Source organism: Musa acuminata, chromosome BXJ1-5 (assembly GCF_036884655.1).
Source record: "Musa acuminata AAA Group cultivar baxijiao chromosome BXJ1-5, Cavendish_Baxijiao_AAA, whole genome shotgun sequence".
In the NCBI taxonomy this organism is placed as follows: Eukaryota; Viridiplantae; Streptophyta; class Magnoliopsida; order Zingiberales; family Musaceae; genus Musa; species Musa acuminata.
Genome location: NC_088331.1, coordinates 25,899,631 through 26,187,988, shown reverse-complemented (window position 1 = coordinate 26,187,988; position 288,358 = coordinate 25,899,631). Strand labels below are relative to the sequence as shown.

Genomic DNA, 288,358 nt, shown 5'->3' with positions numbered 1-288,358 from the left:
CCACCCAGCTTTCCTGGGAGACCATCTCCTGGGCGGTGCCACCGCCTGGCAGGAATTCTGGTTTGAATGGGTTGATCCATTCGGCCCAATTTGGGTTTGTCAAGGGCCCAATTACCCCTATATTAAGTTAATGGGATCACCTCCCATTCCTAACTTAATCTACATGCTAACTACGATATTTCTTAAGACATTTACTGCAACTTGCTCCAGTGTGTCAATCGCTTCTTCCGGCAAGCTTCCAACGAACTTCCAGCAAACATCCGACGTGTTAGGATCAAAAGCACTAAGAGGGGGCGGGTGAATTAGTGTAGCGAAAAACCTTCTACGATTAAAAAACTGCGTTCGTTCGATAAAAGTGATTTGGTAAGAAAGCCGATTCGTAAATCACTTTAACTTTTGATTAAGCGAGATGCAGCAAAGATATAAATGCAGTTTGCAGTTATGGTTCAAATCAGATAGTAGGCGCAAACTGAAATATGATATTCGTACGAAAAAACTAATTTACGTCTAAATGCTGATTCGTAAATCACTTGATTAAGCAAGATGCAGTTAAAGCAAGGATATAAAGGCAGTTTGCAGTTATGATAGAAATCAAAGCGCAAACGCAAACTGAAATATGATGATCGTACGATAAAATTGATTTACGTCTAAACGTCGATTCGAAAAGTGCAAAGCTTGAAACCCGATCGTATATGCGCAGAAAGCAGCAAGATTTTGAGGAGGTTTGCAATAAAGATAATATGCTCAAAGTAAATGCAAACCGAGATTTACAGTGGTTCGGTCAATCTTGACCTACTCCACTTTTGGCTTCCTCCACCGACGAGGTCACCGACATCAACTAGAGGCCTTCCTTCAATAGGCGAAGGCTAACCACCCTTTTACAGTTTCACTCCTTTTGATGGGCTTAGGAGACAACCCTTACAGAATTTTCTTTCCTCTATTAACAGATTAGAACTTGGAAGAAAAGAGGAAGAAGAACTTTTAACCCATACAACACTTTTGAGCTCTAAAAATCACAAAGTAAAATCAAAATTTCGGTGGTTTTTGGGTGCCCTTTCAGTGCTGAAAGGGTGGGGTATTTATAGGCCCCAACCCAGTTTGAATTTGGAGCTCAAAATTGTCAATTCCCGGAATTCCGGGATCTGGCAGTTGCACCGCCTGGCAGAGCTCGAAGATTGAGCCTTTGGGCGGTGCCACCTCTTATCAGGGGCAGTTGCACCTCCTGCTAGAGCTCGAAGACCGAGCTCAAGTGGTGCCACCACCTGACTGAGGCGGTTGCACCGCTCAGCCAAAGCTCGGAGATTGAGCCCAAGCGGTGCCACCTCTGCTAGTCATAAGTGCCCAGCAAGCCAATCACGTGAGTGATGGCACGTGTGACTTGATACAGAATCTTTTTGCTTATTATATTTTGGCGTATATCACTTTATAACTATTGCATAAATGCATATATATTGTGATGTCCTTGGATTTGTGCAATGGGAATCGGATCGTGATGAGATCACGATAATGAGATCGATTCACCTTTAAACACATATCCTAAATAATCCCGGTCATAGGTTACTCGAGAGGGACATCGTGATAACCGGATAGACTGGTGTGCTGTATACCCGTCCATATGATGGATGCAGCTGGTCTCATAGTTGCTCGTGTAGGGACACTAGGGATACAGTACAGGTGCTCATTGGAGAATGAGTTCACTGATTGATCCGCTTACGGAATGCTGGATGGTTGATGATGCCTTATTGTCAGACAACGATTCCGTAGTCCTAGTGGTGTATCTGGTTCTTAGACTTGAGACACCAAGGATGTCCTGTATGAGTGCTCCACTCTTTGATACCAGACTTATAGGTTTGGCTGTTCCCATATCTAGTACAGCTGGTCATTGGGAGTGGTAGTCGACCTTACGAGGGCTATTGAGTGTCGATAGAGGATCATCCACTCTCGGTATCATGAGAGGAATATCCCATGTGTTCTTGCTCAGACAAATCCCTGGCCAGGGTCATTCGGGTTGAGAGAGAAAGAGTTCTCCGGGAGAATCCGATTAGAGCGAGACTCGCGTAGAAACCGTATGGGTCTGACAGCACCATGCTCGATATACGGTCTCTGGGATATTAGATGGATGAGGGACTATAGGTACATGGTAACTGAGGACAGACAGGTCCAATGGATTGGATTCCCCTGTATCGTCTGGGGACTACGACGTAGTGGCCTAGTACTTCCGTAGTCGATGAGTCGAGTGAATTATTACAGAGATAATAATTCACTGAGTTAGAAGGAGTTCTGACAGGTATGACTCACAGCCAGCTCGATATTGGGCCTAGAGGGTCACACACATATGGTAGGCATTGCGATGAGTAGAGGTTCGGATATGAGATATCCGACGGAGCCCTTGTCTTATTGGATGCAGATCCAATACCCACTAGGGAAAGGACCCATTAGGGTTTTGACACGGGATCTCTATAAATAGGAGGGATTCACAGCCTCATAGGCTAGAGTCTTTGCTTGCCCTTCCTATTCTCCTCTCCCTCTCCCCCTCAGAGTAGGCCTGGAGTTTTGAGGAGCGTCGTCGCAACCCTGCTGTGTGGATCACCGCTAGAGAGGAGGACGCTTGACCTCCTTCACCCTCTCCTAAGGATCTGCAAGGAAACAGGGATATACGATCTCCCTAGGTAACACAATCTTTATACGCAGTTTTGTGTTTTTTGCGGATTTTGCGCACCAATCTTCGCACGACGATGAACATCTTTTTGGGAATCGGGGATTTTTGTTTTTCTTGTTCTTCCGCTGCGCATATGATGTCGCCCCCAATGATTTTCCAACAGTGGTATCAGAGCCAGGTTGTTCGTGCGAATGATTGGTTTTGAACTGCGTGTGTTGTGTTTAGGAAGAATATTGACGTCAAAATCGTTGACGCAAAAGCGAGGAAGGGCAGCAACAGTTGCTGCCCTCGATCTGCATACCTGCAGCCACCTGCAGCGGCAGCCGCAGCTGCAGCCGCAGCCAGGCAGCACAGCGCCAGCGCATGCGCAAGCGCTGTGCCTGTAGCAGCCGGCCGGCGGTCTGCTTGCAGTAGGGTTGCTGCTGGCGGGGCTGGCAACCCACGGGCAGAGGCGCCGCAGGGCAGCGGCGCCTGCCGCCGAAAGGAAGCGGCGCCTACCGCCGCTGCTCCCGCGGGCGAAACCCCCCACAGGGGCGGCCGCCCGGCGGTACAGCACCGTCTGCGGAGGCAGCGGTGCCCGAAGGGGGCGCCCACCCGCAGCGGCATCGCCGCCAGCGGGCGTGCCGCCTGCAGGCGAGGGCAGTGCCCTCGCCCCGCCGCACAGGCAGCCGCCGGCAGGGTGGCGGCGGCGGCAGCAGCGAAAGGGGGAAAGGGTATTAGGGTTTTCTGCGCAAAAGACAGTTTTGCCCCTCGGAATTTGAGAAAATCCAGTTTCTGTCTTTTGTCCAAATTACGAAAATACCCTTAGGAATTGAGAAATTCCCTATATATCCCTGATTTCAGAAAATATTAATTAATTAAAAGGTTTAGTTGATTATTATTTTTTTTATTATCTAGTAGTCCTACATGATGATGATTATTTATACATGTGATGTATGATGTGTGGACGGATGATCATGGACCGTGTGATGTGTGTACTTGTGATTATTATTATCGAGGTCTGCGAACCTCCATTATATTTCTCGTTTATTGTCGGGCCTGCGTGCCTATGATTAAGTTGTAATCACATGAGGAGGCGCAGCGGGAGCGTGGATGCCATAGGGGGACCCACGAGACGGACGATCGTGATGCATGGAGACGCATCAAGATGTCGACGGAACCGACGAGGACGAGATGGACGATCACAAGGCATGGAGATGCACCGTTGCACACATAGATCTTGATGTGAGTGATTAGGCCTACTGGCTCGGGCCTAATCATATTAGGTTGTGGTCCATGATCATCTGGTGTGATTGCTTATACACATACTAGATATGTATATATATTTGCATGCGATGTAGATATATATTAAATATGCATATGTGTGACATATCATATTAGGAGACCAAATCATAGAAACATCTCTCGATAAAATTAAGTCGGTAAACGTGAGGCAATTAGATTGACCCACGTGGCCTTCCATCGTTATGAGTAGGAACCGAATCCCGGTGTAGGTTGAGTTGGTCGAGTCCCTCGAGACTCACCTATATCGCGATTCGCTATCTTGCTTACGACATAGAGATGTCACCGGTGACCTGAGGGCATGATATGCTTGGTCGAGTCCCTCGAGGGTATATCATCAAATCAGACTCATCTTGTAACGAAGGTGTTGACTTAACCGAGCATCATGGTTGGTCGAGTCCCTCGAGGCCATGGTGATTCGGAGGCCGAACAGGACGGGAATCACAAGGAGTTGTGATCGGCAAGAGTTGTCTACCTTTTAGGCTTAGTGTGATTGGTCGAGTCCCTCGAGGTTACACTAAGACGCTGATTGGATCCTGATCCCCACTAGAAGTCTGCCGGAGACTTCCGTTTCACGTGCTGAGGGTGTCGCGTGACTCGTTAGTAAAATAGTGGGAGCATATTAAGATAGAAGTCCATATCTTGATAGTTTATTTCTTGCAAAATCTGCATGTTATTCATTTTTGCTACATCTTTATTTTCAGAAAATGTCGCTTTCAAATCCCTTACGTGGCATACTTGATGTCAACCGCCTCACTGGTCCAAATTATACGGATTGGCTCCGTAACTTGAGAATTGTTCTCACAGCGGAGAAAATCGTGTACGTCCTTGATACAGTGATGCCTACGCCCGAAGAAGGGGCAAGCGAGGATGAGATCGCTCGCTACGTGAAGTACATTGATGACTCCACTCTTGCTCAGTGCTATATGTTGGGCTCTATGACTCCAGAGTTACAGAGACAACATGAAAAGATGGATGCCAGATCCATTCTCCTACATGTCCGTAAATTGTTTGAGGAACAGGGAAGGACTCAACGATATGAGATATCCAAGAGCCTTTTCCGCGCTAGGATGACTGAGGGGACACCGGTTCAGAACCATGTCCTAAAGATGATTGAGTGGATAGAGAAACTCACAGGTCTAGGAATGGTCCTAGAGGATAACTTGTGTGTGGACATTGTGCTTCAGTCCCTACCAGATTCCTTTTCACAGTTCATAATGAACTTTAATATGAACAAGCTTGAGGTGACTCTCCCAGAGCTCCTCAATATGTTGAGGGAGGCAGAGAGTACTATTAAGAAAGAGAAGCCAGTTCTCTACACTGGTGAGACCAGAAAGAAAAGGAAAGCAGAAAGGTCCCTTAAGAAGGGAAAGGGCAAGGGCAAACAAGGTAAAGCAAAGGTTGCTAAGAAAGACCCAACAAAGGACAAAGGCCAGTGCTTCCACTGTGGTAAAGATGGGCACTGGAAGAGAAACTGCAAAGAGTACCTTGCAGAAAGGGCGAAACAAAAGCTTGATGAAGCTTCAGGTACATTCATGATCAGTCTCCATTTGTCAGACTCTTATGATAACACATGGGTATTAGATACCGGTAGTGCTTATCATATATGTAATTCGTTGCAGGTTCTGGCAAGGCCTAGGAGACTAGAGAGAGGCGAGATGGACCTCAAGATGGGTAATGGAGCAAAAGTTGCTGTATTAGCTGTTGGCGAGGTCGCCCTACATCTGCCTAGTGGAGCTTTTATTGTATTAGATGCATGTTATTTTGTTCCTTCTATTATCAAAAACATTATCTCCATTTCATGTTTAACAGTTAGTGGATATAAATTTGTTTTTGAGAACAATGGTTGTTCGATATTATTAGATGATAAGATCATCACGAAAGGAACATTGCATAATGGTTTATTTATGTTAGACACCACTCCACATATCATGAATATAAATGTGTCCAAAAGGAAACGAGATGAGTTGAACAGTGCATACCTATGGCATTGTAGGCTAGGTCACATCCATGAAAGAAGGATTCAAAAGTTGCTAAATGATGGATATCTAGATCCATTCGACTATGTGTCATATGCAACTTGTGAGCCTTGCATTCGTGGAAAACTGACCAACTCTCCATTTAGTGGAATTGGAGAGAGAGCCACCGAGTTGTTGGAACTCATGCTGGAGGTTACTCCTACTTCATTACATTTACTGATGATTTCTCAAGGTATGGATATGTGTACTTAATGAAGTACAAGTCCGAGGCTTTTGAGAAATTCAGAGAGTATAAGAATGAGGTGGAGAACCAGACTGGAAAGAGTATCAAAACTCTTCGATCAGATCGAGGAGGTGAATACTTAAGTACAGAGTTTACTCAGTTCCTCAAGGACCATGGGATATTATCCCAATGGACACCTCCTTATACACCTCAGCTCAATGGTGTCTCTGAAAGGAGGAATCGTACGCTATTAGATATGGTACGGTCCATGATTAGTTTCGCTGACCTACCCATCTTATTCTAGGCATATGCTCTAGAGACCGCAGCTTACCTTCTGAACAGAGTTCTAACTAAGTCGGTAGTGTCTACACCATATGAGATATGGAAAGGGAAGAAGTCTGATCTTAAGGTTGTCAAGATTTGGGGCTGCCCTGCCCACATTAAAAGACACAACCCCGATAAGTTAGAATCAAGGACAGAGCGATGCAAATTTGTGGGACACCCCAAGGAAACTTGTGGGTATTATTTCTATCATCTCGAGGACCAAAAGGTCTTTGTAGCTAAGAGAGCAGTGTTCCTTGAGAAGGAACACATTCTTGACGGAGACAGTGGGAGAATGATAGAATTGAGCGAGGTTGGAGAACCAAGCTCAAGCACCACTCTACAGCCCGAGTTTGTTCAGGTATCTAATACACAAGTTTCAACTTTACGCAGGTCTGATAGAGTATCCCATCCTCCTGAGAGATATGTGGGACATATTAGAGCAGAGGATGTAGAGGATATTGATCCTCAGACCTACGAGGAGGCTATTATGAGTATAGACTCCGGGAAGTGGAAAGAAGCCATGAATTCTGAGATGGATTCTATGTACTCCAATAAGGTTTGGAACCTAGTTGATGCACCCGAAGGTATTGTACCCATCGGTTGCAAGTGGATCTTTAAGAAAAAGATCGGAGTAGATGGAAAGGTAGAGACCTATAAAGCAAGGCTAGTGGCTAAGGGGTATCGTCAAAGGCAAGGTGTTGACTACGACGAAACTTTCTCACCCGTAGCAATGCTAAAATCCATCAGAATTCTATTGGCTATTGCAGCACACTATGATTATGAGATCTGGCAGATGGATGTGAAAACCGCATTCCTCAACGGGAACCTGGAGGAGGAGGTGTATATGATGCAACCTGAGGGATTCGTGTCCAAGAACTGCCCAGATAAGGTGTGTAGGTTGCTTAGATCCATTTATGGACTAAAGCAAGCTTCCCGAAGTTGGAACATAAGATTTGATGAGGCAATCAGATCTTATGACTTCGTTAAGAACGAAGATGAGCCTTGTGTATACAGAAAGGTAAGTGGGAGCGCTATCACCTTTTTGGTGTTATATATGGATGACATCCTCATCATTGGGAATGACGTAGGAATGCTATCCACTGTAAAGACTTGGTTATCTAGACACTTCTCCATGAAGGACTTAGGAGAAGCATCTTATATCTTGGGGATTAGAATCTATAGAGATAGATCCAAAAGGATGCTTGGCTTGTCCCAGTCCAGGTACATAGAAACCATTGTCAAAAGGTTTGGCATGGAAAATTCCAAAGGGCAAACATGAATATGATACCTTATGCCTCAGCAATAGGGTCTATCATGTATGCCATGCTATGTACTAGGCCTGATATAGCGCATGCTCTGAGTGTCACGAGCAGGTATCAGGCGGATCCAGGCTTGGAGCATTGGAAAGCAGTAAAGTGTATCCTTAAGTACTTGAGAAGGACTAAGGATCTTTTACTAGTATATGGAGGTAATAGCCTTAAGGTTGAAGGCTACACTGACTCAAGTTTTCAGTCTGATGTCGATGATAGCAAGTCGAATTCAGGGTATGTGTACACCTTGAATGGAGGAGCAGTGTGCTGGAAGAGTTCCAAGCAAGATACCACTGCTGACTCGACCACAGAGGCGGAGTACATTGCCGCATTAGATGCAGCAAAGGAGGGAGTTTGGGAGTCGATACGGATAGCGACAAGTCGACTTCCTTATATTGCGACCACTATGGGGTGATTACTCAAATAAGGGAACCCGGGTCTTATCAAAAGTGTTCTGAGGAGGTTCCAGCTTATAAGAGAGATCGTAACCCGAGGAGATGTAGCAGTGGAAAGAGTTCCATCCGAAGATAACATTGCAGATCCACTGACAAAGCCGTTGTCTCATTTTTGTCTTTGAGCGTCACAGGGGTCTGATGGAGATCAGACACATAGGTGATTGGCTTTAGGTCAAGTGGGAGATTGCTAGTCATAAGTGCCCAGCAAGCCAATCACGTGAGTGATGGCACGTGTGACTTGATACAGAATCTTTTTGCTTATTATATTTTGGCGTATATCACTTTATAACTATTGCATAAATGCATATATATTGTGATGTCCTTGGATTTGTGCAATGGGAATCGGATCGTGATGAGATCACGATAATGAGATCGATTCACCTTTAAACACATATCCTAAATAATCCCGGTCATAGGTTACTCGAGAGGGACATCGTGATAAGCGGATAGACTGGTGTGCTGTATACCCGTCCATATGATGGATGCAGTTGGTCTCATAGCTGCTCGTGTAGGGACACTAGGGATACAGTACAGGTGCTCATTGGAGAATGAGTTCACTGATTGATCCGCTTACGGAATGCTGGATGGTTGATGATACCTTATTGTCAGACAACGATTCCGTAGTCCTAGTGGTGTATCTGGTTCTTAGACTTGAGACACCAAGGATGTCCTGTATGAGTGCTCCACTCTTTGATACCAGACTTATAGGTTTGGCTGTTCCCAGATCTAGTACAGCTGGTCATTGGGAGTGGTAGTCGACCTTACGAGGGCTATTGAGTGTCGATAGAGGATCATCCACTCTCGGTATCATGAGAGGAATATCCCATGTGTTCTTACTCAGACAAATCCCTGGCCAGGGTCATTCGGGTTGAGAGAGAAAGAGTTCTCCGGGAGAATCCGATTAGAGCGAGACTCGAGTAGAAACCGTATGGGTCTGACAGCACCATGCTCGATATACGGTCTCTGGGATATTAGATGGATGAGGGACTATAGGTACATGGTAACTGAGGACAAACAGGTCCAATGGATTGGATTCCCCTGTATCGTCTGGGGACTACGGCGTAGTGGCCTAGTACTTCCGTAGTCGATGAGTCGAGTGAATTATTACAGAGATAATAATTCACTGAGTTAGAAGGAGTTCTGACAGGTATGACTCACGGCCAGCTCGATATTGGGCCTAGAGGGTCACACACATATGGTAGGCATTGCGATGAGTAGAGGTTCGGATATGAGATATCCGACGGAGCCCTTGTCTTATTGGATGCAGATCCAATACCCACTAGGGAAAGGACCCATTAGGGTTTTGACACGGGATCTCTATAAATAGGAGGGATTCACAGCCTCATAGGCTAGAGTCTTTGCTTGCCCTTCCTATTCTCCTCTCCCTCTCCCCCTCAGAGTAGGCCTGGAGTTTTGAGGAGCGTCGTCGCAACCCTGCTGTGTGGATCACCGCTAGAGAGGAGGACGCTTGACCTCCTTCACCCTCTCCTAAGGATCTGCAAGGAAACAGGGATATACGATCTCCCTAGGTAACACAATCTTTATACGCAGTTTTATGTTTTTTGCGGATTTTGCGCACCAATCTTCGCACGACGATGAACATCTTTTTGGGAATCGGGGATTTTTGTTTTTCTTGTTCTTCCGCTGCGCATATGATGTCGCCCCCAATGATTTCCCAACAACCTCTTGGCTGGGGCGGTTGCACCGCCCAGTCTCGCTCGGAGACTGAGCCCAGGCAGTGCCACCGCCTGGCTTGGGCGGTTCAACCGCCTAGCAGAAATCAGGATCCGAATGGGTTGATCCATCGGCCCAATTTGGGTTTTTCAGGGGCCCAATTGCCCCAAGATTAAGTTAATGGGATCACCTCCCATTTCCAACTTAATCATTATGCTAACTACGATATTTCCTAAGACATTTACTGCAACTTGCTCCGGTGCGTCAATCGCTTCTTCTAGCGAGCTTCCGGTGAATTTTTCGTCGATCATTCGATGAACCCTCGGTGATGCTCCTACGGACTTCCGGCAAACTCCTGGACTTGCGATGATCCACTTGGTGAGTTCCGACGAGCTTCTTTGGCAAGCTCATGGACTTCTCGGATTTGTTCCCGCAGAACCTCCGACGACTGTCCGAACTTCCGTCGAACTCTCGAACTCCCAACGTGATCATTGTCTTGACTCCGACGTAACTCCTACTGCATATCTTACTTTCATCGTAGTTAATCCTGCACACTTATCTCAATATATAGATTAGATAACAAATGACAATTGACTTCATCATCAAAATCCGAGATTCAACACGACGAACCTGTGACGATGCTTCGGCAGACTTCCGGCAAACTCCTAGACTTGCGACGATCCACTTGGCGAGTTCCGACGAGCTTCTTTGGCAAGCTCCTAGACTTCTCGGATTTGTTCCTGCAAAACCTCCAACGACCGTCCGGACTTCCGTCGAACTCTCGAACTCTCGAACTCCCAACGTGATCATAGTCTTGACTCCGGCGCAACTCCTGCTACATGTCTTTCTTCCATCGTAGTTAATCCTGCATATGTAAAATAAAACTTCGATCGAGACAATTAATCCTAAGTAATTAACCAAGTTGTCCGGCATGTCATTGGTCCCTCAACGCTTTGTCCGATTATTCAGCACATCGTCCTCTCCTGTGGCATATTGCCTAATCGGCCAATTGACTCCGCAACTCCGATATCCTTGGCACAATACTTGCTCTTCTTAGCCCGATGCCCGAGTCCACGGCCCGAAGCCTTCTGTCGATACGTCGACCGATCCACCGGCCCGACGTCCAATCTTCTGACATGTTCCTCCAGCCCAACATGAATTTTCCTGCTTTAATTGTGTCATCCTGATCGAAGCATCCTACATCACTCAAAATGCAGATTAAAACATAAACACATATCAAATGGTTTCATCATCAAAATACGAGATTCAACAGACTAGGCAGTGGCACCACCTAGAACCCGAAGGATCGGGTGGTGGTACTGCCGGACTAGGCGGTGGCACTACCCAGCACCCAAAAGATTGGGCGGTGGCCCCGCCCAGAACCCGAGACCTCTAACGGTGGGACCGCTAGTACACTGTCAATATCAGACACTAATAGGCGATGGCACCACCATTGACAGGCGGTGGCACCACCAGCACTGGGAAACCTAAAAGCAATTCAAATTTGGAGCCTAAATTTGAATCCTCTTGGGGCCTATAAATACCCCTTAATTCTCAGCAAAGATTTAGAAAAAGCCTTAGCAAAGTCTTTAGCAAGTCTTATTTTCAATAGCTTTAGTGTTCACCTCCCTCTTTCATTTTGAAAAATATGTAAGAGTGTGAACCACTTGTAAAAGGTTGTAAGAGGGGTATTAGTCCTTCCCCTTCAAAGTGATTTGCTAGTAAAAGTTGAGAGCCTCATTGAAGAAGGCTTCGCAAGTGGATGTAGGTCATTTGACCGAACCACTTTAAATTGGTGTGTTCCTTGAATGTGTGAGTGTTTACCTTTCCGAAACCTTTATTTACATAGCAGCAAGCTTTTGGGTTTCATCTCCTTACTTTACTTGAGCTACTTTTACCAAGTCATTCTTTGTCGAATCGAAATCTTTACGCATTTATGAAATCGTTTTCAAACTTACGAGTTTTAATCTGCTCCACTAATTCACCCCCCCCCCCTCCCCCCCCCTCCCCCCCCCCCTAGTGCCGCTCTGATCTTAACAACTACAACCCCTATTTGGGGCATGTGGATAGCAAGAAGGGGCAAGAAGGGGCAACCCCTTCTTGATTGCATGGTGCGCATAAGGAAGAGATTTGGGCAACGATTTGAGGAGCGTCTTCGTAGCCCCTACCATATGGATCATCACTAGAGAGGAAAATAGTTGACCTCCTTCATTTTCTCTCATAGATCTATAGGTTTTCAGGGATATACAATCTTCCTAGGTAACACATCTTTCTTATATGCGTAGTTTTTTAATTTTGCATATTTTTACACATCAATCTTTGCATGATGATAAAACCTTATTTTTCTATGGGAATTCTGGGATTTTGTTTTTTGTTCTTCTGCTGTATATTTGATGTCGCCCCAGATTTCTCATCATGCCCCTTTCGAGGGGGGCGAGAATGATAGGGCACATTCCTGCATCATCCCTACGATCGTAGTCAATCGCCACATTGGAGCCAACATGGTGCTTCGGAGCTAATGTGGCGCACCACGTCTATGTGACACCTCGGACCTATATGAGACAGCCGCCTACCGGCTACGCCCATGTCGCTCGAGGCTGTACAAGGCGGTGCTGCGTAGTACAAAATGACCCTAGAAGCGTGAAGCGACGCCGCACGATGCAGGATCGAGCAGGTCGACCAGCATCTACGCAAAGCATACGGGTCGACTGCTTGAGACATCAGCGACCATTAACTGATCCCGTATGGCGACCTCTGAGTACAGGTATAAAAGCTGACCTTCGGGCTAGGGGTCGAACCTCGAACACCCAATCTCACCACCACTTCCCCCTATTGACTTAAGCTTTGGAGGGATCGAGTCAGAAAATCCACTCCTAACCTCATCTTGTGTGCAGGAGCCTGGAGTTCAACATAGAAGGACGAAGTGTTGCAAAACGTATCCCGATTTGATCTCCCTCGAACGAATCCAACCAGACATCGACTCGCTCCAACCGAAAAGCCACATTTGATGACCTTACATACACAGCCCAGATCAAACCATGCTAACTCCTTGGGCATAACATGAATGCACAACAATTCGTATTCTTTCATCCAATGCAAGACCAATGAAGAACCACCGGGTGGAAGTTAAATGATTGCATACATAATTGAACTTTATGTTGGAAGACGCAGTCTTAAATGGCAGCATTAAGGTACCCATTGCTGGCTCTGTTCATATATCACATATAACATTTGCAGATGACTTACTTATCTTTCTCCAAAATGAACCAACTTCAGTAAAGAACCTGGCTACTATTATGAATGACTTTGGTATGGTTTCTGGACTTCAGTTAAATCATGCGAAAAGTAAAGTATATATGAGCCCTTACGTTGAGGATAAGGTCTTTATTGCACAAACTTTGGGGGTTAGTGAGGGAAGCTTGCCAGTTCCTTATTTGGGTCTCCCGCTCATATCCACAGGCATTCACAAAACTCACTGTCAGCCTATCTTGCAAAAAATAAAGAATAGAATTTCTTCTTGGAAAATTAGGTTTCTATCAAAAGCAGGACGACTCGAACTCATCCGTTCGGTATTGCACTCCTACGTTATATATTGGTGTAATGCATTTTTTCTACCTGCTGGACTTCTCCAAGATATTGAACAGTTATTAATGAACTTCTTATGGAATGACACAAATGATAAGGCAATGCATATGGTAAATTGGGATAGCATTTGCAAACCGAAAGATGAAGGGGGGCTGAACTTGAGAAATACTAGAAATTGGAATCAAGCATGTCTGGTACAGCAATTGTGGGATCTTTTGCAAAACAAATGTTCCTTATGGTCACATTGGGTTTCTGCTAGGTATCTTTCAAAGGAATCAATCTGGGAAATTTCAACAAGAACATACCACTCTACAGCTTGGAAAGGAATTTTAAAGGCAAGGAATTGGCTAATCAAACACATTTCTTATGCAATCTCTTCTGAAACTAGTACTAATATGTGGTACGATCCTTGGGTGAGTGGGAAGAGTATATTTCAATTATATGGTGATAGAATACGAAAAGATCTTGGGGATCCCAAAGATTGGAAGGTTTTTGAGTTCATTGCTAACGGTATCTGGTGTCTCCCTAATCTCATTTCTCCCGAAATGTTATCACTTTGGCCGACTATTATAGCTATTCCAATCAGGACCAACTCTTCATATATACTTATTTGGCCTCATGACAACGGCAAATTTAGTGTCACATCCGCATGGAATCAAATTAAGCAAAGAAATAACAAGTGGGTCCCAAGCAGTTGGACATGGGATCGACCGGGATCACAAAGACATTCCTTATGTACATGGCAGGCCCTTCTCAATAAATTACCTACAATAGACAATATGAAAAGAAGAGGTATCTATCATGTTAACCGATGCTCCCTTTGTATGCAACAAGAAGAAAACTGTTGACCACCTCTATTTTGCTTGTGATTATACAAAATGGATATGGAATGAGATCTCCAGCGATTTGAACTCAATAGACTACCGCAACCAAACTTGCACCAAGAACTATGCGACCTCATGCAATGTTTCTCAAGAAAGGGGCCTCTCACACAACTGGCAAAGGTTACTTTCAGATGCGCTATTTGGTGGATGTGGAAGGGGAGATGTAACAGAATATTTGAATGCCAACACACAAACAATGCTCAACTATTGAAAGAGATTATTAGAGACTCAAGATCCTGTATCGAGCAAGATCTCAAAATGGTGCACTTTACCCAAAGAGAAAAAGATATTTTTATCAAATTCAATTTTGCTATTAGCTAAAAAATCTTGGGAATGATGCCAAATTATGTACCCACAGGTAGTTTTGATATATCTTGATAAACATTTTCTTTGATGATTGTAATTAGGAGTTATAGTCTACAGCATGTGGTCATAACTATGAGTTACTTCTTGGCTTTGTCTATGACTTATATAGATAAAGCTATTTGTAGAAACTTTACACATAATCAATTTACTTTTACTTACCAAAAAAAAAAAAAACTGTACAAAATACTTAGATATATTTGACACGATGAATGAGGGAGAAAGGGGTACAAAATACTTAAAACATTAATTGATATGAAATCCTTTTCGTCAGAAATGCACTGGTACCTCACACTGGGCACGTGACAGTGGCCAGCAAGCCACGTGGTCTTCGCTCGGTACGTGTCGCCGGAACCGGGCACGTGACATGTTGCGCCCGCGTGACCCAACGGCACATAACGGAGCACTGGTAACGGCGTCAGTCATATTCCAGGAACTTCCGCTATCACCACCAGCCACGTGGCAAATCTTGCATCCCTCCTATGAGGCGCTCCCGTGCAACGGTTCGTTCTTCCATAAATAACGGTCCCCGTGACCTTCGGTCTTAACGGAGAGAAGCCCGCGAGAGAGCGAGGAGAAGCAGGGGGGTGGTCTCCGTTGTTTGTTGAAGATGTTCATAGAGAAGTTCAAGGTGGACAGCCCCAACGTGAGGTATGGCGAGGAGGCGATCGAGGCGGTGTACCATTACGAGACCACTGAGCTGGTGCACGAGAACCGGGAGGGGGACTACCAATGGGTCGTCAAGCCCAAGACCGTCGGATACAACTTCAAGACCGACACCCGCGTCCCCAAGCTCGGGTATCTTTTACCCCATTCATCTGCCCCCGATTTTATTGGCTCAATGATTTGATCGGTTTCTTTGATCTTGGATCAGTGTGATGCTCGTGGGATGGGGCGGGAACAATGGATCCACCCTCACAGCCGGAGTAATCGCCAACAAAGAGTAACATCTCTTCGTGTTTCTTTTGCCTTTTTTTTTCTCTATTTTTTTTTCTGGTTTTTGGTGATCTTTAGGATGTTTTCTTTGTGATTTGCCAATAAAAAAATGAGATTTTTATATGGTGAATAGGGGGATCTCTTGGGCGACCAAGGACAAGGTGCAGCAAGCTAACTATTTTGGATCCCTGACCCAGGCCTCCACCATCAGGGTTGGCTCCTTCAATGGGGAGGAGATCTATGCCCCCTTCAAGAGCCTGCTTCCTATGGTAAAGTCGATTCTTCATTTATTTTTCTATTTGTTCCACAATTTCATTTTTTTCTCTCTTTTTTGTATGATACAACAAAGCTTTTTTTGTTGTTGATTGTGCCATTTTATTTTACTCGAACGCTAGTTTATGCGGTCATGTGATCCATGCATGTGGATTTGATTTTTCTTTCCTTCTTTTTTTTTTCTGGAAGTGTTATGTAATAAGGTTTTCTCTTTTGTTGAGTTTATTAGGTTGATCCGGATAATATAGTGTTTGGGGGATGGGATATCAGCGACATGAACCTGGCAGATGCCATGGCCAGGGCCAAGGTCCTGGACCTAGACCTTCAGAAGCAGCTGAGGCCCTACATGGAGTCCATGGTCCCCTTGCCCGGGATCTTCGACCCCGACTTCGTCGCCGCAAACCAGGGTGCTCGGGCCAACAATGTGATCAAAGGAACCAAGAAGGAGCAGGTCCAACAAATTATCAAGGATATAAGGTGCTCACTGACCTTAATATTTCAAGCTCATTTTCCAACAATTAGTTAATGTCACCTGCTTAGCTTAGGTTAAAAGGTTAGAAACAAAGGTGTCAGAATCCAGAATGTAGATGTTCATTATTTGATATGTGTTTCATAGGGAGTTCAAGGAGAAGACAAAGGTGGATAAGGTGGTTGTGCTATGGACTGCTAACACAGAGCGGTACAGCAATGTAGTTGTGGGGCTTAATGACACCGTGGAGAATCTCATGGCTTCCCTGGAGAAGAATGATGCCGAGATATCTCCATCAACGTTGTATGGGATAGCTTGTGTTCTGGAAAATATGCCTTACATCAACGGAAGCCCACAGAACACTTTCGTGCCTGGTATGGTGCCTTATGCTTGAATTGTTTATTCAGCAGGTTGGCTGGGCTATGAGAATGCCTCATGCATTTCAATTTTATACTTGTGTGCAGGGCTCATTGATCTGGCTATTCAAAGGAACAGTCTTATAGGAGGAGATGACTTCAAGAGTGGGCAGACCAAGATGAAGTCTGTCTTGGTTGATTTTCTGGTGGGAGCAGGAATTAAGGTATCTGATCTTGGACCTCTATGTCTACATCACTGTCATGCTAATTCTCAATGTTTATCCACTCGAATTTCATCTAAAGCTTGTATTTATAAGAAAAATAATTGTGCCCAATCTTTATCTTGAGCTAATTTAACATGTGTGATGTGTCCTTGTTTCTTCCTGCCAGCCGGCCTCTATTATCAGCTACAATCATCTGGGAAACAATGATGGGATGAATCTCTCGGCGCCACAAACCTTCAGGTCCAAGGAGATCTCAAAGAGCAATGTTGTCGATGACATGGTCTCGAGTAATGGCATCCTCTATGAGACTGGGGAGCACCCTGACCATGTTATTGTCATCAAGGTTGGTAGAAATTGTGACCTATATCCTTTTGGTTGGATGCTAGATTATATACCAATATTCATCACTTGCTTTTATTGTAGTATGTACCATATGTCGGGGACAGCAAGAGGGCAATGGATGAATACACATCAGAGATATTCTTGGGCGGCAGGAGTACCATCGTTCTTCACAACACTTGCGAGGACTCCTTGTTGGCTGCACCCATCATATTGGACTTAGTGTTGCTGGCTGAGCTGAGCACTAGAATCCAACTTAAAGCTGAGGGAGAGGTACTTATAGGCACCGCCTGTCCATTTGCGTATTCATGTAGTAAACACGTTGTGCTTATGTTTGGTTTGGTCATGTAGGACAAATTCCACTCTTTTCACCCGGTGTCCGCAATTCTGAGTTACCTCACCAAGGCTCCACTTGTAAGTGAATACTCTGCAGTTCTAGTATATATTTTCTTTAGATCCTGAAGAAAGAATTATAGAATACACATGATTCATGAAACTTTGTGCTTTTACATGATTGTCCAAAGATCACATAATAGGATGGAATATACTATCATGCACAGAATTCTAATGTTAAAGGCCAACCCGGGTAAAAAGTCAAACATAACTTTTAGCTCCTGGAGGAAGGCTTATTTAAGACAATGATGATTTGTTAGGACTGACTGTCGATTGGCCAAATATATAATGGAATAGAATATGATTATGGGCAGGTCAGTGCATGTTTAGTACTGATGTCTGTATGAAGTCAATTGTTGATAGGCTTTAAACAGCATCAAACAATGTTCAGTTTGTAGATTGGCAATAGAACTAGCTACACAACAAGTTCAAGATCTCAAATAATGCTCAGCTATTGAAAGAGATTATTAGAGACTCAAGATCCTGTATCGAGCAAGATCTCAAAACGGTGCACTTTACCCAAAGAGAAAAAGATATTTTTATCAAATTCAATTTTACTATTAGCTAAAGATCTTGGGAATGATGCCAAATTATGTACCCACAGATAATTTTGATATATCTGGATAAACATTTTCTTTGATGATTGTAATTAGGAGTTATAGTCTACAGCATGTGTAGTCATAACTATGAGTTACTTACTTAGCTTTGTCTATGACTTGTATAGATAAAGCTATTTGTAGAAACTTTACACATAATAAATTTACTTTTACTTACCAAAAAACAAAAAAATTCCATATGCATATTAGTGGCCACAAGCTATAAAGTTTATTGTTGATGGTAATATAGTGAAGCTACCGAGTTTTGCTGCGTTAGTACCACCTGAACATGTTAGTACCACCTGAACATGTGATGTTTACTTGTCGCAAAAAGTATTCTTTTACCGAAGAATTTATAGCAGGTTTTTATATAAAAACAAGATTAAACTGTAGGCAGCAATGGTTTTTTAGATGCCAACAAATTATATTATACTTTAAAGAGTGCATAGCGTGATGTGTCATTCATTCAGCTCCTTCATCGATGTTCCCTTCAACTCTTGCATAATCTAATCGACTTCAAAAGATGTGTCACTGCGGTGATATCAAATATGATTGTCTTGACTGATTCAATTTTATGGTCGAAACAGGTTCCTCTAGGCACACCAGTGGTGAATGCCCTCTCCAAGCAGAGGGCCATGCTGGAGAACATACTCAGGGCTTGTGTTGGCCTGGCCCCGGAGAACAACATGAACCTTGAATACAAGTGAGATGAGCAAAGAGAGAAGGATGGTGGAACGTTAAACTTCAGAGATGGGTTTGTTTATCTTGTTCTTTTGTTAGTGTTGTCCCTCTTCACCCGATCCACTTGTGGTGCAAGCGTTCCTCCCGAATGATAAAGCCTAGCAAGGGAGGGAGGTACAGTCTCTAAAGTATTTCCAGTCTCGAGTGTGCTGATGAGATCCTAATGCTAAGCTGAGTGGTTTATTGTCTCCTAGGAGGTACTGTTCTGGTGTATTGTGTTGTTGAGAAATTCCAGTAGCCAGTTCAATTTTATTCTATATATTTGGCTTTGAATTTGGTGGGATGATTCGAGTGGCCTCACTTATTATTTATAAGGATTCACAATCCCATCTTATAAACAATTATTTACATTTAAAACAAAACGTTAAATTGGAATGAGGATTGGAAATTTTATTGATTGAATGATGTATTTTCGGATAGATATTAATTCTGAATTAGTATTCAAATAAAATATATTGTATCACTATAAATCGAGAACCTGATCTATGATGTTTTATTGATTTGATGGAAGGTCATCACATCATATTATTGTCATCAGCTATACTATGATATTTTTGCAATTTGATTTTACTCATGTAATTTATTCTATACAATATTTCATGAGTAATTTTTTTATATTTATATATTATATTATCTATCTTGTAAATCACCAAAGTGGTCGAACATTAGGATTATATAAATATCAATTATATAAACTTGTAAATCAATTACTCATAATTAGTTGATGGATAAAATTTATGATGGATATATTGATTGATGCTTATAGATTATAAAAACTTTTGGGATCGCCCAAAGCTTTATCTATCATTCCCATAATGATGAACATAAATATGATGATTGATATATTCTGCTGAAATTTATTTTGTTTATCCAAAGAATATATATATATATATATATATAAGAATCAAAGTTGTCCTTCGGATGAAACTAAGATATACAACCATAATGATGTTTCTTCTATATGTCTCATCTTATTTGACAATTGAATATATTATTCAAGCCAAATATTTTGATCTCTTTAGATTAAAAAAAAAAAAAGTAGTTAATATCAACTATCACATTTATATTCATTATAAGAATTCTTATAATCCATTACAGATTTTATCATCATGGTATTTCAATGTAATTGATATTTATTTGATCTAATGTTCAGCCACTTTGATGGCAAGTAAGCCATATAAAATTTTAGTAGAATATATCGATTATCATATTTACGTAATAAAAGATCAACCTTTGGGTAATTCCAAAGGTTTTTATAATCTATAAACATCAATATACCTATTACAAATTTTAAGATCATGTCTTTTTCATTTATAAGCATCAACTAATCATGAGTAATTGATTTATAAGCTTATGCAATTGATATTTATTTGATGCATGTTAGGAAAGGGGTCGGCACTAAGAGGGGGGTGTTGGGAAGGAGAATTAGTATAGCGATACAATTACATTGGTTAAAAAAATCTTCATATGATAAAAACCATTTCGTAAAGGTAATAACTTTTGAAAGCGTACATAAGAGAGTAGTGGATGTAAAAAGCAAGTAAGGAGGTTTACAGTTAAAGTGAATTATTCAAAGAAATACAAACCAGATTTTAGAGTGGTTCGGTCGTCGTGACCCACATCCAATTTGCCGATTCCTCTTCCGTCGAGGCCACTAGCATCCACTATTGATCTTCCTTTAATAGGCGAAGATCAATCTCTCCTTACACCACCGCACATGTAAAAACACACTTCGATATGTTGAATCTTGGATTTTGATGATGAAACCAATTGATAAGTGTATGATTTAATCTGCGTTTTAAGTGATGCAGAATGCTTCGATCGGGATGAAACAATTAAAGCAGGAAGAATCATGTTGTGTCGGGGGAAAACATGTCAGAAGATTGGACGTCGAGCATGAGGATCGGTTAACGTATCGACAGAAGGCTTCGGGCTATGGATTTGGGCATCAGGCCAAGAAGAACAGATATTGCACCAAGGATATCAGAGTTGCGGAGTCAACTGGCGATTGGGCAATAGGCCGCAAGAGAGAACGATGCGCCAAAGAATCGGACGAAGCGTCGAGGGACCAATGACATATCGAACAATATGATTAATGCTTAGTATTAATTGTCTAGATTAAAATATGTTTTACATGTGTACGATTAACTACGATAACAAGGAATGAAGCAAAATGAAGTCCTAGAGTCAATAACGCGATTTTGTTGGGAGTTTGAGAGTTCATCGGAAGTCTGGACGTTCGTCGAAAGTTCTGCAAGAACCAGTCGAGAAGTCTCAGAGCTTGCCAGAGAAGCTCATCGGAACTTGCCAAGAAGATCATCGTGAAGTCTAGGAGCTTGTCGGGAGTCCGTTGGAACATTATCGAGAGATCGTCGAAAGTTCGCCGGAAGATCGCTAGAAGCTCGCTAGAAGAAACTAGACTTACGAACTTGTTTAGCTTAGGAAATGTCTTAGAATTCGTAGTTAGCACGTAATTGGAATTGGATTTGGGCCAACCTAATTAGGGGCCAGTTAGGCCCATGTAAGGACTGTGTTGGGCCCAATGAAAGACCCAAACAATGACCCATGAGGTGGCACCGTCATGGCACAGTCTCCGAGACTGTGTCAGGCGGTGGTACCACCCAAACATAGCCTCCGAGAGGCTACAAGCGGTGGTACCACCCAATGTCAAGCAGTGGTACCGCCAGATTGGGCGGTGGTACCGCCCGGACCCAGGAAACCTAGGATGAGATGTTTTTAGGTTCCAAGTTTGAATCAACTTGAAGCCTATAAATACCCTTCTCATCCCTGGTTAACATACACAAGCACAGAGAGTTTAAAACTGAAGAAATGCTATTGCAATCACTTGAGAAATCCCCTCTAAGTCTAAGTTTGGAATTCGATTTAGGAGGAGTGAGTGCTTATAAGGGTTGTCTCCTAAACTCGGTAAAAGGAGAAGAGGGGTGTAAGAAGGAGGTTGATCTTCGCCTATTAAAGGAAGATTGATAGTAGATGTCGGTGGCCTCAACAGAAGAGGAATCGCGAAGTGGATGTAGGTCACGACGACCGAACCACTCTAAAATCTAGTTTGCATTTACTTCTTGCTATTTACCTTATTGCAAACTGAATTCCTCCTTCACTATGTTTCCATACAATTTCAAGTTAACATATTTACAAAACCGGTTTTGTTGAAACAAAACGTTTTTGAAGACGTATTTTACCGCTGCACTAATTCACCCACCCCCTTTTAGTGCCGACCCCTTTCCTAACAATTGGTATCAGAACCTCGTTTTTCTCATTTGGTTTAACACCTAAAGAGAAATGACTCTTTTCGGCTTTTAAGAGGGTCACTCTCTCATTCATCCTCTCTTTTTCAATGGGACGGACTATACTTATTGGAAAACTTGAATGAGAGTTTTCTTACTTTAATTGAATCTTGATTTATGGCACATAGTCAAATTCAGTTTTAGAAGGTCTTCTCTTCCAATGAACCATTGGAATGATTTGAAGAAGAAGACTTTTTCCTTAAATGCTAGAGCTATGAATGCTCTATTTTGCGCTTTGGATAAAATTGAGTTTAATCGAATTTCTATGTGCGAAATGACTTTTGATATATGGTGCACTCTTGAAATCACACATGAAGGCACTAGCAAAGTTAAAGATTAAAAAATCAACTTTTTAATGCATGATTTTGAACGTTTTCAAATGAAGCCGAGTGAAACCATTGTTGACATGTATACCCGTTTTACGGATGTCATTAATGGTTTAAAAGCTCCTGGCAAATATTTTTCAAATTTTGAACTTGTCAACAAAGTTTTACGCTCACTTTCCAAAACTTGAGACTCTAAAGTAATGATCATACAAGAGGCCAAGGATTTGAACCATTTTCCACTTGAAGAACTAATAGGGTCTTTAAAGACATAAAATGAGTTTTATAACATATGTTGAACATGATGAACTTGAGAACTACCTTCCAAAGAATAGGAAGGATTTGGCGCATCGAACAAAAGAAGAGCACTCGAGCGAAAGCTCAAGTGATGATGAACTTGAACTTCTCATAATAAAACTTAAAAAGTACTTAAAGCAAGAATAAAAAATAAAAATAAATTGAAGAAGAAGAAAGCACTTTGGGATGAAACAAGCTCATCTAAAGACGAGAAGAAAATCAACAAAGGTGAGGTGGCAAACTACGCCTTAACGGCTTTCGACGATAAGGTAATCAAAATGCCCTTAGTTTACTTTGAAATTACATAATGGCTTTCATGAGTTATTTTTAATTTAGTTTAGAATAATTATTTTTCTTAAAAATTACATGTTTAATAATGTAATGAAAATATAAAAAATTAGGAATCATGCTTATCATGCTAGTAATTTTGAAGGAAATTCACTATTAGGAGAAGGAAATCCACTATTAGGAGAAGTCCAGAAACCAAGCGGCGACACTGTAGCGGCGACCAGATCTTGGACGACGGTACTGTAGCGGCGCGGTGATACTGTAGCGGCGGCGGCGATACTGTAGCGGCGACCAGATCTCCCTAGGACGATCCGACTCCTGCAGCATCGGCTTTCTCCCACGGGCGAAGGGCGACGGTACTGTAGCGGCGGCGGACCAGATCTAGGGCGACGGTACTGTAGCAATGACCATATCTCCCTAAGGCGATCTAACTCCTACAGCGTCGGCTTTCTCCTACGGGCGAAGGGCGACGACACTGTAGAGGCGATCAGATCTCCCAAGGACGACGGTACTGTAGCGGCTGCGACGACACTGTAGCAGCGACCAGATCTAGGGCGACGACACTGTAGCGGCGACCAGATCTCCGTAGCGTCGGCTTCTCCCCAAGGGCAACGATTCTGTAAACCAGATCTCCCTAGGGCGACGGTACTGTAGCAGCGATCTAATATACTGCAGCGGTGGCTTTTCCCAATGACGGTGTTTCTGTAGCGGCGACCAAAAGAGAGATCAAACATGGCAGCGACGGCCCCTAGGGCTGGCGATGGTGGCAAGAGGGTTGCAAGGCTCCCTACCGCTACCCCCCAACCTTTCCAAAGAGAAACTCCTTCGACGAAGCAACATCGAAGCAGGTCGCGCTCTAGATCACGGCAGCATGCTCTCATTTCCAACGATCCTCGGCCTTGGACTAGCCTCTTCAAGGCTCCGGTTGGAAGTCCAGATCTAAGCTTGGAATTCTTTACTCCAGAAGTTCAGGCTGATAAGAAGATTGCTGTATACGAGACTGCTGATTCAGCAGAGCTTATTGAGACATGGTCTATGGCGATTGTTGGCTATGTGGTAGGTCTAAAAACATCTTATTTCCCACTATCCTCATTTATCAAAACTCGATGGGGAATATCGTCATTTGATCTACATATGCTGGAGAACGGATTCTTTGTTTGCAAGCTATACTTTGAAGAAGATTTGCAACGAATCCTCGAAGGATTCTGGACTATCCGCGGTCATCCAATGATTCTACGACGTTGGTCTCCTGATGTCCGTTTGGAGTTAGATAGCCTACAGTCTATTCCATTATGGGTATCCTTTCAAGGACTGCCTCTACATCTTTAGAGTCGACGTTTTATTGCAAAGTTATGCAGCACTCTGGGACAGCCACTCTACATCGACAAAGCAATAGCAGCTCAGACGAGATTAGCATTTGCACGAGCATGTGTGCTGGTTTCTTCCGATGAAGATCTTCCTAATGAGGTTTTCTATCGTGATCATGACGGGAACACTCGGAAGGTACATGTCTCATATTCCTGGAAGCCACAACGATGTCAGCATTGCTTATCTTTTGGTCATGCAAATGGAGCTTGTCAGCAAACCCCAAAACCAACCACAAAGGTCTATCAACCACGTCAAGCGCATCAGCAACAAAGTGATTCTTCTCTAATGGCAGTAGCACCGATGGTGGCGAAAACTATTGAGCATTCCGACTCGCAAGGAAAGCACTGCGGACAGAAGGACAATTCCAAAACATTATCTCTTCCTATAATGTCAGAGTCTTCCACAACAGAGGTTTCCCATGGTACTAGTGGACAGGAGAAACATAAGTCAGGAACTTCATCTCTTCCAATATCATCGGATCCATCCACAATAGCTCAACGAACTCAAGTCCAAGCAAATATCGCCAGCAAGGATATTCTTCCTCAACAAACTCAGGCCACAACAAACATCGACAACAAGGATATTCTGTCTCAACAAACTCATGCCCCAACAAACCTCTCTAGCCAGGTTGCTCCAACAAGTACTATCCAAGATATTGTGCTACAACAATCTTATCGAGCTTCAACAAACCCTGCCAATCAAGATCACATGATTCAAGGTACTTTAAAGTTTAAAAATCTGCAAGTCGTAGATGAAGTGGATAAATATAGGAATAAAGCCATAAAAGGTAAGGATATTGTGAGGGAGGAAAATGCAAAATCGAAGGATAAGAAAAAGGATGGTACAATCCATCCAAAGTCGTAGGATGAATACCTTACTACCTTTTCATTTGTTTATTACTAATGAAGATAACATGCTGCAATGTTCGCGGACTTAATAAGCCGGAGAAATGTCGGGAGCTCAACAGAATAATCAAGTCTACCGCATGTGATATTGTTATTCTAGTGGAAACGAAAATTAAACAATCGCGCGTTCAAGCTCAAAAGAATTTAATATGGCCGGACGCAGAACTATTTACCAATGACTCAAATGAAACTTTTGGTCGAATATGGGTAATATGACATCCTAACTCTATTAATGCTTGGTTTATTTATGCTACTGATCAATTCATTCATCTTAAGGTAGAGGATAAAAAGAATGACTGTCAATTCAATTTCACTGGCATATATGCTTCGAACAGTATGCAAGAAAGAAATACTCTTTGGTCTGACCTGACTAATATTGTAAATGGCTGTCTCAATGTACCTTGGATTGTTCTTGGAGACTTTAATACTGTTCGGTACACAAATGAAAAAGAGGGGGGTAGGCAACTTTCAGAAAGCCAGCTTCAAAGTTTTAATGATTACATTGACACTACAGCATTGTTTGATATGAAATCTGTGGATAATTGGCTCTCCTGGAGTAATCAAGGTGCTGCTAACAGAAAAATAATGGCTCGACTTGATAGGTGTTTGATTAATCATGAATGGTTAACAGTTTACCCAGATTCACTTCTTGAGTATGGTGCTCCTTTGTTTTCTGACCATTCTTTAATGTATATACATGCAGAAAAAACGACACCAAGAGGCAAGAAACCGATTAGATTCTTTAACATGTGGAGTACTCATCCTCAATTTCTTGATGTTATCAGATCTGCTTGGAATTTTAATGCGCATGGATCCCCCCCTTACATCTTATGTCAAAAGCTCAAAGCCTGCAAAGCAGCACTAAAGGAGTGGAATACAAATACCTTTGGCAATATTAACACCAGAGTTCAATTGTGCAGAAAGGAACTAATGTCATTGTAACATGAGCTGCAACTTCAGCCAAATGATGAAAATATTATCTACAAAGAGACAGAAGCTAGAAATAACTTCATGCATGCCTTAAAACAGGAGGAAAGTTTTGCAAAGCAGAAGTCTCGATAGCATTGGCTTACACTAGGGGATTCCAATACTAAATTTTTCTATGCTTCAATTGCTACTCGAAGGGCGATTAACCGTATCAGCAAATGCAGAGACAAAGATGACAATCTTATTGAGAATTTAGATGAGGTTAAAGCACACACAGAGCAATTTTTTTATTACTTACTCAATCAAGCTGGGAAACCTAATAACATTCATGTGGAGCCGACTAGAAAACTTGATTCAGAAGCTATTTCAATCCTCAATGCCCCAATTATAGATTACGAAATTGTATGTGTTGTCTTTAAGTCACCAAAGCACAAAAGCCCAAGTCCAGATGGATTTCCAGCTGAATTTTACCAAACTGCTTGGTCTATTATTGGAAATGATATGATCAGGGCTTGCCAACATTTTTTCTTTTCAGGTCATATTCTTAGAGAGATGAATTGCACATTTATTTCTTTAATTCCGAAGAATGCAGGGGCAGATTCACTAGAGAACTATCGACCCATATCATTATGCAACTTCAATTACAAGATCATCTCCAAAGTATTGGCAAATAGAATGCAAAAGGTAATACACAAGATCATTAGCCCAAATCAAGCTGCTTTCATCAAAGGGAGAAGTATACATCATAACATTTTGCTTGCAAATGACTTGGTCAAAGATTTGCATTCAAAAGCAAGAGGAACAAAAATCTGTTTTAAAGCTGATTTACGGAAAGCCTTTGATTCAGTTAATAGGAAGTTTATCTATAAGATGCTCTTCGATATGACCTTCCCACAGCAATGGGTTAATTGGATTCAATCTTGCCTGGAAACTCTAAAGTTTTCGATACTTTTTAATGGCTCACCTATTGGTTTTTTTGGGAGCACGAATGGCATCCGACAAGGTGATCCACTCTCTCCGTATCTTTTTACTATTACGATGGAAGGACTTAGTTGTATGTTGGAAGACGCAGTCTTAAATGGCAGCATTAAGGTACCCATTGCTGGCTCTGTTCATATATCACATATAACATTTGCAGATGACTTACTTATCTTTCTCCAAAATGAACCAACTTCAGTAAAGAACCTGGCTACTATTATGAATGACTTTGGTATGGTTTCTGGACTTCAGTTAAATCATGCGAAAAGTAAAGTATATATGAGCCCTTACATTGAGGATAAGGTCTTTATTGCACAAACTTTGGGGGTTAGTGAGGGAAGCTTGCCAGTTCCTTATTTGGGTCTCCCGCTCATATCCACAGGCATTCACAAAACTCACTGTCAGCCTATCTTGCAAAAAATAAAGAATAGAATTTCTTCTTGGAAAAATTGGTTTCTATCAAAAGCAGGACGACTCGAACTCATCCGTTCGGTATTGCACTCCTACTCTATATATTGGTGTAATGCATTTTTTCTGCCTGTTGGACTTCTCCAAGATATTGAACGGTTATTAATGAACTTCTTCTGGAATGTCACAAATGATAAGGCAATGCATATGGTAAATTGGGATAGCATTTGCAAACCGAAAGATGAAGGGGGGCTGAACTTGAGAAATACTAGAGATTGGAATCAAGCATGTCTGGGTACAACAATTGTGGGATCTTTTGCAAAACAAATGTTCCTTATAGTCACATTGGGTTTCTGCTAGGTATCTTTCAAAGGAATCAATATGGGAAATTTCAACAAGAACATACCACTCTGCAGCTTGGAAAGGAATTTTAAAGGCAAGGAATTGGCTAATCAAACACATTTCCTATGCAATCTCTTCTGGAACTAGTACTAATATGTGGTACGATCCTTGGGTGAATGGGACGAGTATATTTCAATTATATGGTGACAGAATACGAAAAGATCTTGGGGCTCCCAAAGATTGGAAGGTTTCTGAGTTCATTGCTAACGGAACCTAGTGTCTCCCTAATCCCATTTCTCCCGAAATGTTATCACTTTGGCCGACTATTATAGCTATTCCAATCAGGAACAACTCTTCAGATATACTTATTTGGCCTCATGACAATGGCAAATTTAGTGCCACATCCACATGGAATCAAATTAGGCAAAGAAATAACAAGTGGGTCCCAAGCAGTTGGACATGGGATCGACCGGGATCACAAAGACATTCCTTATGTACATGGCAGGCCCTTCTCAATAAATTACCTACAATAAACAATATGAAAAGAAGAGGTATCTATCATGTTAACCGATGCTCCCTTTGTATGCAACAAGAAGAAACTGTTGACCACCTCTATTTTGCTTGTGATTATACAAAATGGATATGGAAGGAGATTCTCCAGCGATTTGAACTCAATAGACTACCGCAACCAAACTTGCACCAAGAACTATGCGACCTCATGCAATGTTTCTCAATAAAGGGGCCTCTCACACAACTGGCAAAGGTTACTTTCAGATGCGCTATTTGGTGGATGTGGAAGGAGAGATGTAACAGAATATTTGAATGCCAACAAACAAATAATGCTCAGCTATTGAAAGAGATTATTAGAGACTCAAGATCCTGTATGGAGCAAGATCTCAAAACGGTGCACTTTACCCAAAGAGAAAAAGATATTTTTATCAAATTCAATTTTGCTATTAGCTAAAGATCTTGGGAATGATGCCAAATTATGTACCCATAGGTAGTTTTGATATATCTGGATAAACATTTTCTTTGATGATTGTAATTAGGAGTAATAGTCTACAGCATGTGTAGTCATAACTATGAGTTACTTACTTGGCTTTGTCTATGACTTGTATAGATAAAGCTATTTGTAGAAACTTTACACATAATCAATTTACTTTTACTTACCAAAAAAAAATTTCCCAGATTGATTCCTTTGAAAGATACCTAGCAGAAACCCATTGTGACCATAAGGAACATTTGTTTTGCAAAAGATCCCACAGTTGTTGTACCGGGCATGCTTGATTCCAATCTCTAGTATTTCTCAAGTTTAGCCCCCCTTTATCTTTTGGTTTGCAAATGTTATCCCAATTTACCATATGCATTGCCTTGTCATTTGTACCATTCCAAAAGAAGTTCATTAATAATCGTTAAATATCTTGGAGAAGTCAAGCAGGCAGAAGAAATGCATTACACCAATATATAGAGTAGGAGTGCAATACAGAACGGATGAGTTCGAGTCATCCTGCTTTTGATAGAAGCTTATTCTTCAAAGAAGAAATTCTATTCTTTATTTTTTGCAGGATAGGCTGACAGTGGGTTTTGTGAATGCTCGTGGATATGAGCGGGAGACCCAAATAAGGAACTAGCAGGCTTCCCTCACTAACCCCCAAAGATTGTGCAATAAAGACCTTATCCTCAACGTAAGGGCTCATATATACTTTACTTTTAGCATGATTTAACTAAAGTCCAGAAACCATACCAAAGTCATTCATAATAGTAGCCAGGTTCTTTACTGAAGTTGGATCATTTTGGAGAAAGATAAGTAAATCATCTGCAAATGTTATATGTGATATATGAATAGAGCTAGCATTGGGTACCTTAATGCTGCCATTTAAGACTGCATGTTCCAACATACAGCTAAGTCCTTCCATCGCAATAGTAAAGAGATACGGAGAGAGTGGATCACCTTGTCGGATGCCATTCGTGCTCCCAAAAAAACCAATAGGTGAGCCATTAAAGAGTATCGAAAACTTTGGAGTTTCCAAGCAAGATTGAATCCAATTAACCCATTGCTGTGGGAAGTTCATATCGAGGAGCATCTTATAGATAAATTTTCTATTGACTAAATCAAAGGCTTTCCGTAAATCAGCTTTAAAACATATTTTTGTCCCTCTTGCTTTTGAATGCAAATCTTTGACCAAGTCATTAGCAAGTAACTAGACTTACTGACTTGTTTAGCTTAGGAAATGTCTTAGAATTCGTAGTTAGCATGTAATTGGGATTGGATTTGGGTCAATCCAATTAGGGGCCAGTTATGCCCATGTAAGGACTGTGTTGGGCCCAATAAAAGGCCCAAACAATGACCCATAAGGTGGCACCATCGTGGCATAGTCTCCGAGACTATGTCAAGCCGTGGTACCGCCCATACACAGCCTCCGAGAGGCTGCAGGCGGTGGTACCACCAGTCTGGGTGGTGGTACCACCCAGTGTCAAGCAGTGGTACCACTTAGTGTAGTGTCAGTGTCAGACTAATACTGGCGGTGGTACCGCCCAGACCTAGGAAACTCAGGATGAGATGTTTTTAGGCTCCAAGTTTGAATCAACTTGAAACCTATAAATACCCCTCTCATCCCTGGTTAACATACACAAGCACAAAGAGTAAAAAAGTGAAGAAACACTATTGCAATCACCTGAGAAATCCTTGTTAGGATCGGAGCGGCACTAAGAGGGGGGGGGGGGGGTGAATTAGTGCAGCGGCTTAAAATGTTGGTTTCGACAAATCTTTCGTACGATAAAAATCAGAATTGGAAGTGCTTAACTTGAAAGCGTATTTGCAAAGTTGTGTAGTAAATGTAATGAGGAAATAAAGCAAGTAAGAGGGTTTGCAGTAATGTAAATAGCAGTAATGAAATGCAAACCAGAGATTACGCCGTTTTTAAAGTGGTTCGGTCAAGTGACCTACATCCACTTGCGAGGCCCCTCTTCGATGAGGCTCCCTGCTAGTCATAAGTGCCCAGCAAGCCAATCACGTGAGTGATGGCACGTGTGACTTGATACAGAATCTTTTTGCTTATTATATTTTGGCGTATATCACTTTATAACTATTGCATAAATGCATATATATTGTGATGTCCTTGGATTTGTGCAATGGGAATCGGATCGTGATGAGATCACGATAATGAGATCGATTCACCTTTAAACACATATCCTAAATAATCCCGGTCATAGGTTACTCGAGAGGGACATCGTGATAACCGGATAGACTGGTGTGCTGTATACCCGTCCATATGATGGATGCAGCTGGTCTCATAGCTGCTCGTGTAGGGACACTAGGGATACAATACAAGTGCTCATTGGAGAATGAGTTCACTGATTGATCCGCTTACGGAATGCTAGATGGTTGATGATGCCTTATTGTCAGACAACGATTCCGTAGTCCTAGTGGTGTATCTGGTTCTTAGACTTGAGACACCAAGGATGTCCTGTATGAGTGCTCCACTCTTTGATACCAGACTTATAGGTTTGGCTGTTCCCAGATCTAGTACAGCTGGTCATTGGGAGTGGTAGTCGACCTTACGAGGGCTATTGAGTGTCGATAGAGGATCATCCACTCTCGGTATCATGAGAGGAATATCCCATGTGTTCTTGCTCAGACAAATCCCTGGCCAGGGTCATTCGGGTTGAGAGAGAAAGAGTTCTCCGGGAGAATCCGATTAGAGCGAGACTCGAGTAGAAACCGTATGGGTCTCACAGCACCATGCTCGATATACGGTCTCTGGGATATTAGATGGATGAGGGACTATAGGTACATGGTAACTGAGGACAGACAGGTCCAATGGATTGGATTCCCCTGTGTCGTCTGGGGACTACGGCGTAGTGGCCTAGTACTTCCGTAGTCGATGAGTCGAGTAAATTATTACAGAGATAATAATTCACTGAGTTAGAAGGAGTTCTGACAGGTATGACTCACGGCCACCTCGATATTGGGCCTAGAGGGTCACACACATATGGTAGGCATTGCGATGAGTAGAGGTTCGGATATGAGATATCCGACGGAGCCCTTGTCTTATTGGATACAGATCCAATACCCACTAGGGAAAGGACCCATTAGGGTTTTGACACGGGATCTCTATAAATAGGAGGGATTCACAGCCTCATAGGCTAGAGTCTTTGCTTGCCCTTCCTATTCTCCTCTCCCTCTCCCCCTCAGAGTAGGCCTGGAGTTTTGAGGAGCGTCGTCGCAACCCTGCTGTGTGGATCACCGCTAGAGAGGAGGACGCTTGACCTCCTTCACCCTCTCCTAAGGATCTGCAAGGAAACAGGGATATACGATCTCCCTAGGTAACACAATCTCTATACGCAGTTTTGTGTTTTTGAGGATTTTGCGCACCAATCTTCGCACGACGATTAACATCTTTTTGGGAATCGGGGATTTTTGTTTTCTTGTTCTTCCGCTGCGCATATGATGTCGCCCCCAATGATTTCCCAACAGTGGTATCAGAGCCAGGTTGTTCGTGTGAATGATTGGTTTTTGAACTGCGTGTGTTGTGTTTAGGAAGAATATTGACGTCAAAATCGTTGACGCAAAAGCAAGGAAGGGCAGCAACAGTTGCTGCCCTCGATCTGCATGCCTGCAGCCAGCCGCAGCCGGAGCCAGGCAGCACAGCGCCGGCGCATGCGCAAGCGCTGTGCCTGCAGCAGCCGGCCGGCGGTCTGCTTGCAGTAGGCTTGCGGCCGGCGGGGCTGGCAGCCCGCTCGGTAGAAGCGCCTGCGGCCACTGAGCCCGCGGGCAGAGGCGCCGCGGGGCAGCAGCGCGGGCTGAGGCACCGCAGGGCAGCGGCGCCTGTGGCCGCTGCTCCCACGGGCAAAAACCCCGCAAGGGCGGCCGCCAGCGAGACAGCACCACCTACGGGCGCTGACTCGCGGGCAGAACCGCCCGCGGAGGCGGCGGCGCCCACCTGCAGCGGCAGCGACCCCAGCGGGCGTGCCACCTGCAGGCGAGGGCAGTGCCCTCGCCCTCGCCGCGCAGGCCGCCGCCAGCAGGGTGGCGGCGGCGGCGGCGCAACAGCAAGGGGGAGAAGGGCATTAGGGTTTTCTGGGCAAAAAGACAGTTTTGCCCCCTCGGAATTTGAGAAATTCCAGTTTCTGTCTTTTGTCCAAATTATGAAAATACCCTTAGGAATTGAGAAATTCCCTATATATCCCTGATTTCAGAAAATATTAATTAATTAAAAGGTTTAGTTGATTATTATTTTTATTATTATCTAGTAGTCCTATATGATGATGATTATTTATACATGTGATGTATGATGAGTGGACGGATGATCATGGACCGTGTGATGTGTGTACTTGTGATTATTATTATTGAGGTCTGCGAACCTCCATTATATTTCTCGTTTATTGTCGGGCCTACGTGCCTATGATTAAGTTGTAATCACATGAGGAGGCGTAGCGGGAGCGTGGATGCCATAGCGGGACCCACGAGACGGACGATCGTGATGCATGGAGATGCATCAAGATGTCGACGGAACCGACGAGGACGAGATGGACGATCACAAGGCATGGAGATGCACCGTTGCACACATAGATCTTGATGTGAGTGATTAGGCCTACTGGCTCGAGCCTAATCATATTAGGTTGTGGTCCATGATCATCTGGTGTGATTGCTTATACACATACTAGATATGTATATATATTTGCATGCGATGTAGATATATATTAAATATGTATATGTGTGACATGTCATATTAGGAGACCAAATCAAAGAAACATCTCTCGATAAAATTAAGTCGGTAAACGTGAGGCAATTAGATTGACCCACGTGGCCTTCCATCGTTATGAGTAGGAACCGAATCCCGGTGTAGGTTGAGTTGGTCGAGTCCCTCGAGACTCACCTATATCGCGATTCGCTATCTTGCTTACGACATAGAGATGTCACCGGTGACCTGAGGGCATGATATGCTTGGTCGAGTCCCTCGAGGGTATATCATCAAATCAGACTCATCTTGTAACGAAGGTGTTGACTTAACCGAGCATCATGGTTGGTCGAGTCCCTCGAGGCCATGGTGATTCGGAGGCCGAACAGGACGGGAATCACAAGGAGTTGTGATCGGCAAGAGTTGTCTACCTTTTAGGCTTAGTGTGATTGGTCGAGTCCCTCGAGGTTACACTAAGACGCTGATTGGATCCTGATCCCCACTAGAAGTCTGCCGGAGACTTCCGTTTCACGTGCTGAGGGTGTCGCGTGACTCGTTAGTAAAATAGTGGGAGCATATTAAGATAGAAGTCCATATCTTGATAGTTTATTTCTTGCAAAATCTGCATGTTATTCATTTTTGCTACATCTTTATTTTCAGAAAATGTCGCTTTCAAATCCCTTACGTGGCATACTTGATGTCAACCGCCTCACTGGTCCAAATTATACGGATTGGCTCCGTAACTTGAGAATTGTTCTCACAGCGGAGAAAATCGTGTACGTCCTTGATACAGTGATGCCTACGCCCGAAGAAGGGGCAAGCGAGGATGAGATCGCTCGCTACTTGAAGTACATTGATGACTCCACTCTTGCTCAGTGCTATATGTTGGGCTCTATGACTCCAGAGTTACAGAGACAACATGAAAAGATGGATGCCAGATCCATTCTCCTACATGTCCGTAAATTGTTTGAGGAACAGGGAAGGACTCAACGATATGAGATATCCAAGAGCCTTTTCCGCGCTAGGATGACTGAGGGGACACCGGTTCAGAACCATGTCCTAAAGATGATTGAGTGGATAGAGAAACTCACAGGTCTAGGAATGGTCCTAGAGGATAACTTGTGTGTGGACATTGTGCTTCAGTCCCTACCAGATTCCTTTTCACAGTTCATAATGAACTTTAATATGAACAAGCTTGAGGTGACTCTCCCAGAGCTCCTCAATATGTTGAGGGAGGCAGAGAGTACTATTAAGAAAGAGAAGCCAGTTCTCTACACTGGTGAGACCAGAAAGAAAAGGAAAGCAGAAAGGTCCATTAAGAAGGGAAAGGGCAAGGGCAAACAAGGTAAAGCAAAGGTTGCTAAGAAAGACCCAACAAAGGACAAAGGCCAGTGCTTCCACTGTGGTAAAGATGGGCATTGGAAGAGAAACTGCAAAGAGTACCTTGCAGAAAGGGCGAAACAAAAGCTTGATGAAGCTTCAGGTATATTCATGATCAGTCTCCATTTGTCAGACTCTTATGATAACACATGGGTATTGGATACCGGTAGTGCTTATCATATATGCAATTCGTTGCAGGTTCTGGCAAGGCCTAGGAGACTAGAGAGAGGCGAGATGGACCTCAAGATGGGTAATGGAGCAAAAGTTGCTGTATTAGCTGTTGGCGAGGTCGCCCTACATCTGCCTAGTGGAGCTTTTATTGCATTAGATGCATGTTATTTTGTTCCTTCTATTATCAAAAACATTATCTCCATTTCATGTTTAACAGTTAGTGGATATAAATTTGTTTTTGAGAACAATGGTTGTTCGATATTATTAGATGATAAGATCATCACGAAAGGAACAATGCATAATGGTTTATTTATGTTAGACACCACTCCACATATCATGAATATAAATGTGTCCAAAAGGAAACGAGATGAGTTGAACAGTGCATACCTGTGGCATTGTAGGCTAGGTCACATCCATGAAAGAAGGATTCAAAAGTTGCTAAATGATGGATATCTAGATCCATTCGACTATGTGTCATATGCAACTTGTGAGCCTTGCATTCGTGGAAAACTGACCAACTCTCCATTTAGTGGAACTGGAGAGAGAGCCACTGAGTTGTTGGAACTCATACATAGTGATGTATGTGGACCCATGTCAACTCATGCCATTGGAGGTTACTCCTACTTCATTACATTTACTGATGATTTCTCAAGGTATGGATATGTGTACTTAATGAAGTACAAGTCCGAGGCCTTTGAGAAATTCAGAGAGTATAAGAATGAGGTGGAGAACCAGACTGGAAAGAGTATCAAAACTCTTCGATCAGATCGAGGAGGTGAGTACTTAAGTACAGAGTTTACTCACTTCCTCAAGGACCATGGGATATTATCCCAATGGACACCTCCTTATACACCTCAGCTCAATGGTGTCTCTGAAAGGAGAAATCGTACATTATTAGATATGGTACGGTCCATGATGAGTTTCGCTGACCTACCCATCTCATTCTGGGGATATGCCCTAGAAACCGCAGCTTACCTTCTGAACAGAGTTCCAACTAAGTCGGTGCTGTCTACACCATATGAGATATGGAAAGGGAAGAAGCCTGATCTTAAAGTAGTTAAGATTTGGGGCTGCTCTGCCCATGTTAAAAGACACAACCCCGATAAGTTAGAATCAAGGACAGGGCGATGTAAATTTGTGGGATACCCCAAGGAAACTTGTGGGTATTACTTCTATCATCTCGAGGACCAAAAGGTCTTTGTAGCTAAGAGAGCAGTGTTCCTTGAGAAGGAACACATTCTTGACGGAGACAGTGGGAGAATGATAGAATTGAGCGAGGTTGGAGAACCAAGCTCAAGCACCACTCTACAGCTCGAGTCTGTTCAGGTACCTAATACACAAGTATCAACTTTACGCAGGTCTGATAGAGTATCCCATCCTCCTAAGAGATATGTGGGACATATTAGAGCAGAGGATGTAGAGGATATTGATCCTCAGACCTACGAGGAGGCTATTATGAGTATAGACTCCGGGAAGTGGAAAGAAGCCATGAATTCTGAGATGGATTCTATGTACTCCAATAAGGTTTAGAACCTAGTTGATGCACCCGAAGGTATTGTACCCATCGGTTGCAAGTGGATCTTTAAGAAAAAGATTGGAGTAGATGGAAAGGTAGAGACCTATAAAGCAAGGCTAGTGGCTAAGGGGTATCGTCAAAGGCAAGGTGTTGACTACGACGAAACTTTCTCACCCGTAGCAATGCTAAAATCCATCAGAATTCTATTGGCTATTGCAGCACACTATGATTATGAGATCTGGCAGATGGATGTGAAAATCGCATTCCTCAACGGGAACCTCGAGGAGGAGGTGTATATGATGCAACCTGAGGGATTCGTGTCCAAGAACTGCCCAGATAAGGTGTGTAGGTTGCTTAGATCCATTTATGGACTAAAGCAAGCTTCCCGAAGTTGGAACATAAGATTTGATGAGGCAATCAGATCTTATGACTTCGTTAAGAACGAAGATGAGCCTTGTGTATATAGAAAGGTAAGTGGGAGCGCTATCACCTTTTTGGTGTTATATATGGATGACATCCTCATCATTGGGAATGACGTAGGAATGCTATCCACTGTAAAGACTTGGTTATCTAGACACTTCTCCATAAAGGACTTAGGGGAAGCATCCTATATCTTGGGGATTAGAATCTATAGAGATAGATCCAAGAGGATGCTTGGCTTGTCCCAGTCCAGGTACATAGAAACCATTGTCAAAATGTTTGGCATTGAAAATTCTATGAAAGGGCGAACATGGATATGATACCTTATGCCTCAGCAATAGGGTCTATCATGTATGCCATGCTATGTACTAGGCCTGATATAGCGCATGCTCTGAGTGTCACGAGCAGGTATCAGGCGGATCCAGGCTTAGAGCACTGGAAAGCAGTAAAGTGTATCCTTAAGTGCTTGAGAAGGACTAAGGATCTTTTACTAGTATATGGAGGTAATAGCCTTAAGGTTGAAGGCTTCACTGACTCAAGTTTTCAGTCTGATGTCGATGATAGCAAGTCGAATTCAGGGTATGTGTACACCTTGAATGGAGGAGCAGTGTGCTGGAAGAGTTCCAAGCAAGATACCACTTCTGACTCGACCAGAGAGGCGGAGTACATTGCTGCATCGGATGCAGCAAAGGAGGGAGTCTGGGTGAAGAAGTTCATCACAGATTTGGGAGTCGATACAGATAGCGACAAGTCGACTTCCTTATATTGCGACAACTACGGGGCAATTGCTCAAGCGAAGGAACCTAGGTCTCATCAGAAATCTAAGCATGTTCTGAGGAGGTTCCACCTTATCAGAGAGATCGTGACCCGAGGAGATGTAGCAGTGGAAAGAGTTCCATCCGAAGATAACATTGCAGATCCACTGACAAAGCCGTTGTCTCATTTTGTCTTTGAGCGTCACAGGGGTCTGATGGGGATCAGACACATAGGTGATTGGCTTTAGGTCAAGTGGGAGATTGCTAGTCATAAGTGCCCAGCAAGCCAATCACGTGAGTGATGGCACATGTGACTTGATACAGAATCTTTTTGCTTATTATATTTTGGCGTATATCACTTTATAACTATTGCATAAATGCATATATATTGTGATGTCCTTGGATTTGTGCAATGGGAATCGGATCGTGATGAGATCACGATAATGAGATCGATTCACCTTTAAACACATATCCTAAATAATCCCGGTCATAGGTTACTCGAGAGGGACATCGTGATAACCGGATAGACTGGTGTGCTGTATACCCGTCCATATGATGGATGCAGCTGGTCTCATAGCTGCTCGTGTAGGGACACTAGGGATACAGTACAGGTGCTCATTGGAGAATGAGTTCACTGATTGATCCGCTTACAGAATGCTGGATGGTTGATGATGCCTTATTGTCAGACAACGATTCCGTAGTCCTAGTGGTGTATCTGGTTCTTAGACTTGAGACACCAAGGATGTCCTGTATGAGTGCTCCACTCTTTGATACCAGACTTATAGGTTTGGCTGTTCCCAGATCTAGTACAGCTGGTCATTGGGAGTGGTAGTCGACCTTACGAGGGCTATTGAGTGTCGATAGAGGATCATCCACTCTCGGTATCATGAGAGGAATATCCCATGTGTTCTTGCTCAGACAAATCCCTGGCCAGGGTCATTCGGGTTGAGAGAGAAAGAGTTCTCCGGGAGAATCCGATTAGAGCGAGACTCGAGTAGAAACCGTATGGGTCTGACAGCACCATGCTCGATATACGGTCTCTGGGATATTAGATGGATGAGGGACTATAGGTACATGGTAACTGAGGACAGACAGGTCCAATGGATTGGATTCCCCTGTGTCGTCTGGGGTTTACGGCGTAGTGGCCTAGTACTTCCGTAGTCGATGAGTCGAGTGAATTATTACAGAGATAATAATTCACTGAGTTAGAAGGAGTTCTGACAGGTATGACTCACGGCCAGCTCGATATTGGGCCTAGAGGGTCACACACATATGGTAGGCATTGCGATGAGTAGAGGTTCGGATATGAGATATCCGACGGAGCCCTTGTCTTATTGGATGCAGATCCAATACCCACTAGGGAAAGGACCCATTAGGGTTTTGACACGGGATCTCTATAAATAGGAGGGATTCACAGCCTCATAGGCTAGAGTCTTTGCTTGCCCTTCCTATTCTCCTCTCCCTCTCCCCCTTAGAGTAGGCCTGGAGTTTTGAGGAGCGTCGTCGCAACCCTGCTGTGTGGATCACCGCTAGAGAGGAGGACGCTTGACCTCCTTCACCCTCTCCTAAGGATCTGCAAGGAAACAGGGATATACGATCTCCCTAGGTAACACAATCTCTATACGCAGTTTTGTGTTTTTGCGGATTTTGCGCACCAATCTTCGCACGACGATGAACATCTTTTTGGGAATCGGGGATTTTTGTTTTCTTGTTCTTCCGCTGCGCATATGATGTCGCCCCCAATGATTTCCAAACACTCCCACCTTCCACTAGCAAATCTCTTGAAAGGGAAGGGTAAATACCCCTCTTACAACTTTTACAAGTGGTTCACTCACTTACATATTTTCAGCAAGAAAGAAGGAGGTGAACACTAGCAAATTGAAAACAAGAAAGGCAAAGACTCTTCTAAGACTTTTCTCTCAATCACTTGCTGCTAAAAAAGTTGTACTCTCAGCTGAGACTTGAGGGGCATTTATAGGCCTTAAGAGGATTCAAATTTGGGCTCCAAAAAATTTGAATTCTCTTATGTTCCCGATGCTGGCGGTGCCACCGCCCAATGCTCGGGTGCTGGACGGTGCAACCGCCCAGCCCAGGAGGTGTCACCGCCCAGCCCAGGCGGTGTCACTGCCCAGCTCTCGGGTGCTGGGCGGTGCTACCGCCCAGCCAGGCGGTGCCACCGCCTGGCTCTCCGATTCACTGGTTTGGCTTAATTTTAGCCCAAACCAAATCTGACTTTGGGCCCAGTTGGCCCCTAACCAGGATATAGGATTATCTCTTAATCCTAATCCTATTTACAAGTGAACTACATAACAAAAAAAACATCCTAAGCAAGTTTTCAACCGCGAACGTCGAGTCTTGTTCCGGCGAGCTTTCCGACGAACTTCTTCCGACGGACTCCTTGCAAGCTCCCGATCTTGTGATGACTTTAATGAGTAGCCGAGCCTTCTCGGTGATCTCCGTGAACCTCCAAAGATCTCTTCGGCGAACTTCCAAAAATTTCGATAGGTTCCCGATTTCTTCTCGGTTGGTTCCGGTAGCATCTCCGACGATTCTTCAGACTCTTAAACGTCCATCGATATTGACTCTGGTATTCTTGCTTTGTGTTTTCTGATTATCGTAGTTAATCCTACACACTTAACTCAATAATATGGATTAGATCAATTAACCCATCAATTGATTTTATCATCAAAATCCGAGATTCAACAATCTCCCCCTTTTTGATGATGACAATCAATTGATGACGGAGTTAAACATAACTCCCCCTATCTATATGCCATATTATGAGAAGATGAAAACACTTGAATTCCATCCATAGAATTCAAGCATAAACCGATAAGTTCTAACCGTAGAACTTAACGTTATTCTCATTAAGCAATAGTAAATACAAAACTTCGATGAAATCATTTTCAAGTAGAATGATAAGAGACAATTTTTACTATGATAGGAGATAAAGATTTTCAACATGAATTTCATGATATAAATGTAAGGCAAGCTTTCAATATGATCAATCAATCTTGCGATATTCTCAAGGATTTTACAAGGTATTTTGCAAGGCATATAATGTTGAATCTCGTATTTTGATGATGAAACCACTTGATATGTGTTTATGATTTAAACTGCATTTTGAGCGATGCAGGTCTACTCGATCAGGTTTAGACAGTTGACGCAGGAGGAATTGACGTTGCACCGGAAGAGATCACGTTAGGATATTGGATGGTTGAATGCTTCGAACGTCGGGCATCGAGCCAAGGAGAGCGAAATTGCGCCAAGGATATCGGGGTTACGGAGGTCAACCGCCGATTGGGCAACAAGCCGCAAGAGAGGACGATGCACCAAAGAATCGGACGAAGCGCCAACCAATGATGTGCCGGGCAACAGAATGTCGATTCGCATTGTAATAATTGTCTAGATCGGAGTTGAGTTTTGGTTTGTGTGTACAGGATTAACTACGATAACGATGAAGACATAAAGCGAAACAAAGTGCTGGAGTCAAGCGCGAAGGATTTGTTGCGAGTTCGAGAGTTTGACGGAAGTCCGAAAGTTCGTCGGGAATGCTGTCCGAACTAGCCGAGAATGAGTAGGGAGCTTGCCGAAGGGTTTTTCGGAAGCTCACCGGAAGCTTCGTTGGAAGTTCGCGGAGCTCACTGAGAAAGATCGGAGCTTGCCGAAGAAGCTCGTTGGAACTCGCCAAGATCAAATCGTGAAGTCTAGGAGCTTGCCGGGAGTCCGCAGAATGGTTTTCGAGAGTTTATCGAAAGACCGTCGGAAGTTCGCCGGAAGAAGTCTTGACTTACGGACTTTGTAATAGCTTAGAAAATGTCTTTAAATTTGTAGTTAGCACGTTAATTAGGGTTAGGATTAGGTGTTAATCCTATAACCCAAGTAGGGGCCAATTGGGCCCGAGTTCGGACTGGTTTGGGCCAAGTTTGGAGCCCAACCAGTGAGCTGATTTGGCCTAGGCGGTGGCACCGCCCAGCACCCGAGAGCTGGGCGGTGACACCTCCTGGACTAGGCGGTTGCACCGTCCAGCACCCGAGCGCTGGGCGTGTAACACCCCTCATTTCCGAATGTTCGTATAATTTTGGTGATAATGTAAGCATCTATTTTAATTGACAAAAGAGATAGAGTATGGATTAGAGGTAACTTATTTTTAAGATTTGGGAGATCTGTTCAAAAAAAAAAAAAAAGAATCTGAGGACCTATATGTAAACCCTAAGGACCTAATCGTGAATATGATAAAAACAAGGACTAATCTGCAAAATACACCAAATGACAAATCCCACCGCTTAAGCTTCTCTGCCTTCGTTCTTAAGGAAGCAGAGAAGGCAGCTCATGGGTGATCAGGGAAAGAAAGAAAGAAAGAAGAAGAAGAGAAATAAAAAATTGGGGCTTTTGGGGTTCTTGCTTTAATCTTTTCACTTCGGGTCAAAATTTTCAAAGGCAAGTGTTCTAACCCCATCCTACAGAAGTATTAGACTCTATTTTTATGTTGATTCAAAATAAATTGGAAGATTTCTATTTAGAAACTGATATGTCTCTCTTTAGACTTAAAACCATGGATTCTGAAATATTTTCGGTATACTGACCCCTATACACTGATTCGGAAATAAGATTTAGCACAACATGTGAATTCAGGCAGGAAATATTTTGTTTGTAATTAGACTCTTATGTCATTCTTTTGACACCGATTTTGTAGAATTTGGACACCGAATACTTACCCAAACATTTTTCTCAAATGAGACTATAGACGCTGTAAAACAGAGTTCAAGATTTTTGACCTATCGATACTAAAATACCTATAACTCCCTGTTGAAAATTCTGATTTGTACCAAACTGATTTTATTTGAAACTAGATTTGAAAATATTTCTTTTGACATACAGTTTGGAAATTTTGGAATTCAATTGCCTACCCTATTATCTGTTGAGTCCGACCCTATAAATTCTGCAAAACAGTGATTGTGATTTTGACCTTGTGTTACCAAATCTGAGGTAACTCTGTGTTGGGAGCCCTGTTTCATATGAAATCTATTCCATCCGAATATAGATTAATATATGGTTCGACCATAGTCTTCTTATGAGTATTGGAGCATAATTGTTATTCTGAAATATTTGTTTGATGTGCCACTGGAATTCTGTCCGAAATCGAGCTTTGGTCGATTTCGCGTATTCTGTTCCATTCCTTTGGATACTTGAATTCGTCAAACCTTCTTATTTGAATTGAGCTAACTATAATTGGATTCCCTGTACACTCTTGCTTCCATTTTCCTTTCTAAAATGAATACATTTGTGAGAGATTTGTGTCCTTGCGTCATTTGTTTTTAAAAAGGCACATGTAAGCTTCGTTGTTCCGCGTGTGCTTCCGATATATGCTACTTATTGTTGAAACTGCCCTTTTGTACTCTGGTGTGTGGGATTGTCTGGACCTTTGCCAGAAGTGGTAAAGGGTATGCGCTATTTGCCCGCTTTGTGGGGTCCCGTTATGTGGGATATTCTGGACCTTTGCCAGAAATGGTAAAGGGTATGCGCTTGTTGCCCGCTTTGTGGGTATGTGATTAGAGCCTGCGATGCTCTGCCGGCCCCCTTTGACTTCACCTAGACGTGGGTGGATGGAGCTCCCAGACGTGGGAGACTTTTGTCAGGTGGTCATTCAGAAATGGATGAATCACATTCTGACTGAGATCCCACTACACCCTCTATATGTTTGATATGACATCCAGAGTTTTGGTGAGTTATTTCTGTTCATACTCTGGATAAGATTGATATGATTGCAACGTCAAGGACGACGTTTGAGCTCTTGTACGATATGTGTACCTATATGTTCTGAAAGGTTTCATTCACTGATGATTTTGCTTCGAAATGTTTCATATGCCGTTGATATGCTTCGAAACATTTTGTTTGCCATTGATAAGCTCCGATATGTTTCCTTTGTTTCTGATATGCTCCAAATTACTCAATGCTCCATCTGTCAAGAACCAAATATGCATGATTGAAAGGACAAATTGTGATTCTACTCCTAATGATATTATGTCTACGAAATCGTATATTCTGCTTTGTGTTTTGAAACTGTATCTTTTTGGAAATTGTACCCTTTTGATATGGATATGTTAGTCACTTGCTGAGCTCTTTATGCTCACCCCGTTTGTTGATAAATTTTTCAGGATAGCGTATCGCTTGCTTAAATGTTAAGAATGGGCTGAGGCAGTGGAAAGTTTAGAAGACGTTGGGCACAACTTTTGTTAGCATACATGTAGTTGTGTATAAGCTACCTTGCATCTAATGAAATGTGACTATGAATCTAAACTTGTGGATTTTGTGTAAGTTAATGGATCCCTCATGTATAGGGTTTTGGAATGTTAAATTAAATTCGTGTAATGATATGAACTTATGGTAAATCGTTGTTTGTGGTGACTGCATAGAATTCCCCACTTGTGGATTTACACTGTGGTTTTTATTTTGATGAGTTGAGTTCAGATTGTATGAATTATCGAGTGATGTGTGCTATGTTTATGAATTGCACAGGGTTATGAAGTGGTAGATTATAGAAGTGAAAATTTTGATCTGAATGTTTACTTAGTGACCTCAAATGTGTGTTTGGATCCTGGGTTAGTTATGATGAAGATTTTAAATATTATCGATATATTTTGTGGGGGCGTGACAGAGGTGGTATCAGAGCATGATTTGAGAATCACTAAGAATAGTATCTTTATTTGAGGTTTATTGACTGTCATTAGAGATTGATCAAAGAAAATGTTCTTTTGATGTTTTAGGAAGCTAGGATGACGAGATCATCTGGTTCTCCTGTTGCATCTACTGCTGATCAATTGAGTGGTATTATGCGGACTTTGGAGACTATGGCACAAGTGATGCAACAACAACAACAACCTGTCCAACAAGGAAATAATGATGGGACAGAGACATCAAACCAGACGGGGTTGGGAATTGGACAGTTTAAGAAGCTTAGTCCTCTAAGTTTCAGTGGTGAGTCTGATCCAATGGTGGCTGAACGATGGATGATGCAGATGGAGAAAATATTTGATGCCTTAAGTTACTCTGATGAACGAAAGGTTTTTCTTGCCACCTTTATGCTGGAAGGAGAAGCTGAACACTGGTGGAGAATGATTAAGAGGATGTCTGAAATCAAACATGAGCCAATGACTTGGAAGTTATTCCAAGAAAAGTTTAACGACAAATATTTTTCAGATTGCATGAGAGAGCAAAAAGAATTGGAGTTCTTGAATCTTATCCAGGGAAGTATGACGGTTACAAAGTATGAATCTAAATTCACTGAGCTCTCTAGGTTTGCCACACATATGACTGATGATGAATCTAGAAAGGCAAGAAGGTTTGAAAGGGGATTGCGGCCGGCAATAAGAAGCCGAATGTCAGCTTTAAAATTACAAACATATGCTGATACGGTAGAAAGAGCCTTGAAAATTGAAAGAGACATGGAGGAAATTCAAGAAATCATTGGCAAGAACAAAAGGGGCAAATTTACTAGCAAAAGCAGGAGAGAAAATGAATATGAAGATAGTAACAAGAGGTTTAAGACATCTGGATTTGAGAAAAGGAAACCATTGGGGAGGACTCAGTTATGTGCAAAATGCGGATTAAATCATGAAACAAGTCGGTGTTTTCGGGTGACTGGAGCATGTTTTGGTTGTGGAAAGCTAGGTCATCAAATAAGAGATTGCCCACTGAACAGGAAGAAAGAGCCACTGTCTCCTAGACCCTTAGTCCATGCTAGAGTGTACGCTATCACTGAACAAGATTCTAAAGCTTCTAAATCAGTAGTGGAAGGTATTCTTCATGTTTCTAAAAGAAATGCAAAAGTTTTGTTTGATCCCGGCTCCAACTTATCTTTTGTTTCACAATACTTTGCTTGTCACTTGGATATTCTACTGAAACCCCTGGATTATATGTTATATGTAACAACTGCTGTTGGTGATTCATTGGCAACAAACTTAGTCTACCCATCTTGTTTGATCTCTATTGGAGACCACGAACTCCTTGCTGATTTGATTCTCCTAGAGATCCAGGGTTTTGATATTATACTTGGCATGGATTGGTTATCTTCTCATCACGCTAGTATTGATTGTTACAAAAAAATAATTACTTTCTGCATACCAGATCAGCCTATATTTTTCTTTGAGGGCATTAAGCATGATTTGCCTCCTTGCTTGATATCAGCACTTCAAGTTTATCGTCTTATGCAGAAAGGTTGTTTTTGTTATATGGTGTGTGTAAAGGAGCATTCAAATCAGGAAACCCACCTAGATGAAATTTCAGTGGTCAAAGAATTCCCTGATGTATTTCCAGATGACTTGCCTAGTTTACCTCTAGATAGGGAGGGTGAATTTGCTATTGATCTAGTTCCTAATACAACCCCAATATCTAAGCCTCCCTACATAATGGCACCACTCGAGCTAGAAGAGTTAAAGAAGCAAATACAAGAATTATTAGATAAGGGTTTCATACGACCCAGTGTATCTCCATGGGGTGCTCCGGTACTATTAGTGAAGAAGAAGGATGGAACATTGAGGTTTTGTATTGATTATAGACAGTTGAATCAGGTGACCATCAAAAACAAATATCCCATACCTAGAATTGATGATTTGTTTGATCAACTGCAGGGTGCACAAGTATTCTCTAAGATTGACCTGAGGTCAGGTTACTATCAGTTGAAGATCAAGGAGGAGGATATTTCAAAAACAGCTTTCAGAACTCGATATGGTCATTATGAATTCTTAGTGATGCCTTTTGGTCTGACAAATGCCCCTGCAGCTTTTATGGAACTAATGAATAGGATATTTCAACCGCTCTTGGATATCTGTGTAATTGTATTTATTGATGACATATTGGTGTATTCAAAGAGTAATCAGGAGCATGAGGAACACTTGAGAGATGTATTGTCCATACTAAGAGAAAAGAAGTTGTATGCGAAGTTCAGCAAATGTGAATTTTGGTTGAATGAAGTTGCTTTCTTAGGCCATGTGATTTCAGGGAAGGGTATATCTGTTGATCCAAAGAAAATAGAAGCTGTAGTTGAATGGGAAGTACCAACAAATGTAACAGAGGTTAGAAGTTTCTTGGGCATGGCAGGTTATTACAGGAGATTTGTGGAGGGATTTTCTCGAATTGCTCAACCTCTCACCAAACTCACTAAGAAGAATATGAAATTTGTATGGGGTGATGACTGTGAGCAAAGCTTTCAAGAGTTAAAAAGAAGATTGACTAGTGCCCCTATTCTCACTATTCCAAGTGGTAGTGAGGGATTTGTAGTTTATACTGATGCTTCAAGAAAGGGCCTAGGATGTGTTTTGATGTAGGAAGGGAGAGTAATTGCTTATGCTTCTAGGCAACTTAAAGGTTATGAATTGAATTATCCAACTCATGATTTGGAATTAGCAGCAATTATTTTTGCTCTAAAGATTTGGAGATATTATTTGTATGGTCGGCAGTTTAAAATCATTACTGATCACAAGAGTTTAAAATATATTTTCACTCAGAAAGAGTTAAACATGAGGCAGCGAAGATGGATAGAACTTCTGAAGGATTATGATTGTGCCATCCGTTATCACCCGGGCAAAGCCAATGTTGTAGCTGATGCACTTAGTAGGAAATCTACAAGTTTTATGGCTAGTTTGGTCGTGAAGCAATGGAAGTCATTAGAAGAAAATTTTGATTTGAAAGCTTTGAGGAAAGAGCAAGACTCGATGATATTGATGGCCTCTATTCAAGTGCAATCCGATCTTATTCAACAAATTAAGGAAGGACAATTACGAGATCCACATTTAATCTACTTGAGGAATGAAGTAGAAAAGGAATTGAAGCCAAAATTTCAAGTTTCAAAGGATGGTCTATTGAGATTTGGGGAGAGGGTATGTGTACCAAATGAACCAGATATCAAGAATCAAATCCTAAAGGAAAGTCATACTTCAAAGTACACCATACATCCTGGGAGCACTAAGATGTATAGAGATCTTCAAAGTCATTATTGGTGGGAAGGCATGAAGAAGGAAATTACAATGTATGTTTCAAAATATTTGACTTGTCAGCAAATCAAAGTAGAACACCAAAGACCTGGAGGGTTGTTACAACCTTTAGATATTCCTGAATGGAAATGGGAATGCATTACTATGGATTTTGTTTCAGGACTACCCAGAACCTCTAAAAAGCATGATGCTATTTGGGTTATCATTGATAGGTTAACAAAATCTGCACATTTCCTACCGATTAATATGACTTATTCGCTTGATAGACTTGCAGATTTATATGTTAATGAAATAGTAAGACTTCATGGTATTCCAAAGGAGATTATCTCTGATAGAGACTCCAGATTTCTCTCTAGATTCTGGAGAAGATTGTAGGAGTCGATGGGCACTAAAGTTAAGTTTAGTACTGCATATCATCCTCAGACTGATGGTCAGTCACAAAGAACAATTCAAACACTTGAGGATTTGCTTAGAGCCTATGTTATGGATTGGAACGGTGAATGGGATAAGGATATTTCACTTGTTGAGTTCACATATAATAATAGTTATCATTCAAGTATTCAGATGGCTCCTTATGAAGCTTTATATGGGCGAAAGTGCATAACACCTATATGTTGGGAGGAAGTTGGTGACAGAAAGCTGTTAGCACCGGACAAGGTACAAGAAACTTTCGAGAAAATTCAAGTTATAAGAAAAAGGCTAAAAACTGCTCAGAGTCGTCAAAAGAGTTATGCCGACAATAGAAGGCGAGATATTGAGTTTGAAATCGGAGATTTTGTATTCTTAAAAGTCTCCCCTTCCAAAGGCATTATAAGGTTTGGGAAGAAAGGAAAATTAAGCCCAAGATTTATTGGACCTTTTGAGGTTCTTGAGAGGGTTGGTTCTGTCGCTTACAGGATTGCCTTACCACCAGCATTGAGCCATGTCCATGATATATTTCATGTCTCGATGATTAGAAAGTATATGTATGACCCTTCTCACATCATTAAGTATGAGCTGGTGGAGATCGATAAAGATTTATCCTATGTGGAGGAGCCAATTCAGATTATTGATAAGAAAGAAAAAGTCCTAAGGAATCGGGTCATTCCACTGGTTCAAGTAATTTGGAGACATTATTCTGGAGCGGAGACAACTTGGGAGCTAGAAGAGGAAATGAAAAAGGTGTATCCTCGTCTTTTCATCGAATAGAGGTACGATAAATTTAGAGGACTAAAATTTTCTTTTAAGGGGGGGAGAGTGTAACACCCCTCATTTCCGAATGTTCGTATAATTTTGGTGATAATGTAAGCATCTATTTTAATTGACAAAAGAGATAGAGTATGGATTAGAGATAACTTATTTTTAAGATTTGGGAGATCTGTTCAAAAAAAAAAAAAAAGAATCTGAGGACCTATATGTAAACCCTAAGGACCTAATCGTGAATATGATAAAAACAAGGACTAATCTGCAAAATGTACCAAATGACAAATCCCACCGCTTAAGCTTCTCTGCCTTCGTTCTTAAGGAAGCAGAGAAGGCAGCTCATGGGTGATCAGGGAAAGAAAGAAAGAAAGAAGAAGAAGAGAAATAAAAAATTGGGGCTTTTGGGGTTCTTGCTTTAATCTTTTCACTTCGGGTCAAAATTTTCAAAGGCAAGTGTTCTAACCCCATCCTATAGAAGTATTAGACTCTATTTTTATGTTGATTCAAAATAAATTGGAAGATTTCTATTTAGAAACTGATATGTCTCTCTTTGGACTTAAAACCATGGATTCTGAAATATTTTCGGTATACTGACCCCTATACACTGATTCGGAAATAAGATTTAGCACAACATGTGAATTCAGGCAGGAACTATTTTGTTTGTAATTAGACTCTTATGTCATTCTTTTGACACCGATTTTGTAGAATTTGGACACCGAATACTTACCCAAACATTTTTCTCAAATGAGACAATAGACGCTGTAAAACAGAGTTCAAGATTTTTGACCTATCGATACTAAAATACCTATAACTCCCTGTTGAAAATTCTGATTTGTACCAAACTGATTTTATTTGAAACTAGATTTGAAAATATTTCTTTTGACATACAGTTTGGAAATTTTGGAATTCAATTGCCTACCCTATTATCTGTTGAGTCCGACCCTATAAATTCTGCAAAACAGTGATTGTGATTTTGACCTTGTGTTACCAAATCTGAGGTAACTCTGTGTTGGGAGCCCTGTTTCATATGAAATCTATTCCATCCGAATATAGATTGATATATGGTTCGACCATAGTCTTCTTATGAGTATTGGAGCATAATTGTTATTCTGAAATATTTGTTTGATGTGCCACTGGAATTCTGTCCGAAATCGAGCTTTGGTCGATTTCGCGTATTCTGTTCCATTCCTTTGGATACTTGAATTCGTCAAACCTTCTTATTTGAATTGAGCTAACTATAATTGGATTCCCTGTACACTCTTGCTTCCATTTTCCTTTCTAAAATGAATACATTTGTGAGAGATTTGTGTCCTTGCGTCATTTGTTTTTAAAAAGGCACATGTAAGCTTCGTTGTTCCGCGTGTGCTTCCGATATATGCTACTTATTGTTGAAACTGCCCTTTTGTACTCTGGTGTGTGGGATTGTCTGGACCTTTGCCAGAAGTGGTAAAGGGTATGCGCTATTTGCCCGCTTTGTGGGGTCCCGTTATGTGGGATATTCTGGACCTTTGCCAGAAATGGTAAAGGGTATGCGCTTGTTGCCCGCTTTGTGGGTATGTGATTAGAGCCTGCGATGCTCTGCCGGTGTAATATCCCTCGCTTTTAAAAATTATTAATAAAGATTTATATGTAAATTAGAGGACCTATATGTAAATATAGAAATTACAAGGACTAAACTGCTAAGTTGCAAAAAAAGAAAAAAAAATGGAAAACCGAAAATTCGGTATTATCCCACCGCCTCCCACGCACTCTGTTTCTTCCAGAAACAGAGAGGAGCGGTGGGGCATGAGGAATGAAGAAAAGAAGAAGAAGAGGGAAAAGAAGAGAGGAGGAAGAAGAGAGGAAGAAGAGGGAGAAGAGAAGAAGAAGAAGAAGAGGAGGTGGCTGCAGCGAGGGCTGCAGCGAGGAGCTGTGGGGCGTGGGGAGAAGAAGAGGGGAAGAAGAGGGAGAAGAGAAGAAGAAGAAGAAGAAGAAGAAGAAGAAGAGAGGAGGATAGCTGCGGCAAGGCTGCAGCGAGGAGGTGTGTGGCTTTGGGGAGGAAAAGGGTAGAGGAGAAGAAGAGAAGGAGAAGAAGAGAAGGAGAAGAAGAGGGAAAAGAGAGGCAGCTGCAGCAGCCAGGGCTGCAGCACCTCTGTTTCCCGCAGGTGGAAACAGAGGAGAGGATGTGTGGGGCGTTGAGGATGAAAAGGGAAGAAGAAGAAGAAGAAGAAGAAGAAGAAGAAGAAGATAGCTGCGGCAAGGCTGCAGCGAGGAGATGTGTGGCCTTGGGGAGGAAAAGGGAAGAGGGGAAGAGGAGAAGAAGAAGAAGAGGAAGAGAAAGAGGTGTGATACCTCTGTTTCCTGCAGAGGAAACAGAGGAGAGGGTGTGTGTGACGCCGGGGAAGAAGGGGCTGCAGCTGCGGCGATGGCAGCTGCAGCTGGAAGAGAAGAAGAAGAGGAAGATGAGCAGGGGAGGAGGGAGAGGTTGCGGCCGTGGCTGCGGCCGCGACTGCAGCAGTTGCAGCGGGGAGAGAAGAAGAAGAAAGGAAGGAGAAGGAAGAGGAGAAGGGAAAGAAGTAGCTGCGGCTGCGGTTGTGGCAGCTGTAGCTATGGCAGGGAAAGAGGAAGAGAAAAAGGAAAGGAAGAAGAGAGAAAGGGAAGGAGAGGAAGAAGAGAGGAAGAGGAGAAGGGGCTGCGGCTGCGGCGATGGCAGCTGCAGCTGTGGCAGGGAAAGAGAAAAAGGAAAGGAAGAAGAAGAGAAAGGGAAGGAGAGGAAGAAGAGAGGAAGAGGAGAAGGGGCTGCGGCTGCGGTGATGGCAGCTGCAGCTGTGGCTGGGAAAGAAGAGAAGGAAAGGAAGAAGAAGAGAAAGGGAAGGAGAGGAAGAAGAGAGGAAGAGGAGAAGGGGTGGCAGCTGCGGCAGTGGCAGCTGCAGTTGGAAGAGAAGTAGGAGAGGAAATAGAGTAGCAGAGGAAGAAGAGGCTGCGGTTGTGGTGGCTGCGGCCATGGCTGCGACTGCGACTGCGGCAGTTGCAGCCGGGAAAGAAAGGAAAGGAAAGGGGGGAAAAAAAAAGGGGCTGCGGACGGGATTGCGGCCGCAGCGGCAGCGACTGCGTATGCAGCAGTTATATCTGTGAGAGAAGGGAGGAAGGAAGGTAGTGCGGTGTAAGGGGCTGCGATTGTAGCAGCGGCAACGGCGGCGGCTGTGGCAGCTGCGTTTGGGAAAGAAAAAGAAGGAATGAGAGTAAGAGAGAGCAGGTGACTGTGCCTCGATGTTCGACACGTGGTGTAGTTGCGAAGAAAGGAAGAAAACGGGAGCACAAAACGAAACAGAGAGAGGACACGGAGGAAAAGTAGAAGGATTTGGGCTGGCACCTTCTTTGGATCTTCGGATCGAAATCTTTGAAAGGCAAGTTTCCCACTTGTTTCGATCCTTTCTATTGCAAGTATCCTGATCTTCCTCACTGTCATTTTTATCTCTACATTCGATTTGAATATGAGGAACTTTGAATTGTTCTAGCCTTGCATTTGTTATATCTCCTGTTTAAACGTAACGATTCGAATCTGTGCAACTTTTGAGATTCTGACCTTTTGATACCGAGCTGCCTATAAGTCTTTGTTGGAAACTCTGATTTGTTCAAAACTGATTTCATTGGAAACTAGACTCGTAGACCTTTCTTTGATATATGGATTGAAAGATTTGGAATCCAAACACCTGCCCAGTTATCTGTTGAATCTGACATTATGAATTCTGCCAACAGAGATTTTGTTCTACGACACTTGCTTACCAAATTATTTGTAACTCTCTCTGTTGGACAGTTCAATTCCTATGAAGCCTGTCTTATCTGAAAGTATTATCCAATGATTATTTCTGAGTAAATTGGAGCACGATTGATAGTTTGAATCATTTGTTCAATGTGCCTCTTGTATTCTGCCAGAAATCGAGCTTTGGTCGATTTCTCATATTCTGGTTTCATTCCTTTGGAAGTTGATATCCTTTAGCTTTCTTATTCAATTGAGCTTTATATTACTGCTTTGAGTTCTTGTATACTCTTGTCCTTAAAATTATTGCATTCTTGAAAACTGTTGTGTAACATTTATGCTATATCGTATTGACTCATATAGGCACATGTATATCCTATTGTTCCGCATTTGCTTTCTATATGTGCCTATTCCAGTTTCATTCCTTTGGACATTGAATTCATCAAATCTTCTTATTGAATTGAGTTATTTGTGATTGCTTGGATTCCATATGTGCCCTTGCTTTCAATTCCCTTCAAATCTGAATATACTTGTGAAAGATTATTGCTTACTTCGGATTGACTCGTAAAGGCACATGTACGTTTGTTGTTCCGCGTGTGCTTCCGATATATGCTACTTATTGTTGAAACTGCCCTTTTGTACTCTGGTGTGTGGGATTGTTTGGACCTTTGCCAGAAATGGTAAAGGGTATGCGCTGATTTGCCCGCTATGTGGGGTCCCGCTATGTGGGATATTCTGGTATGCGCTTATTTGCCCGCTATGTGGGGTCCCGCTATGTGGGATATTGCTTAGAGCCTGCGATGCTCTGCCGGCCCCCTTTGACTTCACCAAGACGTGGGTGGATGGAGCTCCCAGACGTGGGAGACTTTTGTCAGGTGGTCATTCAGAAATGAATGAATCACATTCTGACTGAGATCCCACTACACCTTCTGTATGTTTGATATGATATCCAGAGCTTTGGTTATGTGTTTCTGTACATGCTTTGGATAAGATTGATATGTTTGCAACGTCAAAGGCGACGTTTGAGCTTCTGTACGATATTTGTTTTCGATATGCTCTGAAATGCTTCATTCACTGATGATATGCTTCGAAATGTTCCATATGCCGTTGATATGCTCCGGAACATTTCATATGCCATTGATATGCTCCAATTACTCTGTGCTCCATTTGCTATGAACTGATATGTTCTGAAATGTCCTATTTGCCATTGATATGTTCCAATTACTCTGTGCTCCATTGCTATGAACTGATATGTTCTGAAATGTCCTATCTGCCATTGATATGTTCCAATTACTCTGTGCTCCATTTGCTATGAACTGATATGTTATGAAATGTCCTATCTGCCATTGATATGTTCCAATTACTCTATGCCCCATTCGTTATGGATCAAATATGTTTTGAATGACATGATACGTATGATTTGGTATCTATTGAGATGGTATCCTTGAGAATTCTTGTATTCTGCCTTGCATTATGATACCTTACTCGTTTGAAACCGTTCCTTTTGTTCTGAATATGCTTTGTCACTTGCTGAGCCGTTTTTTGGCTCACTCCGTTGTTATATAAATCTTTCAGGTCAGCTTGTCACTCTTCGAGATGTTTGATTTGGGCTGAGGCAGTGGATAGCTATTCAGAATAATGGGCAAGTCTGGTTGGTTATTACGATATTGTTGTATAAGTATGTCTTGTATGTAATGAAATGTTGTCGATGAACCGAAATGGATATACTGTGTCAAAGTGTTAGGAGATCTCTCTTATTTGGAATTTCAGAATGTTAAGTCTAATTTATGGTGATATGAACTTGTGGTGAATAGTTGGAGTTCTGATTGTATAATTTATTTAGCTTGTGGATTTATAAATGTTGTTCATGTTTGTCAAGTTGGCTTGGGTTGCCATAAATGTGAATTATCGAGTGATGTGATATATGATTATAAACTGCACAGGTTTTATGGATGTGAATATGAATAGAATGTTTTCAGTGTCCTCAAACGTTAGTTTGGATCCTGGATTGGCCTGTGACGAAAATTTTAAAAATCATGGATATTTTGAGGGGCGTGACAGGGGTGGTATCAGAGCATTGTTTGAGGATTACTGAAATATTTGATATGTTGACGTGCAAAATATATTGAGGTCTAATAAACTATAGTGATTGGTGAAAATTTTCTTTGATGTATTTTAGGAATCTAGGATGACGATGACATTTAGTCCTCCTACTTCATCTGATTTTGATTAATTAAGTGGGATGAAAGGGGTAATCGGGGATATTGAATCAGAGTGGCGCAGCGGAAGCACGGTGGACCTAATTTCATTGGTGGTAGAAAAATGAATGATGCAAACAGAGAAGATATTTGATGTACAAAATTGTTTTGATGATCAAAAGATTTCTTTTGCCACCTTATATTGGAAGTAGAGGCTGATTATTATTGGCAACAATGAAAAGAATTTTTGGAGATCAGTGACAAGAATGATAAGGACAAGTTTACCAATAAGAATATGATTGGAAATGAATCAGAAAGTACTGACAAGAGGGTCAAGACATTTGGATTTGAAAAGGAAAGTCACCACCAAAGACTTAATCATGTGTGAATTACAAGTTAAATTATGAAACAAGTTTGTGTTTTCGGGTGATTGGAGTCTATTTTGCTTGTAGAAAGTTGGATCATAAAATAAAAGTTTGCCCTTTGAACAAGAAGAAAGAGTCACTGCCTCCTAAATCATCAGCCCATGTAAGAGTGTATGCTATCACTAAATATGATTCTGAAACTTCTGAATTAGTGGTCAAAGGTATTATGCATGTTTATGAAAGAATGCAAATATTTGTTTGACCATGGGTCCCATCTATGATTTGATTCGGAATATTCTGCCTATCACTTGGGTATTCAACCTAGACCACTACATTATGTGCTATAAGTAAATACGATCATTGGAGATTCTTTGATAACGAAGTTGAATCTGGTCCTCTTGTCTGATTCTTATTGGAGAACTTGAACTTTTGCTGATTTAGTTCTCCTAGAGATTTGGAGTTTTGATATTATACTTGGTATGGATTGGCTATCTTCCTAACATACCAGTATGGATTGGTATATAACAAATGATCACATTTTGCATATTTGATCAGCCGATCTTTTATTTTGAGAGTATTGGACATTATTTATCTCCTTGCCTAATGTATCCCAGGATGACTTGTTTGGATTACCTCCAAATGTGATTTTGCTTTTGATTTGGTCCTTGGGACAATCCTAAAATCTAAGCCTCTCTACAGAAAGATATCATTTGAGTAAGTGGAATTAGAAAAGCAACTACAAGGATTATTAAATGAGGATTTTATTTGGCTTAATATTTCATCATGGGGTGCTCCGGTGTTAGTTAAAAGATGGATGGAACATTGAGGCTTTGTATTGATTATAGATAGTTGAATTAGGTGACCATCAAAAAACGAGTATTTTCTAAAGTGACCACTTGTTTGATTAATTACAGGGTACGCAAGTATTTTTAGAAATTGATTGAAGGTCGGGTTACCGTCTATTGAGGATCAAGAAGGAGAATATTTCGGTCACTCGTGGATAATTATGTAATTGTATTGTATTGATGAAACTATTTAAGAGTAGGAGGAGGAAATAAAGATATCACAATCCTCATCTTTTCATCGATTGAGCTATGATCAATTTAGAGGACTAAATTTTCTTTTAAGGGGGGGAGAGTGTAATATCCCTCGCTTTTAAAAATTATTAATAAAGATTTATATGTAAATTGGAGGACCTATATGTAAATATAGAAATTACAAGGACTAAACTGCTAAGTTGCAAAAAAAGAAAAAAAAAAGGGAAAACCGAAAATTCGGTATTATCCCACCGCCTCCCACGCACTCTGTTTCTTCCAGAAACAGAGAGGAGCGGTGGGGCATGAGGAGTGAAGAAAAGAAGAAGAAGAGGGAAAAGAAGAGAGGAGGAAGAAGAGGGAGAAGAGAAGAAGAAGAAGAAGAGGAGGTGGCTGCAGCGAGGGCTGCAGCGAGGAGCTGTGGGGCGTGGGGAGAAGAAGAGGGGAAGAAGAGGGAGAAGAGAAGAAGAAGAAGAAGAAGAAGAAGAAGAAGAGAGGAGGATAGCTGCGGCAAGGCTGCAGCGAGGAGGTGTGTGGCTTTGGGGAGGAAAAGGGTAGAGGAGAAGAAGAGAAGGAGAAGAAGAGGGAAAAGAGAGGCAGCTGCAGCAGCCAGGGCTGCAGCACCTCTGTTTCCCGCAGGTGGAAACAGAGGAGAGGATGTGTGGGGCGTTGAGGATGAAAAGGGAAGAAGAAGAAGAAGAAGAAGAAGAAGAAGAAGAAGAAGATAGCTGCGGCAAGGCTGCAGCGAGGAGATGTGTGGCCTTGGGGAGGAAAAGGGAAGAGGGGAAGAGGAGAAGAAGAAGAAGAGGAAGAGAAAGAGGTGTGATACCTCTGTTTCCTGCAGAGGAAACAGAGGAGAGGGTGTGTGTGACGCCGGGGAAGAAGGGGCTGCAGCTGCGGCGATGGCAGCTGCAGCTGGAAGAGAAGAAGAAGAGGAAGATGAGCAGGGGAGGAGGGAGAGGTTGCGGCCGTGGCTGCGGCCGCGACTGCAGCAGTTGCAGCGGGGAGAGAAGAAGAAGAAAGGAAGGAGAAGGAAGAGGAGAAGGGAAAGAAGTAGCTGCGGCTGCGGTTGTGGCAGCTGCAGCTATGGCAGGGAAAGAGGAAGAGAAAAAGGAAAGGAAGAAGAGAGAAAGGGAAGGAGAGGAAGAAGAGAGGAAGAGGAGAAGGGGCTGCGGCTGCGGCGATGGCAGCTGCAGCTGTGGCAGGGAAAGAGAAAAAGGAAAGGAAGAAGAAGAGAAAGGGAAGGAGAGGAAGAAGAGAGGAAGAGGAGAAGGGGCTGCGGCTGCGGTGATGGCAGCTGCAGCTGTGGCTGGGAAAGAAGAGAAGGAAAGGAAGAAGAAGAGAAAGGGAAGGAGAGGAAGAAGAGAGGAAGAGGAGAAGGGGTGGCAGCTGCGGCAGTGGCAGCTGCAGTTGGAAGAGAAGTAGGAGAGGAAATAGAGTAGCAGAGGAAGAAGAGGCTGCGGTTGTGGTGGCTGCGGCCATGGCTGCGACTGCGACTGCGGCAGTTGCAGCCGGGAAAGAAAGGAAAGGAAAGGGGGGAAAAAAAAAGGGGCTGCGGACGGGATTGCGGCCGCAGCGGCAGCGACTGCGTATGCAGCAGTTATATCTGTGAGAGAAGGGAGGAAGGAAGGTAGTGCGGTGTAAGGGGCTGCGATTGTAGCAGCGGCAACGGCGGCGGCTGTGGCAGCTGCGTTTGGGAAAGAAAAAGAAGGAATGAGAGTAAGAGAGAGCAGGTGACTGTGCCTCGATGTTCGACACGTGGTGTAGTTGCGAAGAAAGGAAGAAAACGGGAGCACAAAACGAAACAGAGAGAGGACACGGAGGAAAAGTAGAAGGATTTGGGCTGGCACCTTCTTTGGATCTTCGGATCGAAATCTTTGAAAGGCAAGTTTCCCACTTGTTTCGATCCTTTCTATTGCAAGTATCCTGATCTTCCTCACTGCCATTTTTATCTCTACATTTGATTTGAATATGAGGAACTTTGAATTGTTCTAGCCTTGCATTTGTTATATCTCCTGTTTAAACGTAACGATTCGAATCTGTGCAACTTTTGAGATTCTGACCTTTTGATACCGAGCTGCCTATAAGTCTTTGTTGGAAACTCTGATTTGTTCAAAACTGATTTCATTGGAAACTAGACTCGTAGACCTTTCTTTGATATATGGATTGAAAGATTTGGAATCCAAACACCTGCCCAGTTATCTGTTGAATCTGACATTATGAATTCTGCCAACAGAGATTTTGTTCTACGACACTTGCTTACCAAATTATTTGTAACTCTCTTTGTTGGACAGTTCAATTCCTATGAAGCCTGTCTTATCTGAAAGTATTATCCAATGATTATTTCTGAGTAAATTGGAGCACGATTGATAGTTTGAATCATTTGTTCAATGTGCCTCTTGTATTCTGCCAGAAATCGAGCTTTGGTCGATTTCTCATATTCTGGTTTCATTCCTTTGGAAGTTGATATCCTTTAGCTTTCTTATTCAACTGAGCTTTATATTACTGCTTTGAGTTCTTGTATACTCTTGTCCTTAAAATTATTGCATTCTTGAAAACTGTTGTGTAACGTTTATGCTATATCGTATTGACTCATATAGGCACATGTATATCCTATTGTTCCGCATTTGCTTTCTATATGTGCCTATTCCAGTTTCATTCCTTTGGACATTGAATTCATCAAATCTTCTTATTGAATTGAGTTATTTGTGATTGCTTGGATTCCATATGTGCCCTTGCTTTCAATTCCCTTCAAATCTGAATATACTTGTGAAAGATTATTGTTTACTTCGGATTGACTCGTAAAGGCACATGTACGTTTGTTGTTCCGCGTGTGCTTCCGATATATGCTACTTATTGTTGAAACTGCCCTTTTGTACTCTGGTGTGTGGGATTGTCTGGACCTTTGCCAGAAATGGTAAAGGGTATGCGCTGATTTGCCCGCTATGTGGGGTCCCGCTATGTGGGATATTCTGGTATGCGCTTATTTGCCCGCTATGTGGGGTCCCGCTATGTGGGATATTGCTTAGAGCCTGCGATGCTCTGCCGGCCCCCTTTGACTTCACCTAGACGTGGGTGGATGGAGCTCCCAAACGTGGGAGACTTTTGTCAGGTGGTCATTCAGAAATGGATGAATCACATTCTGACTGAGATCCCACTACACCTTCTGTATGTTTGATATGATATCCAGAGCTTTGGTTATGTGTTTCTGTACATGCTTTGGATAAGATTGATATGTTTGCAACGTCAAAGACGACGTTTGAGCTTCTGTACGATATTTGTTTTCGATATGCTCTGAAATGCTTCATTCACTGATGATATGCTTCGAAATGTTCCATATGCCGTTGATATGCTCCGGAACATTTCATATGCCATTGATATGCTCCAATTACTCTGTGCTCCATTTGCTATGAACTGATATGTTCTGAAATGTCCTATTTGCCATTGATATGTTCCAATTACTCTGTGCTCCATTTGCTATGAACTGATATGTTCTGAAATGTCCTATCTGCCATTGATATGTTCCAATTACTCTGTGCTCCATTTGCTATGAACTGATATGTTATGAAATGTCCTATCTGCCATTGATATGTTCCAATTACTCTATGCCCCATTCGTTATGGATCAAATATGTTTTGAATGACATGATACGTATGATTTGGTATCTATTGAGATGGTATCCTTGAGAATTCTTGTATTCTGCCTTGCATTATGATACCTTACTCGTTTGAAACCGTTCCTTTTGTTCTGAATATGCTTTGTCACTTGCTGAGCCGTTTTTTGGCTCACTCCGTTGTTATATAAATCTTTCAGGTCAGCTTGTCACTCTTCGAGATGTTTGATTTGGGCTGAGGCAGTGGATAGCTATTCAGAATAATGGGCAAGTCTGGTTGGTTATTACGATATTGTTGTATAAGTATGTCTTGTATGTAATGAAATGTTGTCGATGAACCGAAATGGATATACTGTGTCAAAGTGTTAGGAGATCTCTCTTATTTGGAATTTCAGAATGTTAAGTCTAATTTATGGTGATATGAACTTGTGGTGAATAGTTGGAGTTCTGATTGTATAATTTATTTAGCTTGTGGATTTATAAATGTTGTTCATGTTTGTCAAGTTGGCTTGGGTTGCCATAAATGTGAATTATCGAGTGATGTGATATATGATTATAAACTGCACAGGTTTTATGGATGTGTATATGAATAGAATGTTTTCAGTGTCCTCAAACGTTAGTTTGGATCCTGGATTGGCCTGTGACGAAAATTTTAAACATCATGGATATTTTGAGGGGCGTGACAGCCGGCCCCCTTTGACTTCACCTAGACGTGGGTGGATGGAGCTCCCAGACGTGGGAGACTTTTGTCAGGTGGTCATTCAGAAATGGATGAATCACATTCTGACTGAGATCCCACTACACCCTCTATATGTTTGATATGACATCCAGAGTTTTGGTGAGTTATTTCTGTTCATACTCTGGATAAGATTGATATGATTGCAACGTCAAGGACGACGTTTGAGCTCTTGTACGATATGTGTACCTATATGTTCTGAAAGGTTTCATTCACTGATGATTTTGCTTCGAAATGTTTCATATGCCGTTGATATGCTTCGAAACATTTTGTATGCCATTGATAAGCTCCGATATGTTTCCTTTGTTTCTGATATGCTCCAAATTACTCTATGCTCCATCTGTCAAGAACCAAATATGCATGATTGAAAGGACAAATTGTGATTCTACTCCTAATGATATTATGTCTACGAAATCGTATATTCTGCTTTGTGTTTTGAAACTGTATCTTTTTGGAAATTGTACCCTTTTGATATGGATATGTTAGTCACTTGCTGAGCTCTTTATGCTCACCCCGTTTGTTGATAAATTTTTCAGGATAGCGTATCGCTTGCTTAAATGTTAAGAATGGGCTGAGGCAGTGGAAAGTTTAGAAGACGTTGGGCAGAACTTTTGTTAGCATACATGTAGTTGTGTATAAGCTACCTTGCATCTAATGAAATGTGACTATGAATCTAAACTTGTGGATTTTGTGTAAGTTAATGGATCCCTCATGTATTGGGTTTTGGAATGTTAAATTAAATTCGTGTAATGATATGAACTTATGGTAAATCGTTGTTTGTGGTGACTGCATAGAATTCCCCACTTGTGGATTTACACTGTGGTTTTTATTTTGATGAGTTGAGTTCAGATTGTATGAATTATCGAGTGATGTGTGCTATGTTTATGAATTGCACAAGGTTATGAAGTGGTAGATTATAGAAGTGAAAATTTTGATCTGAATGTTTTCTTAGTGACCTCAAATGTGTGTTTGGATCCTGGGTTAGTTGTGATGAAGATTTTAAATATTATCGATATATTTTGTGGGGGCGTGACAGGGCGGTGGCACCGCTTGGCTGGGCGGTGGCACCGCCAGCATCGGGAACATACGAGAATTCAAATTTGGAGCCCAAATTTGAATCCTCTTGAGGCCTATAAATACCCCTCAAGTCTCATCTGAGAATACAACTTTTTGAGCAGCAAGTGTTTGAGAGAAAGTCCTAGCTAATCTTGTTTTCATTTTGCTAGTGTTCACCTCCTTCTTTCTTGCTGAAAATTTGTAAGAGAGTGAACCGCTTGTAAAGAGTTGTAAGAGGGGTATTTACCCTTCCCTTTCAAGAGATTTGCTAGTGGAAGGTGGGAGCCTCATCGAAGAGGGGCCTCGCAAGTGGATGTAGGTCATTTGACCGAACCACTTTAAAATCGGCGTAATCTCCGGTTTGCGTTTATGTTTATGCATTTATCTTTCTGCAAACCTTTACTTTGCTAAGTTCACTGCCCTCATCTTATTACGTACGCTTTCAACGCAATTGAAATGGTTTCAAACAAAACATTATTTTTATCGTACGAAAGATTTTCTAAAACCGAAGTTTTAATCCGCTGCACTAATTCACCCCCCCCTCTTAGTGCTGCTCCGATCCTAACAATTGGTATCAGAGCAAGGCTCACTCTCATATTTGGTTTAATACCCAAGAGAGATGGCTCACTCCGGCATGCAAGAGGGACACTCTATCACACGTCCACCTATGTTTAATGGGTCGGATTACACGTATTGGAAGACCCGTATGAGGATCTTCCTCATTTCTATGGATTTCGAGCTTTGGACTATTGTCGAAAATGGATTTCAAAAATCTTCTCTTCCGATGAACGAATGGAATAAATCGGAGAAGAAGGTTTTTGCCTTAAACGCAAAGGCTATGAATGCCTTGTTTTATGTTTTGGACAAAAATGAGTTCAATCGGATTTCAATGTGCGAAACGGCTTTTGATATTTGGCGAACACTTGAAATCACGCACGAGGGAACTAGTAGTGTCAAAGACTCGAAAGTTAACATTTCAATACATGATTTCGATCTTTTTCGAATGAAGCCAAGCGAAACCATTGTTGACATGTACACCCGTTTTACGGATGTCGTCAATGGTTTACAAGCTCTTGGCAAATGTTTCTCGAATTTTGAACTTGTTAGTAAAGTTTTACGATCACTTTCTAAAGCTTAGGAATCAAAAGTAACGGCAATACAAGAAACAAAAGATTTAAATATTTTTCCACTTGAAGAACTTATCGGCTCATTGATGACATATGAAATGGTGCGCAATGCACATGATGAACACAATGAACACTTGGACAACCTTACAAAGAACAGGAAGGATTTGGAACTCCGGACAAATAAATACCACTTGAGCGATGACTCAAGTGATGAGGACAATGATGAACTTGAACTTCGAACACTAACTCTTAATAAGTTCATTAAACAAAAATCTAAAATAAACAATGAACTTGAATGGAGGAAGAGGCCAAAGAAGAGGAAGGCAACCAAGGATGAATCAAGAACTTCCAAAGGTGAAACGACGAGGGCTTTGACGAGCTTCAACTACAAGGTAAGTAACTCAACTCTCTTGAATTATTTTGAAATTACTTAAAGTTTTTAATGAGTTCTTAATTTAGATAGTAGGAATAGGAAATAAAAAAAAATTGTTTTTCAAAAATTATATCATGTTTTTCTTTTTAGCATCTTTGAAAAAATTAAGATGTAAGAGGGGGATCCATGCGCATTAAAAGTCCAAGCAGATCTGATAACATCAAGAAATTGAGGATGAGTACTCCACATGTTAAAGAATCTAAACGGTTTCTTGCCTCTTGGTGTCGTTTTTTCTACGTGTATATACATTAAAGAATGGTCAGAAAACAAAGGAGCACCATACTCAAGAAGTGAATCTGGGTAAACTGTTAACCATTCATGATTAATCAAACACCTATCAAGTCGAGCCATTATTTTTCTGTTAGCAGCACCTTGATTACTCCAGGAGAGCCAATTACCCACAGATTTCATATCAAACAATGCTGCAGTGTCAATGTAATCATTAAAACTTTGAAGCTGGCTTTCTGAAAGTTGTCTACCCCCCTCTTTTTCATTTGTGTACCGAACAGTATTAAAGTCTCCAAGAACAATCCAAGGTACATTGAGACAGCCATTTACAATATTAGTTAGGTCAGACCAAAGAGTATTTCTTTCTTGCATACTGTTCGAAGCATATATGCTAGTGAAATTGAATTGATAGCCATTCTTTTTATTCTCTACCTTAAGATGAATGAATTGATCAGTAGCAGAAATAAACAAAGCATTAATAGAGTTAGGATGCCATAATACCCATATTCGACCAAAAGTTTCATTTGAGTCATTGGTAAACAGTTCTGCGTCCGACCATATTAAATTCTTTTGAGCTTGAACGCGCGATTGTTTACTTTTCGTTTCCACTAGAATAACAATATCACATGCGGCAGACTTGATTATTCTGTTGAGCTCCCGACATTTCTCCGGCTTATTAAGTCCGCGAACATTCCAGCATGTTATCTTCATTAGTAATAAATAAATGAAAAGGTAGTAAGGTATTCATCCTACGACTTTGGATGGATTGTACCATCCTTTTTCTTATCCTTCGGTTTTGCATTTTCCTCCCTCACAATATCCTTATCTTTTATGGCTTTATTCCTATATTTATCCACTTCATCTACAACTTGCAGATTTTTAAACTTTAAAGTACCTTGAATCATGTGATCTTGATTGGCAGGGTTTGTTGAAGCTCGATAAGATTGTTGCAGCACAATATCTTGGATAGTACTTGTTGGAGCAACCTGGCTAGAGAGGTTTGTTGGGGCATGAGTTTGTTGAGACAGAATATCCTTGTTGGCGATGTTTGTTGTGGCTTGAGTTTGTTGAGGAAGAATATCCTTGCTGGCGATATTTGCTTGGACCTGAGTTCGTTGAGCTATTGTGGATGGATCCGATGATATTGGAAGAGATGAAGTTCCTGACTTATGTTTCTCCTGTCCACTAGTACCATGGGAAACCTCTGTTGTGGAAGGCTCTGACATTATAGGAAGAGATAATGTTTTGGAATTGTCCTTCTGTCCGCAGTGCTTTCCTTGCGAGTCGGAATGCTCAATAGTTTTCGCCACCATCGGTGCTACTGCCATTAGAGAAGAATCACTTTGTTGCTGATGCGCTTGACGTGGTTGATGGACCTTTGTGGTTGGTTTTGGGGTTTGATGACAAGCTCCATTTGCATGACCAAAAGATAAGCAACGCTGACATCGTTGTGGCTTCTAGGAATATGAGACATGTACCTTCCGAGTGTTCCCGTCAAAATCATGATAGAAAACCTCATTAGGAAGATCTTCATCGGAAGAAACCAGCACACATGCTCGTGCAAATGCTAATCTCGTCTGAGCTGCTGTTGCTTTGTCGATGTAGAGTGGCTGTCCCAGAGTGTTACATAACTTTGCAATAAAACGTCGACTCCAAAGATGTAGAGGCAGTCCTTGAAAGGATACCCATAATGGAATAGACTGTAGGCTATCTAACTCCAAACGGACATCAGGAGACCAACGTTGTAGAATCATTGGATGACTGCGGATAGTCCAGAATCCTTCGAGGATTCGTTGCAAATCTTCTTCAGAGTATATTCCCCATCGAGTTTTGATAAATGAGGATAGTGGGAAATAAGATGTTTTGAGACCTACCACATAACCAACAATCGCCATAGACCATGTCTCAATAAGCTCTACTGAATCAGCAGTCTCGTATACAACAATCTTCTTATCAGCCTGAACTTCTGGAGTAAAGAATTCCAAGCTTAGATCTGGACTTCCAACCGGAGGAGCCTTGAAGAGGCTAGTCCAAGGCCGAGGATCGTTGGAAATGAGAGCATGTTGCCGTGATCTAGAGCGCGACCTGCTTCGATGCTGCTTCGTCGAAGGAGTTTCTCTCTGGAAAGGTTGGGGGGTAGCGGTAGGGAGCCTTGCAACCCTCTCGCCACCATCGCCAACCCTAGGGGCCGTCGCTGCCATGTTTGATCCCTCTTCTGGTCGCCGCTACAGAAACGCCGCCATTGGGAAAAGCCACCGCTACGGTATATTAGATCGCCGCTACAGTACCATCGCCCTAGGGAGATCTGGTTTACAGAATCGTTGCCCTTGGGGAGAAGCCGACGCTACGGAGATCTGGTCGCCGCTACAGTGTCGTCGCCCTAGATCTGGTCACTGCTACAGTGTCGTCGCCGCCGCTACAGTACGTCGTCCTTGGGAGATCTGATCGCCTCTACAGTGTCATCGCCCTTCGCCTGTAGGAGAAAGCCGACGCTGTAGGAGTTAGATCACCTTAGGGAGATATGGTCGTCGCTACAGTACCGTCGCCCTAGATCTGGTCCGCTGCCGCTATAGTACCGTCGCCCTTCGCCCGTGGGAGAAAGCCGATGCTGCAGGAGTCAGATCGTCCTAGGGAGATCTGGTCGCCGCTACAGTATCGCCGCCGCCACTATAGTATCGCCGCCGCTACAGTACCGTCGTCCAAGATCTGGTCGCCGCTACAGTATCGCCGCTGCCGCCACTTACATCTTATGTCAAAAGCTCAAAGCCTGTAAAGCAGCACTAAAGGAGTGGAATACAAATACCTTTGGCAATATTAACACCAGAGTTCAATTGTGCAGAAAGGAACTAATGTTTTTTTGTAAGTAAAAGTAAATTGATTATGTGTAAAGTTTCTACAAATAGCTTTATCTATACAAGTCATAGACAAAGCCAAGTAAGTAACTCATAGTTATGACTACACATGCTGTAGACTATAACTCCTAATTACAATCATCAAAGAAAATATTTATCCAGATATATCAAAACTACCTGTGGGTACATAATTTGCCATCATTCCCAAGATCTTTAGCTAATAGCAAAATTGAATTTGATAAAAATATCTTTTTCTCTTTGGGTAAAGTGCACCGGTTTGAGATCTTGCTCCATACAGGATCTTGAGTCTCTAATAATCTCTTTCAATAGCTGAGCATTGTTTGTATGTTGGCATTCAAATATCCTGTTACATCTCTCCTTCCACATCCACCAAATAGCGCATCTGAAAGTAACCTTTGCCAGTTGTGTGAGAGGCCCCTTTATTGAGAAACATTGCATGAGGTCGCATAGTTATTGGTGCAAGTTTGGTTGCGGTAGTCTATTGAGTTCAAATCGCTGGAGAATCTCCTTCCATATCCATTTTGTATAATCACAAGCAAAATAGAGGTGGTCAACAGTTTCTTCTTGTTGCATACAAAGGGAGCATCGGTTAACATGATAGATACCTCTTCTTTTCATATTGTTTATTGTAGGTAATTTATTGAGAAGGGCCTGCCATGTACATAAGGAATGTCTTTGTGATCCCGATCGATCCCATGTCCAACTGCTTGGGACCCACTTGTTATTTCTTTGCCTAATTTGATTCCATGCGGATGTGACACTAAATTTGCCATTGTCATGAGGCCAAATAAGTATATCTGAAGAGTTGTTCCTGATTGGAATAGCTATAATAGTCGGCCAAAGTGATAACATTTCGGGAGAAATGAGATTAGGGAGACACTAGGTTCCGTTAGCAATGAACTCAGAAACCTTCCAATATTTGGGAGCCCCAAGATCTTTTCGTATTCTGTCACCAAGATCTTTGGGAGCCCCAGGAACTAATGTCATTGCAACATGAGCTGCAACTTCAACCAAATGATGAAAATATTATCTACAAAGAGACAGAAGCCAGAAATAACTTCATGCAAGCCTTAAAACAGGAGGAAAGTTTTGCAAAGCAGAAGTCTCGACAGCATTGGCTTACACTAGGGGATTCCAATACTAAATTTTTCTATACTTCAATTGCTACTCGAAGGGCGATTAACCGTATCAGCAAATGCAGAGACAAAGATGACAATCTTATTGAGAATTTAGATGAGGTTAAAGCACACATAGAGCAATTTTTTTATTCCTTACTCAATCAAGCTGGGAAACCTAATAACATTCATGTGGAGCCGACTAGAAAACTTGATTCGGAAGCTATTTCAATCCTCAATGCCCCAATTACAGATGACGAAATTATATGTGTTGTCTTTAAGTCACCAAAGCACAAAAGCCCAAGTCTAGATGGATTTCCAGCTGAATTTTACCAAACTGCTTGGTCTATTATTGGAAATGATGTGATCAAGGCTTGCCAACATTTTTTCTCTTCAGGTCATATTCTTAGAGAGATGAATTACACATTTATTTCTTTAATTCCGAAGAATGCAGGGGCAGATTCACTAGAGAACTATCGACCCATATCATTATGCAACTTCATTTACAAGATCATCTCCAAAGTATTGGCAAATAGAATGCAAAAGGTAATACACAAGATCATTAGCCCAAATCAAGCTGCTTTCATCAAAGGGAGAAGTATACATCATAACATTTTGCTTGCTAATGACTTGGTCAAAGATTTGCATTCAAAAGCAAGAGGAACAAAAATCTATTTTAAAGCTGATTTACGGAAAGCCTTTGATTCAGTTAATAGGAAGTTTATCTATAAGATGTTCCTCGATATGAACTTCCCACAGCAATGGGTTAATTGGATTCAATCTTGCCTGGAAACTCCAAAGTTTTCGATACTTTTTAATGGCTCACCTATTGGTTTTTTTTTGGAGCACGAATGGCATCCGACAAGGTGATCCACTCTCTCCGTATCTTTTTACTATTGCGATGGAAGACCTTAGCTGTATGTTGGAAGACGCAGTCTTAAATGGCAGCATTAAGGTACCCATTGTTGGCTCTGTTCATATATCACATATAACATTTGCAGATGACTTACTTATCTTTCTCCAAAATGAACCAACTTCAGTAAAGAACCTGGCTACTATTATGAATGACTTTGGTATGGTTTCTGGACTTCAGTTAAATCATGTGAAAAGTAAAGTATATATGAGCCCTTACGTTGAGGATATGGTCTTTATTGCACAAACTTTGAGGGTTAGTGAGGGAAGCTTGCCAGTTCCTAATTTGGGTCTCCCGCTCATATCCACAGGCATTCACAAAACTCACAGTCAGCCTATCTTGCAAAAAATAAAGAATAGAATATCTTCTTGGAAAAATAGGTTTCTATCAAAAGTAGGACGACTCGAACTCATCTGTTCGGTATTGCACTCCTACTCTATATATTGGTGTAATGCATTTTTTCTGTCTACTGGACTTCTCCAAGATATTGAACGGTTATTAATGAACTTCTTCTGGAATGACACAAATGATAAGGCAATGCATATGGTAAATTGGGATAGCATTTGCAAACCGAAAGATGAAGGGGGTCTGAACTTGAGAAATACTAGAGATTGTAATCAAGCATGTCTGGTACAGCAATTGTGGGATCTTTTGCAAAACAAATGTTCCTTATGGTCATATTGGGTTTCTGCTAGGTATCTTTCAAAGGAATCAATCTGGGAAATTTCAACAAGAACATACCACTCTGCAGCTTGGAAAGAAATTTTAAAGGCAAGGAATTGGCTAATCAAACACATTTCCTATGCAATCTCTTCTGGAACTAGTACTAATATGTGGTAAGATCCTTGGGTGAATGGGAAGAGTATATTTCAATTATATGGTGACAGAATACGAAAAGATCTTGGGGCTCCCAAAGATTGGAAGGTTTTTGAGTTCATTGCTAACGGTACCTAGTGTCTCCCTAATCCCATTTCTCCCGAAATGTTATCACTTTGGCCGACTATTATAGCTATTCCAATCAAGAACAACTCTTCAGATATACTTATTTGGCCTCATGACAATGGCAAATTTAGTGCCACATCCGCATGGAATCAAATTTGGCAAAGAAATAACAAGTGGGTCCCAAGCAGTTGGACATGGGATCGACCGGGATCACAAAGACATTCCTTATGTACATGGCAGGCCCTTCTCAATAAATTACCTACAATAGACAATATGAAAAGAAGAGGTATCTATCATGTTAACCGATGCTCCCTTTGTATGCAATAAGAAGAAACTGTTGACCACCTCTATTTTGCTTGTGATTATACAAAATGGATATGGAAGGAGATTCTACAGCGATTTGAACTCAATAGACTACCGCAACCAAACTTGCACCAAGAACTATGCGACCTCATGCAATGTTTCTCAAGAAAGGGGCATCTCACACAACTGGCAAAGGTTACTTTCAGATGCGCTATTTGGTGGATGTGGAAGGAGAGATGTAACAGAATATTTGAATGCCAACAAACAAACAATGCTCAGCTATTGAAAGAGATTATTAGAGACTCAAGATCCTGTATGAAGCAAGATCTCAAAATGGTGCACTTTACCCAAAGAGAAAAAGATATTTTTATCAAATTTAATTTTGCTATTAGCTAAAGATCTTGGGAATGATGGCAAATTATGTACCCACAGGTAGTTTTGATATATCTGGATAAATATTTTCTTTGATGATTGTAATTAGGAGTTATAGTCTATAGCATGTGTAGTCATAACTATGAGTTACTTACTTGGCTTTGTCTATGACTTGTATAGATAAAGCTATTTGTAGAAACTTTACACATAATCAATTTACTTTTACTTACCAAAAAAAAATCTTTGAAAAAATTAAAAAATTGATCATGAAAAGTATATTGCTAAGTTTTCATACATGTTATGTTTTGAAATGTTGAATGATGTATGCAACATTATGGATGATTGTTATATATAATGCTTAGGATTAATTCATGCATGTGTATTTTGATGATTTTATGTCATGCATGAGTTTTTGAAGTGAATATTGATTTGATACTCTCATTTTGGATTAACATGTTTTTGGTTTAATCATTTTTATGATGAATTAAGATGACATTCTCAAGACATATTAAAATGACAAAGTGTATGTACATCTATGTATGAATTTCTTGATAGTCTATTGATGATAGATGTGATATCATGATGTTTTATTTTTGATGTGTTTGGTCTTGACGGTTTTATGACGAAACTTTTGTTTTGAATTTAAATGATGATACATGTTTTCACAAAAAGATTTGAACACCCTCACATGAAATCAATTATATGAAATGGAAATAAATTTTATATCCTATTGAGATTAATGAATTTAGTTTACCAATCTTCTGAATCTCGTGAAAATAAACATGATGAATATTTTAAAAATAAATGAGTATATCATGTATTTGGTCTTAATGATTTCTCTTAAACATATTTTTTTGAAATCATACTTGATGATGAATATCAAGATATTAAAAGGATGTTATCATGGAATCATACTTGATGATTTGTTCTATGAAATTTACCTTTCCGTCTTAAATATTGACACTTGTTTTATTAAAGGTAAAGGAATGCTTATAAGAAGCAAATCACATGAATAGATATTTATAAAAATGAAATACGATCCTCTATCTTATCGATTTTTCAATAAATCTATGCTTGTCATGTATGAATTTATTGAATGTGATTTTGAGGATGATTTCGGATTTCACAAATGCTTGATTCATACTTATGACATGAGACACATTTTAAATATGAATCATGTTTAATGCTTCAATCATATTATATCTCCCTTAATTCATTTTGTTCTCCTAGATTTATTTACGAAAGAGAAGAATCTTCCAAAAATAAAATGATGCAAATGAATCACTTATCGATATGTCTTTTTGAAATATCTTTTTAATGTGATGTTGATAATTTGAGATGCCTATTGGAATTCATGACATAAGATAATTGAATCCTTGACGTACTCTAGCTTGAAAATAGATGTTTAAAATCTTGCTTGATTAGCTGTTTTATAAGATTTTGCCTTTCTGTTTTGAACTTTCATGCTTATCTTGATTTGGCATATAATGACTAAGGCATGCTTAGATAAAAAAGAATCACTTCAAAAATGCTTTTCCCATCGGATCAAGATTAATGATTTCATAATATTTTGTGAATCTCGAAATTGATTTTGATGACTTGATTATGAGTTTCTAAGTTACCGATTTGATTTGAATAAGTTTTATTTAAATCATAATCTTGATCTTGTAAAATTGGAATCACAAATAATATCTTTGGTATTCATGAATTGATACTCACAATATGAAAGTATTGGTATTCATGACTTGAATTTAATTGAAACATTGCATGCTTAAATTAATCATTCTCCTATGTTTCAAAAATTCCTTAAAAGCCTTATGAGATGATTGAAAATTAATTTGCTTTATGATGAATCACGAATCATGACTTGATCTATGATATTGATATATTTTAATCATGATCCTTGGTTGTATAATCCTTTTGCTCTATTAAAAGGATTTATTGAAAGAATCATGTCCTTCTTGAATTTTCTTGATATCATGACATGATTTTGTAAGTTGGCTTGTATAATGATTAAAATCTTTTGGCTATCGATTTCTCCCTTCTTTTCGATAATGACAAAGGGGGAGAAATATATGAATTGATACTATAAGTGCCATATTTAAATTTGAATCATGTTGAGATATCAAAAGAAGCTTGCATCGAAATATATGGTAAATTAATAATCGAAATGCTATGATTGCCATATGCCATGTTTGTATCATATTAAGATATCAAGAACTAGCATTGTAATTTTACTTGCTGATATCTTGTCATATGATGAAATGCTACGAATTGTTGCTAAAATGATGCATGCAACACTTATGCTTTTTATGTGATGTATTACATATGATGTGTATCATGAATGCTTTAAATGATGAATGTTTGGTATCATGATCAACATGTTGATAAATGCTTGAAAATTTTAATGTTTGAGTATCATGTATGATATGCTTATTAATGATGATTGATTTATTTTTCGGTATCGTGCATGAAAAATAAGGTTATTGAAATTATGTATGTTTTAATTTGAATATATAATGATGCACAAATAAGAATGATACTTACCTTTGTCATAATATGAAAATTGATATAAGGGTCTTCCCTTCTTTTTGATAATGACAAAGGGGAGCAAGAATTTCTAGCGTGGACATCATGAAAAGAGGCAAACTAACTAGCTTGCACAATTCAAGATGAAAGCAAAAATTGCACTTCTCAAAAGAGAAGATGCAAATGTAACATTTGCCAAATTGTTTGCTTGCCTCATGTAAAACATTATCTCTTGCTAGTTTGACATTTTTGCTAGCTTGAATGTTGCAAAACTTGATCACTTTTTCAAACATTTTGCTAGCTTGCATGATATAGAACTTGCTATCTTGAACATTACCAAAAGTGCTATCTTGTATGCTATAAAACTTGCATATCTAAAACTTGATAGCTTGAATGTCCTAAGCATGATGCAATACGTGCTAAATTTTCTAGCTTCAAAATTGCATGATGATAAAACTTGATATTATGTTTTTCATGCAATGAGTTGAACTTATATTAAAAACACAAAGAATAATTGTACTTCTCCTTTTTGTTGATGACAAAGGGGGAGAAGTATGTTGATGACATGATATGCATAAGTTTATGCATATGTTCATGATGATGTGTTGCAAGTATTCATGATGAATATTGCAATGACTTGAATTCAGTTTGAATTCATGGTTCTATCAATATGGCATATTGATAGGGGGAGTTTGTTTAAACTCCCGGAGTTAAGGTTAACTCCGTCATCAAGTGGTTGTCATCATCAAAAAGTGGGAGATTGTTGAATCTCGTATTTTGATGATGAAACCACTTGATATGTGTTTATGATTTAAACTGCATTTTGAGCGATGCAGGTCTACTCGATCAGGTTTAGACAGTTGACGCAGGAGGAATTGACGTTGCGCCGGAAGAGATCACGTCAGGATATTGGATGGTTGAATGCTTCGAACGTCGAGCATCGGGCCAAGGAGAGCGAAATTGCGCCAAGGATATCGGGGTTGCGGAGGTCAACCGCCGATTGGGCAACAAGCCGCAAGAGAGGACGATGCACCGAAGAATCGGACGAAGCGCCAACCAATGACGTGCCGGGCAACAGAATGTCAATTCGCATTGTAATAATTGTCTAGATCGGAGTTGAGTTTTGGTTTGTGTGTATAGGATTAACTACGATAACGATGAAGACATAAAGCGAAACAAAGTGCTGGAGTCAAGCGCGAAGGATTTGTTGCGAGTTCGAGAGTTTGACGGAAGTCCGAAGGTTAGTCGGGAATGCTGTTGGAACTAGCCGAGAATGAGTAGGGAGCTTGCCGAAAGGTTTTTCGGAAGCTCACCGGAAGCTTCGTTGGAAGTTTGCGGAGCTCACCGAGAAAGATCGGAGCTTGCCGAAGAAGCTCGTTGGAACTCGCCAAGATCAAATCGTGAAGTCTAGGAGCTTGCCGGGAGTCTGCAGAATGGTTTTCAAGAGTTTATCGAAAGACCGTCGGAAGTTCGCCAGAAGCTCACCGGAAGAAGTCTTGACTTACGAACTTTGTAATAGCTTAGAAAATATCTTTAAATTCATAGTTAGCACGTTAATTAGGGTTAGGATTAGGTGTTAATCCTATAACCCAAGTAGGGGCTAATTGGGCCCGAGTTCGGACTGGTTTGGGCCAAGTTTGGAGCCCAACCAGTGAGCTGATTTGGCCTAGGCGGTGGCATCGCCCAGCACCCGAGAGCTGGGCGGTGACACCTCCTGGGCTGGGCGGTTGCACCGTCCAGCACCCGAGCGCTGGGCGGTGGCACCGCCAGCATCGGGAACATACGAGAATTCAAATTTGGAGCCCAAATTTGAAACCTCTTGAGGCCTATAAATACCCCTCAAGTCTCAGTTGAGAATATATCTTTTTGAGCAGCAAGTGTTTGAGAGAAAGTCCTAGCTAATCTTGTTTTCATTTTGCTAGTGTTCACCTCCTTCTTGGGGCTACCAAAGATTGGAAGGTTTCTGAGTTCATTGCTAACGGTGCTTGGTGTCTCCCTAATCCTATTTCTCCCGAAATGTTATCACTTTGGCCGACTATTATAGTTATTCCAATCAGGAACAACTCTTCAGATATACTTATTTGGCCTCATGACAATGGCAAATTTAGTGCCATATCCGCATGGAATCAAATTAGGCAAAGAAATAACAAGTGGGTGCCAAGAAGTTAGACATGGGATCGACCGGGATCACAAAGACATTCCTTATGTACATGGCAGGCTCTTCTCAATAAACTACCGACAATAGACAATATGAAAAGAAGAGGTATCTATTATGTTAACCGATGCTCCCTTTGTATGCAATAAGAAGAAACTATTGACCACCTCTATTTTGCTTGTGATTATACAAAATGGATATGGAAGGAGATTCTCTAGAGATTTGAACTCAATAGACTGCCGCAACCAAACTTGCACCAAGAACTAAGCAACCTCATGCAATGTTTCTCAAGAAAAGGGCCTCTAACACAACTGGCTAAGGTTACTTTCAGATGCGCTATTTGGTGGATGTGGAAGGAGAGATGTAACAGAATATTTGAATGCCAACACACAAACAATGCTCAATTATTGAAAGAGATTATTAGAGACTCAAGATCCTGTATGGAGCAAGATCTCAAAACGGAGCACTTTACCCAAAGAGAAAAAGATATTTTTATCAAATTTAATTTTGCTATTAGCTAAAGATCTTGGGAATGATGCCAAATTATGTACCCACAGGTAGTTTTGATATATCTGGATAAACATTTTCTATATTGATTATAATTAGGAGTTATAGTCTACAGCATGTGTAGTCATAACTATCGCATTCGCACTCTATGAGTTACTTGGCTTTGTCTATGACTTGTATAGATAAAGCTATTTGTAGAAACTTTACACATAATCAATTTACTTTTACTTACCAAAAAAAAAATAGTGTTCACCTCCTTCTTTCTTGCTGAAAATTTGTAAGAGAGTGAACCGCTTGTAAAGAGTTGTAAGAGGGGTATTTACCCTTCCCTTTCAAGAGATTTGCTAGTGGAAGGTGGGAGCCTCATCGAAGAGGGGCCTCGTAAGTGGATGTAGGTCATTTGACCGAACCACTTTAAAATCGGCGTAATCTCCGGTTTGCGTTTATGTTTATGCATTTATCTTTCTGCAAACCTTTACTTTGCTAAGTTCACTGCCCTCATCTTATTACGTACGCTTTCAACGCAATTGAAACGGTTTCAAACAAAACATTATTTTTATCGTACGAAAGATTTTCTAAAATCGAAGTTTTAATCCGCTGCACTAATTCACCCCCCCCCCCCCCCCCCCCCCCCTTCTTAGTGCCGCTCCGATCCTAACATATAAGACATTCATATCACTTTTCTCCCCCTTTGTCATCAACAAAAAGGGAATGAGACTTGAAGAATATAACTTGTGATTATAATATCAGGAATTCAGCATTGATCATACGAAAATCCATCATCCAAAATTAAGTATGCTAAAATATTTACACATAGTTCACCTAAAGGAAAATTCAGTATTTATCAATTTTATCAAATCTCTTCTTTCGATAAATAACACAAATTGTAGGTGTGCAAGGAAGAGATTATGATTAAAAAATATCAAGTAGTAACTCCAATAAGTCAAGATCATAATTCGAATACAAACTCATTTAAATTTACATCGTCTACTTGAAACTCATAATTAAGCCATCAAAATCAATTTCGAGATTCATAAAATATCATAAAATCATTCATCTTGATCAGATGGGAGCGGTGTTTGACTCAAAATAGGATAAGATAATTTAACATGTCATTTAGAATCAAAAGAGAAGGATAAGATTCATCGAGTAATAGAGAGAGGATGAAAAACTTTACGAAAAATTCATTCAAACAAGTTTATTTTTAGGGACAATTTAACATACCTAATTCCCTTCTAATGAATTCAAATTGGTCTTCGTTCAAAGCTTTTGTAAATATATCTGCTAATTGATGCTTTGTGTCAATGAATTCTAGAACAACATCATTGTTAAGGACATGATTGCGTATGAAATGATGCCTAACGTCGATGTGCTTAGTTTTAGAGTGCTGAATTGGATTTTTAGTAAGACATATGGTACTAGTATTATCACATTTTATGGGAATATTTTTAAAGTGAATTCCATAGTCTTCTAATGTATTTTTCATCCAAATAACTTGTGCACAACATGCACTTGCAGCAATGTATTCAGCTTCCACCGTAGATAGTGCAACTGAATTTTGTTTCTTGGAAGTTCAAGAAACAAGTGCATGTCCTAAAAATTGGCATGTTCCGGATGTACTTTTTCTATCTATCCTGCATCCGCCAAAATCGGCATCTGCATAAGCTATTAGATCGAATTTTTCAGATTTTGGATACCACAATCCTAAATTTGGAGTTCCTTTAAGATACCTAAATATTCTTTTAACACTCTTAAGATGAGATAATTTAGGATTAGATTGAAACCTAACGTAAAGTCCTACACTAAACATAATATCTGGTCTAGTCGCGGTGAGGTAGAGTAGACTACCTATCATTCCCCTATATGTTTTTTGATCGAAATTTTCACTATTTTCATCCATATCTAACTTAGTCGCAGTACACATAGGGTGTTTATTGCTTTTGAATTATCCATGTTAAATCATTTTAACAATTCTAATGTATATTTGGATTGGTTAAGAAATATACCATCACTAAGTTGTGTGATTTGTAATCCTAAAAAGAAAGTTAATTCACCCATTAAACTCATTTCAAATTCATGACTCATACATTTGGCAAATGATTCACATAGTGATTCATCCGAAGTGCCAAAAATAATATATTCAACATAAATTTGTATAATAAGAAAATTATTTTTAAAATGTTTAATAAATAATATAGTATCAACCTTGCCTTTGGTAAAATTATTTAAAATAAGAAAGGAACTAAGCCTTTCATACCAAGCTCTAGGAGCTTGTTTCAAGCCATAGAGAGCTTTAGTCAATTTGAATACATGATTAGGAAGAAGAGAATTTTCAAATCGGGGAGGTTGTTCGATATATACCTCTTCGAAAATAAAACCATTCAAGAAAGTACTTTTGACATCCATTTGAAATAGTTTAAAATTATTACTACTAGCATAGGCAAGGAGCATCCTTATGGCTTCTAATCGAGCCATGGGAGTGAAGGTTTCTTCGTAATCGATACCTTCTTCTTGGTTGAAACCTTTGGCCACTAATCTAGCCTTGTTTCTAACCACGATACCATTTTCGTCTTACTTGTTTCTAAAGACCCATTTAGTACCAATGACTAAATGGTCACTAGGTCTAGGAACAAGCTTCCATACCTTATTCATCTCAAATTGATTCAATTCCTCTTGCATTGCAATAACCCAAAAATCATCTTTTATGGCCTCGTCAATACATTTAGGTTCAATTTGAGAAAGGAAGGCGGCATTAGCACAAAAATTCTTGAAAGAGGAACGAGTTTGAACCCCTTTTGATGTATCTCCTATAATTAGCTCCTTTGGATGAGCATCTATATACTTCCATTCCTTGGGTAAGGAAATTTCGGAAGAAGGTGTATCCAAGTTACTATTTTAAGGAGGAGGTTAATTTAAATTCAAATTATCAAAACCAAGGTCATCATCAAAATCATTTTTCTTTAAATTAGAAATTTCATTAAAAACTACATGAATAGACTCTTCTATTACTAACGTTCTTTTGTTAAAAACCCGAAGAGCCTTAGAAACGGAAGAGTAACCAAGAAAGATGCCTTCATCAGATTTAGCATCAAATTTTCCTAAGATATCCCTTTCATTCAAAATAAAGCATTTACAACCGAAAACTTTAAAATAAGAAATATTTGATTTTTGTTATTCCACAATTCATAGGGAGTTTTTGATAAGGATGGTCTTATTAGGACTCTATTCATAATGTAGCAAGCCGTATTTACGGCTTCGGCCCAAAAATACTTAGGTAAACTATGTTCATTTAACATAGTTCTTGCCATGTCTTGTAGGTTTCTATTTTTTCTTTCAACTACTCCATTTTGTTGGGGATTCCTCGGAGTGGAGAAGTTGTGATTGTATCCATTAACTTCACAAAAATTTTGAAAGTCATGGATTTGAAATTCGCCACCGTGATCACTCCGAATTGATGAAATCATGAAACCTTTTTCGTTTTGAGTGAGTTTACAAAATTTAGAGAAGCACTTGAAGCAATCACTTTGGTGGACTAAGAAATAGGTCCAAGTATACCTAGTATAGTCATCCACAATTACAAACGCATATTTGCTTCCTCCTAGACTTGTTGTGTCAATTGATCCGAATAAGTCCAAATGGATCAATTGTAGTGGTCTAGTGGTGCTAATTTGATTTTTTGGTTTGAAACTAGTTTTTATTTGTTTACCTAGTTGACATGCATCACATACTTTGTCCTTAGTAAACTTCATATTTGAAATCCCTTGTACTAATTCTTTAGATGAGATCTTAGATATTAGTTTCATGCTTGCATGGCCTAATCTCCTATGCCAAAGCCAAGCATCATCATTTAGAGCGGAGAAGCACATTTCATTACTTAGTTCATCAAGGTTGATGGTGTAGACATTATTTTGTTTTAATGCAATCATAGTCAAGTTATTGTTTGGTTTTTCGATAATACACGTATTTGATTCGAATCTAACGATATAACCTTTATCGCATAGTTGACTAATACTCAAGAGATTATGTTTCAATCCATCAACTAGTAAAATATCATCAATGGAAAAACTAAATTTGTTACCAATAGTTCCCTTGCCAATGATTTTGCTTTTGTTGTTGTCTCCATAGGTGACGTACCCTTCTTCTTTGCTAGTGAGCATAGAGAAATGAGATGGATCTCCAGTCATATGTCTTGAGCATCCACTATCGAGATACCATCTCTTGCTCCGCCTTGTGGGTTTGTCTACAAAAGAGGATGACTTTTAGGTACCCATTTGATTTTGGGTGCCTCAAAAATTGATCCACTAACTTTGTTATTTATTATTGAATCCTTTATAGTTCCTTTAGGAACCCATATTAATTTTTGTGAACTAATTTTCCTAAATGGATATTTGTAGGCAATATGTCCGGATTTGCAACAGAAGTTGCATTTCATATAAGAGGAAACATGTAATGTAGGTCCTTTTATGAAAGTGGTAGGATTTTGATGTAATCCTTTTACAAATCCAATTCCATTTCTATTTGCGACGTGACCCTTGTGTGCAAGGATCATATCTAATCCTTTGCTACCAACCTTAAACTTGTTTAAGGTTTCTTTAAGAAGCAAATTTTTATTTTTTATTGCTTCTAAATGCTCACACTTAGAGCATGGAAGACTATCAAACTTATCTTGTAGTAAAGCATGCTCTTTCTTATGCACTCTCTTCTGGAACTAGTACTAATATATGGTACGATCCTTGGGTGAATGGGAAGAGTATATTTCAATTATATGGCGATAGAATACGAAAAGATCTTGGGGCTCCCAAAGATTGGAAGGTTTCCGAGTTCAATGCTAACGGTACCTGGTGTCTCCCTAATCCTATTTCTCCCGAAATGTTATCACTTTGGCCGACTATCATAGCTATTCCAATCAGGAACAACTCTTCAGATATACTTATTTGGCCTCATGACAATGGCAAATTTAGTGCCACATCCGCATGGAATCAAATTAGGCAAAGAAATAACAAGTGGGTCCCAAGCAGTTGGACATGGGATCGACCGGGATCACAAAGACACTCCTTATGTACATGGCAGGCCCTTCTCAATAAACTACCTATAATAGACAATATGAAAAGAAGAGGTATCTATCATGTTAACTAATGCTCCCTTTGTTTGCAACAAGAAGAAACTTTTGACCACCTCTATTTTGCATGTGATTATACAAAATGGATATGGAAGGAGATTCTCTGGTGATTTGAACTCAATAGACTGCCGCAACCAAACTTGCACCAAGAACTAGGCAACCTCATGCAATGTTTCTCAAGAAAAGAGCCTCTTACACAACTGGCAAAGGTTACTTTCAGATGCCCTATTTGGTGGAAGTGGAAGGAGAGATGTAATAGAATCTTTGAAGGTCAACACACAAACAATGCTCAGCTATTGAAAGAGATTATTAGAGACTCAAGATCCTGTATGGAGCATGATCTCAAAACCGAGCACTTCACCCGAAGAGAAAAAGATATTTTTATCAAATTTAATTTTGCTATTAGCTAAAGATCTTGGGAATGATGCCAAATAATGTACCCACAGGTAGTTATAGTCTACAGCATGTGTAGTCATAACTATCGCATTCGCACTCTATGAGTTACTTGGCTTTGTCTATGACTTGTATAGATAAAGCTATTTGTAGAAACTTTACACATAATCAATTTACTTTTACTTACCAAAAAAAAGCATGCTCTTTCTTTAAGATACTTAACTTCTTGCTAACAGTTCGACATTCATCAAATAATTCATGAAAAGCGATAGAGAGTTCTTCAAAAGATAAATCTTCATTAAATAAATCACATACCTCTTCTCCTAAAGCCATTAGTGTTGAATCTCGTATTTTGATGATGAAACTACTTGATATATGTTTATGATTTAATCTACGTTTTGAGTGACGCAGGATGCTTCGATCTGGATGACACAATTAATGCAGAAAAATCATGTTGTGCCGGAGGAACATGTCAGAAGATTGGATGTCGGGCCGGTGGATCGGTCGACGTATCGACTGAAGACTTCGGGCCGTGGACTCGGGCATCGGGTCAAGAAGAGCGGGTATTGTGCCAAGGATATCAGAGTTGCGGAGTCAACTGGCTGATTGGGCAATAGGCTGCAGCAAAGGACGATGCGCCGAAGAATTGGACGAAGCGTCGAGGGACCAATGACATGCCGGACAACTTGGTTAATTGCTTAGGATTAAATGTCTCGATTAAAGTTTTTGTTTTAAGTGTGCAGGATTAACTACGATCGAAGAAAGACATGCAGCAGGAGTTGCACCGGAGTCAAGACAATGATCACGTTGGGAGTTCGAGAGTTCTACGGAAGTTCGGATAGTCGTCGGAGGTTCTGCGGGAACAAATCTGAGAAGTCCATAAGCTTGCCAAAGAAGCTCATCGGAACTCGCCAAGTGTATCATCGCAAGTCTAGGAGTTTGCCGGAAGTCTGCAGGAGAATCACCGAGGGTTGATCGGATGATCGACGGAAGTTCGTCGGAAACTCGTCGGAAGAAGCGATTGACGCACCGGAGCAAGCTACAGAAATTGTCTTTGGATTTATCGTAGTTAGCACAATGATTAAGTTGGAAATGGGAGGTGATCCCATTAGCTTAATCTTGGGGCAATTGGGCCCTTGAAAAACTCAAATTTGGCCGAATGGATCTACCCATTCGGACCCTAATTGTTATGGGAGGTGCAACCGCCCAAGCTAGGAGGTAGCACCGCTTGGGCTAAGTCTCCCAGGGAGTCTGGGCGGTGCAACCGCCCCAGCCAGGAGGTGCAACCGCCTAGGCTCAGTCTCCAAGCGATACTGGGCGGTGCAACCTCTCCTGACAGGAGGTAGCACCGCCTGAGCTCGGTCTTCGAGCTCTGGCAGGCGGTGCAACCACCCTAGTCAGGAGGTGCAACTGCCTGAGCTCGTTCTTCGAGCTTTGGCAGAGAGGTGCAACCGCCCCTGACAGAGGTGGCACCGCCCAGAGGCTCAGTCTTCGAGCTCTACCAGGCGGTGCAACCGCCCCAATCAGGAGGTGCAACCGCCTGATCTCGAAATTCCAAGAATTGATAGTTTTGAGCTCCAAATTTGAACTGGGTTGGGGCCTATAAATACCCCACCCATTCAGCACTGAAAGGTAGCAACTTACACTTGAAATCTTGATATCTTTTTGTGATTCTTAGAGCTCAAAATGGTTGTAAAGGCCAAAAGTTCTCCTCCCTCTGTTCTTCAAAATTTTGAGTTGTAAAGAGAGGAGAGAAAATTTCTGTAAGGGTTGTCTCCTAAGCTCATCAAAAGGAGTGAAACTGTAAAAGGGTGTTTGGCCTTCGCCTATTGAAGGAAGGCCTCTAGTTGATGTCGGTGACCTCGTCGGTGGAGGAAGCCAAAAGTGGAGTAGGTCAAGATTGACCGAACCACTCTAAATCTCGGTTTGCATTTACTTTGAGCATTTTATCTTTACTGCAAACCTCCTAAATAGCTACTGCCTTCTGCGCTTTTACGAACGAATTTCTAAGTTCAGAACTTTCCGAATCTGCGTTTAGACGTAAATCGGTTTTTCGTATGATCATTACATTTCAGTTTACGTTTACGTTTTGATTTGAATCATAACTGCAAACTGCCTTCTGCGCATGTATAAAACATATCTCAAAGTTCAGTATCTTCAAAATTGTCATTTAGACGTAAACTGGTTTTATCGTACGAACGTCGCATTTCAGTTTGCGCTTGCATTCTGATTTTTATCATAAACTGTAAATTGCCTTTGTAGATTTACTTTAATGTTATCTCGCTTAATCTTAAGTAATCTTAGAATCGGTTTTTACATCGAAATCGTTTTTTATCAAACGAACGCAGCTTTCGGTTTCAATCGCTAAAAAATTTCCGTTGCACTAATTCACCCCCCCCCCCCCCTCTTAGTGCTCTTGATCCTAACAATTGGTATCAGAGCGGGGTTAACTCTCAAACGGATTAAAACCCAAGAGAGATGGCTCACGCCGGAAACCAAGAGGGCCATTCTATTACACGTCCACCCATGTTCAATGGGACGGACTACACCTATTGGAAGACCCGAATGAGGATCTTTCTTATTTCTATTGATTTTGAACTTTGGAATCTTGTCGAAAACGGTTATTCAAAGTCTTCTCTTCCAATGATCGATTGGAATGATTTGGAGAAGAAGGCTTTCGCTCTTAATGAAAAGGCTTTGAATGCCTTATTTTTTGTACTTGATAAAAACGAGTTTAATCATGTTTCGATTTGTGAAACCGCATTTGATATTTGACACACACTCGAAGTGACTCACGAAGGCACAAGTAGAGTAAAAGAGTCAAAAATCAATGTTTTGTTACACTCTTTTGAACTTTTCCGGATGAAACCGAGTGAGACTATTGGCGACATGTTTACCCGTTTCACGGATGTCGTCAACGGTCTAAAAGGACTCGGAAAAAGTTTTTCGGATTTTGAGCTCGTAAATAAGATTCTAAGATCCCTTCCTAAAAGTTGGGATCCTAAAGTCACTGCTATTCAAGAGGCGAAAGATCTAAACAACTTCCCTCTTGAAGAACTAATCGGGTCATTAATGACCTACGAGATGACTTGTAAAGCTCATGAAGAGCAAGAAGACATCCTTCCAAAGAACAGGAAGGATATGACACTTAAAACTTCAGAATACCACTTGAGAGAAAACTCAAGTGATGAGGACTGTGACGATGACTTGGCACTTCTAACAAAAAAATTTAAAAAGTTCATTAAAAGAAACAAGTTTAAGAATGACACAAAAAACAAACTTGAACCCAAGAAAGACCAAGTTATTTGCTACAAGAGTGATTGTCCCCAAGTCAAAAAGAGAACATCAAAGAAGAAGGCGCTCAAAGCAACATGGGAAGATTCGAGCACGTCCGAAGAAGAGGAGTCCAACACCGAGCAAGTTGCTCATTACGCCTTAATGGCCATCGGAGAGGAGGTAACGAATTTATTAAATGCAGATTTATCTTTCGATAAATTATTAAATACCTTCCATGACTTATTTGATTAATGCAAGATTATCAATAGAAAATATAAATTGCTAAAAAAGGAGCATGATAGTCTTACTTGTGATTTTGATAAGTTAAAAACTGAATAACATGATAGTTTAGATCCATGCATCAAATGCCATGATCTAGAAACTCTCCAAAAAGAAAACTTGCTACTTAAAGGCACATTGAAGAAATTCGAGGTTGGTAGCAAGTCATTGAACATGTTCCTTGCAAACAAGGGTCACATTCCCAAAAGAAGTGGAATTGGATTTGTGAGAAGTTCTCACCAAAATCCAACCACCTTTATAAAAGGCACCATCCTACATGTTTGACACCAAAACAAATGCAACTTTTGTTACAAATTTGGACATAAGACGCATTATTGTCCATTCAAGAAAATTAGTCCAAACAAATTGATTTGGGTTCCTAAAGGAACCATGATAAATTCTATGCAACATGATAGACAATATAGATATATTTGTGAGGCACCCAAAAGAAAATGGGTACCTAAAAATCATCATTTCTTGTAGAAAACTAAACCATCACAAGCTAGGAGCAAAAGATGGTACATTGACAATGGATGCTCAAGGCATATGACCGGAGATCCATCTCAATTCTCTAAGCTTACTAGCATAGACGAAGGCTATGTCACCTTCGGAGACAACAACAAGGGTAAAATCATTGGCAAAGGAACCATAGGTAACAAATCCAACTTCGTTATTGAAGATGTTTTGTTAGTTGATGGTTTAAAACATAATCTCTTGAGCATTAGTCAATTATGTGATAAAGGATATATTGTCAGATTTGAATCTAATGCTTGCATCATTGAAAAATCACACAAAAACATATCTATGATTGCATTGAAACAAAATAACGTATACACTATTGACATCAATGATTTGTGTAATGAAATGTGCTTTTCTGTTTTGAATGAGGATGCTTGGATATGGCACAGAAGATTAGGTCATGCTAGCATGAAACTAATCACTCAAATATCATCTAAAGAACTTGTAAGAGGAATTCCTCATATCAAGTTCATCAAAGATAATGTATGTGATGCTTGCCAATTAGGTAAACAAATTAAGGGTAGTTTCAAATCTAAGAATCAAGTAAGCACCTTTAGGCCCTTACAATTGATCCATATGGACTTGTTCGGACCAATCTCCACATCAAGCCTAGGAGGTAGCAAATACGCCTTTGTCATTGTGGATGACTATAGTAGATACACATGGACTTATTTCTTAAAACAGAAAAGTGAATGCCTTAGATATTTTACCAAGTTTTGTAAACTTGTTCAGAATGAGAAAGGTTCTATGATTTCGTCAATTAGAAGTGATCATGGTGGTGAATTTCAAAACCATGATTTTCAGGAATTTTTTGAACTCAATGGATACAACCATAATTTCTCTACTCTTAGAAATCCTCAACAAAATGGAGTAGTAGAAAGAAAAAACCGAAATTTACAAGAAATGGCAAGAACCATGTTGAATGAACACAACCTACCCAAATATTTTTGGGCCGAAGCTGTAAATACTACATGCTATATTTTGAATAGAGTTCTAGTAAGACCCCTACTAACCAAAACTCTCTATGAGTTATGGAACAACAAAAAACCCAATGTTTCATATTTTAAAGTCATTGGGTGTAAGTGTTTTATCTTGAATGAAAAGGATAACTTAGGAAAATTTGATGCTAGATCCGATGAAGGAATCTTTCTTGGTTATTCTTCGGTTTCTAAAGCCTTTCGTATCTTCAAAAAAAGAACTTTAATTATCGAAGAATCCATTCATGTTGTTTTCAATGAGATTTTCGAAATCAGGAAAAATGGTTATGATGATGAGCATGTCTTATCTTCATAATTGTATCTGAAAAACTATGGCAAAAATATGTCCGAATGATTGAACTTGTTAAAATTAATTTTCGGACTTTCTTGATTGAATGATCAAATCACTTGATTGACATAATGATTTTACACAATTACATGTTGGAAATTATGTGCTTGAATACAAAACTTCCATGATAACAAGCATGCTTTACCTTCATGATTGTAATTGAATATCTATAGCAAAATCTTGTCCGAATGCAAGAAAGAGTCAAATTTCATTTTCGGATTCTCGTGATCCTAACATATCAAGTTTACTCTCTTACGAACTTAACAAGCATATGTCATATCAAGTTTAATTCATATCATTAATTTTTGACATATGAAATCAATCAGCAAATACATCTCTTATACACTTATCATGTGAACAATATTTTGAGAAATGGATTTGATGAAATGATTCCTGCTTATAAATTTCTTCTTGAAAAAGAAAGTCATTTTTACGTACAAGGATTTGATACATATCTTGATACTTGTAAAAATGAAGCGTGCTTTAATATCTTATCGATTTTAACTTCATTCGAGTAAGCTCAGAAATAGCTCTCCTCCGTCATGCAAAAAGAAAATAACAAATAAAATGGAAGAAGTTTTCAAAGCTATCTCCATGTCATGTTTTCCTTGAAATGTTTGAATATTTGGTATCCTATCACTCACTGTTAGAAAATGACATGAACCAACTTATGGCATCGCACTTATATTTAAAATTTGCTTATATCGTTCTCCTTGTTGTTGATGACAAAGGGGGAGAAATATATAAATTGATACTATGAGTGCCATATTTGAAGAATATGAATAGATGTCATGAATGCCATATTATGATGAGATATCAAAAGCAGCATTCATATGAATAGGTGCTATGAATGTCATATCATGCTAAGATATCAAGAACTTGAATCGTAATTTTACATATTGATATCTTACCATTTGATGTTAGCAAACTTGCATGATGGTAACAATAGATATTATGTTTTTCATGTAATATCTAAAAAAAAAAAAACATAATATCTAAAAAAAAACATAATAGATAGATAGATATTATGTTTTTCATGTAATAAACAATGAACCGGAACGGAGGAAGAGGCCAAAGAAGAGAAAGGCACAGTTCTAGGGTGATCTCCCTAGGGCGATCTGACTCCTGCAGCGGCGACGACACTGTAGCGGCGACCAGATCTAGGGCGACCACTGTAGCGGCGACGACATTGTAGCGGCGACCAGATCTATGTGACCACTGTAGCGGTGGCCAGATCTCCCTAGGGCGATCTGACTCCTACAGCGTCGGCTTTCTCCCACGGGCGACAGGCGACGACACTGTAGCGACGGATTTCCTGCAGCGTCGACTGTTTCCCAAGGGCGATGGTACTGTAGCGGCAGCGACGGTACTGTAGAGACGACGACACTGTAGCGGCGACGAGATCTCCCTAGGGCGATCTGACTCCTGCAGCGTTAGCTTTCTCCCATGGGTGACAATACTATAGCAACGATCTGATCTCCCTTACTGTAGTGGTGATCGGATCTCCTGCAGCGTCGGCTTCTCCCCAAGGGCGACAATACTATACCGACGACCAGATCTCCCTAGGGCGACGGTACTGTAGCGGCGATCTCATATACTGCGACGGTGGATTTTCCCTATGGAAACAATTCTATAGCGGCGACCAGAAGAGGGATCAAAGATGGCAGCGACGGCCCCTAGGGCTAGCGACAGTGGCGGGAGGGTTGATACGATGGTAAGACTCCCTACCGTTACCCCTCAATTGGCTCCTCCTCCATATCCTCTCCAGAGAGAAACTCCTTCGACGAAACAGCATCGAAGTAGGTCGCGCTCTAGATCGCGGCAGCCTGCCCTCATTTCCAGTGACCCTAGGCCTTGGACTAGCCTCTTCAAGGCTCCGGTTGGAAGTCCGGATCTAAGCTTGAAATTCTTTACTCCAGAAGTTCAAGCTGATAAGAAGATTACTGTATACGAGACTGCTGATTCAGCAGAACTTATTGAGACATGGTCTATGGCGATTGTTGGCTATGTGGTAGGTCTCAAAACATCTTATTTTCCACTATCCTCATTTATCAAAACTCGATGGGGAATATCGTCATTTGATCTTCATATGCTGGAGAACGGATTCTTTGTCTGCAAGCTATACTCTGAAGAAGATTTACAACGGGTCCTCGAAGGATTCTGGACTATTCGCGGCCATCCAATGATTCTACGACGCTGGTCTCCTAATGTCCGTTTGGAGCTAGATAGCCTACAGTCTATTCCACTATGGGTATCCTTTCAAGGTCTTCCTCTACATCTTTGGAGTCGACGTTTTATTGCAAAGTTATGCAGCACTCTGGGACAGCCACTCTACATCGACAAAGCAACAGCTGCTCAGACGAGATTAGCATTTGCACGAGCATGTGTACTGGTTTCTTCCGACGAAGATCTTCCAAATGAGGTTTCCTATCGTGATCTTGATGGGAACACTCGGAAGGTACATGTCTCATATTCCTGGAAGCCACAACGATGTCAGCATTGCTTATCTTTTGGTCATGCAAATGGAGCTTGTCAGCAAACTCCAAAACAAATCACAAAGGTCTATCGACCACGTCAAGCGCCTCAGCAACAAAGCGAGTCTTCTCTAATGGCAGTAGCACCGATGGTGGCGAAGAATATTGAGGATTCCGACTCGCAAGGATAGCATCTCGGACAGAAGGACAAATCCAAAACTATATCTCTTCCTATAATGTCGGAGCCTTCCACAACAGAGATTTCCCTTGGTACTAGTGGACAGGAGAAACATAAGTCAGGAACTTCATCTCTTCCAAAATCATTGGATCCGTCCACAATAACTCAACAAACTCAGGCCCAATCAAATCTCGCCAGCAAGGATATTCTTCCTCAACAAACTCAGTCCACAACAAACATCGCCAACAAGGATATTCTGTCTCAACAAATTCATGCCCCAACAAACTTTTCTAGCCAGGCTACTCCAACAAGTACTATCCAGGATATTGTGCTGCAACAATCTTATCGTGCTTCAACAAACCCTACTAATCAAGACCACATGATTCAAGGTATTTTAAAGTTTAAAAATCTGCAAGCTATAGATGAAGTGGATAAATATAGGAATAAAGCCATAAAAGGTAAGGATATTGTGAGGGAGGAAAATACAAAACCGAAGGATAAGAAAAAGGATGGTACAGTCCATCCAAAGTCATAGGATGAATACCTTACCACCTTTTCATTTCTTTATTACTGATAAAGATAACATGTTGGAATGTTCGCGGACTTAATAAGCCGGAGAAATGTCGGGAGCTCAACAGAATAATCAAGTCTGCTGCATGTGATATTGTTATCCTAGTAGAAACGAAAATTAAACAATCGCGCGTTCAAGCTCAAAAGAATTTAATATGGCCGGACGCAGAACTGTTTACCAATTACTCAAATGAATCTTTTGGTAGAATATGGGTCTTATGGCATCCTAACTCTATTAATGCTTGGTTTATTTCTGCTACTGATCAATTCATTCATCTTAAGGTAGAGGATAAAAAGAATTGCTGTCAATTCAATTTCACTGGTATATATGCTTCAAATAGTATGCAAGAAAGAAATACTCTTTGGTCTGACCTGACTAATATTGCAAATGGCTGTCTCAATATACCTTGGATTGTTCTTGGAGACTTTAATACTGTTCGGTACACAAATGAAAAAGAGGGGGGTAGACAACTTTCAGAAAGCCAGCTTCAAAGTTTTAATGATTACATTGACACTACAACTTTGTTTGATATGAAATCTGTGGGTAATTGGCTCTCCTGGAGTAATCAAGGTGCTGCTAACAGAAAAATAATGCCTCGACTTGATAGGTGTTTGATTAATCATGAATGGTTAACAGTTTACCCAGATTCACTTCTAGAGTATGGTGCTCCTTTGTTTTCTTACCATTCTTTAATGTATATACACGCAGAGAAAGCGACACCAAGAGGCAAGAAACCATTTAGATTCTTTAACATGTGGAGTACTCATGCTCAATTTCTTGATGTTATCAGATCTGCCTGGAATGTTAATGTGCATGGATCCCCCCCTTACATCTTATGTCAAAAGCTAAAAGCTTATAAAACAACACTAAAGGAGTGAAATACAAATAACTTTGGCAATATTATCACCACAATTCAATTTTGCAGGAAGGAACTAATGTCATTGCAACATGAGCTGCAACTTCAGCCAAATGATGAGAATATTATCTACAAAGAGACAGAAGCCAGAAATAACTTCATGCACGCCTTAAAATAGGAGGAAAGTTTTGCAAAGCAGAAGTCTCGATAGCATTGGCTTACACTAGGGGATTCCAATACTAAATTTTTCTATGCTTCAATTGCTACTCGAAGGGCTGTTAACCGTATCAGCAAATGCAGAGACAAAGATCATAATCTTATTGAGAATTTAGATGAGGTTAAAGCACACATAGAGCAATTTTTTTATTCCTTACTTAATTAAGCTGGGAAAACTAATAACATTCATGTGGAGCCGACTAGAAAACTTGATTCGGAATCTATTTCAATCCTCAATGCCCCAATTACAGACGACGAAATTGTATGTGTTGTCTTTAAGTCACCAAAGCACAAAAGCCCAGGTCTAGATGGATTTCCAGCTGAATTTTACCAAACTGCTTGGTCTATTATTGGAAATGATGTGATCAAGGCTTGCCAACATTTTTTCTCTTCAGGTCATATTCTTAGAGAGATGAATTGCACTTTTATTTCTTTAATTCCGAAGAATGCAGGGGCTGATTCACTAGAGAACTATCGACCCATATCATTATGCAACTTTATTTACAAGATCATCTCCAAAGTATTGGCAAATAGAATGCAAAAGGTAATACACAAGATCATTAGCCCAAATCAAGCTGCTTTCATCAAAGGGAGAAGTATACATCATAACATTTTGCTTGCTAATGACTTGGTCAAAGATTTGCATTCAAAAGCAAGAGGGACAAAAATATGTTTTAAAGCTGATTTACGGAAAGTCTTTGATTCAGTCAATAGGAAATTTATCTATAAGATGCTCCTCGATATGAACTTCCCATAGCAATAGGTTAATTGGATTCAATCTTGCCTGGAAACTCCAAAGTTTTCGATACTCTTTAATGGCTCACCTATTGGTTTTTTTGGGAGCACGAATGGCATCCGACAAGGTGATCCACTCTCTCCGTATCTCTTTACTATTGCGATGGAAGGACTTAGCTGTATGTTGGAACATGCAGTCTTAAATGGCAGCATTAAGGTACCCAATGCTGGCTCTATTCATATATCACATATAACATTTGCAGATGATTTACTTATCTTTCTCCAAAATGATTCAACTTCAGTAAAGAACCTGGCTACTATTATGAATGACTTTGGTATGGTTTCTGGACTTCAGTTAAATCATGCTAAAAGTAAAGTATATATGAGCCCTTACGTTGAGGATAAGGTCTTTATTGCACAATCTTTGGGGGTTAGTGAGGGAAGCCTGCCAGTTCCTTATTTGGATCTCCCGCTCATATCCATAGGCATTCACAAAACCCACTGTCAGCCTATCCTGCAAAAAATAAAGAATAGAATTTCTTCTTGGAAAAATAGGCTTCTATCAAATGCAGGACGACTCGAACTCATCCGTTCTGTATTGCACTTCTACTCTATATATTGGTCTAATGCATTTCTTCTGCCTGTTGGACTTCTCCAAGATATTGAATGGTTATTAATGAACTTCTTCTGGAATGGCACAAATGACAAGGCAATGCATATGGTAAATTGGGATAGCATTTGCAAACCGAAAGATGAAGGGGGGGCTAAACTTGAGAAATACTAGAGATTGGAATCAAGCATGCCTGGTACAACAACTATGGGATCTTTTGCAAAACAAATGTTCCTTATGGTCACAATGGGTTTCTGCTAGGTATTTTTCAAAGGAATCAATCTGGGAAATTTCAACAAGAACATACCACTCTGCAGCTTGGAAAGAAATTTTAAAGGCAAGGAATTGGCTAATCAAACACATTTCTTATGCAATCTCTTCTGGAACTAGTATTAATATGTGGTACGATCCTTGGGTGAATGGGAAGAGTATATTTCAATTATATGGCGACAGAATACGAAAAGATCTTGGGGCTCCCAAAGATTGGAAGGTTTCCGAGTTCATTGCTAACGGTACCTGGTGTCTCCCTAATCCTATTTCTCCCGAAATGTTATCACTTTGGCCGACTATCATAGCTATTCCAATCAGGAACAACTCTTCAGATATACTTATTTGGCCTCATGACAATGGCAAATTTAGTGCCACATCCGCATGGAATCAAATTAGGCAAAGAAATAACAAGTGGGTCCCAAGCAGTTGGACATGGGATCGACCGGGATCACAAAGACACTCCTTATGTACATGGCAAGCCCTTCTCAATAAACTACCAACAATAGATAATATGAAAAGAAGAGGTATCTATCATGTTAACCGATGCTCCCTTTGTTTGCAACAAGAAGAAACTGTTGACCACCTCTATTTTGCTTGTGATTATACAAAATGGATATGGAAGGAGATTCTCCACCGATTTGAACTCAATAGACTGCCGCAACCAAACTTGCACCAAGAACTAGGCGACCTCATGCAATGTTTCTCAAGAAAAGAGCCTCTTACAGAACTGGCAAAGGTTACTTTCAGATGCGCTATTTGGTGGATGTGGAAGGAGAGATGTAATAGAATCTTTGAAGGTCAACACACAAACAATGCTCAGCTATTGAAAGATATTATTAGAGACTCAAGATTCTGTATGGAGCATGATCTCAAAACCGAGCACTTCACCCGAAGAGAAAAATATATTTTTATCAAATTTAATTTTGCTATTAGCTAAAGATCTTGGGAATGATGCCAAATAATGCCCCCACAGGTTGGTATAGTCTACAGCATGTGTAGTCATAACTATCGCATTCGCACTCTATGAGTTACTTGGCTTTGTCTATGACTTATATAGATAAAGCTATTTATAGAAACTTTACACATAATCAATTTACTTTTACTTACCAAAAAAAAATGTTTTTCATGTAATGAGTTAAACTTACATCACAAACACTTGATTGTGGTACTTCTCCTTTTTGTTGATGACAAAGGGTGAGAAGTATGATGATGACATGACATGTTATGCATAAGTTTATGATGAGTTTATGATGACATGTTGCTTGGATTTTTGAATCCATGAGTTTCTATCAATATGGCATATTGATAGGGGGAGTTTGTTTAAACTTCGGGAGTTAAGGTTAACTCCGTCATCAAGTAGTTGTCATCATCAAAAAGGGGGAGATAGTTAAATCTCGTATTTTGAGGATGAAACTACTTGATATATGTTTATGATTTAATCTACGTTTTGAGTGACACAGGATGCTTCGATCGGGATGAGACAATTAAAGCAGGAAAATCATGTTGTGCCGGAGGAACATGTCAGAAGATTGGACGTCGGGCCGGTGGATCGGTCGACGTATCGCCAGAAGGCTTCGGGCCGTGGACTCAAGCATCGGGCCAAGAAGAGCGGGTATTGTGCCAAGGATATCGGAGTTGCGGAGTCAACTAGCCGATTGGGCAATAGGCTGCAGGAAAGGACGATGCGCCGAAGAATCGAACGAAGCGTCGAGAGACCAATGACATGCCGGACAACTTGGTTAATTGCTTAGGATTAATTGTATCGATCAAAGTTTTTGTTTTGAGTGTGCATGATTAACTACGATCGAAGAAAGACATGCAGTAGGAGTTGCACCGGAGTCAAGACAATGATCACGTTAAGTGTTCGAGAGTTCTACAGAAGTTCGGACAGTCGTCGGAGGTTCTACAGGAACAAATCCAAGAAGTCCATAAGCTTGCCAAAGAAGCTCGTCAGAACTCGCCAAGTGTATCGTCGCAAGTCCAGGAGTTTGCCTGAAGTCCGCAGGAGAATCACCGAGGGTTCATCGGATGATCGACGGAAGTTCGCCGGAAACTCGCCGGAAGAAGCGATTGACGCACCGGAGCAAGCTGCAGAAATTGTCTTAGGATTTATCGTAGTTAGCACAATGATTAAGTTGGTAATGGGAGGTGATCCCATTAGCTTAATCTTGGGGCAATTGGGCCCCTGAAAAACTCAAATTGGGCCGAATGGATCTACCCATTCGGACCCTGATTGTTGTGGGAGGTGCAACCGCCCAAGCCAGGAGGTAGCACCGCTTGGGCTAAGTCTCCTAGGGAGATTGGGCGGTGCAACCGCCCCAGCCAGGAGGTGCAACCGCCTGGGCTTAGTCTCCAAGCGAGACTGGGCAGTGCAACCTCTCCTGACAGGAGGTAGCACCGCCTGAGCTCGATCTTCGAGCTCTGGTAGGCGGTGCAACTGCCCGAGTCAGGAGGTGGAACCGCCTGAGCTCGGTCTTTGAGCTCTGGTAGAGAGGTGCAACCACCCCTGACAGAGATGGCATCGCCCAGAGGCTCAGTCTTCGAGCTCTGCTAGGTGGTGCAACTGCCCCAATTAGGAGGTGCAACCGCATGATCCCGGAATTCCGGGAATTGACAGTTTTGAGCTCCAAATTTGAACTGGGTTGGGGCCTATAAATACCCCACCCATTCAGCACTGAAAGGTAGCAACTTACACTCGAAATCTTGATATCTTTCTGTGATTCTTAGAGCTCAAAATTGTTGTAAAGGCCAAAAGTTCTCCTCCCTCTGTTCTTCAATATTTTGAGTTATAAAGAGAGGAGAGAAAATTTCTGTAAGGGTTGTCTCCTAAGCCCGTCAAAAGGAGTGAAACTATAAAAGGGTGGTTGGCCTTCGCCTATTGAATGAAGGCCTCTAGTTGATATCAGTGACCTCGTCGGTGGACGAAGCCAAAAGTGGAGTAGGTCAAGATTGACCGAACCACTCTAAATCTCGGTTTGCATTTACTTTGAGCATTTTATCTTTACTGCAAACCTCCTAAATAGCTACTGCCTTCTGCGCTTTTACGAAAGAATTTCTAAGTTCAGAACTTTTCGAATCTACGTTTAGACGTAAATCGGCTTTTTCGTACGATCATTACATTTCAGTTTATGTTTACGTTTTGATTTCAATAATAACTGCAAACTGCCTTCTGCGCATGTATAAAACATATCTCAAAGTTTAGTATCTTCAAAATTGTCATTTAGATGTAAACTGGTTTTATCGTACGAACGTCGCATTTCAGTTTGCGGTTGCATTCTGATTTTCATCATAAACTGCAAACTGCCTTTGTAGATTTACTTTAACGTCGTCTCGCTTAATCTTAAGTAATCTTAGAATCGGCTTTTACATCGAAATCATTTTTTAGCAAACGAACGCAGCTTTCGGTTTCAATCGTTGAAAAATTTCCGCTGCACTAATTCACCCCCCCCCCCTCTTAGTGCTCTTGATCCTAACAATTAGCGCGTAATGAGCAACTTGCTCGGTGTTGGACTCCTCTTCTTCGGACGCACTGGAATCATCCCACGTTGCCTTGAGCGCCTTCTTCTTTGATGTTCTCATTTTGGCTTGAGGACAATCGTTCTTGTAGTGTCCCAATTTTTTGCATTCATAGCAAATCACTTGGTCCTTCTTTTGTTCAAATTTATTTTTTGTATTATTTTTAAATTTGTTCATTCTTAAATATTTTTTAAATTTTAGTGTCAAAAGTGCATTGTCATTGTCACTGTCCTCATCACTTGATGTTCCTTTCAAGTGGTCTTCTTGTGATTTGAGTGACATATCCTTCCTGTTCTTTGGAAGGGGGTTCTCGAGCTCATCATGAGCTTGACATGTCATTTCGTAGGTCATTAGAGACCCAATGAGTTCTTCAAGAGGGAATGCTTTAAGGTCTTTGGCCTCTTGAATGGCCGTAACTTTTGGATCCCAACTTTTAGGGAGGGATCTTAAGATTTTAGTTACTAGTTCAAAGTTAGTAAAATCTTTACCAAGAGCTTTGAGTCCATTGATGACATCTGTAAATCGGGTGTACATGTCTCCGATGGACGCACTTGGTTTCATTCGGAAAAGTTCGTAAGAGTGCTCAAGGATGTTGATTTTGGACTCTTTCACTCGGCTAGTGCCTTCATGAGTGACCTCAAGAGTTCTCCAAATATCAAAAGCTGACTCACAAATTGAAACACGATTAAATTCATTTTTGTCTAGTGCACAAAACAAGGCATTCATAGCCTTTGCATTTAAAGCAAAAACCTTCTTCTCCGATTCATTCCATTCGCTCATCGGAAGAGAAGATTTTTGAAATCCGTTTTCAACAATAGTCCAAAGCTCGAAATCCATAGAAATGAGGAAGATCCTCATATGAGTCTTCCAATAAGTATAATCCGACCCATTAAACAAGGGTGGACGTGTGATAGAATGACCCTCATGCATGCCGGAGTAAGCCATCTCTCTTGGGTATTAAACCAAATATGAGAGTGAGCCTTGCTCTGATACCAATTGTTAGGATCGGAACGGCACTAAGAGGGGGGGGGGGGTGAATTAGTGCAGCGGCTTAAAACGTTGGTTTCGACAAATCTTTCGTACGATAAAAATCGGAATTGGAAGTGCTTTACTTGAAAGCGTATTCGCAAAGTTGTGCAGTAAATGTAATGAGGAAATAAAGCAAGTAAGAGGGTTTTCAGTAATGTAAATAGCTGTAATGAAATGTAAACCAGAGATTACGCCATTTTTAAAGTTGTTCGGTCAAGTGACCGACATCCACTTGTGAGGCCCCTCTTCGATAAGGCTCCCACCTTCCACTAGCAAATATCTTGAAAGGGAAAGGTAAATACCCCTCTTACAACTTTTACAAGCGGTTCACTCTCTTACAGATTTTCAGCAAGAAAGAAGGAGGTGAACACTAGCAAATTGAAAACAAGAAAGGTAAAGACTCTTCTAAGACTTTTCTCTCAATCACTTGCTGCTCAAAAAGTTATATTCTCAGCTAAGACTTGAGGGATATTTATAGGCCTCAAGAGGATTCAAATTTGGGCTCCAAAAAATTTGAATTCTCTTATGTTCCCGATGCTGGCGGTGCCACCGCCCAGCCAAGCGGTGGCACCGCCCAACCCAAGAGGTGTCTGTTAGGACTCTAGCTTGGAGAGTCCTAATTGAGAGAGACATTCATGTAAAACTGTTAGGACTCTAGCTAGGAGAGTCCTAATTGAGAGGGACATTCTGTTAGGACTCTAGCTAGGAGAGTCCTAATTGAGAGGGGCATTCAAGTAGGAGGTGTTTTCTTAGAGAAGAATTAGGAGTTGTAAGGGAATAGGAGTCTTGACTATGAGTCCTACTAGGAGTTGGTTAGAAGTAAGAGTCTTAACTAGGAGTCCTATTAGGAGTTAGGGTTTAGAAGCCCTATAAATAGCCATATATTCCTTCTCTTTTCATAAGCAATAGATGAATCTTTTATGCAGCCTTTGAGCAGCAACTTGGAGGGAGGAACCCCTATAGAGTTCCAAGGAGGCCGATCCCCTAAAGAGATCAACCCCAAGTTTAGAATCTGCAAGGGTTCTAACACCTGGTATCAGAGCAGCGTTCTTGGCGTCTCGCTGCCCTTCCACAGCCATCCATCAACCCTCCACAACCATCCAAAGCAATTCCCATAATTGCTTAAAAGATCATCGCCGAATTCCGCCATCATCTCCACCACCACAGATCATCCCTTGATCTCCTCGTGAATTGCAACAGGTTCTGGTTTTCTACCTTACTGCTGCTGCAATTTAGTTATCCTTATTTGAAAATCCCAAAAAAATTATTCCTATATTGCTGCATAAAATTTTCGTCATAAAGTTTTCATCTCTACGACGAAAGATACATTGCAGAATTCCAACCGTATATCACTGTCTGTTTGATCTTGCTACTATGTTTTTTCTATCCAAATCTCCACGAAATTTTATGACATCTTTGACACTTCCTAACAGCAGATTTCCCTTTGGTTTCGTCAAAAAATTCTCAATATAAACCATTGATATTTTACATCTAATCTGCTATACTTGAAAATCTGCACCATAAAATTTCAGCCGCATAGCACTGATTGTTTGATCTTGATACTACGTTGTTTCTATCCAAATCTCTACAAAATTTTTATGATAGCTTTAAAACTACCTAATAGTGGATTTCCCTTTGGTTTCATCAAAAAATTCTCAATATAAACTTCTGATCTTTTACGTCCAATCTGCCATACTTAAAAATCTGTGCTGCAGAAAATTTCAGCCGCATATTGTTGCCTTAACCCATCTATTTGCAATCTTTTTTGAATGAAATTTCTTATACACTTTATAGATCATCTTGGCTTCCATCTAAGATTATAATCTATTGAGGAATTCATCTCTAAAACCGATTTTTGTGTTGCTATAAATTTTCATCGTAAACTACTGAAATTTTTCGACGAGAATTTTGCTATCGCAACTTGCACCAATTTCCTTCCTATTATACTGCCGAAATTTTCTTGATTAAATTAGTCATCCTTGCTATCATATAAACTGTGATTTTGCTATCAATTCCCTCCTCAATTCTCTCACGTTTTTGGTGGAAATTACGTCGAGAAACCGCTGTTTCTTCGACGACAATTCTGCTCTTACAAGACAGCACATACTTGCTGCAACTTCCACTGATTTCTCTCAAACCTTTGCTGCCATCTACCACAGATCCAAAACTTTCATCCACAGCCCTAAAACTCCACCAAACCGCACCCTCAAACTACACCCAAAACAGCCACAAAACAAGACTAAATCGTAGCCTACATCCACCGATCCACCAACCCTTTCGACCATCACTTCTCTCAACCTATACATGCCTTTAACCTGACAACAAAAGAGAGATCTTAACATCATAGATTTGGAGGCATATACTATGGCATCTAAGGAGGCAATCAATGCTAAATTCGAAGCCTTAAAGGCGAGAATGGAGGATAAGATTCGGACGCTCTTTACTGAACTCAGATTGGGCCGACTACTAAGCCCGAAAATATCATATCACGGAGAGAGCTTTGCCCAATCGCACTAGGCCCGAAGAGATGAGTTCCAAGAGAGGGGAGGCTCTTGTTAGAACCCTTGCAGATTCTAAACTTGGGGTTGATCTCTTTAGGGGATCGGCCTCCTTGGAACTCTATAGGGGTTCCTCCCTCCAAGTTGCTGCTCAAAGGCTGTAGAAAAGATTCATCTATTGCGTAAGAAAAGAGAAGGAATACATGGCTATTTATAGGGCTTCTAAACCCTAACTCCTAATAGGACTCCTATTTAAGACTCTTACTTCTAACCAACTCCTAAGAGAACTCCTACTCAAGACTCCTATTCCCTTACAACTCCTAATTCTTCTCTAAGAAAAAACCTCCTACATGAATGCCCCTCACAATTAGGACTCTCCTAGCTAGAGTCCTAACAGAATGTCCCTCTCAATTAGGACTCTCCTAGCTAGAGTCCTAACATTTTTACATGAATGTCCCTCTCAATTAGGACTCTTCAAGCTAGAGTCCTAACAGACCCGCCGCCCTCTTCAAATCAACTTTATCCTCGAGGCTGATGATTCATGAATTCTGGGAATTTGATCTTCAAGTCGTCATAGTTCTCCCAAGTGGCATCTTCTTTTGGTAGGTTCGCCCACTGTATTAGCACTTCATTAGTGGGTCGTCGTCGTCGAGTCACGATCCGTCGATCAATAATGGCACTTGGCTGGGTCTCGAGTTCTCTTTGGGTAGTCATATTTGGTGGGTGGCTTTGGGCTGTCTCCAAGTGTTGAATCTCGGATTTTGATGATGAAGTCAATTGTCATTTGTTATCTAATCTATGTGTTGAGATAAGTGTGCAGGATTAACTACGATGAGATTAAGACAAGCAGCAGGAGTTGCGCCGGAGTCAAGATCATGATCACGTTGGGAGTTCGAGAGTTCGACGGAAGTTCGGACGGTCGTCGGAGGTTCAGAGAGAACAGATCCGAGAAGTCCAGAAGCTTGCCAAGCGAAGCTCGTCGGAACTCGCCAAGTGGATCGTCGCAAAGTCCAGGAGTATGCCGGATGTCCGCAGAAGGATCACCGAGGGTTATCGGTTGATCGACGGAAGTTGGCCGGAAACTCGCCGGAAGAAGCGATTGACGCATCGGAGCAAGCTGCAGAAGTTGTCTTAGAGATAATCGTAGTTAGCACGATGATTAAGCATGAAAATGGGAGGTGATCCCATTAGCTTAATCTTGGGGCAATTGGGCCCCTGAAAAGATTCAAAGTGGGTCGAATGGAGTGAACCATTCGGACCCTGATTGCACCAGGAGGTGCAACCGCCCCAGCCAGGAGGTGCAACCGCCTGGGCTGTGGGGTTGAGAGGTGCAACCGCCCCAGCCAGGAGGTGCAACCGCCTGGGCTGTGGGGCTGAGAGGTGCAACCGCCCCAGCCAGGAGGTGCAACCGCCTGGGCTGTGGGGCTGGGAGGTGCAACCGCCCCAGCCAGGAGGTGCAACCGCCAGGGTTGCAAGGCTGGGAGGTGCAACCGCTCCAGCCAAGAGGTTGCACCGCCAGAGCTCAAGTTCCGAGCTCTGCCAGGCGATGCAACCACCAAGCTCAGTCTTCGAGCTTTGGCAGAGTGGTGCATCAGCCTGAGCTCAGTCTCGAGCTTTGCCAGGTGATGCATTCACCAAGCTCAGTCTTCGAGCTATGGCAGAATGGTGCATTAGCTTGAGCTCAGTTTGGAGCTCTGCCAAGTGATGCAACCACCGAGCTCAGATTTCGAGCTCTGCCAGGTGATGCAACCACCAAGCTCAGTCTTCGAGCTCTGCCAGGTGATGCAACCATTGAGCTCAGTCTTCGAGCTCTGGCAGAGAAGAAGCAATCGGCAGAGCTCAGTCTTCGAGCTCTGCCAGGCGGTGCCACCTCTCCAGTCGAGAGGTGCAACCGCCTGATCCCAGAATTCTGGGATTTGATCGATTTGATCGTTTTGAGCTCGAATTTTGAATTGGGTTGGGGCCTATAAATACCCCACCCATTCAGCACTGAAAAGACACAGACCTATACCGAAATTGTGATCTTTTCTGTGATTCTAAAGAGCTCAAAAGTGTTGTAAAGCCCTTGAGTCTCCTCCTTCTGTTCTTCAAGTTTTCAACTGTAAAGTGAGGAGAGAAAGGTCTGTAAAGGTTGTCTCCTAAGCCTGGCAAAAGGAGAGAAACTGTAAGAGGGAAGTTTGGCCTTCGCCCATTGAAGGAAGGCAGCTAGTTGACGTCGGCAACCTCATCGGTGGAGGAAGCCAAAAGTGGAGTAGGTCAAGGCTGACCGAACCACTCTAAATCTCTGGATTGCGTTTATTTTCGAGCACTTTATCATTACTGCAAACCTCCCTCATCACTACTGCTCTCTGCGCTTTCACGAACAAGTTCTAAGTGCTGTTCTTCCAAATCTGCATTCAGACGTAAACTCGTATTTTCATACATTACAGTTTACGTTTACGTTTGATTCTGCAAATCTGTTTTCCGTGCTTTTACGAACGAGATTCCTTGCAGTTTACGCTTACATTTTAATCCTATTAATAACTGCAATCTGTCCTCTACGATCTTACAAACGAGTTTCAACATTTAGACGTAAAACTGCATTCAGACGTAAATCGGCTTTCTTCGCTCAATCATCAGATTTCAGTTCACGTTTACGTCTTGGTTTCATCTGCATACTGCCTTCTGCGAGTATACAAACAAGTTTCAAAGTTTAGACGCAAATCTGCGTCTAACTGCGTTTAGACGTAAATCTACGTTTAGACGTAAAACTGCGTTTAGACGTAAAACTGCGTTTAGACGTAAAACTGCGTTTAGACGTAATACTGCGTTTAGACGTAAATCTGCGTTTAGACGTAAAACTACGTTTAGACGTAAAACTGCGTTTAGACGTAAAATCTGCGTTTAGACGTAAATCTGCATTTAGACGCAAAACTGCGCTTAGACGCAATCTGCGCTTAGACGCAAAACTGCGCTTAGACGCAATCTGCGCTTAGACGCAAACTGCACTGAGAATTTGCTTTTGCATCATAATAGTTTTTGAACAAACGCAGCTTTTGGTTTTAAATTTATTATACGATTTCCGCTGCACTAATTCACCCCCCCCCTCTTAGTGCTCTCGATCCTAACAATTGGTATCAGAGCAAGGTTAACTCTCTAAAGGATTAAAATCCAAGAGAGATGGCATACGCCGGAAACCAAGAGGGGCATTCAATTACACGTCCACCCATGTTCAATGGAACGGACTACACTTACTGGAAGACCCGAATGAGGATCTTTCTTATTTCTATGGATTTTGAACTATGGAATCTTGTTGAAAATGGATTTTCAAAATCTTCTCTTCCAATGATCGATTGGAACGATTTGGAAAAGAAGGCTTTCGCTCTTAATGCAAAGGCTATGAATGCCTTATTTTGCGCACTAGATAAAAACGAATTTAATCGTGTTTCAACTTGCGAAACTGCTTTTGATATTTGGCACACACTTGAAGTGACCCACGAGGGCACAAGTAGAGTGAAAGAGTCAAAAATCAATCTGTTGCTGCATTCTTTTGAACTTTTTCGAATGAAACCGAGTGAAACCATTGGCGACATGTTTACCCGTTTCACGGATGTCGTCAACGGTTTAAAAGGTCTCGGAAAGAGCTTTTCGGATTTTGAGCTTGTTAATAAGATACTAAGATCCCTTCCTAAGAGTTGGGATCCTAAAGTCACCGCCATTCAAGAGGCAAAAGATCTGCAAAATTTCCCTCTTGAAGAACTAATCGGGTCATTAATGACCTACGAAATGACCTTCAAAGCTCATGAAGAGCAAGAAGACATCCTTCCAAAGAACAGGAAGGATATGGCACTTAAAACTTCTGAATGCCACTTGAGAGAAAACTCAAGTGATGAGGATTGTGACGATGACTTGGCACTGTTGACAAGAAAGTTTAAAAAATTCTTCAAAAGAAACAAGTTTAAAAACGATATGAAAAATAAACTTGAACCTAAGAAGGACCAAGTGATCTGCTATGAATGTAAAAAGCCGGGACATTACAAAAGTGATTGTCCCCAAGTCAAGAAAAGAACAACAAAGAAGAAGGCGCTCCAAGCAACATGGGATGATTCGAGCGCATCCGAGGAAGAAGAATCCAACACCGAGCAAGTTGCTCATTACGCCTTTATGGCCATCGAAGGGGAGGTAACAGATTTATTAGATGCTGATTTATCTTTCGATGAATTATTAAATGCCTTCCATGATTTATTTGATGAATGCAAAGTTATAAATAGAAAATACAAGTTGCTAAAAAGGGTACATGATAATCTTACTTGTGAGTTTGATAAGTTAAAAGTCGAACATCATGATAGTTTAAACTCATGTATCAAATGTCATGATTTAGAAACTATACAAAAAGAAAACTTGCTGCTTAAGGACACCTTGAAGAAATTCGAGGTTGGTAGCAAGTCATTAAACATGATCCTTACAAACAAGGGTCATGCTCCCAAAAGAAGTGGGATTGGATTTGTGAGGAGTCCTCACCGAAATCCAACTACCTTTGTAAAAGGCCCCATCTTACACGTTCAACACCAAACCAAGTGCAACTTTTGTTGCAAATCTGGACACAAGACACATTGTTGTCCATTCAAGAAAATAAGTCCAAACAAATTAATTTGGGTTCCTAAAGGAACCATGATAAACTCTATGCAACATGATAGAAAATGTAGATCTATTTATGAGGCACCCAAAAGCAAATGGGTACCTAAACGTCATCCTTTCTTGTAGAAAACTAAACAATTGCAAGCTAGGAGCAAGAAATGGTACCTTGATAGTGGATGCTCAAGGCATATGACCGGAGATCCATCTCAATTCTCTAAGCTCTCTAGCATAGACGAAGGATATGTCACCTTCGGAGACAACAACAAGGGTAAAATCATTGGCAAAGGAACCATTGGTAACAAATCCAACCTCTCTATTGAAGATGTTTTACTAGTTGATGGTTTAAAACATAACCTCTTGAGCATTAGTCAATTATGTGATAAAGGATATATTATAAGATTTGAATCTATTGCCTGCATCATTGAAAAACCACACAAAAATATATCTATGATTGCATTAAAACAAAACAACGTATACACTATTGACATCAATGACTTATGTGATGAAATGTGCTTTGCCGTTATGAATGAGGATGCTTGGCTATGGCATAGAAGATTAGGTCATGCTAGCATGAAACTAATCAATCAAGTATCATCTAGAGAACTTGTAAGAGGAATTCCTCATATCAAGTTCATCAAAGATAATGTATGTGATGCTTGCCAATTAGGTAAGCAAATTAGGGGTAGCTTCAAAGCTAAGAATCAAATAAGCACCTCTAGGCCCTTACAATTGATCCATATGGACTTGTTCGGACCAATCTCTACATCGAGTCTAGGAGGTAGCAAATACGCCTTTGTCATTATTGATGACTACAGCAGATATACATGGACCTACTTCTTAAAACAAAAAAATGAATGCTTTAGACATTTTACCAAGTTTTGTAAACTTGTTCAAAATGAGAAGGAATCTATGATTTCGTCAATTAGAAGTGATCACGGTGGAGAATTTCAAAACCATGACTTCCAAGAATTCTGTGAACTCAACGGATACAACCATAACTTCTCTACTCCAAGAAATCCTCAACAAAATGGGGTAGTAGAAAGAAAAAATCGAAATTTGCAAGAAATGGCTAGAACCATGTTGAATGAACATAGCCTACCCAAATATTTTTGGGCCGAAGCTGTAAGCACTGCATGTTATATTTTAAATAGAGTCCTAGTAAGACCCTTACTCACCAAAACTCCTTATGAGTTATGGAATAACAAAAAACCCAATGTCTCATATTTTAAAGTCTTTGGGTGTAAGTGTTTTATCTTGAATGAAAAGGATAACTTAGGAAAATTCGATGCTAAATCTGATGAAGGAATTTTTCTTGGTTATTCTTCGGTTTCTAAAGCTTTTCGCATCTTCAATAAAAGAACCTTAATTATTGAAGAATCCATCCATGTCGTTTTCAATGAGATTTCAGAAATTAAGAAAAATGATCTTGATGATGATATTAATTTTGATTCCTTGAATTTAAACGAAACCCCGTCTCCAACTAGCAACTTGGTTGCATCCACTTCCAAAACATCCTTACCCAAGGATTGGAAGTATATAGATGCTCATCCTAAGGAGCTAATCCTAGGAGACACATCAAAAGGGGTTCAAACACGATCTTCTTTTAAAAACTTTTGTGCCAACGCCGCTTTTCTCTCCCAAATTGAACCCAAATGTGTTGATGAAGCCATGAAAGATGATTCATGGATTATCGCAATGCAAGATGAATTAAATCAATTTGAGAGAAATGAGGTGTGGACGCTTGTTCCTAGGCCAAATGACCATTTAGTAATTGGTACTAAATGGGTCTTTAGAAACAAGCAAGATGAAAATGGTATCGTGGTTAGAAACAAGGCTAGATTAGTGGCCAAAGGTTTCAACCAAGAAGAAGGTATCGATTACGAAGAAACCTTCGCACCTGTGGCTCGATTGGAAGCCATAAGGATGCTCCTTGCCTATGCTAGTTGCAATAATTTTAAGTTATTTCAAATGGATGTTAAAAGCGCTTTTCTAAATGGTTTCATTTCCGAAGAAGTTTATGTTGAACAACCTCCTGGATTTGAAAATAATGACTACCCTAATCATGTGTTTAGATTAACTAAAGCTCTCTATGGTTTAAAGCAAGCCCCAAGGGCTTGGTATGAGAGACTTAGCTCTTTTCTCATTGAAAATAATTTCGTAAAAGGCAAGGTTGATACTACATTGTTTATCAAGAATTTTGAAAATGATTTTCTCATTGTTCAGATTTATGTTGATGACATTATCTTTGGTTCTACAAATGAATCTCTTTGTGAATCCTTTTCGAAAACTATGAGTCATGAATTCGAAATGAGTCTAATGGGAGAGTTAACATTCTTCTTAGGCCTACAAATCAAACAACTAAGCAATGGCATCTTTATTAGTCAAACCAAATATGCTGTAAGTTTGCTAAAGAAGTTCAAAATGAATAATTCAAAAGCCATTGACACTCCTATGAGCACCTCCACTAAGTTAGAAATTGATGAGAATGGAGAAAGCTTCGATCAAAAAACCTATAGGGGTATGATAGGAAGTTTACTTTACCTCACTGCCACCAGACCAGACATTATGTTCAGTGTAGGACTTTGTGCTAGATTTCAATCAGACCCTAAGATATCTCATCTCAAAGCTGTCAAAAGAATACTCAGATATCTTAATGGAACTACCAATCTAGGATTATGGTACCCAAAAACAGAAAATTTTGAATTAACAGCCTATGCTGATGCGGACTTTGCTGGCTGTAAACTAGACAGAAAAAGCACATCAGGATCATGTCAATTTTTAGGACATGCCCTTGTATCCTGGTCATCTAAGAAACAAAACTCGGTTGCCCTATCAACAACCGAAGCTGAATACATTGCAGCAAGTGCATGCTGTGCACAAGTTGTATGGATGAAAAACACTTTAGAAGATTACAAAGTGAATCTTAAAGATATTCCCATTAAATGTGATAACACGAGTGCAATATGCTTAACTAAAAATCCTATACAACACTCAAGAACAAAACACATTGATATTAGACATCACTTTATACGTGATCATGTCACTAATCATGACGTGACCATAGAGTTTATTGATACCAAACATCAACTGGCTGATATCTTCACAAAACCCCTATGTGAAGAACAATTTGATTACATAAGAAGAGAATTAGGTATGTTGATGTGTCCAAATACTTAAACTAGTTAAAATTATTTTTCGGATGTTATTACTATTACATGCCTTGACAAACGCTTGATCAAATAACATGTTGTAAATTATGTGACAAATATTTTTAACCAAATGCATGTAAGAAGTTCATTTTTCGGGTTGTATGCTAAAAATGGGATGTTCCCGTACACTCTTATGAAAACTCCTTGGAAAATGACTTTCCTCCGTCAAGCAAAAACAATAAAGAGATATATGTGTCATGACTTCCTTTATATGCTTGATCATGCTATCATGCTTTTTGTTGATGACAAAGGGGGAGAAAAATATGAATTGATAAACACTATGTCATAGCTGAACTGCCATAATCATATCTATGTCATAGTTACAAATACTTGAGTGATGCCATAAACAATGTTATGCCATCCTTGCATCACCAAGAGATATGTGAACATGTGCAATAGTTTGCATCATATCTTGATTTGATATTCTATAGAAAATGCAAACTTGCTAGAAAATCTCAAATGTAAGCATCATGTAAAAAAGTCCTTCATAGCTTTATATGATTACATGATGATTAGTTACAAACACTATCATACAAACTTGTTGATGTATGTCATGCCTTGACATAATTCTTGAAGAGATACATCATGATAGGCATCATGATGGGAGCATTGATAAGTTTAACTGATCTAACTTATCAATGCGTCACTTGAATTCTTAGGTCTTGAATTCAAGGTTGACTTATCTCAACTATGGCATATAGATAGGGGGAGTTAAGGATAACTCCTTTATCAATTGATTGTCATCATCAAAAAGGGGGAGATTGTTGAATCTCGGATTTTGATGATGAAGTCAATTGTCATTTGTTATCTAATCTATGTGTTGAGATAAGTGTGCAGGATTAACTACGATGAGATTAAGACAAGCAGCAGGAGTTGCGCCGGAGTCAAGATCATGATCACGTTGGGAGTTCGAGAGTTCGACGGAAGTTCGGACGGTCGTCGGAGGTTCAGAGAGAACAGATCCGAGAAGTCCAGAAGCTTGCCAAGCGAAGCTCGTCGGAACTCGCCAAGTGGATCGTCGCAAAGTCCAGGAGTATGCCGGATGTCCGCAGAAGGATCACCGAGGGTTATCGGTTGATCGACGGAAGTTGGCCGGAAACTCGCCGGAAGAAGCGATTGACGCATCGGAGCAAGCTGCAGAAGTTGTCTTAGAGATAATCGTAGTTAGCACGATGATTAAGCATGAAAATGGGAGGTGATCCCATTAGCTTAATCTTGGGGCAATTGGGCCCCTGAAAAGATTCAAAGTGGGTCGAATGGAGTGAACCATTCGGACCCTGATTGCACCAGGAGGTGCAACCGCCCCAGCCAGGAGGTGCAACCGCCTGGGCTGTGGGGTTGAGAGGTGCAACCGCCCCAGCCAGGAGGTGCAACCGCCTGGGCTGTGGGGCTGAGAGGTGCAACCGCCCCAGCCAGGAGGTGCAACCGCCTGGGCTGTGGGGCTGGGAGGTGCAACCGCCCCAGCCAGGAGGTGCAACCGCCAGGGTTGCAAGGCTGGGAGGTGCAACCGCTCCAGCCAAGAGGTTGCACCGCCAGAGCTCAAGTTCCGAGCTCTGCCAGGCGATGCAACCACCAAGCTCAGTCTTCGAGCTTTGGCAGAGTGGTGCATCAGCCTGAGCTCAGTCTCGAGCTTTGCCAGGTGATGCATTCACCAAGCTCAGTCTTCGAGCTATGGCAGAATGGTGCATCAGCTTGAGCTCAGTTTGGAGCTCTGCCAAGTGATGCAACCACCGAGCTCAGATTTCGAGCTCTGCCAGGTGATGCAACCACCAAGCTCAGTCTTCGAGCTCTGCCAGGTGATGCAACCATTGAGCTCAGTCTTCGAGCTCTGGCAGAGAAGAAGCAATCGGCAGAGCTCAGTCTTCGAGCTCTGCCAGGCGGTGCCACCTCTCCAGTCGAGAGGTGCAACCGCCTGATCCCAGAATTCTGGGATTTGATCGATTTGATCGTTTTGAGCTCGAATTTTGAATTGGGTTGGGGCCTATAAATACCCCACCCATTCAGCACTGAAAAGACACAGACCTATACCGAAATTGTGATATTTTCTGTGATTCTAAAGAGCTCAAAAGTGTTGTAAAGCCCTTGAGTCTCCTCCTTCTGTTCTTCAAGTTTTCAACTATAAAGTGAGGAGAGAAAGGTCTGTAAAGGTTGTCTCCTAAGCCTGTCAAAAGGAGAGAAACTGTAAGAGGGAAGTTTGGCCTTCGCCCATTGAAGGAAGGCAGCTAGTTGACGTCGGCAACCTCATCGGTGGAGGAAGCCAAAAGTGGAGTAGGTCAAGGCTGACCGAACCACTCTAAATCTCTGGTTTGCGTTTATTTTCGAGCACTTTATCATTACTGCAAACCTCCCTCATCACTACTGCTCTCTGCACTTTCACGAACAAGTTCTAAGTGCTGTTCTTCCAAATCTGCATTCAGACGTAAACTCGTATTTTCATACATTACAGTTTACGTTTACGTTTGATTCTGCAAATCTGTTTTCCGTGCTTTTACGAACGAGCTTCCTTGCAGTTTACGCTTACATTTTAATCCTATTAATAACTGCAATCTGTCCTCTACGATCTTACAAACGAGTTTCAACATTTAGACGTAAAACTGCATTCAGACGTAAATCGGCTTTCTTCGCTCAATCATCAGATTTCAGTTCACGTTTACGTCTTGGTTTCATCTGCATACTGCCTTCTGCGAGTATACAAACAAGTTTCAAAGTTTAGACGTAAATCTGCGTCTAACTGCGTTTAGACGTAAATCTACGTTTAGACGTAAAACTGCGTTTAGACGTAAAACTGCGTTTAGACGTAATACTGCGTTTAGACGTAAATCTGCGTTTAGACGTAAAACTACGTTTAGACGTAAAACTGCGTTTAGACGTAAAATCTGTGTTTAGACGTAAATCTGCATTTAGACGCAAAACTGCGCTTAGACGCAATCTGCGCTTAGACGCAAAACTGCGCTTAGACGCAATCTGCGCTTAGACGCAAACTGCACTGAGAATTTGCTTTTGCATCATAATAGTTTTTGAACAAACGCAGCTTTTGGTTTTAAATTTATTATACGATTTCCGCTGCACTAATTCACCCCCCCCCTCTTAGTGCTCTCGATCCTAACAATTGGTATCAGAGCAAGGTTAACTCTCTAAAGGATTAAAATCCAAGAGAGATGGCATACGCCGGAAACCAAGAGGGGCATTCAATTACACGTCCACCCATGTTCAATGGAACGGACTACACTTACTGGAAGACCCGAATGAGGATCTTTCTTATTTCTATGGATTTTGAACTATGGAATCTTGTTGAAAATGGATTTTCAAAATCTTCTCTTCCAATGATCGATTGGAACGATTTGGAAAAGAAGGCTTTCGCTCTTAATGCAAAGGCTATGAATGCCTTATTTTGCGCACTAGATAAAAACGAATTTAATCGTGTTTCAACTTGCGAAACTGCTTTTGATATTTGACACACACTTGAAGTGACCCACGAGGGCACAAGTAGAGTGAAAGAGTCAAAAATCAATCTGTTGCTGCATTCTTTTGAACTTTTTCGAATGAAACCGAGTGAAACCATTGGCGACATGTTTACCCGTTTCACGGATGTCGTCAACGGTTTAAAAGGTCTCGGAAAGAGCTTTTCGGATTTTGAGCTTGTTAATAAGATACTAAGATCCCTTCCTAAGAGTTGGGATCCTAAAGTCACCGCCATTCAAGAGGCAAAAGATCTGCAAAATTTCCCTCTTGAAGAACTAATCGGGTCATTAATGACCTACGAAATGACCTGCAAAGCTCATGAAGAGCAAGAAGACATCCTTCCAAAGAACAGGAAGGATATGGCACTTAAAACTTCTGAATGCCACTTGAGAGAAAACTCAAGTGATGAGGATTGTGACGATGACTTGGCACTGTTGACAAGAAAGTTTAAAAAATTCTTCAAAAGAAACAAGTTTAAAAACGATATGAAAAATAAACTTGAACCTAAGAAGGACCAAGTGATCTGCTATGAATGTAAAAAGCCGGGACATTACAAAAGTGATTGTCCCCAAGTCAAGAAAAGAACAACAAAGAAGAAGGCGCTCCAAGCAACATGGGATGATTCGAGCGCATCCGAGGAAGAAGAATCCAACACCGAGCAAGTTGCTCATTACACCTTTATGGCCATCGAAGGGGAGGTAACAGATTTATTAGATGCTGATTTATCTTTCGATGAATTATTAAATGCCTTCCATGATTTATTTGATGAATGCAAAGTTATAAATAGAAAATACAAGTTGCTAAAAAGGGTACATGATAATCTTACTTGTGAGTTTGATAAGTTAAAAGTCGAACATCATGATAGTTTAAACTCATGTATCAAATGTCATGATTTAGAAACTATACAAAAAGAAAACTTGCTGCTTAAGGACACCTTGAAGAAATTCGAGGTTGGTAGCAAGTCATTAAACATGATCCTTACAAACAAGGGTCATGCTCCCAAAAGAAGTGGGATTGGATTTGTGAGGAATCCTCACCGAAATCCAACTACCTTTGTAAAAGGCCCCATCTTACACGTTCAACACCAAACCAAGTGCAACTTTTGTTGCAAATCTGGACACAAGACACATTGTTGTCCATTCAAGAAAATAAGTCCAAACAAATTAATTTGGGTTCCTAAAGGAACCATGATAAACTCTATGCAACATGATAGAAAATGTAGATCTATTTATGAGGCACCCAAAAGCAAATGGGTACCTAAACGTCATCCTTTCTTGTAGAAAACTAAACAATTGCAAGCTAGGAGCAAGAAATGGTACCTTGATAGTGGATGCTCAAGGCATATGACCGGAGATCCATCTCAATTCTCTAAGCTCTCTAGCATAGACGAAGGATATGTCACCTTCGGAGACAACAACAAGGGTAAAATCATTGGCAAAGGAACCATTGGTAACAAATCCAACCTCTCTATTGAAGATGTTTTACTAGTTGATGGTTTAAAACATAACCTCTTGAGCATTAGTCAATTATGTGATAAAGGATATATTATAAGATTTGAATCTAATGCCTGCATCATTGAAAAACCACACAAAAATATATCTATGATTGCATTAAAACAAAACAACGTATACACTATTGACATCAATGACTTATGTGATGAAATGTGCTTTGCCGTTATGAATGAGGATGCTTGGCTATGGCATAGAAGATTAGGTCATGCTAGCATGAAACTAATCAATCAAGTATCATCTAGAGAACTTGTAAGAGGAATTCCTCATATCAAGTTCATCAAAGATAATGTATGTGATGCTTGCCAATTAGGTAAGCAAATTAGGGGTAGCTTCAAAGCTAAGAATCAAATAAGCACCTCTAGGCCCTTACAATTGATCCATATGGACTTGTTCGGACCAATCTCTACATCGAGTCTAGGAGGTAGCAAATACGCCTTTGTCATTATTGATGACTACAGCAGATATACATGGACCTACTTCTTAAAACAAAAAAATGAATGCTTTAGACATTTTACCAAGTTTTGTAAACTTGTTCAAAATGAGAAGGAATCTATGATTTCGTCAATTAGAAGTGATCACGGTGGAGAATTTCAAAACCATGACTTCCAAGAATTCTGTGAACTCAACGGATACAACCATAACTTCTCTACTCCAAGAAATCCTCAACAAAATGGGGTAGTAGAAAGAAAAAATCGAAATTTGCAAGAAATGGCTAGAACCATGTTGAATGAACATAGCCTACCCAAATATTTTTGGGCCGAAGCTGTAAGCACTGCATGTTATATTTTAAATAGAGTCCTAGTAAGACCCTTACTCACCAAAACTCCTTATGAGTTATGGAATAACAAAAAACCCAATGTCTCATATTTTAAAGTCTTTGGGTGTAAGTGTTTTATCTTGAATGAAAAGGATAACTTAGGAAAATTCGATGCTAAATCTGATGAAGGAATTTTTCTTGGTTATTCTTCGGTTTCTAAAGCTTTTCGCATCTTCAATAAAAGAACCTTAATTATTGAAGAATCCATCCATGTCGTTTTCAATGAGATTTCAGAAATTAAGAAAAATGATCTTGATGATGATATTAATTTTGATTCCTTGAATTTAAACGAAACCCCGTCTCCAACTAGCAACTTGGTTGCATCCACTTCCAAAACATCCTTACCCAAGGATTGGAAGTATATAGATGCTCATCCTAAGGAGCTAATCCTAGGAGACACATCAAAAGGGGTTCAAACACGATCTTCTTTTAAAAACTTTTGTGCCAACGCCGCTTTTCTCTCCCAAATTGAACCCAAATGTGTTGATGAAGCCATGAAAGATGATTCATGGATTATCGCAATGCAAGATGAATTAAATCAATTTGAGAGAAATGAGGTGTGGACGCTTGTTCCTAGGCCAAATGACCATTTAGTAATTGGTACTAAATGGGCCTTTAGAAACAAGCAAGATGAAAATGGTATCGTGGTTAGAAACAAGGCTAGATTAGTGGCCAAAGGTTTCAACCAAGAAGAAGGTATCGATTACGAAGAAACCTTCGCACCTGTGGCTCGATTGGAAGCCATAAGGATGCTCCTTGCCTATGCTAGTTGCAATAATTTTAAGTTATTTCAAATGGATGTTAAAAGCGCTTTTCTAAATGGTTTCATTTCCGAAGAAGTTTATGTTGAACAACCTCCTGGATTTGAAAATAATGGCTACCCTAATCATGTGTTTAGATTAACTAAAGCTCTCTATAGTTTAAAGCAAGCCCCAAGGGCTTGGTATGAGAGACTTAGCTCTTTTCTCATTGAAAATAATTTCGTAAAAGGCAAGGTTGATACTACATTGTTTATCAAGAATTTTGAAAATGATTTTCTCATTGTTCAGATTTATGTTGATGACATTATCTTTGGTTCTACAAATGAATCTCTTTGTGAATCCTTTTCGAAAACTATGAGTCATGAATTCGAAATGAGTCTAATGGGAGAGTTAACATTCTTCTTAGGCCTACAAATCAAACAACTAAGCAATGGCATCTTTATTAGTCAAACCAAATATGCTGTAAGTTTGCTAAAGAAGTTCAAAATGAATAATTCAAAAGCCATTGACACTCCTATGAGCACCTCCACTAAGTTAGAAATTGATGAGAATGGAGAAAGCTTCGATCAAAAAACCTATAGGGGTATGATAGGAAGTTTACTTTACCTCACTGCCACCAGACCAGACATTATGTTCAGTGTAGGACTTTGTGCTAGATTTCAATCAGACCCTAAGATATCTCATCTCAAAGCTGTCAAAAGAATACTCAGATATCTTAATGGAACTACCAATCTAGGATTATGGTACCCAAAAACAGAAAATTTTGAATTAACAGCCTATGCTGATGCGGACTTTGCTGGCTGTAAACTAGACAGAAAAAGCACATCAGGATCATGTCAATTTTTAGGACATGCCCTTGTATCCTGGTCATCTAAGAAACAAAACTCGGTTGCCCTATCAACAACCGAAGCTGAATACATTGCAGCAAGTGCATGCTGTGCACAAGTTGTATGGATGAAAAACACTTTAGAAGATTACAAAGTGAATCTTAAAGATATTCCCATTAAATGTGATAACACGAGTGCAATATGCTTAACTAAAAATCCTATACAACACTCAAGAACAAAACACATTGATATTAGACATCACTTTATACGTGATCATGTCACTAATCATGACGTGACCATAGAGTTTATTGATACCAAACATCAACTGGCTGATATCTTCACAAAACCCCTATGTGAAGAACAATTTGATTACATAAGAAGAGAATTAGGTATGTTGATGTGTCCAAATACTTAAACTAGTTAAAATTATTTTTCGGATGTTATTACTATTACATGCCTTGACAAACGCTTGATCAAATAACATGTTGCAAATTATGTGACAAATATTTTTAACCAAATGCATGTAAGAAGTTCATTTTTCGGGTTGTATGCTAAAAATGGGATGTTCCCGTACACTCTTATGAAAACTCCTTGGAAAATGACTTTCCTCCGTCAAGCAAAAACAATAAAGAGATATATGTGTCATGACTTCCTTTATATGCTTGATCATGCTATCATGCTTTTTGTTGATGACAAAGGGGGAGAAAAATATGAATTGATAAACACTATGTCATAGTTGAACTGCCATAATCATATCTATGTCATAGTTACAAATACTTGAGTGATGCCATAAACAATGTTATGCCATCCTTGCATCACCAAGAGATATGTGAACATGTGCAATAGTTTGCATCATATCTTGATTTGATATTCTATAGAAAATGCAAACTTGCTAGAAAATCTCAAATGTAAGCATCATGTAAAAAAGTCCTTCATAGCTTTATATGATTACATGATGATTAGTTACAAACACTATCATACAAACTTGTTGATGTATGTCATGCCTTGACATAATTCTTGAAGAGATACATCATGATAGGCATCATGATGGGAGCATTGATAAGTTTAACTGATCTAACTTATCAATGCGTCACTTGAATTCTTAGGTCTTGAATTCAAGGTTGACTTATCTCAACTATGGCATATAGATAGGGGGAGTTAAGGATAACTCCTTTATCAATTGATTGTCATCATCAAAAAGGGGGAGATTGTTGAATCTCGGATTTTGATGATGAAGTCAATTGTCATTTGTTATCTAATCTATGTGTTGAGATAAGTGTGCAGGATTAACTACGATGAGATTAAGACAAGCAGCAGGAGTTGCGCCGGAGTCAAGATCATGATCACGTTGGGAGTTCGAGAGTTCGACGGAAGTTCGGACGGTCGTCGGAGGTTCAGAGAGAACAGATCCGAGAAGTCCAGAAGCTTGCCAAGCGAAGCTCGTCGGAACTCGCCAAGTGGATCGTCGCAAAGTCCAGGAGTATGCCGGATGTCCGCAGAAGGATCACCGAGGGTTATCGGTTGATCGACGGAAGTTGGCCGGAAACTCGCCGGAAGAAGCGATTGACGCATCGGAGCAAGCTGCAGAAGTTGTCTTAGAGATAATCGTAGTTAGCACGATGATTAAGCATGAAAATGGGAGGTGATCCCATTAGCTTAATCTTGGGGCAATTGGGCCCCTGAAAAGATTCAAAGTGGGTCGAATGGAGTGAACCATTCGGACCTTGATTGCACCAGGAGGTGCAACCGCCCCAGCCAGGAGGTGCAACCGCCTGGGCTGTGGGGTTGAGAGGTGCAACCGCCCCAGCCAGGAGGTGCAACCGCCTGGGCTGTGGGGCTGAGAGGTGCAACCGCCCCAGCCAGGAGGTGCAACCGCCTGGGCTGTGGGGCTGGGAGGTGCAACCGCCCCAGCCAGGAGGTGCAACCGCCAGGGTTGCAAGGCTGGGAGGTGCAACCGCTCCAGCCAAGAGGTTGCACCGCCAGAGCTCAAGTTTCGAGCTCTGCCAGGCGATGCAACCACCAAGCTCAGTCTTCGAGCTTTGGCAGAGTGGTGCATCAGCCTGAGCTCAGTCTCGAGCTTTGCCAGGTGATGCATTCACCAAGCTCAGTCTTCGAGCTATGGCAGAATGGTGCATCAGCTTGAGCTCAGTTTGGAGCTCTGCCAAGTGATGCAACCACCGAGCTCAGATTTCGAGCTCTGCCAGGTGATGCAACCACCAAGCTCAGTCTTCGAGCTCTGCCAGGTGATGCAACCATTGAGCTCAGTCTTCGAGCTCTGGCAGAGAAGAAGCAATCGGCAGAGCTCAGTCTTCGAGCTCTGCCAGGCGGTGCCACCTCTCCAGTCGAGAGGTGCAACCGCCTGATCCCAGAATTCTGGGATTTGATCGATTTGATCGTTTTGAGCTCGAATTTTGAATTGGGTTGGGGCCTATAAATACCCCACCCATTCAGCACTGAAAAGACACAGACCTATACCGAAATTGTGATCTTTTCTGTGATTCTAAAGAGCTCAAAAGTGTTGTAAAGCCCTTGAGTCTCCTCCTTCTGTTCTTCAAGTTTTCAACTATAAAGTGAGGAGAGAAAGGTCTGTAAAGGTTGTCTCCTAAGCCTGTCAAAAGGAGAGAAACTGTAAGAGGGAAGTTTGGCCTTCGCCCATTGAAGGAAGGCAGCTAGTTGACGTCGGCAACCTCATCGGTGGAGGAAGCCAAAAGTGGAGTAGGTCAAGGCTGACCGAACCACTCTAAATCTCTGGTTTGCGTTTATTTTCGAGCACTTTATCATTACTGCAAACCTCCCTCATCACTACTGCTCTCTGCGCTTTCACGAACAAGTTCTAAGTGCTGTTCTTCCAAATCTGCATTCAGACGTAAACTCGTATTTTCATACATTACAGTTTACGTTTACGTTTGATTCTGCAAATCTGTTTTCCGTGCTTTTACGAACGAGCTTCCTTGCAGTTTACGCTTACATTTTAATCCTATTAATAACTGCAATCTGTCCTCTACGATCTTACAAACGAGTTTCAACATTTAGACGTAAAACTGCATTCAGACGTAAATCGGCTTTCTTCGCTCAATCATCAGATTTCAGTTCACGTTTACGTCTTGGTTTCATCTGCATACTGCCTTCTGCGAGTATACAAACAAGTTTCAAAGTTTAGACGTAAATCTGCGTCTAACTGCGTTTAGACGTAAATCTACGTTTAGACGTAAAACTGCGTTTAGACGTAAAACTGCGTTTAGACGTAAAACTGCGTTTAGACGTAATACTGCGTTTAGACGTAAATCTGCGTTTAGACGTAAAACTACGTTTAGACGTAAAACTACGTTTAGACGTAAAATCTGCGTTTAGACGTAAATCTGCATTTAGACGCAAAATTGCGCTTAGACGCAATCTGCGCTTAGACGCAAAACTGCGCTTAGACGCAATCTGCGCTTAGACGCAAACTGCACTGAGAATTTGCTTTTGCATCATAATAGTTTTTGAACAAACGCAGCTTTTGGTTTTAAATTTATTATACGATTTCCGCTGCACTAATTCACCCCCCCCCTCTTAGTGCTCTCGATCCTAACACCAAGCACCTGTTTAAAACTTCTGGTTGGCTGTTGGTTTGTGGGTGATATGTCATACTCCTTTTCAATTTAGCACCCTACATATAGAATAACTTTGTCCAAAATCTGCTATTGAAGATGCAAGTAGAATTTGTCACAAGCACAATGCGTCCCTTATAGTGTAATTCTTTTGAGTCCCAATTGTAATGAGCCATGGGGCTTGGTGCTTCCTCCAATTTTTTTATAATCTTACTAGTATCTGAATCTTCCTGCCATTCCATCTTAATATCCTCAAGGAAGTCGCTGGTCGGAAGTGAAACGATCGAAACTTCAACTTGCTCGGGTAGCTGCGAAAGTGCATCTGCAAGAACATTCTCTTTCCCCTTTTTGTAAGTTATTTCAAAATCAAATCCAAGAAGTTTTGTTACCCATTTTTGTTGCTCGGGGGAAGATATCTTCTGCTCCGAGAGATATTTTAGGCTTTTATGGTCGGTCTTGATTTGAAAGTATCGCCTGATCAAGTACAATCTCCACCTCGTTGCTGCGCGCACAATGGCGAGCATCTCCTTATCATATGTTGACATATTTTGATCGGAGGGAGATAATGCCTTGCTAGTGTATGCGAGTTGTCGAGCATCTTGCATGAGAATGGCTCCAATTCTGACTCCAGATGTGTCGGCCTCAATAATGAAGGGTCGGTTGAAATCTGGTAGTGTTAGCACCGGCGTCGTCATCATGGCTGCCTTAAGTTTGTCGAAGGCAGCGGAGGCTCTGTCCAACCATTGGAAGACAACTTTTTCTAGTAAGGAAGTAAGTGGTGCACTGATCTTTCCATAGTTTTTCACGAACTTGCGGTAGTAGCCTGTTAAACCTAGAAAGCCATGTAGCAATTTTATGTTTCTCAAGGTCGGCCAGTTTTGCATTGCTCCAATTTTGAAGGGGTCCACTGCCACACCTTCCTCTGATATGATATGCCCAAGATATTCCACCTTTTGTTGAAGAAAGCAAAAATTCATGGTTGTTGTGTGTTCAAAAGGTGGTTTTCCGTATGTCTTCTTCGCATGCTCGTATTTGATGATACCTAGATCAAAGGTCTAGCTTTGTAAAGATTTGTGCTCCCTTTCATCTAGCAATTCATCTACTATTGGAATAAAGTAATTGTCGTTGATGATTATGCCATTGAGAGCTCGGTAATCAACACATATTCGCCTTGTTCAGTCCTTCTTGCGTACAAGTAGAACCGGCGAAGAGTAGAGGTTGCAACTTGGCCGAATAACTCCTGTTTCGAGCATCTCTTTTATAATCCTTTCTATTTCATCCTTCTGGAGATGTGGATACTGATATGGCTGAGCATTTGCTGAAGATTTGCCTGGAAGAATCATTATACAATGATCATGCCGACAGGTAAGAGGTAGGTTGCGCGGTTCGTCAAATATATTTGAAAATTCAGTAAGCAAAGGAAGTAGATTTGGATCTTCAAATTCTATTGGCTCTCCTTTAGTTTGCTGCTCAAGTTATACCAAAAAGCCGCTGCATGCTTTATGCAAAACATTCTCCATTTGTTGTGTGCAAATCGTTGTTATGTCGCCCCCACGTTTCCCGTGCAATGTCACCTGTTTCTCCTTACTGTAAAATTTCATAGTTAGTTTCATAAAATTCCAAGAAATATCACCTAATATTGTCAACCATTTAATTCTGAGCATGGCCTCATGATTGTTAAGAGGGAGAAGGAAGAAATCTGCAATTATCTCTTGGTCCTGCAGCAATAGTTTCTACTGCAAGCGCCTATGATCACAATTCAAAATCCGTCCGTCGTGACCTTAACATCAAACCTACAGCGATTCTCGATAGGTAATGATATTCGAACAGCAAGCTTACTATTTAGGAAGTTAGTAGTACTGCCCGTGTCGATGAGAACAGTGATTGGTTGTTGTTTGAGAAGGCCTCCAATTTTCATCGTTTGCGGGTTTGAGTAGCTAGCTAGTGTATGTACCGTAACTTCGGTCGGTTGTGGCTCTTCTTCTGCATCTTCTTCTTCATGTTCAAGGCTCTCTTTTGGATGTTCAATGACCTCTTCTTCTATCGGTTCAATCATAAGAAGTCCCCCTTTACTACAGCGATGCTCACGGCTCCACGGCTCCACGGCTCGTCACAATGCCAACATAACCCCTTCGCATATCGCTCCCGAAGCTCTTCTCTTGTTAACCTCTTTAGTGTAGGGACTTGGTCGACAGTAGGGGGGGTAAGGGCTTCAATATTACTGGTTGAGGAGAGACCCTAGTCCACCGAGCTTCATGGTTCAATTGCTCCTCTTGATGTCGTGCGAAAGAGATGGCTGCCATAAGCGTATACGGTTGTCGCGCTTTAACTTCTCCTTGGATCTCTGGCTTCAAGCCCTCAATGAAGGTCCACAATAGCTGTTTTTGAGACCAATCATGAGTTTGATTAGATAACCTTTCAAACCTGGTTTGGTACTCCTGAATGGTGGAGGTTTGTTGGATCTTTGCTAGTTGTTCGTCAATATTCTCGTAATCGGTTGGTCTAAAGCGAATCAGCAGTCCTTCTTTGAATTGTCGCTATGAAAGGACTCCATAAGTATGTTCAAACTAGTCAAACCACTGTATAGCATCCCCTTCAAGATGTATAGCTGCAATTTTCACCATAGATACATCCGCGGTTTTGTGGTACCGAAAATATCGCTCCGCGCGCGAGATCCAATCAATCGGGTCTCCTTCTTCCCATCTAGGGAAGTCCACTCTCATGCATGGATAGTTGGGGTTGGTCATAGAGCTTCCCCTCTCTTGGAAGTCATATCTTCGGGCTTGGTGTGATTGGGCAAAGCTCTCTCCTTGATGTGATTTCTTCGGGCTTAGTAGTCGGCCCAATCTGAGTTCGGTAAAGAGCGTCTGAATCTTATCCTCCATTCGCGCCTCCAAGGCTTCGAATTTAGCATCGATTGCCTCCTTAGATGCCATAGTATATGCCTCCAAATCTATGATGTTAAGATCTCTCTTTTGTTGTCAGGTTAAAGGCATGTATAGGTTGAGAGAAGTGATGGTCGAAAGGGTTGGTGGATTGGTGGATGTAGGCTGCGGTTTAGGCTTGTTTTGTGGCTGTTTTGGGTGCAGTTTGAGGGTGTGGTTTAGTAGAGTTTTAGGGTTGTGGATGAAAGTTTTGGATCTGTGGTAGATGGTAGCAAAGGTTTGACAGAAATCCGTGGAAGTTGCAGCAAGTATGTGCTATCTTGTAAGAGTAGAATTGTCGTCGAAGAAACAACGGTTTCTCGACATAATTTCCACCAAAAACTTGAGAGAATTGAGGAGAGAATTGATAGCAAAAGCACAATTTATATGACAGCAAGGATATCTAATTTAATCAAGAAAATTTCGGCAGTATAACAGCAAGGAAATTGGTGCAAGTTGCAATTGCAGAATTATCGTCGAAAAATTTCAACGGGTTACGATGAAAATTTGTAGCAACATAAAATCATTTTTAGAGATGAATTTCTTAATAGATCAATCTTAGATGGAAGTCAAGATGATCTATGAAGTGTATAAGAAATTTCATTCAAAAAATATTGCAAATAGATGGGTTAAGGCAACGATATGCAGCTGAAATTTTCTGCAGCATAGATTTTCAAGTGCAGCAGATTGGACAAAAAAGATCAGTAGTTTATATTGAGAATTTATCGATGAAACCATAGAGAAATCTACTGTTAGGAAGTGTTAAAGATGTCATGAAAATTTCGTAAAAATTTGGATAGAAAAAGCACAGTAGTAAGATCAAACAGATGGTGCTATGCGGCTTGAATTCTGCAATTCAAGTGCAGCAGATTGGACATAAAAGATCAGTAGTTTATATTGAGAATTTTTTGATGAAACCAAAGGGAAATCCACTGTTAAGAAGTGTCAAAGATGTCATAAAAATTTCGTAGAAATTTGGATAGAAAAAGAATAGTATCAAGATCAAACAGATGGTGCTATGCGGCTGGAATTCTGCAATGTATCTTTCGTCGTAGAGATGAAAACTTTGTGACGAAAAGTTTATGCAGCAATATAGGAACGATTTTTTTTTTTTTTTTTTGGATTTTCGAATATGGATAACTAAATTGCAGCAGCAATAAGGTAGAAAACCAGAACCTGTTGCAATTCACGGGGAGATCAAAGGATGATCCGTGGTGGTGGAGATGATGACGGAATTCGGTGACGATCTTTTAAGCAATTGTGGGAATTGCTTTGGATGGTTGTAGAGGGTTGATGGATGGCTGTGGAAGGGCAGCGAGACGCCAAGAACGTTGCTCTGATACCAGGTGTTAGAACCCTTGCAGATTCTAAACTTGGGGTTGATCTTTTTAGGGGATCGGCCTCCTTGGAACTCTATAGGGGTTCCTCCCTCCAAGTTGCTGCTCAAAGGCTGCAGAAAAGATTCATCTATTGCTTAAGAAAAGAGAAGGAATACATGGCTATTTATAGGGCTTCTAAACCCTAACTCCTAATAGGACTCCTTCTTAAGACTCTTACTTCTAACCAACTCCTAAGAGAACTCCTACTCAAGACTCCTATTCCCTTACAACTCCTAATTCTTCTCTAAGAAAAAACCTCCTACATGAATGCCCCTCACAATTAGGACTCTCCTAGATAGAGTCCTAACAGAATGTCCCTCTCAATTAGGACTCTCCTAGCTAGAGTCCTAACATTTTTACATGAATGTCCCTCTCAATTAGGACTCTCCAAGCTAGAGTCCTAACAGCTCTATGATCGATCCCAACTATCCACGCATAAGGGTGGACTTCCCTAGATGGGAAGAAGGAGACCCGATTGGTTGGATCTCGCGCGCGGAGCGATATTTTCGGTACCACAAAATTGCGGATGTATCTATTGTGAAAATTGTAGCTATACATCTTGAAGGGGATGCTATACAGTGGTTTGACTGGTTTGAACATACTTATGGAGTCCTTTCATGATGACAATTCAAAGAAGGACTGCTGATTCGCTTCAGACCAACTGATTACGAGAATATTGACGAACAACTAGCAAAGATCCGACAAACCTCCACCATTCAAGAGTACCAAACCAAGTTTGAAAGGTTATCTAATCAAACTTGTGATTGGTCTCAAAAACAGCTATTGAGGACCTTCATTGAGGGCTTGAAGCCGGAGATCCGAGGAGAAGTTAAAGCGCGACTACCGTATACACTTATGGCAGCAATCTCTTTCGCACGACATCAAGAGGAGCAACTGAACCATGAAGCTCGAAGGACTAGGGTCACTCCTCAACCAGTAATACTGAAGCCCTTAGCCCCCCCTACTGTTGACCGAGTCCCTGCACCAAAAAGGTTGACAAGAGAAGAGCTACAGGATCGATCTGTGAAGGGGTTATGTTGGCATTGCGACGAGCCGTGGAGCCATGAGCATCGTTGTAGTAAAGGGAGACTTTTTATCATTGAACCAGCAGAAGAAGAGGTCATTGAACATCCAGAAGAGAGCATTGAATATACAGAAGGAGATGCAGAAGAAGAGCCACAACCGACCGAAGTTACGGTACATGCACTAGCCGGCTACTCAAACCCGCAAATGATGAAAGTTGGAGGCCTTCTCAAACAACAACTGATCACTATTTTTATCAACACGGGCATCACTAATAATATCCTAAACAGTAAGGTTGCTATCCAAATGGCATTACCTATCGAGAATCGTTGCAGGTTTGATGTTAAGGTCACCGACAGACGGATTTTGAAGTGTGATCGTAGGCGCCCGCAGGAGAAACTATTGCTGCAGGACCAAGAGATAATTGCATATTTCTTCCTTCTCCCTCTTGATGATGATGAGGCCATGCTCAGAATTAAATGGTTGACAACAGTAGGTGATTTTTCTTGGAATTTTATGAAACTAATTATGAAATTTTACAGTAAGGAGAAACATGTGATATTGCATGGGAAACGTGGGGGCGACGTAACGATGATTTGCACACAACAAATGAAGAAGGTTTTGCATAAAGCATGCAGTGGATTTTTAGTACAACTTGAGCAGCAAACTAAGGGAGAGCCAACAAAATTGGAAGATCCAAATCTACTTCCTTTGCTTGCTGAATTTTCAGATATATTTGACGAACTACGCAACCTACCTCTTACCCGTCAGCATAATCATTGTATAATGATTCTTCCAGGCCAATCTCCAGCAAATGCTCAGCCATATCAGTATCCACATCTCCAGAAGGATGAAATAGAAAGGATTGTAAAAGAGATGCTTAAAACAGGAGTTATTCGGCCATGTTGTAGCCCCTACTCTTCACCGGTGCTCCTCATACGAAAGAAGGATGGAATATTACGATTATGTGTTGATTACCGAACTCTCAATGGCATAACCATCAAGGATAAATACCCTATTCCAGTAGTAGATGAGTTGCAAGATGAAAGGGAGCACAAATCTTCACAAAGCTGGACTTTCGATCCGGGTATCATCAAATACGAGTATGCGAAGAAGACATACCGAAAACCACCTTTTGAACACACAATAACCACTATGAATTTTTGCTTTCTTCAAAAGAAGGTGGAATATCTTGGGCATATCATATCAGAGGAAGGTGTGGCAGTAGACCCCTTCAAAATTGGAGCAATGCAAAATTGGCTGACCCCGAGGAACATAAAATTGCTACATGGCTTTCTGGGTTTAACTGGCTACTACTGCAAGTTCGTGAAAAACTATGGAGAGATCAGTGCACCACTTACTTCCTTTCTGAAAAAAGATGTCTTCCAATGGTCAGACAGAGCCTCCGTTGCCTTCGACAAACTTACGGCAGCCATGACGATGACGCCGGTGCTAACACTACCAGATTTCAACCGACCCTTCATTATTGAGGCCGACGCATCTGGAGTCGGAATTGGAGCAATTCTCATGCAAGATGGTCGACCACTCGCATACACTAGCAAGGCATTATCTCCCTCCCATCAAAATAAGTCAACATATGATAAGGAGATGCTCGCCATTGTGCGTGCAGCAACGAGGTGGAGACCCTAGTTGATTAGTTGGCGATTTCAAAATAAAACCGACCATAAAAGCCTCAAGTACTTTTTGGAGCGAAACATACCATCCCTTGAGCAACAAAAATGGGTAACAAAACTTCTTGGATTTGATTTTGAAATAACTTACAAAAAGGGGAAAGAGAATGTTCTTGCATATGCGCTTTCGCAGCTACCCGAGCAAGTTGAAGTTTCGACCGTTTCACTTCCGACCAGCGACTTCCTTGAGGATATTAAGATGGAATGACAGGAAGATTCAGATACTAGTAAGATTATAAAAAAATTGGAGGAAGCACTAAGCCCCATGGCTCATTACAATCGGGACTCAAAAGAATTATGCTATAAGGGACGCATTGTGCTTGTGACAAATTATACTTGCATCTTCAAGAGCAGATTTTGGACAAAGTTATTCCATATGTAGGGTACTAAATTGAAAACGAGTACGACATATCACCCACAAACCAACAGCCAGACGAAAGTTTTAAATAGGTGCTTGGAGACAGCCCGAAGCCACCCACCAAATATGACTACCCAAAGAGAACTCCAGACCCAGCCAAGTGCCATTATTGATCGACGGATCATGACTCGACGATGACGACCCATTAAAGGAGTGCTAATAAAGTGGGCGAATCTACAAATAGAAGATGCCACTTGGGAGAACTATGATGACTTGAAGATCAAATTCCCAGAATTCATGAATCATCAGCCTCGAGGACAAGGCTGATTTGAAGAGGGCGGGTCTGTTAGGACTCTAGCTTGGAGAGTCCTAATTGAGAGGGACATTCATGTAAAACTGTTAGGACTCTAGCTAGGAGAGTCCTAATTGAGAGGGGCATTCAAGTAGGAGGTGTTTTCTTAGAGAAGAATTAGGAGTTGTAAGGGAATAGGAGTCTTGACTATGAGTCATACTAGGAGTTGGTTAGAAGTAAGAGTCTTAAGTAGGAGTCCTATTAGGAGTTAGGGTTTAGAAGCCCTATAAATAGCCATGTATTCCTTCTCTTTTCATAAGCAATAGATGAATCTTTTCCTCAAGGATCGTACCACATATTAGTACTAGTTCCAGAAGAGATTGCATAGGAAATGTGTTTGATTAGCCAATTCCTTGCCTTTAAAATTCCTTTCCAAGCTGCAGAGTGGTATGTTCTTGTTGAAATTTCCCAGATTGATTCCTTTGAAAGATACCTAGCAGAAACCCAATGTGACCATAAGGAACATTTGTTTTGCAAAAGATCCCACAATTGCTGTACCAGACATGCTTGATTCCAATCTATAGTATTTCTCAAGTTCAGCCCCCCTTCATCTTTCGGTTTGCAAATGCTATCCCAATTTACCATATGCATTGCCTTATCATTTGTTCCATTCCAGAAGAAATTCATTAATAACCGTTCAATATCTTGGAGAAGTCCAGCAGGTAGAAAAAATGCATTACACCAATATATTGAGTAGGAGTGCAATACCGAACGGATGAGTTCGAGTCGTCCTGCTTTTGATAGAAACCTATTTTTCCAAGAAGAAATTATATTCTTTATTTTTTGCAATATATAGAGTAGGGTCTCCCGCTCATATCCACAAGCAGTCACAAAATCCCCTAAAGAGATCAACCCCAAGTTTAGAATCTGCAAGGGTTCTAACAATGTCACTGCCCAGCTCTCGGGTGCTGGGCGGTGCTACCGCCCAGCCAGGCTGTCACGACCTTAGCTGGTTTTTCCTAAGGCGTGCGGCACCCTCGCGCGTCCGTCCGCAAAGGTCAGCCTCCCCGAAGCCTCCCATTGTCCCTTAGGACCAACAAAAGAGAGAACGGGTTAAAGAGAACGCCTCAATCGGGATCCACAAGCAAACATGTCCGAAAAACACTTCATAGACAATGCAAGTTACAAACAGACTTTACAAGCTCTGAATAGTTGCACAACAAAGGGTAAAATGGTCCATTACAGACCGAAAAGCTCTCGCTCGTGTCCACTTGACACAACCTTTATTTACAAGCCTAAAAAGGCCACCAACCCAACTAACATGGGACTATTTAGCCTTCGACCGCCCCTCTATCTGCTGTACAAGGCATGAACATGCCAAAAGACAACGGACAGACATAAGCATTACATCCAACATCTTGTTTAGAAGTTTGTCCGTTACAAGGCGGTGCCACTGCCTGGCTCTCCGATTCACTGGTTTGGCTTAATTTTAGCCCAAACCAAATCTGACTTTGGGCCCAATTGACCCCTAACCAGGATATAGGATTATCTCTTAATCCTAATCCTAATTACAAGTGAACTACATAACAAAAAAAACATCCTAAGCAAGTTTTCAACCGCGAACGTCGAGTCTTGTTCCGGCGAGCTTTCCGACGAACTTCTTCCAACGGACTCCCTGTAAGCTCCCGATCTTGTGATGACTTTAACGAGTAGCCGAGCCTTCTCGGTGATCTCCGTGAACCTCCGACGATCTCTTCGGCGAACTTCCGAAAATTCCGATAGGTTCCCGATTTCTTCTCGGTTGGTTCCGGCAGCATCTTCCATCGATCTTGACTCCGGTATTCTTGCTTTGTGTTTTCTAGTTATCATAGTTAATCCTGCACACTTAACTCAATAATATGGATTAGATCAATTAACCCATCAATTGATTTTATCATCAAAATCCAAGATTCAACAATCCCCTCCTCTAAGTCTAAGTTTAGAATTATGTTTAGGAGGAGTGAGTGCTTGTAAGGGTTGCCTCCTAAACCCGGTAAAAGGAGAAGAGGGGTGTAAGAAGGAAGTTGATCTTCGCCTATTAAAGGAAGATCAACAGTGGATGCCGATGGCCTCGACGGAAGAGGAATCAGCGAAGTGGAAGTAGGTCACGATGACCGAACCACTCTAAAATCCGGTTTGTATTTACTTCTTGCTATTTACCTTATTATAAACTGAATTCATCCTTCACTACGTTTCCGTACAATTTCAAGTTAACATCTTTACAAAACCAGTTTTATCGAAACAAAACGTTTTTGAAGACATATTTTACCACTGCACTGATTCAGGCCCCCCTCTTAGTCCCGACCCCATTCCTAACATGATCTAGACAATTAATACTAAGTATGAATCATGTTGTCCGGCATGTCATTGGTCTATTGACGCTTCGTCCGATTCTTTAGCGCATCATCCTCTCGTGCAGCCTATTGTCCAATCGGTCAGTTGACTCTGCAATTCCGATATCCTTGGCGCAATATCCACGCTTCTTGGTTCGATGCCCAAATCCATGGCCCGAAGCCTTCTGTTGATACGTCGATCGATCCTGCAGCGCGACATCCAATCTTCTGACATGTTTCTCTAGCCCAACATGATTCTTCCTGCTTTGAATGTCTCTCTCTGATCGAAGCATCCTGCGTCACTTAAAATGTAGATCAAATCATAAATACTATCAATTGGTTTTATCATCAAAATTTGAGATTAAACAATCTCTCCCTTTTTTATGATGACAACTAATTGATGATGGAGTTAGCTTTAACTCCTGGAGTTTAACCAAACTCCTCCTATCAATATGTCATATTGATAGAACCTTGAATTCAAGCTGAATTCAAGTCATTGTAAATTTCATCATGAATATTTACAACATGTCATCATGCATAACATGATCATACTTCTCCCCCTTTGTCATCAACAAAAAGGAGAAGTGTAACTTTCAAAGTGTTTGAGATACAAGTTTAAATCATTGCATAAAAAAATATAATATCAAGTTTTATCGTAATACAATTTGTAAGCTTGAAATTTAGCAAGTGCTACATCAAGTTCTAGATATGCAAGATAGTAAGATAGCAAGTTTACAACATACAAGCTAGCAAAATTTAAAGATGTGCAAGTTGGCATATTTACTTTTCTAGCAAGTTGTTGAAATGTATAAGATAGCATCATCTTTGCATTTTCTTGCAATGTGTAACTTAGCAAAATTCACATGATAGGATCATTCTTTCTTCTCTTCTGAGAAGTGCAAGCTAGCAATTTTTCTCTTTAGAGATGTGTATATTGAAATTTTTTTTCCTCCTTTGTTATTGGCAAAAAGAGGGGAATAACAATACAATGATACAATTCATTTCCTTTTATTTCAATTTACATATCATGAGAACAATAAATTTGCATTATAAACAATCTCATATTTTATCATTCAAGCTAGCATATATTTTTGTTCTCTTTTGCAATATGCAAGCTAACAATTTTCTTTTTTTCTTTTACAATAATGATTCAATCATATCATGCGATATACAAATCATAAATTCTCATTTGCATGCATCAACATAATATCATAGTATTTCATTCATAAATTCATATCATCGCATGAATAATATCAAGAAAAATTAATTGGACGATGAGATAAACATTTCATGAATACAACGAATTGCATAAAAATCATATCATGAAAGATAAGATCATGTGAATACCAAAAGACATGATTTCCTTTGAAAAACCAACTCATAAATAATCAAAAGAAAATCTTAGAAGATCAAATAATGAAAGATATTCAAAAGAAATTTGAAGTCATGAATTTCGAAAAAGATATTCTCTTTAGTATATCGTAAAAGGAAACATAGGAGAAAAAGATTTCAATTCATGCATAAGAACTCTCATGATTCATATTAATTTTTTTCTCAAAATGCAAGAGAATAAAGAGTAAGATATCTTGATTCATGAAGGATTTCATGTTATAAATCTTGAGAAATCAAGATTGTAATTTCGATAAAACCCATTAGATTCCAACCATCAAAATCTATTTCATGCTTCACAAAATTCATAACATAAATATATTCATGATTTTAAATCCAATAATATATATTTCTTTTTATGTGTTACATTTTAAGTGATTGATTTCATATAAGCATGCTCATGTTTTTCGTTTGAAAACCATACATCATAGTTTAAAATCGAAAGAGCAAATATCATTATGGAAATCATCAAGATCAATAAACCATAAATTACCCAAAACTCATCATTATTTCAAATCATCATGCATAATTTTGAAAAGTAAATTTATTAAGCATGATTTCATATTTCACAAGGTATTTTTAATCAAAATCATTTTGTTTATAAAAAACATGTAATTTTCATGATTATTTTTAAAATTACTAGAATGATAAGCATGATTCCTAATTTTTTATATTTTCATTATTAAACATGTAATTTTCAAGAAAATTAATTCTAAACTAAATTAAAAATAACTCATGAAAAATATTATGTAATTTCGAAATAAATTAAGGGTATTTATATTTCCTACTAATTATTTTGCATTCATCAAATCAGTCACGGAAAGCATTTAATAATTCATTAAATGATAAATCTGCGTCAATTAAATTTGTTACCTCCTCTCTGACGGCCATTAGGGCGTAGTGAGCAACTTGCTTGGTGTTAAACTCCTCTTCTTCAAACGCGCTTGAGTCATCCCACGTTGCTTTGAGCGCCTTCTTCTTTGGTATTCTCTTCTTGGCTTGGGGACAGTCACTTTGTAGTGTCCCGGCTTCTTACATTCGTAGCAAATAACTTGGTCCTTCTTGGGTTCAAAATTATTTTTTATATTATTTTTAAACTTATTTCTTTTAATAAATTTTTAAAATTTCCTTGTTAAAAGTGTCAAGTCATCATCATAGTCCTCATCACTTGAGTTATCACTCAAGTGGTCTTCTAAAGTTCTAAGTGTCATATCCTTCCTGTTCTTTGGAAGGATGTCTTCTTGCTCTTTCTAAGCTTTGCAAGTCATTTCGTAGGTCATTAATGACCCGATTAATTCTTCAAGAGGGAAGTTGTTTAAATCTTTAGCCTCTTGAATAATAGTGACTTTAGGGTCCCAACTCTTTGGAAGGGATCTTAGAATTTTATTAACGAGTTCAAAATCCAAAAAACTTTTACCAAGTCCTTTTAGACCATTGACGACATACGTGAAACGGGTGTACATGTCGCCTATGGTCTCGCTCAGTTTCATTTGAAAAAGTTCATAAGAATGTACTAAAAGATTGATTTTTGACTCTTTCACTCTGCTCGTGCCTTCGTGAGTCACTTTGAGTATATGTCAAATATCAAATACAGTTTCATAAATCGAAACACGATTGAACTCGTTTTTATCAAGCGCACAAAATAAGGCATTCATAGCCTTTGAATTAAGAGCGAAAGTCTTCTTCTCCAATTCATTCCAATCGATCATTGGAAGAGAAGACTTTGAAAATCAATTTTCAACAATATTCCAAAGTTTTAAAATCCATGGAAATAAGGAAGATCCTCATTCGGGTCTTCCAATAGGTGTAGTCCGTCCCATTGGATATGGGTGGATGTGTGTTAGGACTCTAGCTTGGAGAGTCCTAATTGAGAGGGACATTCATGTAAAACTGTTAGGACTCTAGCTAGGAGAGTCCTAATTGAGAGGGACATTCTGTTAGGACTCTAGCTAGGAGAGTCCTAATTGAGAGGGGCATTCAAGTAGGAGGTGTTTTCTTAGAGAAGAATTAGGAGTTGTAAGGGAATAGGAGTCTTGACTATGAGTCCTACTAGGAGTTGGTTAGAAGTAAGAGTCTTAAGTAGGAGTCCTATTAGGAGTTAGGGTTTAGAAGCCCTATAAATAGCCATGTATTCCTTCTCTTTTCATAAGCAATAGATGAATCTTTTCTGCAGCCTTTGAGCAGCAACTTGGAGGGAGGAACCCCTATAGAGTTCCAAGGAGGCCGATCCCCTAAAGAGATCAACCCCAAGTTTAGAATCTGCAAGGGTTCTATCACCTAGTATCAGAGCAGCGTTCTTGACGTCTCGCTACCCTTCCACAGCCATCCATCAACCCTCTACAACCATCCAAAGCAATTCCCACAATTGCTTAAAAGATCGTCACCGAATTCCGTCATCATCTCCACCACCACGGATCATCCTTTGATCTCCCCGTGAATTGCAACAGGTTCTGGTTTCCTACCTTACTGCTGCTGCAATTTAGTTATCCTTATTCAAAAATCTAAAAAAAAAAAAAAATCTTTCCTATATTGCTGCATAAACTTTTCGTCACAAAGTTTTCATCTCTACGACGAAAGATATATTGCAGAATTCCAACCGCATAGCACCATCTGTTTGATCTTGCTACTATGCTTTTTCTATCCAAATTTCTACGAAATTTTCATGATATCTTTGAAACTTCTTAATAGTGGATTTCCCTTTGGTTTCATCAAAAAATTCTCAATATAAACTACTGATCTTTTATGTCCAATCTGCTGCACTTGAATTGCAGAATTCAAGCCGCATAGCACCATCTGTTTGATCTTGCTACTGTGCTTCTTCTATCCAAATTTCTACGAAATTTTTATGACATCTTTGACACTTCCTAACAGTAGATTTCCCTTTAGTTTCATCGAAAAATTCTCAATATAAACTACTGATCTTTTATTTCCAATCTGCTACACTTGAAAATCTATGCTGCAGAAAATTTCAGCTGCATATCATTGCCTTAACCCATCTATTTACAATCTTTTTGAATGAAATTTCTTATACACTTCATAGATCATCTTGGCTTCCATCTAAGATTGATCTATTAAGAAATTTATCTCTAAAAACAATTTTATGTTGCTGCAAATTTTCATCGTAACCTACTGAAATTTTTTGACGATAATTCTGCAATTGCAACTTGCACCAATTTCCTTGCTATTATACTGCCAAAATTTTCTTGATTAAATTAGATATCCTTGCTGTCATATAAACTGTGATTTTGCTATCAATTCCCTCCTCAATTCTCCCATGTTTTTGGTGGAAATTACGTCGAGAAACCGTTGTTTCTTCGACGACAATTCTACTCTTACAAGACAGCACATACTTGCTGCAACTTCCACGGATTTCTGTCAAACCTTTGCTACCATCTACCACAGATCCAAAACTTTCATCCACAGCCCTAAAACTCTACTAAACCACACCCTCAAACTACACCCAAAACAGCCACAAAACAAGCCTAAACCGTAGCCTACATCCACCAATCCACCAACACTTTCGACCATCACTTCCCTCAACCTATACATGCCTTTAACCCAACAGCAAAAGAGAGATCTTAACATCATTGATTTGGGGCCATATACTATGGCATCTAAGGAGGCAATCAATGCTAAATTCGAAGCCTTGGAGGTGCGAATGGAGGATGATATTCGGACGCTCTTTAACGAACTCAGATTGGACCGACCACTAAGCCCGAAAAAATCTTATCAAGGAGAGAGCTTTGCCCAATCACACCAAGCCCGAAGAGATGACTTCCAAGGGAGGAGAGGCTCTATGATCGATCCCAACTATCCATGCATAAGGGTGGACTTCCCTAGATGGGAAGAAGGAGACCCAATTGGTTGGATCTCGCGCGCGGAGCGATATTTTCAGTCCACAAAACCGCGGATGCATCTATGGTGAAAATTGCAGCTATACATCTTGAAGGGGATGCTATACAGTGGTTTGACTGGTTTGAACAAACTTATGGAGTCCTTTCATGGCAACAATTCAAAGAATGACTGTTGATCCGCTTCAGACCAACCGATTACGAGAATATTGATGGACAACTAGCAAAGATCCGACAAACTTCAACCATTCAGGAGTACCAAACCAGGTTTGAAAGGTTATCTAATCAAACTCATGATTGGTCTCAAAAACAGCTATTGAGGATCTTCATTGAGGGCTTGAAGCCGGAGATCCGAAGAGAAGTTAAAGCGCGACAATCGTATACGCTTATGGCAGCCATCTCTTTCGCACGACATCAAGAGGAGCAATTGAACCATGAAGCTCGGAGGACTAGGGTTGCTTCTCAACCAGTAATATTGAAGCTCTCAGCCCCCCCTACTTTTGACGAAGTCCCTACACCAAAGAGGTTAACAAGAGAAGAGCTTCGGGAGTGATATGCGAAGGGGTTATGTTGGCATTGTGATGGGCCGTGGAGCCGTGAGCATCGTTGTAGTAAAGGGGGACTTCTTATGATTGAACCAATAGAAGAAGAGGTCATTGAACATTCAGAAGAGAGCCTTGAACATGAAGAAAAAGATGCAGAAGAAGAGCCACAACCGACCGAAGTTACGGTACAAACACTAGCTGGCTACTCAAACCCGCAAATGATGAAAGTTGGAGGCCTTCACAAACAACAACCAATCACTGTTCTCATCGACACGGGCAGTACTACTAACTTCCTAAATAGTAAGCTTACTGTTCGGATATCATTACCTATCGAGAATCGCTGCAGGTTTGATGTTAAGGTCACCGACGGACGGATTTTGAATTGTGATCATAGGCGCTTGCAGGAGAAACTATTGCTGCAGGACCAAGAGATAATTGCAGATTTCTTCCTTCTCCCTCTTAACAATCCTGATGCCATGTTAAGAATTAAATGATTGACAACATTAGGTGATATTTCTTGGAATTTTATGAAACTAATTATGAAATTTTATAGTAAGGAGAAACATGTGACATTGCACGGGAAACGTGGGGGTGACATAACAACGATTTGAACACAACAAATGGAGAATGTTTTGCATAAAGCATGTAGCGGCTTTTTGGTACAACTTGAGTAGCAAACTAAGGGAGAGCCAACAGAATTTGAAGATCCAAATCTACTTCCTTTGCTTGCTGAATTTTCAAATATATTTGACGAACCACGCAACCTTCCTCTTACTTGTCGGCATGATCATTGTATAATGATTCTTCTAGGCAAATCTTCAGCAAATGCTCAGCCATATCGGTATCCACATCTCCAGAAGGATGAAATAGAAAGGATTATAAAAGAGATGCTCGAAACAGGAGTTATTCGGCCAAGTTGCAACCTCTACTCTTCCCCGGTGCTACTTGTACGCAAGAAGGACGGAACAAGGCGAATATGTGTTGATTACCGAGCTCTCAATGGCATAATCATCAAGGACAAATACTTTTTTCCAATAGTAGATGAATTGCTAGATGAAAGGGAGCACAAATCTTTACAAAGCTGGACCTTTGATCCGGGTATCATCAAATACGAGCATGCGAAGAAGACATACGGAAAACCACCATTTGAACACAAAACAACCACGAATTTTTGCTTTCTTCAACAAAATGTGGAATATATTGGGCATATCATATCATATGAAGGTGTGGCAGTGGACCCCTTCAAAATTGGAGCAATGCAAAACTGGCCGACCTCGAGAAACATAAAATTGCTACATGGCTTTCTGGGTTTAACAGGCTACTACCGCAAGTTCGTGAAAAACTATGGAAAGATCAGTGCACTACTTACTTCCTTACTAGAAAAAGATGTCTTCCAATGGTTGGACAGAGCCTCCGCTGCCTTTGACAAACTTAAGGCAGCTATGACGACGACGCCGGTGCTAACACTACCAGATTTCAACCGACCCTTCATTATTGAGGCCGACACATCTGGAGTCAGAATTGGAGCCATTCTCATGCAAGATGGTCGACCACTCACATACACTAGCAAGGCATTATCTCCCTCCGATCAAAATATGTCAACATATGATAAGGAGATGCTCGCCATTGTGCACGCAGCAACGAGGTGGAGATTGTACTTGATCAGGCGATACTTTCAAATCAAGAACGACCATAAAAGCCTAAAATATCTCTTGGAGCAGAAGATATCTTCCCCCGAGCAGCAAAAATGGGTAACAAAACTTCTTGGATTTGATTTTGAAATAACTTACAAAAAAGGGAAAGAGAATGTTCTTGCAGATGCGCTTTCGCAACTACCCGAGCAAGTTGAAGTTTCGACCGTTTCACTTCCGACCAGCGACTTCCTTGAGGATATTAAGATGGAATGACAGGAAGATTCAGATACTCGTAAGATTATAAAAAAATTGGAGGAAGCACTAAGCCCCATGGCTCATTACAATCGGGACTCAAAAGAATTATGCTATAAGGGACGCATTGTGCTTGTGACAAATTATACTTGCATCTTCAAGAGCAGATTTTGGACAAAGTTATTCCATATGCAGGGTATTAAATTGAAAAGGAGTACGACATATCACCCACAAACCAACAGCCAGACGAAAGTTTTAAATAGGTGCTTGGAGATAGCCTAAAGCCACCCACCAAATATGACTTCCCAAAGAGAACTCCAGACCCAGCCAAGTGCCATTATTGATCGACGGATCGTGACTCGACGACGACGACCCATTAAAGGAGTGCTAATAAAGTGGGTGAATCTACCAATAGAAGATGCCGCTTGAGAGAACTATGACGACTTGAAGATCAAATTCCCAGAATTCATGAATCATCAGCCTCGAGGACAAGGCTGATTTGAAGAGGGCGGGTCTGTTAGGACTCTAGCTTGGAGAGTCCTAATTGAGAGGGACATTCATGTAAAACTGTTATGACTCTAGCTAGGAGAGTCCTAATTGAGAGGGACATTCATGTAAAACTGTTAGGACTCTAGCTAGGAGAGTCCTAATTGAGAGGGGCATTCAAGTAGGAGGTGTTTTCTTAGAGAAGAATTAGGAGTTGTAAGGGAATAGGAGTCTTGACTATGAGTCCTAATTGGAGTTGGTTAGAAGTAAGAGTCTTAAGTAGGAGTCATATTAGGAGTTAGGGTTTAGAAGCCCTATAAATAGCCATGTATTCCTTCTCTTTTCATAAGCAATAGATGAATCTTTTCTGTAGCGTTTGAGCAGTAACTTGGAGGGAGGAACCCCTATAGAGTTCCAAGGAGGCCGATCCCCTAAAGAGATCAACCCCAAGTTTAGAATCTGCAAGGGTTCTAATAACGTGTAATAGAGTGGCCCTCTTGGTTTCTGACATATGCCATCTCTCTTGGGTTTTAATCCGATTGAGAGTTAACCTTGCTCTGATACCAATTGTTAGGATCAAGAGAGCTAAGAGGGGGGGGGGGGGGGGGGGGGATGAATTAGTGTAGCGGAAAAACTTTCGTCGATTTCAAACGACGTTCGTATGATGTAATCGTTTCTGACGTAAAACTATTTTCAGAAACTTAACTTGAAAGTGAGTTCATAAAGGAGTGCAGCAAAAGTAATGAGGAAGTAAAAAGCATATATGGAGGTTTGCAGTAATGTAAATAGCAAGACTAAATGCAAACCAAAGAGTACTGCAATTTTAGAGTGGTTCGGTCAATCTTGACCTACATCCACTTTTGGCTTCCTCCTCCGACGAGGTCACCGATGTCCACTAGAGGCCTTCCTTCAATAGGTGAAGACCAACCACCTTTTACACCTTTTCTCCTTTTGATGGGCTTAGGAGACAACCCTTATAGTTTTTTACTCCTCTCTTGAATGATCAAAACTTAGAAGAAGATAGGGAGAAGAACTTCTAACCTTTTACAACACTTTTAAGCTCTCAAATTCTCAGAATAAATGTAAGCTTTTGGTGCCCTTTCATGCAGGAAAGAGTGAGGTTTATATAGGCCCCAACGGGTTTGAATTTGGAGCTGAAAAGTGTCATCTCTTGGTTTTTCGGGGTCCTGGTCGTACTACCGCCATAACTGGGCAGTCCTACTACCTGACACCACTCGGAGACCGAGCTTAGGCGGTACCACCGCTCAGTATTCCTGTGAGATTGAGCTCCTAGGTGGTGCCATCGCCGGCCAAGAATTCTGGGTCCGAATGGGCTGATCCATTCGGCCCAATTTAGGTCTGTCAAGGGCCCAATTGCCTCCAAATTAAGTTAATGGGATCACCTCCCATTCCTAACTTAATCTACATGATAACTATGATATTTAAGATATTAATACTGCAACTTGCTCTAGTGCATCAATTGCTTCTTCCGGCGAACTTCCAGCGAACATCCGACAAACCCTCGGCAATGCTCCGGTGGACTTCCGACAAACTCTTGGACTTGTAATGATCCACTTAGCGAGTTCCAACAAGCTTCTTTGGCAAGCTCCTGGACTTCTCTGATTTGTTCTTGCAGAACCTCCGACGATCGTTCGGACTTCCGTCGAACTCTCGAACCCCCAACGTGATCATGGTCTTGACTCCGGTGCAACTCCTGCTGCATGTCTTACTGCCATCGTAGTTAATCCTACATACTTATCTCAATATATGTATTAGATAACAAATGACAATTGACTTCGTCATCAAAATCCGAGATTCAACACTAATGACCTATGAAATGACGTACAATGCACGTGAAGAATTCAAGATCAACCTTCCAAAGAGCAGGAAGGATTTGACACTTAGAACACATGAAGACTACTCGAGCATAAGCTCAAGTGATGGTGAACTTAAACTCATCACTATGAAATTTAAAAAGCTAATTAAATAAAAATTAAAGAATAAAAAGAATGGAACTACTTACTATGAACGCAAGAAGAAGTTGTCAAAAGACGAATCGAGCTCCTCTGAAGACGAGGAGAAAATCAACAAAGGCGAGGTGGCAAATTATGCCTTAACGGCTTTCGACGATGAGGTAATTTTGATAGTTTAGCTCCATGTATAAAATGCCATGATCTAGAAACTCTCCAAAAGGAGAACTTGCTACTTAAGGACACCTTGAAAAAATTTGAGGTTGGTAGCAAGTCTTTAAATATGATCCTTACAAATAAATGTCACGTTCTTAAAAGAAGTAGAATCGGATTTGTGAGAAGTCCTCTCCAAAATCCAACCACCTTCATTAAAGGCCCTATCTTACATATTCGGTACCAAAGCAAATGCAACTTTTGTTGCAAACATGGACATAGAACTTATCATTGTCCATTCAAGAAAGTATAAACAAACTGATTTGGGTTCCTAAAGGAACCATGATAAATTCTATACAACATGATAAACAATTTAGATCAGTTTTTGAGGCACCCAAAAGTAAATGGGTACCTAAAAATCATCCTTTATTGTAGAAATATAAACCATCACAAGCTAGGAGCAACAACAAGGGTAAACTCATTGGCAAAGTAACCATAGGTAAGAAATCCAACTTCTTTATTGAAGATGTTTTGTTAGTTGATGGTTTAAAACATAACCTCTTGAGCATTAGTCAACTGTGTGGTAAAGGATATATTGTCAAATTCGAATCTAATGCTTGCATCATTGAAAAACTACACAAAAACATATCTATGATTGCATTAAAACAAAATAACGTATACACCATTGACATCAATGATCTTTGCAGTGAAATATGTTTCTCGGTTTTGAATGAGGATGCTTGGCTTTGGCATAGGAGATTAGGTCATGCTAGCATGAAACTAATCACTCAAATATCATCCAAGGAACTTGTAAGAGGAATTCCTCGTATCAAGTTCATCAAAGATAATGTGTGTGATGCTGTTAGAACCCTTGCAGATTCTAAACTTGGGGTTGATCTCTTTAGGGGATCGGCCTCCTTGGAACTCTATAGGGGTTCCTCCCTCCAAGTTGCTGCTCAAAGGCTGCAGAAAAGATTCATCTATTGCTTATGAAAGAGAAGGAATACATGGCTATTTATAGGGCTTCTAAACCCTAACTCCTAATAGGACTCCTACTTAAGACTCTTACTTCTAACCAACTCCTAGTGGGACTCATAGTCAAGACTCCTATTCCCTTACAACTCCTAATTCTTCTCTAAGAAAACACCTCCTACTTGAATGCCCCTCTCAATTAGGACTCTCCTAGCTAGAGTCCTAACAGAATGTCCCTCTCAATTAGGACTCTCCTAGCTAGAGTCCTAACATTTTTACATGAATGTCCCTCTCAATTAGGACTCTCCAAGCTAGAGTCCTAACAGACCCGCCCTCTTCAAATCAGCCTTGTCCTCGAGGCTGATGATTCATGAATTCTGTGAATTTGATCTTCAAGTCGTCATAGTTCTCCCAAGTGGCATCTTCTTTTGGTAGGTTCGCCCACTGTATTAGCACTTCATTAGTGGGTCGTCGTAATCGAGTCACGATCCGTCGATCAATAATGGCACTTGGCTGGGTCTCGAGTTCTCTTTGGGTAGTCATATTTGGTGGGTGGCTTTGGGCTGTCTCCAAGCACCTGTTTAAAACATCCGGTTGGCTGTTGGTTTGTGGGTGATATGTCGTACTCCTTTTCAATTTAGTACCCTGAATATAGAATAACTTTATCCAAAATCTGCTATTGAAGATGCAAGTAGAATTTGTCACGAGCACAATGCGTCCCTTATAGTGTAATTCTTTTGAGTCCCAATTGTAATGAGCCATGGGGCTTGGTGCTTCCTCCAATTTTTTTATAATCTTACTAGTATCTGAATCTTCCTGCCATTCCATCTTAATATCCTCAAGGAAGTCGCTGGTCGGAAGTGAAACGGTCGAAACTTCAACTTGCTCGGGTAGCTGCGAAAGCGCATATGCAAGAACATTCTCTTTCCCCTTTTTGTAAGTTATTTTAAAATCAAATCCAAGAAGTTTTGTTACCCATTTTTGCTGCTCGGGGGAAGATATCTTCTGCTCCAAGAGATATTTTAGGCTTTTATGGTCGGTCTTGATTTGAAAGTATCGCCTGATCAAATACAATCTCCACCTCGTTGCTGCGCGCACAATGGCGAGCATCTCCTTATCATATGTTGACATATTTTGATCGGAGGGAGATAATGCCTTGCTAGTGTATGCGAGTTGTCAACCATCTTACATAAGAATGGCTCCAATTCTGACTCCAGATGTGTCGGCCTCAATAATGAAGGGTCGGTTGAAATCTGGTAGTGTTAGCACCAGCGTCGTCGTCATGGCTGCCTTAAGTTTGTCGAAGGCAGCGGAGGCTCTGTCCAACCATTGGAAGACATCTTTTTCTAATAAGGAAGTAAGTGGTGCACTGATCTTTCCATAGTTTTTCACAAACTTGCGGTAGTAGCCTGTTAAACCCAGAAAGCCATGTAGCAATTTTATGTTTCTCAAGGTCGGCCAGTTTTACATTACTCCAATTTTGAAGGGGTCCACTGCCACACCTTCCTCTGATATGATATGCCCAAGATATTCCACCTTTTGTTGAAGAAAGCAAAAATTCATGGTTGTTGTGTGTTCAAAAGGTGGTTTTCCATATGTCTTCTTCGCATGCTCGTATTTGATGATACCCGGATCAAAGGTCCAGCTTTGTAAAGATTTGTGCTCCCTTTCATCTAGCAATTCATCTACTATTGGAAAAAAGTATTTGTCCTTGATGATTATGCCATTGAGAGCTCGGTAATCAACACATATTCGCCTTGTTCCGTCATTCTTGCGTACAAGTAGGTTGTAACTTGGCCGAGTAACTCCTGTTTCGAGCATCTCTTTTATAATCCTTTCTATTTCATCCTTTTGGAGATGTGGATACTGATATGGCTGAGCATTTGTTGAAGATTTGCTTGGAAGAATCATTATACAATGATCATGCCGACAGGTAAGAGGTAGGTTACGCGGTTCATCAAATATATTTGAAAATTCAGTAAGCAAAGGAAGTAGATTTGGATCTTCAAATTCTGTTGGCTCTCCCTTAGTTTGCTACTCAAGTTGTACCAAAAAGCCGCTGCATGCTTTATGCAAAACATTCTCCATTTGTTGTGTGCAAATCGTTGTTGTGTCGCCCCCACGTTTCCCCTGCAATGTCACATGTTTCTCCTTATTGTAAAATTTCATAATTAGTTTCATAAAATTCCAAGAAATATCACCTAATGTTGTCAACCATTTAATTCTGAGCATGGCCTCATGATTGTTAAGAGGGAGAAGGAAGAAATCTGCAATTATCTCTTGGTCCTGCAGCAATTGTTTCTCCTGCAAGCGCCTATGATCACAATTCAAAATCCGTCCGTCGGTGACCTTAACATCAAACCTGCAGCGATTCTCGATAGGTAATGATATCCGAACAGCAAGCTTACTATTTAGGAAGTTAGTAGTACTGCCCGTGTCGATGAGAACAGTGATTGGTTGTTGTTTGAGAAGGCCTCCAATTTTCATCGTTTGCGGGTTTGAGTAGCTAGCTAGTGTATGTACCGTAACTTCGGTCGGTTGTGGCTCTTCTTCTGCATCTTCTTCTTCATGTTCAAGGCTCTCTTTTGGATGTTCAATGACCTCTTCTTCTATCGGTTCAATCATAAGAAGTCCCCCTTTACTATAGCGATGCTCACGGCTCCACGGCTCGTCACAATGCCAACATAACCCCTTCGCATATCGCTCCCGAAGCTCTTCTCTTGTTAACCTCTTTAGTGTAGGGACTTGGTCGACAGTAGGGGGGGATAAGGGCTTCAATATTACTGGTTGAGGAGAGACCCTAGTCCTCCGAGCTTCATGGTTCAATTGCTCTTCTTGATGTCGTGCGAAAGAGATGGCTGCCATAAGCGTATACGGTTGTCGCGCTTTAACTTCTCCTCGGATCTCTGGCTTCAAGCCCTCAATGAAGGTCCACAATAGCTGTTTTTGAGACCAATCATGAGTTTGATTAGATAACCTTTCAAACCTGGTTTGGTACTCCTGAATGGTGGAGGTTTGTTGGATCTTTGCTAGTTGTTCGTCAATATTCTCGTAATCGGTTGGTCTGAATCGAATCAGCAGTCCTTCTTTGAATTGTTGCCATGAAAGGACTCCATAAGTATGTTCAACCAGTCAAAGCACTGTATAGCATCCCCTTCAAGATGTATAGCTGCAATTTTCACCATAGATACATCCGCGGTTTTGTGGTACCGAAAATATCGCTCCGCGCGCGAGATCCAACCAATCGGGTCTCCTTCTTCCCATCTAGGGAAGTCCACTCTCATGCATGGATAGTTGGGGTTGGTCATAGAGCTTCCCCTCTCTTGGAAGTCATATCTTCGGGCTTGGTGTGATTGGGCAAAGCTCTCTCCTTGTTGTGATTTCTTCGGGCTTAGTAGTCGGCCCAATCTAAGTTCGGTAAAGAGCGTCCGAATCTTATCCTCCGTTCGCGCCTCCAAGGTTTCGAATTTAGCATCGATTGCCTCCTTAGATGCCATAGTATATGCCTCCAAATCTATGATACTAAGATCTCTCTTTTGTTGTCAGGTTAAAGGCATGTATAGGTTGAGAGAAGTGATGGTCGAAAGGGTTGGTGGATTGGTGGATGTAGGCTGCGGTTTAGGCTTGTTTTGTGGCTGTTTTGAGTGCAGTTTGAGGGTGTGGTTTAGTAGAGTTTTAGGGCTATGGATGAAAGTTTTGGATCTGTGGTAGATGGTAGCAAAGGTTTGACAAAAATCCGTGGAAGTTGCAGCAAGTATGTGCTGTCTTGTAAGAGTAGAATTGTCGTCGAAGAAACAACGGTTTCTCGACGTAATTTCCACCAAAAACTTGAGAGAATTGAGGAGGGGATTGATAGCAAAATCACAATTTATATGACAGCAAGGATATCTAATTTAATCAAGAAAATTTCAACAGTATAACAACAACGAAATTGGTGCAAGTTGCAATTGCAGAATTATCGTCGAAAAATTTCAGCGGGTTACGATGAAAATTTGCAGCAACATAAAATCATTTTTAGAGATGAATTTCTTAATAGATCAATCTTAGATGGAAGCCAAGATGATCTATGAAGTGTATAAGAAATTTCATTCAAAAAATATTACAAATAGATGGGTTAAGGCAACGATATGCAGTTGAAATTTTCTACAGCATAGATTTTCAAGTGCAGCAGATTTGAAAAAAAAGATCTGTAGTTTATATTGAGAATTTTTCGATGAAACCAAAGAGAAATCTACTGTTAGGAAGTGTCAAAGATGTCATGAAAATTTTGTAGAAATTTGGATAGAAAAAGCACAGTAGCAAGATCAAACAGATGGTGCTATGCGGCTTGAATTCTGCAATTCAAGTGCAGCAGATTAGACATAAAAGATCAGTAGTTTATATTGAGAATTTTTTGATGAAACCAAAGGAAAATCCACTCTTAAGAAGTGTCAAAGATGTCATAAAAATTTCGTAGAAATTTGGATAGAAAAAGCACAGTAGCAAGATCAAACAGATGGTGCTATGCGGTTGGAATTCTGCAATGTATCTTTCGTCGTAGAGATGAAAACTTTGTGACGAAAACTTTATCAATTGATAACGGAGATAGAATTGCGGTTGGAATTCTATCTCCGTTATCAATTGATTATCATTATCAAAAAGGGGAGATTGTTGAATCTCAGATTTTGATGATGAAGTCAATTGTCATTTGTTATCTAATCCATATGTTGAGATAAGTGTGTTGGATTAACTACGATGGCAATAAGACATGCAGCAGGAGTTGCACCGGAGTCAAGACCATAATCACGTTGGGGGTTCGAGAGTTCGACGGAAGTCCGGATGGTCATTGGAGGTTCTGCGGGAACAAATCCGAGAAGTCCAGGAGCTTGCCAAAGAAGCTTGTTGGAACTCGCCAAGTGGATCGTCGCAAGTCCAAGAGTTTGTTGGAAGTCCGCCGGAGCATCGCCGAGGGTTCGTCGGATGTTCGCCGGAAGTTCGCCGGATGCTCACCGGAAAAAGCGATTGATGTATCGGAGCAAGTTGTAGTATTAATGTCTTAAATATTATAGTTAACATGTAGATTAAGTTAGGAATGAGAGGTGATCCCATTAACTTAATATAGGGGCAATTGGGCCCTTGACAGACCCAAATTGGGCCGAATGGATAAACCTATTCAGACCCAAATTCCTAGCCGACGGTGGCACCGCCTAGGAGCTCAGTCTCCCAGGAATGCTGGGCAGTGGTACCGCCCCTATCAGGCGGTGGTACCGCCTGAGCTCGGTCTCCAAGTGGTGTCAGGCGGTAGTACTGCCAGGACCTTGAAAAATCGGGAGATAACACTTTTCAGCTCCAAATTCAAACCAGTTGGGGCCTATATAAACCTCATCCTTTCCTGCATGAAAGGTCACCGAAAACTTGTATTTATTCTGAGAATTTGAGAGCTTAAAAGTGTTGAATCTCGAATTTTGATGATAAAATCAATTGATGAGTTATTTGATCTAATCCATATTATTGAGTTAAGTATGCAGGATTAACTACGATAACCAGAAAACACAAAGCAAGAATACCGGAGTCAAGTTCGATGAACGTTTAAGAGTCCGAAGAATCGTCGGAGATGCTGATGGAACCAACTGAGAAGAAATCGGGAACCTATTGGAAGTTCGCCGAAGAGATCGTCGTAGGTTCGCAGAGATCACCGAGAAGTCTCGGCTACTCATTAAAGTCATCACAAGTTCAGGAGCGTGCTTGGACCCCGTCGGAAGAAGTTCGTCGGAAAGTTCGCCGGAACAAGACTTGACGTTCGCGGTTGATAAAATTGCTTAGGATGTGTTTTGTTATGTAGTTCACTTGTAATTAGGATTATGATTAAGAAGATAATCCTATATCCTAGTTATGGGCCAATTGGGCCCGAGTTCGGACTAGTTTAGGCCAAGATTGAAGCCCAACTAGTGGCTGAAAACACTGTAGTCGGGCTGAAAACACTGTAGGCGGTGGCACCGCCTAGCTTGGCGGTGGCACCGCCTAGCTTGGCGGTGGCACCGCCCAGCACCCGAGAGCTGGGCGGTGACACCTCCTGGGCTGGGCGGTTGCACCGCCCAGCACCCGAGCACTGGGCGGTGGCACCGCTCGGCTGGGCGGTGGCACCGCCAGCATCGGGAAACCAAAGAGAATTCAAATTTGGAGCCCAAATTTTGGAGCCCAAATTTGAATCCTCTTGAGGCCTATAAATACCCCTCAAAACTCAGCTGAGAATACAACTTTTGAGAAGCATTTTGATTGAGAGAAAAGTCTTAGAAAGTCTTAGCAAGTCTTGTTTTCAATTTGCTAGAGAGTTCTCCTCCTTCTTTCTTATTGAAAATTTGTAAGAGGTTGAACTACTTGTAAAAGGTTGTAAGAGGGGTATTTGCCCTTCCATTTCAAGAGAGTTGCTAGTGGAAGGTGGGAGCCTCATCGAAGAGGGGCCTCGTAAGTGGAGTAGGTCATTTGACCGAACCACTCTAAAATCGGCATGATCTCTGGTTTGCATTTCATTACTGCATTTATCTTTCTGCAAACCTTTACTTTGCTAAGTTCACTGCCCTCATCTTATTACGTACGCTTTCAACGCAATTAAGACGATTTCATACGAAACATTATTTTTATCGTACGAAAGATTTTCTAAAACCGAAGTTTTAATCCGCTGCACTAATTCACCCCCCCCTCTTAGTGCCGCTCCGATCCTAACAAAAAGTGTTGTAAAAGGCTAGAAGTTCTTCTCCCTCTCTTCTTCTAAGTTTTGAGCATTCAAGAGAGGAGTGAAAATATGTAAGGGTTGTCTCCTAAGCCTGTCAAAAGGAGAAAAGGTGTAAAAGGTGGTTGGCTTTCGCCTATTGAAGGAATGCCTCTAGTGGACATCGGTGACCTCGTCGGAGGAGGAAGCCAAAAGTGGATGTAGGTCAAGATTGATCAAACTACTCTAAAATTGCCATGCTCTATGGTTTGTGTTTATTCTTGCTGTTTACCTTACTGCAAACCTCCATATGTGCTTTACTTCCTTATTACTTTTGCTGCACTCCTTTACGAACTCGGTTTCAAGTTAAGTTTTTGAAAACGGTTTTACGTTGGAAACGATTTCATCATATGAACATCATTTGAAATCGACGAAAGTTTTTCCGCTGCACTAATTCACCCCCCCCCCCCTTAGTGCTCTTGATCCTAACAATTAGAAACCTGATAAGTTCTTCGATCTAAAAAGTATTCAAATTCTTGAATAGTCGTTATTTTTGAATCCCATGTTTTGGAGAGTGAGCGTAAAATTTTATTCACAAGTTCAAGATTCGAAAAACTTTTACCAAGAGCTTTTAAACTATTGACGACATCCATAAAACGGGTGTACATGTCAACAATGGTTTCGCTTGGCTTCATTCGAAAAAGTTCAAAATCATGCATTAAAAAGTTGATTTTCGAATAATTAACTTTGCTAGTGTCTTCATGTATGATTTCGAGAGTGCGCTATATGTCAAAAGTCATTTCACCTATAAAAACCTGATTAAACTTAGTTTTATCTAAGGCGCAAAATAAGGCATTCATAGCCTTTGCATTAAGAGAAAATGTCTTCTTCTCGAAATCATTCCAATGGTTCATTAGAAGAGAAAACCTTTGAAAACCAAATTTGACTATGTGCCATAAATCGAGATTCAATGAAAGCAAGAAAACTCTCATTCGAGTTTTCTAATAAGTGTAGTTTGTCCCATTGAAAAAGGGAGGGCGAATGAGAGAGTGACCCTCTTAAAAGTCGTAAAGAGCTATTTCTCTTTGGGTGTCAAACCAAATGAGAAAACGATGCACTGATATGTTAGGACTCTAGCTTGGAGAGTCCTAATTGAGAGGGACATTCATGTAAAACTGTAAGGACTCTAGCTAGGAGAGTCCTAATTGAGAGGGACATTCTGTTAGGATTGTAGCTAGCAGAGTCCTAATTGAGAGGGACATTCATGTAGGAGGTGTTTTCTTAGAGAAGAATTAGGAGTTGTAAGGGAATAGGAGTCTTGACTAGGAGTCATATTAGGAGTTGGTTAGAAGTAAGAGTCTTAAGTAGGAGTCCTATTAGGAGTTAGGGTTTAGAAGCCCTATAAATAGCCATGTATTCCTTCTCGTTTGATAAGCAATAGATGAATCTTTTCTGCAGCCTTTGAGCAGCAACTTGGTGGGAGGAACCCCTATAGAGTTCCAAGGAGGCCGATCCCCTAAAGAGATCAACCCCAAGTTTAGAATCTGCAAGGGTTCTATCACCTAGTATCAGAGCAGCGTTCTTGGCGTCTCGCTACCCTTCCACAGCCATCCATCAACCCTCTACAACCATCCAAAGCAATTCTCACAATTGCTTAAAAGATCGTCACCGAATTCCGTCATCATCTCCACCACCACGGATCATCCTTTGATCTCCCCGTGAATTGCAACAGGTTCTGGTTTCCTACCTTACTGCTGCTTCAATTTAGTTATCCTTATTCGAAAATCCAAAAAAAAAAAAAAGTCGTTCCTATATTGCTGCATAAACTTTTCGTCACAAAGTTTTCATCTCTGCGACGAAAGATACATTGCATAATTCCAGCCGCATAGCACCATTTGTTTGATCTTGCTACTGTGCTTTTTCTATCCAAATTTCTAAGAAATTTTTTTGACATCTTTGACACTTCTTAACAGTGGATATCCCTTTGGTTTCATCAAAAAATTCTCAATATTAACTACTGATCTTTTATGTCCAATCTGCTGCACTTGAATTGCAGAATTCAAGCCGCATAGCACCATCTGTTTGATCTTGCTACTGTGCTTTTTCTTTCCAAATTTCTACGAAATTTTTATGACATCTTTGACACTTCCTAACAGTAGATTTCCCTTTAGTTTCATCGAAAAATTCTCAATATAAACTACTGATCTTTTATGTCCAATCTGCTGCACTTGAAAATCTATGCTGCAGAAAATTTCAGCTGCATATCGTTGCCTTAACCCATCTATTTGCAATCTTTTTGAATAAAATTTCTTATACACTTCATAGATCATCTTGGCTTCCATCTAAGATTGATCTATTAAGAAATTCATCTCTAAAAACGATTTTATGTTGTTGCAAATTTTCATCGTAACCCGCTGAAATTTTTCGACGATAATTCTGCAATTGCAACTTGCACCAATTTCCTTGCTATTATACTGCCGAAATTTTCTTGATTAAATTAGATATCCTTGCTGTCATATAAACTGTGATTTGGCTATCAATTCCCTCCTCAATTCTCCCAAGTTTTTGGTGGAAATTACGTCGAGAAACCGTTGTTTCTTCGACGACAATTCTACTCTTACAAGACAGCACATACTTGCTGCAACTTCCACGGATTTCTATCAAAACTTTGCTACCATCTACCACAGATCCAAAACTTTCATTCACAGCCCTAAAACTCTACTAAACCACACCCTCAAACTGCACCCAAAACAGCCACAAAACAAGCCTAAACCGCAGCCTACATCCACCAATCCACCAACACTTTCGACCATCACTTCTCTCAACCTATACATGCCTTTAACCCAACAGGAAAAGAGAGATCTTAACATCATTGATTTGGGGCCATATACTATGGCATCTAAGGAGGCAATCAATGATAAATTTGAAGCCTTGGAGGCGCGAATGGAGGATAAGATTCGGACGCTCTTTACTGAACTCAGATTGGGCCGACCACTAAGCCCGAAAAAATCATATCAAGGAGAGAGCTTTGCCCAATCACACCAAGCCCGAAGAGATGACTTCCAAGGGAGGAGAGGCTCTATGACCGACCCTAACTATCCATACATGAGAGTGGACTTCCCTAGATGGGAAGAAGGAGACCCGATTGGTTGGATCTCACGCGCGGAGCGATATTTTCGGTACCACAAAATCGCAGATGCATCTTTGGTGAAAATTGCAGCTATACATCTTGAAGGGGATGCTATACGATGGTTTAAACAGTTTGAACATACTTATGGAGTCCTTTCATGGCATCAATTCAAAGAAGGATTGCTGATCCGCTTCAGACCAACCGATTACGAGAATATTGACGAACAACTAGCAAAGATCCGACAAACCTCCACCATTCAGGAGTACCAAACCAGGTTTGAAAGGATATCTAATAAAAATCATGATTGGTCTCAAAAATAGCTATTGAGGACCTTTATTGAGGGCTTGAAGCCGGAGATCCGAGGAGAAGTTAAAGCGCGACAACCGTACACGCTTATGGCAGCCATCTCTTTCGCACGACATCAAGAGGAGCAATTGAACCATGAAGCTCGGAGGACTAGGGTCGCTCCTCAACTAGTAATATTGAAGCCCTCAGCCCGCCCTACTGTCGACCAAGTCCCTGCACCAAAGAGGTTAACAGGAGAAGAGCTTCGGGAGCGATATGCGAAGGGGTTATGTTGGCATTGTGACGAGCCGTGGAGCCATAAGCATCGCTGTAGTAAAGGAGGACTTCTTATGATTGAACCGATAGAAGAAGAGGTCATTGAACATTCAGAAGAGAGCCTTGGACATGAAGAAAAAGATGCAGAAGAAGAGCCACAACCGACCGAAGTTACGGTACAAACACTAGCTAGCTACTCAAACCCGCAAACGATGAAAGTTGGAGGCCTTCTCAAACAACAACCGATCACTGTTCTCATCGAGACGGGCAGCACTAATAACTTCCTAAACAGTAAGGTTGCTGTCCATATGAACTTACCTATTGAGAATTGCAGCAGGTTTGTCGTTACGGTCGCCAAAGGACGGATTTTGATGTGTGATCATAGGTGCCCGCAGGTGAAACTGTTGCTGCAGGACCAAGAGATAATTGCAGATTTCTTCCTCCTCCCTCTTGATGATCATGAGGCCATACTCAGAATTAAATGGTTGATGACATTAGGTGATATTTCTTGGAATTTTATACAACTATTTATAAAATTTTATAGTAAGGAGAAACAGGTGATACTGTATGGGAAACGTGAGGGCGACGTAACGACGATTTGCACACAACAAATGGAGAAGGTTTTGCATAAAGCATGCAGCGGCTTTTTGGTACAACTTGAGCAGCAAACTAAGGGAGAGCCAACAAAATTTGAAAATCCAAATCTACTTCCTTTGCTTGCTGAATTTTCAGATATATTTGACGAACCGCGCAACCTACCTCTTACCCGTCGGCATGATCATTGTATAACGATTCTTCCAAGCAAATCTCTAGCAAATGCTCTGCCATATCAGTATTCACATCTCCAGAAGGATGAAATAGAAAGGATTGTAAATGAGATGCTCAAAACAGGAGTTATTCGGCCATGTTGCAACCCTTACTCTTCACCGGTGCTCCTCATATGAAAGAATAATAGAATATGACGATTATGTGTTGATTACCGAGCTCTCAATGGCATAACCATCAAGGATAAATACCCTATTCTAGTAGTAGATGAGTTACTAAGGGAGCACAAATCGTCACAAAGCTGGACCTTTGATCCGGGTATCAACAAATACGAGTATGCGAAGAAGACATACCGAAAACCATCTTTTGAACACACAACAACCACTATGAATTTTTGCTTTCTTCAAAAGAAGGTGGAATATCTTGGGCATATCATATCAGAGGAAGGTGTGGCAGTAGACCCCTTCAAAATTGGAGCAATGCAAAACTGGCTGACCCCGAGGAACATAAAATTGCTACATGGCTTTCTGGGTTTAACAGGCTACTACTGCAAGTTCGTGAAAAACTATGGAGAGATTAGTGCACCAATTACTTCCTTATTGAAAAAAGATGTCTTCCAATGGTCGGACAGAGCCTCCGCTGCCTTCGACAAACTTAAGACAGCCATGACGACGACGCCGGTGCTAACACTACCATATTTCAACCGACCATTCATTATTGAGGCCGACGCATCTGGAGTCGGAATTGGAGCCATTCTCATGCAAGATGGTCAACCACTCACATACACTAGCAAGGCATTATCTCCCTCCCATCAAAATAAGTTAACATATGATAAGGAGATGCTCGCCATTGTGTGTGCAGCAACGAGGTGGAGACCCTACTTGATTGGTCGACGATTTCAAAATAAAACCGACCATAAAAGCCTCAAGTACTTTTTGGAGCGAAAGATACCATCCCTTGAGCAACAAAAATGGGTAACAAAATTTCTTGGATTTGATTTTGAAATAACTTACAAAAAGGGGAAAGAGAATGTTCTTGCAGATGCGCTTGTGCTTATGATAAATTCTACTTGCATCTTCACGAGTAGATTTTGGACCAAGTTATTCTATATGCAGGGTACTAAATTGAAAAGGAGTATGGCATATCACCCACAAATCGACGGTGAGACAGTTCTAATTAGGTGCTTGGAGATAGCCCAAGGCCACCCATCAAATATGACTACCCAAAGAGAACTCCAGACCTAGCGAAGTGCCATTATTGATCGATGGATCGTGACTTGACGACGACGACCCACTAATGAAGTTCTAATACAATGAGCGAACCTACCAATAGAAGATGCCACTTGGGAGAACTATGATGACTTGAAGATCAAATTCCCAGAATTCATGAATCATCAGCCTCGAGGACAAGGCTGATTTGAAGAGGGCGGTCTGTTAGGACTCTAGCTTGGAGAGTCCTAATTGAGAGGGACATTCATGTAAAACTGTAAGGACTCTAGCTAGGAGAGTCCTAATTGAGAGGGACATTCTGTTAGGACTATAGCTAGGAGAGTCCTAATTGAGAGGGGCATTCATGTAGGAGGTGTTTTCTTAGAGAAGAATTAGGAGTTGTAAGGGAATAGGAGTCTTAACTAGGAGTCATATTAGGAGTTGGTTAGAAGTAAGAGTCTTAAGTAGAAGTCATATTAGGAGTTAGGGTTTAGAAGCCCTATAAATAGCCATGTATTCCTTCTCTTTTGATAAGCAATAGATGAATCTTTTCTGCAGCCTTTGAGCAGCAACTTGGAGGGAGGAACCCCTATAGAGTTCCAAGGAGGCCGATCCCCTAAAGAGATCAACCCCAAGTTTAGAATCTGCAAGGGTTCTATCACCTGGTATCTAGGAGTCCTAATTGAGAGGGACATTCATGTAAAACTGTAAGGACTCTAGCTAGGAGAGTCCTAATTGAGAGGGACATTCTGTTAGGACTATAGCTAGGAGAGTCCTAATTGAGAGGGGCATTCATGTAGGAGGTGTTTTCTTAGAGAAGAATTAGGAGTTGTAAGGGAATAGGAGTCTTGACTAGGAGTCATATTAGGAGTTGGTTAGAAGTAAGAGTCTTAAGTAGGAGTCCTATTAGGAGTTAGGGTTTAGAAGCCCTATAAATAGCCATGTATTCCTTCTCTTTTGATAAGCAATAGATGAATCTTTTCTGCAGCCTTTGAGCAGCAACTTGGAGGGAGGAACCCCTATAGAGTTCCAAGGAGGCCGATCCCCTAAAGAGATCAACCCCAAGTTTAGAATCTGCAAGGGTTCTAACATGATACCAGTTGTTAGGAAAGGGGTCGGCACTAAGAGGAGGGGGGGGGGGGGGGCTGGGGCGGGGTTGAATTAGTGCGGCAGAAAGATTACGTCGGTTAAAAAAACCTTCGTACGATAAAATATATTTCCGATGAAAACTTGTTTCGTAAAGGTAATAACTTTGAAAGCAAGAGAGTAGTGGATGTAAAGAGCAAGTAAGGAGGTTTGCAGTTAAAGTAAATTACTCAAAGAAATGCACACCAGATTTTAGAGTGGTTCGGTCGTCGTGACCTACATCCACTTCGCTGATTCCTCTTCCGTCGAGGCTGTCGGCATCCACTATCGATCTTCCTTTATTAAGCGAAGATCAACCTCCTTCTTACACCCCTCTTCTCATTTTACCAGGATTATGAGACAACCCTTACAAGCACACACACTCCTCCTAAACAGAATTCTAGACTTAGACTAGAGGAGGGGATTTCTGACGTGATTGCAACAGCGTTTCTTCACTTTTAAACTCTCTGTGCTTGTGCGCTTTAACAAGGGATGAGATGGGTCTTTATAGGCTTCAAGTTGATTCAAACTTGGAGCCTAAAAATATCTCATCTTGAGTTTCCTGGGTCCAGGCAGACCACCGCCTATGCTGGGCGGTACCACCGCCCAGTTTGGCGGTACCACCGCCCAGTTTGGCGGTACCACCGCTTGGCACTGGGCCACTAGGCAGTACCATGGCCCAGACTGGTGGTACCATCACCTTGTCATGGACAAACTTCTAAACAGGATGTTTGATGTAATGCTTATGTATGTCCGTGTCTTTTAGCATGTTCATGCCTTGTACAACATGTAGAGGGGCGGCCGAAGGCTTAATAGTCCTATGTTAGTTGGGTTGGTGGCCTCTTTAGGCTTGTAAATAAAGGTTGTGTCATGTAGACACGTGCGAGAGATTTTCGGTCTGTAATGGACCATTTTACCCTTTGTTGTGCAACTGTTCAGAGCTTGTAAAGCCTGTTTGTAATTTGCATTGTCTATGAAGTGTTTTTCGGAGATGTTTGCTTGTGGATCCCAATTGAGGCGTTCTCTCTAACCCGTTCTCTCTTTTGTTGGTCCTAAGGGACAATGGGAGGCTTCGGGGAGGCTGACCTTTGCGGACGGACACGCAAAGGTGTCGCACAACTTAGGCAAAACTAGCTAAGTCCGTGACAGATGGTATCAGAGCGGGACAAGCACTCATAGAAACACTTAGCATGCAAACGTGGGGGACCTAGCGGGGCTGCGTTGAGGGCTGTCAACACACGCGCGACCGTTTGGGGGAAAACGGGCATGAAGATGTAGGGAAAAGGAGTCGCTTGGAGGAGCGGGCATCTGACATTGGCATTCAGAGGAATGGCCAACCCTTCGCGCAAGAGGCACCATGAGAACAGGCAAGCTTGGAAGAATGCGGAGCGGATAAAGGTTGGGATGGTTGAGTTTGAGCTACGGCTCAATGTTGACAACCATACTTGATGGTGCTTAAGGCAAGCGAGGCACTTGGCAAAGGATGAGACCATGCAAGGTGGAATGAGTTGCTCAGTGATCGAAAGAGTTGTGCAAAGCTCACAAAGGTGAGGGGAATTGCTAACTCAAAGAATTCGATACTCATGCATGGGCTTGTATGCGGACAATGGAATGTTTGCGGCCATCCCAAGGCGACCGAAACTCGGCATATTGAATCTTTCTCTTCAGCATGTGAAGGATACGTCCATAGGAGGCTGAAGTGTGTAACGAGTTCAGCATGTTGCTAGGCCGTGAGTGGTGCAGCGGGGGCTGTATTGACGTGGATTCACAATCTAGCAAGTGCGTTTGCAGGAGGCAGAACAATGCACAGTTTGTTCAGCAGATCAGAGTAGTCCAAGGGGATGGTGGTCTCCGAAATGAAGAGAGATGTTACTCCAACAGAACAGTTATCCAGGAGGGATAAGTCCCGGCTCTCCAGAGGGAGGAATATATGGGACGGACCTCACAAGTTGAGGAGGAGTACCTCAACAAACAACAACTCCAATAAGCTCAATGGACTGAGCAAGCGGCGATGAGTTGTTACATGATCTCTCGAGAGAGAATGCATTGGTGGATGCATTGCGAGATCAAGTGGGGGAGCGACCCAAAGCAACTTAAATGAAGGCACACTTGGAGTCGATATGAGATCGGACTCAAGAAAGGGCTGACCCGTGGAATGGTGGGCATGAGGGCCACCATCGACTCAATGCAAAAACGAGGAGCGGAGCAACTTGGGTGTAACTTGGCGAAGTACCCAAGCCGCATGAAGGGAGCCAGTAGAGAAGTTGGAACATGGAGCAGAGGCACAGTGCTTTCCTTAGACAGAGGTCAAGGACATGAACTCTTGCAAAGGCAAGAGTAGGATCATGTTGTTTCATGGGTCCTTCATTCTGACGGAGTGGACTCATCTTGCATGGTGCCAAAGACGAAGGGAGCTTCTAGGCACATGCACCTTATCTCGGGAAAGCATTTGATGGAGGAACTAAGCCGACTCAATTTGCGGAGGCGAAGTTGGGTTCAGAATGCCTTAGCACGGGGCAAGAGGATGCAGAGGCAGGTGCTCTTGAAGAATATGCCACAGTGTTGCCATTCAAGTTGCCATAAAGGAAGCGATGCGCGGCGGAGATTGTACTGGTAGGGGCAGAGGCCTAGGATCCAGACAATGGTACACAAATTACAGTGAATTCGGTGGACTTCGGGAGCTACTTGGCGACGGACTATCCTAGAGTGGTGCTTCATCTAGGTGTGACCCAAGAGTGGGTGGATGAAGGTCGATTGCCAAAGGAGCGAACAAAATCGAAGGTGGAAGAGACCCTACGATGTACGGGCAGAGGCCACACATGAAGGGTTCACAATTCGAGTTCATCCCACAAGAATCAGAATGCAATAGAGATGTCACCAGGAGGCGACATGGTGCAACGGATCGTGGTGGAACAGTTCGTGGCAATGCGATACACATGACATTGACCCGTGAGGGACTAGATCATATGGAGGTATGATCGGGAGCTATTGGAAGCTCCACTTCGGTGAACAACACGACGGCAAGAAGGGCTATGGATTCAAGGAGTGAAGGCCATGATACCGCAGAGGCAAGTCTTCTGTGCGTGCATCGAATTTTGCATCGGATGAAAACCTTGGTCATCAACATATGGGGGCTGTGTTCCACGAAGGGAAAAGTTCGAATGCAAGTACCAATGAGTCCAATGGGAGGGACTTGATCGTGCAGATGTTGAATCTCGTATTTTGATGATGAAACCACTTGATATATGTTTATGATTTAATTTGTGTTTTGAGTGACGCAGGATCCTTTGATTAGGATGAGACAATTAAAGCAGGAAAATCATGTTGTGCCGAAGGAACATGTTAGAAGATTGGACGACGGGCCGGTGGATCGGTCGACGTATCGACAGAAGGCTTCAGGCCATGGACTCGAGTATCGGGCCAAAAAGAGCGGGTATTATGCCAAGGATAACGGAATTGCGGAGTCAACTGGCCGATTGGGCAATAAGCTGCAGGAGAGGACGATGCGCCGAAGAATCGAACGAAGCATCGAGGGACCAATGACATGCCAGACAACTTGGTTAATTGCTTAGGATTAATTGTCTCGATCGAAGTTTTGTTTTAAGTGTGCAGGATTAACTACGATGGAAGAAAGACATGCAGCAGGAGTTACGCCGGAGTCAAGACAATGATCACGTTGGGAGTTCGAGAGTTCGACGGAAGTTCGGACAATCGTCGGAGGTTATACGGGAACAAATCCGAGAAGTCCATAAGCTTGCTAAAGAAGCTCGTCGGAACTCGCCAAGTGAATCGACGCAAGTCCAGGAGTTTGCCGGAAGTCCGCAGGAGCATCACCAAGGGTTCATCGAATGATCGACGGAAGTTCACCGGAAGCTTGCCGGAAGAAGCGATTGACGCATCGGAGCAAGTTGCAGTAAATGTCTTAGGAATATCATAGTTAGCACAATGATTAAGTTGGAAATGGGAGGTGATCCCATTAACTTAATCTTGGGGCAATTGGGCCCCTGAAAAACCCAAATTGGGCCGAATGGATCAACCCATTCGGACCCTGATTTCTGCCAAGCGGTTGAACCGCCCAAGGCAGGAGGTTGCACTGCTTGGGCTTAGTCTCCGAGCGAGACTGGGAGGTGCAATCGCTCCAGCCAGGCGGTGGCACCGCTTGGGCTCAGTCTCTGAGTGAGATTGGGCGGTGCAACCTCCCCTGATAGGAGGTGGCACCGCATGAGCTCGGTCTTCGAGCTCTGCCAAGCGGTGCAACCGCCTCAGTCAGGAGGTGCAACCACCTGAGCTCGGTCTTCGAGCCCTAGCAGGAGGTGCAACCGCCCCTGACAGGAGGTAGCACCGCCTAGAGGCTCAATTTTCGAGCTCTGCCAGGCGGTGCAACCGCTCCAGTCAGGAGGTGCAACCGCCTGATCCCGGAATTCCGGGAATTGATAGTTTTGAGCCCCAAATTTGAACTGGGTTGGGGCCTATAAATACCCCACCCATTCATCACTAAAAGGGAATGAACTTACACCGAAATCTTGATCTTTTTCTGTGATTCTTAGAGCTCAAAATTGTTGTAAAGGCCAAAGTTCTTCTTCCTCTTCTTCCAAGTTCTAAGTTGTAAAGAGAGGAGAGAAAATTCTGTAAGGGTTGTCTCCTAAACCTGTCTAAAGGAGTGAAACTGTAAAAGGGTGGTTGGCCTTCGCCTATTGAAGGAAGGCCTCTAGTTGACGTCGGCGACCTCGTTGGTGGAGGAAGCCAAAAGTGGAGTAGGTCAAGATTGACCGAACCACTCTAAATCTCGGTTTGCATTTTTTTTTTTTTTTTTTGGTAAGTAAAAGTAAATTGATTATGTGTAAAGTTTCTGCAAATAGCTTTATCTATACAAGTCATAGACAAAGCCAAGTAAGTAACTCATAGTTATGACTACACATGCTGTAGACTATAACTCCTAATTACAATAATCAAAGAAAATGTTTATCCAGATATATCAAAACTACCTGTGGGTACATAATTTGGCATCATTCCCAAGATCTTTAGCTAATAGCAAAATTGAATTTGATAAAAATATCTTTTTCTCTTTGGGTAAAGTGCACCGTTTTGAGATCTTGCTCCATACAGGATCTTGAGTCTCTAATAATCTCTTTCAATAGCTGAGCATTGTTTGTATGTTGGTATTCAAATATTCTGTTACATCTCTCCTTCCACATCCACCAAATAGCGCATCTGAAAGTAACCTTTGCCAGTTGTGTGAGAGGCCCATTTATTGAGAAACATTGCATGAGGTCGATAGTTCTTGGTGCAAGTTTGGTTGCGGTAGTATATTGAGTTCAAATCACTGGAGAATCTCCTTCCATATCCATTTTGTATAATCACAAGCAAAATAGAGATGGTCAACAGTTTCTTCTTGTTGCATACAAAGGGAGCATCGGTTAACATGATAGATACCTCTTCTTTTCATATTGTCTATTGTAGGTAATTTTTTGAGAAGGGCCAGCCATGTACATAAGGAATGTCTTTGTGATCCCGGTTGATCCCATGTCCAACTGCTTGGGACCCACTTGTTATTTCTTTGCCTAATTTGATTCCATGCGGATGTGGCACTAAATTTGCCATTGTCATGAGGCCAAATAAGTATATCTGAAGAGTTGTTCCTGATTGGAATAGCTATAATAGTCGGCCAAAATGATAACATTTCAGGAGAAATGGGATTAGGGAGACACTAGGTTCCGTTAGCAATGAACTCAGAAACCTTCCAATCTTTGGGAGCCCCAAGATCTTTTCGTATTCTGTCACCATATAATTGAAATATACTCTTCCCATTCACCCAAGGATCGTACCACATATTAGTACTAGTTCCAGAAGAGATTGCATAGGAAATGTGTTTGATTAGCCAATTCCTTGCCTTTAAAATTCCTTTCCAAGCTGCAGAGTGGTATGTTCTTGTTGAAATTTCCCAGATTGATTCCTTTGAAAGATACCTAGCAGAAACCCAATGTGACCATAAAGAACATTTGTTTTGCAAAAGATCCCACAATTGCTGTACCAGACATGCTTGATTCCAATCTCTAGTATTTCTCAAGTTCAGCCCCCCTTCATCTTTCGGTTTGCAAATGCTATCCCAATTTACCATATGCATTGCCTTATCATTTGTGTCATTCCAGAAGAAGTTCATTAATAACCGTTCAATATCTTGGAGAAGTCCAGCAGGCAGAAAAAATGTATTACACCAATATATAGAGTAGGAGTGCAATACCGAACGGATGAGTTCGAGTCGTCCTGCTTTTGATAGAAACCTATTTTTCCAAGAAGAAATTCTATTCTTTATTTTTTGCAAGATAGGCTGACAGTGAGTTTTGTGAATGCCTGTGGATATGAGCGGGAGACCCAAATAAGGAACTGGCAAGCTTTCCTCACTAACCCCCAAAGTTTGTGCAATAAAGACCTTATCCTCAACGTAAGGGCTCATATATACTTTACTTTTCGCATGATTTAACTGAAGTCCAGAAACCATACCAAAGTCATTCATAATAGTAGCCAGGTTCTTTACTGAAGTTGGTTCATTTTGGAGAAAGATAAGTAAGTCATCTGCAAATGTTATATGTGATATATGAACAGAGCCAGTAATGGGTACCTTAATGCTGTCATTTAAGACTGCGTCTTCCAACATACAGCTAAGTCCTTCCATCGCAATAGTAAAAAGATATGGAGAGAGTGGATCACCTTGTCGGATGCCATTCGTGCACCCAAAAAAAACCAATAGGTGAGCCATTAAAAAGTATCGAAAACTTTGGAGATTCCAGGCAAGATTGAATCCAATTAACCCATTGCTGTGGGAAGTTCATATCGAGGAGCATCTTATAGATAAACTTCCTATTAACTGAATCAAAGGCTTTCCGTAAATCAGGTTTAAAACAGATTTTTGTTCCTCTTTCTTTTGAATGCAAATCTTTGACCAAGTCATTAGCAAGCAAAATGTTATGATGTATACTTCTCCATTTGATGAAAGCAGCTTGATTTGGGCTAATGATCTTGTGTATTACCTTTTGCATTCTATTTGCCAATACTTTGGAGATGATCTTGTAATTGAAGTTGCATAATGATATGGGTCGATAGTTCTCTAGTGAATCTGCCCCTGCATTCTTCGGAATTAAAGAAATAAATGTGCAATTCATCTCTCTAAGAATATGACCTGAAGAGAAAAAATGTTGGCAAGCCTTGATCACATCATTTCCAATAATAGACCAAGCAGTTTGGTAAAATTCAGTTGGAAATCCATCTGGACCTGGGCTTTTGTGCTTTGGTGACTTAAAGACAACACATACAATTTCGTCATCTGTAATTGGGGCATTGAGGATTGAAATAGCTTCCGAATCAAGTTTTCTAGTCGGCTCCACATGAATGTTATTAGGTTTCCCAGCTTGATTGAGTAAGGAATAAAAAAATTGCTCTGTGTGTGCTTTAACCTCATCTAAATTCTCAATAAGATTGTCATATTTGTCTCTGCATTTGCTGATACGGTTAATCGCCCTTCGAGTAGCAATTGAAGCATAGAAAAATTTAGTATTGGAATCCCCTAGTGTAAGCCAATGCTGTCGAGACTTCTGCTTTGCAAAACTTTCCTCCTGTTTTAAGGCTTGCATGAAGTTATTTCTAGCTTCTATCTCTTTGTAGATAATATTTTTATCATTTGGCTGAAGTTGCAGCTCATGTTGCAATGACATTAGTTCCTTTCTGCACAATTGAACTCTGGTGTTAATATTGCCAAAGGTATTTGTATTACACTCCTTTAGTGCTGCTTTACAGGCTTTGAGCTTTTGACATAAGATGTAAGGGGGGGATCCATGCGCATTAAAATTCCAAGCAGATCTGATAACATCAAGAAATTGAGGATGAGTACTCCACATGTTAAAGAATCGAAACGGTTTCTTGCCTCTTGGTGTCGTTTTTTCTGCATGTATATACATTAAAGAATGGTCAGAAAACAAAGGAGCACCATACTCAAGAAGTGAATCTGGGTAAACTGTTAACCATTCATGATTAATCAAACACCTATCAAGTCGAGCCATTATTTTTCTGTTAGCAGCACCTTGATTACTCCAGGAGAGCCAATGATTAATCAAACACCCATAGATTTCGTATCAAACAATGCTGCAGTGTCAATGTAATCATTAAAACTTTGAAGCTGGCTTTCTAAAAGTTGTCTACCCCCCTCTTTTTCATTTGTGTACCGAACAGTATTAAAGTCTCCAAGAACAATCCAAGGTACATTGAGACAGCCATTTACAATATTAGTCAGGTCAGACCAAAGAGTATTTCTTTCTTGCATACTGTTCGAAGCATATATGCCAGTGAAATTGAATTGACAGCCATTCTTTTTATCCTCTACCTTAAGATGAATGAATTGATTAGTAGCAGAAATAAACCAAGCATTAATAGAGTTAGGATGCCATAATACCCATATTCGACCAAAAGTTTCATTTGAGTCATTGGTAAACAGTTCTACGTCCGGCCATATTAAATTCTTTTGAGCTTGAACGCGCAATTGTTTAATTTTCGTTTCCACTAGAATAACAATATCACATGCGGCAGACTTGATTATTCTGTTGAGCTCTCGACATTTCTCCGGCTTATTAAGTCCATGAACATTCCAGCATGTTATCTTCATTAGTAATAAACAAATGAAAAGGTAGTAAGGTATTCATCCTACGACTTTGGATGGATTGTACCATCCTTTTTCTTATCCTTCGGTTTTGCATTTTCCTCCCTCACAATATCCTTACCTTTTATGGCTTTATTCCTATATTTATCCACTTCATCTACAGCTTGCAGATTTTTAAACTTTAAAGTACCTTGAATCATGTGATCTTGATTGGCAGGGTTTGTTGAAGCTCGATAAGATTGTTGCAGCACAATATCTTGGATAGTACTTGTTGGAGCAACCTGGCTAGAGAGGTTTGTTGGGGCATGAGTTTGTTGAGACAGAATATCCTTGTTGGCGATGTTTGTTGTGGCCTAAGTTTGTTGAGGAAGAATATCCTTGCTGGCGATATTTGCTTGGACCTGAGTTCGTTGAGCTATTGTGGATGGATCCGATGATATTGGAAGAGATGAAGTTCCTGACTTATGTTTCTCCTGTCCACTAGTACCATGGGAAACCTCTGTTGTGGAAGGCTCTGACATTATAGGAAGAGATAATGTTTTGGAATTGTCCTTCTGTCCACAGTGCTTTCCTTGCGAGTCGGAATGCTCAATAGTTTTCGCCACCATCGGTGCTACTTGTAACACCCCTCATTTCCGAATGTTCGTATAATTTTGGTGATAATGTAAGCATCTATTTTAATTTACAAAAGAGATAGAGTATGGATTAGAGGTAACTTATTTTTAAGATTTGGGAGATCTGTTCAAAAAAAAAAAAAAAAATCTGAGGACCTATATGTCAACCCTAAGGACCTAATCGTGAATATGATAAAAACAAGGACTAATCTGCAAAATGCACCAAATGACAAATCCCACCGCTTAAGCTTCTCTGCCTTCGTTCTTAAGGAAGCAGAGAAGGCAGCTCGTGGGTGATCAGGGAAAGAAAGAAAGAAAGAAGAAGAAGAAGAAGAAGAAGAAGAAGAGAAACAAAAAATTGGGGCTTTTGGGGTTCTTGCTTTAATCTTTTCACTTCGGGTCAAAATTTTCAAAGGCAAGTGTTCTAACCCCATCCTACAAAAGTATTAGACTCTGTTTTTATATTGATTCAAAATAAATTGGAAGATTTCTATTTAGAAACTGATATGTCTCTCTTTGGACTTAAAACCATGGATTCTGAAATATTTTCGGTATACTGACCCCTATACACTGTTTCGGCTATAAGATTTAGCACAACATGTGAATTCAGGCAGGAACTATTTTTTTTGTAATTAGACTCTTATGTCATTCTTTTGACACCGATTTTGTAGAATTTGGACACCGAATACTTACCCAAACATTTTTCTCAAATGAGACTATAGACGCTGTAAAACAGAGTTCAAGATTTTTGACCTATCGATACTAAAATACCTATAACTCCCTATTGAAAATTCTGATTTGTACCAAACTGATTTTATTTGAAACTAGATTTGAAAATATTTCTTTTGACATACAGATTGGAAATTTTGGAATTCAATTTCCTACCCTAATATCTGTTGAGTCCGACCCTATAAATTCTGCAAAATAGTGATTGTGATTTTGACCTTGTGTTACCAAATCTGAGTTAACTCTGTGTTGGGAGCCCTGTTTCATATGAAATCTGTTCCATCCGAATTTAGATTGATATATGGTTCGACCATAGTCTTCTTATGAGTATTGGAGCATAATTGTTATTCTGAAATATTTGTTTGATGTGCCACTGGAATTCTGTCCGAAATCGAGCTTTGGTCGATTTTGCGTATTTTGTTCCATTCCTTTGGATACTTGAATTCGTCAATCCTTCTTATTTAAATTGAGCTAACTATAATTGGATTTCCTGTACACTCTTGCTTCCATTTTCCTTTCTAAAATGAATACATTTGTGAGAGATTTGTGTCCTTGCGTCATTTGTTTTTAAAAAGGCACATGTAAGCTTCGTTGTTCCGCGTGTGCTTCCGATATATGCTACTTATTGTTGAAACTGCCCTTTTGTACTCTGGTGTGTGGGATTGTCTGGACCTTTGCCAGAAATGGTAAAGGGTATGCGCTATTTGCCTGCTATGTGGGGTCCCGTTATGTGGGATATTCTGGACCTTTGCCAGAAATGGTAAAGGGTATGCGCTTGTTGCCCACTATGTGGGTATGTGATTAGAGCCTGCGATGCTCTGCCGGCCCCCTTTGACTTCACCTAGACGTGGGTGGATGGAGCTCCCAGACGTGGGAGACTTTTGTCAAGTGGTCATTCAGAAATGGATGAATCACATTCTGACTGAGATCCCACTACACCCTCTATATGTTTGATATGACATCCAGTGTTTTGGTGAGTTATTTCTGTTCATACTCTGGATAAGATTGATATGATTGCAACGTCAAGGACGACGTTTGAGCTCTTGTACGATTTGTGTACCTATATGCTCTGAAAGGCTTCATTCACTGATGATTTTGCTTCGAAATGTTCCATATGCTGTTGATATGCTTCGAGACATTTTATATGCCATTGATAAGCTCCGATATGTTTCCTTTGTTTCTGATATGCTCCAATTACTCTATGCCCCATCTGTCAGGAACCAAATATGCATGATTGAAAGGACAAACTGTGATTCTGCTCCTAATGATATTATGTCTACGAAATCGTATATTCTGCTTTGTGTTTTGAAACTGTATCTCTTTGGAAATTGTACCCTTTTGATATGGATATGTTAGTCACTTGCTGAGCTCTTTATGCTCACCCCGTTTGTCGATAAATTTTTCAGGATAGCGTATCGCTTGCTTAAATGTTAAGAATGGGCTGAGGTAGTGGAAAGTTTAGAAGACGTTGGGCAGAACTTTTGTTAGCATACATGTAGTTGTGTATAAGCTACCTTGCATCTAATGAAATGTGACTATGAATCTAAACTTGTGGATTTTGTGTAAGTTAATGGATCCCTCATGTATAGGGTTTTGGAATGTTAAATTAAATTCGTGTAATGATATGAACTTATGGTAAATCGTTGTTTGTGGTGACTGCATAGAATTCCCCACTTGTGGATTTACACTGTGGTTTTTATTTTGATGAGTTGAGTTCAGATTTTATGAATTATCGAGTGATGTGTGCTATGTTTATGAATTGCACAGGGTTATGAAGTGGTAGATTATAGAAGTGAAAATTTTGATCTGAATGTTTTCTTAGTGACCTCAAATGTGTGTTTGGATCCTGGGTTAGTTGTGATGAAGATTTTAAATATTATCGATATATTTTGTGGGGGCGTGACAGAGGTGGTATCAGAGCATGATTTGAGAATCACTAAGAATATTATCTTTATTTGAGGTTTATTGACTGTCATTAGAGATTGATCAAAGAAAATGTTCTTTTGATGTTTTAGGAAGCGAGGATGACGAGATCATCTAGTTCTCCTGTTGCATCTACTGCCGATCAATTGAGTGGTATTATGCAGACTTTGGAGACTATGGCACAAGTGATGCAACAACAACAACAACCTGTCCAACAAGGAAATAATGATGGGACAGAGACATCAAACCAGACGGGGTTGGGAATTGGACAGTTTAAGAAGCTTAGTCCTCCAAGTTTCAGTGGTGAGTCTGATCCAATGGTGGCGGAATGATGGATGATGCAGATAGAGAAAATATTTGATGCCTTAAGTTACTCTGATGAACAAAAGGTAAGCATTAGTCAATTGTGAGATAAAAGATATATCATTAGATTTGAATCCAATGCTTATATTATTGAAAAACCACACAAAAACATATCTATGATTGCCCTAAAACAAAATAATATATACACTATCGACATTGATTATCTTTGTAATGAAATATGTTTTTCGATTTTGAATGACAATGCTTGGCTTTGGAATAGGAGATTAAGTCATGCTAGCATGAAACTAATCTCTCAAATCTCATCTAAAGAACATGTAAGAGGTATTCCTTATATTAAGTTTGTTAATGATAATGTGCATGATGCATGTCAACTAGGAAAATAAATAAAAGGTAGTTTCAAATCAAAAAATCAAATAAGCACCTGTAGACTATTGCAATTAATCTATACGGATTTGTTTTGACCAATTAATACAATAAGCTTAGGAAGTAGCAAATATACTTTTGTAATTGTGGACAATTACAGTAGATACACTTGGACATATTTCTCGGCACACAAAAGTGATTGCTTTTGGTATTTTTCTAAGTTTTGTAAACTTGTTCAAAATGAAAAAGACCTAATGATTTCATCAATTCAAAGTGATCACAGTGGCGAATTTCAAAACCGTGATTTTTAAAATTTTTGTGAATCTATTGGATACAACCATAATTTCTCTATTCCTAGAAACTCTCAACAAAATGTAGTAGAAAGAAAAAATAGAAATTTACAAGAAATAGCAAGAACCATGTTAAACGAACATAGCCTACCCAAATATTTTTGGGCCGAAGCCGTTAATCCGACTTGCTATGTCATGAATAGGATTCTAGTAAGACCATTACTTTTCAAAACTCCTTATGAATTGTTGAATGACAAAAAACCCAATGTTTCATACTTTAAAGTTTTTGGTTGTAAATATATTATCTTGAATGAAAAAGATGCCTTAGGAAAGTTTGATGCAAAATCCAATGAAGGCACTTTTCTTGGTTATTCTTCTATTTCAAAAGCCTTTCATGTTTTTAATAAAATAACCTTAGTCATAGAAGAGTCTATTCATGTTGTCTTTAATGAATTCTTCGAATTTAAGAAAAATGAGGTTGATGATGATCTTAATTTTGGTGCTTTAAATTTAAATGAACCTTCTCCTCCATTTAGCAACTTGGATATATCTTCCGAAATATCCTTACCCAAGGAATGAATGTATGTAGATGCTCATCCTAAGGAGCTAATCATAGGAGACACATTAAAAGAGGTTCAAACTCATTCTTCTCTTAAAATTTTTATGCCAATGCCACTTTTCTTTCTCAAATTGAACCTAAATATATTGACAAGACCTTGAAAGACAATTCATGGGTTATCGCAATGCAAGAAGAGTTGAAACAATTTGGGAGAAATGAGGTGTGGGAGCTTATTCCAAGACATAGTGACCATTTAGTTATTGGTAATAAACGGGCCTTTAGAAACAAGCAAGATGAATTTAGTATCATAGTTAGAAATAAGGCTAGACTAGTGACTAAGGGTTTCAACCAAGAAGAAGGTATCAATTATAAAGAAACCTTCGCTCTTGTGGCATGACTAGAAGCCACAAGGATGCTCCTTGCCTATGCTAGGAGTAATAATTTTAAGTTCTTTCAAATGGATATCAAAAATACTTTTCTAAATAGCTTTATTTCCGAATAAGTTTATGTTGAACAACTTTCCAGATTTAAGAATGATAATTTTCTAAATCATGTGGTTAAGTTGACTATAGCTCTCTATGGATTAAAACAAGCCCTAAGGGCTTGGTATGAGAGGCTTAGTTCCTTCTTTATTCAAAATAATTTTAAGAAAAGCAAGGTCGATACTACATTGTTTTTTAAATATTTTGAAAAAAAAAAATTTAATGTCAAAATTTATGTTGATGGTATCATTTTCGGGTCTTCAAGTAAATATTTGTATAAATCCTTTACCAAAAGTATGACTCAAGAGTTTGAAATGAGCTTAATGGGCGAATTAACTTTTTTCTTAGGATTACAAATCAAGTAATTAAGTGATGATATCTTTCTTAGTCAAACCAAATATGCATTAGACTTACTCAAGCGATTTAAGATGGATAGTGCTAAAGTTATTAAAACACCTATGAGAACTTCCACAAAATTCGATATGGACATTAATGGAGAATGGTTTGATAAAAAAACCTATATGGCTATGATATGTAGTTTACTATACCTTACAGCAACAAGAACGGATATAATGTTTAGTGTTGGACTATGTGCTAGGTTTCAATCTAACCCCAAGTAATCTTACTTAAAAGCTATTAAAAAGATTTTTAGATACCTAAAAAGAACTTATAAACTAAGATTATGGTAACCAAAATCTAAAAACTTTAAAATATTTGGTTATGATGATGCTGATTTTGTTGGTTGTCAAATAGATAGAAAAAACACATCTAGAACATATCAACTTTTAGGACACGCACTTGTCTCTTCGTCATCTAAGAAACAAAACTCGGTTATATTATCTACAATCGAAGTTGAGTATATAGCTGCAGGTGCATGCTATGCTCAAGTTATATGGATGAAAAACACTTTAGAGGATTATGGAATTCACCTATAAAACATACCTATAAAATATGATAACACTAGTGCAATATGCTTAAAAAAAGTCCTATTTAACACTCTAGAACTAAACATATTGATATTAGAAATCGTTTTATAAGAGATCATGTTAATAACTATAACATATCTCTAGAATTTATTTATACAAACCATCAATTAGCTGATATTTTTATAAAACCTTTGATTGAGGAACAATTTGATTCCTTAAGAAGAGAATTAAGTATGTTAAATTTTTCTGATACATGAGTTCTTCTTTAAATTGTTCTCTCTAGATTTTCGAAATTGAGTCCTCTTTTTTGAGATAATTCACTATTATTTCTTTACTCGAGAAAAGATTTGATTCATGGATCTATGGTATGTTTGATAAGCCATGTGAATTTTTCCATAAGAATTTTCTCCTCGTACGAAAGTAGAACTTCAATAACCTGATATAATGTTTGTACCACATAATGATGAAGATCTTGCTCGCCGACACCACATATTATTTGCATCGTATCTCAAAAATAAACTGCTAGGAAACTAAAAGGAAGATAGAGCATCGGCGATGACACCATTGGATTGGCGGTACCATCGCTAGTGCTCACTGCTTGTAGGCGGTAGCACCGCCTAGCTGGCGGTACCTGTAACACCCCTCATTTCCGAATGTTCGTATAAATTTTTGGGGATAATGTAAGCATCTATTTTAATTGAAAAAAGAAATAGAGTATGGATTAGAGGTAACTTATTTTTAAGATTTGGGAGATCTGTTCAAAAAAAAAAAAAAGAATCTGAGGACCTATATGTAAACCCTAAGGACCTAATCGTGAATATGATAAAACAAGGACTAATCTGCAAAATGCACCAAATGACAAATCCCACCGCTTAAGCTTCTCTGCCTTCGTTCTTAAGGAAGCAGAGAAGGCAGCTCGTGGGTGATCAGGGCAAGAAAGAAAGAAAGAAGAAGAAGAAGAAGAAGAAGAAGAAGAGAAACAAAAAATTGGGGCTTTTGGGGTTCTTGCTTTAATCTTTTCACTTCGGGTCAAAATTTTCAAAGGCAAGTGTTCTAACCCCATCCTACAGAAGTATAAGACTCTGTTTTTATGTTGATTCAAAATAAATTGAAAGATTTCTATTTAGAAACTGATATGTCTCTCTTTGGACTTAAAACCATGGATTCTGAAATATTTTCGGTATACTGACCCCTATACACTGATTCGGCTATAAGATTTAGCACAATATGTGAATTCAGGCAGGAACTATTTTGTTTGTAATTAGACTCGTATGTCATTCTTTTGACACCGATTTTGTCGAATTTGGACACAGAATACTTACCCAAACATTTTTCTCAAATGAGACTATAGACGCTGTAAAACAGAGTTCAAGATTTTTGACCTATCGATACTAAAATACCTATAACTCCCTGTTGAAAATTCTGATTTGTACCAAACTGATTTTATTTGAAACTATATTTGAAAATATTTCTTTTGACATACAGTTTGGAAATTTTGGAATTCAACTGACTACCCTATTATCTGTTGAGTCCGACCCTATAAATTCTGCAAAACAGTGATTGTGATTTTGACCTTGTGTTACCAAATCTGAGGTAACTCTGTGTTGGGAGCCCTGTTTCATATGAAATCTGTTCCATCCGAATATAGATTGATATATGGTTCGACCATAGTCTTCTTATGAGTATTGGAGCATAATTGTTATTCTGAAATATTTGTTTGATGTGCCACTGGAATTCTGTCCGAAATCGAGCTTTGGTCGATTTCGCGTATTCTGTTCCATTCCTTTGGATACTTGAATTCATCTAACCTTCTTATTTGAATTGAGCTAACTATAATTCGATTCCCTGTACACTCTTGCTTCCATTTTCCTTTCTAAAATGAATACATTTGTGAGAGATTTGTGTCCTTGCGTCATTTGTTTTTAAAAAGGTACATGTAAGCTTCGTTGTTCCGCGTGTGCTTCCGATATATGCTACTTATTGTTGAAACTGCCCTTTTGTACTCTGGTGTGTGGGATTGTCTGGACCTTTGCCAGAAATGGTAAAGGATATGCTCTATTTGCCCGCTATGTGAGGTCCCGTTGTGTGGGATATTCTGGACCTTTGCCAGAAATGGTAAAGGGTATGCACTTGTTGCCCGCTATGTGGGTATGTGATTATAGCCTGCGATGCTCTGCCGGCCCCCTTTGACTTCACCTAGACGTGGGTGGATGGAGCTCCCAGACGTGGGAGACTTTTGTCAGGTGGTCATTCAGAAATGGATGAATCACATTCTGACTGAGATCCCACTACACCCTCTATATGTTTGATATGACATCTAGAGTTTTGGTGAGTTATTTCTGTTCGTACTCTGGATAAGATTGATATGATTGCAACGTCAAGGACGACGTTTGAGCTCTTGTAGGATATGTGTACCTATATGCTCTGAAAGGCTTCATTCACTGATGATTTTGCTTCGAAATGTTCCATATGCTGTTGATATGCTTCGAGACATTTTATATGCCATTGATAAGCTCCGATATGTTTCCTTTGTTTTTGATATGCTCCAATTACTCTATGCCCCATCTGTCAGGAACAAAATATGTATGATTGAAAGGACAAACTGTGATTCTGCTCCTAATGATATTATGTCTACGAAATCGTATATTCTGCTTTGTGTTTTGAAACTGTATCTCTTTGGAAATTGTACCCTTTTGATATGGATATGTTAGTCACTTGCTGAGCTCTTTATGCTCACCCCGTTTGTCGATAAATTTTTCAGGATAGCGTATCGCTTGCTTAAATGTTAAGAATGGGCCGAGGCAGTGGAAAGTTTAGAAGACGTTGGGCAAAACTTTTGTTAGCATACATGTAGTTGTGTATAAGCTACCTTGCATCTAATGAAATGTGACTATGAATCTAAACTTGTGGATTTTGTGTAAGTTAATGGATCCCTCATGTATAGGGTTTTGGAATGTTAAATTAAATTCATGTAATGATATGAACTTATGGTAAATCGTTGTTTGTGGTGACTGCATAGAATTCCCCACTTGTGGATTTACACTGTGGTTTTTATTTTGATGAGTTGAGTTCAGATTGTATGAATTATCGAGTGATGTGTGCTATGTTTATGAATTGCACAGGGTTATGAAGTGGTAGATTATAGAAGTGAAAATTTTGATCTGAATGTTTTCTTAGTGACCTCAAATGTGTGTTTGGATCCTGGGTTAGTTGTGATGAAGATTTTAAATATATATATCATATTTTGAGGGGCGTGACAGAGGTGGTATCAGAGCATGATTTGAGAATCACTAAGAATATTATCTTTATTTGAGGTTTATTGACTGTCATTAGAGATTGATCAAAGAAAATGTTCTTTTGATGTTTTAAGAAGCGAGGATGACGAGATCATCTGGTTCTCCTGTTGCATCTACTGCTGATCAATTGAGTGGTATTATGCGGACTTTGGAGACTATGGCACAAGTGATGCAACAACAACAACATCCTGTCCAACAAGGAAATAATGATGGGACAGAGACATCAAACCAGACGGGGTTGGGAATTGGACAGTTTAAGAAGCTTAGTCCTCCAAGTTTCAGTGGTGAGTCTGATCCAATGGTGGCGGAACGATGGATGATGCAGATAGAGAAAATATTTGATGCCTTAAGTTACTCTGATGAACGAAAGGTTTTTCTTGCCACCTTTATGCTGGAAGGAGAAGCTGAACACTGGTGGAGAATGATTAAGAGGATGTCTGAAATCAAACATGAGCCAATGACTTGGAAGTTATTCTAAGAAAAGTTTAACGACAAATATTTTTCAGATTGCATGAGAGAGCAAAAAGAATTGGAGTTCTTGAATCTTATCTAGGGAAGTATGACGGTTACAAAGTATGAATCTAAATTCACTGAGCTCTCCAGGTTTGCCACACATATGATTGATGATGAATCTAGAAAGGCAAGAAGGTTTGAAAGGGGATTGCGACCGGCAATAAGAAGCCGAATGTCAGCTTTAAAATTACAAACATATGCTGATACGGTAGAAAGAGCCTTGAAAATTGAAAGAGACATAGAGGAAATTCAAGAAATCATTGGCAAGAACAAAAGGGGCAAATTTACTAGCAAAAGCAGGAGGGAAAATGAATATGAAGATAGTAACAAGAGGTTTAAGACATCTGGATTTGAGAAAAGGAAACCATTGGGGAGGACTCAGTTATGTGCAAAATGCGGATTAAATCATGAAACAAGTCGGTGTTTTCGGGTGACTGGAGCATGTTTTGGTTGTGGAAAGCTAGGTCATCAAATAAGAGATTGCCCACTGAACAGGAAGAAAGAGCCACTGTCTCCTAGACCCTCAGTCCATGCTAGAGTGTACGCTATCACTGAACAAGATTCTAAAGCTTCTAAATCAGTAGTGGAAGGTATTCTTCATGTTTCTAAAAGAAATGTAAAAGTTTTGTTTGATCCCGGCTCCAACTTATCTTTTGTTTCACAATACTTTACTTGTCACTTGGATATTCTACCTAAACCCCTGGATTATATGTTATATGTAACAACTGCTGTTGGTGATTCATTGGCAACAAACTTGGTCTACCCATCTTGTTTGATCTCTATTGGAGACCACGAACTCCTTGCTGATTTGATTCTCCTAGAGATCCAGGGTTTTGATATTATACTTGGCATGGATTGGTTATCTTCTCATCACGCTAGTATTGATTGTTACAAAAAATAATTACTTTCTACATACCAGATCAGCCTATATTTTTCTTTGAGGGCATTAAGCATGATTTGCCTCCTTGCTTGATATCAGCACTTCAAGTTTATCGTCTTATGCAGAAAGGTTGTTTTTGTTATATGGTGTGTGTAAAGGAGCATTCAAATCAGGAAACCCACCTAGATGAAATTTCAGTGGTCAAGGAATTCCCTAATGTATTTCCAGATGACTTGCCTGGTTTACCTCTAGATAGGGAGGGTGAATTTGCTATTGATCTAGTTCCCAGTACAACCCCAATATCTAAGCCTCCCTACAGAATGGCACCACTCGAGCTAGAAGAGTTAAAGAAGCAAATACAAGAATTATTAGATAAGGGTTTCATACGACCCAGTGTATCTCCATGGGGTGCTCCGGTACTATTAGTGAAGAAGAAGGATGGAACATTGAGGCTTTGTATTGATTATAGACAGTTGAATCAGGTGACCATCAAAAACAAATATCCCATACCTAGAATTGATGATTTGTTTGATCAATTGCAGGGTGCACAAGTATTCTCTAAGATTGACCTGAGGTCAGGTTACTATCAGTTGAAGATCAAGGAGGAGGATATTTCAAAAACAACTTTCAGAACTCGATATGGTCATTATGAATTCTTAGTGATGCCTTTTGGTCTGACAAATGCCCCTGCAGCTTTTATGGAACTAATGAATAGGATATTTCAATCGCTCTTGGATATCTGTGTAATTGTATTTATTGATGACATATTGGTGTATTCAAAGAGTAATCAGGAGCATGAGGAACACTTGAGAGATGTGTTGTCCATACTAAGAGAAAAGAAGTTGTATGTGAAGTTCAGCAAATGTGAATTTTGGTTGAATGAAGTTGCTTTCTTAGGCCATATGATTTCAGGGAAGGGTATATCTGTTGATCCAAGGAAAATAGAAGCTGTAGTTGAATGGGAAGTACCAACAAATGTAACAGAAGTTCGAAGCTTTTTGGGCATGGCAGGTTATTACAGGAGATTTGTGGAGAGATTTTCTCGAATCGCTCAACCTCTCACCAAACTCACTAAGAAGAATATGAAATTTGTATGGGGTGATGATTGTGAGCAAAGTTTTCAAGAGTTAAAAAGAAGATTGACTAGTGCCCCTATTCTCACTATTCCAAGTGGTAGTGAGGGATTTGTAGTTTATACTGATGCTTCAAGAAAAGGCCTAGGATGTGTTTTGATGCAGGAAGGGAGAGTAATTGCTTATGCTTCTAGGCAACTTAAAGGTTATGAATTGAATTATCCAACTCATGATTTGGATTTAGCAGCAATTATTTTTGCCCTGAAGATTTGGAGACATTATTTATATAGTCGACAGTTTGAAATCTTCACTGATCACAAGAGTTTAAAATATATTTTCACTCAGAAAGAGTTAAACATGAGGCAGCGAAGATGGATAGAACTTCTGAAGGATTATGATTGTGCCATCCGTTATCACCCGGGCAAAGCCAATGTTGTAGCTGATGCACTTAGTAGGAAATCTACAAGTTTTATGGCTAGTCTGGTTGTGAAGCAATGGAAGTTATTAGAAGAAAATTTTGATTTGAAAGCTTTAAGGAAAGAACAAGACTCGATGATATTGATGGCCTCCATTCAAGTGCAATCCGATCTTATTCAACAAATTAAGGAAGGACAATTACGAGATCCACATTTAATCTACTTGAGGAATGAAGTAGAAAAGGAATTAAAGCCACAATTTCAAGTTTCAAATGATGGTCTATTGAGATTTGGGGAGAGGGTATGTGTACCAAATGAACCAGATATCAAGAATCAAATCCTAAAGGAAAGTCATACTTCAAAGTACACCATACATCCTGGGAGCACTAAGATGTATAGAGATCTTCAAAGTCATTATTGGTGGGAAGGCATGAAGAAGGAAATTGCAATGTATGTTTCAAAATGTTTGACTTGTCAGCAAATCAAAGTAGAACACCAAAGACCTGGAGGGTTGTTACAACCTTTAGATATTCCTGAATGGAAATGGGAATGAATTACTATGGATTTTGTTTCAGGACTACCTAGAACCTCTAAAAAGCATGATGCTATTTGGGTTATCATTGATAGGTTAACAAAATCTGCACATTTCCTACCGATTAATATGACTTATTCGCTTGATAGACTTGCAGATTTATATGTTAATGAAATAGAAAGACTTCATGGTATTCCAAAGGAGATTATCTCTGATAGAGACTCCAGATTTCTCTGTAGATTTTGGAGAAGATTGCAGGAGTCGATGGGCACTAAAGTTAAGTTTAGTACTGCATATCATCCTCAGACTGATGGTCAGTCAGAAAGAACAATTCAAACACTTGAGGATTTGCTTAGAGCCTATGTTATGGATTGGAAAGGTGAATGGGATAAGGATATTTCACTTGTTGAGTTTACGTATAATAATAGTTATCATTCAAGTATTCAGATGGCTCCTTATGAAGCTTTATATGGGCGAAAGTGCATAACACCTATATGTTGGCAGGAAGTTGGTGACAGAAAGCTGTTAGCACCGGACAAGGTACAAGAAACTTCCGAGAAAATTCAAGTTATAAGAAAAAGGCTAAAAACTGCTCAGAGTCGTCAAAAGAGTTATGCCGACAATAGAAGGTGAGATATTGAGTTTGAAATCGGAGATTTTGTATTCTTAAAAGTCTCCCCTTCCAAAGGCATTATAAGGTTTGGGAAGAAAGGAAAATTAAGCCCAAGATTTATTGGACCATTTGAGGTTCTTGAGAGGGTTGGTTCTGTCGCTTACAGGATTGCCTTACCATCAGCATTGAGCCATGTCCATGATATATTTCATGTCTCGATGATTAGAAAGTATATGTATGACCCTTCTCACATCATTAAGTATGAGCTGGTGGAGATCGATAAAGATTTATCCTATATGGAGGAGCCTATTCAGATTATTGATAAGAAAAAAAAAGTCCTAAGGAATCGGGTCATTCCACTGGTTCAAGTAATTTGGAGACATTATTTTGGAGCGGAGACAACTTGGGAGCTAGAAGAGGAAATGAAAAAGGTGTATCCTCGTCTTTTCAACGAATAGAGGTACGATAAATTTAGAGGACTAAATTTTTCTTTTAAGGGGGGGAGAGTGTAACACCCCTCATTTCCGAATGTTCGTATAATTTTGGTGATAATGTAAGCATCTATTTTAATTGACAAAAGAGATAGAGTATGGATTAGAGGTAACTTATTTTTAAGATTTGGGAGATCTGTTCAAAAAAAAAAAAAAAGAATCTGAGGACCTATATGTAAACCCTAAGGACCTAATCGTGAATATGATAAAAATAAGGACTAATCTGCAAAATGCACCAAATGACAAATCCCACCGCTTAAGCTTCTCTGCCTTCATTCTTAAGGAAGCAGAGAAGGCAGCTCGTGGGTGATCAGGGAAAGAAAGAAAGAAAGAAAGAAGAAGAAGAAGAAGAAGAAGAAGAAGAAGAGAAACAAAAAATTGGGGCTTTTGGGGTTCTTACTTTAATCTTTTCACTTCGGGTCAAAATTTTCAAAGGCAAGTGTTATAACCCCATCCTACAGAAGTATTAGACTCTGTTTTTATGTTGATTCAAAATAAATTGGAAGATTTCTATTTAGAAACTGATATGTCTCTCTTTGGACTTAAAACCATGGATTCTGAAATATTTTCGGTATACTGACCCCTATACACTGATTTGGCTATAAGATTTAGCACAACATGTGAATTCAGGCAGGAACTATTTTGTTTGTAATTAGACTCGTATGTCATTCTTTTGACACCGATTTTGTCGAATTTGGACACAGAATACTTACCCAAACATTTTTCTCAAATGAGACTATAGACGCTGTAAAACAGAGTTCAAGATTTTTGACCTATCGATACTAAAATACCTATAACTCCCTGTTGAAAATTCTGATTTGTACCAAACTGATTTTATTTGAAACTATATTTGAAAATATTTCTTTTGACATACAGTTTGGAAATTTTGGAATTCAACTGACTACCCTATTATCTGTTGAGTCCGACCCTATAAATTCTGCAAAACAGTGATTGTGATTTTGACCTTGTGTTACCAAATCTGAGGTAACTCTGTGTTGGGAGCCCTGTTTCATATGAAATCTGTTCCATCCGAATTTAGATTGATATATGGTTCGACCATAGTCTTCTTATGAGTATTGGAGCATAATTGTTATTCTGAAATATTTGTTTGATGTGCCACTGGAATTCTGTCCGAAATCGAGCTTTGGTCGATTTCGCGTATTCTGTTCCATTCCTTTGGATACTTGAATTCGTCAATCCTTCTTATTTGAATTGAGCTAACTATAATTGGATTCCTTGTACACTCTTGCTTCCATTTTCCTTTCTAAAATGAATACATTTGTGAGAGATTTGTGTCCTTGCGTCATTTGTTTTTAAAAAGGCACATGTAAGCTTCGTTGTTCCGCGTGTGCTTCCGATATATGCTACTTATTGTTGAAACTGCCCTTTTGTACTCTGGTGTGTGGGATTGTCTGGACCTTTGCCAGAAATGATAAAGGGTATGCGCTATTTGCCCGCTATGTGGGGTCCCGTTATGTGGGATATTCTGGACCTTTGCCAGAAATGGTAAAGGGTATGCGCTTGTTGCCCGCTATGTGGGTATGTGATTAGAGCCTGCGATGCTCTGCCGGCCCCCTTTGACTTCACCTAGACGTGGGTGGATGGAGCTCCCAGACGTGGGAGACTTTTGTCAGGTGGTCATTCAGAAATGGATGAATCACATTCTGACTGAGATCCTACTACACCCTCTATATGTTTGATATGACATCTAGAGTTTTGGTGAGTTATTTCTGTTCATACTTTGGATAAGATTGATGTGATTGCAACGTCAAGGACGACGTTTGAGCTCTTGTACGATATGTGTACCTATTTGCTCTGAAAGGCTTCATTCACTGATGATTTTGCTTCGAAATGTTCCATATGCTGTTGATATGCTTCGAGACATTTTATATGCCATTGATAAGCTCCGATATGTTTCCTTTGTTTCTGATATGCTCCAATTACTCTATGCCCCATCTGTCAGGAACCAAATATGCATGATTGAAAGGACAAACTGTGATTCTGCTCCTAATGATATTATGTCTACGAAATCGTATATTCTGCTTTGTGTTTTGAAACTGTATCTCTTTGGAAATTGTACCCGTTTGATATGGATATATTAGTCACTTGCTGAGCTCTTTATGCTCACCCCGTTTGTTGATAAATTTTTCAGGATAGCGTATCGCTTGCTTAAATGTTAAGAATGGGCTGAGGTAGTGGAAAGTTTAGAAGACGTTGGGCAGAACTTTTGTTAGCATACATGTAGTTGTGTATAAGCTACCTTGCATCTAATGAAATGTGACTATGAATCTAAACTTGTGGATTTTGTGTAAGTTAATGGATCCCTTATGTATAGGGTTTTGGAATGTTAAATTAAATTCGTGTAATGATATGAACTTATGGTAAATCGTTGTTTGTGGTGACTGCATAGAATTCCCCACTTGTGGATTTACACTGTGGTTTTTATTTTGATGAGTTGAGTTCAGATTGTATGAATTATCGAGTGATGTGTGCTATGTTTATGAATTGCACAGGGTTATGAAGTGGTAGATTATAGAAGTGAAAATTTTGATCTGAATGTTTTCTTAGTGACCTCAAATGTGTGTTTGGATCCTGGGTTAGTTGTGATGAAGATTTTAAATATTATCGATATATTTTGTGGGGGCGTGACACTACTGCCATTAGAGAAGAATCACTTTGTTGCTGATGCGCTTGACGTGGTTGATAGACCTTTGTGGTTGGTTTTGGGGTTTGCTGACAAGCTCCATTTGCATGACCAAAAGATAAGCAACGCTGACATCGTTGTGGCTTCCAGGAATATGAGACATGTACCTTTCGAGTGTTCCCATCAAGATCACGATAGAAAACCTCATTAGGAAGATCTTCATCGGAAGAAACCAGCACACATGCTCGTGCAAATGCTAATCTCGTCTGAGCTGCTGTTGCTTTGTCGATGTAGAGTGGCTGTCCCAGAGTGCTGCATAACTTTGCAATAAAATGTCAACTCCAAAGATGTAGAGGCAGTCCTTGAAAGGATACCTATAATGGAATAGACTGTAGGCTATCTAACTCCAAACGGACATCAGGAGACCAACGTCGTAGAATCATTGGATGACCGCGGATAGTCCAGAATCCTTCGAGGATTCATTGCAAATCTTCTTCAGAGTATAGCTTGCAAACAAAGAATCCGTTCTCCAGTATATGTAGATCAAATGACGATATTCCCCATCGAGTTTTGATAAATGAGGATAGTGGGAAATAAGATGTTTTGAGACCTACCACAAAGCCAACAATCACCATAGACCATGTCTCAATAAGCTCTGCTAAATCAGCAGTCTCGTATACAGCAATCTTCTTATCAGCCTGAACTTCTGGAGTAAAGAATTCCAAGCTTAGATCTGGACTTCCAACCGGAGCCTTGAAGAGGCTAGTCCAAGGCCGAGGATCGTTGGAAATGAGAGCATGCTGCCATGATCTAGAGCGCGACCTGCTTCGATGCTGCTTCGTCGAAGGAGTTTCTCTCTGGAAAGGTTGGGGGGTAGCGGTAGGGAGCCTTGCAACCCTCTAGCCACCATCGCCAGCCCTAGGGGTCGTCGCTGCCATGTTTGATCCCTCTTCTGGTCGCCGCTACAGAAACGCCGCCATTGGGAAAAGCCACCGCTGCAGTATATTAGATCGCCGCTACAGTACCGTCGCCCTAGGGAGATCTGGTTTACAGAATCGTTGCCCTTGGGGAGAAGCCGACAAAACGGAGATCTGGTCATCGCTACAGTGTCGTCGCCCTAGATCTGGTCGCCGCTATAGTGTCGTCGCCGCCACTATAGTACCGTCGTCCTAGGGAGATCTGATCGCCTCTACAGTGTCGTCGCCCTTCGCCCGTAGGAGAAAGCCGACGTTGCAGGAGTTAGATCGCCTTAGGGAGATATGGTCGTCGCTATAGTACCGTCGCCCTAGATCTGGTCCGCCGCCGCTACAGTACCGTCGCCCTTCGCCCGTGGGAGAAAGCCGATGCTGCGGGAGTCGGATCGTCCTAGGGAGATCTGGTCACCGCTACAGTATCGCCGCCGCCGCTACAGTACGTCGTCCAAGATCTGGTCGCCGCTACAGTATCGCCGTTGCCGCTACTGCAAACCTCCTCTCGGTTTGCATTTACTTTGAGCATCTTATCTTTACTGCAAACCTCCTCAATAGCTTATTGCCTTCTGTGTTTTTATGAACGTGTTTCAAAGTTCAGTGCTTTCCGAATCGGGGTTTAAGACGCAAATCAATTTATCGTACGAACATCGTATTTCAGATTGTGCTTATATTCTGATTTCCATCATAACTACAAACTGTGTTCATATCTTTGCTGCATCTCTCTCTCCTAGTCAAAAGTTGAAGTGATTTACGAATCGGCTTTTTTACCAAAATCACTTCTATCGAACGAACGTAGTTTTTGATTTTAATCGCAGAAGGTTTTTCCGCTGCACTAATTCACCCCCCCCCCCTCTTAGTGCTCTTGATCCTAACAATTGGTATCAGAGTGGGGTTAACTCTCAAACGGATTAAAACCCAAGAGAGATGGCATACGCCGGAAACCACCAAGAGGGCCATTCTATTACACGTCCACCCATGTTCAATGGGACGGACTACACTTATTGGAAAACTCGAATGAGAGTTTTCTTGATTTATATGAATTTGGATTTATGGAATATCGTTGAAAACGGTTTTCAACTTCCCTCTAAACCGATGAACGAATGGTCGATGATGACTTGGCACTTCTAACAAGAAAGTTTAAAAAGTTCTTTAAAAGAAACCATTTAGATTCTTTAACATGTGGAGTACTGTAGCGGTGGCGACGACACTGTAGTAGTGACCAGATCTAGGGCGACGACACTGTAGCGGCGACCAGATCTCCGTAGTGTCGGCTTCTCCCCAAGGGCAACGATTCTGTAAACCACATCTCCCTAGGGCGACGGTACTGTAGCGGCGATCTAATATACTACAGTGGTGGCTTTTCCCAATGGCGGCGTTTCTGTAGCGGCGACCAGAAGAGGGATCAAACATGGCAGCGACGGCCCCTAGGGCTGGCGATGGTGGCGAGAGGGTTGCAAGGCTCCCTACCGCTACCCCCCAACCTTTCCAGAGAGAAACTCCTTCGACGAAGCAGCATCGAAGCAGGTCACGCTCTAGATCACGGCAGCATGCTCTCATTTCCAACGATCCTCGGCCTTGGACTAGCCTCTTCAAGGCTCCGGTTGGAAGTCCAGATCTAAGCTTGGAATTCTTTACTCCAGAAGTTCAGGCTGATAAGAAGATTGCTGTATACGAGACTACTGATTCAGCAGAGCTTATTGAGACATGGTCTTTGGCGATTGTTGGCTTTGTGGTAGGTCTCAAAACATCTTATTTCCCACTATCCTCATTTATCAAAACTCGATGGGGAATATCATCATTTGATCTACATATGCTGGAGAACAGATTCTTTGTTTGCAAGCTATACTCTAAAGAAGATTTGCAACGAATCCTCGAAGGATTCTGGACTATCCGCGGTCATCCAATGATTCTACGACGTTGGTCTCCTGATGTCCGTTTGGAGTTAGATAGTCTACAGTCTATTCCATTATGGGTATCCTTTCAAGGACTGCCTCTACATCTTTGGAGTCGACGTTTTATTGCAAAGTTATGCAGCACTCTGGGACAGCCACTCTACATCGACAAAGCAACAGCAGCTCAGACGAGATTAGTATTTGCACGAGCATGTGTGCTGGTTTCTTCCGATGAAGATCTTCCTAATGAGGTTTTCTATCGTGATCTTGACGAGAACACTCGGAAGGTACATGTCTCATATTCTTGGAAGCCACAACGATGTCAGCGTTGCTTATCTTTTGGTCATGCAAATGGAGCTTGTCAGCAAACCCCAAAACCAACCACAAAGGTCTATCAACCACGTCAAGCGCATCAGCAACAAAGTGATTCTTCTCTAATGGCAGTAGCACCGATGGTGTCACGCCCCTCAAAATATCCATAATTTTTAAAATTTTCATCACAGACCAATCCAGGATCCGAACTAACGTTTGAGGACACTGAAAAACATTCAATCAAATTCACATCCATAAAACCTGTGCAGCTTATAATCATATATCACATCACTCGATAATTCACATTTATGGCAACCCAAGCCAACTTGACAAACATGAACAACACTTATAAATCCACAAGCTAAATAAATTAGACAATCAGAACTCCAACTATTCACCACAAGTTCATATCATCATAAATTAGGCTTAACATTTCGAAATTCCAAATAAGAGAGATCTTCTAACACTTTTACATAGTATATCCATTTCGATTCATCAACAACATTTCATTACATACAAAATATGCTTATACAACAATAACATAACAACCAACAAGACTTGCCCATAATTCTGAATAGCTATCCACTACCTCAGCCCAAATCAAACATCTCGAAGAGTGACACGCTGACCTGAAAGATTTATATAACAACGGAGTGAGCCAAAAACGGCTCAGCAAGTGACAAAACATATTCAGAACAAAAGGAACGGTTTCAAACGAATAAGGTATCATAATGTAAGGCAGAATACAAGAATTCTCAAGGATACCGTCTCATTAGATACAAAATCATATGTATCAGGTCATTCAAAACATATTTGATTCATAACAAATGGAGCATAGAGTAATTGGAGCATATCAATGGCAGATAGGACATTTCAGAACATATCAGTTCATAGCAAATGGAGCACAGAGTAATTGGAGCATATCAATGGCAGATAGGACATTTCAGAACATATCAGTTCATAGCAAATGGAGCACAGAGTAATTGGAGCATATCAATGGCAGATAGGACATTTCAGAACATATCAGTTCATAGCAAATGGAGCACAGAGTAATTGGAGCATATCAATGGCAAATAGGACATTTCAGAACATATCAGTTCATAGCAAATGGAGCACAGAGTAATTGGAGCATATCAATGGCGTATGAAGTGTTCGGGAGCATATCAACGACATATGGAACATTTCGAAATATATGAACAGTGGATGAAACATTTCAGAGCATATCAATAACAAATGTCGTACAGAAGCTCAAACGTCGTCTTTGACATTGCAAACATATCAATCTTATCCAAAGCATGTACAAAACCACATAACCAAAGCTCTGGATATCGTATCAAACATACAGAAGGTGTAGTGGGATCTCAGTCAGAATGTGATTCATCCATTTCTGAATGACCACCTGACAAAAGTCTCCCACGTCTGGGAGCTCCATCCACCCACGTCTAGGTGAAGTCAAAGGGGGCCGGCAGAGCATCGCAGGTTCTAATCACATACCCACATAGCGGGCAACAAGCGCATACCCTTTACCATTTCTAGCAAAGGTCCAGAATATCCCACATAACGGGACCCCACATAGCGGGCAAATAGCGCATACCCTTTACCATTTCTGGCAAAGGTCCAGACAATCCCACACACCAGAGTACAAAAGGGCAGTTTCAACAATAAGTAACATATATCGGAAGCACACGCGGAACAACGAAACGTGCATGTGCCTTTTCGAGACAATACGAAACAAAGAACAAATCTCTCACAAATGTATTCAGATTTGGAATGAAATGAAAACAAGAGTGTACCGTGATTCCAAGCAATCATATTTAGCTCAATTCCAATAAGAAGGTTAGACGAATTCAAATATCCAAAGGAAATGAACCTAGAATAGGCACACATCGAAAGCAAATGCGGAATCATGGGTTATACATATGCCTATAGAAGTCAATACGATATAGCTTAAACGTTACACAATAGTTTTCAAGAATGCAAATAACTTTAAGGACAAGAGCATACAAGAATTCAGAGCAGTATTATAAAGCTCAATTGAATAAGAAAGCTACAGGATATCAATTTCCAAAGGAATGAAACCAGAATATTCGAAATCGACCAAAGCTCGATTTTTGGCAGAATACAAGAGGCACATTGAACAAATGATTCAAACTATCAATCGTGCTCCAATTGACTCAAAAATATATCATTGGATTATACTTTCAGATAAGACAGGCTTCATATGAATTGAACTGTCCAATAGAGAGAGTTACAAATAATTTGGTAAACAAGGGTCGTAGAACAAAATCTCTGTTTGGCAGAATTCATAATGTCAGATTCAACAGATAACTAGGCAGGTGTTTGGATTCCAAATCTTTCAATCCATATATCAAAAGAAAGATCTATGAGTCTGGTTTCCAATGAAATAAGCTTTGAGTAAATCAATGTTTGCAACAGGGACTTATAAGCAGTTCAGTATCAAAAGGTCAAAAATTACGATCCCTGTTTTGCAGAATCTGTAGGCTCCTTTGAAACAGAAGTTTGGGTAGACAAACTTACTCCGAATTCTTAAAATAAGCTATCAAAACAAAGGTTTATGAGTCTATATTCTGATCAAATAAGTTTCGTCCAAATCAGAGGTCAATACATGAAGTTATAGCCATAACAAAGTAGAAGGGTCAGAATATCAAAAGTTGCATAGATTCGGATCGATATGTCTAAACAAGAGATATATCAAATGCAAGGCTAGAACAATTCAAGTTCCACATATTCAAATCAAATGTAGAGATCAAATTACAGTAAGGAAAGATCAGGATACTTGCAATAGGAAAGATTAGAACAATTATAGGAGGAACGAATCGGGAACTTGCAATAAGAAATATCAAAGCAATTATAGGAGAAACGATTAGGGAACTTGCAATAAGAAATATCAAAGCAATTATAGGAGAAACGATCAGGGAACTTGCAATAAGAAATATCAAAGCAATTATAGGAGAAACGATCAGGGAACTTGCAATAAGAAATATCAAAGCAATTATAGGAGAAACGATCAGGGAACTTGCCTTTCAAAGATTTCGATCCGAAGATCCAAAGAAGGTGCTAGCCCAAATCCTTCTACTTTTCCTCCGTGTCCTCTCTTTGTTTCGTTTTGTGCTCCCGTTTTCTTCCTTTCTTCGCAACTACACCACGTGTCGAACATCAAGGCACAGTCACCTACTCTCTCTTACTCTCATTCCTTCTTTTTCTTTCCCAAACGCAGCTGCCACAGCCGCCGCCGCTACCGCTGCCACAATCGCAACCCCTTCCACCGCACTACCTTCCTTCCTCCTCTTCTTTCGCAGACACAGCTGCTGTATACGCAGTCGCTGCCGTTGTGGCCACAATCCCTTCTGCAGCCCCTTTTTCCCCCCTTTCCTTTCTTTTCTTTCCCAGCTGCAACTGCCGCAGTCGCAGTCGCAACCATGGCCGCAGCCACCACAGCCGCAGCCTTTTCTTTCTCCCCTGCTCTATTTCCTCTCCTTCTCTTCCAGCTGCAGCTGCCACTGCCACAGCTGCCTCTCCTTCTCCTCTTCCTCTCTTCTTCCCTTTTCCTTTCTCTTCTTCTTTCTTTCCTTCTCTTCTTTCCCAGCTGCATGGTTGCAGTCGCAGCCTCAGCCGCGGCCACAACATCTTCTTCCTCCCCTGCTCATCTTCCTCTCATTCTTCTCTTCCAACTGCAGCTGCCATCGCAGCAGCCACAGCCCCTTCTCTTCCCCTTCTCTTCTTCCTCCCCTTCCCTTCTTCCTTCCTCTTCCTCTTTCCCTGCCATAGCTGCAGCTGCCACAGCCGCAGCCGCAGCTACTTCTTTCCCTTCTCCTCTTCCTCCTCCTTCCTTTCTTCTTCTTCTCTTCTTCTCCTTCCTCCCCTTCTTCTCCCCGACGAACAGCACCTCCTTTCCTCTGTTTCCTCCTGCAAGAAACAGAGGTGCCGCCTCTTCACCCGCTTCTACTTCTTCTCTTCTTCCTCACCATCTCTTCCTCTCCTTCTCTTCCAGCTGCAGCTTCCACCGCCGCAGCCGCAGCTCCTCCTTTCCCTTCTCTTCTTCTTCTCCTCTTCTACTTCCCTCCTCTATTTCCTCTGCAGGAAACAGAGGTATCACAACCTCTTCTCCTACTTCTTCTTCTTCTCCTCTTCGAACGCCCCACACCTCCTCGCTGCAGCCTTGCCGCAGCTATCCTCCTCTCTTCTTCTTCTTCTTCTTCTTCTTCTTCTTCTTCTTCTTCTTCTTCTTCTTCTACCCTTCTCCTCCCCAACGCCCCACACATCCTCTCCTCTGTTTCCACCTGCGGGAAACAGAGGTGCAGCAGCCCTAGCTGCTGCTGCTGCCTCTCCCTCTCCTCTCCATCTTCCCTCTCTTCTTCTTCTTCTTCTTTTCTTCTCTTCTCCCTCTTCCTCCTCTCTTCTTTTCCCTCTTCTTCTCTTCTCCCTCTACATCTCTTCTTCTTCTCCCCACGCCCCACCGCTTCTCTCTGTTTCTCGAAGAAACAGAGAGAGCGTGGGAGACAGTGGGATAAAACCGAAATTTTTGGTTTTCTTTATTTTCTTCTTTTTACAACTTAACAGTTTAGTCCTTGAAATTTCCATATTTACATATAGGTCCTCCGATTTATAAATAAATCTTTATTAATAATTTTCAAAAGTGAGGGATATTACAGATGGTGGCGAAAACTATTGAGCATTCCGACTCGCAAGGAAAGCACTGCGGACAGAAGGACAATTCCAAAACCTTATCTCTTCCTATAATGTCAGAGCCTTCCACAACAGAGGTTTCCATGGTACTAGTGGACAGGAGAAACATAAGTCAGGAACTTCATCTCTTCCAATATCATCGAATCCATCCACAATAGCTCAACGAACTCAAGTCCAAGCAAATATCGCCAGCAAGGATATTCTTCCTCAACAAACTCAGGCCACAACAAACATCGCCAACAAGGATATTCTATCTCAACAAACTCATGCCCCAACAAACCTCTCTAGCCAGGTTGCTCCAACAAGTACTATCCAAGATATTGTGTTGCAACAATCTTATCGAGCTTCAACAAACCCTGCCAATCAAGATCACATGATTCAAGGTACTTTAAAGTTTAAAAATCTGCAAGCCGTAGATGAAGTGGATAAATATAGGAATAAAGCCATAAAAGGTAAGGATATTGTGAGGGAGGAAAAGGCAAAACCGAAGGATAAGAAAAAGGATGGTACAATCCATCCAAAGTCGTAGGATGAATACCTTACTACCTTTTCATTTGTTTATTACTAATGAAGATAACATGCTGGAATGTTCGCGGACTTAATAAGCCGGAGAAATGTCGAGAGCTCAACAAAATAATCAAGTCTGCCGCATGTGATATTGTTATTCTAGTGGAAACGAAAATTAAACAATCGCGCGTTCAAGCTCAAAAGAATTTAATATGGCCGGACGCAGAACTGTTTACCAATGACTCAAATGAAACTTTTGGTCGAATATGGGTATTATGACATCCTAACTCTATTAATGCTTGGTTTATTTCTGCTACTGATCAATTCATTCATCTTAAGGTAGAGGATAAAAAGAATGGCTGTCAATTCAATTTCACTGGCATATATGCTTCGAACAGTATGCAAGAAAGAAATACTCTTTGGTCTGACCTGACTAATATTGTAAATGACTGTCTCAATGTACCTTGGATTATTCTTGGAGACTTTAATACTATTCGGTACACAAATGAAAAAGAGGGGGGTAGACAACTTTCAGAAAGCCAACTTCAAAGTTTTAATGATTACATTGACACTGCAGCATTGTTTGATATGAAATCTGTGGGTAATTGGCTCTCCTGGAGTAATCAAGGTGCTGCTAACAGAAAAATAATGGCTCGACTTGATAGGTGTTTGATTAATCATGAATGGTTAACAGTTTACCCAGATTCACTTCTTGAGTATGGTGCTCCTTTGTTTTCTGACCATTCTTTAATGTATATACATGCAGAAAAAACGACACCAAGAGGCAAGAAACCGTTTAGATTCTTTAACATGTGTAGTACTCATCATCAATTTCTTGATGTTATCAGATCTGCTTGGAATTTTAATGCGCATGGATCCCCCCCTTACATCTTAGGTCAAAAGCTCAAAGCATGTAAAGCAGCACTAAAGGAGTGGAATACAAATACCATTGGCAATATTAACACCAGAGTTCAATTGTGCAGAAAGGAACTAATGTCATTGCAACATGAGCTGCAACTTCAGCCAAATGATAAAAATATTATCTACAAAGAGATAGAAGCTAGAAATAACTTCATGCAAGCCTTAAAACAGGAGGAAAGTTTTGCAAAGCAGAAGTCTCGACAGCATTGGCTTACACTAGGGGATTCCAATACTAAATTTTTCTATGCTTCAATTGCTACTCGAAGGGCGATTAACCGTATCAGCAAATGCAGAGACAAAGATGACAATCTTATTGAGAATTTAGATGAGGTTAAAGCACACATAGAGCAATTTTTTTATTCCTTACTCAATCAAGCTGAGAAACCTAATAACATTCATGTGGAGCCGACTAGAAAACTTGATTCGGAAGCTATTTCAATCCTCAATGCCCCAATTACAGATGACGAAATTGTATGTGTTGTCTTTAAGTCACCAAAGCACAAAAGCCCAGGTCCAGATGGATTTCCAACTGAATTTTACCAAACTGCTTGGTCTATTATTGGAAATGATGTGATCAAGGCTTACCAACATTTTTTCTCTTCAGGTCATATTCTTAGAGAGATGAATTGCATATTTATTTCTTTAATTCCGAAGAATGCAGGGGCAGATTCACTAGAGAACTATCGACCCATATCATTATGCAACTTCAATTACAAGATCATCTCCAAAGTATTGGCAAATAGAATGCAAAAGGTAATACACAAGATCATTAGCCCAAATCAAGCTGCTTTCATCAAAGGGAGAAGTATACATCATAACATTTTGCTTGCTAATGACTTGGTCAAAGATTTGCATTCAAAAGCAAGAGGAACAAAAATCTGTTTTAAAGCTGATTTACGGAAAGCCTTTGATTCAGTTAATAGGAAGTTTATCTATAAGATGCTCCTCGATATGAACTTCCCACAGCAATGGGTTAATTGGATTCAATCTTGCCTAGAAACTCCAAAGTTTTCGATACTTTTTAATGGCTCACCTATTGGTTTTTTTGGGAGCACGAATGGCATCCGACAAGGTGATCCACTCTCTCCGTATCTTTTTACTATTGCGATGGAAGGACTTAGCTGTATGTTGGAAGACGCAGTCTTAAATGGCAGCATTAAGGTACCCATTGCTGGCTCTGTTCATATATCACATATAACATTTGCAGATGACTTACTTATCTTTCTCCAAAATGAACCAACTTTAGTAAAGAACCTGGCTACTATTATGAATGACTTTGGTATGGTTTCTGGACTTCTGTTAAATCATGCGAAAAGTAAAGTATATATGAGCCCTTACGTTGAGGATAAGGTCTTTATTGCACAAACTTTGGGGGTTAGTGAGGGAAGCTTGCCAGTTCCTTATTTGGGTCTCCCGCTCATATCCACAGGCATTCACAAAACTCACTGTCAGCCTATCTTGCAAAAAATAAAGAATAGAATTTCTTCTTGGAAAAATAGGTTTCTATCAAAAGCAGGACGACTCGAACTCATCCGTTCGGTATTGCACTCCTACTCTATATATTGGTGTAATGCATTTTTTCTGCCTGCTGGACTTCTCCAAGATATTGAACGGTTATTAATGAACTTCTTCTGGAATGGCACAAATGATAAGGCAATGCATATGGTAAATTGGGATAGCATTTGCAAACCGAAAGATGAAGGGGGGCTGAACTTGAGAAATACTAGAGATTGGAATTAAGCATGTCTGGTACAGCAATTGTGGGATCTTTTGCAAAACAAATGTTCCTTATGGTCACATTGGGTTTCTGCTAGGTATCTTTCAAAGGAATCAATCTGGGAAATTTCAACAAGAACATACCACTCTGCAGCTTGGAAAGGAATTTTAAAGGCAAGGAATTGGCTAATCAAACACATTTCCTATGCAATCTCTTCTGGAACTAGTACTAATATGTGGTACGATCCTTGGGTGAATGGGAAGAGTATATTTCAATTATATAGTGACAGAATACGAAAAGATCTTGGGGCTCCCAAAGATTGGAAGGTTTTAGATATTATAGCTAACGGAACCTGGTGTCTCCCTAATCCCATTTCTCCCGAAATGTTATCACTTTGGCCGACTATTATAGCTATTCCAATCAGGAACAACTCTTTAGATATACTTATTTGGCCTCATGACAATGGCAAATTTAGTGCCACATCCGCATGGAATCAAATTAGGCAAAGAAATAACAAGTGGGTCCCAAGCAGTTGGACATGGGATCGACCGGGATCACAAAGACATTCCTTATGTACATGGCAGGCCCTTCTCAATAAATTACCTACAATAGACAATATGAAAAGAAGAGGTATCTATCATGTTAACCGATGCTCCCTTTGTATGCAACAAGAAGAAACTGTTGAACACCTCTATTTTGCTTGTGATTATACAAAATGGATATGGAAGGAGATTCTCCAGCGATTTGAACTCAATAGACTACCGCAACCAAACTTGCACCAAGAACTATGCGACCTCATGCAATGTTTCTCAAGAAAGGGGCCTCTCACACAACTGGCAAAGGTTACTTTCAGATGCGCTATTTGGTGGATGTGGAAGGAGAGATGTAACAGAATATTTGAATGCCAACATACAAACAATGCTCAGCTATTGAAAGAGATTATTAGAGACTCAAGATCCTGTATGGAGCAAGATCTCAAAACGGTGCACTTTACCCAAAGAGAAAAAGATATTTTTATCAAATTCAATTTTGCTATTAGCTAAAGATCTTGGGAATGATGCCAAATTATGTACCCACAGGTAGTTTTGATATATCTGGATAAACATTTTCTTTGATGATTGTAATTAGGAGTTATAGTCTACAGCATGTGTAGTCATAACTATGAGTTACTTACTTGGCTTTGTCTATGACTTGTATAGATAAAGCTATTTGTAGAAACTTTACACATAATCAATTTACTTTTACTTACCAAAAAAAAAATGGACGAATGGTCGGATTTGGAGAAGAAGTATTTTTCTTTAAACGCAAAGGCTATGAATGTCTTATTTTGCGCTTTGGACAAAAATGAGTTCAATCGGATTTCTACGTGCGAAACGGCTTTTGACATTTGGCGAACACTTGAAATCATGCACGAGGGAACTAATAGAGTCAAAGACTCGAAAGTTAACATTTTATTGCATGATTTTGAGCTTTTTCGAATGCAACCAAGCGAGACTATAGGCGACATGTACACCCGTTTCATGGATGTTGTCAATAGTTTAAGAGCTCTTGGAAAATGTTTTTCGGATTTTGAACTCGTAAAAAAATTTTGCGTTCTCTTTCTAAGAAGTGGGATTCAAAAGTAACTGCAATACAAGAAGCTAAAAACCTAAACAACTTACCACTTGAAGAACTAATTGGTTCATTGATGACATATGAAATGATGCATAATGCACTTGATGAACATGATGAACAAAATCACCTTCTAAAGAACAGGAAGGATTTGGAACTCCGGACAAATGAATACCACTTGAGCGATGACTCAAGTGATGAGGACAGTGATGAACTTGAACTTCGAACACTAAATCTTAATAAGTTTATTAAATAAAAATCTAAAATAAATAATAAATTTATTTTAGATAAATAAAAGAAATAACTTCATGCAAGCCTTAAAACAAGAGGAAAGTTTTGCAAAGCAGAAGTCTCGACAGCATTGGCTTACACTAGGGGATTCCAATACTAAATTTTTCTATGCTTCAATTGCTACTCGAAGGGCGATTAACCGTATCAGCAAATGCAGAGACAAAGATGACAATCTTATTGAGAATTTAGATGAGGTTAAAGCACACAGAGCAATTTTTTTATTCCTTACTAAATCAAGCTGGGAAACCTAATAACATTCATGTGGAGCCGACTAGAAAACTTGATTCGGAAGCTATTTCAATCCTCAATGCCCCAATTACAGATGACGAAATTGTATGTGTTGTCTTTAAGTCACCAAAGCACAAAAGCCCAGGTCCTGATGGATTTCCAACTGAATTTTACCAAACTGCTTGGTCTATTATTGGAAATGATGTGATCAAGGCTTGCCAACATTTTTTCTCTTCAGGTCATATTCTTAGAGAGATGAATTGCACATTTATTTCTTTAATTCCGAAGAATGCAGGGGCAGATTCATTAGAGAACTATCGACCCATATCATTATGCAACTTCAATCACAAGATCATCTCCAAAGTATTGGCAAATAGAATGCAAAAGGTAATACACAAGATCATTAGCCCAAATCAAGTTGCTTTCATCAAAGGGAGAAGTATACATCATAACATTTTGCTTACTAATGACTTGGTCAAAGATTTGCATTCAAAAGCAAGAGGAACAAAAATCTGTTTTAAAGCTGATTTACGGAAAGCCTTTGATTCAGTTAATAGGAAGTTTATATATAAGATGCTCCTCGATATGAACTTCCCACAGCAATGGGTTAATTGGATTCAATCTTGCCAGGAAACTCCAAAGTTTTCGATACTTTTTAATGGCTCACCTATTGGTTTTTTTGGGAGCACGAATGGCATCCGACAAGGTGATCCACTCTCTCCGTATCTTTTTACTATTGCAATGGAAGGACTTAGCTGTATGTTGGAAGACGCAGTCTTAAATGGCAGCATTAAGGTACCCATTGCTGGCTCTGTTCATATATCACATATAACATTTGCAGATGACTTACTTATCTTTCTCCAAAATGAACCAACTTCAGTAAAGAACCTGGCTACTATTATGAATGACTTTGGTATGGTTTTTGGACTTCAGTTAAATCATGCGAAAAGTAAAGTATATATGAGCCCTTACGTTGAGGATAAGGTCTTTATTGCACAAACTTTGGGGGTTAGTGAGGGAAGCTTGCCAGTTCCTTATTTGGGTCTCCCGCTCATATCCACAGGCATTCACAAAACTCACAGTCAGCCTATCTTGCAAAAAATAAAGAATATAATTTCTTCTTGGAAAAATAGGTTTCTATCAAAAGCAGAACGACGCGAACTCATCCGTTCAGTATTGCACTCCTACTCTATATATTGGTGTAATGCATTTTTTCTGCCTGCTGGACTTCTCCAAGATATTGAACGGTTATTAATGAACTTCTTCTGGAATGACACAAATGATAAGGCAATGCATATGGTAAATTGGGATAGCATTTGCAAACCGAAAGATGAAGGGGGGCTGAACTTGAGAAATACTAGAGATTGGAATCAAGCATGTCTGGTATAACAATTGTGGGATCTTTTGTAAAACAAATGTTCCTTATGGTCACATTGGGTTTCTGCTAGGTATCTTTCAAAGGAATCAATCTGGGAAATTTCAACAAGAACATACCACTCTGCAGCTTGGAAAGGAATTTTAAAGGCAAGGAATTGGCTAATCAAACACATTTCCTATGCAATCTCTTCTGGAACTAGTACTAATATGTGGTACGATCCTTGGGTGAATGGGAAGAGTATATTTCAATTATATGGTGACAGAATACGAAAAGATCTTGGGGCTCCCAAAGATTGGAAGGTTTCTGAGTTCATTGCTAACGGAACCTGGTGTCTCCCTAATCCCATTTCTCCCGAAATGTTATCACTTTGGCCGACTATTATAGCTATTCCAATCAGGAACAACTCTTCATATATACTTATTTGGCCTCATGACAATGGTAAATTTAGTACCACATCCGCATGGAATCAAATTAGGCAAAGAAATAACAAGTGGGTCCCAAGCAGTTGGACATGGGATCGATCGGGATCACAAAGACATTCCTTATGTACATGGCTGGCCCTTCTCAATAAATTACCTACAATAGACAATATGAAAAGAAGAGGTATCTATCATGTTAACCGATGCTCCCTTTGTATGCAACAAGAAGAAACTATTGACCACCTCTATTTTGCTTGTGATTATACAAAATGGATATGGAAGGAGATTCTCCAGCGATTTGAACTCAATAGACTACCGCAACCAAACTTGTACCAAGAACTATGCGACCTCATGCAATGTTTCTCAAGAAAGGGGCCTCTCACACAACTGGCAAAGGTTACTTTCAGATGCGCTATTTGGTGGATGTGGAAGGAGAGATGTAACAGAATATTTGAATGCCAACATACAAACAATGCTCAGCTATTGAAAGAGATTATTAGAGACTCAAGATCCTGTATGGAGCAAGATCTCAAAACGGTGCACTTTACCCAAAGAGAAAAAGATATTTTTATCAAATTCAATTTTGCTATTAGCTAAAGATCTTGGGAATGATGCCAAATTATGTACCCACAGATAGTTTTGATATATCTAGATAAACATTTTCTTTGATGATTGTAATTAGGAGTTATAGTCTACAGCTTGTGTAGTCATAACTATGAGTTACTTACTTGGCTTTGTCTATGACTTGTATAGATAAAGCTATTTGTAGAAACTTTACACATAATCAATTTACTTTTACTTACAAAAAAAAAACTTGAACGAAGGAAGAGGCCAAAGAAGAAGAACACAAAGTGGGATGAATCGAGCTCCTCCGAAGACGAGGAGAAAATCAAGAAAGGCGAGGTGGCAAACTACGCCTTAATCGCTTTCAATGATGAGGTAATCGAAATCCCCCTAATTTATTATGAAATGACTTGATGCTTTCATGATGTATTTTCTTTTTTAGTTTAGAATTAATGTTTAAAAAAATATTATGATCATGCTAGTAATTTCGAAAATGATAATATTGCATATTTTATGATAAACAAATAAAATGATTTTGATTGAAAATATGAAATCATGGTTAAGAAGTAATAATGTGTATCATGTTGATGTCCATTGTTATTTCTTGATTTTGAGTATATTAAATCATATTTAATTTGAAGTTATGATTAATGAGTATATATTTTTGAAATTATGTATGATGATTATTGATAATTATGGATTATCGATTTTCATGATAATAATAGTGGCTTTAAAAATTGATGCATGTTTTGATTTGACATAAATGAAAAGGCATGCTAACATGAAATCGATCACTTAAGATGAAACACTTAAAAAAAGGGGGAAAAATATATTATCAATGAAATCATGAATCTATTTATGTTATAAATTTTGTGAGCCACAAAAATGATTTTGATGATTTAAATTTGAAATGAGTTTTATCAAAATCATGATCATGATTTGTCAAATTGAATGAATTGAAAATGAATGATGATTTTTCTCTTGAATGATTGTGATATGTATTCCTTGTATTCATGATATGATTCTTTGTATTCATGATATGATTCTTTGTATTCATGAAAGGTTTATCTCATCACCCAATTATTTTCTTCTTGATATTCCTTATGTGATGATATGAATACATGAAATATTCATTAATTTATTTTGATGTATACAAATGAAAAGTTATGATCATGCATGGTAGGATATAATTTAACAAAATTGATACCATCATGATATGAAAAATTTGCAATGATGCATGCAATACTCGAGCCTTTTAATTATGATGTGATGTATTGCATTTGATGTGAATCATGATTTAAAATGCTATGAGTTGTTGCTAAAATGAAGTATTATAAATGTTGATTTAATGTCATGAATGCTCTAAATGATGAATGTTTGGTATCATGATCAAAATGAAGTGATAAATACTTAAAAATATTGATTTAATGTTCGGTATCATGAACACTTTATTATCATACATGAAAATAGTGATAAATACTTTGAAAATAAATGTTTGTATCATGTTAGATGGTTTGACATATTGTGCATGATAAGCTATAAAGATGATTGAAACAATGATTGAAATAATAGGAATGATGATTTGGAATCATATAATAATGAGTTTATATGTTTTAAAAATATATATGATGATAATGATGCATGCAATGATGAAATATTCATGATAAAATAATTATTTTGACATTCAAGACTTGAATTTTCATCAATACTATTTACCTTTGTCATAATTTAGAAATTAACGTAAAGGGTCTTCCCTTCTTTTTGACAATGACAAAGGGGGAGCAAAACATGCTTGAAAGCTAATTTGTTAGCTCATATAATTCAAAAAAAGAGAGAAAGAAAATAATTACACTTCTCAAAAGAAAAGGAATTGCTATCTTGAACATCACCAAGAAGTGCTATCTTGCAAATTTCAAGATGCACAAATGCAAACATGCAAAATTTGTAATTTTGCACATCATTAAAATTTATGATGCTTTGGTGATTATGCATGTTCTAAAATGTTATAAGATTCACTAGCTTGCATGATGTAGAACATACTATATTGAACATCACCAAGGAATGATATCTTGCAGAAGCAAAAAAGTTAACTTGCACATCTAGCAAAACTTATATTTCAAGAAGCAAGAGTTGCTTTCTTGAACATCTCAAAATTACTAGCTTGCGTGTCTTAAAATTGTAAACTTGCCATCGTACTACCATAATGATGAACATGTCTTATCTTCATGATTGTATTTGAAAAACTATGGCAAAAATATGTCCGAATGATTGAACTTATTAAAATTAATTTTCGGACTTTCTTGATTGAATGATCAAATCACTCGATTGCCATGATGATTTTACACAATTACATGCCCTAATAACAGGTTGGAAATTATGTGCTTTGGATACAAAAATTTCCATGATAATAAGCATGTTTTGTCCTTATGATTGTATTTGAAAATCAATAGCACAACCTTGTCCGAATGCATGAAAGTGTTAATTTCATTTTCGGATTATCTTAACTATCGGTATCCTAACAATTGGATTTTCGAATTATCCTCTTCCAGACTTAATAAGCATATGTCATATCAAGTTTAATTCATATCATTGATTTTTGACATATGGAATCAACTAGCAAATACATCTCTCATACACTTATTATGTGAACAATATTTTATTTTGAGAAATGGATTTGATGAAATGATTCCTACTTATAAATTCCTTCTTGAAAAAGAAAGTTATTTTTACGTACAAGGATTTGATTCACATACATATCTTGATACTTGTAAAAATGAAGCGTGCTTTAATATCTTATCAATTTTAACTTCATTCGAGTAAGCTCAAAAATAGCTTTCCTCCTTCATGTAAAAAGAAAATAACAAATAAAATGGAAGAAGTTTTCAAAGCTATCTCCATGTCATGTTTTCCTTGAGATGTTTGAATATTTGGTATCTTATCACTCTTTGTTGAAAAATGACATGAACCTACTTATGGCATCACATTTATATTTAAAATTTGCTTATATCGTTCTTCTTTTTGTTGACAACAAAGGGGGAGAAATATATGAATTGATGCTATGATTGCCATATTTGCTCTATGTCATGGTTGCATTATCAAGAACTAGCATCACAACTTTACTTATTGATATCTTACCATGTGATGAAATGCTACAATTGATAAACACTTGAAATGTTTGCGTTACGATTTCAAAAGCTTACATTGCAATCTTACATGTTGATATCATACCATTTGATAATAGCAAACTTGCATGATGGTAAAAATGGATATTATGTTTTTCATGCAATGAGTTGAACTTATATCACAAACACTTTATTGTGGTACTTCTTCTTTTTGTTGATGACAAAGGGGGAGAAGTATGTTGATGACATGACATGTTATGCATAAGTTTATGCATAAGTTCATGATGACATGTTACAATTATTCATGATGAATATTGCAATGACTTGAATTCAGTTTGAATTCAAGATTCTATCAATATGGCATATTGATATGGGGAGTTTGTTTAAACTCTGGGAGTTAAGGTTAACTCCGTCATCAAGTAGTTGTCATCATCAAAAAGGGGGAGATTGTTGAATCTCGTATTTTGATGATGAAACCACTTGATATATGTTTATGATTTAATCTGCGTTTTGAGTGACGCAGGATGCTTCGATCAGGATGAGACAATTAAAGCAGGAAAATCATGTTGTGCCGAAGGAACATGTCAGAAGATTGGACGTCGGGCCGGTGGATCGGTCGACGTATTGACAGAAGGCTTCAGACCGTGGACTCAAGCATCGGGCCAAAAAGAGCGGGTATTGTGCCAAGGATATCGGAGTTGCGGAGTCAACTGGCCGATTGCGCAATAGGCTGCAGGAGAGGACGATGCGCCGAAGAATCGGACGAAGTGTCGAGGGACCAATGACATGTTAGATAACTTGGTTAATGGCTTAGGATTAATTGTCTCGATCGAAGTTTTGTTTTAAGTGTGCAGGATTAACTACGATGGAAGAAAGACATGCAGCAGGAGTTGTGGCGGAGTCAAGACAATGATCACGTTGGGAGTTCGAGAGTTCGACGGAAGTTCGGACAATCATCGGAGGTTCTACGGGAACAAATCCGAGAAGTCCATAAGCTTGCCAAAGAAGCTCATCAGAACTCGCCAAGTGAATCGTCGCAAGTCCAGGAGTTTGCCGAAAGTCCGCAGGAGCATCACCGAGGGTTCATCGGATGATCGACGGAAGTTCACTGGAAGAAGCGATTGACACATCAGAGCAAGTTGCAGTAAATGTCTTAGGAATATCGTAGTTGGCACAATGATTAAGTTGGAAATGGGAGGTGATCCCATTAACTTAATCTTGGGGCAATTGGGCCCCTGAAAAACCTAAATTGGGCCAAATGGATCAACCCATTCGGACATTGATTTCTGCCAGGCAGTTGAACTGCCCAAGGCAGGAGGTTGCACCGCCTGGGCTCAGTCTCCAAGCAAGACTAGGAGGTGCAACCGCTCCAGCCAGGCGATGGCACCGCTTGGGCTCAGTCTCCGAGCGAGACTAGGCGGTGCAACCTCCCTTGATAGGAGGTGGCACCGCCTGAGCTCGGTCTTCGAGATCTGCCAGGCGGTGCAACCGCCTCAGTCAGGAGGTGCAACCGCCCTTGACAGGAGGTAGCACCGCCTAGAGGCTCTGTCTTCGAGCTCTACCAGGCGGTGCAACCGCTCCAATCAGGAGGTGCAACCGCCTGATCCCAGAATTCTGGGAATTGACAGTTTTGAGCCCCAAATTTGAACTGGGTTGGGGCCTATAAATACCCCACCCATTCAGCACTAAAAGGGAATGAACATACACCAAAATCTTGATCTTTTTCTGTGATTCTTAGAGCTCAAAATTATTGTAAAGGCCAAAGTTCTTCTTCCTCTTTTCTTCCAAGTTCTGAGTTGTAAAGAGAGGAGAGAAAATTTTGTAAGGGTTGTCTCCTAAACCCGTCAAAAGGAGTGAAACTGTAAAAGGGTGGTTGGCTTTCGCCTATTGAAGGAAGGCCTCTAGTTGACGTCGGTGACCTCGTCGGTGGAGGAAGCCAAAAGTGGAGTAGGTTAAGATTGACCGAACCACTCTAAATCTCGGTTTGCATTTACTTTGAGCATCTTATCTTTACTGCAAACCTCCTCAATAGTAGCCTTCTGTGTTTTTACGAATGTGTTTCAAAGTTCAATGCTTTCCGAATCGGGGTTTAAGACGCAAATCAATTTTATCGTACGAACGTCGTATTTCAGTTTGCGCTTATATTCTGATTTCCATCATAACTGCAAATTGCGTTCATATCTTTGCTGCATCTCTCCTAGTCAAAAGTTGAAGTGATTTACGAATCGGCTTTCTTACCAAAATCACTTCTATTGAATGAACGCAGTTTTCAATTTTAATCGCAGAAGGTTTTTCCGCTGCACTAATTCACCCCCCCCTCTTAGTGCTCTTGATTCTAACAGCAGAGGTATGATCGAAGTAGCTGGAGAGTTGGACTACTCCAGAGCTCATATTCGCTTAAGGGAGCCCTACAAGTCAGAGGACAACGTCGAGTAAGCGAACATTGCTACCAAGGAAGCTAAGGAGAACAGAATCGGTGCAAACCCTACAACGTGATGGCGGAGGCCATGCATGGGAGTTGCAGTCTGTCTTTCCATCGACCAAAGGGAGCTGCTTGGAGAACACAGAGGTGTTGAATCAGGGGGTCGAAAGGGGCGAGGAAGCGACGACGAGTCCAGAGGGACTTAGCTACCCAAAATTAAGCATCAGTTAGAATGTAGGTGGACTCAGAGGAGTGCCACGGAGACATATCTACTGATCGTGAAGGAAAGGGATGCAGATGCGAGGCGACGGATAGTAGGGCCATGGGCATGGCAGCGCCATGGTACCGCAGAGGCGGGACTTCCGTGAAAGTCATTGATCCCTTGCTCTCATAGAGGGAGAGTGCTTGGTCGTGAAAGGGGCCGAGGAGGTGGAGCATGCAGAGGCAATCTCCAAGTACCGAGACAAGGCTGAAGGGCAGAGGCCAAGAAACTTCGTAAGACCGGTGTCAACAAGTTTCTCATCAAGATAGCCGAAAGTGAAGGACTTCGGGTGTAATATCCCCCATTTTTGAAAATTTAGTAAAATATTTGTTTGTAAAAATAAGGATTATTTAATAATTATTTTATATTAAATAATATTATATTAAAGTTTATGGCTAAGGACCTAAGAGTAAATATTAAAATTTTGATATGATTTATAGAATATTCAGAATTGAGTAAATAAAAATTAGTGGACATGTGTCACTAGCTAGCCTAATGGTGCCACCTAAGTTTGCTCTAAGGATGACACCTAGCACTTTTCATGCATGCTTGCCACCTTGAAACTTTGCAACTCTTGTGTTAACAAAAAGTAATTAAGTAAGAGATTAAAGGAGAAACTAAATGTAACTTTCAGATGCTGCATCCAACGTGAGTTTAAGAAGAGAAGAGAAGGGAAGAAGAAGAAGAAGAGGAATTGAAGAAGAAGATTTGATTGAGGTTTTGCATCAACTCCCCCCATTTGGGAATCAAATTTATTTAATGCAAGTGTTCTAATCTCTTCCTACAGAATTCCTAATCTCTGTTTTCCTTTTAATTCTTCATAATGCAAAAGATTTCAGCTTAGTACCAAACCGTTCTTTCCTTTTGATATAAAGCCATGAATCTGAAATTTTTCGGTAATCTGACTTCTGTACATTGTTTTCAATCTAACTTTTAGCACTAAACTCTGATTTAGGTAAAACCTATTCCATTTGAAAGTAGACTCAAATATCTTTATTTTGACACTAAGATTGAATGATTTGGAGTTTAAATGTCTACTAAGGCTTCTGTTTCAATTAACCCTACAGATTCTGCAAAATAGAGACTGAAATTTCTGACCTCTTGTTGCTTAACTACTTATAACTTTATACTGTGAACTCAGATTCATACAAAGTATGATTTATTCGAAGCTAGACTCAAAATGCTTTCTTTATATACCTGATTTGAAATTTTCGGATAATAATTTCTAACTAAAACATCTGCTTTCATCGACCCAATGAATTCAGTAAAACAGAGCAAATATTTTCAGACCTTTGGCTACGAAATTATCTGTAACTCCCTGTTGTAAATTCCAATTCTTGTCAAACTTAATTTGCCTAAAATTAGATTGATAAAGCTTTCTAATGACAGATATTTTGCATAAATTGGAGCATAATTGGTTATCGAAATAGTTCATAAAATGTCCCTATCAAATTCTGCCAGAATCGAGCTTTGGTCGATTTCGGCTCTCCTTGTTTCTTCTCTTTGGAAATCGATTTCGGCAAACACTCTTCAGTTAAGCTTTACATTATTACCTTAAATTCCTGTATACTTTTGTCCTTTATTTATTTGTCTGCAGCTATCATCTAAAGTTCATGTTTTCAGCGTAATGATTCGGCACATGCATCCCATTGTTCCGCATTTGCTTTCGATATGTGCCTCTTCCAGTTTCATTTCTTTGGAGATTGAATTCATCTAACTTTCTTATTTCAATTGAGCCATATGTGATTTCTTGAAATCCTTGTATACTCCTGCTTTTGTTTCCTTTTAAATCTGAATACATTTGTGAAAGATTCTGTTTGTATCGTATTGACTCGAAAGGCATATGTACATTTCGTTGTTCCGCATGTGCTTCTGATATGTGTCAATGTTATTGTTCATACTACCCTTTTGTACTCTGGTGTCTTGTGGGATATTGTGAACCTTTGCCAGAAATGGTAAAGGGAGTTATGCTTAGAGCCCGCGATTGCTCTGCCGGCCCCATTGACTTCACTCAGACGTGGGTGGATGGAGCTCCCAGACGTGGGAGACTTATGCTTGGTGGTCATCCAGAAATGGATGGACCATATTATGTTATGATCCCACTTCACCTTCTATCTGTTTGATATAAAATTCAAAGCCGACCTAGCACTTGGGCAGGGTGAGAGGGCTCGAGTAGGAAAGGGCTACCCGTGGATGGAGTCGAGAACTCATCACGGCGTGGAGCCACCACTGAGTTAATCCTCACATGCACTATGCTAGAGTACGACGTTTGAGCTTCTATTTCATATTTGTTCTTTGATATGTTCTGAAATGCTTCTTATGCTTCCGAAATATTTCCATATGCCATTGATACGTTCTGAAGCATTTCATTCACCATTGATATGTTCCGAACTGTTTCGTATGCCATAGATATCCAAAATGCTCCTTACGTCTTTGTTATGCCTTGAAATTATCAAATGTCATCGATATGCTCCTTATACCAATGATATGCTCCAATTTCCTTTCTCCTATTGTTATGTCTAATGCCTATTTTTGAACGAGGTAAACCTTTGTGATTTTATATCAAATGAGATGACTTCAAATGAAGACTTGTATTTCTACTTTTGTATCTTGATACTAAGCTTGCTTGAACTTCTCCTATCGCCATGGATATGTTAGACGCTTGCTGAGCTCTTTATGCTCACCCCGTTGCTATATAAATTTTTCAGGGTAGCTTGTCACGCACTGAAAAGCTAAAATTGGGTTAAAGCAATGAAAGGCTAGAAGATTTTTGAGCTAATCTTTGTTGGATGATGGTTTTTGTTGTATAGTAAACTTAACTTCTGATGTAATGTTAAGGATCTATTGATACTTATGTGTTGTAAAATGTCAAAGGACCGCTCAGGTGTATGGAATGATAAGTTTAATATGTGTAAGGATAAGAACTCATGGTAAATAATTATCTTTTTGTGATTGTATATACTTCTATGATTATGGATTTGTGGTGTGGTTGATGTTTAGTTGAGTTGTCTTTGGATTTTGTGAATCTCTGAGTGAAGTGGATTATGATTATGTAATGTACAGGTTTATGAATTGTGAATAGAGATTTTTGAATGATTCTTAGTATCCTCAAATTGTTAGATTGGATCCTGGATTGAATTGATTGATGAATTATAATATTATTGATTTTTAGACAGGGTCACACTTCCTGAATGTGATAATTCAGGGGGGGTGTGACAGAGTGGTATCAGAGCATGATTTGAGGATTTCTAAGAATTTTGATATGCTAGATATGTAATAAATTTTGAGGTTTAGTGATTTCTATTTAGAGATTGATCAAAAGTTTTCTTTTGTTGTTTTTAGGAAGCCAGGATGACGAGGTCATCTGGTACTCCTGTTGCATCTACTTCTGATCAATTGAGTGAAATTATGAAAACTCTAGAGTCGATGACACAAGTAATGCAACAACAAGTCCGACAAGGAAGAAATGATGAAGTTGGGAATTCAAACTAGACTGGGTTGGGAATTGAACAGTTTAAGAAGCTTAGTCCTCCCAGTTTTAGTGGTGAGCCTGATCCAATGGTAGCATAACAATGGATGATGCGGATGGAGAAAATATTTGAAGTTTTAAATTGCCCAGATGATAAGAAGGTTTCTCTTGCTACCTTCATGCTAGAAGGAGAGGCTGAGCACTGGTGGCGAACCATGAAGAGGATTTCTGAAGCTCGACAAGAGCCAATCACTTGGAAGGTATTTACAGAAAAGTTCAATGATAAATATTTTCCGGATTGTATCAGAGAGCAAAAAGAATTGGAGTTCCTGAATCTCATCCAGGGAAATTTGACAGTAGCCAAATATGAGTCTAAATTCACCGAGCTCTCTAGATTTGCCACACATATGATTGATGATGAATATAGGAAAGCAAGAAGACTTGAAAGAGGATTAAGGCCGGCAATAAGAAGCCGGATATCAGCTTTGAAACTCCAAGTATATACTGATGTAGTAGAAAGAGCTTTCATACTTGAAAAAGACTTGGCGGAGATCCAAGAAATCAGGGACAAGAATAGCAAGGATAAGTTTGTTGGTAAAAGTAAGAGAGGAAATGAAGCAGAAAGAAGTAACGAGAAGGTAAAGGTACCTAGATTTGAGAAAGGAACTCCATCGCAAAGAACTCTATCGTGTACAAAATGTGGACGTAATCATGAAACAAGTGTGTTTTTGGGTGACTGGAGCCTGTTTTGCCTGTGGAAAGTTAGATCATAAAGTCAGAGACTGCCCACTAAACAAGAAGAAAGAGCCACTACTCCCTAAGCCTACAGCCCATGCTAGAGTATATGCTATCACAGAACAAGATTCCAGAGCCTCTAAATCAGTGGTTGAAGGTATTCTACATGTTTCTAATAGAAATGCAAAAGTTTTGTTTGATCCTGGCTCCAACTTGTCTTTTGTTTCACAATATTTTGCTTGTCACTTGGGCATTCAACCTAAACCACTAGATTATTTGCTACACGTAACTACTATTGTTGGGGATTCCTTGACAACAAATCTGGTTTATTCTCATCTTTTCGCCGAAAGAGATATGACAAATTTAGAGGACTAAATTTTATTCTAAGGAGGGGAGAGTGTAATATCCCCCATTTTTGAAAATTTAGTAAAATATTTGTTTGTAAAAATAAGGATTATTTAATAATTATTTTATATTAAATAATATTATATTAAAGTTTATGGCTAAGGACCTAAGAGTAAATATTAAAATTTTGATATGATTTATAGAATATTCAGAATTGAGTAAATAAAAATTAGTGGACATGTGTCACTAGCTAGCCTAATGGTGCCACCTAAGTTTGCTCTAAGGATGACACCTAGCACTTTTCATGCATGCTTGCCACCTTGAAACTTTGCAACTCTTGTGTTAACAAAAAGTAATTAAGTAAGAGATTAAAGGAGAAACTAAATGTAACTTTCAGATGCTGCATCCAACGTGAGTTTAAAAAGAGAAGAGAAGGGAAGAAGAAGAAGAAGAGGAATTGAAGAAGAAGATTTGATTGAGGTTTTGCATCAACTCCCCCCATTTGGGAATCAAATTTATTTAAGGCAAGTATTCTAATCTCTTCCTACAGAATTCCTAATCTCTGTTTTCCTTTTAATTCTTCATAATGCAAAAGATTTCAGCTTAGTACCAAACCGTTCTTTCCTTTTGATACAAAGCCATGAATCTGAAATTTTTCGGTAATCTGACTTCTGTACATTGTTTTCGATCTAACTTTTAGCACTAAACTCTGATTTAGGTAAAACCTATTCCATTTGAAAGTAGACTCAAATATCTTTATTTTGACACTAAGATTGAATGATTTGGAGTTTAAATGTCTACTAAGGCTTCTGTTTCAATTAACCCTACAGATTCTGCAAAATAGAGACTGAAATTTCTGACCTCTTGTTGCTTAACTACTTATAACTTTATACTGTGAACTCAGATTCATACAAAGTATGATTTATTCGAAGCTAGACTCAAAATGCTTTCTTTATATACCTGATTTGAAATTTTCGGATAATAATTTCTAACTAAAACATCTGCTTTCATCGACCCAATGAATTCAGTAAAACAGAGCAAATATTTTCAGACCTTTGGCTACGAAATTATCTGTAACTCCCTGTTGTAAATTCCAATTCTTGTCAAACTTAATTTGCCTAAAATTAGATTGATAAAGCTTTCTAATGACAGATATTTTGCATAAATTGGAGCATAATTGGTTATCGAAATAGTTCATACAATGTCCCTATCAAATTCTGCCAGAATCGAGCTTTGGTCGATTTCGGCTCTCCTTGTTTCTTCTCTTTGGAAATCGATTTCGGCAAACACTCGTCAGTTAAGCTTTACATTATTACCTTAAATTCCTGTATACTTTTGTCCTTTATTTATTTGTCTGCAGCTATCATCTAAAGTTCATGTTTTCAGCGTAATGATTCGGCACATGCATCCCATTGTTCCGCATTTGCTTTCGATATGTGCCTCTTCCAGTTTCATTTCTTTGGAGATTGAATTCATCTAACTTTCTTATTTCAATTGAGCCATATGTGATTTCTTGAAATCCTTGTATACTCCTGCTTTTGTTTCCTTTTAAATCTGAATACATTTGTGAAAGATTCTGTTTGTATCGTATTGACTCGAAAGGCATATGTACATTTCGTTGTTCCGCATGTGCTTCTGATATGTGTCAATGTTATTGTTCATACTACCCTTTTGTACTCTGGTGTCTTGTGGGATATTGTGAACCTTTGCCAGAAATGGTAAAGGGAGTTATGCTTAGAGCCCGCGATTGCTCTGCCGGCCCCATTGACTTCACTCAGACGTGGGTGGATGGAGCTCCCAGACGTGGGAGACTTATGCTTGGTGGTCATCCAGAAATGGATGGACCATATTATGTTATGATCCCACTTCACCTTCTATCTGTTTGATATAAAATTCAAAGCCGACCTAGCACTTGGGCAGGGTGAGAGGGCTCGAGTAGGAAAGGGCTACCCGTGGATGGAGTCGAGAACTCATCACGGCGTGGAGCCACCACTGAGTTAATCCTCACATGCACTATGCTAGAGTACGACGTTTGAGCTTCTATTTCATATTTGTTCTTTGATATGTTCTGAAATGCTTCTTATGCTTCCGAAATATTTCCATATGCCATTGATACGTTCTGAAGCATTTCATTCACCATTGATATGTTCCGAACTGTTTCGTATGCCATAGATATCCAAAATGCTCCTTACGTCTTTGTTATGCCTTGAAATTATCAAATGTCATCGATATGCTCCTTATACCAATGATATGCTCCAATTTCCTTTCTCCTATTGTTATGTCTAATGCCTATTTTTGAACGAGGTAAACCTTTGTGATTTTATATCAAATGAGATGACTTCAAATGAAGACTTGTATTTCTACTTTTGTATCTTGATACTAAGCTTGCTTGAACTTCTCCTATCGCCATGGATATGTTAGACGCTTGCTGAGCTCTTTATGCTCACCCCGTTGCTATATAAATTTTTCAGGGTAGCTTGTCACGCACTGAAAAGCTAAAATTGGGTTAAAGCAATGAAAGGCTAGAAGATTTTTGAGCTAATCTTTGTTGGATGATGGTTTTTGTTGTATAGTAAACTTAACTTCTGATGTAATGTTAAGGATCTATTGATACTTATGTGTTGTAAAATGTCAAAGGACCGCTCAGGTGTATGGAATGATAAGTTTAATATGTGTAAGGATAAGAACTCATGGTAAATAATTATCTTTTTGTGATTGTATATACTTCTATGATTATGGATTTGTGGTGTGGTTGATGTTTAGTTGAGTTGTCTTTGGATTTTGTGAATCTCTGAGTGAAGTGGATTATGATTATGTAATGTACAGGTTTATGAATTGTGAATAGAGATTTTTGAATGATTCTTAGTATCCTCAAATTGTTAGATTGGATCCTGGATTGAATTGATTGATGAATTATAATATTATTGATTTTTAGACAGGGTCACACTTCCTGAATGTGATAATTCAGGGGGGCGTGACATCGGGTCATGCAAGAGTGCACGAGCAAGGAATGAAGTAGGCAGTACGTGGTACTATACCTTCGCTACTCAGGGGAGTAGGCGACAAGGTTGATGGAGAAGATGGTACAATCCCAGAGGCGACCTCATCTATTAGAGAATTACTCCAAGTTGGGGCGAAAACTTCCCACATTCCAGAAGTTCGATGGCATTGAGAAGGTGAATCACAGTAGCTAACTCAATGCAAGGAGTGCAAACACTTCAAGTGCTTCAGAAGTGTGAGCAAAGAGCAGGCAAAGGTCAGTAACCAGCTCGATGCATGAAGTACAATCTCGAGGAGGCTGGCGAAGTCAAGTAACCTTTGCCTTCTCAATCCTTAAGAGAATGGGCAAAACCGAGTACCCCAATTCTCTTATCTATCCAGTAGAGGAGCTCTGCACAAGTTCAAAGACCTTTCGAAGATAATGGAAGACAATAGTTGTCAAATCCTCACCAACGGTGATTAGTGCTACTGAGAGTAGATTGTCCGCTTCATTTCCCAATGAAATGCCAATCGAAAGCGGAAGTGATGTGAACCTATTTGGATGCGACAACTAGGTGAAAGAAGAGTCAATGAGCAAATTTTGTGGAGGAAGGACCCAAAACTTCAGAAGTTTGCGAGATGATGCTCGTTAAAGCTCCAACAAGCATCCACCCAGTTCAAGCAGCATGTGAAATTTTGAGAGACTGGCGCAGTAAGGGTGGTCTTTTCCTTCATCTGGAGGATCCGCTGGAATCAACAATGATCAACACAACTCAGCCAACCCCACACCAGAGTCAGAGTCATTGGTGAGCTGAAGCAGCATGGCAAATCAAAGGTTCGACTACTCAAAAATAACAGTGGAGAGCAGTTGGGAGCCAAGAGGTGCATTATAGTTGGAGCAGAAGATTGAAGACTCAGCAAAGGCGAGGAGTTGCAGTGTCAACAAAGGCTTCAACGAGGACGTCGAAGGAATAAGTGGGGGAGAATGTCACGGACAAACATCTAAACAGGATGTTTGATGTAATGCTTATGTATGTCCGTGTCTTTTGGCATGTTCATGCCTTGTACAGCATGTAGAGGGGCGGCCAAAGGCTTAATAGTCCCATGTTAGTTGGGTTGGTGGCCTCTTTAGGCTTGTAAATAAAGTTTGTGTCATGTAGACACGTGCGAGAGATTTTCGATCTGTAATGGACCATTTTACCCTTTGTTATGCAAATGTTCAGAGCTTGTAAAGCATGTTTGTAATTTGCATTATCTATGAAGTATGTTTCGGAGATGTTTGCTTGTGGATCCCGATTGAGGCGTTCTCTCTAACCCGTTCTCTCTTTTGTTGGTCCTAAGGGACAATGGGAGGCTTCGGGGAGGCTGACCTTTGCGGACGGACACGCAAGGGTGCTGCACGACTTAGGCAAAACCAGCTAAGTCCGTGACAACCCGGCACCCTGGCAAGGGTGGTACCAACGCCCAGACTAGCAGTACCACCCCCTGACATAGTCTCGAAGATTGTGCCATGACGGTGCCACTTCTTGGGTCATTGTTTGAGCCTCTCATTGGGCCCAACATAGTCCTTATATGGGCCCAACTGGTCCCTAATTGGGTTGCCCTAAATCCAATCCCAACTACATGCTAACTATGAATTCTAAGACATTTCTTAAGCTAAACAAGTCTATAAGTCTAGTTTCTTCCGGCGATCTTCCGGCGAACTTCTGACGATCTCTCGGCAATGTTCCAGCAGACTCCCGGCAAGCTCCTGGACTTCACGGCGATCTTCTTAGCGAGTTTCGACAAGCTTCTCTTGCAAGCTCTGAGACTTCTCGATTGGCTCCTGCAGAACTTCCGACGAACGTCTGGACTTCCGATGAACTCTCGAACTCCCAACAAAATCGTGTTCTTGACTCCAGGACTCCATTTTACTTTATGCCTTACTATCGTAGTTAATCCTGCACATGTAAAACCACACTTCGATCTAGACAATTAATACTAAGCATGAATCATGTTGTCCGACATGTCATCGGTCTATCGACGCTTTGTCCGATTCTTCGGCGCATCGTCCTCTCTTACAACCTATTGCCCAATCGGTCAGTTGATTTCGCAACTCCGATATCCTTGATGCAATATCTACATTTCTTGGCCCAAGGCCCGAAGCCTTCTGTCGATACGTCGATCGATCCTTCGATGTGATGTCCAATTTTCTAATATGTTTCTCTAGCCCAACATGATTCTTCCTACTTTAAATGTCTCTCCCTGATCGAAGCATCCTGCATCACTTAAAACACAGATCAAATTATAAATATTATCAATTGGTTTTATCATCAAAATATGAGATTCAACAGTCTTCCCCTTTTTTATGATGACAACCAATTGATGATGGAGTTAACTTTAACTCTCGGAGTTTAACCAAACTCCCCCTATCACTATGCCATATTGATAGAATCTTGAATTCAAGCTGAATTCAAGTCATTGCAAATTTCATCATGAATATTTGCAACACATCATCGTGCATAACATGATCATACTTCTCCCCCATTGTCATCAATAAAAAGGAGAAGTGTAACTTTCAAGTGTTTGAGATACAAGTTTAAATCATTACATAAAAAACATAATATCAAGTTTTATCATCATGCAATTTGTAAGCTTGAAAATTTAGCAAGTGCTACATCATGCAAGCTATCAAGTTGTAGATATACAAGGTAGTAAGATAGCAAGTTTACAACATACAAGCTAGTAAAATTTAAAGATGTGCAACTTGGCATATTTCCTTTTCTAGCAAGTTGATGTGCAAGTTGGCATATTTGCTTTTCTAGCAAGTTGTTGAAATGTACAAAATAGCATCATTTTTGTATTTTCTTGCAATGTGTAACTTAGCAAAATTCACACGATAGGATTATTCTTTCTTCTCTTTTGAGAAGTGCAAGCTAGCAATTTTTCTCTTTAGAGATGTGCATACTGGAAATTTTTTTCCCCCTTTGTCATTGGCAAAAAGAGGGGAATAACAAGACAATGGTACAATTCATTTCCTTTTATTTCAATTTACATATCATGAGAACAATAAATTTGCATTATAAACAATCTTATATTTTATCATTCAAGCTAGCATATATTTTTGTTCTCTTTTCCAATGTGCAAGCTAACAATTTCCTTTTTTTATTTTACAACAATGATACAATCATATCATGTGATATACAAATCATAAATTCTCATTTGCATGCATCAACATAATATCATGAGTATTTCATGCATAAATTCGTATCATCACATGAAGAATATCAAGAAAAATTAATTGGGTGATGAGATAAACATTTCATGAATACAAGGAATTGCATAAAAATTATATCATGAAAGATAAGATCATGTGAATACCAAAAGGCATGATTTCTTTTGAAAAATCTCCTCATAAATAATCAAAAGAAAATTTTAGGAGATCAAATAATGAAAGATATTAAAAAAAATTTAAGTCATGAATTTCGAAAAAGATATTCTCTTTAGTAAACCGTAAAAGGAAACGTAAGAGAAAAATATTTCAATTCATGCATAAGAACTATTATGATTCATATTGAAAATTTTCTCAAAATGCAAAAGAATAAAGAGTAAGAAATCTTGAATCATGAAGGATTTCATGTTATAAATCTTGAGAAATCAAGATCGTGATATAGATAAAACCTATTAAATTCAAACCATCAAAATCAATTTCATGGTTCACAAAATTCATAACATAAATAGATTCATGATTTTAAACCCAATAATATATTTTTCTTTTTATGTATCACATTTTAAGTGATTGATTTCATATAAGCATGCTCAAGTTTTTCATATGAAAACCATACATCATAGTTTAAAATCGAAAGAGCAAATATCATTATGGAAATCATCAAGATCAATAAACCATAAATTACCCAAAACTCATCATTATTTGAAATCATCATGCATAATTTCGAAAAGTAAATTTATTAGGCATGATATCATATTTAATTAGGCATTTTTAATCAAAATTATTTTTTTTATCATAAACATGTAATTTTCATGATTATTTTTAAAATTACTAGAATGATAAGCATGATTCCTAATTTTTTACATTTTCATTATTAAACATACAATTTTCAAGAAAATTAATTCTAAACTAAATTAAAAATAACTCATGAAAAGCATGTTGAATCTCGGATTTTGATGATGAAGTCAATTGTCATTTGTTATCTAATCTATGTGTTGAGATAAGTGTGCAGGATTAACTACGATGAGAGTAAGACAAGCAGCAGGTGTTGCGCCGGAGTCAAGATCATGATCACGTTGGGAGTTCGAGAGTTCGACGGAAGTTCGGACGGTCGTCGGAGGTTCAGCGAGAACAGATCCGAGAAGTCCAGAAGCTTGCCAAGCGAAGCTCGTCGGAACTCGCCAAGTGGATCGTCGCAAAGTCCAGGAGTATGCCGGATGTCCGCAGAAGGATCACCGAGGGTTTATCGGATGATCGACGGAAGTTGGCCGGAAACTCGCCGGAAGAAGCGATTGACGCATCGGAGCAAAGCTGCAGAAGTTGTCTTAGAGTTAATCGTAGTTAGCATGATGATTAAGCATGAAAATGGGAGGTGATCCCATTAGCTTAATCTTGGGGCATTTGGGCCCCTGAAAAGATTCAAATTGGGCCGAATGGAGTGAACCATTCGGACCCTGATTGCACCAGGCGGTGCAACCGCCCCAGCCAGGAGGTGCAACCGCCAGGGCTGTGAGGTTGGGCGGTGCAACCGCCCCAGCCAGGAGGTGCAACCGCCAGGGGTGCGAGGCTGGGAGGTGCAACCGCCCCAGCCAAGAGGTAGCACCGCCAGAGCTCAAGTTTCGAGCTCTGCCAGGTGATGCAACCACCGAGCTCAGTCTTCGAGCTCTGCCAGGTGATGCAACCATCGAGCTCAGTCTTCGAGCTCTGGCAGAGAGGAGCAATCGCCTGAGCTCAGTCTTCGAGCTCTGCCAGGCGGTGCCACCTCTCCAGTCAAGAGGTGCAACCGCCTGATCCCAGAATTCTGGGATTTGATCGATTTGATCGTTTTGAGCTCGAATTTTGAATTGGGTTGGGGCCTATAAATACCCCACCCATTCAGCACCGAAAAGATACAGACCTACACCGAAATCTTGATCTTTTTTGTGATTCTAAGAAGCTCAAAAGTGTTGTAAAGCCTTTAAGTCTCCTCCTTCTGTTCTTCAAGTTTTCAATTGTAAAGTGAGGAGAGAAAGGTCTGTAAAGGTTGTCTCCTAAGCCTGTCAAAAGGAGAGAAACTGTAAAAGGGCAGTTAGCCTTCGCCCATTGAAGGAAGGCACCTAGTTGACGTCGGCAACCTCGTCGGTGGAGGAAGCCAAAAGTGGAGTAGGTCAAGGCTGACCGAACCACTCTAAATCTCTGGTTTGCGTTTATTTTCGAGCACTTTATCATTACTGCAAACCTCCTTCATCACTACTGCTCTCTGCGCTTTCACGAACAAGTTCTAAGTGCTGTTCTTCCGAATCTGCATTCAGACGTAAATTCGTATTTTCATACATTACTGTTTACGTTTACGTTTGATTCTGCAGAACTGTCTTCCGTGCTTTTACGAACGAGCTTCTTTGCAGTTTACACTTACATTTTGATCCTATTGATAACTGCAAACTGTCCTCTATAATTTTACGAACGAGTTTCAACATTTAGACGTAAAACTGCATTCAGACGTAAATCGGCTTTCCTCGCTCAATCATCAGATTTCAGTTCACGTTTACGTCTTGATTTCAACTGCATACTGCCTTCTGCGAGTATACAAACAAGTTTCAAAGTTTAGACGTAAATCTGCGTCTAGACGTAAAACTGCGTTTAGACGTAAATCTGCGTTTAGACGTAAATCTGAGTTTAAGACGTAAATCTGAGTTTAGACGTAAATCTGCGTTTAGACGTAAAACTGCGTTTAGACGTAAATCTGCGTTTAGACGTAAATCTGCGTTTAAACGTAAATCTACGTTTAGACGTAAAACTGCGTTTAGACGTAAATCTGAGTTTAAACGTAAACTGCGCTTAGACGCAAAACTGCGCTTAGACGCAATCTGCGCTTAGACGCAAAACTGCGCTTAGATGCAAACTGCACTTAGATACAAACTGAGAATTTGCTTTTGCATCATAATAGTTTTTGAACGAACGCAGCTTTTGGTTTTTAATCGCTGTAAGATTTCCGCTGCACTAATTCACCCCCCCCCTCTTAGTGCTCTCGATCCTAACAATTGGTATCAGAGCAAGGTTAACTCTCTAAAGGATTAAAACCCAAGAGAGATGGCATACGCCGGAAACCAAGAGGGGCATTCGATTACACGTCCACCCATGTTCAGTGGAACGGACTACACTTACTGGAAGACCCGAATGAGGATCTTTCTGATTTCTATGGATTTTGAACTGTGGAACCTTGTTGAAAACGGATTTTCAAAGTCTTCTCTTCCAATGATCGATTGGAATGAGTTGGAAAAGAAGGCTTTCGCTCTTAATGCAAAGGCTATGAATGCCTTATTTTGCGCACTTGATAAAAACGAGTTTAATCGTGTTTCAACTTGCGAAACTGCTTTTGATATTTGGCACACACTTGAAGTGACCCACGAGGGCACAAGTAGAGTGAAAGAGTCAAAAATCAATCTGTTGCTGCATTCTTTTGAACTTTTCCGAATGAAACCGAGTGAAACCATTGGCGACATGTTTACCCGTTTCACGGATGTCGTCAACGGTCTAAAAGGACTCGGAAAAAGTTTTTCGGATTTTGAACTCGTAAATAAAATACTAAGATCCCTTCCTAAAAGTTGGGATCCTAAAGTCACTGCCATTCAAGAGGCAAAGGATCTGCGCAACTTCCCTCTTGAAGAACTAATCGGGTCATTAATGACCTACGAAATGACTTGCAAAGCTCATGAAGAGCAAGAAGACATCCTTCCAAAGAACAGGAAGGATATGGCACTTAAAACTTCTGAATGCCACTTGAGAGAAAACTCAAGTGATGAGGATTGTGATGATGACTTGGCACTTTTGACAAGAAAGTTTAAGAAATTCTTCAAAAGAAACAAGTTTAAAAACGATGTGAAAAATAAACTTGAACCCAAGAAGGACCAAGTGATCTGCTACGAATGTAAAAAGCCGGGACACTACAAGAGTGATTGTCCCCAAGTCAAGAAAAGAACAACAAAGAAGAAGGCGCTCCAAGCAACATGGGATGATTCGAGCGCATCTGAGGAAGAGGAGTCCAACACCGAGCAAGTTGCTCATTACGCCTTTATGGCCATCGAAGAGGAGGTAACGGATTTATTAGATGCTGATTTATCTTTCGATGAATTATTAAATGCCTTCCATGATTTATTTGATGAATGCAAAGTTATAAATAGAAAATACAAGTTGCTAAAAAAGGTACATGATAATCTTACTTGTGAGTTTGATAAGTTAAAAGTCGAACATCATGATAGTTTAAATTCATGTATCAAATGTCATGATTTAGAAACTATACAAAAAGAAAACTTGCTACTTAAGGACACCTTGAAGAAATTCGAGGTTGGTAGCAAGTCATTAAACATGATCCTTACAAACAAGGGTCATGCTCCCAAAAGAAGTGGGATTGGATTTGTGAGGAATCCTCACCGAAATCCAACTACCTTTGTAAAAGGCCCCATCTTACATGTTCAACACCAAACCAAATGCAACTTTTGTTGCAAATCTGGACACAAGACACATTGTTGTCCATTCAAGAAAATAAGTCCAAACAAATTAATTTGGGTTCCTAAAGGAACCATGATAAACTCTATGCAACATGATAGAAAATGTAGATCTATTTATGAGGCACCCAAAAGCAAATGGGTTCCTAAAGATCATCCCTTCCTATAAAAACATTAAAAGTCTAGGCCGGAGCAAGAAATAATATTCTGCTCCTTGACTCTCAATGGTCATAAACCAAGAATCAAAAAGGAACTCGCAACGCTTAAGTAACAAGTGGAAGTTGTGAAATCACAAATACGATACAACCTTATTAGAAACATATGATATCCAAATTCACATACCCCCCTGATCTTCAAAACCCGTTCATCTACGAATTAATTCTTGTAGAAACTAAATATGTCATGATCTTAAAAGGGATACCAAACAAACATACGTATGCACGTTAAAAGATCTATCTTGATCGTACAAAGAGCTTCTTCCTTAAATAAAAACTCATACGAAATCATGTAACAAACATTAATTGCTCTGAAACTCTCCTCAAGGCAAAGGCTCCCTAATCAAATCATCTTAGGTGCTCACCTGCTGCAGGCGGTGGCACCTCTCCAGCTAGCGGTGGCACCTCCAGCTATCACGGGTTGCCAGAGGTTGCACCGCTCCAGCTAGAGGTGCAACCGCCAGCAGCTCTGCCCTTTAAAACCACACTAGGGCCGGCTAAGGAACCGACCCCAACTCACCCCCATTTCCTCCTCTACTCTTCCAAGTCTCCTCCATTCCCATTTCACTCCTCTAAGCCTTCCAAATACCTCCCATTTCGGAGCAAAACATCAAGAATCCTTCCTTCTCTTGAAGATTTCACAAAGGTACTCTCTAAGAAGCTCTTAAATTCTGTTTTGTTCTTCATTTACTTTAGCTCATCATCATCCCTCTAAACAGCAGTAGTAATGGGATCTAGAAGATCCTCAAGGGACAAGGGAAAGAGGAGAGTAGTAGAAGAGTTTGATCTCACTCTTTTTGATTCCAAAAACCATGCTGAAAAATTTCTCTCCTTCGAACTAAGAAGCATCAATAAGGGAAAATACGTAGATCTGAATGAACTAAGAGATGTAGAGACTATCCATTGGTTTGCAAACCTAAATCTACTTCCCATTTTGCAGATCAACGAACCCATTTATCCTAGACTAGTTAGACTGTTTTACAACAACATGCAAATAGATGATGAAGAAAGGATATCAACCTATCTCTTAGGACAACACATCTCAATCACTGATAGATTCATTTGTGATATGATAGGTATTCCCATGAAAAGCATAGGACTTTACTTTAAAGGATCATGGGATGAAAAAACCATTGAAACATCCTACGTTGAAGCCTTAGGAACAATCCTTGCCAATCCTAACATAGAATCTGTTCCTAAAAGTTGTGAACATCTATTGCCCTTTAACACTAAGATACTTCATCATATCATGACCAGTATAATTCTTCCTAAACAATACCATCATGATGAAGTGAGTCAATTGGAATTAGGAATTATGTACCTAATCATGAAAGGACGTGACATTTGTCTTGGCTATCTGATCCAACAAAACATGCTAGAATTATCTACGAAAGATATGATGCTCCCATATGGTGGAATAATTACTAGAATAATGAAAGCTTACGACATTCAAATACCACTAGAAGAAGAAGTAATGAAAGCAGATAGATTCAGCATAATAAACAAAAATCTACTTCACCGACTAAGATGTCACTATAGAAACGGTAACTGGGTTAGAATGCCTAGAAGAACTGATCCCCCTCAGCCTGAACCTGAACCTGAACCAGAGCCGGAAACCCCAATCTTTAGGAGTACCCAATCTCCTCCGATCTGTCCCTTTGAGGAAACACATCCGGTTGAGCAAACTCACACATCATCCATCGAAGATATCGGGATTCGGATGGACCGATTTGAACAAAGACAAGAACGGCTTGAACTTCGACAAGATCAAATCCTAACCGAGCTGCAGCAAATCCATCGACAATTTGACTCTTTACTTAGGCACTTTAATTTTCCACCTCATGAATAAGCTTGTATGAACATCTGCTGTTTTTGATATGACATGTTGTAAACTCCTTATGTTATTTATGAAGGACTTTGTCTTTATGGTTACCTGATATGCTGTACATATGTTACCCTGATATGGTTATCTTTGTTTGTGTAAGCATATTTGCAAACATCTCTTGTTGTTTATCTCGGTTTTTGCACTGAAACTAAAAAGGTTTAAAAGCCTATGCCTTGAAAAATATGAAGCAACATACCAATGTAAGTTGATAAGTCAGCAGTATGACATTGATATGGTTGCTATTGCTAATATGATTGCTATCATGCCATGTATCAAGATATCAAACAAAAATTTACATCGTACGAGCTGATATCTTACCATGTGATGCAATGCTACACTTGCTGAAATAAAAATCTTACTATACAATATGATAGAATGCTGCACTTGAAATAATTGTGTTACTACATCAAAAGCTTAACACTCAAGAATCAAACACATTGATATTAGACATCACTTTATACGAGATCATGTCTCTAATCATGATGTAACCATAGAGTTTATTGATACCAAACATCAACCGGCTGATATCTTCACAAAACCCCTATGTGAAGAACAATTTGATTACATAAGAAGAGAATTAGGAATGTTGATTTGTCCAAATACTTAAACTAGTTAAAATTATTTTTCGGATGTTATTACTATTGCATGCCTTGACAACGCTTGATCAAATAACATGTTGCAAATTATGTGACAAATATTTTTAATCAAATGCATGTAAGAAGTTCATTTTTCGGTTTGTATGCTAAAAATGGGATGTTCCTGTACACTCTTATGAAAACTCTTTGAAAAATGACTTTCCTCCGTCAAGCAAAAACAATAAAGAGATATATGTGTCATGACTTCCTTTATATGCTTGATAAATGCTATCATGCTTTTTATTGATGACAAAGGGGGAGAAACATATGAATTGATAAACACTATGTCATAGCTGAACTGCCATAATCATATCTATGTCATAGTTGCAAATACTTGAGTGATGCTATAAACAATGTTATGCCATCCTTGCATCACCAAGAGATATGTGAACATGTGCTATAGTTTGCATCATGTCTTGATATTGTGAAGAAAATGCAAACTTGCTAGAAAATCTCAAATGTGAGCATCATGTAAAAAGTCCTTCGTAGCTTTATATTATTACATGATGAATAGTTACAAACACTATCATACAAACTTGATGATGTATGTCATGCCTTGACATCATTCTTGAAGAGATACATCATGATGGGCATCATGATGGGAGCATTGATAAGTTTAACTGATCTAACTTATCAATACGTCACTTGAATTCTTAGGTCTTGAATTCAAGGTTGACTTATCTCAACTATGGCATATATCATATTCAACGTTAAGGACAACTCCTTTATCAATTGATTGTCATCATCAAAAAGGGGGAGATTGTTGAATCTCGGATTTTGATGATGAAGTCAATTGTCATTTGTTATCTAATCTATGTGTTGAGATAAGTGTGCAGGATTAACTACGATGAGAGTAAGACAAGCAGCAGGTGTTGCGCCGGAGTCAAGATCATGATCACGTTGGGAGTTCGAGAGTTCGACGGAAGTTCGGACGGTCGTCGGAGGTTCAGCGAGAACAGATCCGAGAAGTCCAGAAGCTTGCCAAGCGAAGCTCGTCGGAACTCGCCAAGTGGATCGTCGCAAAGTCCAGGAGTATGCCGGATGTCCGCAGAAGGATCACCGAGGGTTTATCGGATGATCGACGGAAGTTGGCCGGAAACTCGCCGGAAGAAGCGATTGACGCATCGGAGCAAAGCTGCAGAAGTTGTCTTAGAGTTAATCGTAGTTAGCATGATGATTAAGCATGAAAATGGGAGGTGATCCCATTAGCTTAATCTTGGGGCATTTGGGCCCCTGAAAAGATTCAAATTGGGCCGAATGGAGTGAACCATTCGGACCCTGATTGCACCAGGCGGTGCAACCGCCCCAGCCAGGAGGTGCAACCGCCAGGGCTATGAGGTTGGGCGGTGCAACCGCCCCAGCCAGGAGGTGCAACCGCCAGGGCTGTGAGGTTGGGCGGTGCAACCGCCCCAGCCAGGAGGTGCAACCGCCAGGGGTGCGAGGCTGGGAGGTGCAACCGCCCCAGCCAAGAGGTAGCACCGCCAGAGCTCAAGTTTCGAGCTCTGCCAGGTGATGCAACCACCGAGCTCAGTCTTCGAGCTCTGCCAGGTGATGCAACCATCGAGCTCAGTCTTCGAGCTCTGGCAGAGAGGAGCAATCGCCTGAGCTCAGTCTTCGAGCTCTGCCAGGCGGTGCCACCTCTCCAGTCAAGAGGTGCAACCGCCTGATCCCAGAATTCTGGGATTTGATCGATTTGATCGTTTTGAGCTCGAATTTTGAATTGGGTTGGGGCCTATAAATACCCCACCCATTCAGCACCGAAAAGATACAGACCTACACCGAAATCTTGATCTTTTCTGTGATTCTAAGAAGCTCAAAAGTGTTGTAAAGCCTTTAAGTCTCCTCCTTCTATTCTTCAAGTTTTCAATTGTAAAGTGAGGAGAGAAAGGTCTGTAAAGGTTGTCTCCTAAGCCTGTCAAAAGGAGAGAAACTGTAAAAGGGCAGTTAGCCTTCGCCCATTGAAGGAAGGCACCTAGTTGACGTCGGCAACCTCGTCGGTGGAGGAAGCCAAAAGTGGAGTAGGTCAAGGCTGACCGAACCACTCTAAATCTCTGGTTTGCGTTTATTTTCGAGCACTTTATCATTACTGCAAACCTCCTTCATCACTACTGCTCTCTACGCTTTCACGAACAAGTTCTAAGTGCTGTTCTTCCGAATCTGCATTCAGACGTAAATTCGTATTTTCATACATTACTGTTTACGTTTACGTTTGATTCTGCAGAACTGTCTTCCGTGCTTTTACGAACGAGCTTCTTTGCAGTTTACACTTACATTTTGATCCTATTGATAACTGCAAACTGTCCTCTACAATTTTATGAACGAGTTTCAACATTTAGACGTAAAACTGCATTCAGACGTAAATCGGCTTTCCTCGCTCAATCATCAGATTTCAGTTCACGTTTACGTCTTGATTTCAACTGCATACTGCCTTCTGCGAGTATACAAACAAGTTTCAAAGTTTAGACGTAAATCTGCGTCTAGACGTAAAACTGCGTTTAGACGTAAATCTGCGTTTAGACGTAAATCTGAGTTTAAGACGTAAATCTGAGTTTAGACGTAAATCTGCGTTTAGACGTAAAACTGCGTTTAGACGTAAATCTGCGTTTAGACGTAAATCTGCGTTTAAACGTAAATCTGCGTTTAGACGTAAAACTGCGTTTAGACGTAAATCTGAGTTTAAACGTAAACTGCGCTTAGACGCAAAACTGCGCTTAGACGCAATCTGCGCTTAGACGCAAAACTGCGCTTAGACGCAATCTGCGCTTAGACGCAAACTGCACTTAGATACAAACTGAGAATTTGCTTTTGCATCATAATAGTTTTTGAACGAACGCAGCTTTTGGTTTTTAATCGCTGTAAGATTTCCGCTGCACTAATTCACCCCCCCCCTCTTAGTGCTCTCGATCCTAACAAAGCATTATGTAATTTCAAAATAAATTAAGGTTATTTTGATTACCTAATCGTCGAAAGCCGTTAATGTGTAGTTTGCCACCTCGCCTTTGTTGATTTTCTCTTTGTCTTCAGAGGAGCTCGATTCGTCTTTTGGCAACTTCTTCTTGCGTTCATAGCAAGTAGTTCCAATTTTTCTGTTCTTTAATTTTGTTTAATGAGCTTTTTAAATTTCATAGTGATGAGTTTAAGTTCACCATCACTTGAGCTTATGCTTGAGTGGTCTTCATGTGTTCTAAGTGCCAAATCCTTCATGTTCTTTGGAAGGTTGTTCTTGAGTTCTTCACGTGCATTATACGTCATTTCATAGGTCATTAGAGACCCGATAAGTTCTTCGATCAAAAAAGTATTCAAAATTTTTTATTCTTGAATAGCCGTTATTTTTTAATCCCAATTTTTGGAGAGTGAGCGTAAAATTTCATCACAAGTTCAAGATTCGAAAAACTTTTACTAATAGCTTTTAAACCATTGATGACATCCGTAAAACGGGTGTATATGTCAACAATGGTTTCGCTCAGCTTCATTCGAAAAAGTTCAAAATCATGCATTAAAAAGTTGATTTTCGAATCTTTAACTTTGCTAGTGTCTTTATGTGTGATTTTGAGAGTGCACCATATATCAAAAGCCGTTTCGCACACAGAAACCCGATTAAACTCAATTTTATCTAAGGCACAAAATAAGGCATTCATAACATTTGCATTTAGAGAAAAAGTCTTCTTCTTCAAATCATTCCAATGGTTCATTGGAAGAGAAGACCTTTGAAAACTAAATTCGACTATATGCTATAAATCGAGATTCAATGAAAGTAAGAAAACTCTCATTCGAGTTTTCCAATAAGTGAGTTTATCCCATTGAAAAAGGGAGGACGAATGAGAGAGCGACCCTCTTGAAAGTTGTAAAGAGCCATTTCTCTTTGAGTGTTAAACTAAATAAGAAAACGATGCTTTGATAACACTTGCAAGTGCCGCCCTTGCATGCCACCGCTATAGGCGGCCTGCACGAAGATGGCAGCAAGCAGGTAGCCATCTTCGAGCACTGCAAGGGCAGCAACAGTTCCTGCCCTTCCTCATCTATTGTGTCAATAATTTGACATCAAAATTCTTCCTAAACACAACACACGCAGTTCAAAACTAATTATTTGCATGAACAACTTGGCTCTGATACCACTGTTGGGAAATCTTGGGGGTGACATCACATGTGCAACGGAAGAACAAGAAAACAAAATCCCCAATTTCCCAAAAAGATGTTCGTCGTCGTGCGAACATTGGTGCGCAAAAATCCGTGAAACAAACCACATATAGAATAGATTGTGTTACCTAGGGAGATCGTATATCCCTATTTCCTTGTAGATCTCTAGGAGAGGGTGAAGGTCAAGCGTCCTCCTCTCTAGCGGTGATCCACACAGCAGTGCTGCGACGACGCTCCTCAAAACTCCAAGCCGACTTTGAGATAGAGAGGGGGAGGAGAATAGGAGAGGCAAGTAAAGGCTCTAGCTTATGAGGCTCTGAATCCCTCATATTTATAGAGGTCCCCTGTCAAACCCTAATGGATCCTCCCTAGTGGGTATTGGATCTGCATCCAATTACCCAAGCCTTTTAGATTAGTGGATCTCTATCCGATAATCTCTCATGGGCTTTTATTGGATCTCGTCCATGGGATCCAATAATTCAAGGGCTTATTGGATATCCAACAAGATAGGGGCTCCAGCGGATATCTCATATCCGAACCTCTACTCATCGCAATGCCTACTATATGTGTGTAACCCTCTAGGCCCAATATCGAGTTGGCCATGAGTCATACCTGTCAGAACTCCTTCTAACTTAGTGAATTATTATCTCTATAATAATTTACTCGACTCATCGACTACGGATGTACTAGGCCACTACGCATAAGTCCCTAGACGATACAGGGGAATCCAATCAATTGGACCCATCTATCTTTAGTTACCGTATACCTATAGTTCCTCATCCATCTAATATCTCAAAGACCATATATCGGGCATGGTGCTGTCAGACCCATACAATTTTTTCTCGAGTCTCGCTCTAATCGGATTCTCCCGGAGAACTCTTTCTCTCTCAATCCGAATGACCATGGCCAGGGATTTGTCTGAGCAAGAACACATGAGATATTTCTCTCATGATGCCAAGAGTGGATGATCCTTTATCGATACTTAATAGCCCTCATAAGGTCGACTGTCACTCCCAATGACCAACTGTACTAGATTTGGGACATCTAAACCTATAAGTCTGGTATTAAAGAGTGGAGCACTCATATAGGGCATCCTTGGTGTCTTAAGTCTAAGGAACATATACACCACTAGAACTACGAAATCGTTGTCCAATAATAAGGCATCATCAACCATCCAGCATTCCGTAAGCGAATCAATCAGTAAACTCATTCTCCAATGAGCACCTGTATTGTATCCCTAGTGTCCCCACACGAGCAGTTATGAGATCATATGGATGGGTATACAGCACATCAGTCTGTCCGGTTATCACGATGTCCCTCTCGAGTAACCTATGAACGGGATTATTTATGATCTATGTTTAAAGGTGAATTGATCTCATCATGATCCGATTCCCATTGCACAGATCTAAGGACATCATAATATATACATGCATATATGCAATAGTTAATATAAAGTGATAAATGCCAAAATATAATAAGCAAAAAGATTCCATGTCAAGTCACATGTGCCATCACTCATGTGATTGGTTTGTTGGGCACCTATGACTAGCAGCTAGCTGTTGAAACTCAAAGAAGTACCCTAGCTTCCTCTAAAGAGTTCCCAAAAATGACTAAGAAATTTTGAATCTCGATCAGATACCATAGTTCTTGGAATACCATGCAATTTAACAATCTCCTTAAAATACAAATCAGCAATATGAGATGTATCATTCGATTTATTGCAGGGAACAAAGTGAGACATTTTTTAAAATTTGTCAACAATAACCATGATAGAATCCTTATTCTTTTGAGTTCTTGGTAATCCCAATACGAAATCAAGACTCACATCCTCCCATGGAGGATTTAGCACTGGCAATGGAGTGTATAATTCAGAATTTTGACTTCTTATTTTTACCAAATGACACACTCGACATTGCTTTACATGTCTCTCCACATATCTAAACATCTTAGGCCAATAGAAGTTTGATTGAATAAGAGCTAGAGTCTTGTCTCTACCGAAATATCCACCCAAAATACCACCATGAGCTTCAGCTAGAATTACTTGTCTCAAAGAACAAGATAGAACACATAAAGCATTAGCTCAAAAAAGAAAACTATCAAAGATAGAAAATTATTGAAAGGAACGATTTGCAATTATGCCATATTGAACTGAAATCCATATCATTCTTATAGAGATCTTTGAATGTTTCAAATCTAACCACCTTGACTTTCATTGTTGATAATAAAGAATGATTTCTGCTCAATGCGTCAGCAACTACATTTTGAACACCAGATTTATGCTTAATTGTAAAGTTATAAGATTGTAAAAACTCCACCAAAGCTGCATGCCTCTTGTTTAGCTTGTGCTGGTGATTAATGAACTTTAATGTCTCATGATCAGAATATAGGACAAATGGCTTGGCAAGAAAATATTGACTCTAATGAGATAAAGCTTGAAAAATGATATAAAACTCTTTGTCATAGGTAGAATATTTCTTTCTTGTATCATTCAGCTTTTCACTAAAAAATGCAATGGGCTTTCCGTCTTGACTTAAAACAGAATCAATTCCCACATTAGACGCATCACATTCAACCTCAAACACATTGTCAAAATTTGGTAGAACTAAGATAGGAGTTTCGATCACCTTTCTTTTTAAAAGCTCAAAAGTATCATTAGCCTCACTAGTCCATTTGAATTCATCACATTTCAAATATTCGGTGATCGGAGCGACAATATAGCTGAAACCCTTGATGAATCTTCTGTAAAAAGAAGTTAAGCCATGGAAACTCCTCACATCATGCAATGAAGTAGGTGTTGGCCAATTGAGAATAGCTTCTATCTTACTTTAATCCATCATGATTCCATCTTTTGAAACAACATACCCCAAAAACACAACACTAGAAGTAAAGAAGTTACACTTCTTTAGATTAACATAAAGCTTTTGTTGCCTCAAAATAAGAAAGATCTCTTTTTGATGATTCATATGCTCTTCTTCGCTCTTGCTGTACACCAAAATATCGTCAAAGTAAACTATAACAAATATTCCAATACATGGCTTAAGTATGTGATTCATAAATCTCATGAAGGTGCTAGAAGTATTAGATAACCCAAATGACATAACCAACCATTCATATAAGCCTTCTTTAATTTTAAATGAGAGAAGTTGTGAGATCAATATCAAAATGGATGAGACTGAAACTCCTTGAATAAAAGATCCATCAATAATAGCAACCTTACTTAACATTATGAAATGAATAATGAAGAGTTCAAAGGGTAAGAACTGTTGAATCTCGGATTTTGATGATGAAGTCAATTGTCATTTATTATCTAATCCATATGTTGAGATAAGTGTGCAGGACTAACTATGATGAAAGAAAGACATGCAGCAGGAGTTGCACAAGAGTCAAGACCATGATCACGTTGGGCGTTCGAGAGTTCGACGGAAGTCCGGACGGTTGTCGGAGGTTCTGCGGGAACAAATCCGAGAAGTCTAGGAGCTTGCCAAAGAAGCTCATCGGAACTCGCCAAGTGGATCATCGCAAGTCCACGAGTTTGCCGGAAGTCCGTCGGAGCATCGCCGAAGGTTCGTCGGATGTTCACCGGAAGTTCGCCGGAAAAAGCGATCGACGCACTGGAGCAAGTTGCAGTAAATGTCTTAAGAAATATCGTAGTTAGCATGAAGATTAAGTTAGGAATGGGAGGTGATCCCATTAACTTAATATGGGGGAAATTGGGCCCTTGATAGACCCAAATTGGGCCGAATGGATCAACCTATTCGGACTATAATTCCTGCTAGGCAGTGCTAGTCATAGGGGCCCAGTAAGCCAATCGCGTGAGTGATGGCACGTGTGACTTGATACAGAATCTTTTTGCTTATTATATTTTGGCGTATATCACTTTATAACTATTGCATAGATGGATATATATATTGTAATGTCCTTGGATTTGTGCAATGGGAATCGGATCGTGATGAGATCATGATAATGAGATCGATTCACCTTTAAACACATAGCCTAAATAATCCCGGTCATAGGTTACTCGAGAGGGACATCGTGATAACCGGACAGACTGGTGTGCTATATACCCGTCCATATGATGGATGCAGCTGGTCTCATAGCTGCTCGTGTAGGGACACTAGGGATACAGTACAAGTGCTCATTGGAGAATGAGTTCACTGATTGATCCGCTTACGGAATGCTGGATGGTTGATGATGCCTTATTGTCAGACAATGATTCCGTAGCCCTAGTGGTATATCTGGTCCTTAGACTTGAGACACCAAGGATGTCCTGTATGAGTGCTCCACTCTTTGATACCAGACTTATAGGTTTGGCTGTCCCAGATCTAGTACAACTGGTAATTGGGAGTGGTAGTCGACCTTACGAGGGCTATTGAGTGTCGATAGAGGATCATCCACTCTCGGCGTCATGAGAGGAATATCCCATGTATTCTTGCTCAGACAAATCCCTGGCCAGGGTCATTCGGGTTGAGAGAGAAAGAGTTCTCCGGGAGAATCCGATTAGAGCGAGACTCGAGTAGAAACCGTATGGATCTGATAGCACCATGCTCAATATACGGTCTCTGGGATATTAGAGGGATGAGGGACTATAGGTACACGGTAACTGATGACAGACAAGTCCAATGGATTGGATTCCCCTATATCATCTGGGGACTACGGCGTAGTGGCCTAGTACGTCTGTAGTCGATGAGGCGAGTGAATTATTACAGAGATAATAATTCACTAAGTTAGAAGGAGTTCTGACAAGTATGACTCACGGCCAGCTCGATATTGGGCCTAGAGGGTCACACACATATGGTAGGCATTACGATGAGTAGAGGTTCGGATATGAGATATCCGACGGAGCCCTTGTCTTATTGGATGCAGATCCAACACCCACTAGGGGAGGACCTATTAGGGTTTGACAAGGGACCTCTATAAATAGGAGGGATTCAGAGCCTCATAGGCTAGAGCCTTTGCTTGCCTTTCCTATTCTCCTCTCCCTCTCCACCTCAGAGCAGGCCTGGAGTTTTGAGGAGCGTCGTCGCAACCCTACTGTGTGGATCACCGCTAGAGAGGAGGACGCTTGACCTCCTTCATCCTCTCCTAAGGATCTGCAAGAAAACAAGGATATACGATCTCCCTAGGTAACGCAATCTACTCTATACGTAGTTTTAAGTTTCGTGGATTTTACTCACCAATCTTCGCACGACGACGAACATCTCTTTGGGAATCGGGGATTTTGTTTTCTTGTTCTTCCGCTGCGCATATGATGTCGCCCCAAGAATTTCCAACAGTGGTATTAGAGCCAGGTTGTTCGTGCAAATGATTGGTTTTGAACTGCGTGTGTTGTGTTTAGGAAGAATTTTGACGTCAAAATCGTTGACGCAAAAGCGAGAAAGGGCAGCAACAGTTGCTGCCCTTGATCTGCGTGCGTGCAGCGCAGCCGCAGGCAGGCAACACGGGGGCTGCGTCTGTAGCAGCCGGCCGGCGGCTTGCTTGCAGCGGGCTTGCATCCGACGGGGCTGGCAGCCCGTGGGCAGAGGCGCATGCGGCCGCTTCTCCCGCGAGGTGAGGCACCGCAGGGCAGCGGCGCATGCCGCCCGCAGGGGCGGTCGCCCGGTGAGGCAGCACGGCCTGTGGGCATTGCCTCGCGGGCAGAACCGCCCGCGGAGGCGGCAGCGCCCGCGGGGGCGCCCAGCTGTGGGGACAACGCCACCCGCAGGGGCGCCAACCCACGGTGGCGCCCACCTATGAGGGCAGCGCCCTCGCCCCGCCGCACTAGCCGCCGCTAGCAGGGTGGTTCTGCCCGCGAGGCAGTGCCCACAGCAGTAAAGGGGAGTAGGGCATTAGGGTTTTCTAGATAAAAGATAGTTTTGCCCCTCGAAATTTGAGAAATTTCAGATTCTATCTTTTGTCTAAATTACGAAAATACTCCTATAAAATCAAAAATTCCCCATATGTCCCTGATTTCAAAAAGTATTAATTAATTAAAAGGTTTAGTTGATTATTATTTTTATTATTATCCAGTAGTCCTACATGATGATGATTATTTATACATATGATGTATGATGTGTGGATGGATGATCATGGACCGTGTGATGTGTGTACTTGTGATTATTATTATTGAGGTCTGTGAGCCTCCATTATATTTCTCGTTTATTGTCGGGGCTGCGTGCCTATGATTAAGTTGTAATCACATGAGGAGGCGCAGTGGGAGCGTGGATGCGATAGCGGGACCCACGAGACGGATGATCGCGATGCATGAAGATGCATCAAGATGTCGACGAAACCGATGAGGACGAGATGGACGATCACAGGGCATGGAGATGCACCGTTGCACACATAGATCTTGATGTGAGTGATTAGGCCTACTGGCTCGGGCCTAATCATATTAGGTTGTGGTCCATGATCATCTGGTGTGATTGCTTATACACATACTAGATATGTATATATATTTGCATGCGATGTAGATATATATTAAATATGCATATGTGTGACATGTCATATTAGGAGACCAAATCATAGAAACATCTCTTGATAATATTAAGTCGGTAAACGTGAGGCAATTAGATTGACCCACGTGGCCTTCTATCGTTATAAGTAGGAATCGATTCCCGGTGTCGGTTGAGTTGGTCGAGTCCCTCGAGACTCACCTATATCGCAATTCGCTATCTTTTTTTTTTTTTTTTGGTAAGTAAACGATTCGCTATCTTGCTTATGACATAGAGATGTCACCGGTGACCTGAGGGCATGGTATGCTTGGTCGAGTCTCTCGAGGGTATATCATCAAATCAGACTCATCTTATAACGAAGGTGTTGACTTAACCGAGCATCATGGTTGGTCGAGTCCCTCGAGGCCATGGTGATTCGGAGGCCGAACAAGATGGGAATCACAAGGAGTTGTGATCGGCAAGAGTTGCCTACCTTTTAGGCTTAGTGTGATTGGTCGAGTCCCTCGAGGTTACACTAAGACGCTGATTGGATCCTGATCCCCACTAGAAGTCTGCCGGAGACTTCCGTTTCATGTGCTGAGGGTGTCGCGTGACTCGTTAGTAAAATAGTGGGAGCATATTAAGATAGAAGTCCATATCTTGATAGTTTATTTCTTGTAAAATCTGCATGTTATTCATTTCTACTACATCTTTATTTTTAGAAAATGTCGCTTTCAAATCCCTTACGTGGCATACTTGATGTCAACTGCCTCACTGGTCCAAATTGTATGGATTGGCTTCGTAACTTGAGAATTGTTCTCACAATGGAGAAAATCGTGTACGTCCTTGATACAGTGATGCCTACGCCCGAAGAAGGGGCAAGCGAGGATGAGATTGCTCGCTATGTGAAGTACATTGATGACTCCACTCTTGCTCAGTGCTATATGTTGGGCTCTATGACTCCTGAGTTACAGAGACTGTTGAATCTCGGATTTTGATGATGAAGTCAATTATCATTTGTTGTCTAATCTATGTGTTGAGATAAGTGTGCAGGATTAACTACGATAAAAGTTAGACAAGCATCAGGAGTTGCACCGGAGTCAAGTCATTGATCATGTTGGGAGTTCGAGAGTTCGACAGAAGTTCGGACGGTCGTCGGAGGTTCTGCGAGAACAGATCCGAGAAGTCCAGAAGCTTGCCAAGCGAAGCTCGTCGGAACTCGCCAAGTGGATCGTCGCAAAGTCCAGGAGTTTGCCGGAAGTCCGCAGGAGCATCACCGAGGGTTCATCGGATGATCGACGGAAGTTCGCCGGAAACTCGCCGGAAGAAGCGATTGACGCACCGAAGCAAAGCTACAGAAATTGTCTTAGATCTAATCGTAGTTAGCACGTTGATTAAGTCAGAAAATGGGAGGTGATATCATTAGCTTAATCTTGGGGCAATTGGGCCCCTGAAAGACTGAAATTGGGCCGAATGGAGCTAACTATTCAGACCCTGATTGCATCAGGAGGTGCAACCACCTAGGCCAGGAGGTGGCACCGCCTGGGCTAAGTCTCCCAACGAGATTGGGCGGTGCAACCGCCCTAGCCAGGAAGTGGCACCGTCGGAGCTCAGTCTTCGAGCTAGACTGGGCGGTGCAACCTCCCTTACAAAGAGGTGGCACCGCCTGAGCTCGGTCTTCGAGCTCTGGCAGAGAGGTGCAACCGCCTCAGTCAAGAGGTGGCACTGCCTGGGGCTCAATCTCCGAGCCAGACTCAGGCGGTGCAACCGCCCCTGACACAGAGGTGCAACCGCCTGGACTTAGTCTTCGAGCTTTGCCAGGCGGTGCAACCTCTCCAGTCAGGAGGTGCAACCGCCTGGTCCCGGAATTCCGGGATTTGATCGTTTTGAGCTCCAAATTTGAATTGGGTTGGGGCCTATAAATACCCCACCCATTCAGCCCTGAAAAGATACAGACCTACAACGAATTCTTGATATTTTCTATGATTCTAAGAGCTCAAATTTGTGTAATGTCCTAAAGTTCTCCTCTTTCTATTCTTCAAGTCTTGAGTTGTAAAGAGAGGAGAGAAAGGTCCTGTAAGGGTTGTCTCCTGAGCCCATAAAAAGGAGTGAATCTGTAAAAGGGCAGTTGGCCTTCCCCTATTGAAGGAAGGCCTCTAGTTGACGTCGGTGACCTCGTCGGTGGAGGAAGCTGTTAGAACCCTTGTAGATTCTAAACTTGGGGTTGATCTCTTTAGGGGATCGGCCTCCTTGGAACTCTATAGGGGTTCCTCCCTCCAAGTTGCTGCTCAAAGGCTGCAGAAAAGATTCATCTATTGCTTAAGAAAAGAGAAGGAATACATGGCTATTTATAGGGCTTCTAAACCCTAACTCCTAATAGGACTCCTACTTAAGACTCTTACTTCTAACCAACTCCTAATAGAACTCCTACTCAAGACTCCTATTCCCTTACAACTCCTAATTCTTCTCTAAGAAAAAACCTCCTACATGAATGCCTCTCACAATTAGGACTCTCCTAGCTAGAGTCCTCACAGAATGTCCCTCTCAATTAGGACTCTCCTAGCTAGAGTCCTAACATTTTTACATGAATGTCCCTCTCAATTAGGACTCTCCAAGCTAGAGTCCTAACAGACCCGCCCTCTTCAAATCAGCCTTGTCCTCGAGGCTGATGATTCATGAATTCTGGGAATTTGATCTTCAAGTCGTCAAAGTTCTCCCAAGTGGCATCTTCTTTTGGTAGGTTCGCCCACTGTATTAGCACTTCATTAGTGGGTCGTCGTCGTCGAGTCACGATCCGTCGATCAATAATGGCACTTGGCTGGGTCTGGAGTTCTCTTTGGGTAGTCATATTTGGTGGGTGGCTTTGGGCTGTCTCCAAGCACCTGTTTAAAACTTCCGGTTGGCTGTTGGTTTGTGGGTGATATGTCGTACTCCTTTTCAATTTAGTGCCCTGCATATAGAATAACTTTGTCCAAAATCTGCTATTGAAGATGCAAGTAGAATTTGTCACAAGCACAATGCGTCCCTTATAGTGTAATTCTTTTGAGTCCCAATTGTAATGAGCCATGGGGCTTGGTGCTTCCTCCAATTTTTTTATAATCATACTAGTATCTGAATCTTCCTGCCATTCCATCTTAATATCCTCAAGGAAGTCGCTGGTCGGAAGTGAAACGGTCGAAGCTTCAACTTGCTCGGGTAGCTGCGAAAGCGCATCTGCAAGAACATTCTCTTTCCCCTTTTTGTAAGTTATTTCAAAATCAAATCCAAGAAGTTTTGTTACCCATTTTTGCTGCTCGGGGGAAGATATCTTATGCTCCAAGAGATATTTTAGGCTTTTATGGTCGGTCTTGATTTGAAAGTATCGCCTGATCAAGTACAATCTCCACCTCGTTGCTGCGCGCACAATGGCGAGCATCTCCTTATCATATGTTGACATATTTTGATCGGAGGGAGATAATGCCTTGCTAGTGTATGCGAGTTTTCGACCATCTTGCATGAGAATGGCTCCAATTCTGACTCTAGATGTGTCGGCCTCAATAATGAAGGGTCGGTTGAAATCTGGTAGTGTTAGCACCGGCGTCGTCGTCATGGCTGCCTTAAGTTTGTCGAAGGCAGCGGAGGCTCTGTCCAACCATTGGAAGACATCTTTTTCTAGTAAGAAAGTAAGTGGTGCACTGATCTTTCCATAGTTTTTCACGAACTTGTGGTAGTAGCCTGTTAAACCCAAAAAGCCATGTAGCAATTTTATGTTTCTCGAGGTCGGCCAGTTTTGCATTACTCCAATTTTGAAGGGGTCCACTGCCACACCTTCCTCTGATATGATATGCCCAAGATATTCCACCTTTTGTTGAAGAAAGCAAAAATTCGTGGTTGTTGTGTGTTCAAAAGGTGGTTTTCCGTATGTCTTCTTCGCATGCTCGTATTTGATGATACCCGGATCAAAGGTCCAGCTTTGTAAAGATTTGTGCTCCCTTTCATCTAGCAATTCATCTACTATTGGAATAAAGTATTTGTCCTTGATGATTATGCCATTGAGAGCTCGGTAATCAACACATATTCGCCTTGTTCCGTCCTTCTTGCGTACAAGTAGCACCGGCGAAGAGTAGAGGTTGCAACTTGGTCGAATAACTCCTGTTTCGAGCATCTCTTTTATAATCATTTCTATTTCATCCTTCTGGAGATGTGGATACTGATATGGCTGAGCATTTGCTGAAGATTTTCCTGGAAGAATCATTATACAATGATCATGCCGACATGTAAGAGGTAGGTTGCGCGGTTCGTCAAATATATTTGAAAATTCAGTAAGCAAAGGAAGTAGATTTGGATCTTCAAATTCTGTTGGCTCTCCCTTAGTTTGCTGCTCAAGTTGTACCAAAAAGCCGCTGCATGCTTTATGCAAAACATTCTCCATTTGTTGTGTGCAAATCGTTGTTATGTCGCCCCCACGTTTCCCGTGCAATGTCACCTGTTTCTCCTTACTGTAAAATTTCATAATTAGTTTCATAAAATTCCAAGAAATATCACCTAATGTCGTCAACCATTTAATTCTGAGCATGGCCTCATGATTGTTAAGAGGGAGAAGGAAGAAATCTGCAATTATCTCTTGGTCCTGCAGCAATAGTTTCTCCTGCAAGCGCCTATGATCACAATTCAAAATCCGTCCGTCGGTGACCTTAACATCAAACCAGCAGCGATTCTCGATAGGTAATGATATCCGAACAGCAAGCTTACTATTTAGGAAGTTAGTAGTACTGCCCGTGTCGATGAGAACAGTGATTAGTTGTTGTTTGAGAAGGCCTCCAATTTTCATCGTTTGCGGGTTTGAGTAGCTAGCTAGTGTATGTACTATAACTTCGGTCGGTTGTGGCTCTTCTTCTGCATCTTCTTCTTCATGTTCAAGGCTCTCTTTTGGATGTTCAATGACCTCTTCTTCTATCGGTTCAATCATAAGAAGTCCCCCTTTACTACAGCGATGCTCACGGCTCCACGGCTCGTCAAAATGCCAACATAACCCCTTCGCATATCGCTCCCGAACCTCTTCTCTTGTTAACCTCTTTAGTGTAGGGACTTGGTCGACAGTACGGGGGGCTAAGGGCTTCAATATTACTGGTTGAGGAGAGACCCTAGTCCTCCGAGCTTCATGGTTCAATTGCTCCTCTTGATGTCGTGCGAAAGAGATGGCTGCCATAAGCGTATACGGTTGTCGCGCTTTAACTTCTCCTCGGATCTCCGGCTTCAAGCCCTCAATGAAGGTCCACAATAGCTGTTTTTGAGACCAATCATGAGTTTGATTAGATAACTATTAGGACTCTAGCTAGGAGAGTCCTAATTGAGAGGGACATTCTGTTAGGACTCTAGCTAGGAGAGTCCTAATTGAGAGGGACACTCTGTTAGGACTCTAACTAGAAGAGTCCTAATTGAGAGAGACATTCTGTTAGGAGGTTTTTTTTCTTAGAGAAGAATTAGGAGTTGTAAGGGAATAGAAGTCTTGAGTATGAGTCATATTAGGAGTTGGTTAGAAGTAAGAGTCTTAAGTAAGAGTCCTATTAGGAGTTAGGGTTTAGAAGCCCTATAAATAGCCATGTATTCCTTCTCTTTTGTTAAGCAAAAGATGAATCTTTTCTGCAGCCTTTGAGCAGCAACTTGGAGGGAGGAACCCCTATAGAGTTCCAAGGAGGCCGATCCACTAAAGAGATCAACCCCAAGTTTAGAATCTACAAGGGTTCTAACACCTGGTATCAGAGCAGCGTTCTTGGCGTCTCGCTGCCCTTCCACAGCCATCCATCAACCCTCCACAACCGTCCAAAGCAATTCCCACAATTGCTTAAAAAGATCATCGCCGAATTCTGCCATCATCTCCACCACCACGGATCATCCCTTGATCTCCCCGTGAATTGCAACAGGTTCTGGTTTTCTACCTTACTGCTGCTGCAATTTAGTTATCCATATTCGAAAATCCAAAAAAAAAAAAAGTTTCGTTCCTATATTGCTGCAAATTTCATCGTAAGTTGCTGAAATTTTTCGACGAGAATTCTGCTATCGCAACTTACACCAATTTTCTTGCTGTTACTGCCGAAATTTTCTTGATTAAATTGGACATCCTTGCTGTCATATAAACTGAGATATTGCTGTCAATTTTCTCCTCAAATCTCTCAAATTTTTTGTGGAGATTTCGTCGAGAAACCGCTGTTTCTTCGACGTTAATTCTGCTCTTACAAGACAACACAATTCTGCAGCAAACTTTCACTGATTTCTATCAAACCCATACATGCCTTTAACCCGTTAACAAAAGAGAGATCTTAACATCATAGATTTGGAGTCATATACTATGGCATCTGAGGACGCAATCAATGCTAAATTTGAAGCCTTTGAGGCACGAATGGAGGATAAGATTCGGACTCTCCTTACCGAATTCAGTTTGGGCCGACCACCAAGCCCGAAGAAATCACATCAAGGAGAGAGCTCTAATCAATCAAATCATGCCCAAAGAGATGACTTCCAAGAGAGGGGAGGTTCTATGACCGACCCCAACTATTCGCGCATGAGAGTGGACTTCCCTAGATGGGAAGAAGGAGACCCAATTGGTTGGATCTCGCGCGCGGAGCGATATTTTCGGTACCATAAAACTGCGGATGCATCCATGATGGAATTTGCAGCTATACATCTTGAAGGGGATGCCATACAATGGTTTGACTGGTTTGAACACACTTATGGAGCCCTTTCATGGCGACAATTCAAAGAAGGACTACTGATCCGCTTCGGACCAACTTATTATGAGAACATTGACAGACAACTAGCAAAGATCCGACAAACCTCCACCATTCAGGAGTACCAAACCAGGTTTGAAAGGTTATCTAATCAAACTCGTGATTGGTCTAAAAAACAGTTATTGGGGACTTTTATTGAGGGCTTAAAGCCGGAGATCCGGGAAGAAGTTAAGGCGCGACAACCATACACGCTTATGGCAGCCATCTCTTTCGCACGACTTCAAGAGGAGCGATTGAACCATGAAGCCCGGAGGACAAGGATCACTCCACGACCTACAATACTAAAGCCCTCAGCCCTCCCTACTATCAACCGAGTCCCTGCACCGAAAAGGTTAACAAGAGAAGAACTTCGAGAGCGATCTGCGAAAGGGTTATGTTGGCATTGCGACGAGCCGTGGAGCCGCGAGCATCGCTGTAAAAAAGGTAGACTTCTTATGATTGAACCAGTAGAAGAAGAGGTCATTGAACATCTAGAAGAGAGCCTTGAACATGAAGAAGAAGATATGGAAGAAGAGCCACAGCCGACCGACATTACGGTACATGCACTAGCCGGCTACTCAAATCCGCAAACGATGAAAGTTGGAGGCCTTCTCAAACAACAGCCGATCACTGTTCTCATCGACACGGGTAGCACTAATAACTTCCTGAATAGTAAGGTTGCTACTTGGATGGCACTGCATATTGAAGGTTGCAGCAAGTTCGATGTAAAGGTTGCCGACGGCAGAATCCTAAAGTGCGACCAAAGATGCCCGCAAGTGAAACTATTACTGCAAGACCAAGAAATTATCACCGATTTCTTCCTCCTACCAATCGATGACTATGAGGCAGTGCTTGGTATCGAATGACTGACTACACTAGGTGATGTCTCTTGGAACTTTTCTAAATTAATTATGAAATTCTACTGTAAGGGCAAACATATCATCCTACGCGGGAAGCGCGGAAGCAACGTTACCACTGTTTCGACCCAACGAATGGAGAAAGTTTTACACAAGGTAAATGGTGCCTTTTTGATGCACCTCCAGCAGCAACCAGAGGGGAAGAAAATAGAATTTGAAGATCAAAATCTTGCCCAATTGCTCACTGAATTTGCTGACATATTTGCTGAACCGCACGGTCTTCCTCCTTCTCGGCAACATGACCATCGAATTCCAATCCTTCTGGTCAAGCCACCAGCGAACACTCGACCATACTGATATCCTCACCTCCAAAAAGATGAAATTGAAAAGATCGTAAAGGAGATGCTTGAAATAGGGGTGATTCGACCAAGTTGCAGCCCCTATTCCTCACCGGTGCTACTTGTACGCAAGAAGGACGAAACTTGGCGGATGTGCATTGACTACCGAGCTTTAAATGTCATCACCGTCAAGGACAAATACCCAATACCAGTGGTGGATGAACTTCTTGATGAATTGAAAGGAGCTCGAGTCTTCACGAAGTTGGACCTCCGATCCGGTTACCACCAAATTCGGGTATGTGACGATGACATTCCAAAAACTGCATTTCGCACACATGATGGCCATTATGAATTCTTGGTAATGCCTTTTGGACTCACTAATGCTCCTTCAACGTTTCAAAGTCTCATAAATGATATATTTCGGAGCTTTCTTCGTAAATTTGTGCTGGTATTTTTCGATGATATTCTCGTTTACAGCCCTTTTCTTGAGACTCACTTTCAGCATTTACGGATTGTTTTGACGATCCTTTGGGAGAATACTCTTTTTGTTAAGCAACCAAAGTGCAGCTTTCTCCAGCAAAAAGTAGAGTACCTTGGGCATATAATATCAGAAGAAGGAGTGGCGGTAGACCCAACAAAAATTGAGGCAATGCAAGGCTGGCCGAAACCTACAAACGTGAAATTACTGCGGGGGTTCCTTGGACTAACGGGCTACTACCGAAAATTTGTTAAGGACTATGGGAAGATCAGTGCACCACTCACTTCTTTACTGAAAAAAGATGCTTTCCAATGGTCGGACAAAGCCTCTGCTGCCTTCGACAAACTTAAAGCAGCCATGACAACGACGCCGGTGCTTGCGCTACCAGATTTCAATAGACCCTTCATCATTGAGGCCGACGCATCTGGAGTCGGAATTGGAGCCGTTCTCATGCAAAATGGTCGACCACTCGCATACACTAGCAAGGCATTATCTCCCTCCCATCAAAACATGTCAGTATATGATAAGGAGATGCTTGCCATTGTACACGCAGTAACGAGGTGGAGACCCTACCTGATCGGCCGACGATTTCAAATTAAAACTGACCATAAAAGCCTCAAGTACTTTTTGGAGCAAAATATATCATCCCCTGAGCAGCAAAAATGGGTAACCAAACTTCTTGGATTTGATTATGAAATTATTTACAAAAAGGGGAAAGAAAACGTTGTTGCAGATGCACTCTCACGGCTACCTGAACAAGCTAAGGTTTCAGCCATCTCCCTTCCTACCACCAGTCTCCTCGAGGACATTAGGGAAGAATGGAAAAAGGATCCAGAGATCAACAAGATCATAAAAAAATTGGAGGAGGATCCAAGTGCAATAGCCCACTACACTTGGGATTCGAGGGATTTACGCTACAAAGGTCGCATTGTGCTTATACCTGACTCCCCTTGTATCGCAATCATCTTGCATGAAATGCACTCTATACCTTCAGCAGGGCACTCTGGATTCCTAAGAACCTACAAAAGAGTGAAGCAAAATTTTTATTGGAGAGGGATGAAAAAAATTATTGCTGAATATGTGGCACAATGTGATATATGTCAACAGAACAAGGGTGAAACTGTGGCAAATCCAGGGAAGCTACAACCACTACCCATACCAGACTCAGTGTGGACTGACATCTCCATGGACTTCATTGAAGGGCTGCCATCTTCCAAAGGTAAAAGCACGATTCTCGTGGTGGTTGATCGACTTACGAAATATGCTCATTTTTGTGCTGTGAGAAATCCCTGCACTACTGCTAGTATTGCCCAGATTTTCATAGAAAATATTGTTAAACTGCATGGGATGCCAAGGTCCATCGTAAGTGATCGTGACAGGATCTTCACTAGTAAATTTTAGACCGAGTTATTTCAGTTACAAGGCACTAAACTCAAGATGAGCACAGCATATCATCCACAAACTGACGGCCAAACAGAGGTGGTAAATAGGTGCTTAGAGACGTACCTCCAGTGTTTCGCTAGCGACCGACCAAAAGAGTGGGCGAAATGGCTTCCCTGGGCCGAATGGTGGTATAATACTACATATCATTCATCTACAAAATGTGCCCCTTATGAAGCATTGTATGGTCGACCGGCACCTGTGATTCCAAAGTATGTAATTAGCTCGGCCAAGGTAGATCAGGTTGACCAAGAATTGATTGATAGGGATAAACTCTTACAACTGTTAAAAGATAATCTCTCTACCGCTCAAGCCAGAATGAAGCAGCAAGCCGACACACGACGAAGTGAAAGAGAATTTTCAGTGGGAGATTGGGTTTATCTTCGCCTACAACCATACAAACAACTCTCTATCAACACTCGAGCCTCCATGAAGCTATCCCCACGTTTTTATGGGCCCTATCAGATCACAGAGCGTATTGGAGCCGTGGCATACAGACTTAAATTACTTGAGGATGCCAAAATTCACCCTGTCTTCCACGTATCATGCCTAAAGCCCAAGTTGAGAGAACACGAGTCACCCCAGATCCAACTGCCCAACACAACTGAGGATGGAGTTATTCAAGCCCAACCATAGGCCATCCTCGATCGCAGGATCGTGATGTGTCGCCGACATCCCTCTACTGAAGTACTAGTGCACTGGAATAATCTACCACTTGAAGACGCCACATGGGAACCATATGAGGAGCTGAAGACCCGGATCCCTGAGTTCATGGAATCTCAGCCTTGAGGACAAGGCTGATTTGAAGAGGGGTCTGTTAGGACTCTAGCTAGGAGAGTCCTAATTGAGAGGGACATTCTGTTAGGACTCTAGCTAGGAGAGTCCTAATTGAGAGGGACACTCTGTTAGGACTCTAACTAGAAGTGTCCTAATTGAGAGAGACATTCTGTTATGAGGTTTTTTTTCTTAGAGAAGAATTAGGAGTTGTAAGGGAATAGAAGTCTTGAGTATGAGTCATATTAGGAGTTGGTTAGAAGTAAGAGTCTTAAGTAAGAGTCCTATTAGGAGTTAGGGTTTAGAAGCCCTATAAATAGCCATGTATTCCTTCTCTTTTATTAAGCAATAGATGAATCCTTTCTGCAGCCTTTGAGCAGCAACTTGGAGGGAGGAACCCCTATAGAGTTCCAAGGAGGCCGATCCACTAAAGAGATCAACCCCAAGTTTAGAATCTACAAGGGTTCTAACAATAACCTTTCAAACCTGGTTTGGTACTCCTGAATGGTGGAGGTTTGTTGGATCTTTGCTAGTTGTTCGTCAATATTCTCGTAATCGGTTGGTCTGAAGCGAATCAGCAGTCCTTCTTTGAATTGTCGCCATGAAAGGACTCCATAAGTATGTTCAAACCAGTCAAACCACTGTACCCCTTCAAGATGTATAGCTGCAATTTTCACCATAGATACATCCGCGGTTTTGTGGTACCGAAAATATCGCTCCGCGCGCGAGATCCAACCAATCGGGTCTCCTTCTTCCTATCTAGGGAAGTCCACTCTCATGCATGGAAAGTTGGGGTTGGTCATAGAGCTTCCCCTCTCTTGGAAGTCATATCTTTGGGGTTGGTGTGATTGGGCAAAGCTCTCTCCTTGATGTGATTTCTTCGGGCTTAGTGGTCGGCCCAATCTGAGTTCGGTAAAGAGCATCCGAATCTTATCCTCCATTCGCGCCTCCAAGGCTTCGAATTTAGCATTGATTACCTCCTTAGATGCCATAATATATGCCTCCAAATCTATGATGTTAAGATCTCTCTTTTGTTGTTAGGTTAAAGGCATGTATAGGTTGAGAGAAGTGATGGTCAAAAGGGTTGGTGGATTGGTGGATGTAGGCTACGATTTAGGCTTGTTTTGTGGTAGTTTTGGGTGCAGTTTGAGGGTGTGGTTTAGTAGAGTTTTAGGGCTATGGTTGATAGTTTTGGATCTGTTGTAGATGGTAGCAAAGGTTTGACAGAAATCCGTGGAAGTTGCAGCAAGTATGTGCTGTCTTGTAAGAGTAGAATTATCGTCGAAGAAACAACGGTTTCTCGACATAATTTCCACCAAAAACTTGAGAGAATTGAGGAGGGAATTGATAGAAAAATCACAGTCTATATGACAGCAAGGATATCTAATTTAATCAAGAAAATTTCGGCAGTATAACAGCAAGGAAATTGGTGCAAGTTGCAATTGTAGAATTATCGTCGAAAAATTTCAGCGGGTTACGATGAAAATTTGCAGCAACATAAAATCATTTTTAGAGATGAATTTCTTAATAGATCAATCTTAGATGGAAGCCAAGATGATCTATGAAGTGTATAAGAAATTTCATTCAAAAAAGATTGCAAATAGATGGGTTAAGGCAACGATATGCAGCTGAAATTTTCTGCAGCATAGATTTTCAAGTGCAGCAGATTGGACAAAAATGATCAGTAGTTTATATTGAGAATTTTTTAATGAAACTAAAGAGAAATCTACTATTAGGAAGTGTCAAAGATGTCATGAAAATTTCGTAGAAATTTGGATAGAAAAAGCACAGTAGCAAGATCAAACAGATGGAGCTATGCGGCTTGAATTCTGCAATTCAAGTGCAGCAGATTGGACATAAAAGATCAGTAGTTTATATTGAGAATTTTTTGATAAAACCAAAGGGAAATCCACTGTTAAGAAGTGTCAAAGATGTCATAAAAATTTCGTAGAAATTTGGATAGAAAAAGCAAAGTAGCAAGATCAAACAGATGGTGCTATGCGGCTGGAATTCTGCAATGTATCTTTCGTCGTAGAGATGAAAACTTTGTGACGAAAAGTTTATGCAGCAATATAGGAACGATTTTTTTTTTTTTTTGGATTTTCGAATAAGGATAACTAAATTGCAGCAGCAGTAAGGTAGGAAACCAGAACCTGTTGCAATTCACGGGGAGATCAAAGGATGATCCGTGGTGGTGGAGATGATGACGGAATTCGGTGACGATCTTTTAAGCAATTGTGGGAATTGCTTTGGATGGTTGTAGAGGGTTGATGGATGGCTGTGGAAGGGCAGCGAGACGCCAAGAACGCTGCTCTGATACTAGGTGTTAGAACCCTTGCAGATTCTAAACTTGGGGTTGATCTCTTTAGGGGATCGGCCTCCTTGGAACTCTATAGGGGTTCCTCCCTCCAAGTTGCTGCTCAAAGGCTGCAGAAAAGATTCATCTATTGCTTAAGAAAAGAGAAGGAATACATGGCTATTTATAGGGCTTCTAAACCCTAACTCCTAATAGGACTCCTACTTAAGACTCTTACTTCTAACCAACTCCTAATAGAACTCCTACTTAAGACTCCTATTCCCTTACAACTCCTAATTCTTCTCTAAGAAAAAACCTCCTACATGAATGCCCCTCACAATTAGGACTCTCCTAGCTAGAGTCCTAACAGAATATCCCTCTCAATTAGGACTCTCCTAGCTAGAGTCCTAACATTTTTACATGAATGTCCCTCTCAATTAGGACTCTCCAAGCTAGAGTCCTAACAAAAGCCAAAAGTGGAGTAGGTCAAGACTGACCGAACCACTCTAAATCTCTGGTTTGCGTTTATTTTGAGCACTTTATCATTACTACAAACCTCCTACATAGCTACTGCTCTCTGCGCCTTTACAAACAAGTTTCTAAGTGCTGATCTTTCCGAATCTGCATTCATACGTAAATCGGTGTTTTTATACATTACAGTTTACGTTTATGTTTTGATTCTGCAAAACTGTCTTCTGCGCTTTTACGAACAAGTTTCTAAGTGCTGATCTTTCCGAATCTGTATTCAGACGTAAATCAGTGTTTTCATACATTATAGTTTATGTTTACGTTTTGATTCTGCAAAACTGTCTTCTGCGCTTTTACGAACGAAGTTTCTAAGTTCAGATCCCTTTAAAACTGCGTTTAGACATAAACTGTGCAAACTGTGTTTAGACGTAAAACTGTGTTTTAGACGTAAACTACTTTTAAACGCAACACTACGTTTAGACGTAAAACTGCGTTTAGATGCAAACTGCGTTTAGACGTAAAACTACGTTTAGACATAAAACTGTGTTTAGACGTAAAACTGCGTTTAGACGCAAACTGCACTACGCTTAGACGCAATCTGATCTTAGACGCAAACTGCGCTTAGACGCAATCTGCATTTAGACGCAAACTACATTTAGATGCAAACTGTGTAAACGACGCTTAGACGCAAACTGTGTTTAGACATAAACTGCACTTAATCATAAGTATTCTTAGAATCGGCTTTTGCATCAAAATAGTTTTATCAAACGAACGCAGCTTTCATTTTTAATCGCTGAAAGATTTCCGCTGCACTAATTCACCGGAAATTGGTATCAGAGCAAGGTTAACTCTCTAACGGATTAAAACCCAAGAGAAATGGCATACGACGGAAACCAAGATGGGCATTCTATTACGCGTCCACCCATGTTCAGTGGGACGGACTACACCTACTAGAAGACCCGAATGAGGATCTTTCTTATTTCTATGGATTTTGAACTGTGGAATCTTGTCGAAAATGAATTTTCGAAGTCTTCTCTTCCAATGATCGATTGGAATGATTTGGAGAAGAAGGCTTTCGCTCTTAATGCAAAGGCTATGAATGCCTTATGTTGTGCACTTGATAAAAATGAGTTTAACCGTGTTTCAACTTGTGAAACTACATTTGATATTTGGCACACACTCGAAGTGACCCATGAAGGCACAAGTAGAGTAAAAGAGTCAAAAATCAATTTGCTGTTACATTCTTTCGAACTTTTCCGGATGAAACCGAGTGAAACCATTGGTGACATGTTAACCCGTTTCACGGATGTCGTCAACGGTCTAAAAGGACTCGGAAAGAGCTTTTCTGATTTTGAGCTTGTTAATAAGATACTAAGATCCCTTCCTAAGAGTTGGGATCCTAAAGTCACTACTATTCAAGAGGCAAAAGATCTGCGAAATTTCCCTCTTGAAGAACTAACCGTATCAGCAAATGCAGAGACAAAGATGATAATCTTATTGAGAATTTAGATGAGGTTAAAGCACACACAGAGCAATTTTTTTATTTCTTACTCAATCAAGCTGGGAAAACTAATAACATTCATGTGGAGACGACTAGAAAACTTGATTCGGAAGCTATTTCAATCCTCAATGCCCCAATTACAGACGACGAAATTGTATGTGTTGTCTTTAAGTCACCAAAGCACAAAAGCCCAGGTCCAGATGGATTTCCAACTGAATTTTACCAAACTGCTTGGTTTATTATTGGAAATGATGTGATCAAGGCTTGCCAACATTTTTTCTCTTCAGGTCATATTCTTAGAGAGATGAATTGCACTTTTATTTCTTTAATTCCGAAGAATGCAGGGGCTGATTCACTAGAGAACTATCGACCCATATCATTATGCAACTTTATTTACAAGATCATCTCCAAAGTATTGGCAAATAGAATGCAAAAGGTAATACACAAGATCATTAGCCCAAATCAAGCTGCTTTCATCAAAGGGAGAAGTATACATCATAATATTTTGCTTGCTAATGACTTGGTCAAAGATTTGCATTCAAAAGCAAGAGGGACAAAAATATGTTTTAAAGCTGATTTTCGGAAAGCCTTTGATTCAGTCAATAGGAAATTTATCTATAAGATGCTCCTCGATATGAACATCCCACAGCAATGGGTTAATTGGATTCAATCTTGTCTGGAAACTCCAAAGTTTTCGATACTCTTTAATGGCTCACCTATTGGTTTTTTTGGGAGCACGAATGGCATCCGACAAGGTGATCCACTCTCTCCGTATCTCTTTACTATTGCGATGGAAGGACTTAGCTGTATGTTGGAACATGCAGTCTTAAATGGCAGCATTAAGGTACCCAATGCTAGCTCTATTTATATATCACATATAACATTTGCAGATGATTTACTTATCTTTCTCCAAAATGATCCAACTTCAGTAAAGAACCTGGCTACTATTATGAATGACTTTGGTATGGTTTCTGGACTTCAGTTAAATCATGCTAAAAGTAAAGTATATATGTGGTACTATTACTAATAAGTAAAGCAAGGAACTAGTACTAATATGTGGTACGATCCTTGGGTGAATGGGAAGCGTATATTTCAATTATATAGTGACAGAATATGAAAAGATCTTGGGGCTCCCAAAGATTGGAAGGTTTCTGAGTTCATTGCTAACGGTACCTGGTGTCTCCCTAATCCCATTTCTCCCGAAATGTTATCACTTTGGCCGACTATTATAGCTATTCCAATCAGGAACAACTCTTCAGATATACTTATTTGGCCTCATGACAATGGCAAATTTAGTGCCACATCCACATGGAATCAAATTAGGCAAAGAAATAACAAGTGGGTCCCAAGCAGTTGGACATGGGATCGACCGGGATCACAAAGACATTCCTTATGTACATGGCAGGCCCTTCTCAATAAATTACCTACAATAGACAATATGAAAAGAAGAGGTATTTATCATGTTAACCGATGCTCCCTTTGTATGCAACAAGAAGAAACTGTTGACCACCTCTATTTTGCTTGTGATTATACAAAATGGATATGGAAGGAGATTCTCCAGCAATTTGAACTCAATAGACTACCGCAACCAAACTTGCACCAAGAACTATGCGACCTCATGCAATGTTTCTCAAGAAAGGGGCCTCTCACACAACTGGCAAAGGTTACTTTCAGATGCGCTATTTGGTGGATGTGGAAGGAGAGATGTAACAGAATTTTTGAATGCCAACAAACAAACAATGCTCAGCTATTGAAAGAGATTATTAGAGACTCAAGATCATGTATGGAGCAAGATCTCAAAACGGTGCACTTTTTTTTTTTTTGGTAAGTAAAAGTAAATTGATTATGTGTAAAGTTTCTACAAATAGCTTTATCTATACAAGTCATAGACAAAGCCAAGTAAGTAACTCATAGTTATGACTACACATGCTGTAGACTATAACTCCTAATTACAGTCATCAAAGAAAATGTTTATCCAGATATATCAAAACTACCTATGGGTACATAATTTGGCATCATTCCCAAGATCTTTAGCTAATAGCAAAATTGAATTTGATAAAAATATCTTTTTCTCTTTGGGTAAAGTGCACTGTTTTGAGATCTTGCTCCATACAGGATCTTGAGTCTCTAATAATCTCTTTCAATAGCTGAGCATTGTTTGTATGTTGGCATTCAAATATTCTGTTACATCGCTCCTTCCACATCCACCAAATAGCGCATCTGAAAGTAACCTTTGCCAGTTGTGTGAGAGGCCCCTTTCTTGAGAAACATTGCATGAGGTCGCATAGTTCTTGGTGCAAGTTTGGTTGCGGTAGTCTATTGAGTTCAAATCGCTGGAGAATCTCCTTCCATATCCATTTTGTATAATCACAAGCAAAATAGAGGTGGTCAACAGTTTCTTCTTGTTGCATACAAAGGGAGCATCGGTTAACATGATAGATACCTCTTCTTTTCATATTGTCTATTGTAGGTAATTTATTGAGAAGGGCCTGCCATGTACATAAGGAATGTCTTTGTGATCCCGGTCGATCCCATGTCCAACTGCTTGGGACCCACTTGTTATTTCTTTGCCTAATTTGATTCCATGCGGATGTGGCACTAAATTTGCCATTGTCATGAGGCCAAATAAGTATATCTGAAGAGTTGTTCCTGATTGGAATAGCTATAATAGTCGGCCAAAGTGATAACATTTCGGGAGAAATGGGATTAGGGAGACACCAGGTACCGTTAGCAATGAACTCAGAAACCTTCCAATCTTTGGGAGCCCCAAGATCTTTTCGTATTCTGTCACCATATAATTGAAATATACTCTTCCCATTCACCCAAGGATCGTACCACATATTAGTACTAGTTCCAAAAGAGATTGCATAGGAAATGTGTTTGATTAGCCAATTCATTGCCTTTAAAATTCCTTTCCAAGCTGCAGAGTGGTATGTTCTTGTTGAAATCAAGCATGTCTGGTATAGCAATTGTGGGATCTTTTGCAAAACAAATGTTCCTTATGGTCACATTGGGTTTCTGCTAGGTATCTTTCAAAGGAATCAAAACGGTGCACTTTACCCAAAGAGAAAAGGATATTTTTATCAAATTCAATTTTGCTATTAGCTAAAGATCTTGGGAATGATGCCAAATTATGTACCCACAGGTAGTTTTGATATATCTGAATAAACATTTTCTTTGATGATTGTAATTAGGAGTTATAGTCTACAGCATGTGTAGTCATAACTATGAGTTACTTACTTGGCTTTGTCTATGACTTGTATAGATAAAGCTATTTGTAGAAACTTTACACATAATCAATTTACTTTTACTTACCAAAAAAAGTAAAGTATATATGAGCCCTTACGTTGAGGATAAGGTCTTTATTGCACAATCTTTGGGGGTTAGTGAGGGAAGCCTGCCAGTTCCTTATTTGGGTCTCCCGCTCATATCCACAGGCATTCAGAAAACTCACTGTCAGCCTATCCTGCAAAAAATAAAGAATAGAATTTCTTCTTGGAAAAATGGGCTTCTATCAAAAGCAGGACGACTCGAACTCATCCGTTCTGTATTGCACTCCTACTCTATATATTGGTGTAATGCATTTCTTCTGCCTGCTGGACTTCTCCAAGATATTGAATGGTTATTAATGAACTTCTTCTGGAATGGCACAAATGACAAGGCAATGCATATGGTAAATTGGGATAGCATTTGCAAACCGAAAGATGAAGGGGGGCTAAACTTGAGAAATACTAGAGATTGGAATCAAGCATGCCTGGTACAACAACTGTGGGATCTTTTGCAAAACAAATGTTCCTTATGGTCACAATGGGTTTCTGCTAGGTATCTTTCAAAGGAATCAATCTGGGAAATTTCAACAAGAACATACCACTCTGCAGCTTGGAAAGGAATTTTAAAGGCAAGGAATTGGCTAATCAAACACATTTCTTATGCAATCTCTTCTGGAACTAGTAATAATATGTGGTACGATCCTTGGGTGAATGGGAAGAGTATATTTCAATTATATGGCGACAGAATACGAAAAGATCTTGGGGCTCCCAAAGATTGGAAGGTTTCCGAGTTCATTGCTAACGGTACCTGGTGTCTCCCTAATCCTATTTCTCCCGAAATGTTATCACTTTGGCCGACTATCATAGCTATTCCAATCAGGAACAACTCTTCAGATATACTTATTTGGTCTCATGACAATGGCAAATTTAGTGCCACATCCGCATGGAATCATATTAGGCAAAGAAATAACAAGTGGGTCCCAAGCAGTTGGACATGGGATCGACCGGGATCACAAAGACACTCCTTATGTACATGACAAGCCCTTCTCAATAAACTACCTACAATAGACAATATGAAAAGAAGAGATATCTATCATGTTAACCGATGCTCCCTTTGTTTGCAACAAGAAGAAACTGTTGACCACCTCTATTTTGCTTGTGATTATACAAAATGGATATGGAAGGAGATTCTCCAACGATTTGAACTCAATAGACTGCTGCAACCAAACTTGCACCAAGAACTAGGCGACCTCATGCAATGTTTCTCAAGAAAAGAGCCTCTTACACAACTAGCAAAGGTTACTTTCAGATGCGCTATTTGGTGGATGTGGAAGGAGAGATGTAATAGAATCTTTGAAGGTCAACACACAAACAATGCTCAGCTATTAAAAGAGATTATTAGAGACTCAAGATCCTGTATGGAGCATGATCTCAATACCGAGCACTTCACCCGAAGAGAAAAATATATTTTTATCAAATTTAATTTTGCTATTAGCTAAAGATCTTGGGAATGATGCCAAATAATGTACCCACAGGTAGTTATAGTCTACAGCATGTGTAGTCATAACTATCGCATTCGCACTCTATGAGTTACTTGACTTTGTCTATGACTTGTATAGATAAAGCTATTTGTAGAAACTTTACACATAATCAATTTACTTTTACTTACCAAAAAAAACTAATCGGGTCATTAATGACCTACGAAATGACTTGTAAAGCTCATGAAGAGCAAGAAGACATCCTTCCAAAGAACAGGAAGGATATGGCACTCAAAACTTCTGAATGCCACTTGAGAGAAAACTCAAGTGATGAGGACTGTGATGATGACTTGGCACTTCTAACAAGAAAGTTTAAAAAGTTCTTTAAAAGAAACAAGTTTAAGAATGATGCAAAAAATAAACTTGAACCCAAGAAGGACCTAGTAATCTGCTATGAATGCAAAAAGCCGGGACACTACAAGAGTGATTGTCCCCAAGTCAAAAGGAGAACATCAAAGAAGAAGGCCCTTCAAGCAACATGGAATGACTCGAGCGCATCCGAAGAAGAGGAGTCCAACACCGAGCAAGTTGCTCATTACGCCTTAATGGCCATCGAAGATGAGGTAACAAATTCAATAGATGCAGATTTATCATTCGATGAATTATTAAATGCTTTCCATGAATTGTTTGATGAGTGTAAGACTATTAGTAGTAAATACAAATTGCTAAAAAAGGAGTATGATAATCTTATTTGTAATTTCGATAAGTTAAATGCTGAACATCATGATAGTTTAAGCCCATGCATAAAATGCCATGATCTAGAAACTCACCAAAAAGAAAACTTGCTACTTAAGGACACCTTGAAGAAATTCGAGGTTGGTAGCAAGTCATTGAACATGATCCTTACAAACAAGGGTCACGTTCCCAAAAGAAGTGGAATTGGATTCGTGAGAAGTCCTCATCAAAATCCAACCACTTTCATAAAAGGCTCCATCTTACATATTCGACATCAAGACAAATGTAACTTCTGTTGTAAATTTGGACACAAGACACATTGTTGTCCATTCAAGAAAATAAGTCCAAACAAATTGATTTGGGTTCCTAAAGGAACCATGACAAATTCTATGCAACATGATAAGAAATGTAGATCTATTTATGAGGCACCCAAAAGCAAATGGGTACCTAAACATCATCCTTTATTGTAGAAAACTAAACATTCGCAAGCTAGGAGCAAGAGATGGTACCTTGATAGTGGATGCTCAAGGCATATGACCGGAGATCCATCTCAATTCTCTAAGCTCACTAGCATAGACGAAGGATATATCACCTTCGGAGACAACAACAAGGGTAAAATCATTGGCAAAGGAACCATAGGTAACAAATCCAACTTCTCTATTGAAGATGTTTTGCTAGTTGATGGTTTAAAACATAACCTCTTGAGCATTAGTCAATTATGTGATAAAGGATATATTATAAGATTTGAATCTAATGCTTGCATTATTTAAAAACCACACAAAAATATATCTGTGATTGCATTGAAACAAAATAACGTATACACTATTGACATCAATGATTTGTGTAACGAAATGTGTGTTTCTGCTTTGAATGAGGATGCTTGGATATGGCATAGAAGATTAGGTCATGCTAGCATGAAACTAATCACTCAAATATCATCCAAAGAACTTGTAAGAGGAATTCCTCATATCAAGTTCATCAAAGATAAAGTATGTGATGCTTGCCAATTAGGTAAACAAATTAAGAGTAGCTTCAAATCTAAAAATCAAATAAGCACCTCTAGGCCCTTACAATTGATCCATATGGACTTGTTCGGACCAATCTCCACATCAAGCCTAAGAGGTAGCAAATACGCCTTCGTCATCGTGGATGACTATAGCAGATACACATGGACTTACTTTACCAAGTTTTGCAAACTTGTTCAGAATGAGAAAGGGTCTATGATTTCATCAATTAGAAGTGATCATGGTGGTGAATTTCAAAACCATGATTTCCAAGAATTTTGTGAACTCAATGGATACAACCATAATTTCTCTACTCCTAGAAATCCTCAACAAAATGGAGTTGTAGAAAGAAAAAATCGAAATTTACAAGAAATGGCAAGAACCATGTTGAATGAACACAACCTACCCAAATATTTTTGGGTCGAAGCCGTAAATACTGCATGCTACATTTTGAATAGAGTTCTAGTAAGACCTCTACTAACCAAAACTCCCTATGAGTTATGGAACAATAAAAAACCCAATGTTTCATATTTTAAAGTCTTTGGGTGTAAGTGTTTTATCTTAAATGAAAAGGACAACTTAGGAAAATTTGATGCTAAATCCGATGAAGGAATCTTTCTTGGTTCTTCTACTATTTCTAAAGCCTTTCGTATCTTCAATAAAAGAACTTTAATTATCGAAGAATCCATTCATGTTGTTTTCAATGAGATTTTCGAAATCACGAAAAATGATCTTGATGAAGATGTTAATTTTGATTCCTTGAATTTAAATGAAACCCCTTCTCCAACTAGCAACTTGGATGCATCCACTCCCGAAATATCCTTACCCAAGGATTGGAAGTATGTAGATGCTCATCCCAAGGAGCTAATCTTAGGAGACACGTCAAAGGGGGTTCAAACACGATCTTCTCTTAAAACTTTTTGTGCAAACATTGCCTTTCTCTCCCAAATTGAACCCAAATGCGTTGACGAAGCCATGAAAGATGATTCATGGATTATCGCAATGCAAGATGAATTGAATCAATTTGAGAGAAATGAGGTGTGGAAGCTTGTTCCTAGGCCAAATGACCATTTAGTTATTGGTACTAAATGGGTTTTCAGAAACAAGCAAGATGAAAATGGTATCGTGGTTAGAAACAAGGCTAGATTAGTGGCCAAAGGTTTCAACCAAGAAGAAGGTATCGATTACGAAGAAACCTTCGCACCTGTGGCTCGATTGGAAGCCATAAGGATGCTCCTTGCCTACGCTAGTAGTAATAATTTTAAGTTATTTCAAATGGATGTTCAAAGCGCTTTTCTAAATGGATTTATTTTCGAAGAAGTTTATGTTGAACAACCTCCTGGATTTGAAAATAATAGCCTCCCTAATCATGTGTTTAGATTAACTAAAGCCCTCTATGGTTTAAAACAAGCCCCAAGGGCTTGGTATGAGAGACTTAGTTCTTTTCTTATCAAAAATAACTTTACAAAAGGCAAGGTTGATACTACATTGTTTATCAAGAATTTTGAAAATAATTTTCTCATTGTTCAGATTTATGTTGATGATATTATCTTTGGCTCTACAAATGAATCTCTTTGTGAATCTTTTGCTAAAACTATGAGTTTTGAATTCGAAATGAGCTTAATGGGAGAATTAACATTCTTCTTAGGTTTACAAATCAAACAACTAAGCAATGACATCTTTATTTGTCAAACTAAATATGCCATGAATTTATTAAAAAGGTTTAATATGAACAACTCAAAGGCTAGTAACACTCCTATAAGCACCTCCACTAAGTTAGAAATTGATGAAAGTGGAGAAAGCTTTGATCAAAAAACTTATAGGGGTATGATAGGAAGTTTACTTTACCTCACTGCCACCAGACCAGACAACATGTTCGTTATAGGACTTTGTGCTAGATTTCAATCAAACCCTAAGATATCTCATCTCAAAGCAGTTAAAAGAATACTTAGATATCTTAATGGAACCACAAATCTAGGATTATGGTACCCAAAATCAAAAAAATTTGAGTTAACAGCTTATGCTGATGCGGACTTCGTTGGTTGTAGACTAGATAGAAAAAGCACATCAGGATCATGTCAATTTTTAGGACATGCCCTTGTTTCCTGGTCATCTAAGAAACAAAGCTCGGTTGCTCTATCAACAACCGAAGCTGAATATATTGCAGCAAGTGCATGCTATGCACAAGTTGTATGGATGAAAAACACTTTAGAAGATTACAAAGTTAATCTTAAAGATATTCCCATTAAATGTGATAACACGAGTGCAATATGCTTAACTAAGAATCCTATACAACACTCAAGAACAAAACATATTGATATTAGACATCACTTTATACGAGATCATGTCACTAATCATGACATAACCATAGAGTTCATTGATACTAAACATCAACTAGCTGACATTTTTACGAAACCTCTAAGTGAAGAACAATTTGATTTCATTCGAAGAGAATTAGGAATGTTGATGTGTCCGAATAGATAAATTTGTTAAAATTATTTTTTGGACTATATTGAATGATCAAATCACTTGATTGTCATGTTTCTATGATTATATGTGAAAATCTGCAACAAAATCTTGTCCAAATTTATTCGAATGCTTTCATGAAAAATAAGTTTCTGAAATAGATTTGATGAAGTGATTCATGTGTATGTATTCCATCCTGCAAAATCTTTACATAGACAATGGATTATAACAAAAAGGGGAAGATGTATTTAAAGCAATCTATGTAAAATTCCTCTATAAGCTTGCTATTATTATTTTCCTGGTATTATAATTACTATGCTTTTTGTTGATGACAAAGGGGGAGATATATGAATTGATAAACACTGCCATGATTAGAAATACTATGAGTGATGCTATAAACACTGCTATGATTATGCCATCCTTGCATCACCAAGAGATATATGAACATGTGCTAAAGTTTGCATTATGCCCTGAGTTGATATCTTATCATGTGAAGAAAATGCAAAACTTGCTAGAATATTTCAAATGTGTGCATCATGTAATAGTGCTTCACAGCTTTATATGATAATGTTCATACTACATGATGAATAGTTACAAACACAATCATACAAACTTGATGATGTATGTCAAGCCTTGACATCATCTTTGAAGAGATACATCATGATGGGAGTATTGATAAGTTTAACTGATCTAACTTATCAATACGTCACTTGAATTCTTAGGTCTTGAATTTAAGGTTGACTTATCTCAACTATGGCATATAGACAGGGGGAGTTAAGGATAACTCCATTATCAATTGATTGTCATCATCAAAAAGGGGAAGATTGTTGAATCTCGGATTTTGATGATGAAGTCAATTCTCATTTGTTGTCTAATCTATGTGTTGAGATAAGTGTGCAGGATTAACTACGATAAAAGTTAGACAAACAGCAGGAGTTGCGCCGGAGTCAAGTTCATGATCACGTTGGGAGTTCAAGAGTTTGACGGAAGTTCGGACGGTCGTCGGAGGTTCTGCGAGAACAGATCCGAGAAGTCCAAAAGCTTGCCAAGCGAAGCTCGTCGGAACTCGCCAAGTGGATCGTCGCAAAGTCCAGGAGTTTGCCGGAAGTCCGCAGGAGCATCACCGAGGGTTCATCGGATGATCGACGGAAGTTCACCGAAAACTCGTCGGAAGAACCGATTGACGCACTGAAGCAAAGCTGCAGAAATTGTCTTAGATCTAATCGTAGTTAGCACGTTGATTAAGCCAGAAAATGGGAGGTGATCCCATTAGCTTAATCTTGGGGCAATTGGGCCCCGGGAAGACTGAAATTGGGCCGAATGGAGCTAACCATTCGGACCCTGATTGCATCAGGAGGTGCAACCGCCTAGGCCAAGAGGTGGCACCGTCTGGGCTAAGTCTCCCAGCGAGACTGGGCGGTGCAACCACCCCAGCCAGGAGGTGGCACCGCCCGAGCTTAGTCTTCGAGCTAGACTGGGCGGTGCAACCTCCCTGACAGAGAGGTGGCACCGCCTGAGCTCGGTCTTCGAGCTCTGGTAGAGAGGTGCAACCGCCTCAGTCAAGAGGTGGCACCGCTTGGGGCTCAGTCTCCGAGCCAGACTCAGGTGGTGCAACCGCCCCTGACATAGAGGCCGCCCCTGACACAGAGGTGCAACCGGCTGGGCTCAGTCTTCGAGCTCTGCCAGGCGGTGCAACCTCTCCAATCAGGAGGTGCAACCGCCTGGTCCCGAAATTCCGGGATTTGATCGTTTTGAGCTCCAAATTTGAATTGGGTTGGGGCCTATAAATACCCCACCCATTCAGCACTGAAAAGATACAGACCTACACCGAATTCTTGATCTTTTCTGTGATTCTAAGAGCTCAAGTTTGTGTAAAGTCCTAAAGTTCTCCTCTTTCTATTCTTCAAGTCTTGAGTTGTAAAGAGAGGAGAGAAAGGTCCTGTAAGGGTTGTCTCCTGAGCCCATCAAAAGGAGTGAATCTATAAAAGGGCAGTTGGCCTTCGCCTATTGAAGGAAGGCCTCTAGTTGACGTCGGTGACCTCGTCGGTGGAGGAAGCCAAAAGTGGAGTAGGTCAAGACTGACCGAACCACTCTAAATCTCTGGTTTGCGTTTATTTTGAGCACTTTATCATTATTGCAAACCTCCTACATAGCTACTGCTCTCTGCGCCTTTACGAACAAGTTTCTAAGTGCTGATCTTTCCGAATCTGCATTCAGACGTAAATCGGTGTTTTCATACATTACAGTTTACGTTTACGTTTTGATTCTGCAAAACTATCTTCTGCGCTTTTACGAACAAGTTTCTAAGTGCTGATCTTTCCGAATCTGTATTCAGACGTAAATCGGTGTTTTCATACATTACAGTTTACGTTTACGTTTTGATTCTGCAAAACTGTCTTCTGCGCTTTTACGAACGAAGTTTCTAAGTTCAGATCCCTTTAAAACTGTGTTTAGACGTAAACTGTGCAAACTGTGTTTAGACGTAAAACTGTGTTTTAGACGTAAACTACTTTTAAACGCAACACTACGTTTAGACGTAAAACTGCGTTTAGACGTAAACTGCGTTTAGACGTAAAACTACGTTTAGACGTAAAACTGTGTTTAGACGTAAAACTACGTTTAGACGCAAACTGCACTGCGCTTAGACGCAATCTGATCTTAGACGCAAATTGCGCTTAGACGCAAACTGCACTTAGACGCAATCTGCATTTAGACGCAAACTACATTTAGACGTAAACTGTGTAAACTGCGCTTAGATGCAAACTGTGTTTAGACGTAAACTGCACTTAATCATAAGTATTCTTAGAATCGGCTTTTGCATCAAAATAGTTTTATCAAACGAACGCAGCTTTCGTTTTTAATCGCTGAAAGATTTCCGCTGCACTAATTCACCCCCCCCTCTTAGTGCTCTCGATCCTAACAGGGACAACATGAAAAGATTGATGCTAGATCCATTCTCTTACATGTCCGTAAATTTTTTGAGGAACAGGGAAGGACTCAGCGATATGAGATATCCAAGAGCCTCTTCTGCGCTTGGATGACTGAGGGGACACCGGTTCAGAACCATGTCCTAAAGATGATTGAGTGGATAGAGAAACTCACAGGTCTAGGAATGGTCCTAGAGGATAACTTGTGTATGGATATTGTGCTTCAGTCCCTACCAGATTGATAGAACCCTTGCAGATTCTAAACTTGGGGTTGATCTCTTTAGGGGATCGGCCTCCTTGGAACTCTATAGGGGTTCCTCCCTCCAAGTTGCTGCTCAAAGGCTGCATAAAAGATTCATCTATTGCTTATCAAAAGAGAAGGAATACATGGCTATTTATAGGGCTTCTAAACCCTAACTCTAAATAGGACTCCTATTTAAGACTCTTACTTCTAACCAACTCCTAGTCAAGACTCCTATTCCCTTACAACTCCTAATTCTTCTCTAAGAAAACACCTCCTACATGAATGCCCCTCTCAATTAGGACTCTCCTAGCTAGAGTCCTAACAGTTTACATGAATGTCCCTCTCAATTAGGACTCTCCAAGCCAGAGTCCTAACAGACTCGCCCTCTTCAAATCAGCCTTGTCCTCAAGGCTGATGATTCGTGAATTCTGGGAATTTGATCTTCAAGTCGTCATAGTTCTCCCAAGTGGCATCTTCTATTTGTAGGTTTGTCCACTGTATTAGCACTTCATTAGTGGGTCATCGTCGTCGAGTCGCGATCCGTCGATCAATAATGGCACTTGGCTGGGTCTGGAGTTCTCTTTGGGTAGTCATATTTGGTGGGTGGCTTTGGGCTGTCTCCAAGCACCTATTTAAAACTTTCGTCTGGCTGTTGGTTTGTGGGTGATATGTCGTACTCCTTTCTAATTTAGTACCCTGCATATGGAATAACTTTGTCCAAAATCAGCTCTTGAAGATGCAAGTAGAATTTGTCACAAGCACAATGTGTCCCTTATAGCATAATTCTTTTGAGTCCCGATTGTAATGAGCCACGGAGCTTGGTGCTTCCTCTAATTTTTTTTGTATCTTACTGGTCTCCGAATCTTCCTACCATTCCATCTTAATATCCTCAAGGAAGTCGCTGGTTGGAAGTAAAACGACCGAAAATTCAGCTTGCTCAGGTAGCTGCGAAAGCGCATCTGCAACAATATTCTCTTTCCACCTTTTGTAAGTTATTTCATTATCAAATCCAAGAAGTTTTGTTACCCATTTTTGCTGCTCAGGGGATGATATCTTTTGCTCCAAAAAGTACTTGAGGCTTTTATGGTCGGTTTTAATTTGAAATCGTCGACCAATCAAGTAGGGTCTCCCACCGCGTTGCTGCGCGCACAATAGCGAGCATCTCCTTATCATATGTTGACTTATTTTGATAGGAGGGAGATAATGCCTTGCTAGTGTATGCGAGTGGTCGACCATCTTGCATAAGAAAGACTCTAATTCTGACTCCAGATGTGTCGGCCTCAATAATGAAGGGTCAGTTGAAATCTGGTAGTGTTAGCACCGGCGTCGTCGTCATGGCTGCCTTAAGTTTGTCGAAGGCAATGGAGGCTCTATCCGACCATTGGAAGATATCTTTTTTTAGTAAGGAAGTAAGTGGTGCACTAATGTCGCCATAGTTTTTCACGAACTTGCAGTAGTAGCCTATTAAACCCAGAAAGCCATGTAGCAATTTTACGTTCCTCGGGGTAGGCCAGTTTTGTATTGCTTCAATTTTGAAGGGGTCTTCTGCCACACCTTCCTCTGATATGATATGCCCAAGATATTCCACCTTCTTTTGAAGAAAGCAAAAATTCATAGTGGTTGTTGTGTGTTCAAAAGGTGGTTTTCGGGATGTCTTCTTCGCATACTTGTATTTGATGATACCCGGATCGAAGGTCCAGCTTTGTGACGATTTATGCTCCCTTTCATCAAGCAATTCATCTACTATTAGAATAGGGTATTTATCCTTGATGGTTATGCCATTGAGAGCTCGGTAGTCAACACATAATCGCCATGTTCCGTCCTTCTTTCGTATGGGGAGCACCGGTGAAGAGTAGGGGCTGCAACATGGCCGAATAACTCCTGTTTCGAGCATCTCTTTTACAATCCATTCTATTTCATCCTTTTGGAGATGTGGATACCGATATGGCTGAGCATTTGCTGGAGGTTTGCCTGGAAGAATCGTTATATAATAATCATGCTGGCGGGTAAGAAGTAGGTTGCACGGTTCGTCAAATATATCTAAAAATTCAGCAAGCAAAGGAAGTAGATTTGGGTCTTCCTTTGCTTGCTGTCAATTCAATTTCATTGGTATATATGCTTCAAATAGTATGCAAGAAAGAAATACTCTTTGGTCTGACCTGACTAATATTGCAAATGGCTATCTTAATGTACCTTGGATTGTTCTTGGAGACTTTAATACTGTTCGGTACACAAATGAAAAAGAGGGGGGTAGACAACTTTCAGAAAGCCAGCTTCAAAGTTTTAATGATTACATTGACACTGCAACTTTGTTTGATATGAAATCTGTGGGTAATTGGCTCTCCTGGAGTAATCAAGGTGCTGCTAACAGAAAAATAATGGCTCGACTTGATAGGTGTTTGATTAATCATGAATGGTTAACAGTTTACCCAGATTCACTTCTAGAGTATGGTGCTCCTTTGTTTTCTGACCATTCTTTAATGTATATACACGCAGACAAAGCGACACCAAGAGGCAATAAACCGTTTAGATTCTTTAACATGTGGAGTACTCATCCTCAATTTCTTGATGTTATCAGATCTGCCTGGAATGTTAATGTGCATGGATCCTGTAATATCCCTCGCTTTTAAAAATTATTAATAAAGATTTATATGTAAATTGGAGGACCTATATGTAAATATAGAAATTACAAGGACTAAACTGCTAAGTTGCAAAAAAAGAAAAAAAAAAGGGAAAATCGAAAATTCGGTATTATCCCACCGCCTCCCACGCACTCTGTTTCTTCCAGAAACAGAGAGAGCGGTGGGGCGTGAGGAGAAGAAGGAGAGTGGTAGAAGAAGAGAGGAAGAAGAGGGAGAAGAGAAGAAGAAGAAGAAGAAGAAGAAGAAGAAGAGGGAAAAGAAGAGAGGAGGAAGAAGAGGGAGTAGAGAAGAAGAAGAAGGAGAAGAAGAAGAAGAGGAGGTGGCTGCAGCGAGGGCTGCAGCGAGAAGCTGTGGGGCGTGGGGAGAAGAAGAGAGGAAGAAGAGGGAGAAGAGAAGAAGAAGAAGAAGAAGAAGAAGAGAAGAGGATAGCTGCGGCAAGGCTGCAGCGAGGAGGTGTGTGGGGTTGGGGAGGAAAAAGGGAAGAGGAGAAGAAGAGGGAAAAGAGAGGGAAGAGGGAGAGGAGCGAGAGGTGGCAGCAGCTAGGGCTGCAGCACCTCTGTTTCCTGCAGGTGGAAACAGAGGAGAGGTGTGGGGCGTTCGAAGAGGAGAAGAAGAAGAAGAGGAAGAGGAAGCAGGGGAAGAGGTTGTGATACCTCTGTTTCCTGCAGAGGAAACAAAGGAGAGGGTGTGGGTGACGTCGGGGAGAAGAAGGGGAGGAAGGAGAAGAAGAGAAGAAGAAGAAAGGAAGGAAAAGGATGAGGAGAAGGGAAGAAAGTAGCTGCGGCTGCGGTTGTGGCAGCTGCAGCTGTGGCAGGGAAAGAAGAAGAGAAAGGAAGAAGGGGAGGAGAGGAAGAAGAGTAGGGGCTGCGGCTGCGGCGATGGCAGCTGCAGTTGGAAGAGAAGAAGGAGAGGAAGATGAGCAGGGGAGGAAGAAAAGGCTGTGGCCGTGGCTGAGGCTGCGACTGCAGCATGCAGCTGGGAAAGAAGAGAAGGAAAGGAAGAAGAAGAGAAAGGAAGAAGGGAAGGAGAGGAAGAAGAGAAGGGGCTACGGCTGCGGCGATGGCAGCTGCAGTTGGAAGAGAAGAAGGAGAGGAAGATGAGCAGGGGAGGAAGAAGAGGCTGCGAGTGTGGTGGCTGCGGCCGTGGCTGCGACTCTGGCTGCGACTGCAACGTTGGCTGCGGTAGCTGCGGCAGCGGTGGTGGCTGCAGTAGCTGCAGTAGCTGCTTTTGGGAAAGAGAAAGAGTAGGAACGAGAGAAGGGAAGAACAGTGGAAGGGGGCTGCGGTTGTGACCGCAGTTGCGGTCGTGGCTGCGATTGTGGCAGCGGTAGTGGCGGCGGCTGTGGCAGCTGCGTTTGGGAAAGAAAAAAAAGAAGGAATGAGAGTAAGAGAGAGCAGGTGACTGTGCCTCGATGTTCGACACGTGATGTAGTTGGGCTGGCACCTTCTTTGGATCTTCGGATCGAAATCATTGAAAGGCAAGTTTCCCACTTGTTTCGATCCTTTCTATTGCAAGTTCCCTGATCGTTTCTCCTATAATTGCTCTGATATGTCTTATTGCAAGTATCCTGATCTTCCTCACTGCCATTTTTATCTCTACTTTTGCTTTGAATATGAGGAACTTTGAATTGTTCTAGCCTTGCATTTGTTATATCTCCTGTTTAAACGTAACGATTCGAATCTGTGCAACTTTTGAGATTCTGACCTTTTGATACCGAGCTGCCTATAAGTCTTTGTTGGAAACTCTGATTTGTTCAAAACTGATTTCATTGGAAACTAGACTCGTAGACCTTTCTTTGATATATGGATTGAAAGATTTGGAATCCAAACACCTGCCCAGTTATCTGTTGAATCTGACATTATGAATTCTGCCAACAGAGATTTTGTTCTACGACACTTGCTTACCAAATTATTTGTAACTCTCTCTGTTGGACAGTTCAATTCCTATGAAGCCTGTCTTATCTGAAAGTATTATCCAATGATTATTTCTGAGTAAATTGGAGCACGATTGATAGTTTGAATCATTTGTTCAATGTGCCTCTTGTATTCTGCCAGAAATCGAGCTTTGGTCGATTTCTCATATTCTGGTTTCATTCCTTTGGAAGTTGATATCCTTTAGCTTTCTTATTCAATTGAGCTTTATATTACTACTTTGAGTTCTTGTATACTCTTGTCCTTAAAATTATTGCATTCTTGAAAACCATTGTGGAACGTTTATGCTATATCGTATCGACCCATATAGGCACATGTATATTCCATTGTTCCGCATTTGCTCCCGATATGTGCCTATTCCAGTTCATTCATTTTGACATTGAATTTATCTAACCTTCTTATTTGAATTGAGCCATATATGATTGTTTGGAATCCTTGAATGCTCTTGCTTTCATTTCGTTTCCAAATCTGAATACATTTGTGAGAGATTTGTTCCTTGCATCATATTTGACTCGTAAAGGCACATGTACGTTTGTTGTTCCGCGTGTGCTTCCGATATATGCTATTTATTGTTCGTACTGCCCTTTTGTACTCTGGTGTTTGTGGGATTGTCTGGACCTTTGCCAGAAATGGTAAAGGGTATGCGTTGATTTGCCCGCTTTGTGGGGTCCTGCTTTGTGGGATATTCTGGTATGCGCTTATTTGCCCGCTTTGTGGGGTCCCGCTTTGTGGGATATTGCTTAGAGCCTGCGATGCTCTGCCGGCCCCTTTGACTTCACCTAGACGTGGGTGGATGGAGCTCCCAGACGTGGGAGACTTTTGTCAGGTGGTCATTCAGAAATGGATGAATCACATTCTGACTGAGATCCCACTACACCTTCTGTATGTTTGATATGATATCCAGAGCTTTGGTTATGTGTTTCTGTACATGCTTTGGATAAGATTGATATGTTTGCAACGTCAAAGACGACGTTTGAGCTTCTGTACGATATTTGTTTTCGATATGCTCTGAAATGCTTCATTCACTGATGATATGCTTCGAAATGTTCCATATGCCGTTGATATGCTCCGGAACATTTCATATGCCATTGATATGCTCCAATTACTCTGTGCTCCATTTGCTATGAACTGATATGTTCTGAAATGTCCTATCTGCCATTGATATGTTTCAATTACTCTGTGCTCCATTTGCTATGAACAGATATGTTCTGAAATGTCCTATCTGCCATTGATATGTTCCAATTACTTTGTGCCCCATTCGTTATGGATCAAATATGTTTTGAATGACATGATACGTATGATTTGGTATCTATTGAGATGGTATCCTTGAGAATTCTTGTATTCTGCCTTGCATTATGATACCTTACTCGTTTGAAACCGTTCCTTTTGTTCTGAATATGCTTTGTCACTTGCTGAGCCGTTTTTGGCTCACTCCGTTGTTATATAAATCTTTCAGGTCAGCTTGTCACTCTTCGAGATGTTTGATTTGGGCTGAGGCAGTGGATAGTTATTCAGAATAATGGGCAAGTCTGGTTGGTTATTACGATATTGTTGTATAAGTATGTCTTGTATATAATGAAATGTTGTCGATGAACCGAAATAGATATACTGTGTCCAAGTGTTAGGAGATCTCTCTTATTTGGAATTTCAGAATGTTAAGTCTAATTTATGGTGATATGAACTTGTGGTGAATAGTTGGAGTTCTGATTGTATAATTTATTTAGCTTGTGGATTTATAAATGTTGTTCATGTTTGTCAAGTTGGCTTGGGTTGCCATAAATGTGAATTATCGAGTGATGTGATATATGATTATAAACTGCACAGGTTTTATGGATGTGAATATGAATAGAATGTTTTCAGTGTCCTCAAACGTTAGTTTGGATCCTGGATTGGTCTGTGACGAAAATTTTAAAAATCATGGATATTTTGAGGGGCGTGACAGATCCCCCCCTTACATCTTATGTCAAAAGCTCAAAAGCCTATAAAACAGTACTAGAAGAGTGGAATACAAATACCTTTGGCAATATTACCACCACAGTTCAATTTTGCAGGAAGGAACTAATGTCATTGCAACATGAGCTACAACTTCAGCCAAATGATGAGAATATTATCTACAAAGAGACAGAAGCCAGAAATAACTTCATGCAAGCCTTAAAACAGGAGGAAAGTTTTGCAAAGCAGAAGTCTCGACAGCATTGTCTTACACTAGGGGATTCCAATACTAAATTTTTCTATGCTTCAATTGCTACTCGAAGGGCTGTTAACCGTATCAGCAAATGCAGAGACAAAGATGATAATCTTATTGAGAATTTAGATAAGGTTAAATCACACACAGAGCAATTTTTTTATTCCTTACTCAATCAAGCTGGGAAAACTAATGACATTCATGTGGAGCCGACTAGAAAACTTGATTCGGAAGCTATTTCAATCCTCAATGCCAATTACAGACGACGAAATTGTATGTGTTGTCTTTAAGTCACGAAAGCACAAAAGCCCAGGTCCAGATGGATTTCCAACTGAATTTTACCAAACTGCTTGGTCTATTATTGGAAATGATGTGATCAAGGCTTGCCAACATTTTTTCTCTTCAGGTCATATTCTTAGAGAGATGAATTGCACTTTTATTTCTTTAATTCCGAAGAATACAAGGGCTGATTCACTAGAGAACTATCGACCCATATCATTATGCAACTTTATTTACAAGATCATCTCCAAAGTATTGGCAAATAGAATGCAAAAGGTAATACACAAGATCATTAGCCCAAATCAAGCTGCTTTCATCAAAGGGAGAAGTATATATCATAACATTTTGCTTGCTAATGACTTGGTCAAAGATTTGCATTCAAAAGCAAGAGGGACAAAAATATGTTTTAAAGCTGATTTACGGAAAGCCTTTGATTCAGTCAATAGGAAATTTATCTATAAGATGCTCCTCGATATGAACTTCCCACAGCAATGGGTTAATTGGATTCAATCTTGCCTGGAAACTCCAAAGTTTTCGATACTCTTTAATGGCTCACCTATTGGTTTTTTTGGGAGCACGAATGGCATCCGACAAGGTGATCCACTCTCTCCGTATCTCTTTACTATTGCAATGGAAGGATTTAGCTGTATGTTGGAACATGCAGTCTTAAATGGCAGCATTAAGGTACCCAATGCTGGCTCTATTCATATATCACATATAACATTTGCAGATGATTTACTTATCTTTCTCCAAAATGATCCAACTTCAGTAAAGAACCTGGCTACTATTATGAATGACTTTGGTATGGTTTTTGGACTTCAGTTAAATCATGCTAAAAGTAAAGTATATATGCGCCCTTACGTTGAGGATAAGGTCTTTATTGCACAATCTTTGGGGGTTAGTGAGGGAAGCCTGCCAGTTCCTTATTTGGGTCTCCCGCTGATATCCACAGGCATTCACAAAACCCACTGTCAGCCTATCCTGCAAAAAATAAAGAATAGAATTTCTTCTTGGAAAAATAGGCTTCTATCAAAAGCAGGACGACTCGAACTCATCCATTCTGTATTGCACTCCTACTCTATATATTGGTGTAATGCATTTCTTCTGCCTGCTGGACTTCTCCAAGATATTGAACGGTTATTAATGAACTTCTTCTGGAATGGCACAAATGACAACACAATGCATATGGTAAATTGGGATAGCATTTGCAAACCGAAAGATGAAGGGGGGCTAAACTTGAGAAATACTATAGATTGGAATCAAGCATGACTGGTACAACAACTATGGGATCTTTTGCAAAACAAATGTTCCTTATGGTCACAATGGGTTTCTGCTAGGTATCTTTCAAAGGAATCAATCTGGGAAATTTCAACAAGAACATACCACTCTACAGCTTGGAAAGGAATTTTAAATGCAAGGAATTGGCTAATCAAACACATTTCTTATGCAATCTCTTTTGGAACTAGTACTAATATGTGGTATGATCCTTGGGTGAATGGGAAGAGTATATTTCAATTATATGGTGATAGAATACGAAAAGATCTTGGGGCTCCCAAAGATTGGAAGGTTTCCGAGTTCATTGCTAACGGTACCTGGTGTCTCCCTAATCATATTTCTCCCGAAATGTTATCACTTTGGCCGACTATCATAGCTATTCCAATTAGGAACAACTCTTCAGATATGCTTATTTGGCCTCATGATAATGGCAAATTTAGTAACACATCCGCATGGAATCAAATTAGGCAAAGAAATAACAAGTGGGTCCCAAACAGTTGGACATGGGATCGACCGTGATCACAAAGACACTCCTTATGTACATGGCAGACCCTTCTCAATAAACTACCTACAATAGACAATATGAAAAGAAGAGGTATCTATCATGTTAATCGATGCTCCCTTTGTTTGCAACAAGAAGAAACTGTTGACCACCTCTATTTTGCTTGTGATTATACAAAATGGATATGGAAGGAGATTCTCCAGCGATTTGAACTCAATAGACTGCCACAACCAAACTTGCACCAAGAACTAGGCGACCTCATGCAATGTTTCTCAAGAAAAGAGCCTCTTACACAACCGGCAAAGGTTACTTTCAGATGCGCTATTTGGTGGATGTGGAAGGAGAGATGTAATAGAATCTTTAAAGGTCAACACACAAACAATGCTCAGCTCTTAAAAGAGATTATTAGAGACTCAAGATCCTGTATGGAGCATGATCTCAAAACCGAGCACTTCACCCGAAGAGAAAAAGATATTTTTATCAAATTTAAGTTTGCTATTAGCTAATGATCTTGGGAATGATGCCAAATAATGTACCCATAGGTAGTTATAGTCTACAGCATGTGTAGTCATAACTATCGCATTCGCACTCTATGAGTTACTTGGCTTTGTCTATGACTTGTATAGATAAAGCTATTTGTAGAAACTTTACACATAATCAATTTACTTTTACTTACCAAAAAAAAAAAGATTTGGATCTTCAAATTCTGTTGACTCTCCCTTAGTTTGCTGCTCAAGTTGTACCAAAAAGCCACTGCATGCTTTATGCAAAACTTTCTTCATTTGTTGTGTGCAAATCATCGTTACGTCGCCCCCACGTTTCCCGTGCAGTATCACCTGTTTCTCCTTACTGTAAAATTTCATAATTAGTTTCATAAAATTCCAAGAAAAATCACCTAATGTTGTCAACCATTTAATTTTGAGCATGGCCTCATGATCATCAAGAGTAAGAAGGAAGAAATCTGCAATTATCTCTTGGTCCTGCAGCAATAGTTTCTCCTGCGGGCGCCTACGATCACACTTCAAAATCTGTCTGTCGGTGACCTTAACATCAAACCTGCAGCGATTCTCGATAGGTAATGCCATTCGGATAGCAACCTTACTGTTTAGGATATTATTAGTGATGCCCGTGTCGATGAAAACAGTGATCGGTAGTTGTTTGAGAAGGCCTCCAACTTTCATCGTTTGCGGGTTTGAGTAGTTGGCTAGTGCATGTACCGTAACTTCGGTCGGTTGTGGCTCTTCTTCTGCATCTTCTTTTTTATGTTCAATGCTCTCTTCTGGATATTCAATGACCTTTTCTTCTACTGGTTCAATGATAAAAAGTCTCCCTTTACTACAGCGATGCTCATGGCTCAACGACTCGTCGCAATGCCAACATAACCCCTTCGTAGATCGCTCCTGAAGCTCTTCTCTTGTCAACCTTTTTGGTGCAGGGCCTCGGTCAATAGTAGGGGGGGCTAAGGGCTTCAATATTACTGGTTGAGGAGTGACTCTAGTCCTTCGAGCTTCATGGTTCAATTGCTCCTCTTGATGTCGTGCGAAAGAGATGGCTGCCATAAGCGTGTACGGTTGTCGCGCTTTAACTTCTCCTCGGATCTCCGGCTTCAAGCCCTCAATAAAGGTCCTCAATAGCTGTTTTTGAGACTAATCAAGAGTTTGATTAGATAACCTTTCAAACCTAGTTTGGTACTCCTGAATGGTGGAGGTTTGTCGAATCTTTGCTAGTTGTCCGTCAATATTCTCGTAATCGGTTGGTCTGAAGCGGATCAGCAGTCCTTCTTTGAATTGTTGCCATGAAAGGACTCCATAAGTATGTTCAAACCAGTCAAACCATTGCATAGTATCCCCTTCAAGATGTATAGCTATAATTTTCACCATAGATGCATCCGCGATTTTGTGGTACCGAAAATATCGCTCCGCGTGCAAGATCCAACCAATCGGGTCTCCTTCTTCCCATCTAGGGAAGTCCACCCTTATGCGTGGATAGTTGGGATCGATCATAGAGCCTCCCCTCCCTTGGAACTCATCTCTTCGGGCCTGGTGCGATTGGGCAAAGCTCTCTCCGTGATATGATTTTTTCGGGCTTAGTAGTCGGCCCAATCTGAGTTCGGTAAAGAGCGTCCGAATCTTATCCTCCATTCGCGCCTCCAAGGCTTCGAATTTAGCATCGATTGCCTCCTTAGATGCTATAGTATATGCCTCCAAATCTATGATGTTAAGATCTCTCTTTTGTTGTCAGGTTAAAGGCATGTATAGGTTGAGAGAAGTGATGGTCGAAAGGGTTGGTGGATCGGTGGATGTAGGCTACGATTTAGGCTTGTTTTGTGGCTGTTTTGGGTGTAGTTTGAGGGTGTGGTTTGGTGGAGTTTTAGGGCTGTGGATGAAAGTTTTGGATCTATGGTAGATGGCAGCAAAGGTTTGAGAGAAATCAGTGGAAGTTGCAGCAAGTATGTGCTGTCTTGTAAGAGCAGAATTATCGTCGAAGAAACAACGGTTTCTCGACGTAATTTCCACCAAAACCTTAAGAGAATTGAGGAGGGAATTGATAGAAAAATCACAGTTTATATGACAGCAAGGATGACTAATTTAATCAAGAAAATTTTGGCAGTATAACAGCAAGGAAATTGGTGCAAGTTGTGATAGCAGAATTCTCGTCGAAAAATTTCAGCAGTTTACGATGAAAATTTATAGCAACACAAAAATCAGTTTTAAAGATGAATTCCTCAATAGATCAATCTTAGATGGAAGTCAAGATTGTTAGGATCGAGAGCACTAAGAGGGGGGGGGTGAATTAGTGCAGCGGAAATCTTACAGCGATTAAAAACCAAAAGCTGCGTTTGTTCAAAAACTATTATGATGCAAAAGCAAATTCTCAGTTTGTATCTAAGTGCAGTTTGCGTCTAAGCGCAGATTGCGTCTAAGCGCAGTTTTGCGTTTAAGCGCAGATTGCGTCTAAGCGCAGTTTTGCGTCTAAGCGCAGTTTTGCGTCTAAACTCAGTTTTGCGTCTAAACTCATATTTACGTCTAAATGCAGATTTACGTCTAAACGCAGATTTACGTCTAAACGCAGTTTTACGTCTAAACGCAGTTTTACGTCTAAACGCAGATTTACGTCTAAACGCAGTTTTACGTCTAAACGCAGTTTTACGTCTAAACGCAGATTTACGTCTAAACGCAGTTTTACGTCTAGACGCAGATTTACGTCTAAACGCAGTTTTACGTCTAAACGCAGTTTTACGTCTAAATGTTGAAACTCGTTCGTAAAATCGTAGAGGACAGATTGCAGTTATTAATAGGATTAAAATGTAAGCGTAAACTGCAAGGAAGCTCGTTCGTAAAAGCGCGGAAAACAGTTCTGCAAAATCAAACGTAAACGTAAACTGTAATGTATGAAAATACGAGTTTACGTCTGAATGCAGATTTGGAAGAACAGCACTTAGAACTTGTTCGTGAAAGCGCAGAGAGCAGCAGTGATGAGGGAGGTTTGCAGTAATGATAAAGTGCTCGAAAATAAACGCAAACCAGAGATTTAGAGTGGTTCGGTCAGCCTTGACCTACTCCACTTTTGGCTTCCTCCACCGATGAGGTTGCCGACGTCAACTAGGTGCCTTCCTTCAATGGGCGAAGGCCAAACTTCCCTCTTACAATTTCTCTCCTTTTGACAGGCTTAGGAGACAACCTTTACAGATGTTTTCTCTCCTCTCTTTTCAACTCAAACTTGAAGAACAGAAGGAGGAGGAAAACTAGCAGTTTTGAGCTCTAAGAACCACTGAAAAGATCAAGATTTCGGGTTGGTTCTTTTTCAATTCAGTGCTGAATGGGTGGGGTATTTATAGGCCCCAACCCAATTCAAAATTCGAGCTCAAAACGATCAAATCGATCAAATCCCAGAATTCTGGGATCAGGCGGTTGCACCTCTCGACTGGAGAGGTGGCACCGCCTGGCAGAGCTCGAAGACTGAGCTCTGCCGATTGCTTCTCTCTGCCAGAGCTCGAAGACTGAGCTCGATGGTTGCATCACCTGGCAGAGCTCGAAGACTGAGCTTGGTGATTGCATCACCTGGCAGAGCTCGAAACTGAGCTCGGTGGTTGCATCACCTGGCAGAGCTCCAAGCTGAGCTCAGGCTGATCCACCTCTCTGCCAGAGCTCGAAGACTGAGCTTGGTGAATGCATCACCTGGCAGAGCTCGAGACTGAGCTCGGTGGTTGCATCGCCTGGCAGAGCTCGGAACTTGAGCTCTGGCGGTGCAACCTCTTGGCTGGGGCGGTTGCACCTCCCAACCCCACAGCCCAGGCGGTTGCACCTCCTGGCTGGGGCGGTTGCACCTCCCAACCTCGCAGCCCTGGCGGTGGCACCTCCAGGCTGGAGAGGTTGCACCTCTCAACCCTGGCGGTGGCACCTCCAGGCTGGAGAGGTGGCACCTCTTCACTATTCCAGCTCACTTGGTTTGGCTCCAAACTTGGTCCAAACCAGTCCGAACTTGGGCCTAATTGGCCCCTACTTGGGTTATAGGATTAACACCTATTCCTAACCCTAATTAACGTGCTAACTATGAATTTAAAGACATTTTCTAAGCTATTACAAAGTCCGCAAGTCAAGACTTCTTCTAGCGAGCTTCCGGCAAACTTCCGGCGGTCTTCCGATGAACTCTCGGAAACCATTCTGCGGACTCCCGGCAAGCTCCTAGACTTCACGATTTGTTCTTAGCGAGTTCCAACGAGCTTCTTCGGCAAGCTCCGATCTTTCTCGGCGAGCTCCGCGAACTCCCAACGAATCTTCGGACTTCCGTCGAACTCTCGAACTCGCAACAAATCCATCGCGCTTGACTCCGACACTTTGTTTCGCTTTATGTCTTCATCGTTATCATAGTTAATCCTGCACAACAAAACAAAACTTCAATCGAGACAATTAATCCTAAGCAATTAACCAAGTTGTCCGACATGTCATTGGTCCCTCGACGCTTCGTCCGATTCTTCGGCGCATCGTCCTCTCGTGCAGCCTATTGCCCAATCGGCCAGTTGACTCCGCAACTCCGATATCCTTGGCACAATACCCGCTCTTCTTGGCCCGATGCCCGAGTCCACGGCCCGAAGCCTTCTGTCGATACGTCGACCGATCCACCGGCCCGACGTCCAATCTTCTGACATGTTCCTTCGGCACAACATGATTTTCCTGCTTTAATTGTCTCATCCTGATCGAAGCATCCTGCGTCACTCAAAACGCAGATTAAATCATAAACATATATCAAGTAGTTTCATCATCAAAATACGAGATTCAACAATCTCCCCCTTTTTGATGATGACAACCACTTGATAACGGAGTTAAACTTAACTCCCGGAGTTTAAACAAACTCCCCCTATCAATATGCCATATTGATAGAACCTTGAATTCAAACTGAATTCAAGTCATTGCAATATTCATCATGAATACTTGCAATACGTCAACATGAACTTATGCATAAACTTATGCATCACATGTCATGTCATCAACATACTTCTCCCCCTTTGTCATCAACAAAAAGGAGAAGTACTACAATCAAGTGTGTGTGATATTGGTTCTACTCTTTGCATGAAAATCATAATATCAAGTTTTATCATCATGCAATCTTGGAGCTAGAAGATTTTAGCAAGTGTTACATCATGCTTAGAACATTCATGCTATCAAGTTTTAGATATGCAAGTTTTATAGCATATAAGATAGCACTTTTGGTAATGTTCAAGATAGCAAGTTCTACATCATGCAAGCTAGCAAAATAGAGATGTTCAAGAAGGCAACTCTTGCTTCTTGAAAATTTTGCTCACTTTGCTAGATGCGCAAGTTAGCATTTTTGCCTCTTGAGATAGGCAAGATAGCACATTTGCTTCTTTTGAGATAGCAACTTTTTGCTTCTCTTTAGACCAACAAGCTAGCAATTTTTACGATATACAAGTTTCACAATATATAAGCTAGCAAAAATTTCGAAAGCAAATGCAAGATAAATTTCTTGTGTAAGCTCATGATTCTTGCTTCCTATTGCAATGTGCAAATTGCAAGTTTTGCTTCTTGAGATATTCAAGATAGTGATGTTCAAGAAGACAATTTTTCTTCTTGAAATAAGCAAGTTAGCAATCTTTGCTTCTTAAAATAGGTAAGCTAGCAAATCAAGTTTTTGCATCTTCTTGACTTGTACAAGCTAGCTATCTCCCCCTTTGTCATTGTAAAAAAGAAAGAGAGAATACAGTTTTGTAGTTCTCTTTTCCTTTTACAACGATTTCAAAATCATGACAAATGATGAATAATCAAGTTATGAATGTCAAGATAATTGAATATTTTATCATAGCATGCATCATTATCATAAATTGAAGTATTACATGCATGATATCATATCACCATTCATAATTACATTAATATTTAAATATAACAATTTCTTCTCAAAATGTGTAACTTGGCACTCATAGCATTTTAAATCATGATTTACATCATATGCAATACATCACATCATAATTAGAAAGCACAAGTATTGCATGCATAATTGTACATTATAAATGTTTCATATCATGATGGTATCAATTTTGTCAAATTATATCCTACCATGCATGATCAAAACTTCTCCCCATTTTATCATTGAAAACAAGAAGAAAGTAGGGGGAAGAGCATAAAAGTGTTAAATATTTCAATCATTTTTAAGATTCATAGCATGAATAACGTTATTACTATTTCATCAAGATCAGTTTCGAGATTCACATAATATCATGAAATCATTAATCTCGATAAAATGGGAAAAACATTTTCTTTTTAAGTGATTCTTTTAACACATCATAAAAAAGAAAAACTCATTCATAATTCAAGTGATTTACAAGATATCATAAATGAATTTATCACTTGTATTTCACCAAAATCGAGAACTCTTAGAGATAGAAAATGATTGAAGCATTTAATCTGATTGAAGAATGATTCATATTTAAAGTGTAGCATTTGTCAAATCTGAAATCATCAAGTATAACTTTAATATTTTCATTGCAACATTAAGCAAGGTTTCATTGAACATAATTTTGAATGATTTTTATAAATGCCTAAAACTTCTTTAGTTTTAATTTATGATTGACTTTATAATAGCATGCTTTTATTTTTATGTCAAAACCATACATTATATTTAATAAACAAAGACAATGAAAAATATCAAGCCTTCCAGACAAAAGCCATGTATCGTCATTGAAAAGCAATATGAAAATCATCAAAATATACATTCTTGCTTCTCAAGCACATAAATAAGATTAATCTCACTAGGTGTAAAATCATTAGATTTCTATCTTGCATTAACATGAGACATGCAATTTTCATTATCATTTTCAAGATTACAAGCATGATCATATTTTTGCATTATTAAATTATTAAAAATATAATTTTCAAGAAAATTTTAAAGAAAAAGAAAAATGCATCATGAAATGCATCATGTAATTTCGAAGTAAATTAGGGGGATTTCGATTACCTCATCATTGTAGGCTGTTAAGGCGTAGTTTGCCGCCTTGCTTTTGTTGACTTTCTCTTCTTCGGAGGAGCTCGATTCATCCCAATTTTTGTTCTTCTTCTTGCGTTTAAAGCAAGTAGTTCCATTCTTTTTGCTTTTTAATTTTCGTTTCATTTTAAGTTCATCATCACTTGAGCTTATGCTCGAGTGGTCTTCAAATGTTCTATGTCCCAAATCCTTCCTGTTCTTTGGAAGGTTGGTTTGTTCATCATTGTCCTCATCACTTGAGTCATCGCTCAAGTGGCATTCATTTGTCCAGAGTTCCAAATCCTTCCTGTACTTTGGAAGGTGGTTCTCAAGTTCTTCACGTGCATTGCACGTCATTTCATATGTGATCAATGAACCAATTAGTTCTTCAAGTGGAAAATGGTTCAAGTTTTTCGATTCTTGAATAGCAGTTACTTTTGAATCCCAAGTTTTAGAAAGTGAGCGCAAAACTTTGTTAACGAGTTCAAAATCCGAAAAGCTTTTACCAAGTGATTTCAAACCATTGACGACATCCGTAAATCGGGTGTACATGTCAACAATGGTTTCGCTTGGTTTCATATGAAAAAGCTCGAAATTAAGCAGTAAAATATTAACTTTCGAGTCTTTGACTCTACTAGTTCCCTCGTGCGTGATTTCAAGAGTGCGCCAAATATCGAAAGCCGTTTCACACGTAGAAATCCGATTGAACTCATTTTTGTCCAATGCGCAAAATAAGGCATTCATAGCCTTTGCGTTTAAAGAAAAATTCTTCTTCTCCAAATCCGACCATTCGTTCATCGGTTTGGAGGGAAGTTGAAAACCGTTTTCAATGATATTCCATAAATCCAGATTTAGAGAAATTAAGAAAACTCTCATTCGAGTTTTCCAATAAGTGTAGTCCAATCCGTTAAAGAACGGTGGACGAAAGACCGAACAGCCCTCTTGAAAAGTCATTTCTCTCGGGTGTAAATCCGAAATGAGAAATAACCCGCTCTGATACCAATTGTTAGGATCGAGAGCACTAAGAGGGGGGGGGTGAATTAGTGCAGCGGAAATCTTACAGCGATTAAAAACCAAAAGCTGCGTTTGTTCAAAAACTATTATGATGCAAAAGCAAATTCTCAGTTTGTATCTAAGTGCAGTTTGCGTCTAAGCGCAGATTGCGTCTAAGCGCAGTTTTGCGTTTAAGCGCAGATTGCGTCTAAGCGCAGTTTTGCGTCTAAGCGCAGTTTTGCGTCTAAACTCAGTTTTGCGTCTAAACTCAGATTTACGTCTAAATGCAGATTTACGTCTAAACGCAGATTTACGTCTAAACGCAGTTTTACGTCTAAACGCAGTTTTACGTCTAAACGCAGATTTACGTCTAAACGCAGTTTTACGTCTAAACGCAGTTTTATGTCTAAACGCAGATTTACGTCTAAACGCAGTTTTACGTCTAGACGCAGATTTACGTCTAAACGCAGTTTTACGTCTAAACGCAGTTTTACGTCTAAATGTTGAAACTCGTTCGTAAAATCGTAGAGGACAGATTGCAGTTATTAATAGGATTAAAATGTAAGCGTAAACTGCAAGGAAGCTCGTTCGTAAAAGCGCGGAAAACAGTTCTGCAGAATCAAACGTAAACGTAAACTGTAATGTATGAAAATACGAGTTTACGTCTGAATGCAGATTTGGAAGAACAGCACTTAGAACTTGTTCGTGAAAGCGCAGAGAGCAGCAGTGATGAGGGAGGTTTGCAGTAATGATAAAGTGCTCGAAAATAAACGCAAACCAGAGATTTAGAGTGGTTCGGTCAGCCTTGACCTACTCCACTTTTGGCTTCCTCCACCGATGAGGTTGCCGACGTCAACTAGGTGCCTTCCTTCAATGGGCGAAGGCCAAACTTCCCTCTTACAATTTCTCTCCTTTTGACAGGCTTAGGAGACAACCTTTACAGATGTTTTCTCTCCTCTCTTTTCAACTCAAACTTGAAGAACAGAAGGAGGAGGAAAACTAGCAGTTTTGAGCTCTAAGAACCACTGAAAAGATCAAGATTTCGGGTTGGTTCTTTTTCAATTCAGTGCTGAATGGGTGGGGTATTTATAGGCCCCAACCCAATTCAAAATTCGAGCTCAAAACGATCAAATCGATCAAATCCCAGAATTCTGGGATCAGGCGGTTGCACCTCTCGACTGGAGAGGTGGCACCGCCTGGCAGAGCTCGAAGACTGAGCTCTGCCGATTGCTTCTCTCTGCCAGAGCTCGAAGACTGAGCTCGATGGTTGCATCACCTGGCAGAGCTCGAAGACTGAGCTTGGTGATTGCATCACCTGGCAGAGCTCGAAACTGAGCTCGGTGGTTGCATCACCTGGCAGAGCTCCAAGCTGAGCTCAGGCTGATCCACCTCTCTGCCAGAGCTCGAAGACTGAGCTTGGTGAATGCATCACCTGGCAGAGCTCGAGACTGAGCTCGGTGGTTGCATCGCCTGGCAGAGCTCGGAACTTGAGCTCTGGCGGTGCAACCTCTTGGCTGGGGCGGTTGCACCTCCCAACCCCACAGCCCAGGCGGTTGCACCTCCTGGCTGGGGCGGTTGCACCTCCCAACCTCGCAGCCCTGGCGGTGGCACCTCCAGGCTGGAGAGGTTGCACCTCTCAACCCTGGCGGTGGCACCTCCAGGCTGGAGAGGTGGCACCTCTTCACTATTCCAGCTCACTTGGTTTGGCTCCAAACTTGGTCCAAACCAGTCCGAACTTGGGCCTAATTGGCCCCTACTTGGGTTATAGGATTAACACCTATTCCTAACCCTAATTAACGTGCTAACTATGAATTTAAAGACATTTTCTAAGCTATTACAAAGTCCGCAAGTCAAGACTTCTTCTAGCGAGCTTCCGGCAAACTTCCGGCGGTCTTCCGATGAACTCTCGGAAACCATTCTGCGGACTCCCGGCAAGCTCCTAGACTTCACGATTTGTTCTTAGCGAGTTCCAACGAGCTTCTTCGGCAAGCTCCGATCTTTCTCGGCGAGCTCCGTGAACTCCCAACGAATCTTCGGACTTCCGTCGAACTCTCGAACTCGCAACAAATCCATCGCGCTTGACTCCGACACTTTGTTTCGCTTTATGTCTTCATCGTTATCATAGTTAATCCTGCACAACAAAACAAAACTTCAATCGAGACAATTAATCCTAAGCAATTAACCAAGTTGTCCGACATGTCATTGGTCCCTCGACGCTTCGTCCGATTCTTCGGCGCATCGTCCTCTCGTGCAGCCTATTGCCCAATCGGCCAGTTGACTCCGCAACTCCGATATCCTTGGCACAATACCCGCTCTTCTTGGCCCGATGCCCGAGTCCACGGCCCGAAGCCTTCTGTCGATACGTCGACCGATCCACCGGCCCGACGTCCAATCTTCTGACATGTTCCTTCGGCACAACATGATTTTCCTGCTTTAATTGTCTCATCCTGATCGAAGCATCCTGCGTCACTCAAAACGCAGATTAAATCATAAACATATATCAAGTAGTTTCATCATCAAAATACGAGATTCAACAAAGATGATCTATAAAGTGTATAAGAAATTTCATTCAAAAAAGATTGCAAATAGATGGGTTAAGGCAACAATATGCGGCTGAAATTTTCTACAGCATAGATTTTTAAGTATAGCAGATTGGACATAAAAGATCAGAAGTTTATAATGAGAATTTTTTGATGAAACTAAAGGGAAATCCACTATTAGGAAGTGTCAAAGCTATCATAAAAATTTTGTAGAGATTTGGATAGAAACAACGTAGTATCAAGATCAAACAATCAGTGCTATGCGGCTGAAATTTTACGGTGCAGATTTTCAAGTATAGCAGATTAGATGTAAAATATCAATGGTTTATATTGAGAATTTTTTGACAAAACCAAAGGGAAATCTGCTGTTAGGAAGTGTCAAATATGTCATAAAATTTCATGGAGATTTGGATAGAAAAAACATAGTAGCAAGATCAAACAGACAGTGCTATATGGTTGGAATTCTGCAATATATCTTTCGTCGTAAAGATGAAAACTTTATGATGAAAAGTTTATGCAGCAATATAGGAATAATTTTTTTGGGATTTTCAAATAAAGATAACTAAATTGCAGCAGCAGTAAGATAGATAACCAGAACCTGTTGCAATTCACGGGGAGATCAAAGGATGATCCGTGGTGGTGGAGATGATGGCGGAATTCGGCGATGATCTTTTAAGCAATTGTGGGAATTGCTTTGGACGGTTGTGGAGGGTTGATGGATGGCTATGGAAGGGCAGCGAGACGAAAGAACGCTGCTCTGATACCAGGTGATAGAACCCTTGCAGATTCTAAACTTGGGGTTGATCTCTTTAGGGGATCGGCCTCCTTGGAACTCTATAGGGGTTCCTCCCTCTAAGTTGCTGCTCAAAGGCTACAGAAAAGATTCATCTATTGCTTATCAAAAGAGAAGGAATACATGGCTATTTATAGGGATTCTAAACCCTAACTCTAAATAGGACTCCTATTTAAGACTCTTACTTCTAACCAACTCCTAGTCAAGACTCATATTCCCTTACAACTCCTAATTCTTCTCTAAGAAAACACCTCCTACATGAATTCCCCTCTCAATTAGGACTCTCCTAGCTAGAGTCCTAACAGTTTACATGAATGTCCCTCTCAATTAGGACTCTCCAAGCTAGAGTCCTAACACAGATTCCTTTTCACAGTTCATAATGAATTTTAATATAAACAAACTTGAGATACTCTCCTAGAGCTCCTCAATATGTTGAGGGAGGCAAAGAGTGCTATTAAGAAAGAGAAGCCAGTTCTCTACACTAGTGAGGCCAGAAAGAAAAGGAAAGCAAAAAGATCCCTTAAGAAGGGAAAGGGTAAGGGCAGACCAAGTAAAGCAAAGGTTGCTAAGAAAGACCCAACAAAGGACAAAGGCCAGTGCTTCCACTGTGGTAAAGATGGGCACTAGAAGAGGAACTGCAAAAAGTACCTTGTAGAGAGGGAGAAATAGAAGCTTAGAGAAGCTTTAGGTACATTCATGATCAATCTCCAATTGTCAGAATTTTATGATAGTGCTTTGGTATTGGATACCAGTATTGCTTATCACATCTACAATTTATTGTAAATTCTAGTAAAGCTGAGGGGAGATTGACGAAAGGAACATTGCATAATGATTTATTTATATAAGACACTACTCCACATATCATGAATGTAAGTGTCTAAGAGGAAACGAGATGAGATGACCAGTGCATACCTATGGCATTGTAGGCTAGGTCATATCTATAAGGGAATGATTCAAAAGTTGCTAAATGATGGATATCTAGATCCATTCGACTATATGTCATATGCAACTTGCGAGCCTTGCCTTCATGGAAAACTAACCAACTCTCCATTTAGTGGAACTGGAGAGAGAGCCACTGAGTTGTTGGAACTCATACATAGTGATGTATGTAGACCCACCCATGTCAACTCATGCCATTGGTGGTTACTACTACTTCATTACCTTTACTGATGTTTTTTCAAGGTATGGATATGTGTACTTAATGAAGTACAAGTCCGAAGGTATTGTACCCATCGGTTGCAAGTGGATCTTTAAGAAAAAGATCGGAGTAGATGGAAAGGTAGAGACCTATAAAGCAAGACTAGTGGCTAAGGGGTATCGTCAAAGGCAAGGTGTTGACTACGATGAAACCTTCTCACCCGTAACAATGCTAAAATCTATCAGAATTCTATTGGCTATTGTAGCACACTATGATTATGAGATCTGGCAGATGGATGTGAAAACTGCATTCCTCAATGGAAACCTCGAGGAGGAGGTGTATATGATGCAACCTGAGGGATCCGTATCCAAGAACTGCCCAGATAAGGTGTGTAGTTTGCTTAGATCCATTTATGGACTAAAGCAAGCTTCTCGAAGTTGGAACATAAGATTTGATGAGGTAATCAGATCTTATGACTTCGTTAAGAACGAAGATGAGCCTTGTGTATACAGGAAGGTAAGTGGGAGCGCTATCACCTTTTTGGTGTTATATGTGGATGACATCCTGATCATTGGGAATGATGTAGGAATGCTATCCATAGTAAAGGCTTGGTTATCTAGACATTTCTCCATGAAGGACTTACGGGAAGCATCCTATACCTTGAGGATTAGAATCTATAAAGATAGATCCAAGAGGATGTTTGGCTTGTCCCAGTCCAGATACATAGAAACTATTGTCAAATGGTTTGGCATGGAGAATTCCAAAAGAGGTCTCATACCGATGAGACATGGGATATCGCTTTCTACGATTATGTCCCCAAAGACTCCAGAAGAAAGGGCGAACATGAATATGATACCTTATGCCTCAGCAAAAGGGTCTATCATGTATGTCATGCTATGTACTAGGCCTGATATAGCGCATGCTCTGAGTGTCACGAGCAGGTATTAGGCGGATCCAGGCTTGGAGCACTGGAAAGAAGTAAAGTGTATCCTTAAGTACTTGAGAAGGACTAAGGATCTTTTACTAGTATATGGAGGTAATAGCCTTAAGGTTGAAGGCTACACTGACTCAAGTTTTCAATTTGATGTCGATGATAGCAAGTCGAATTGAGGGTATGTGTACACCTTGAATGGAGGAGCAGTGTGCTGGAAGAGTTCCAAGTAAGATACTACTGCTGACTCGACCATAGAGGCGGAGTACATTTCTGCATCAGATGCAACAAAGGAGGGAGTCTGGGTGAAGAAGTTCATCACAGATTTGGGAGTCGTGCCGAGTAACGAGGAGCCAACTTCCTTATATTGTGACAACTATGGGGCGATTACTCAAATAAGGGAACCCGGGTCTCATCAGAAGTGTTCTGAGGAGGTTCCAGCTTATCAAAGAGATCGTAACCCGGGGAGATGTAGCAGTGGAAAGAGTTCCATCCGAAGATAACATTGCAGATCCACTGGCAAAGTCGTTGTCTCAGATTGTCTTTTAGCGTCACAGGGGTCTGATGGGGATCAAACACATAGGTGATTGGCTTTGGGTCAAGTGGGAGATTGCTAGTCATAGGTGCCCAGCAAGCCAATCGCGTGAGTGATGGCACGTGTGACTTGATACAGAATCTTTTTGCTTATTATATTTTGGCGTATATCACTTTATAAATATTGTATAAATGCATATATATATTGTGATGTCCTTGGATTTGTGCAATGGGAATTGGATCGTGATGAGATCACGATAATGAGATCGATTCACCTTTAAACACATATCCTAAATAATCCCGGTCATAGGTTACTCGAGAGGGACATCGTGATAACCAGACAAACTAGTGTGTTGTATACCCGTCCATATGATGGATGCAGCTAGTCTCATAGCTGCTCGTGTAGGGACACTAGGGATACAGTACAAGTGCTCATTGGAGAATGAGTTCATTGATTGATCCGCTTACGGAATGTTGGATGGTTGATGATGCCTTATTGTCAGACAGCGATTCCGTAGTCCTAGTGGTATATCTAGTCCTTAGACTAGAGACACCAAGGATGTCCTATATGAGTGCTCCACTCTTTGATACCAGACTTATTGGTTTGGCTATCCCAGATCTAGTACAACTGGTCATTGGGAGTGGTAGTCGACCTTACGAGGGCTATTGAGTGTCGATAGAGGATCATCCACTCTCGGCGTCATGAGAGGAATATCCCATATGTTCTTGCTCAGACAAGTCCCTGGCCAAGGTCATTCGGGTTGAGAGAGAAAGAGTTCTCCGGGAGAATCCGATTAGAGCGAGACTCGAGTAGAAACCGTATGGGTCTGACAGCACCATGCTCAATATACAGTCTCTGGGATATTAGAGGGATGAGGGACTATAGGTACACGGTAACTGAGGATAGACAGGTCCAATGGATTGGATTCCCCTGTATCGTTTGGGGACTACGGCGTAGTGGCCTATTGTTGAATCTCGGATTTTGATGATGAAGTCAATTGTCGTTTGTTATCTAATCTATGTGTTGAGATAAGTGTGCAGGATTAACTACGATGAGAGTAAGACAAGCAGCAGGTGTTGCGCCGGAGTCAAGATCATGATCACGTTGGGAGTTCGAGAGTTCAACGGAAGTTCGGACGGTCGTCGGAGGTTCAGAGAGAACAGATCCGAGAAGTCCAGAAGCTTGCCAAGCGAAGCTCGTCGGAACTCGCCAAGTGGATCGTCGCAAAGTCCAGGAGTATGCCGGATGTCCGCAGAAGGATCACCGAGGGTTATCGGTTGATCGACGGAAGTTGGCAGGAAACTCGCCGGAAGAAGCGATTGACGCATCGGAGCAAAGCTGCAGAAGTTGTCTTAGAGTTAATCGTAGTTAGCATGATGATTAAGCATGAAAATGGGAGGTGATCCCATTAGCTTAATCTTGGGGCAATTGGGCCCCTAAAAAGATTCAAAGTGGGCCGAATGGAGTGAACCATTCGGACCCTGATTGCACCAGGAGGTGCAACCGCCCCAGCCAGGAGGTGCAACCGCCTGGGCTGTGGGGTTGGGAGGTGCAACCGCCCCAGCCAGGAGGTGCAACCGCCAGGGCTGCGAGGCTGGGAGGTGCAACCGCCCCAGCCGAGAGGTGCAACCGCCCAGAGCTCAGTCTTCGAGCTAGACTGGGCGGTGCAACCTCCTCTGCCAAGAGGTAGCACCACCAGAGCTCAAGTTTCGAGCTCTGCCAGGCGATGCAACCACCGAGCTCAGTCTTCGAGCTCTGGCAGAGAGGTGCATCAGCCTGAGCTCAGTCTCGAGCTCTGCCAGGTGATGCAATCACCGAGCTCAGTCTTCGAGCTCTGGCAGAGAGGTGGATCAGCCTGAGCTCAGCTTGGAGCTCTGCCAGGTGATGCAACCACCGAGCTCAGTTTCGAGCTCTGCCAGGTGATGCAATCACCAAGCTCAGTCTTCGAGCTCTGCCAGGTGATGCAACCATCGAGCTCAGTCTTCGAGCTCTGGCAGAGAGAAGCAATCGGCAGAGCTCAGTCTTCGAGCTCTGCCAGGCGGTGCCACCTCTCCAGTCGAGAGGTGCAACCGCCTGATCCCAGAATTCTGGGATTTGATCGATTTGATCGTTTTGAGCTCGAATTTTGAATTGGGTTGGGGCCTATAAATACCCCACCCATTCAGCACTGAAAAGATATAGACCTACACCGAAATCTTGATCTTTTCTGTGATTCTAAGAGCTCAAAAGTGTTGTAAATCCTTTAAGTCTCCTCCTTCTGTTCTTCAAGTTTTCAGTTGTAAAGTGAGGAGAGAAAGGTCTGTAAAGGTTGTCTCCTGAGCCTGTCAAAAGGAGAGAAACTGTAAAAGGGCAGTTAGCCTTCGCCCATTGAAGGAAGGCACCTAGTTGACGTCGGCAACCTCATCGGTGGAGGAAGCCAAAAGTGGAGTAGGTCAAGGCTGACCGAACCACTCTAAATCTCTGGTTTGCGTTTATTTTCGAGCACTTTATCATTACTGCAAACCTCCCTCATCACTACTGCTCTCTGCGCTTTCACGAACAAGTTCTAAGTGCTGTTCTTCCAAATCTGCATTCAGACGTAAATTTGTATTTTCATACATTACAGTTTACGTTTACGTTTGATTCTGCAGAACTGTTTTCCGTGCTTTTACGAACGAGCTTCTTTGCAGTTTACGCTTACATTTTAATCCTATTAATAACTACAATCTGTCCTCTACGATTTTACGAACGAGTTTCAACATTTAGACGTAAAACTGCATTCAGACGTAAATCGGCTTTCCTCGCTAAATCATCAGATTTCAGTTCACGTTTACGTCTTGATTTCAACTGCATACTGCCTTCTGCGAGTATACAAACGAGTTTCAAAGTTTAGACGTAAATCTGCGTCTAGACGTAAAACTGCGTTTAGACGTAAATCTGCGTTTAGACGTAAAACTGCGTTTAGACGTAAAACTGCGTTTAGACGTAAATCTGCGTTTAGACGTAAAACTGCGTTTAGACGTAAATCTACGTTTAGACGTAAATCTGCGTTTAGACGTAAATCTGCATTTAGACGTAAATCTGAGTTTAGATGCAAAACTGCGCTTAGACGCAAAACTGCGCTTAGACGCAAAACTGCGCTTAAACGTAATCTGCGCTTAGACGCAAACTGCACTTAGATACAAACTGAGAATTTGCTTTTGCATCATAATAGCTTTTGAACGAACGCAGCTTTTGGTTTTTAAATTATTATAAGATTTCCGCTGCACTAATTCACCCCCCCCCCCTCTTAGTGCTCTCGATCCTAACAATTGGTATCAGAGCTCGGTTAACTCTCTAAAGGATTAAAACCCAAGAGAGATGGCATACGCCGGAAACCAAGAGGGGCATTCGATTACACGTCTACCCATGTTCAGTGGAACGGACTACACTTACTGGAAGACCCGAATGAGGATCTTTCTTATTTCTATGGATTTTGAACTGTGGAACCTTGTTGAAAATGGATTTTCAAAATCTTCTCTTCCAATGATCGATTGGAACGATTTGGAGAAGAAGGCTTTCGCTCTTAATGCAAAGGCTATGAATGCCTTATTTTGCGCACTTGATAAAAACGAGTTTAATCGTGTTTCAACTTGCGAAACTGCTTTTGATATTTGGCACACACTTGAAGTGACCCACGAGGGCACAAGTAGAGTGAAAGAGTCAAAAATCAATCTGTTGCTGCATTCTTTTGAACTTTTCCGAATGAAACCGAGTGAAACCATTGGCGACATGTTTACCCGTTTCACGGATGTCGTCAACGGTCTAAAAGGACTCGGAAAGAGCTTTTCGGATTTTGAGCTTGTTAATAAGATACTAAGATCCCTTCCTAAAAGTTGGGATCCTAAAGTCACTGCTATTCAAGAGGCAAAAGATCTGCGAAATTTCCCTCTTGAAGAACTAATCGGGTCATTAATGACCTACGAAATGACCTACAAAGCTCATGAAGAGCAAGAAGACATCCTTCCAAAGAACAGGAAGGATATGGCACTTAAAACTTCTGAATGCCACTTGAGAGAAAACTCAAGTGATGAGGATTGTGACGATGACTTGGCACTTTTGACAAGAAGGTTTAAGAAATTCTTCAAAAGAAACAAGTTTAAAAACGATGTGAAAAATAAACTTGAACCCAAGAAGGACCAAGTAATCTGCTACGAATGTAAAAAGCCGGGACACTACAAGAGTGATTGTCCCCAAGTCAAGAAAAGAACAACAAAGAAGAAGGCGCTCCAAGCAACATGGGATGATTCGAGCGCATCTGAGGAAGAGGAGTCCAACACCGAGCAAGTTGCTCATTACGCCTTTATGGCCATCGAAGAGGAGGTAACAGATTTATTAGATGCTGATTTATCTTTCGATGAATTATTAAATGCCTTCCATGATTTATTTGATGAATGCAAAGTTATAAATAGAAAATACAAGTTGCTAAAAAAGGTACATGATAATCTTACTTGTGAGTTTGATAAGTTAAAAGTCGAACATCATGATAGTTTAAATTCATGTATCAAATGTCATGATTTAGAAACTATACAAAAAGAAAACTTGCTACTTAAGGACACCTTGAAGAAATTCGAGGTTGGTAGCAAGTCATTAAACATGATCCTTACAAACAAGGGTCATGCTCCCAAAAGAAGTGGGATTGGATTTGTGAGGAGTCCTCACCGAAATCCAACTACCTTTGTAAAAGGCCCCATCTTACATGTTCAACACCAAACCAAGTGCAACTTTTGTTGCAAATCTGGACACAAGACACATTGTTGTCCATTCAAGAAAATAAGTCCAAACAAATTAATTTGGGTTCCTAAAGGAACCATGATAAACTCTATGCAACATGATAGAAAATGTAGATCTATTTATGAGGCACCCAAAAGCAAATGGGTTCCTAAAGATCATCCCTTCCTATAAAAACATTAAAAGTCTAGGCCGGAGCAAGAAATAATTTTCTGCTCCTTGACTCTCAATGGTCATAAACCAAGAATCAAAAAGGAACTCACAACGCTTAAGTAACAAGTGGAAGTTGTGAAATCACAAAAACGATACAACCTTATTAGAAACATATGATATCCTAATACCCCCCTGATCTTCAAAAACCCGTTCATCCACGAATTAATTCTTGTAGAAACTAAATATGTCATGATCTTAAAAGGGATACCAAACAAACATACGTATGCACGTTAAAAGATCTATCTTGATCGTACAAAGAGCTTCTTCCTTAAATAAAAACTCATACGAAATCATGTAACAAACATTAATTGCTCTGAAACTCTCCTCAAGGCAAAGACTCCCTAATCAAATCATCTTAGGTGCTCACCTGCTGCAGGCGGTGGCACCTCTCCAGCTGGCGGTGGCACCTCCAGCCATCACGGGTTGCCAGAGGTTGCACCGCTCCAGCCAGAGGTGCAACCGCCAGCAAGCTCTGCCCTTTAAAACCACACTAGGGCCGGCTAAGGAACCGACCCCAACTCACCCCCATTTCCTCCTCTACTCTTCCAAGTCTCCTCCATTCCCATTTCACTCCTCTAAGCCTTCCAAATACCTCCCATTTCGGAGCAAAACATCAAGAATCCTTCCTTCTCTTGAAGATTTCACAAAGGTACTCTCTAAGAAGCTCTTAAATTCTGTTTTGTTCTTCATTTACTTTAGCTCATCATCATCCCTCTAAACAGCAGTAGTAATGGGATCTAGAAGATCCTCAAGGGACAAGGGAAAGAGGAGAGTAGTAGAAGAGTTTGATCTCACTCTTTTTGATTCCAAAAACCATGCTGAAAAATTTCCCTCCTTCGAACTAAGAAGCATCAATAAGGGAAAATACGTAGATCTGAATGAACTAAGAGATGTAGAGACTATCCATTGGTTTGCAAACCTAAATCTACTTCCCATTTTGCAGATCAACGAACCCATTTATCCTAGACTAGTTAGATTGTTTTACAACAACATGCAAATAGATGATGAAGAAAGGATATCAACCTATCTCTTAGGACAACACATCTCAATCACTGATAGATTCATTTGTGATATGATAGGTATTCCCATGAAAAGCATAGGACTTTACTTTAAAGGATCATGGGATGAAAAAACTATTGAAACATCCTACGTTGAAGCCTTAGGAACAATCCTTGCCAATCCTAACATAGAATCTATTCCTAAAAGTTGTGAACATCTAATGCCCTTTAACACTAAGATACTTCATCATATCATGACTAGTATAATTCTTCCTAAGCAATACCATCATGATGAAGTGAGTCAATTGGAATTAGGAATTATGTACCTAATCATGAAAGAACGTGACATTTGTCTTGGCTATCTGATCCAACAAAACATGTTGGAATTATCTACTAAAGATATGATGCTCCCATATGGTGGAATTATTACTAGAATAATGAAAGCTTACGACATTCAAATACCACTAGAAGAAGAAGTAATGAAATCAGATAGATTCAGCATAATAAACAAAAATCTACTTCACCGACTAAGATGTCACTATAGAAACGGTAACTGGGTTAGAATGCATAGAAGAACTGATGCCCCTCAGCCTGAACCTGAACCTGAACCAGAGCCGGAAACCCCAGTCTTTAGGAGTACCCACTCTCCTCCGATCTGTCCCTTTGAGGAAACACATCCGGTTGAGCAAACTCACACATCATCCATTGAAGATATCGGGATTCGGATGGACCGATTTGAACAAAGACAAGAACGGCTTGAACTTCGACAAGATCAAATCCTAACCGAGCTGCAGCAAATCCATCGACAATTTGACTCTTTACTTAGGCACTTTAATCTTCCACCTCATGAATAAGCTTGTATAAACATCTGATGTTTTTGATATGACATGTTGTAAACTCCTTATGTTATTCATGAAGGACTTTGTCTTTATGGTTACCTGATATGCTGTACATATGTTACCCTGATATGGTTATCTTTGTCTGTGTAAGCATATTTGCAAACATCTCTTGTTGTTTATCTCGGTTTTTGCACTGAAACTAAAAAGGTTTAAAAGCCTATGCCTTGAAAATATGAAGCAACATACCAATGTAAGTTGATAAGTCAGCAGTATGACATTGATATGGTTGCTATTGCTAATATGATTGCTATCATGCCATGTATCAAGATATCAAACAAAAATTTGCATCATACGAGCTGATATCTTACCATGTGATACAATGCTACACTTGCTGAAATAAAAATCCTGCTATGCAATATGATATAATGCTGCACTTGAAATAATTGTGTTACTACATCAAAAGCTTAACACTCAAGAATCAAACGCATTGATATTAGACATCACTTTATACGAGATCATGTCTCTAATCATGATGTAACCATAGAGTTTATTGATACCAAACATCAACTAGCTGATATCTTCACAAAACCCCTATGTGAAGAACAATTTGATTACATAAGAAGAGAATTAGGAATGTTGAATTGTCCGAATACTTAAAATTATTTTTCGAATGTTATTACTATTACATGCCTTGACAACGCTTGATCAAAAAACATGTTACAAATTATGTGACAAATATTTTTAATCAAATGCATGTAAGAAGTTCATTTTTCGAGTTGTATGCTAAAAATGGGATGTTCCCGTACACTCTTATGAAAACTCTTTGGAAAATGACTTTCCTCCGTCAAGCAAAAACAATAAAGAGATATATGTGTCATGACTTCCTTTATATGCTTGATAATGCTATCATGCTTTTTGTTGATGACAAAGGGGGAGAAACATATGAATTGATAAACACTATGTCATAGCTAAACTGCCATAATCATATCTATGTCATAGTTGCAAATACTTGAGTGATGCTATAAACAATGTCATGCCATCCTTGCATCACCAAGAGATATGTGAACATGTGCTATAGTTTGCATCAAATCTTGATTTGATATTCTATATTGTGAAGAAAATGCAAACTTGCTAGAAAATCTCAAATGTGTGCATCATGTAAAAAGTCCTTCGTAGCTTTATATGATTACATGATGAATGGTTACAAACACTATCATACAAACTTGATGATGTATGTCATGCCTTGACATAATTCTTGAAGAGATACATCATGATGGGCATCATGATGGGAGCATTGATAAGTTTAACTGATCTAACTTATCAATACGTCACTTGAATTCTTAGGTCTTGAATTCAAGGTTGACTTATCTCAACTATGGCATATAGATAGGGGGAGTTAAGGACAACTCCTTTATCAATTGATTGTCATCATCAAAAAGGGGGAGATTGTTGAATCTCGGATTTTGATGATGAAGTCAATTGTCGTTTGTTATCTAATCTATGTGTTGAGATAAGTGTGCAGGATTAACTACGATGAGAGTAAGACAAGCAGCAGGTGTTGCGCCGGAGTCAAGATCATGATCACGTTGGGAGTTCGAGAGTTCAACGGAAGTTCGGACGGTCGTCGGAGGTTCAGAGAGAACAGATCCGAGAAGTCCAGAAGCTTGCCAAGCGAAGCTCGTCGGAACTCGCCAAGTGGATCGTCGCAAAGTCCAGGAGTATGCCGGATGTCCGCAGAAGGATCACCGAGGGTTATCGGTTGATCGACGGAAGTTGGCAGGAAACTCGCCGGAAGAAGCGATTGACGCATCGGAGCAAAGCTGCAGAAGTTGTCTTAGAGTTAATCGTAGTTAGCATGATGATTAAGCATGAAAATGGGAGGTGATCCCATTAGCTTAATCTTGGGGCAATTGGGCCCCTGAAAAGATTCAAAGTGGGCCGAATGGAGTGAACCATTCGGACCCTGATTGCACCAGGAGGTGCAACCGCCCCAGCCAGGAGGTGCAACCGCCTGGGCTGTGGGGTTGGGAGGTGCAACCGCCCCAGCCAGGAGGTGCAACCGCCAGGGCTGCGAGGCTGGGAGGTGCAACCGCCCCAGCCGAGAGGTGCAACCGCCCAGAGCTCAGTCTTCGAGCTAGACTGGGCGGTGCAACCTCCTCTGCCAAGAGGTAGCACCGCCAGAGCTCAAGTTTCGAGCTCTGCCAGGCGATGCAACCACCGAGCTCAGTCTTCGAGCTCTGGCAGAGAGGTGCATCAGCCTGAGCTCAGTCTCGAGCTCTGCCAGGTGATGCAATCACCGAGCTCAGTCTTCGAGCTCTGGCAAAGAGGTGGATCAGCCTGAGCTCAGCTTGGAGCTCTGCCAGGTGATGCAACCACCGAGCTCAGTTTCGAGCTCTGCCAGGTGATGCAATCACCAAGCTCAGTCTTCGAGCTCTGCCAGGTGATGCAACCATCGAGCTCAGTCTTCGAGCTCTGGCAGAGAGAAGCAATCGGCAGAGCTCAGTCTTCGAGCTCTGCCAGGCGGTGCCACCTCTCCAGTCGAGAGGTGCAACCGCTTGATCCCAGAATTCTGGGATTTGATCGATTTGATCATTTTGAGCTCGAATTTTGAATTGGGTTGGGGCCTATAAATACCCCACCCATTCAGCACTGAAAAGATATAGACCTACACCGAAATCTTGATCTTTTCTGTGATTCTAAGAGCTCAAAAGTGTTGTAAATCCTTTAAGTCTCCTCCTTCTGTTCTTCAAGTTTTCAGTTGTAAAGTGAGGAGAGAAAGGTCTGTAAAGGTTGTCTCCTGAGCCTGTCAAAAGGAGAGAAACTGTAAAAGGGCAGTTAGCCTTCGCCCATTAAAGGAAGGCACCTAGTTGACGTCGGCAACCTCATCGGTGGAGGAAGCCAAAAGTGGAGTAGGTCAAGGCTGACCGAACCACTCTAAATCTCTGGTTTGCGTTTATTTTCGAGCACTTTATCATTACTGCAAACCTCCCTCATCACTACTGCTCTCTGCGCTTTCACGAACAAGTTCTAAGTGCTGTTCTTCCAAATCTGCATTCAGACGTAAATTCGTATTTTCATACATTACAGTTTACGTTTACGTTTGATTCTGCAGAACTGTTTTCCGTGCTTTTATGAACGAGCTTCTTTGCAGTTTACGCTTACATTTTAATCCTATTAATAACTGCAATCTGTCCTCTACGATTTTACGAACGA

The 288,358-nt window shown here is 40.5% G+C and overlaps 1 protein-coding gene across 1 annotated transcript; it reads left to right on the top strand.

Annotated features, from left to right (window-relative positions):
- Positions 1-15,282: 15,282 nt before the first annotated feature.
- Positions 15,283-19,323, top strand: LOC103974254 (inositol-3-phosphate synthase). Its single transcript, XM_009389028.3, has 10 exons — positions 15,283-15,535; positions 15,612-15,680; positions 15,807-15,942; positions 16,176-16,423; positions 16,563-16,789; positions 16,880-16,995; positions 17,162-17,338; positions 17,419-17,607; positions 17,686-17,748; positions 18,911-19,323. The coding sequence occupies exons 1-10, from the start codon at positions 15,348-15,350 to the stop codon at positions 19,028-19,030; spliced, it is 1,533 nt and encodes a 510-aa protein (XP_009387303.2). The 5' UTR covers positions 15,283-15,347; the 3' UTR covers positions 19,031-19,323.
- The last annotated feature ends 269,035 nt before the right edge of the window (positions 19,324-288,358 follow it).

What these genes read in the sequence shown, in the direction of transcription:
- LOC103974254 (XM_009389028.3), top strand. Translation starts at nt 15,348, where the DNA reads ATGTTCATAGAGAAGTTCAAGGTGGACAGCCCCAACGTGAGGTATGGC. An exon ending in GGAGTAATCGCCAACAAAGA is followed by an intron (nt 15,681 to 15,806) that starts GTAACATCTCTT and finishes TATGGTGAATAG; the next exon opens with GGGGATCTCTTGGGCGACCA. An exon ending in ACCATGTTATTGTCATCAAG is followed by an intron (nt 17,339 to 17,418) that starts GTTGGTAGAAAT and finishes CTTTTATTGTAG; the next exon opens with TATGTACCATATGTCGGGGA.